This window comes from Tyto alba, unplaced genomic scaffold, assembly GCF_018691265.1.
Source record: "Tyto alba isolate M040663 unplaced genomic scaffold, T.alba_DEE_v4.0 Super-Scaffold_16, whole genome shotgun sequence".
In the NCBI taxonomy this organism is placed as follows: domain Eukaryota; kingdom Metazoa; phylum Chordata; class Aves; order Strigiformes; family Tytonidae; genus Tyto; species Tyto alba.
In genome coordinates, this window is record NW_024881278.1 from 25252151 (window position 1) to 25540508 (window position 288358).

Consider the following 288358-nt stretch of genomic DNA (forward strand, 5'->3'; position numbering starts at 1 on the left):
GTGAATTACTGTATTAAAAAATACTTTAGATGAAAACAGGATTTGTAAGTCAGTAACCATTCCTTAATGAATCTAAGACAATTTGAGGTTACATGTGATTATTATTATTAATAGTAATAATAATAATAAAAAAGACAGTACAGTCTGCATGAATACGCAGACAAAACTGATACTGGGAAGTTCTAGGCAGTCATGCTTGCCATTAACAGCATTCTGATTGGCACTGGACAAACAGTTAGGATTTTTCTCTTTCACAATGTTCTAGATTGACTAATAAAAAACATTGCTCAGTTTAGGAGTGCTTCAAGAACAAGTTGAAGTATTTTCTTTAGCTGCTGGATTATGTAATATTTTGAGAGGTAAAAGCAGATAATCTAGATACTTTAAATTGAGTACCTAGTATACAGAAATTCAAGGCCAGATGTATTCTCCTCTAGTGGGGAAAACTAATTCCCATCCCTTGAGATCATAGATTAGGAAGAGGTGAAGATCACGTACAACAGCATTCCCGTTTTCTGTTTCTCTCAGGGATGACTTACCTTCAGTAAATCATACACCCCTTCTGCTTTGTTATTTAACTCATCTGTGAAAATGAAATAGTGCTGTTCTACCGAAGCTAGAACATCTTTATAGTTGATGAGTACTTCCATTGTAAAGGCTGTATTTTCTGTATTTTATACATATGAACCAGAAAATACCATATACATATATGTGTTTGTGTGTATGTGTGTGTGTGTATATATATATGTGTGTGTATATATATATATGTGTGTATATATATGTATGATCTGTACCGGCATATTTAGGGTACCACATGAGCTACAACTAGCATAAAAATTTTAGTTATATTCAAAAAAGTCTGACTCACCCTCATCCTCAGCAATTTTGCACTTTCCTACTTAATAGCTGAGAAAGGTCCGTAAACAGCTGTTAAACCATTTATCTTTAAGAGCACTTTATTAAGTATGTGTATTCATTTTAGGAGGCTGAGTAAAGATGTAATGATGCAGGCTTCAGCTTGGGTAGCATTTCTTGAACTGTTCTTTCTAGGAAAGCAGAATTTTGTTTTGATCATTCTTCAAGTATCATGAAATCAAAGGCGCCAATTTTGTTTGCAGTTTTTGGTAAATAATTTTCTGTTTATGTATACTTCTGAACTGTTAAAAACAAGTTTAAAATAGTCGGTAAACAATGTCCACAGTACCTGCATTTATCATAATTATTTCTGATATAAAGCTTCTAAGGTGCAGTTAACAAACATGTATATAAATACAGCATACGCATATAAATGTGCCTCACAGGTGATTGCTGGACTAAGTTTACAGACTATGCTTGATAAGAAAACCATGATTTCTTCTTGAGAAGTACATAGAAGTCAGTTCCCTTGGTCTTGCTCTTTCATCCCAAATAAATCCAAAACTCAGCTTATGCAATAAGCCTGTAAGAGTTGGCAGGTCTACAGGCAACCTGCTTAAAGTGCGCAAAGCTGAGGAGCTTAACCTCTCCTCTCCTCCCTGCAAGCTTTTTCTATACTTTCTTCTGATTCAACATTCACTCCAGATTAATTACCCTCAAAAAGATACTTAAAAAATGCTTTCACTGAAAGAACTTTCTTTTAAGACAACTGCTAGTAACAGAGACAGGCCTAAAAATACATCAGAAAGTTAGGTACATTTCTCACTAGGACTTCAGCCCTGCCTGTCTAGCTCCAGAGTACACGAACCCCAACTTACTTTTAACGCTTGTACAATCAGTACAACCCTGGCCACAAAGGTATCAAAATAAATATTTCGTACAAAAAAATGTCTGACACTTGGGATTTGCTGCACAAAATTTAAACAGAGGAAATAATTTCTTTTACAAATGTGTTTCTCTTATATAAGAATAATTTTGTACAGAAAATAGCTCTTTATACATTTTACAGAAATATGCTAACATTTAGATTCTCTATTAATGGGTAACGATTGAAAGCAATTTAAGATTTCAGTTATGTTTTAGAGTCACCAAACATCAATAACACAGCAATACATCACTTCTCTAATATCCTTAAACTGCTTGACTTACCAAGTATTAAGTAAGTCAAGGCAGTGAAAACATTCTTAGAACCATGTTAATTTGCAGACGCTCAAGTATCTTGAAAATTAGCTATGAAATACCTCCTGAAAGTAACACCGTAATTTAAGTGTCGAGGAATATTAACTTAAACCTTAACAAGGCAGCATAACTTGCCGGGTAATACTGTAAAAACCAAATTGAACACAAGCTTTAATATTAACTGGTTTACTGTTAACATGACCTTCAAAACGAGATAGCAGAAGCTACTCTGGTAAATGCTATACAGCATTAATACAATGTATAAATGTAATAAAAATACTTTGATTTTCTTAAGAAAACACCATGGAAGGTAGAGAAAAAAAAATCAGTAAATTAAGACATAAAAATTAAATCTGTGAAGGACAAGAAGAAATTGAAAAACATGTGTGTGTATATATATATTTATACGTAAAATGTAAGGGTATGGTAGGAAGTACATATATTTAAAAACACTCAATTTCTTCAAAGACTGTGTTAAAGTCCATATGGTATCATGTGGACCTCAAACAGAAACCACATTCAAATGCTTCTCCTCTACAATTGCTCTTTCAAGCACCTGTACTTTTATGCAATTTTCCTTTGAAATTAGTGGGAAGGTAAGGACATTTATCCTTGAAATACAACTACATGCAGTAATATTTTCTTGCTTTCTAGGTATTTTTAAAGTTTAAATAGAAAATGTAAGCAAACAGGTACTATTTAACCCAATGACAGAGAAACGGAAATTAGATTGTATATGATCTATTTAGTATTCATACACAGCTACTTAAGAGTTTGCCAGCTGCACTCTATATGAGTACTGCTGACACTTCCATGTTTCAAGATTCAAATGTGTAGCTACATTTAGTCAAACACGGCTCTCTCTGAGTTAGCCAGTTTCTTAACACATACAACTTTCAAATAACTTCAGCTGGAACTGATACACCTCTCCTTCTCACAGCACAGAGGTTGATACGAGACAGTAATGAATCACATTATACTGGTTCACATTTCCACGCAGTTAGAAGGAGAAACAAGCCCCCTGCAAAACCTTATTCCAGTGATTTTGCAAATTCTGCATAGTCAATGTATCCATCATTGTTCTTATCATCATCTCTTAATACATCGTCTATTAGACTAATCAGCTCTTCTTCTTTCATTGCCTGGGTATGCTCACCACCTTCCTACAAAAACAAACCACATTGAACAGTTTAGCAGTGTTTCTCATCTAGTGCCATGTATGACAGATTACTAACAACTGATTTTCTGTTAAGGTATTTGTGCTTGCTGCCTAACTTGGCACCAAGTTTCATGCCGTCATTTACACCAATATATAAGCAACTTTTACCAGGTGCAAGTTATGAAGTCCAAGTTCTCTGGACTTCAGAACAAGCACCCTGTATGCAGTTAATATTCTTAGCCAGAAGTTCTAAAAGATGAATAGCAGAGTGTACAATGGTGGATAATAATCTAACATATCTACTCTTAATTTAGATCTTGATGTAGTATAGCCACTACAGTTTCTACAGAGTACAGAAACATCTTCCTGTGTGTCAGAACTTGCAAAATGCAGAGTTTGACAGTAACAGAGTAGTGAAAAATGCAGCACTGAAGCTTAAAGTCAGTAGAATTCTTAGTAACACCCCTTATGAGCAAAAGGGAATAGAAAGAGGTGCCTTTGCACAAGAAACAGCCAATCATTATTATGTCCTCAGCTAGCTATTTTTTGCCACAGGTGTACACAAAAAGTTATGCTATTCTAAATTGTAACTTCCAGAAGGTCAGCATGAGATAATGTGTTAGTATTGTCTCCCTAATGATTGTATCTTCCTACTGTGCCCTTAAATGTTCCTAGCTGGAAAGAGAATTTGTGTTTAAGAAAAAGCAGACCGTGACTGGTTCTTCTAATACTAATACTGTGTAAGAGGTCTCTTACAGGTGGTGTATCCACAGCGGTGACAGTTTGGAGTGGAAAACAGCAGCCTCAGAACCTCGAACAGCAACATATCACATGCTATTTCTATAAACCCTCATGAGCATTATTATCCCATCTTGGGTAATTTCCCTTTCTCCCTATCCCTGCATACCAAAGTATCCCCTCCGTCAAATCATTTTCACTCTACAGTCCTTCATCACTCGGAAGTTCAAACTGCAATGGAGTCTTCCTGAAAACTGCAATGTGACATGAAAAGCTGTGATAAATCTAGCACATTTATAAGTTAAGCCAAAACTACCAGGGGGAAAAATAGAGATTATTTTCAGGCAAAACTGTAACTGCACTGAAGATGTGTTGTAACTGTTCTGTTCTACTGTAAGCTGCTTTTAGAGAGTCAGAACTGTTTCCAAGCACACATGCCGTCACAAAATTCCACCTACCTCTTTGTGGACATGTGATATAGCAGTAGCAAGCTCTAGCCCATCTAACAAATTATTGCCATCATAATCGTGCATTTTGAAGTAATGAAGCTGTAACTCTTGTGGAGACATCTCAGATTCTGGTTTCTCAATAACCCCTTCCAAATGTTCCATGATGTGGCTAAGAAAAAAAAAAAAAAGAAACCCCACAATATATCCATCAGTTAATATTTAATGCTCTGTTTACATCAAATTTAGTCTCTGATGAGACAGTCAAGTACACAGAAAATACTGTATCTCTAAAAGCACCCTGGACAACTAGGGCAACAGAAAGCTACAGTTTTATACTGTGATGAAGGGAACACAGAGGTTGTTTGTTACAGGTGCTGCAGTGGCCTCTAATACCCTAGATAGATACTTCTATTTTTTCTGGCCTGCTTAGCAGGTTATCAAAACAACTGAAGGATTGCTCAAAATCTCCTTTTGGCTGTCTTCCAAAGCACAAGAATGGGAAGATCTTTCCCAGTCAAACATGAAGTATTCTAGTGTATTTTATTTGCTGCTACCACTGTTTTGTCTGTATGAGGCAGCAAATGAGAAGAAAACTCTTACTCTACCTGTTCAGAATACGATTTACCTAAAGTATGCTGATCTAGGTAAGCAGAATTCCTGTAAGAAGTTTTTTATAGTATGAGTAGGGCTAAAGGCTCCAGGGAGACCTTTTGAGGTCTAGTATCTCTACAGCTTTATCGAGCAAGCATGTCTCATATCTGACTCTAGCTAGTCATACAACACCTTGAGAAAACAGGGTGTCCTAGGCTTAAGTCCAACTCATGTAACAAGACTTAAGAGATAAGCAAATAATTAAGAAGTAAAGTTTAAGTTTTTAGAACATGGAATACATACTCTTTATCTTGTACCAAGTTCTTATCAAGGCGAATATTTGCATGTTGACTCTCTCCTACGTGTTCCTCAGCTAGGGCAGAGATGAGGAATGTGGCCAGAAAGCAGAACAGCAAACATATTCTAAAAATCCTCTGGGTGGTCATGATCTCCTACAAAAATGAAAACATTTCCCCCCCACCCCCCCCAAAAAAAAACCACAGATGAAAAATTCAATCTATTTTCAGCAAATTTACAGAGTGCTTAGAAATAATCCCACTACGTCACAGACAGAAGAGATGATGTTGCTTTATTTCAAGCACTCAGCAAGCAGAAAACCAGAGAGCTCAACTAACGAATTTCTACGAAGGTCTTTAATTCAAGGAAATAGGCGGCAGTTTTCAGAGAATGACGTTTTTTTCATGCAGCGAACGCGCGCCCTTTAGCCCTGCTGAGGGCTTCATGCAGCTTCCAGACACCAACCGCGCAGCCCCGCGCAGCCCCGCCCCACGGCCACGGGAGCAAAGGCCGCTTACAGGGCCGAAGGGGCCGCACGCAATTAGCAGCTCTACGAAGCCCGCGCGGCGTGGAACTTTTAAAAACGCGGCGGCCGTGGCAGCCCTCGCTTCGCCGGCAAGCGAAGCGCTAAAGCGGGGCGAGCGGGGGGAGTTCCGAGTGTCGGGGCCGGCCTTCTCCCGTTGCTCTCCCACCTGCGGCCGGTTCGGCGCGGAGCGGTGCCGGGGAGCCCTGACAGCGGGCACTGCGCCCGCCCCACCCCCCCCCCCCGCTCCACCCTCGGCTGCTGGGGCTACGCACCCTCCGGATGGCGATGGCGGGTGGCTGTGGCTGTGGCTGCCGCCGCCGCCGCCGCCGCGGGGTCCCGGTCCCGGTGACGGGCAGGTGGAGCCGGGCCCGGGGCGGGGCGGCCACCACCAGCCCCCGCCGTCACCTCTGACCCGACGCACGCGCCCCCGCCCTTCGCCCCGCCCCTTCTTCCCGCTCATTGGCGGCGCCTCCCGGCCGAGTGGGGGCGACGTCACCGCTCCTGGAATTCCACGTGGAGGCCCTCGCGGACGGACAGGTGGAGCGCCCCGCCCCGCCTCGGGGGCGGGGCCAGAGCGGAGGGGGAGCGGCCGCCTTCCTCCTCCTCCTCCTCCTCTTCCTCATCCGCCGCCGCCTCCGCCCTTTCCCCGCCCCGCTGCTCTGCCGGGAGCCGCGGCGCCCGGTCGCCGGCACCCTCAGTGCTTTATAAACCGTTTGTTCTCTTTGCTTCCCTCCCCACCAAGCGCCGAAGGTCTCGTTGTTTTGACACCTGCCGCCCCTCAAGAGCGGCCGCCTTCGCCTCCCGAGGCGACAGCCCTGGGAGCAAGCTCCGGGCCCCCGGTTGCCCCTGTGCTGAAGTCGCGACGGGAGGGGGGCGGTGGCTGCGGGGGGGCGGCCGGAGGAAGAGGCCCCGGGGTTTTGGGTGACTCTGGAGGGGCCTCGGCGAGGAGAGCGGCCGCCCGCGCAGGGGGACGCGGCTCCCTGCCTCGGGCGTCGAGGTGGGGGCGGCCGAGGCGGCGCTGCCGTCCCGCCCCGCCCCGTCCCGCGGGGCGCCCGCAGCCGCGGTCCCGCACACGGTCCGGGCGCCGCCACTGGGGACTCCCCGCGGGCGGGGCGGGGCGGGGCGGGCCCGGCGCTAAGATGGCGGCTAAGGGCTCGCACTCACACGTGAAGCTGGAAGGGGAGATCGAGCGGTGCCGGGCGGAGGGGCAGTGGGCGCCGCTCCGGCACCTGGCCCAGCAGCTGCTGCCGCCGGCGCGGCCCCCGCGCAAAGCGGCGGCGGCGGGGGGCGCGCAGGACGCGGGTAAGCGCCGTTACCGGACCGTCCCGCGCGTGGGGCGGCGGCGGCGGGGCCGGCTTGTCGTGGGGCTGTGGGTGCCCCGTCTCCCGGGGTTGCGGGAGAGGAGTGGGGCGGTACTGCCGGGGAGGTGTATCGCCCGCTGTCCCCCGGTGGCGGGAGGGAAGGGACGCGTGGGGGAAGCGGCGGGAGCCCGGGGAACGGCGTTCAGGGAGATAACTCTGCCCTTCCTCTTCGCGTCAGCGCTTGCGAGCCCCTCGGGCTGCGAGGGGAGCCCCGCTGCTCGGGGCTGCCGGGGGGAGCGAGGGGCCCGCAGCGCTCGCCCGGCGCTTCCGTGCCTGTGGGGTGTTGCCCCCGCCTCGGGAAGCACCTGGACGCGGCGGGCGGCTGCGGCCGCTTAATTTAACCAGCTCGGCTGAGCTGCGGCCAGGCTACCGACCAAAACCTTCCGTGTTTGGAAACGCCTCTCTTCAGCTTACCGATACGTGTGATGCTGATTCCCTCTTGCCCCCTCTCCACCCTGTTCCGGATGCCTTTACATTATCTCTCCTCATTCCTGGCGGGGGCTGCTTTATTTAAAGGCTTGGGATCATCCAAATATCCTTTCCCCTGTAAGACTGGTTTCATAAATAGAAAATGTATTCTTTTTTTTTTTTTTTTTTTTTACTTGTTACACTCTTTTTAAGTGAAATAACGTGTAAGAAGTGAGGCAGCCTAACATAGCAATACAAAATTACATGTCTGTAGTCAGCAGCGGTAAGTTGCGAAGAGCACCTGATCCTAGCCACCACACTGGTACAGGAGGTTCTGCTGTTGAAGTCAGAGGAGCTATTTCTAGGAATAAACCCACTGCGTTAGAGGAGTGTTTTGAGGATGTGGCCCTGGAGTTAATTGAAGATTGCTGGGGTGCAGTAAACTTCATAGTGGGGGGAGATGTTGGTAGCTTAATACATGTTTATTTACAAGGCTTTGTACATGAGGCAGAATGAACCCTGTGTCAAGAACCACACAGCCAACTCTTGACCTTTAGTCAGGTTTCAGCAGTGCTTCCCAGGTGCAGAGATCATCATGCAGTTTGGGGGCATTAGTAGTAGTTGAAGAGTTCGTATTAGTTTGTTCCATTGTAATTAAAAGGCATAACAACAGTATGATTGCTGCAAAAACATTATTAGTTAATTTACTTCTCTGTCATCATAACTTGCTAGTTACGAAAAAGTAATGCTTTGTTATTGCTACAGAACTTTTCCAGCAAGGGACTAGCTATAGTTTTGTGTCTCTAGAAACAATAGTGTGGCTGGATTAGATTTTTAAATAGTAGTATTTTCTCTGAGGGATTGTGTATATTTATTTCTTAATTGTATATGATCTTACGTAATTCCTTAAATTTGGTTAAGAGATTAGTGACTACCTGAAAGCTCTGTTGTGTAGAAATGATTGTGTGAGAGATTGGGGGGGAAATAAACATTTACATTTCCCATGTTATGTACCTAATACTTCATTTATGCAAGTTAGTTGCAGACCTGCAATTGAGCAGGAAGAGCTATGGTTATAATTCGATATGCAGGTGAACACTTAAGCCACAACAACAAAAAAAAACAACCATAAGTTGATTATTAATGCTGTATGTAATGTATAGGTAGTGAGTGGCGATAAGTTGTGCCATGGACTGCAAATATAGAAATAGATACACTGTTGTGTTTCCTGCATTCTAGAATTTCAGACTTTGAAATGTGAAGTATATGTGAAATGTAGGGCTTGACTTTTTTGATTTACAGATACTTTCTTACCCTGTTTGACCCACTAGTCAGCTGGCTGAGGTACTACTTTTATGAATAAATGAACTGCAGAACTTGACCCATTGTGCAAGAACTCCAAATACACAGGCAGATGAAACTTTTTTTTTTCAGCACGATTGCAACATCACATGATGCTTCATGCCATATCCAGTGCTACTACCTATGATTGAGTTTCTCTTCTGTGGAACTGTGAACAGTTCCACAGGAATGGATTTTAATGTAGAAAGAATTTTATGTGGCATGTTAGTTAACTCACTGGATCAAGCCTTGTGCGTCTTTAGTAACGGATGTGTAGACTGTGTCTAAATTCTCTATTTCTATTTTCTTCTGTGAACTTTCAGGAAAGTCTTAAAAGTTTCTGATGTGATTACAGTTCTGTAGTAAAATTCATAGCTTATCTGTAGTCTGAAGCATGCATTTCGTGCTTGTACATTTGTAAATCCAAAGCATGCACTTAAATGTTTATAAAGACTGGCCTTGTACATTTGAAAGTGAGTTTTGTGATGAAAAGTCTTAACTGTTATATTAGTGACAACACAAGAATGAACTGTGCTGTCAAAATCAGAGGATTCATTGGGGAAAACGTTCAAGTTAAAAGGAAATGTTGTTTCATTTTTAGGAAATACACTGTTTCCAATAGCTAGAAGTTAATGGAACTTTTCTATCTGCTAGTCCTTCCTTATTCTCTCCTTTGAGTTACTGCTTGTGTGCCTCAAGGGTGTGTTGTTTTGTTTTTGTGATGCTATTTATCAGCATTATGCCACTAAGAGATGTTTCTTGTTGGTTGGTATATGCTTTCAGAGGACTATGGGAGTATGCTGCTTGCAGAGGCTCTGCTGGAAGAATGCTTGAAGGAAAACTTCGCCAAACTGAAGGACTCTGTTCCACTGACAGAAAAGAATGAGCCAAAACTGGGTGAAGCTAAACGTTATTTGACCAATATCTTAAGCAGAGGAAAACTACGAGTAAGTGGGCTCTGTCATTGTAATTGCTGCCAACTAACATATGCTTTCATATGATTATTAGTCTGATACAAGGTGATGGTGGTGCCTGTTCGTGTGCCTGTATATACAGTGCTGTGTTGCAGGTATTACCAATGGACTGGTAATCCAATACACTTTTGCAGTATCTTCTGTTGGGAGACTTGCTTTTTCATATGCAAACGAATTATATGCTACAAGTATCTATCCTGTTTTTTTTTTTTTTTATTAGAAAGAAGCAGGGTACATATTTAGGACTTCTTTGGGGTGGTGGGGCATTGCCACATAAAGGTGCTGTCAGTCTAGCACAGCTGCATGACCTACTGCTGCTCCTGGTCTGAGAGAATTGTGTACACCTGGTCAGGTCCATGTCAGAGGTAGAATGCGCTGCAAGCTGCCATCAGGCAGTTCTGGTGTGAGCCCAGGGTTACAGCCTTGCATTGCTTTCAGTCTCTGCAAGAGAAGTTATGCGAAGTTATGCTTTTATTTTATTTTGTGGTCTGGATGCATGGTTGGTAGCAGCCATTAGTGTTTGTTAGTGGTGACTTGGCTACTTATGCAGCATTGACCCTGTGTTGACTGCACGTATTAAAAAAAATGAGTATGAAGGCTTAGGAGCCTTTTCATGCTTTTGAAAGCGTAAAAAGGGTCTGAGCAGATGTATTTTATTGAGGGTTTTTTTTGTTACACGGATTTTTATGCACATTTTCAATCCTTAAGAAACCAAACAAATCTTAGAAATAGTAGGCATGCCTTCTGTCTTTCTACTGTTACCTGAAAATACTTTAATAACTTAAGGAAATTTGGGAGCTTTCTTGCTCTTTAATTAAATGTACAGAGGAGAGAGAAGCACTTGACTAAAAAGTGATGTTTTCTGCCTGGTTTAAAAGCAGGGGATTTTCTTGGTGTGTGTGTGTGTGTAGGTACTTCTGAAAATGCCACATTTTTTATGTTCTGTCTGTGGCTGGTGAATCAATAGAATAGGTCAGCTGAAACCAAAGAGGTGGCTTGCCAGGTTGTGTGTTTCCAAAGTAGTTGCCCGCTCCTCTCATAAGCATAGCTCTAAGATCTCTAGACACTTAAATCTTTGCTAGCTCCTCAGGCCAGAGTAGGAAAGTTGAGAGGAAAGCATTATGAATCTGCTTAATTTGTCCTGAAGTACCTCATTCCCGCTGTCTGGTATTTTACCATGTAAACACTCTTTTCTGTTCACTGCTTTGTTTCAGCCTAAGTATATGACAGAAGCTATGCTGATCCTAGGAAAGCTTCATTATGTGGAGGGATCCTACAGAGATGCCATCAGCATGTATGCAAAAGCAGGAATCGATGACCTCTCAACAAAAGATGAACCTCTCTATATGCTGCGTTTGGTAACTGAAGCCTTCGTTATTAAAGGTAAAGGACCATGTATGCATATTAGAAGTATGCTGTGTTTACGTTGAAGTTGATGGTATTTTTCCAAGAGATTTAATTGGAGCAGAGTTAGGGCAATATTGCATGCTTTAGAAAATCCTACTGGGTATGGTCTGTGTAGCTTAAACTTAAAGGCATTATGGAGTCTTAGTCCACAGTTTTTAAACTTGGCTGACTTGTAAAGAAAAGATTGAAATTGGAAATTTTGTGGTAACTGTTGGCTGTAAGTCAGCAATATGCTTTGAGCTTGTGTATCCATTTTGGGAAAATTAAATCAAGCACTCGGCTGATTTGGGGCCTATGCTTTCTCTTAGAAAGAGTGTATCTACTTGTAAATGTTAATGATTTTTGTGAACTAAGCAAGGATGATGTTTCCAAGCTTTAAACTTTGGACTAACGGAATATGTGCTTTCAAAGCAGGTAGTATATTTTTGCATTGCACATCACAGTATCAGACCTTATGTACAAACAGGAATCTCTCCTCCCCCTTGTAATTCTACAGACATTGTACTGTTTGAGAGATCCTAATAAAAACTGCCTCTACGGGTAGTGAAATTGCATTTCCTTTTTGAGTGGGGGAAAGGAAGACCCTAGTCAGTTTTTGACTTGGGGGGTAAAAAGATCAATAATCTTCTTCTTCATTTGCTTTCAGTTCCTTTATAAATGTTTCTCAAGTACTGCTACCTATCTGCTGCTTTCTACTCTTTTCAGCATGTCCACCAGCTAATTAGGTGAATGAGAACTCTGATGATCAGATACCTTCAACTGGTATGTAAAAGAGTGAAACTAAATCAACCCAAAATACTGTTTGACTGGGCGGCTAGTATTACTGATAATAATCCGGGTGTTTCATGATCTCACACAGTCATTCAGCTTTTTTGAAAACCTGTTTGTGCTGCCTTGCTTGTTTTCAGTTGCACTGGTTGAATCTGCTTCATTAATGAGCTTTTGTGGAGCAGGACTAATTTACTTTTAACTTGTACTAACATTTGCATGGCACAGAGGAGCGAGTAACTGCCAGTGCATTCATAGCAGTGTATTTGAGAGTAACTATTGGTGCATTCCAGCATCTGAAGGAGATGCACTGTCCTCACTGGGAATTGGGTAAGGCCCTTGATGGGGTGTGAGTGTAATGATAAGGCATGCATGAACACTGATGAAATAACACTGTTCCTATAAGGCCTCTTCTATGGTATTGACTACCTCACGTGTATGAAGATATGGGGGTGGAGGTGTTTGTTTCAGAGAATCAGGCTGTATTTTTTTTTTCCCCATGTGGTTTAGCATGGAATGTAAATATTAGGTTGCTCTTGTGTTTGTGTGTAAACTGTAAGGAGCCCCTGCCATTGCAGAGAAACCTCTGTGCTATTATTGTTCCACAGCTTTTATCCTCCATAATGATTATTTTCAGATTAGCCAAGGTATCAAGGGTATAGTGACTTAGTATTCTACCAAAGCTTCTGACAGAGAAAAGTCCAAGAGAGTGGAGCTTGTCCAGTTGAGTTTAGAGGGGATGCTCCCTGCTCGAGTCACAGTTCCCCAATATCATGGGCTCAACCTCCCAGTCTTAGAGAAATAAGTCCTTAAATGTTAGAAAGTTGTACAGGTAACTATGGCAATAACAGTGTGGATTTAAATTTTCATTTCAAAACGTGTCTGTTCAGGCTCCCTCTGCAGGGCAAGTAACAGCACAGAGTTGTATTATTTAAAATTCATTTATACTTTATGCTAAAGATCTTTCTTATTCCCCTTTTCCATTTGGTATCTCTGCACAAATTTTGTTCATCCATACTCTGTTATTGCCTGTGGTTGAACTAGTGGTTGCTGATGCAAGCTGAAACCTTCTTTAAAGACACTTGAACATCACTGGTAGTAAAATTTTTGCAAATGTCAATTTAGGCAACAATCCAGAAAAGCCACACTCCTGTCTTTATTTCAGGACAGAAGTCAGGTTCCCCGCTTAATTGCTTATTCAGATTTTCAGTAATGGGAGAAGGTTTGATAGGATATACCTCTTCATCTAGCATTGGTTAAGCATCAGAACTTTGTATCATTTCTTAGTATGAACTTGAAACCACCTTGGTTTTGTGTAGCTAGTACTGCTGGGTTGTGCCTATATGCAGAATGGCATTGTAGGTTCTGAAACACTCAGGTTTATGCTGGAAAGGTCATGGAAGAAAGGTCATATCAAAGGCACTCACACTTACTACATTTTTGTTTCCAACATTAAAAGGATGAGAAAGATATGGGATGTGCAGAGAGGAGCTGCATAGATGAAGTCAGTGGTAGAAATGAAATGTGAACCAGCAAAAGTGAATCTGCTTATTTTCGATCAGCTTTTGAGCTCCACAGCACTGGAGACTGGACATTGAGCTAAATCTCTGGGGTCTTCCTCTGAAGGTCTGTAGTAGGTTCATATTCTGGTGAGAAGCAATATGGATTTGCACCCTTGTGATTGGACTGCAGAAATTGAACAGGGAAAAAAATGGTTGCCTTAGTAGACTTCCACCCAAGGTGAGTATCAAGCAGTAAGCATTGAAGTTCTTTATAAGTGGGGGATCTTGAGCAGTTGACATGTCACAGGAGAAATGGCAGAAAGGGCAAGACTCTTCCAGTTTCTCAGCTGGTTGCTTCTGCTCATCTTCTTTCTAAATCCCTACATTGTGAGGAGAGAAGTTCTGTGGGCATTGTGAGTGGAGCTCTGACAACAGTTTGATGTTTTACCATGACTAATTTTAACCTCTCTCGTTAGTTAATAGGTGGTTGGTCTGTACTTGTCTCCTTCCTCCCCATCCTCCATGAAGTTAATTCCTCCTTAACCTCTGTTCAGTTCACAGTACTGCAGGTAATCTGTGATGCAAGCAGTTCTGTCTGTTACATAAAACAGTATTGAGTAAGCAAACTTGCTCTCATTTTGCTTCTGATTCACTTGGGACATGTTCTGGCTTTGTTAACTGTTGTTGTCTGTTTAAAACAAGCAAGCAAAAAGGACTTCAGAACATGTGTAACTGCCAGAGCTCATTGGCTTCCCTCCGGCTATTCTTGCTGCAGAAACCCTGCAGAGATCTCTGTCTGCTCCCAGCAGATAAAACTTCCTGCTAGTAGGGTAGGTCACAACCTCACCCTTACAAAACACAGTATAGCTCTAGCATACCTAAATTCCAAGCTTGTAGAAAGGCTCCCATGTTGTTGCAAAGTTTGTTGCACAGCCATTTCTGGCTGTGCTGTGTGAAAGCATGCTGAGAGCTGTATTAATTTAAAGAGGCTGTTGCCAGGCTGAGTGATGAAGGCTCAGGCAGGACTGATACGGCGTGTGGGTCCTGTCTTTGTAGTAACTGAGAGGGTCGTTGGCTGGCAGTCAGGATGTGTGGCATCAGAGCCGCTGCAAGGTGAGTCAGCCCTGTGCTGAGGAGCTCCCTGTGTCCACCAGATCAGCTGTCAGGCCAGGCACTGGACTTCTCCCACCCCGGGGTGGGGTAACCTGGAAATAGGCAGCTTTCTAAACCTGTGCAGCAATGACAGGATTGCCAATGGTATCTAGCTGCTTTTCTCACACGTTAAAGCTTTAATAGTCCCACTGCCTCTTTCTCCTTTTCTCCCAGTCCAGCCTGCAGTAATTTTTGTGTTATTGTTGGCCATTTTCAGCTCGGGGTGGGTTTAATTTGTGCAACTGCTGTCTGAACTCTCTGTACAGTCAAAAGTTAGCAGTTCTGGGGTGATTCATCACCTCTTCAAGTGGCATCTGACATGGATGAAGTTCATGGTATTGTACAATACAGCCTCATTGGCAACTGTGAGAGGAGGCCGTGGACTAACTTGTTTGTGAGTGTCTAAAGACGGATGAAATGAATCCTGTGTCAGTTTGTTTATAAAAGTTTGTTTGTTTGTTTTTTTTTTTAAAAAAAAAAAACTTTAGAAAAGGGTTCAATTGTTTCAAAAGGCTGCAGTGTGAGCTTGGCCTTTTTAGATCTTAGAAAAATCCATGTGGAAGAGAACAAGCAAGGTGAGAGTGTGTCTGTAAGAAGCCTTGATCACAGTCTGCGTTTTGTTGTAACAAGTCACACGTACAAGGAAATCAGACTTTGTCAGTTCGTGCCTCAGACCAGTTTTTATTTTCTTCCTGAACCCACTTAAGTAATTTAAAAATGTGTAAGGTCTGTAGTGTGGCACTTCTGAAAAACTGTAAAATTGTGAGACAAACTCTGGATTGAGCCACTGGTCTTTAGAGCCCTCCTGAGAGCTGTGAATGCTATTGCTGAAAGCAAAACCTTGAATCCACCATGTGAGGGTTTTTTCTGAGCTTGATAATAATAAACAGCCTGGAATGTGCATCTGGGGTTCTGGGTTCAGTCCAGCTCCTTGTGTGTTTTCAGGGGTTTTCTGTTAATTTTTGGGACAAATTGCTGAGCTTACATGTTTTCCTGTTTCTCTTAGGGTTGTATCTTTTACAACCTTTATGATAATGAGGTCAGTATTGTTTGGAAGTATACTGTTTTGTGTCCTCCCCATGTGAAATCTTTGTCTTGGGTTTGTAATACTGGAAGTGGTTGGTTGGAGGTTATGGTTGTGTCCTGAAAGGGAGATGGTGATATCACACAGAGATAATAAACAGAAAACACAACCTTTTACTTGGCTGTTTTGGAAATTACCTGCTTGGTTTTAATCATGATTTTTAACCTGACCAACTGAAGCCTCAAAATTTGAATAACCTATTTTAAACTTCATTTGTGCTTGTGCCACTTAATTTCTTATTTTGTTGTTTTGCAGAACTGTTAAAAACATGTATGTTTGCATTCAGTAAAAGTAAGTCTGGTATTAAAATTGTTCATTCTAGCTGATCGGAGGGTATATCACCCACATGTTCACACGCTTCATTGGAGTCTTTAACTTTGACATGTGATTGTGTGTCATACATTTTCTAATACAGTTTTCTACAGGATAATTAATTTCCTAGGTGAGATTTGTATTCAACTGAATTTGTTTTCATATTAGAATAAAATGTAGAGTTAAAGATAGTTTTATTGCAAAGATAAGTTCTGATAAATCTACTTTTTCCTGCTCTCTACAGAATTTGATTAAGAAAATCTTTTCAGTTGAACAAATGAATTTCACTTGCTACAGGCAGTGTTTTAACTCAGTGTTTCTGATAGGTGTTAAAACTGGTAAATTTCTTATGTGTGCATTTTTTTTTTTTTTTTAATTCATAGATTAAACTGGGAAAAATAAGCTTTACTGTTTGGTTTTATTTAGTCAAAATCTTATTGGTTCATCAGCTTTGAAAAACTAATCATTGAACTAGATTAGTGGAGGGAACGGAAAGGGAGAAAGAAAGGTGGTTTTTTTCTTGTTGTTTTTGCCCTCCTTGAAAGAGAGCACGTCTATTTTAAAGACTCATTTCAGTACTTCATCAAATTCTTATTTCAGATCCTAAGCCAGTAACTTTGCAGTTCAATTTTTAAATGAAATACTACAAATCCCATAGTGCAAGGATATAGTCCATTCAAATAATGTTAATGGATTCTTTTAAATATATTCATATATTTAAAATTATATATATATTATATATACTAATATATTTTAAAGCAGCCCTTTAAATATAGTTATTCTGAAAGCAGAGTTTCCAGTTACCTTCTCTGCGATGAGGTTTTTGTCCACTTAGTTTTTGTTAAGTGAGATGGCAATACTGAAACTATTGAGTGTACTGGAATACAGAATGTGTGGAGTGATTTTGAGTGCCAGTAGTTTGAGCAATTTCAAGTACATATAAACTGAGTTTGGAAACATTATGTAGCTTTGCAGGTTCATAATTTAGTTTATAATCTCCTTTTGAGAGTGAATTTACACTTTTAGCTTATTTTTGCAAGAAGCTTTTTAATTCAGGTCGTATTTTATAAACCTGTTAACAAGCTATATATGCACTTTCTGAGCTTGCTGCTCATTTCAGAGGGCATGACGTTTTGCAAGGTGTGTTCTCCTTTTTCCAGATGAGTGAGTGGAACACTATTCTGCCTCTTGGATGCCAAAAAACCTCCTACTGGTTATGCATATTCTTGTGCTCGGGATTGTTTTTATAGGCTGATTTTTAACAGTTCTTGAAGCTCTCTAAGAAAAACTTTGCTGCAATAACTAAAAAGAGATAGTGGGTGTGGATCTTACTATGTAAGGACATACCTTGTCTTGTCAACTGAGACAAGCGTGGGAAATAGATTCATGGAAGGTTGATGACATTCTTCCCATGTTCAAACGAGTAAGTTCTTTATGTTCTCTCTGAGCACTAACTGGGGAGAGTAAAAGCATGTTGTAATGGCACATCAGATAAAGATAATCCATTATCTGTTTCTGTATTACTGTTCAGTAGCGACATGACTACAAGGAAAATGTCCAGATCTGCTCGTGGTAAAAAAAGAGGGAAGTCAGCTCTTTCTCCCCTCCTTCCAGCACAACTGACACCGCCCCACCCCCTACCCTCCAAAAAACCTAAAAGCTGAGTTTTCATCCTGCCTGCATTTCTGCTACTGACTGACATGGGGGCAATGTTCTATAATGTAACCATTTAGCAGAAATGGGCAGTAGGTTGTAAGGGACGGGGAAAATCCTGAGAGCCTGAATTTTCTCCCTTCCTCTCCGCATTAGTTTGTGTCAAATATGTTGTTTAGGTACTGTTGACATCATGGCAGGCTTTTACTTGAGAGGCTAAATCTTCTCTACCCTAATCATCCTGTTTAAGCCAGAAGGGTTATTATTTTAGAGCGTGCTGACCTCCCTTAGGTCCCAATTCACTACTGTCTGGAATCTGCCTACCTTAGAAGCAGCAACGCTGGCTGAGGTGCTTGAATTCCTTGTAGTGTTCAGGAGGGCAGAAGACTTTCCTAAAGACATCAGCGTTTCTCCTAGTCTTTAGGAAAGTTTATTGATCTTGAAGAGCCAGAATTATACTGGGCACAAAGTTAAGAAGAGAAAAGAATAGGTTCGGGTGAAAGTTGAGGGAAAAATAATCTAAAACTTTGCTTTCACTTTTTTTGTACAAATACATTACTCTTGGGTGATAATGAGCTTTGTGAGGATGATTGACAGTTGGCAGTATGAAGCTGTGTTAACCTATGTGTTGCTTTTGGGATGATATGTTGGCTTTTAGTAGTCTCCTATTCCTTAGCTGCTGTTTCTTCTACTGGCAGCTACTCAGTGAGGTTACTTTTGTCAGTATTTTCAGCTCTTTCTGTAACTAAGTAGAACTGCAATGGAAGAAAAAAATTGTTTGCCTTTTCTCTTTTTTTTTTTTTTTTTTTTTTAAAGGATCTGTCAGGGGCAGGGCACAAATTCCTTTGTTGGAATCCTTCTCTGATGACTAAAAAGGGGTGAGATTCATCTCCTTGAGCATTGAGGTCTGTGGGGACATGTGTTCCTTTAAACAGAGCCTAAATAATAAAACTAGTTTCCTTGCCTGCCTGTGAGAAAAATTATGTTCCAACCACACGGATATATGATGCAATATGACATTAAAAACTGAGTAACTGAGTGTAAGGCATTTTGTTGGCAGAACTTGTTTTCACCTTTGCTTGAAAAAAGCTGCATCTTTTAAATGTTAATTCACATCAGAGAGAGACTTTGTTCTATACCTGGTACATATTGCAAAGTGCTAGTTTTCACAATTCTGACATCTAGATGGGAAGCATGCTGTTTATTCATGTTGATATCAGAGTAGCTGTCTGATTGGCAAAGGCCACAGTTTGTAGATGCTGATGCCTTGATAGAAGGGACTGGTATTAGTATCTTATCTGGGTTTTCAGAATAGAAATCTAAGACTTCAGAGTTGCTTTTGTGACAGTGATGACTTTGCACGTGACATTTGGGTGACTTGTGTGCCTTGGTGCCACTGCTTTCCAGCTTGGATGTAAAAGAGTTGCCAAGCCCAGCCTTGGTGTTCCTGGTGCTCTTAGGCTTTGCTGTTTTACTCCATGAGCTCTTCTCTGCTGTTGAATAGGATAGTTCACTGTGTTTCTATTTGCATTTTAGAACTAGTTTTTTTAGCACAATCTGCTACGCACAAATGCAGCATATGTGTGACTTTAGACTTCTGAGGAGAGTTAGCTTCAGGCCATTAAATGCAAATAACTGAAATTTAGAAAGTGGAAAAATAAAATAACTTTTTACCTTTGAGACCTTTACATGAAAAATACCTCAAGATTACAATGGATTGCTGTGAATATACAATGATCCTGTATAATAGGAAACAATGGTGAAAGAAGTTTATGCAGCTTTCTTGTAAAACCAAACTTCTCTTTTCTTCCCCCACCTTTCAGGAGAGGCAGGTTGAATGTGTTCAGAAACAAGAGCATCTAGGCCTTTCTTCCCCTTCTTATATTTGCACTGCAAATAAATCCTGCTGAAAAATTGTAGCCTAATGGGGAGATGAGTGTCAAGACCCATGATGTGAATTATTTAAACTCCTGTGAATTGTGACAGAGACAATGCATAGTGCTGGGTCTTGCCTATGTCAGCCTGATCCCAGCTGCTGCTTTGGCTTGTTGGGGTTCAGGCTATTTTGCTTTCCAAGACACTGTAATATAATAGTTTGATTCAGGGCTGCACTCTTAAATTCAAACCTTAGCTGGTGGGGCAGGCTGGTCATAATACCATCTCTAAAATGGTTTGGTAGTGCTTTTGAATTTTGTCTTTGAGAAGCATTTAGTATTTTGCCGATCTTTGATTAGTCAGTGTGCACGTGTTTATGTTTGAAGAGCTAGTCTTAAAAATAGTCTGGTTTCAATGCTAATTTATTTTCTAGAGCCACACTTCTGAACTAGGCTGAAGGCTGCATGCTAGAAATGAAGTACACCCTCCCCCTGGGGACAGCTACCCCGAATGACCTGGCATTTGCCACAGAGAATGTGCACACAACCAGTTTTCTTGCAGCGGTTGCCATGCAATATGTTCACGCCTAGCTTACCTCAAGACAAATTACTTATCTTCCTGTAGGTAGAGTAAAACTATTGCATGCACTTAGCTTAGCAGCACACTGGCTTCTGGCCAGGGTGGCCTGTCTGTGTCATGGCAGCATAGGTGCTGTAACCTTGCTCTGCAGACTAGGACTTATGCTGTTGACAGGGCTGTAACTTCCACCCTAAACTGTCTTTTGCTTCAAGTTGCCACAGCTGTGTTCAGCGTTGAATGTAGCCCTGGGACAACACAAGAGGTAGGCTTCATGCTCTGTGTGCTGTTGTGTTTCTTTGACTGCTTCCTCAGATTGCCAGGTAGCTCTGATGATCCTGGGCTATGAGGTTTTAGCAGATGTGGGCTGATACTGTTGGTGAAAGTAGTATGCTGCTGCTGACCCTGAATTCTTGCAAAAATGAACCAACCGCTCCCCAGCTATGTAAATTCCAGCCTCCTGTAGGTGGATGAAGTCTATAGAAAAAGGAAAATGAAAAGAAGCCGTGAGTGGATTGGTATATTCTTCCAACACAGAAGGAGGAATGCTGCTGTTTAGTGATCTAGTTTATGAACTGGAGGAAAAGAAGAAAGCCCCCTTAGCCTCCTCTTCTCCCTGGTTGTTGTGCAGTCTCCCTCTGTGCGCTGAGGCTTTTAAGACCAGGCTGGGTAATGCACTGAACTGGCCCTGCTTTGAGCAGAAAGTTGGACCATGTACCTCCTGGGATTCCTTACTGCATGAATTTTTGTCTCATGTTGCTGAGAATCTGATACCACCTCTCCATGTGCACATGTATGTTCCAGTTCTGGTAATAACATCACCTCAGGGCATTGGAGCTACATGATACAATGTCTTCCTTTGGCAAGGACTGAGTGAGAGGAAAGTGGAAATAAGCCTTCATAAAATCTTTGATTTCAAGTTTCCATAAATGAGAGCAGTACGTTTCAGCTCTAGGAAGAAATTAGTTCAGGGACACCTCTTACAAATGTTATGGGTTTGTTTTTCTTCTGATGTAAATGTAGATTAGCTTCAGAAGGGGAGAAGAAGGGGGAAAAGATTATAGAGAGATCAAGAGCCAGTGTTGAATCTTTGGGAGAACTAGAGGAGGTGAATGGAAGCCTTATATTTATGCAGGAGAGAAAAGCAGTGTTTTTCTATACAGAGAGTTACTGCCTATGAACTGAGTAGAAAGAGTTTGTTCTTTTGAAAAGGGTAATCTGGAAGCATGTCTCTCTTTAAATCTTGAGCTTGGGCCATACTGTATTAGAAATCTGTATCTTCACTATATAAACTGCTCTTATATATGTATGTATATATTTAAATTTGGACACTCGATTAATGCGATAAAAATCTTAGTATAGATGAGTTATAAATTGGTATTATCTTAGCATAACTGGTTGTGAAAAATACCCAAGTCCTTTTACCCTAATCAGCTACGAAGCAAGCATATGGCTTTATGCTTTGCTTGGAAGCCAATTCTGTCTTAGCAAGAGCTACACTTTTCTTACTAAATCCAGTGTAGAAGTAGCATGCACTTTCATGGCTTTCTGACACTTTTTAGGAAGTGAGTTGAATTTAAAAGATATGTTGTGCTGCAAAGCTTTTTCTGTGCTGCTAACTTGAGGATGGAAAAGAGTTAGAGGAATCTGTGCTCTCTGGACTGGAGGTCTTGTAAACAGTCTTGTCCAACTGCACCTTAAGCAAAACTGTAATTGTTGGGACTTTGCACTGAGGGAACTGAATTGGTGGCTGCAAGAGTAGGGAACTTTTGTTGTTGTTCTTCTGTTCATTTTGTCTGCTGGATTTGCAGTCTGCTTGCTCTAATTTTTCTTTTTATTGTATTTCTGTGGTAGGGGAAGAATGGCCCTGTTTGGATTCTGTAGATGATTTTATACTCAGACTTCAGGCCAGTGCATATGGTATTAGCAGAAAGAACCATGACTAATGTCATGTCATGTGGGTCATTTTTCCTTCTTGCCCTTTACGAGTAGAAAAATGTGTGCAATGTAGCATAGTATCTGTTTTAATACACTGTATATTGCTCTGTACTTAGTGTGGCAAGAAAGCTTTTCGGAGATGTTTGTTCCCCTGTATCTGATCAGCGCCAGCTCTGTTTTTCTGACTGCATGGATGGGCACGTTTGTTGTCAGTACTTGGTGCTGGCAAAGGCTGCTTGCTTTCCTCCCCCACATCAGAGCTTAGATATAGTAGCTCCATGCAGTGGGCTGTAGCATGTATGTAAATGACTTTTTATCAGCCTGTTCTCTCTGTGTGACATCTCCCACGATAACCACCTCCATACAGACTGTGCTAGGATGGCTCTTGCAGTTTGATTAAATGCTGCATGTGTATGAATGTCAGTGGATTGTACTCGGTTTCTTTCAGGGCCCTCAGTGCCACTCTGCACTTAAGGGGATACTGTCTCTGAAATACAACACTTCTTAAAATTTATCTTCAATTAAGGGGAATGACTGGAAATGCAGAGGCAGATAAAACTGAGACACATGTAAGAAGACTATTTGTATGCTGGCTGATCTAGCTTCAGCACAGTATGTATGGTTCCTTTTTCTGTATAGAGTTAACATACTCTTTTCCCCATCATTACATAGTGACAGGGTTAGGTAATAGAAATAATAGGAAAACAGTCTATGATATAAAGGCAGAGACTTCATAGATGGGCTAGAAGACAAAATCGGTTATATGTTGGGTGCTGTACAAGTTGTATGTCACTAGAAAGGAGAGAATGGGCATTAGTTAAAAGCAGAAAAATTATTGTCGTCCCTGCCCCCAACATACTGTTGTTCTGAAGTAAATCTACTCCTCCTGCTCTCTGGTCAGGAGTTTCAAAGGTGAAAGTTACTAACATGTTCCTCCAAGATATGGGTCTTTGAGGGAACGTGCCATGTGCTTCTGAATTGGGAGAGGGCAGGAGGAGTGGGGAGCCACCTCCTGAGCTTGCACCAGCGGGGCATCTTCTCTTCTCAACCCACTGAACTAACTGCTTGTGTCTGGCTCAAACTTAAGACATGAGATAGGGAAACTCCTAGCAGAGTAACCAAGGGGACAAAACAGAAATGTTGAACATGAGAAGTAAACAAAGCTAAGACTGCCTAGGAACCTCAGGCTCCTCCAGCATGAGTGCTCATACTGCACCATTTATCATGGGGAAACTTGGCTCCCCGTTGCCACCTCGCAAGGGTTTGTTGTCAGACTCCTGAAATGAGCTGTGCTGCCTCCCGGGATCACGGGGGCCAGGGAAAGTGTGGCTCCTCATGTGAGGTACAATCCTTTGCCGTATGCTACAGCAGACTACGTTGCTTCCTTGGAGATGCTGTCCAGATAGCTGAACTCTTTGTTCTTCCATCACATCTGTGGATCTGTGCCAGGACCACTAGGATTTTGTGCTACATCTTACACATTTTTCATTGGTATTAGGGAGTGTTGTTATATACAACATTTATTGGGAAGCATTTGCTGAACTTTATGTAACCTGTGTTAGACTACTGGGCATCAGTGCAGTTGTTCTTGGTGTAGACCTGAGTTTTCAAGCAGTGGTGTATTGTAGAGATCCAGTGTGACATAAAAATCTACACTGATCAGAGTAAAATCAGTATGTGGATGTGTGTAGCCCCTCCAAATAGATTTAGAGATACAGAGGTTGCTGTAGTGTGATGCTAAACAAGGATCTGATAATAAAATATTTTCATGTAGGGACAATAGCTGTAGGTCTTCAATTAACATGCTCTTTGTTTGTAGGTGGGGTTGGATGATGATACAAGGAAGAGTTTTAGTATTACAAAACCCTGGGTTTTTTCCTTTCCTTGGAAAAGTGGGTGATCTTGTGATTAAGAGTCTTGTGCCTTGCCAAGAGCTTGCTGTGTGTCCATGTGCAATTTGCATGTGCTCAGATTATTCAAGAGAGGCCTCAGATTTTCCAACTTCGTTTTTGTATCATTTTCCCTTTTTTTTTTTTTTTTTTTTTCCCTCCTCAAAATTGCTTATTGAAGGCTTCACTTGGAATAGTGTATGCTTAGAAATTATCAAATCCACTATCAAGGTGTTTCTGAAGCAGCACTTGCACTGAAGCACCCCAAATCTATAGCCATATTTGGAAATATAGGCCTTAATTTCTCTGCTTGCTCATCCCTACCGGAGGTATTGTATGTCCTTTCTTTGTAAAGTGTTTGAAAGGCACTGTAGAAGTGTGCAGTGGCACTGTGTGTTAGAGCAGCATGACAAAAATGCCTTGCATGTGTAGGAATTGTATTTTCCTGGGGTTCTTTTCCTGAAAGTTGGTAAAACAAGGAGGAAACCCACCTGTGGAAAAACTTTCCTGTCAGCTGGTAAATGAAGGAATGACATGGTTATGTTGCTGTTGGTAGGCTCCAGTTAAAGAAGATGTTGCCATTTTGCAGGTCTGTCACTGGAGCGCTCAACTAACTCAGTTGCCTCACGTGCTCGACTGTGTGAAAGGGAGGAAGAAGTCATGGCTTGTTTTGAGACAGCGTGTGTCATTGCCCAGGTGTACTTGCAGGAGCTTGAAAAGGTAAGAGGAAATGTGTTCAGGGTGTTGCCTGGTGTCCTGGGTGGAATTTCCGAGGTTTTGGCAGGAAAAATGATGGGGAAATGCCATGTGAGTTTAGACAATAAGGAGTATGAGAACAAGTTGGAAGGAATGAGGTGTCGCAGTAGAAGCAGTTGCAAAACAGCAGTTTATCTTGTCTCTGCCTGTTTCCTTGGAGAATGATGTCTAGAAAGCACTGAATACCTCAGATACGCTCAGGTTGTATCTCAAGTTTAGCTCTTACTAAAGAGGGACTACGAACTTCACATAGCAAGTGCCAGTATGAAGGAACTCAAGATGTTACATATCTGCTGTGTAAATGATACTCAGTAGTGGATATTGAGTTCCCTAACAAGCTGAAAGTAACCTTTTGGGTCAGCTGTAGCAGTTTAACTGCCAGTGCTTCACCTTCTCCAAGTGAAACTGGAGGAACCTAGATTAGTAGCAAGTAACTGCTTAGTCAGTGATTGGCTAGGATGGTAAGATGAGTACTGTGAGCCCTCCATTGAGATGTTATACGTGCCACTGATTTGCTGGGCATATGCTTCATGGTGTCTGTCTGGGTAACTCTGCCTAGCTGAATTTAACAGGGCACACCATGCGCTTCCATGCCCTTCCTTTGCCGCATGCTATGCTTGACACCAGCAGCACTGATGGCAGTGCATGTTACCTGTTCTTCTGTAACTTAATGGCCTTTGAGCTTCTGATCAGTTATTTCAGCTCTTCTCAATGGCAGAGGTATATATCTGTTTCAGGTTTTGTTTTTAATTGCATTAAAACAAGAAAAAAATAGTTTAGTACATATATAAAAATTCATTAAGAAAGCCAGCTAACAATTTGGTCTGTTTCTTTGTAGGAAAAAGCTGAATGGCTATTGTATTTAAAAGTAAGTACTGTCCATCCCTTGTGGAAGGATGAGTTCCTGCCAGTACTGGGCACTGTAAAAGTTTTTACTGACAGCTTGTGTCTGTGAAGAAGGGAGAGAGTTTGAACTGTAATTCAGTCATCTTCTGGACAGAGACAGGGATGCAGGATTACTGATAGGTGTACTAAAAGTCCATAGGCCTTCTCCAGTCCTTGGATGCAAAACCCTGTTTTGGAGAGTCCACACAGGGCAACTTTCAGCAATGAAACGAGTTTGTTACTAATTAGGAAGCAAAAGCTGGAAGGATTTGATAGGAGAAACAGAGGAAGGGCTAAAATTCTTCCATCATGACTCCTGTTAGCTTACTAACTCTTAACAAATATTTATGTTATGTTAAGCTAGACATACCTACTCAAACATTGCACTAATATTTCTGTGCAAGATGCTGGATCTGTGTGGTTGGAGTAGTACTTCTGAAGCTCTTGGTATTAATGTGTAGCTTTCTACTTTATTAAAGGTTGGAAAGTAATAAGGAATGGTGTTTCAAAACTCCCATTGCATGCAGAGTATTTTGTGGAAGTTGCTGTATAGTTTATTTTAAAGTTGACTTTGAAAGGTTTTTGAATAGCTAATGAAAGTAAGTTTTCAAGTAGTCTGAGGAAGAATTTTATGGCAGAAGCTAACATTTTATTGTTGGAGATGTCTCTGTCTCACAAGGAACTGGCTAGTTGAAACAGTTGTCTGTAATCCCAGATATTTCTTTCCTCCTCTCACAGACCTTAAACAACACACATTCAAGGAGTATCAAGGGCAGCAACGTGACTTACTCTGAGTTTGAACTTTCCTACTTCCTGGAAGCAGCTCTACAGAGTGCCTATGTGACTCATTTAAAGAAGGGGTAGGTGGATGCAGATGTTAATAAAAATAGATAATGTCGTATGTTTTATCTCAGAACAGATGAAGGCTTATTTCTTTGTATGTGTTCTGTTGTGACATTTTGCTGCTGGCTCACCTCAAGTCCCCTCAGTATCCTTTCCTTCCTCCTATTTGTCTCTCTCTGTCTCTCTTAAGAGTCCTAAGCCTCATTTTTCCAGACCTACAAACAGGGTGGAGTAGAACAGTTTTGTTGTCTTGACTCAGCTCTGTTCCCTGTGGAGATGAGGGGAGTTTGACCTTAAAGAGAGAGGGGAATTTACACTGCTGTGTGCTGTTAAAATGTTCAGCCGCAGGGGCTGGTCTAGAGCTCAGTAAAGTCTTGAGGGTAGTTTCTTTCATTTATCTCGTTGTTTATTTAAGGTCTTAAATATCCCAGTCAATACCCCAAATCTGTATAGAGAGAATGAATGCAGGAACAGTGCTGCTCCACAGTATTTACTATGCCTCTGAAATACAGCCCCCGTGAAGCTTGGAAGGGCAAGAGGAGTTGGTATCTGCAAGCTTATAGTGAATTTCACCCAAGGAAAACCTTTCCAAGAACAGTAAAAAACATTTTTAATGCTCATTTCTGAAGGGTATTGGTGAGGGCACGCTGTTATCTAAACCAGGCCATATCTTCAAAATATAATCAACTCTCTGTAGTTGATGGAGAGATTGCTATGTAGGGAGAGTATCTCTTCAACCTGTGTGAACAGTACTTGTAAGAATCCATCTTTCTTCTGTAGCCTTGTTCTTGCACCGTATTGTCCCATTTGTTCTCAAGGAATCAGATACTGAATTTTTTGCTGCTCTGTGTAATAATGCTGGTCAAAGTTTTATAACCTTTTAAGCAGACGATCTTTGAAAATATTTAATTTTGGCTGCTTTTTTACCTTCATCCCCAGTCAAAGATATTCTCTCTCTTTTTCTTCACTCCTCCTTTTCCTGCTGAGTAGAATGGAGAAGAAAGTGAAAAAATGAGGGGAGATTGAAGGGAAGAAAATTAGAAAAAAAAAAAAATCCCAGCAAAAATCAGTTTAAATTTTTCTGTAGAAAATTTATACCATTTTTTGACTCTGGAGGAGGGTTTGCTTCTTGTTTAGAGCTTTTTTGCTGTTTTTTTTATCCCCCCAAGACTGACTTTAAATGTAACTGTTCCCCACTCTTTCATTAAAAACCTGCATGTACAGGGAAGCTGTACATATAAGCATATTCATGAGAGGTGCCTTCAGATAAGCCTTGTTTAACCCAAAGGTTTATGAATACACAAAGCCCAAATGTTGTGAAATGACCCCTTGGTCAGGTGAGTACAAGTTTTATGTGTAAAGCAAGTATGGACTTACAAGTATGAGGCGTAGTCTCAGTATCACCTTGGCAGCTGGGGACAGGTATGTGGTTTTCCCAGGGAGTTGGTGGTTGACCAGCTGTGGCACAGTGTGTGCTTTTCTAGCCTTTTGCTGTTCTCATGGCAAACAAAAAGCTCAGGTCTTGCCAGTAAGCTCATTAACTATGTAATAAAATCTCATTTAGAACATATGGCACTGATATCCTCTAGGCACCTTTTGAATATCAAAGTCACTCATGTTAATTTTATTCAGCAATGTTTAAATTCAGTCTTCATCAGTTCGATATATCCAGTGGGTTGTTTTAGCTATTATTGTGGGCCCCTGCTTGCCCCATGTTATTGTAATGATAGCTTTTTTTTAAAAAAAAACCCCCACAACCCTACAGGACAACAATTTGGAATCAAAATGCATGTGTGAATTAAGCAGTGCTTTGATTATAAGCTGAATTGCAGCAATAGCAGCAAAATGTTCTCTGTAGCTGTCTCCTGATGAGAGAGCATCCCAGTTGGTGCAGTGGAGTTCCCGTGGCAGGGATGGGAGTGGAGCCCCACGCATTCCTCACCTCCTCCAATGCAAGCGAGAAACACCAGCCAGGGAAATGAAAGGTCTGGTGGGGGGGAAAAGGAGCCCGATGGGACTTGGCAGTTTGTCTCTGTGCTCCCAGCTAGTATTAATGTGTGGGTTTTGCCACGAGAGGGCATTAGCAGCATTGGGATATATTAAGGAAAGAGGAGGGAAGTGGGAAGAAGCTTTCTAGGATGCTTCATGAATATAATAAATTTCTCCACCCAATATTGAACAGCTCAAAGAAATTCTTTTGTTTTCCCTATTGCTTCCAGCATGTTCAGGTAGGAAATAAGTCTTGGATGGTGAATGTTCAAGCTGGCAGGGAGCTAGGTCCTATCAGGTGGGATGTCCTTTCCCAGCAGCACACGTGTACAAAAGTAGAGTGCTTTACTCTTGTCTCACCGGGCAGAAGAGCTGAAAGATATGTGTGGTGCTGTCATGCGTTTGTTCCTGCTGGCAGGAACAGGCATGCTCCTCACAGAGCATGGTCAGGGATGACCTTTTCTCTTGCAGTGGAAACAGTGCACCAGTGCAAAACAAGGTCAGGTGTCCCTTTTCAGATGTTGAGCCACCAGGTGTAAGGACCAGCAAGTCTTGCAGTTGTGGAAGTCCCAGATGCTTTTAATAAGATGTTTACTTAAAACTGTTGTGGTGCTGAAGACACATTTCCTGCAGTTGTTTGCCCTGCTGCATCCCAAGAAAGCTTTCTTTTATTCTTCTAGTGAGCAGTGTTGATGCTGTGGATGCAGAATACAGGCAGGCAGATGTTGTTACACTGTAGGAGGCAGTCAGGTGCCTTACATGTTAGCATCTGCTCTGGGTTGTTTTTTTTTTTTGTTTTTTTTTTTTTTTTTCCTGATGTGGATGTGTGAGGATTAGGCTCCTTTCCTACTGCCTTTCCTGTCAGAGTATTGAATGGGTATTACTACTTTATACTGTTATTGGGGCTTTGGTCAAGATGCCCTTAGTATTTTCTTAGGGTGAACAGTCTTCACCTGTGTGAAGTAATGGTCATGTGTATGCTGCTCTCTTAATGGCACTTGAAGTATGCGTGGAGTTTTACAGGCAAGACAGCTTTCTAGAGGATGCAGTTGGTTTTGGAAGCTCTAGATGGGATGCTTTTGAAGAAATTTAATTTCTGAAAAATAAATATTAAGCATTTATTAGAAATTGGATTTCCTTATGATCCTTTAAGTCAGGACCTAAATTACTTTGGAAAATACTGATGAAAATGCTTAGTAGGGAAATCTTACACAATTCTTTCTCTTGCCTTCTGTCAGTTTTCTAGAGTGCTTAGTTCCCTTTTTGAAATTTTGTAGGCTTCTGCTGCAAGGGCACTTTGAAAGAGTAACTTCATGTATGTGTTGTTTTACAGTAAAATCTAATGTATGACGGCAGGCAGGACAGTCTCTGCTAGATTATTCATCTTTGAGGAATTTGTGGGCTTTCTTGTCATTTGTCTCCTCTTCAGTCCTCACAATCTAGCACCTTATCCGGGACACTGTAGTTGATAATTTGGGAGTGAGTCTTACTTTCTATCGGATGGTGTATGGATCTAGATAAGTGCTAGTCTTTTATTTTGTGGGGTTTTTGGGGTTTTTTTGAGCACCCCACTTCTCTTAGGCTGACATTTGGAAACTAATGTGCTGCTTTGTAGTTACTTGTCTGGTGTCATCACTGGTAGGAATCTGAGATTCAGAGGCTTTCTTCAGGTGCATTTTGTGCCTATGTATGAACAGCTGTCTAAGGAGAGAGTATGGATTTTTAGAAACCTGGACAAGATGCAAAGATGTGCAAGGAGCTGGGCAGAGGCAATGGTGCTGTTTGTGTGCTTCAGGTACTGCTTTCCCCTGGAGAGGTAGCTCTGCAAACTGCCAGGTAGTCATCTCAAGATTGTCTCTTCCATCTATTAGTAACTAAATGTTTTAACAATTAATGAGTGGACATAATAACAAGATCTTCTGGTGCCTGTGTTGCTGGGGTTCTGTCTTTGCAGACTTCTGTGCCTATGGTCCTCTCTGGTTCATTATCAGTATTTTTCCCAGCAATTTGCATAGAAAACTGTATTTCTTGATTTTCTTGTATCTTAAAATTGTGTAGTGTTAACCAAACAATATGACATAAATGTGATATGACTGCTTTGATTCATGGACTAGTAATTAATTACCCTGTATTAACAGGGTACTTAAACAAACAAAACAGATTTTCATGTCAAGCTAGAGTGATTGGACTCAAGGTGCTCTTTGTCACAGTTTGTGCCCATGTGTTCTTCTTTGTTATATTAGCTGTAATTGAATCGTAAACCACATTTCATAATGTGCTTTTTTTAAATGGCTCTCTTGCCACTTTTGTGGCTAAAACCAAGGCAGTTTAACGACATTGTACTTTTTCCTTCCTGTTCTCCCTCATTTCTTTTTCTGGCATCTTAGCCATGCAGTAGAGGCTCATGGACTCTTCCAGCTCGTTTAATTTCCATGATCTGATGTTCACTTATGATGCCTTGGCTTGAGGCAACAGTACCCGGGATTTCCATGTAGTCTTCTTAACAGAATCCTGCAGAGACTCAAGATTGCTTAGTTTCTAATCTAGACAAGATCAAATGGGTTCACCATGGATTGCCAGAGACTTTATGTTTGCATTCTCATCCACTTATCTGCATTTCAATTCAAATACATACTTTTATCTTTGTTAACTTCTTCAGGTCCTAATGTAAAAAAAAATCTCTTTGAGTGCATATTTAGTATATGAAGGACATTGACTAATGAAACAGTAAGTTCCTTATCATTATGAGTAGCACAATTCATATGCTTAAAATGAAATGTGTGCTCAGATGGCCTTCTGGCTTGGAACAGTAGAGCGGAAAGACAAACTCCTGTAGTGGGGTATGTTTGCAGACTGCTGGCAGGTGTGCTCTGTCTCCTGTCATGGCTCAATAGTGTTTGATAAAGTTAAAAACATAAAAGCTGCCAAACCAAATCCTTAGTCCTGTAGAACAGGTATTGTTGTCAGATGCTTTGCGTGTCCCAGTGTGGAGAACTCTGAGTGCGGAGCAGGCACTCTGACAGGCCCTGACCACGCAGGCATCTGTCTGGGAGGTGGCAAGTGCTGGGTGCTCCTCCCAGGCTGCCCATTTTGCACTCCTACCTTCTGCTTGAAGGTATTCCTAGGCATTTGTCACGTGGCTCATGGTTTCAACTCTTGACTGCTTGCAGATGGGCAGCAATTTGCCATTTATTCTTTCATTCACTTCAGTGTGTCAATATTACTCCATTTTCCTCTCCCTTTTCCTGCAGAGCAAGGTGTTCCTGCCACAAAGCTCAACTTGGTTTGAGGCCTTATCTAAAAAGTGGAACTGAAATGGTGGTCCAGTTGTCTGGGAACAAAAAGTCTCTCTTTAACACCTTCCCTAGCTTTTTCATCTCTTAAGTATGTGCCAAATGTGGAATTAATTGGCTTTGCAAGTGGTCACTAATATTCCTTCTGATGCTAGTTAATGGAATTCATTGGCACTTTATTAAGACAAATACCATTATCCTAACAAGAAATCTAAACATATGCATTCTTAAAAATGTTGTAGAACTGTTATACACCGTAACTCTTCTGTCCAGCCTTGTAAGGAGCCCAAGGAAGCACAGGAAATGCCAGTATTTTCCAGTAAGTCTGGAAAGCAGTTGGGCAGGTGCATTTTGTTTAGACAGGAGAAATTATTGATTTTGCCTATCTGATAATAAAGAGTATGTGAACAGTTCTGCTGGATTTGGTGTGACTGCTCATGTGCATAAGTATCATCACATGCTTTATTGTTTTCCTCAGCTTAAGGTCTAGAACTGCATCTTTGTGGGTATAGTCTTTCCTAGATCCACAGAAAAGCACGTGATGTCTTGACCCTGTAATTGGAGAATTTTCTGAAGCATTAAGTCCAACTTATAAAAACTTCCTTGAGCTTTTTTCCCCTTGATAAATTCAAAATACACCTTTTACTTAGGAGAAAATGGAAGGGGAAAAAAAAGAAAGATGACATCTGACTTTCTCCACAGGGGCAAGTCTCCAGTGTTTTTGCTTTTGCCTTACTTTGTTGCTTCTCTGTAGATTGCCCGCAACTAGGTAACCTACAGATTACCTCAAAGTTTAAAATTTCAAGATGAGTACTGATGGGAAGTAAGGCCGCACACATTTGCAATCTGTGACTTGGTGACCATAAGCTTTAGGGTGTCATTTTATGTAGCCAACATTCATGTTAAATGTGATCACATTTTAAATTTTTTTCCCCCTGAAAATAATTACTTTTTTTTATTTCTTCAAATGTTTGCCATTGATTCTGGAATGCAAGAAGGTTTGCAGTGCGTAAAAGTGGGCCTAAGTGCAGTCTGTATTGCTTACCTTCAAAATTTCATCAGATTGACAAAAAAGGCTTTTTTTTTTTTTTTTTTTATGAAATCTAGGTTTCATCTGCACAGAAAATTCTACTGGAATAAGCTTAAGTGGCAGTTAATGTATCAGTACAACTGCTTATCTGGTTGTCTTTATTTCAATACAGCATTGTTTCTTTTCTGGTAGCTTGTATTTCTTCGAGTACCTTCCACCCTGCAGTGAAAGTGATCTGAACTGTTTTGTAGTTACTGTGGTGGTAGGACCTTGTCCTTAGCCCTGAAGAATTTATAGGCTGCAAGTGTGTTAACTAGTATGTCCAGTATTTAATCTTTCCTCTCCACATTTCTCTTACTGGTTAGACATATGATTAAGATACCATTTGGCAACTAGTCTGCTTTAATTGCTCACGGTGTATGCGGAATAATGTGATTTTTTTTTTTTTTTTTTTTTTTTTTTTAGTCTAACCCTCTTTTATTGCAGGTTAAGCTGTGCTTGCAGACAGTCAGTGCAACTTATCTGCCTGATAATAAACTGTTCAAAGCACTGTAATTTCATCATATGTTTGGACCATCAGTCACAAAGCGTTTAAGCACCACCTAAAAGGAATCGTCATTTAAAAGCATTACGTAAGCTCAGTATAATTCAAACAAGTACAATCTGTGTGTATGAAGAAGAGATGTGAATGCTTTTATGAAGAAGCATCTGCTTTATAAATATGAGCTACGAAAGGCTTCCAAATGTCCCCTCTGTTCATCAAATGTGAATGTGATCTTCTCCTAGGAAGCCATCTGGAGTAGGCATGCTACAGTCGCTACCTCACTCAGTGCCATTGTCCTATCTGTGCCTCGGAGTGACTTGTCTCGCTACTGCATGCTCAGTGGTTGCTTCATGGGTTTGTTTGATGTCAAGTTTGTTGCCAAGATCTGGCACATCATAAAAATATTTTGTCTCCAGTGTGCTGTTTTGGGGGGTTTTTTTATGATGGTTGTTTTTTTTCTGCCTTCCCCATAGAAATATTGTGAAAGGAATGAGGAGTCTGCGAGAAATACTACGGACTGTGGAAACAAAAGCTACTCAGACCTTCAAAATGGTAAGGGGAATGGGAGATGGGAAGGTGGGGTAATCTGCTATGCAGGAATTCTCTCTGTTTATTGACGCATGCAATAGGACGAAAATGTATTTGTCCTCACTTGATTATTTACTGCATTTTTCTTTCTTCTTTTTTTTTTTCTTTAAACTTTTGGAAGTGATTTGTCAAGTGATGCACTTAATTCAAAGACCTGCCCAATTAAAACCTCCAAGCCTTCAGACCTGGGCATGTGGGTTACTTCTGTGGGTTGTGTTTTTTTGGTTGTGGTTTTTTTTTGTTTGTTTGTTGGGGTTTTGTTGTTTGTTTGTTTGTTATTTGTTTTTTTGTTTGTTTGTTTGTTTTTGTTTTTTCGTTGTTTTTATTTTTTCAGTGCGTTTTCTAGCCCTGGTAGAAATAAGGTTGTATTTAGTTTGACAGTCCTGTCCTCAGGTGATGTCTTGTTTTTGTTCTCGCTTTTCAGTGTGTGCATGCACACCTTTTTGCATTTGCATGTAGGAGCATTAAGTACTTCTGGCTCTTGCAACAAGCGGTGCTTTTTTTTATACTCAAGTGCTTCAGTGTTCTGTAAAACTCCCTTCAATACAGTACAGAATGATTTTAATTTTATGAATATTTTTTTTTTGTTAATGTTGGCATTCTGCCTCTGGTAAAGAAATCATGGAGAAAGTTATTTACGTGCCTGTTTAACTTCTTAGACCTTTAACTGCTTCTTCCCTGTCTCCCAGTTAAGAGACCTTGTCCTGAAGTTACTCAGGAGGTGACGAGGTCAACAGCATGGAGAATAGCAATCTTGAGAACAAAAAGAAAACTTTGCAGCCTTAAAAGCATTGACGTTGATACGACTAAACTTTTTTGCTTGGTTCAGCTTTGTATTTTGTGTAATTACAGAGAGGTTCAGCAAGGGAGGTGGGCATGGGTTTGCATAGCATTTTGGATATGGAGAGTGCCAGGTTCCAATAGACGGACTGATGGTGTGTCTAGCTCACATGCAAATGCAGAGCTAAAATGAAAGTGAGAGCAGAAGGGGTATCCTGGGTGCTTTTTTGTCTAGGTTCCTCACATCTGTGTATTTTGGAACTTCTGTTCTGGAAACGAACCTTCTTGTTGCCTTGGGATCACTTTATGCCTAATTGAGAATACAGATGCATGTGAATGTTTGTGCAGGGAATTAGAAGAGGTGACTTAAATAATTGTCACACTCAAATGGTTGCATCCTTTTCCAGATTGAGATCAGGGTTCAGGGGATTTTTCTTGCTTGCCTGTTTTATCATTTTGCTGAAATGAGTCTAACCATCTGCTGTTTCTATACTGTGACAGAACATGGCACTCAAATGCTCCTGTCCCTGTGCAACTGGGGGGAGCTGTACAACACCCCTGGGGGATCTATCCCTACGGGGAAATCTGAAGGAGTTAATCCAGTAGTTTTTCCTGGGATTTCTATTTTATTGGAAGTTGCATTTTATTTTTTTAACTTATTTTTAAAGAGCTGTCAAGAGGGCAAAGGGAGGAATGTGCTTAATTAAACAAGTTTTTCAAGCATGAAAGTGAAACACATGATTTTTTTTTTTTTTTTTTTTCCCTAATTTGTGGGATCACAGTGTTCTTCAAGCATAATGATGCTTTTTTTAGCCAAAGGCAGTAATAACATAGATCAGAGTCTTGGCCTGTTCTGGTTTGTTTGCTCTTATTCAAAACAAGTGAAGCTAATTTACACAGCTACTGTACTGCATGTTAAAATCAAAGACACTGAAAGTATTTGGTGCTTGCCTTTTGAAAGGCTTATCGCAAACTATACTCCTACTTCTGTGTGAACTAGTAGAGGTCTTTCTGTTGCTGGCGTATTATTTCCTCCCCACTCCCCCCCCCTAAGACTGTAGGAAAAAATATAGGAGAGTTGGCTCCTCAAGGTAAAACTGACTAAATAATTACACACTGAGAAGATAAAATGATACTGGCTAATGTCGCAGGGCCCTAGGCCATTTTGCTCATGGTTACGTGCTATAAAAAGCATTGAAGAGCCTAGTTAGAAACAGAAGGCTTTCTGTAACTTCTCAGTAGGAGTTGCATGGAAGCTCTTGGGGTTTCCAGGAAGTTGTATGTGATGATATTTCTTTTGAGACATTGTCATTCATTCAGATCACTTTGCTAGGTATATCTGTGAAACCTCCCTTTGTGGTGTTTAAGAAACATAGCGCGTGCATGCTACTGGTGTTGCATTTTAGACTGATTCAGTAAATTCATGTGTGGTGAGGTGCATGAAAATAAAGAACCTTGCATCAAAATAAGTTTTTTTTGAATCTGATATCAGGAACTTTAACCTCAGTATGATTTATTTAGTCCTATCAATGTCATACCTCAAGTGAAGTAATGCTTTGGTTTATCAATCGTACCTATCCTGATATTTAAAAGATTACTGTTGGTGGCCTCATAACACATCTCAAAGTGCAAGTTGCATATAAAATACATATGCAGTAGTCAGAGACGTTCCAGAATAATATTTACAAGTATTGTGACAGAAGGGCTGAAGTTTCAGCCTGCCGCTGTTGTGTACAGTATTTACTTTACAGCTTAGAGTGCTGTGCTGCTTAGAATTCACAGAAGATACCACCCATTTTGATGTGTTTCTGCTTGTTCACATGTTCAGCTATTTACAATGCAAAAATGTAGAGATTTCTTGGGTGGGGACAAGGACAAATGCCAAAGATAGTTTTGCAAAGTCAAAGTAACTTGCCCCCTTCTGTGCCCAGGTTGCCAGCTATGCATCTGAACCAGAAAGCAAGTTTTTAAGGATCTTTGGCCTCTCAGTGGTTAAAAAAGTGCATGTGATGTTGCTGTCTCAATATAAAGTTCCTAACCCTCCTCTCACCTCCCTCCATTACTGCAGCAAAAAGAGAAGCAGTAGTGAGATAAGCTATAAAAGGCTGCAGGAATAGTGATATTAAACGGATGAAGGGTTGGTCTTTTAAACCTAATTCAAAAGTAGCCTCTGGCCTGAGACTTGCATACAGAATTGAGTCTGAGAATGCAGTGAAGTGCTATCATATTCTAATATAGTAACGTTTTTGAGATTGTCTCAGTGGTCTCTGTGGCAATCAGTTGTCTTCATTCACCAAAGCTTCCCTTGTCAGGCCTTTTTGATACTTTTTTCTTATAGCATTGCAACACCACCATGTAAATGCAGAAGGCTGGCCTTTTCAGAGTAGGGAAGAAACTGCCACTGCTGTAGACTTTTTAGCATCTGCTTTAGCTACTTTGACTTTCTGAAAAGTGGTACTGTTGTGATGTTGGTACATCTCCTTCTCAAGGTGGAACATGGGGAGGGGTGAATCTTTTGTGTTGGAGAAGGCTTTACTGATGCCTCTTTCTGTGATGTTCACTGATCTCTAGACTGCAGCCAAACAGCTAGCCCAAGTACTTCTCCATTCCCTCAGTGAAGACTGTTACTGGAGCCCTTTATCTGATCCACTTCCTGAGTTCATGAACAAGGAAGATCAGTCTTATGTTAGCAATCTTCTTTGTCGGAGGCCTGAGCTGTACACAGAAGAGAAGTAAGTGTCCTTTTCTATTTCAGCTTATTGGCAAGAGGAAGGAGAGTGAACACTCTTTGGTACTGCTAATTATGTCACCGATACATGTAGTAGTTTTATGTGTTCTTGTTTTTAATTTCCCATCTGAGGGCCTGCTGGAAAAATAAAATGTTAAACCTTGAGTGTTTGATTTTTTTTCTTTACCCAGGAAGGAAGAAAATTCAACCAAATATCTGTCTTTGCTATGAAATGGAAATAATCTATTTATGGTTCAGTATAGCTCATCTAGGATATATTGCAGAGCTTTTAATTGTGTGAACCTGCAAAAGAAGGTATTGCCTAGCAAATGAATTATGCATGAGTTGTTTCAAGTTACTGCTCCTCTTGTGAAAAGAGAAAGAGGCTGACAGCATAACTCTTGACCTTCCTCAGAAAAATGTGTTTGGTCTTTCAGTGCCTACTGCCCTCAAGACAACGTAGAAGAGGCTCTTCTTCTCCTCTTAATCAGTGAATCCATGGTAAGCCAAAAATTAGTTTGTAATACTAATAGCACAAAGGAATATCTAGTGTTTCTGTGTCAAGTCTTCTGGGTGGTTTTGTTTACAGAATCTTCTGAAGATAAACAGAAGCAAGGATTCAGCTGCTAAACAGGAAATGCTATTTATTCCTTTATTAGTGACATCACTTTTATTAAATAGACCGTCAGTAAAGGATTTTGGGAATCAAGAGGAAGTAACTGCATTCACCATAGCTACATGCAGGTTCTGACATCCAGATACACTGTCAGTGTTTCTATTCAAAACATCTGTGTGGATTTATGGATCAAGAATGAGAGGAAAGGAGCCTTGCCTAAAGCCAGGCGTGATGGTGATACCCGCTGTTTGGCATTTGCAGGATGCAATATCTTGCTTACATTCCCTTTCTGCAGCGATAATATTTTAGCTCTTTGTACTGAGTGATCTTTGTCAGTTTCTGATGCTGATGATACAGGGAGTTTTGTCACATGCAGAAACGTCCCTAATGAACTACGATGAAATAATTTGAATTCTTCTATTTATAATATCTGTTGCTTTAAAAAAATCCCTTTAAGAAGAAGTGAAAAAGGTGGAGAAAAACAACGACATGGAAAACTGCATGGTAACCTTTGATAATTTTTGTGTTCTGAGGAGATGAGAAAATACAGAAAATGTATAAGGAATGTTTTCTGAAAATGTGTAAGGAAAGTTACTTTAATGGGTAGTTACTTGTAGCTCAAAGTGAGATTTGAAAAACTTGAAGCATCAACGATGCTCTTAGGAACTTTTAAACAGCTTTCAGATAAGTTGAAAAAAGATACTGTGAAAGCTTGTTTTTTTGCTGCCTTCAATTTTTCTTTGTCTGGTTCTTCTGGCTCAAGTCTTTCCCCTTTTCTTCAAACTTCTTCAGAACATGGCAATTTAATATTGTTTGCTTTTAAAATTTGGGGAAAAAATGGAGGCAGAACCACCCCAAAATATTAAATTAACTTAAAAATTACGTATGTCTGTGTGTTACTATACTGTGTGCTTTTTAGTGCTTTCTAGATTAAGCCTCTACAGTACATCTGCTTTGTGTTTTCAAGGGCTTTTCATAATTGGAAGTGGAGACTCCAGGAGTGAGGACTTGTAGAACACCACATGCACTTCTATTAAAATCAGAAGAGCTTATGTCAGCATTGTTTGTCAGGGCTGATCCAAGTGGGAGGAGGAGCAGGGGTCTGGAGCAGCAACAGTACTGGCTGCTCCAGCCTTTTCTGGGACTGAGCTTGCAGTCAGAAAGACCTTGTGGGACCTTGAACTCTATGAAGGGGAATGAAAGCTATCCCTGTTTTATCCAATAGTGTGTAAAACGGCAAACTGGTCCTGTAACTAAGTTATGGATGAAGCAGTGTGAAAATGCTATTGATAGGAACTGGACTGCTGTGCTGATTTCAAGGTTAAATAAGTAAGCTTGTGTTTGCTTAAGTGCTGTCTTCTATATGTAGGAACTTTCTGGAGATAGATGCAAGGCATTTTGATGTGCTGTATATAAGGCACTTAAATAATCGAAGAGACTGTAGTAGAGCGCTGCAGGAAGCATAACTGTCTTTACAATTATGGGAAACGGAACATCTGAGCCTTCCTCTTGCATTAGCAATAGGCTTGCCATGAGTTTATTGTTTTAACAAAAATACAAGACCTGTATAGAAATATAGCTGTGTATAGAAATGCACTTTGGAACCACAGGAATGTGCTTCCTAAGTGAAGAAACAGAGGGAGCAATCTGATTCTTACATATGTTTGCAATCCATAAATATTTTCCTGTAGTTTACTTTTATGGTACTAAGAAGTGGAAACTGTTTAATTTATGACATGAGACATCTTTTCCATGACAGTTTTGTTGTAGGCTAGTGTGTTTTCTCATGTACAGGTTTGTTGTTTGTTTGAAGGTTTTTGTTTTGTATTTTGAAACTTGCTGAAGCACATGGAAAGTGAGTTAACAAGAAGCAGATTTTCGATTGAGGTCTCCCTAATGATATAATGTTAACAACTGAATAAAACATATTTTCCTTCCTGGAGAGAGTGTCAGTGGCAAGCGATAATGATATGTTTCTGTAAGCCAGTAAGCAACATAGTTGGTGTTCCTGCATTTTGTCTGGATTAGGCATTCTTTCAGTATTTACAATTATGAACCCCTTAAAATGAAACAGAAGTATACAATTAGGTTGGCTTGCTGGGAGCTCTCCAGCTTCTCTGACACTTTGATTGATCTGTCAGAGCAAAACTCACCAGAATGGTACTTTTCCTGTCTGATTTTTAAAGAGACAAAAGAGCAACCATGCCATTATAACTTTTGCAGGAACATAAAGCCAAGCAGCTGCTCCACATGCCTGTTCCTGACTTTTGCCGCTCCAAAATGAGCTCAAGGAGGACAAAACTGGGGGGGGGGGGGGGGGGGGGGGAGGGACAGAAGAATTGTCAGCATGTGCAGGTGACCCAGAGCAAAGATGTACCAGGGAGGAGCATAAATCGTCAGAAAACCTAAGTAAATATGTGATAAATTTGATGATAAGGAGACATGGTAGCCTATTCAAGAAGTGTACACCTGGAACACCTTTTTCCGCCCAAGCGATACAGAAAAGGAGTAGGTCAGTGCTAGGTAGTTTGCTGCTGAAATTGGCTTTATTTTTCTGTTTGTCTTGCCTTCCTAAGGTGAAGCTAACATCTATTTCACCAGGATCTGTGTGACTCCCCAGAAGATCTTATGCGGGTTACAAGAACTGTTCCTGTAAGGGGGAAGGGGAGAAAAGAAGTCTTTAAGGTGTTTATTGGCCAGACCCTATATTCCAGCAAGCCTTTTCTGGCTGTTAGTGGTGCTGGGTTCTGGCTTGTGATGCTGCCGCAGCTTTTCTACATTGGAAGCTTCCCTTGCATTGAAAGGGAGTCACTTTGCATGTTCTGGTGTGATGAAATGCGAATAGCTTCTAAAGGGGTAATTTAAGGGTTCCTTCAGTATTTCACTCACTCTGCCTTTGAGCCTAAGCATGTAGAAGTTTTTCAGGTGGCCAAATAACATGGTAGCCTCTTTCATAGCTTTGAAGATGCTTCCGTGGATATATTAACACTTAAAGTGAAAGCTTGGGGCCTGTTTCTTCCTGGCACTCTCCTGAGTTGCCTCTTGTATTCCTTCTGTCCCATTGAAAAAGAGAACCTATTTTCATAAGCTAAGGTATTTCAGTAAACAATGAAAAGCATCCCAGTTGTTGAGTTTGGCAAGTGCTCCCCCTCTGTGCCAGCTGTTACTTAGTCACAGTGGTTGGCTGTAGAGTTCTCATGAAGGAATCTAGTGAAACAAATCAGGCAGCGTGAAGATTACCACAGCCAGGGCTGTCTTTAGGGGAGGTTGTGGCCGCCTGGCTAAATTCTCATTCGTTATGCATAGCCCAAGTTATGGTATGGATGGGCTGTGTTTGTGAGAGAAGGAAAATGCTCTCCTCCTGACCAAGGAGAAGGCCAGCTGGCGACAGCCTTTGCAAGCTCAGGCTGTGGTAGAATGATGCATTCCTATCACATGTTGGAAAAAATGGAATGGCGTATTTTTAAACCACTAGTGCTCTTTCTTACTGCTTTTAACCCATCAAAACCAGTGGCACGTTGTTTGTGGGGAGAACTGAGGGCACACTGTAACTTGCTGCAGTGTGGTTTCTCTGTACCACACCACCAGTGGGAATGGCACTGGTTCTGCCATCAGGGACTCTGGTGCTTTGTGCTGCAGGGTGTAGGCAGAGGAGGTTTGGCAGGACTAACCCTTAGCTGCAGTTTTGTTTATTTTAATAGCCATTCTCAGGAGTATTCCAAGTTGACTGTACTGCCCCTTAAAGTTAGCCAGAAGTTTCTCAGACCCAGGAATGGAACACTCTTCTACTTTTTGTGTTTACTTTTGAGGTTTTTTTTTAAAAAAAATAGTAGTTCATTGTTTGCACTTAGAAACCTTCCCTTCTTGAATCTGAGGTTTAACGTACATTCTAAAATCCCTTTATTCAGCCTTGGCAGCGCTGGCTCTTACAACTGGGGATTCTGGCTAATGCAGTCCACCAGACATACCAGGTAACATGGATTATTTTTTATTGTTTTTGTTCACTAATACTGGAAACGAAGCTCCTTGTATCCAAAGCTAATAAATTTTGTGCCTGTGTAACAAAGATTAGAAATGCCATCCCCATCTTATCTCTGATTTGAACCCCTAAAGGCGTTTTGACCTTGGAGAGCCTGGGAGCACAGACTACATGGTGAGGGGGGGAAGTGAGATACTGGGACTTGCTCTGCTCTTTTTACTGGCGAGAGCAAACTCGTTGCTGTGAGCATGCCTTCAGTGGAATAAGATTAAACCCATGCGTTTTTAAGCACAGAAATAATTATAACCTGTTAGCTCTGCAGTTCCTGACTTCATGAAATAATGCTGCCCAACAAATGGGTTTGCAAAGAAGAAGAATCTCTTGTTGCTTCTGTGGGATTTCTTTTTAATTTATTTATTTTTTTTTAATGACACCAAGCCCAGTGATGATACAGCAGCTGGATGACCATCATGAGTATGTTCTTGAGGGGTATCAGACTATGGCAGCTGAAAGACAAGCAGGGACAGGATTGCCTGCCCTGGTTCCTGCCAAATCACAGTTGTGCACTTACAATAGCAAATATGACTGTCCCTAACTGATCTGGAAGGCAAAGCTATGTGTCTGGGACCTGCAAAGATGGATTTCAGGATGTTTCTACTGGGAAGTACACCACCTCTGTTAATTGTCTCTTGAGTAAATAGTTCTAATGTGAGTTGCGGGAGACACGGTAGAGAGCTTTATTGTCTTCTACTTGGCTGTAGGAAATCTTGTTTCCAAACTTACAAGGAGGGTAAAAATTCTTGGAAGATAGCTTTGTAAATGCAAATTACTAATAGCAAATATATGGCTATGTTACCCAAGATAGTGTCCATGGACAAGCTTCATTACTTTCTCCCTTTTTCATCCTTTTGTGCAGAGTTGGGCCGTTTTGGCTGGTGGGGTATGTCCATCTTGCTTTCAGTGATGTTGCCAGAATTAGTTCTGCTACAGTACAAGACATTAAAATATACCTGGTGAGAGATAAAGATATATCTATACAGTCATATTTGATAACCAATAATAATGGGCTCTTTTGCTGAGACATTTGAATGGAGTACCAGTAACCCGTGATCTGTTGCTTACCAGAAATGAGACAGTTGCCACATACTTCACAAGGCAGTAAGTTTTCATTTGCTGTGCTTCTGGCCTGAAGTGGAGCAAGTTGCGGTATCTCTTTAAGAGGAGTTTTGGGAGTGTCTGGGGTATGGTATTTGCTCCCTGTTCCACCTGCTTCCCATTTTCACAGCAGCTTTTCAGGCATTCCTGAATATTTTCTTTGTATATGTTAGTGAGGGGAGCCTTCAAGTGCTGCATAGAGATCATCAGTAACTTAGCTGAGAAGTCCGTAGCCTCTTTCATGTGAATAGGTCCTTGCCATTGCGAAGAATTCATTCATTTTGTTGGCAGTACAAGCAAAACAGCCAGAATGGAGACCCAAAGGATATGGGCTAAATATTTCCCAGCTTTTAGCAGTAGAAGCATCAATTGCTTGATTTCAAAGGCTTGTTGTCAATCTTACATGCATAGCATTTGTTTTTCTCTCTTAATGCTAGTATTGAATCACACCAATTACATTATTACAGTACACTGTGTAAAACATGCCGCCGTTCTGTATAGATGGGTTGCAGTGAATCTGGCAATTATGTCTATTATGAAAAGACACAAGTTGAACATTAGAATGCCCATGAATTAGGGGGCAGGCAGCAGGCACTCATTAAAGATTTTAATTGCTTTCTTTTCTTTGGAAAAAAGCAGGGGGAACCATGTTTCAAAGCGAGCAATTAAAGGATACTTCATAGCTAATTGCTGTGAGAAGGGGTTGCTACATGGAATATACTCTATTGTAATTTATATGATGGCTTGACGTTTTATTAAGAAGCACATCTTTGTACTGTGGTAAAATTTAATTTTCTGCAGCGTAACTGCATGCGTAGTAACTTCTGAAGTAATGGCTCTTTGGATTTGCTGTGGCTCTTTTCCTTTCTACATGTAATAAACATGCCATAAATAAGCTGTAATTATCAGTCATTGATGTACAGCAAATCCTCGGTGGATAGGTCACTTACCTAGTTTGCAGCTACATATATTGTATATGTGGATAGGAAGGCACAAGCTGTCTGTAGCTCAGCAGGGTTGTTAGTTAAATTGTAGATCCTCGGAAAGGCAGATCTCCCTGCTGTCAGAGCCAGCATGGGTCTGAAAGTCCCATAGTGGTGTACTGCTGCGGTTTGGAGCCCGACCTAAAAAGCCCTGCTGAACCCCAGCCGGCTTTCTGCCCGGTCAGGTTGAACACCTGAGCTGGGGTTCAGGCGGGATACAGAGACCTCACAGGGGCCGAGCGCCGCGTCGGCGCCGGGGCAGCAGCGTGTGCTGGAGCCTTTCGGGCGTGCGCGGGCTGCAGGTGTGCCCTGACCCTGGGCTGCGGAGAGGGAGGGCGGAGGGTGCTCGCTGGCCTGCGTGCGGCCCAGTTGGGGCTGACTACAGGATGTGTCTTATCTCCCCAAATAGGATTGATTGGTGTCATGTCTGAGCCACCTGCGGGCACAGCTAATTGTGTGTAATGCATCCCAAAATACGCGAATGCCGCGCGTCTCGGGGTTGCTCCGTTACCTAGGAGCACCTCAAACAAAGGGGCATTGACTGGATATTTTTGCTCTGCATAATGCAAGTTACGCTATCTCCCAACGGTTAAACTCCTGTTGGTAGCATTAGTGACCTTCTCCATCCCACACAACAGCCCTGAACAGAGGTGCTCTTCTTTTAATGGTGTGACTCACCATCTCTCCCCGTCCTGCTCGTGTGCTGTGAGGCATGTCTCTGTGACAATGGGAACAGCTTAAAGGGAAGAGTCATGCCAGGGGTGTTGAAAAGGTATTTGTAGCTATGTTTTACTGCTGCTTATAGTGGAAGAGGAAGAAATAAGGTGGTAGGACAATTTGGGAATTGCTGTTTATGTTATTGATACACTGGAGATCAGTGTTCTACAAATAACCTTTTTTCCATTTGTGTTCAGGAAAATTAGTGGTCTGAAACAACAGAAACACAAGTATTGAAAAAATGTTTGTGTAAATGGCTTACAACTTTTGCGCTCTCAAATGAGCAATTAAATACCTTTCTCTTTATGTATATTTCAGTAAGTAAAATTCCCCATCCAACAGAATTGGTGTATGCCATGTCGCACTACCTCTTAGAACTATTTTGTACCTGTACTTATCAGTGACTGTCAGGATTTCACACTGCCAAATTGAAGTTTACAAAAGCATAAACAAAGGTAAAGACAAAAAAAATGGCTAATGGTGATCTTGGACTCAGCATCCTTCCTTCTGTGAGAGGCAAGCCACAGAAAAATGCATTTACCTGAGTGGGTTTCAAGAAAGTGATTCACATTCCCTTCTTTGCCTTCCTGTATGTAACACCACAGTAGTAAATGATACCTTGAGCCTTGGGAAGATGATTTACATTACTGTTAGACACACTCCATGTCCTTGCTACTGTTCAGTCAGTTTGGTACGAGGTTTGCACCTTTTGGTTTTGGGTTTGATTTGTTTATATCTCTGTGATAATGTGGGAACTTGTTGATTTTTTTTTTTCTTTTTTTTTTTTGAGCAGCTGCAATTAGAAATTGGAAATAGGTTCAGTATGAAAAAAGCTGTTGGGATAGAAGTGACAATGAATTTCCTCACTGTTATGCATGCAAGTATAGAGAGAGATAGATTGCAGTGACCTTCTGTAGCTTTGAGATTTGAACGCTTGAGCAAAATAAACAGGTTTATGACCTTCTTGGAAAGAATATTAGTCATGCCTATGCATATGGTTTTTTTAACTGCTGCCTGCTTAGGTAAAGTACAATATGTGCAGTATGTTCAGTATGACTGCAATTTTAGAATGTTGCATCCTTGTAATATGTCTCATTCCTGTTTATTGCAGGATTTGGACATGTTCTTCTCTCTAGTACCAATGTCTGTTAGCAGACCTTAATAGCCACTCACCAAGTTTGATTAATTTTCTGTCTGTGTTAATGCATCAACTTAAAAATCATAGCTTGGTACTAGATGGATACGCAAAAAAGCATCAGGCTGTAGCTGACTCTAATGGGAGGTTGATGATGAGATTAAAGAACATGAGGGTGCTATCTCAGTAGCTATTTTCTACAAACAGTTGTCACAACAATGTAACCAGTGCAGGAAAAATTGTTAAAGCTATTGTATTTACGTAGGAGGATTCACTGGGCAGTAAGCATCGTTCTGTATATGCTTTGTCTTTAACTCTCTGAAGTAGCAATCACAGAATCATTCCGTATATGCCTTTAACTCCTTTTTTTCCTTTTAAAGTAGCAATCTTGGGTTAAATTCAAGCTGATCTTAAATATCTTTTTTTTTTTTTTTTTTTTTTTATTCTTATTTGTTTAGTTCTGCTAATAAAGGTAGATGAGCTATGCTTCTGTACTCTGTAAGATTTTTCTCTCTGAACTTGACTTCATTCTCTCATGAAACCTGTTGTTCTGAACTATTTTTTAAAATCGCAAATTATATCTTTTGCAGTAACATGAAAAAGAAAAATCCTTTTGTGGCTACAAGAGTTTGGTGTAAGTTTATTTGTGCAAACACTAGACTGCGTCTGACCTGTCAGTTTGCCTTTAACTGCAGTTGCCATTTAGCTGTTGGTTGTGATTGTGTTAGGTGTCAGTAATTGTGTTTGCTGTCTCGGCTGGAGGCTGTGATGAAGAGTGCTTGGAACTGGGGCATTACACAGATAGTATCATGATGAAACAGCTGCAGCTTAATCATAATGAAATATGCGTGGGCTTTAAGGGCTGCATATTCTGGAAATTTTTGTTACACTTAATTCCTATGTTTAACCTTTTTAGGAAAAAAATCTCCCTGCAATTATAAAGAAATAGATGTAAGATTATAGTAGTAAGTATTATAAAATAAATTGCATAACCTTCCAGCTTCAGGGAGGGAACATTCTGTTGTCAGGTGAAACTGCTGGCAATCTTTGTAATTTTTCTGATCTTTTAGTTGTCTAGACCTGAATGTCTGATGTTGCACCCCTTTCAGCTGAGGAGCCCAAGGCAGTGTGTCTGTGCTTGCAGTCAGCACCGGCACTCAATGGCACCTAGCACTGCCTCTCTTGCAGCCTGGGTGCAGTCCTCTGTATTCGGAAATCAGAGGGGCTTTTCCGTTTACTCTGGGATTGAAATCTCCCTCCTTGTGCTCAGAAAACAGAGAGGCTGGGTCTTGAGGTAAATCTGAGCCTGTGGCATATGGTAATTTGGGACATCCTTGAAAATTGCTAGACTGATCATTTTCTGTCAAAAGTAATGTTTCTTTTTGATCTAGGCTGAGCAATGCACTGGTAGATTATACAAAATTAACATTTATAAGATTCTGGTTTTTTTAATTATTTGGTATTGTGTTGCCCAGACCTCCAATTACATTAAATTGATGACAGGCAAATCTGATTACTAAGGCAACCTGCTTAAATTAAGAAATAAAAGTCAGTAGCAGAAAAGAACAGCAAAAACACATGCTATTGGGAAGAAATCAAGTGCAAACACAGAAGACAAAATATCTTCCATGGAATATCAAAAGCTATCAACCATGGAAGCAGTTATCACAGTTGCAGACAATTGAAGTAATAAGGAATGTGGTTTAAGGATGGCCTTGAATTTCTAACTCTTGAGGAAATGGGATGTTAGGTCTGTTTCCTAATGCCCTAATTCTGTGAAACAAATTCAGATGAGGTATTCCTAGGAGCTCCTTTTTGTACATACAGATATCTTCTTGAGTTCACTTTATGTGGATAAAAAGGAAACACCTTCCTTATGTGAGGATGAGTTAAAAACAAACAAACAAACAAAAAAAACAAAACAAACAAAAAAAAATAAAATAAAAAAAAAACAAACAAACAAACAAAAAAAAACCACAAAACCCCAACAAAAACTAGAGATTATTTTAAACAGTGCTACAGATGATGGGTAGAACTTCCTATGGAGGAGTTGTCAGTTCTCTCTTGCTCTTTTGGAGTCTGATGCTTCATTTGTGTCTGTGCCCAGGCAAACCGGGACGCAGTGATCAGCCGAGCCCCAGACCAGCAGGATGACCGAGCTGTCAGCCTCCAGGATGCTTCTGCAGTCTATGACCTCCTCAGTATCACGCTGGGCAGAAGAGGGCAGTACGTCATGCTGTCTGAGGTACCTTCTCCTGGCTTCTGCTGAAACTGCCCCTTGAAATGTACCATCAAAGCCCCTCTTTGCAGCAACTTGTCAGGGAAGGTGAAAATAAAGCACACTAGTTCGCAATTAGTAAAAACAGCACCAGACCTATGGCAGCACAGGCCAGAAATGTACACAGAACTGCCTGAGACATTAAAATAATTTATATATAGAGACATTTGAACAAAGTGGCTGGCATCTGAAGTGATGGTGTATGCTAGCAAGTCCCATTAACTGACCAGGGGAAAATGATGTTATTTAAAAAACAAACAAACAAAAAAAACAACCAACCAACCAAAAAACCAACAACAACAAAAAACCCCCCAAATCAGCTGGGCCCTGGGCCACAACAGATTGTTTTCCCAAATTTGATTACTGAGCCAAGCAGCAGTCTTGACAAAAGATATTAAAAAAAAAAAAAAAAAGTCTGATATTTCTCTCAACATTTATTTCTCAGTGCTTGGAGAGAGCCATGAAGTTTGCATTTGATGAATTTCACCTCTGGTACCAGCTTGCCCTGTCCATGGTGGCTTGTGGAAAGGTAAGGTTCAAACCAAAGGGCTTACAAAGGGCATGATTTCCTCTGGCAGACTGTATCTAGCTTACTTGTTTGAATGTGTGCAGTCATGTATTTTATGGGGGTAGGTGCCATCAGACAGCTATGTGGAAGGACAGTGCTTTCCTTTTAGACTCTGATTGCACTTTGTGATCAGGTGTGTGCATGTGGTACTGAGTACTGTTCTTTCCATGTAGTGTTTGCTTCTCGTTATCAAAGAGAAGACAGATTTTGTGCATAGTTGTGAATTGAAAAGCATTATACAACTGTCTGTTCTCTGCAGGCTCAACATAAATGAGCTTAGTGTAAGAAAGATACTGATGTCTAAAGCTGTCATCAGCTCACTCTGTGTCTTTGGGCAGTTGACCTGACCTCTCTTTAAGCTTTGGTTTCTCCATCTGACCAAGGTCATGCTTTTTCATAGAGAGCTTGCAAGGGTTAATATTTAAGTGCTTGATGCAAAAGATAGTGTAGAAAAAGAAATGATGTGTGAATGTTTGCATGGATGTGTGTTTTAGTGTGAGCTTTTTAAAGTTAGTGTGGTATTTGTCAAAGTTACTAGTTAACCACTGAGATGGGTGTAGTCTGTTTGCGAAAGGTAGGCAGAGGCATCAGGAGCTTTTCTTTAGCAGTCTTAAAAGAGTAGACTTCCTACAGGAAACATGGATGGTACAAAATTTATCCTGTTTGTTCTGGGGGTCCATGCCTACATTTTTAGGAGGTGTGAGCAAATTAATGCTGTGCGGTAGTAGACCACTTAATATGGTCCTATATTCGGTGCCCATGGAGTATTGCAGAATCCATGTGGAACTGGGCAGAGACCACCAACTAGCAGTCATCTGCCAAATTATAACTTCTACTGCCCTTTTATGGCTGTAAGCTGAGTTGGAAACAGTGGCTTTGGCATGGAAGTGGGAGATGAATATACAGTGGCATGCTTTTGCAAAGAATTTGTCATCGCGTGATATATAAGTGGCAGCAAAGCTTGGCAGATGTCTGAAGGGAATCCTTCACTTCTGTGAGCAAAAGCAAAGCCTTATCTTGGAAGTCTGTTGTTATGCATTATACTTAAAGAAAATGGCAGAACAGGAAGAGAAAGTCTAATAAAGTGCCTCAAGGATGGCTAAGGGTATAGTAAGCAGGACTGTGGAAAGATTGAAAGAATTGAATTTTTTTTTACCTTAAAGGGGAGAAAAAAGTCCGAGAGAAACAAGTATTTAAGAGCTTTTAGAAGGGATTAATCTTGTCTATGGTGGGTAGGACAAGATGCGATGGCTTCCAGTTGCAGCAACACAAGTTCATGTTTCCTATTAAAAAGCAAAACAAATGAGAGTGATAGACTAGGAGAAGATTGTCTGTGGAGTCTGTGTCACTGGGGATCTGTGGAACCCCCTAGATAAATATCGGTCAGTAGTGACCCCACTGTGATGCACCAAGGGTGTACTTGGTGGGACCTTGCAAACTCTGACTCTGTTCTGTGACTCCACAGTTGCCTCATAAATCGGCTAGATCTGTTACAGTCAAAAGGAGACACCAAAACCTTGGCAAAGCATGTTAGATCATCAGGGAGCTGAAGGGAGATGTTTAGTGAAGAAGAGGCTCACAGGTTCCCATAGGAGTCCAGTACAAGCATTTCAAAGTCTAGTTCCAAGTATGAAAATGTTGGCTAGACTCAATCATGTATAGGGAAACCCGAAGCTTAAACAATGAGCTTGGTGCCATGGTGCTAATACCTTGTGCTGGCCTATGTCAGGTTGGTGGTTTATAAGTCAGGTCCAGCTCCTCTTGGCATTCAGCTGGAGTTAGCACGTTGCTGCCCTCTGTGCCTTTGCAAATCCTCCTGATACCTGATCTCTTGATACTGAGAACAACAATAACTAGATAGGCTATGATGGAAAGTCACAGTATCTTCCCACAAATGCAGAACTTGTCTGGGAGTTTTATTGGCTTTACACGTTGTATAACCTATTTCTCAGCAGCAGACAATGCTGTGGCTCTAGTAATCTGCTGGAGAGCAAATCTAGATTTTTATTTTTTAACTGCTGATGGTTGAGAGAGTGAGTGTATCCAGAGAGTAATTGTGGTTCAATTTTAGGTTGGTATGGAGCAGAGAAATGGGACCTATCTTTAGGTTCTAACAATTTTCATGAGAACTCTGTCCTTGTCCTTCTATGTTTGCATATCTCTTTACATTCCGTAGAAGTTACTGCATATTTGGTACTTAAGAGGAAAACAAAAGAGCAGCACAAGTGTCTATATCTCTATAACTGTCCTATCTTTTCAGATTTTCAAGTATGCCATGTCTTTTTGCCTGTACTTTAAATATTTAGAAGGTAAAATGGCCTGATCTTGCCTATTCATGTAAAAGCTCTAAATGTTTTGAGCCCTATATGGGGCAGAGGGAATTCCCTTACCCAACAATTCCATCTGTGCAGTATTTCACTTCTAATCCCAAAGTATTCCCTGAGGATTCCTGTCGTATACTCTGCAATGCGTCATCTTGCTAATGGGAGATGTGGCATACATTTTTATATTGCTTCACAGCTTGATAGCAGGACAGAGTTCATTTAAAAGTAAGTGATCCAGTGTAGCAGAAAACTTGATGAGAAAACAGTGTGGTCTGTCTAGACTGCAGAATGCAAAGTAGACTTGAGCTTTTAGAGGTAAAAGATCTGTTTTCACCTGTCTCGGTCAGAGCCAATTCCTGATCTCATTTCTTGGTAATGAAATCTCACATCCTGCAGCGTTACTTGTTCTGCAGTACAGCAAATCATGTTCATAAATTCTGGGTACAACAGGAACAGTTTTATCAACTTGTAAATGCTAGAAACTTGGGGGTCTCTTCATTATTTTTTTTTTTTTTAAACACTGTTTTAGGATTTGCAAACTCTGACCTCCTTAAAAGTGCTGTAAAGTCCTACCTTGCCCTTTATTCTACACTGCGTTTGACTAGTGTTATTTTTATTGTGTATATTTGTCGTCTTCGGGTTAAGTCAATCAAGTTGAATTTCAAACTATTTATTCTTCTACCAGCCAAAAAATTGCCAAATGGTGACTGTCATTTTTCACAAGTGATCAGTCTGAATGTCAAGCCAGCCACTGAGGCTCATTACTAAATGTAGGCTTGAGTTTACACGTTACTCTAAAAAGCATGCATCTTAACAAAAATAGGCACATCACTTCAGTAAGTTCTTACAGAGCAAGCAAGGCCTTAGGGTTTCATAAAATAGTGAATGAAAAAGCTCAGAAAAGCATAACCTTCATGTCTGTCTTCCATCCACTTAAGCAGTAGAAATAATGGAGTGACAGCAATTTCACTTTCCTGTGCTTCTCAACAACTTGCATAATGAGAAAGATGGTGTGGTCTGGTTGGTTTTTAACCCATTCTTGGGAATGTGTGTATGCTGACCTGTATATTTTCTGATCGAAAGGAGCATGTTTATTTAAATGATTAAACTCCACTATGAAATTTGAAAGACTTTATTAGGCAATTTTAGCTGAAATGCTGGGAAAGCCTAGGCGATGGCAAAGACATAGTGAGAGATGTCTTCTGTCACCAAGTGCAGTTCTGGATAGGTGAGAGAAAGGTTTAAATCAGTGTAATGCAGCGTCCCTGTTCTTAACTGGTGCTGGGTAACCGAATGCTGAACTCTTCAGAGCTACTTTAAGTTGCTTCTGCCAGTAATAACCTTTGCTATGTGGTAATATGACAGCCAGAGGCTGAGTGGGCATAGCAGCTCCTTGGCTCTGCTGCCATGTGTAGGCAGACTGGGGCCCAAGTGGCGAGTAGTATGATAGCCAGATGCTATCTGGCAGAGTCCTCAGTCAGGGAGATGAGCCACTGTCCTGCTGCCAGAGTAAAATGATTGCAGTAGGTTGCATCTGCTTGTCTTAAGATTTTGAAAAATTAAAGTGACTTGAATTCAGCAGAATGGGGACAGGAAGGATCACACTCTTATTTACGGAGTGGAGAAGACTTTGTAGCCTTCACAGTAGTGAAGAGACAGGCAGCTGTTCAGGGCAGATTTGTTCTCTGCTGCTGCTTTTCAGCTAAACAGTTTCCACTGGACGGCATGGAGATTACCAACACACAGCACTCCTGAAGACTAGAGTAGCTCTACTGACATATCTGAAGTTGGAGGAAAAATTGTCGTAGTGTCTAGATGATGTCTTACAAGCACAAGGGATGTGAAATAGGGTCCCTGTGCACTTGCAAACATTTCCCTGGCCTCGGACCAGCTGTATCAGTTACATGTTCCCTTGTTCAGATTTCTGTTCCCTTCCACACTTAACAGCCTCACCCAGGACCCAGCCTGGGTGTCCCAAAGTGTCACTGGAGCACTCTGGGAATAGAGACTCAGAAGTGCCTTGTGGGATTGGGCTCTAGCTTAAATTGACAGTACTTCAGAAAGCCTTCTAGATCTGCATCGTGGCTTTTTTTACCTGTCGTACTGCTTAAGGGAATGTTAAACTGGTAAAATATGTGCCTTGAACAACATGATGCAACGTTGATTCCACTCTTCTACCTACCAGCCAAGGCGTCAAGATTAGTATTTAGTGACAGTGATGTGCCATTTTCTGAAGGATAGTGAGGGGGAGGGGTTCTTCAAGGGTAGATGTGAAATTGTTCTGTGAACACTGAGTCTACTTAGCCTAAAAGCGCTGAATACCCTAATTGAGCTATTCAGCTTGCAGCAGTCTTACACTGGACTCTCATGCCTAGTGGATGCATATTATTATTATTAGTGTACACAATACATAAAACCATTTTCATGCTCATATTTAACGTTTCTGCCAAAAAAAAACCCCACAACACAACTTGCTTAGTGAATTAAAAGCTTTAGGGTGTGTGTTTCTTGAGAGGAGGGGTGGGGAGGTATACAGTCTCAGGCCAGCTGAGGGAAGTCTGGAACATCTGCTCAGAAGAGGACAATCTGCTCCTACCCCTCACCCTGTATACTCATTTAGGGGATGAAGTGCAACAAAATCTGCATAGAAAAAGAGCTCAGGAGCAATTGAAGGGGCTGTGGGGAAAAGCCCCTGTGAGAGCCCAGTGGAGCTGGAAGCAGTTACTTGGAGGCAAGGGCTATGCTCAGCAGGCCTTTTTCTGGGATTACTGATGGTGGTTATGTGTTCTGGGGTGCCTCGCACGCAGCTGTCCAGCCCCTCTTGTCAGAGTGTTGACAGAACACCGTCAGCCCAATGCTTGCCTTTAGGACAGCAACTGCATGACTTTAGAAACAACTGCATTGCTGCTGATCCTCTCCCAGCCTGTGCTAGCCCATACTGAGGCAACCACAGGGACGTTACCATATAGATAAGATATGCTGACGGTAGGGGAATTTAAGCTCTAGGCATGGTACCTTGCAAGACCAGGCAGATAAAGCTGCTTTCAACTACATAAAATGTTCCTCTCTACTCTTACTCCTTATGTTTATTCATCTTTAAGGCAAAGAGGAAGAAAGAGTCATGCTTGTCTACCTGAATGGTTTCTTAATAACATAATGCTTCAGGAGGTGCCTGGTGTTACACAAAGGGAAATAATCACATCCTTCTTGGCATCTGTCATTCAGCTGTTTTTCCTTGAGGAGTAAGCTCCAGCTCTTCCCAGAGCCGGTCTTGCAGTGTCACTGTGCTCCCCTTGGATGCCTAGCAGCTGGAGGTACCGCAGCCATGCCCAGGGCTGGTGCTGGCAGCATTTTTAGGGTTTTGAAACCAGTCTTACACAGACATGCACTCTGATTTTTGGAGCTCTCTGCAAGTTGCTGATACATACTGGTCATAGCCAAATAATGACAAGCTAATGTCTGAGCTGCTCATATCTGTGTTGCACCAAAAAAAAGGAATACTTCCCCTTATTTAAACAGTGCAGCAAAAACAGATGTCTCTTAACAGCTTCGAGGAGCTTCAAATTTGACTCAGCCATGCCTGTACTGCCAACGTACAGGTTTCCAGGAGGCTAGAAGGAAAGTTATAAATATATTTGATACATAATTCTGCAGCAACAGCAGACGAATTTTATGATTTAGGCTGTTCTTCTGGTGGTTTCCTTGCAAAAGCTTAGGCTGGTTGCTAGGCAACTGGCATTTAAAAAAAAAAGTACATTTCTCTTTGCGTTGCAGGCAGGAACCTTGGGAGCAGCAGAGGCCTCAGATGGCTCCTTAAATAGCATTGCTGGGGAATGAAAGTTAAAATATTGAACATTCATTGGTTAAAGATCCTGTTACAAAGGTCAGCTATCTGGGGGATATTTAATAGTTTGGTTTCCTTTGGTGCAAAAGAAAGATTAGAAAAAAGTGTGCCTGTGTGCTGTAGATAGTACAAAAAAATGGAAATTTCCAAAGATGCCTGACTGTAAAGCAGAATACCTAGGTGGGCTATGTAATTGCCTTCAGGCTTAACTCTCTTTTCTTGACAGAAAGTGTGATGTGGGGTGTTTGTCACATTAGCAAGGACAAATTTATGCTTATAGATCTTAGAATTTAAGAGGCACTTTTAAAAGTGAGTATTTGAAGCTGCTGAACTGCAGTGTTCTAATTTGCTAAACACAAGGTGGTAGAAAAGGGAAGAATTGGTCCCTGTGTTGAGAGAAATAAATGTCTTAAGGAAATAACATTCATACTGAGGGATTTGCAGAAATCTAGAAATTCAGTGAAAAGCTAATACCAGAACAACTAATTCCAGAGTTCTCAACTGCTGGCTCGCTCTGTCATCTTCCAGCGTTGGTTCAAGGTCACTTACAGCTAGATGGCTGTGAATCACAGGATATGAGGAATACTAACTCTTGCATGATGATGAAAGACTTCCACCCGTTCCCCACATCCCATTGAAATAGTGCAGTTTTAAAAACCAGACAGGATGATGCTAGAAATAAAGCAGTGCTAATTGTGGAGATTCATCAGGGTACTAAACTGCCAGGTGAATTGGGAATGATGCTGTCTACCTTAAGGAACATTTTCCCCTCTGGCTGAAAAGTATTACCAAAGAAGGTTTTTGGAACCTTTGCAAGAGAGGAGCAACTGTTTATGATGTATCAAGTCTGCCTGGCATGATTTACTGTCTGGAAATTCTTCTTCCTTTTACTTACATTTGTGGTTTCGTTATCTTCTAAATATGAAACTAATCTCTGACATCTTTCTTTTGTTGCTTTGGTAGAGTAGAAGAGAAGAGGAGGGGAAAGAATGAAAATTGTGTTGCAGCGAGCTAGGAGAACCAGCATTTGGGCAGCATCTATGCATTTACCATAATTAATGGCAAGATCTCTTGAGCCTTTTGGAAAAGTAAGAAGGAGGATTAATTGGAGATTGTTCTTCATTGTGTAATGCTTATGTGCAAACATTGTTGAGGAATATGCTTGCATGCTTTGTTATATAATTAATAAATGGGGAAAGGGAGTTGCATTTTGTATTTAGATAGAAGTTTTTCTTTACATTTTACTCCCTTTGTAGGATTCAAAACCATGGCTGCTGTAATTACTTAGGGGGAGGTCTCCTCTCCATCTCTCTCCTTCTCCATAACTTCCTTGTGATTTCTTGCTGGAGATTAAGTGCCCCCACCCCAATATTGGGTGTGGTACAGAAAGCTCTTTCAGAAGTCTGTACCAAAAGCAGCCACTTGTCAGTATTTCATACTACTTCCCAGAAACTGTCTTTCCTAATTTTCTTTTCATAAATTATTGTGGAGCATGTTTGTGATCTCTGCAGAAGGAAAATATTGTATGCAGGTAGATTAGGTGAGGGGAAAAAAAAGTCAGAAAACCAGTTTCATATAGATGGATTTAAATATGGTACAGTATTGTCATGTCCTTCCCTGTCTCCATTGCAAAAAGCACAGAGTTGTTGGTATGTGAAGGATGGAGATGCCCAACTCAGGTAACTGAAGTTCTTAAGTCCCTTACACAGTTCACCCTTTTTTTTTTTGATGGCTGAACATTCCCATTAAAGCACTGTTTTCAGTCCATAACCTGATTTGAGCTCTATGCTTCATTGGTCATAACAAAGGGAGGATGGTCATCAATCTCCTTAAACTTGGTGAGAATCCCAAGGCTGAGAACTTCTACATTAGACCTCCCATAAACAAAGTTGAAACCCCCATGAGGCAGCTGCTGGCAAGCTTGCCACTTCTTTAAACCACGTCTGTTTAATGGGTTTGTGTGTGTTTGGGGGGACTTAAAAGCCTTTTTCCCAGAAAGAGGCCAAATGAGACCCAGAGGCAAATCCCTAGCTTTCTGAAATCCTTGGGAACTGGCTCTAGTGCAGTCATTATTATCCAGCAATTAGCAAGCTAAACACAAAGAACTTAAACCCTGGCTTGAATTTTGATGTGAGTGCATCTGAAGCTCGAATTGTGAGTAGGAAGCATGCACTCACTTGGAGTTCAAGCTCTGCTCTTCTCAAAACATGCCTCACCAATAAATCTAATTATTATTGCCTTGCAGTGAGTCTTGTAAACAATGTGCTTGGCTGCCTGGTGCACCCACTCTAAGTGAAAGAATATGTACATTTTAATTATCAGATTATTTCAGTGTTACACAAACACTGTTTCATATTAAATATATCAAAATATAACCAATGACATCTGCATTCAATACCGAATAGATGATATTTGTTCCCTGCCTATTAATGTCTGTAATAAATATCTTTAAAACACCTTGATATTAATGTCACACCAGTCTCCCCTAAGTAAGGTCATTGTGGGAGTGGGATATTCTTTCTCCTGTCATTCCTTGTCTAACATTTTGATCATCTATATATCATTTCTGCCGAGTAAATGTTTCAAGGTGAAATTATTTAGATCTCTTGAATTTTTAAAATGCAGCTGGAGAGAAAGGCTTCATGTCACCTGGTTTCAAAAACCACTTCTGCTCCATAATTGCAAATTTTATAAACTTCTTTAAAGTGACATAACTTTGTAAATGTTTTAGAAGCAGAGTGGAAACTGTGGATCTTGATCTGTAAATCCATGTTCAGAAGCTCCTGAGTGCATGTGATAAAGTGACTCCACATGTGAGGTGTTTGGGTGTAGGCACAGGGTGGGACTTTCTGCTTTGCAGCATTCAGGAGTCACTGTTGTGCAGTCGCCTCCTGAGCAGACTCGGCACAGACAGGAGAACCACTCTACAGTTTAAGGCTATTGGAGGCTGCAGGTTTGGCTTGTCCCAAGGACCAGCCTTGCTCAATAGACAGGCTGCAGACAGGGAGGGGGCAGAGTTCAAGAGGACCTGGCAAGGAACTGGGTTGTATCACTTCTCTTCAGGTGAAGACCATGGAAGGCTCTACAGCTGTGGCCCAAACTAGGACAGGCCGCTTGCTGCTCTGGTTTGTGCTGGTGTTGGCTGTGCTGGCCCACGGGGCAGCTGTCACCAGCTCCTGGGTACCTCCTGCTTTCCCTGCAGCTGTGCTGCTGATGGGGAGCAGAGAAATGACCACCAGGTTCGGTTTCTATCCCTTTCTAAAAGCATTGGCACTGGACAGTGTATGGCCTTTTACACACCTGGCCTTTTCAGCTCACTTTTGCATGGTGAGATGACAAGGGTTGAGGGGGGTTCAGCTGCAGATATGCTGACTGGGAAGGTACATGTTGTCCTGCTCTACTCTTTCGGTTTCTCTTGTCTGGAAGCACCTACGGGGCTGGAACACAGGCAGGAGGACAGGAAGATGATGTGCCAGACTAGGACCCTTACAGGGTTATGCTTGCATTTCCAACAAGTCTAGCAGTGCTACTGGGAATACCAGCTGCCTGCAGTGCAGGTAATGTTCTGTGAGAGAGAGAGAGAAATAAGATGCCATTAAAACCTGAGACATTACTTGTTCTGAACAAATAGGTGTCAGGGAGGTTCATTCTGAGGGATGCTAGTCACCTGGTGACAGCAGAATGCAGCAATGTGTTTCTTTCTGTACCTTACGGTTGAATTACCCAAGTCTTTGTTTCTGAGAGGGGTGAGGTAATGGTTTAAGCTCTAGGACAAAGTTTATTGATTCACATCTTTGCTCTGAGAAAGGCTTCCTTCTGGTTTTAGGCAAATTGTATCCTTGGGATTGTAAAATAACAAGTATTTCCTTAATTTTTTTGATGATACCTGATGCTCTAGGTAGGTGGGAGCAGCCTGGAGAATGTAGGGCACACTGCTCTTCTTCAGACCATGCAGCAGGTACCCAAGATTTTCAAGCAAGAGGGCTTGTTCTACACTGCTACAGAGCTTGGGTATTTGGTTACAAACCCCATCTTTGTGTTAGCATGGGCAGGGCTGCTCTACATCTGTATTTCCCTTTTCCCTGTGGAGAAGGGGAGGCGGCAGTCCCAGCCCATTTTGGTGTAGTATGAGGGAGGGGAAGTGTTGATGGCAAGGGGCTGCAGGGGGTAGGAGCAGACACCAGACCCATCCACCTGTGCTGGTCAGAGCTGTGGTGGGGAGAGCCCCTGGGGGTCAGGAGGAGATGCCCAGGACCTGGTAGGAGTAGTGGTTAGTTTGACTCTGCAAGCTTGTGTTGCTGCTCTCCTGTAATATGGAAAGGCCATGACTATTCAGTGTGCTTGTGAGAGAGTCCCGTGTGTGTCTTGGGACTGTGTGGAAGAGTCTGGGAGGAACGGGGCTTGTAAGTTCTGAGAGAAGAAAACTCACCCTTGAGCTCAAGGATGAGAGAATTTGGGGGACCAGGGGTCAGCAGGGAGGAGGGTTGGAAATGTGAAAGAAGCTGTGGTCCAGGTGGGGTGGTCTGGGGGACTGTGGCAGGGCAACTTCTGTTACCTTCTCCTTGGCTGACCAGACCTTCTCACCAGCATCTCAGACCAGAGCTTTCCTCATTCCCCTCTAAACCTTCTGAAATGTGGCAACCATGAATATGTGCTGTAAAAAGCAATGTTTGTAGAGCACATTGAATCAAAAGGGCTATGTAACTGCTAATCTAAATAATTGTAATTCATTAATGGTAACCTAACACCAGAAAGACAGCAATAGTTTTATGGGCTTTCTTTCTAACACATGCTACTCAGACCACCTGCTGAACAGTGTATAGCTCTGCAGTTGGTTGCTCCAACCTTTGTATGGTGGGATCCCAGTTGTATTCTTGTATGTTCTGGAACCGGAGAAGACACAAAATAATCTGCAGAGCATATTACTTTAGCTGCACAAACATGTCTCTGAGTAGAGTTGGCCTAAAATGTTATCGTATTGCAGGATACATTCTTTATGATCTTTTCTGGCTTATTGGAAGATGATTGTGTGCAAAGAAAACTATAGCAGAATTCTTGTGAATTGGGAGGGTCGAGTTAAAATAACCAGTGCATTAACAGCTGAGGAAAACTGTTTCTTCTAAAGTGCACAGCCAGGGCTGGTTATTTACCATGTTTCTTCTGAGAGCGGGAAGAGTGTGTGTTTGCGTGTGCACTGTGCGCACACACGTGTCTGTGTGTGGAGGTGAGAATAAAATTGCTGACTTGCTGCTGACATTGATTCTTTACTTCATAGCACTTCTTTGTACATTTCGCTAAACTATCTTGCTTGGACTCTAACAGCATTGTCTAATCAGCCTTTTTTATTTCCTCCTCCTCCAGTCAGCATATGCTGTGTCAGTACTCAAAGAGTGTGCTAAACTGCGACCTACAGATCCCACCGTTCCTCTTCTGGCTGCCAAGGTCTGCATTGGGTCGCTGCACTGGGTAAGCAAGCTGATGCAATTCTTATTATGTAGTGGATCAGATGCTGCAGTGACAGTGCCACAGTGTAGTTGCAGTGAGGAGAAAGGGAATCCCTGTTAAAAATCATACACGCATGCCTTTTAAAAAAAAAAAATTAAAATCACAGCAAGAAATTTTATGGCGAGTCACTGAAACGTGTTTTGCTGGCACATTAAGCAGAGGAGGGGACAAAGCCATAATAGCCATTCTGGGGACTGCTTCTTCAACTGAGTGTCAAGTTGAATCAGCCAGTCTTGTAACCCCTGGAAGAAAAAAGTTAATTATTAAGTGGACTGTTAGACAGTTCAGGTCTGCTGGATGACTCGGTCCTTTGTTCTTGAAGTTGCTGTGTCAGTGTTTTCTTTTCTGGATGTGTTAATGTATGCCCCAGAAGCAGAGTGGGAGTGGAAGTCTGTGCCTGTGAAATTCTGATTATCCCAAGGAGGAGAAACATCTGTCAGTCTCTTGCTGCTTCGTTTAATTAATTGAATGGCAGCCTGCTGTTTTCAACTGTCCTCACCACGAGGTGTCCCTGCAGTCAATGAAGGATTATAATTGCTAATATAAGTAAAACAAAGGTGCAAGAAAGAATGAAATAAAGTACCAGAAGAATCTGCCCAGATCTTGGTACAGAGTTATAGGGGCCAGATTTGCTGCTGTGTCCCCCCTTGCCCCTGCCTCCCCATCCTCTATGTCCCTATGTGGTAAAAGTTGGTATTGAGCTAAAGGTAATTGAATTGTACCAGTTTACATGCTACAGTGGCATCAGCAAAGAGATTTGGTTATGTATGTTTTTGAATTAATTATACTGTCCAAACTATAATGGTTCAACTTGTATGTGAGTCAGCAAAAACTGGGAAGTATCTTGTTCTAGGAAAAAGTCTTTCAGGTCTGAGGGTCTTGAGGGAATCCTTGCTAAATTACCAAATCTACCTCTGTGTTCTGTATAGAGCAATTTAACTCTATTGTACCCTTAGCTCAGTGTCTAAATTTTGAGGGCTGAAAGTCATTCAGTGATATAAAATAACGTTCACAGTCAATGTTATTTTTTTTTAAATAAAGCAAAAAGGGTTTTTTTTCTGATTCTTAGAGATGTAACTTGTGGCTTTCATAATGTTTTAACTGTGTTGAACATTTTTATTAGTATCTCTGACAAAGTTTTCAAATCAAGATCAACTTGTCATTAGTCTAAAACGTCAGGAAGTATATTGATAACTTTTACTCTGTAGGCTCTGAAGCTAGAGGAACTTCATGGTCTAAATTCCTGCATTCACTTAAAGCCATAGTGGGGGACTGAAAGACCATGACAACTTCCCCTGGTAATTTGGCTGTCTTGATTGCCAGGAGGCAGAGGAAAAAAAAAAAATAACAACAACAACAACAAAACAAAACAGCAGAAAAATGTGAGGAAAATCCTTTCTCTGAGATCAGGCTAGCTTTTGCCTATGAGCCTGAATTTCAGTATAGGATGCAAACTTGGGATCTCTATCCTGCAAATAAATCTTTTACTCTTCTGCCTTCCTTCTCTGTGAACAGCAGTCCAACAAGGGGAAGGCACTGGGGCCATGAAGCAATGAGGGAAGACACTCTGTTGGACCTGGTATTTACAAACAAGAGAGAACTGATTGGGAATGTGAAGCTTGGGGGCAGCCTTGACTGCATTGACTATGAGGTGGTGAAGTTCAGGGTCCTGAGAGAAGAGAACAAGGCAAATGGCAGAATGGTCCATTCAGGCATTCTTTGACTGACTGCTTCTGAACGCAAATAGTGGCTTTAAGAAGGCTGTGGTCTCTTCATACTTGCTAAGCATGAAGTTTTAATGGAGGCACTCTACCAAACATTGGGTCATTGATGTGTGTTGGGGTGAAAGGACAAGGTTTCTAGACTGTGAGAAAAGAAATGGCATAGAATTCTTTTTCTTTCAAGTGTTACCCTGATGTTTATGCAGGACTAAATTTCAAACGGTGCCATTAATCTGCTGACTGTGATGAATGAGGAGTTAAATGTGAAATTGCAAACCCAAATTGAAGATGCTGCTATGCCAGGAAATGGTCAAAGTCAGGATTTGTCATTCTCATTGGTGCTTCTCTTTGGATCTGCTAGCACAAATAGCATATAAAAAAATACCTTGTTATAGAGACACTTAGAAAAGATGGTGAGCCTGTAATTCAATCCCAACTCTGTACTCAGGCAGTCTAATATTTCCAGATTCTCATATATGACAGAGCAATAAAGCAACAGCCTAACCCTAAAAAATAGGAGAAAGAAGGGGAAAATGAGCTGGTTTTGATTATTGCAAAGTAAGAAGGTTTTTTCTTCTGTCTACTGCTTCTTGTGTGAAGTACTTTTCAGTGTTATTCAGTCAGACCCTGGCTCAGAACTGGGGTGCAGTGTGAAATACAAACACGATTTCACAAGAGGGTAATTTTACTGCAGTTATCTAGAGCGCAACCTGATGAACTAAAACCAAATTAAAAATATTCTCCCCTCTTCCTTTCACTCAGTGGCTTATGCTCAACCCTGATACCAAACTTGATGATGGTATAGAGGAGTTTTAATTAAGGGGAGTTAGAGGGAAATCAGAGTAAATTTTAAAAGAACTGAAATGATAGATTCCCACATCTCATAGTCAAAGGGATGCTTCTGATATTACTGGCAAACTCCCGTGCCTAATAAAGACCTTCCTGCTTAGCAGAGCTGTTTTTCTAAATGTCATCCTCTACAGTAATTATTTGCATTTAAATTACATGGCAATCAAATCAGAATTGAATCATTTAAACTGTAAGTGAACAAGCTGATCAATGCCAATATAAATAGAAAGGGGGATAGACATGGCACAGGAACAGTGTAATGGACAAATACTAACAGTTGCAAATACTCAAATATATCTTGCTTTTCAAAACGTATAAAATATGATTAATTTTTCAACTAGGAAATATATCTATGTACTTGATTGTTGTCTAGGCAGGAAAAGGATGAAATCAGATAACCATTTATCCAAATGAAACAGCTGATTTGTGTCCTGCATCTGTCTACTATGTGCTTTTGGTGCAGAGTTGTACTCAATTTGTTATGGTCCACGGACAAGCAGTACTTCAGTCTTATTTCAGTTACTAGCAATAAAAAAAACCCCAAAACATTCATTCGGCTGGATAATTACAGAATGTCATGAGGAGCACAGAACAGTTTCTTTTCTGATTAATCTAGTGGTCGTTTAATTCGCTTTGCTGGCTTTGTACATGGTGTCTCAGCACACTTTAAGAACCAGGGAAAACAAAAAATTAATTGAAATGTACCGTAGTGATTTACAGCATTGAGGATGCACATCTATGAATAATCTCTCAATGCAGAACAAATCAGAGTAAAAAACATGCATACATTCATACTGTGTCATGCAAATCAATATATAACAGAGCCTGATGTGGAAAAGAACTAAGTGCCCCCAGCTTTTGTTGTGACAGTATGACCAGATTATTAGCTGATGAAATTGGCACTACTCCACAGTCATATTACTGGTGCCATGCTGGCTTACATCAGCAGATGATCTGCCCCATCAGCCAGTAGCTTTCAGGACTGGGCCTGTAGTAAATGACTGAGTGATATCTCTGTTACCCTTTTCAGAATTACAGGTTTTCACAAATTTAAAAACAAAAACAAAAACAAAAAAAAAACACAACAACAACAAAAAAACCACAAACAAACAAAAACACAAACCCAGAGTGAACAGTAAATCAGTACTTCATTAATTCTAAATCTTATGCCACTTGTCTTGGAGGACCAGAAAAGCTCCAAAACTAGTGCACCTATATAGACCACAAGTCTCCTCAGGATGTGGTTGATCCTGTACTTAAAGCTCATGAGATACAGAAGTTTTCAGCAAAGTTGGAACTTTTATACTGTATCTAGCCCATTACACAGGTGTTTAAATGTCTTTGTAGTGGGCTCGGAATTACTTTTGAGGAATCATGCTGTCTAGCCTTCCAGTTTGCTGGGGTTTCAGCACACCAGTTTGCTGAACTCACACGTGAATGATTCTAGCAAGTGAACACAAAGGCCATTTGTGTTTAGCCAGCTGTCTTTTAGCTTTCCAGAATGTACTATGTAGTGTTTGACTACTGAAGTTCAGAGTATTGTTTTAAATTTTCATAGGAAAGTTGATGTAGCTTACAGTAGAATATGACTGTACTAAGGTTGTCCTGCCTTAGTCCACCATAAGTTCAGAGTTCCGCTTACTAAAAGGCTTGCTGCAATTTCCTCTTTCACTCAGCCTTCCCTGGCATGGCCTCAGCTGAATGCTCACTTGCCTATTTTGGCAGTGACTTTGAGTTGCAGCGTGAATTGTTATTTTTAATATTTTAATAGTACAGTACTGTCAATTTCACTACTAATCTGAGTTCTTCAGGACCCTGTAATGGCAGGTGTTCTGAAAATACTAAAGCCAGAACTTCTGCCTACAGTCAAGTGTTAAATACGGAATTTCTCCATTTTGGGATCTGTATTTAAAGGCATTTGGGGTTACTATCATCCTTTCTTGTGCCTTTTACTCCACTGATTTCAATGAAGGCATGCTGAAGACTGTAAATACACATAGAGACAAAGGGACTATAGTCCTAGAATAGGCTTGAATCTTCTAGGACTCTGGTCTGACAGAGTAGGAAGACATGAGGCATGTTCTTACTATTTTCATTGCCTCACAGTTGATACAACAGAAATAGCATTATGCTAAACTTGTGTAGCACCAAATGATGCCAGTATTATCAGCTAGCATGAGCTTTTGGAGGGACTTCACCCCATGGCAAAAGCTGCAGTGCAGGGTGGTGGTGTGTCTGTCATGTTTCCCTCATTTCTTTTAACTTACTGATCTTTGTGTGCGTGCACAGTTAAATGCTCTGCTCCAGCACTTTCCTGGGAGAGCAGAGATCTGGCCATCAGTGAGGGAAAGGCAGAAGAGAGTGGGGTCAGGCCAGGCCAGACCATGCATGTAGTCATAAAAAGCGAGTAAGACACACTGTGAGGTCAGTACATCATGGTGGGGGGCGGAGATTGGCAGGATGTAGATTTAGAGCTGCATACTTCTGAGGTAACAGCTTATCATTCATTACTTTCACAGACCACTTAATCCGAGACTGCTTCTCTCTCCTGTCTGTTGTTGACCCTGTCACTATAGATAATAAATGCTGTGCATGTGCTTGTGCCCAGTCGCCTAGGAGCCCTGGCGTTGCATGGAAATGCTTATGTCTTACTGCAGTATGAATAATATTGAAAGATCAAATCTAGTCCCATTATTTGAGTTATTCTGCCTGATGAGTGGACGCTCTAGAGGGCTGACACATCTCTAGGGCAAGAGGCTACTGACAAAGCAGTGAATGGTAAGGAGCTACTAGAGATTCCTTCCATCTTTTAAAAAGCATTCTTGTTTATATCACCGCTACTGTTACTGGGGCAATCCCAAGGGTTTTAGACATCAAAAGTGACCAAGAGTTTTGCCTTCTATACATCTCCCTTGTGAACAAACCACTCTTGCTACAGTGGAGGAAAGGCCCAAGTACTCCTAAGTGCTGGCGGCTAAGCTTACATGCAGAGTAAGTTGGTGGGTTTAGCACTGGTGACACATAGAGAAAATGCTGACTAGATAAGCAATAGAAAGCACAGGATTTTTTTCCCTGAGATATGTAACATGATTCACTTTCTATGCTGTAAACAGCTGTGGCACAAAACCTTTCCATTATGTTATGCCTTATTGGATCCTTTCTTCCTATTCATTTTTCCTTTTACTCTCTTTTCCCATTATTTAATTTTTTCTCCTCTTTGAATTAATCTCTACACCTACAACCCTGTATAATAAAAATGATAAAAGAGGTCAATCCAACTAGTTAACATTATGTGTAATTTTGCGTAGATACCCTGTCTGTAGGATTTGGGTCTTAAGTGCTTGGGTATCAGTCTCACTGGTGTCCAGAATCCCCAGCTTCACTAACCTTGTCTGCTGTCCTAAGTCTAGTGTGACTTGATGTGTTTCCTGCCTCCTCCCTTGTGCGCTCCTTTTTTGGTGCAGCAAGGTGCCATTTCCATGCTGCTGTGCATCATCGATTTGCTTGTCCTCAATTGTTCTAAATCCATGCTGGTGAGACTTGCAGCTCCCATTTACAATTCTGAAGGGTGTTGATTCAGTGGGGTAGGGCTTGAGCTTTTCTAAAAATGAAGTTGGGTGGCGATAGGCCAGGGGACAGCACCTGCTGTTCCCTGCTCCCTTGTCAGTATGCCCCCAGGCTTGGCTCCAGCACACATCAAAACCTTCGGTCAAATAACAAGGGTGGCTGGAACAGCCACACTCTGTTTCAGGGAAAACATCCCTCAGGGTTACACAGCTAACAACTGTTCCTTTTCCATCAAAGGTGATGGAGGGGGTGGAAAGAGGGGGGAAAAAAAAACAAAACAAAACCCAAACAAGCAAAAAACAACCACTCCACAGTATTACAATCTTATCAGTGTCAGCTCACAGTTTGGCAGCCTATCTCTCTCCAGGTGCCAGGTGTGTGCTTGTTGTGGGTGTGGTGGAGTGGTTGCTTAGTTAGTGCTTCCAGGTGCCGCCTGACTGTTTATACAGCTTCAGTTCCAAATACAAAAAGTTCCTTTTAGGTTGTTTTTCCCTCACACCTGCTTTCTGAGCTTTCTTCTGGGCAGGTTTCAGAGGCAGGGAACCTCTCCCTGCAACCTGTGGTGCTGCCCATCTCTCCACCAGCTATTCAGTGCAGAGTATGCAGCAGAATGTAAAGGACAGTAAGGGCCGAATCAGAGGTATATCTGTGTGGCTTTGAGACTTTGTTTTTTGCTTGCTCCTGAGAGAATAACAAATAACAATTTTAAGGAAAACTATTTCAAGCTGTTACTGGCACTCTTGATGCCCAAAGAAATGTCTCGTCCATGGTGTTGGGAGCTGCCATTGGTGCTGCTAGTGACCAGGTAAGAGCAGTACGCTGTGCATTTCCCAATCACGGGGTGACACTGTGCAGTGCCTGCTGTGTGGGAGGACATGCGGCATCCTGTGGCATAGAGCTTACTAACAAGGGCCTCTAAGTTGCAACAAGAAGTTTTGAACCATGTTCCTTGCCCTTGCAATGCAGTGTTGTGTCACCTTAAGACCAGGGTCATCCTCTGAAGTTAATGAAGCATTTAGGTTCCCTTCATATCGAGGTGGGCCCCTGGCTGTACAGTAGCAGTAGGAATGGAGATCTTGATTCTCCTGATAAGCTTTCTGCCACTTAGCTCACTTCTGTGTGCCTGGAGCTCACAACTTCGGGGTGTCCCAGAGGGTGAGACTTCACATACCCTGCACCACATGGGGGAAGGAGAAAGGGGGGATCAGCTCCTGCTGCTTCAAGTCATGTGGCAGCATGCAGGAGCTGCTGCTGGGAGCGGTTGTGTCTGGTGGGACTCCAGAGGGGTTGACGCCTCATTTGGAGGCTTTCCCCCTTCCCTTTCCCACCGCTGCAGCACAGAGTGGAGACATCTCACATGCTTACAGACCCCCATGGACACAGTTTTACTGGCAGATCACAGCTCAGGCTCACTACTGGTCCCTCACTCAGGTGTATGGAGAGGGAATTTTCATTTGGACTGCAACCCGGTAGTCCCTTCAATTTAGTTCGTAGCCCCAAATATGCCCCAAGGGGGTTATTCCTGTTTCAGTTAGCAGTTTCCAGATTTGTAGTTGACTAGGCAATCAGCAAGACTGATGCACTGGATAGTTGAAACCTCATAGTGGGTGATGTGAGTGAAAGGTTTGGCTGTTCACACTTGCCCAGAGAGATTGAGGAGTAGGAGAATGGGAGAAGAGGAGGCAGATGGCAGCCACAGCAGGGCTGGCAAGGAAAGCGGCTGAGTGCTGTAAGAAGGAAAAGTCAATGCTCTCATAAACAGAGCCAGCTGTGCTGGAGTTTGCAAGGCCACTTATTTTCAAAGCAGCCTGCAGCTGACCCAAGTTTACATTTGTGATAATCTTTGTGGCTGGTCAGAGTGCCATTAGTGTTTAGTATAAATAAATGTTTACAGGAATGTTTGTGCTAGATGTGCTCTTTCAGCCATTCTGAAAAGTTGTGGGTTTAATTATTTATACAGTAGATTAATTTGACACTCACAGGTGGCCCTGGATAACTGGCAGGCAGGAAAGCTGAATGGTGTGCTGCTGATTTATGCAGCATAGGCCAGCAGTCAGAAACTGGAAACACCATTAGGTGACCATTCAGGGTAACAATGGAGCAAAATCTCTCCAATTTTAAATGTCTCCATTTCAACTCCAAACCTCTCATTTATTCTCTTTTTTTCATACATTCTACCCACCTCTGCCCTTGTTTGTTAGTCATTAGAACTCCTTGTATAGCTCTTTTCTTCATCTGATGGAGACTTCTTGGATGAAAGTGTGTGTGGGGAGAAGAGGAGAAACAATGAAGAAAGAGAGTTGGAATATAGCTGTTTATTGTGGCAAAAGAGGTGCATAATTAATTTTCTGGCTGCAGAGATTTTGTCTTACATAAAAGTTCCTGAGGGCTGAAGAATTCATTTATTGTTTCATGGGAAGGGTTTGTTTTTTGGTTGGTGGTTTTCTTTTTTTTGTTGTTGTTGTTGGTTTTTGTTTTGTTGTGTTTTTTTTTTTTTTTTCCCCTCTCCTGTGTGGCAAGTCATGGGACATTTTCTTCTTCCATTGTCCTAGGCTCTGAACTAGAATGCTCTTCAGTATGTGGCAGGGAAGTCAGTAGGACTACTCACAGGATTAAGAAATCTCCTGGAACAAATACCAGTCTTCCTGATGTGATCAGAGTTTAAAGGGTCTCATCTGAGCATCGCTGAAATCAGTAAAACTATTTCCAGTGTTTTCAGTGGGTTTTGGATTATGCCATTAAAGACAGTCCTTGCAATTTAGTTGGTAGCCCCAAGTTATGCCCCAAGGGGGTATTCCTGTTTCAGTTAGCAATTTCCAGATTCATAGTTGACTAGGCAAAGACTAGAATACTTTTAGGGAAGAGTTTGATGATAAAATATACAGTGGTCATTGGGCTGACTGATCTGAGGTTTCAGAAATTTGGGAGCTGTTGGTCTACATCTCGTTTGAATTGTATGGTCCCAGGGAGATGTACAAGTGAGGAAAAGACCGAAGCAATGGAGATTGCTTCTTCTCTTGCACTTCTTAGCCTTTCTTTATGCTTGCATTAACAGTAAATTTTTTTTCTCATGTTTGATATGATCTAATAAATACCAGATCTTTTGTTTATGAAGCTGTTAGTTAATGTTGTCACCTGAATGTCTTCAAGTGATGTAACTAGGAGGCCCACTGACTGGATAGTATATCAAATCCAGTAGATTTTGTTCATAGGTAGCATATTAACAGATCACTGCAGAAGGGAAGTTTCTGGTCTGCTGGTACGTTTTGATTCCAGCTCATTATGGGTGACTCCTTTTAGATGTTAAGGAACTATAAGATGAAGTCTGACAAAGCTGAGTATTAAGAGAATGCATTTCAGTTATGTCTGCAGTACTTGTGTCTAAAGCAGTTGGATTTCAGACAAAAGTATATTTCCTCAACATTAAATAACTCCATCCCAGAAAGTCAGTCCTCATGTAATAAAAGTTTATAAAAGGACAATTTTTTGGATGGTGTCATGGTGTCTGATTCTTGATTCGGCATGGCTGATTATGGTTGACAGGATCTTCAGACTATCTTGTACAGAAATTAGGTCTTCCTGTAGGCTTTGACTTTCAAGCGTTACTTACAGCCTTTGCCTTTAGCTCTCCAACCTACACTTTTCCAGGTATGTACAGTCTACAGGTCTTAGTCTTTTCTACTTACAATGGGTGAGTGATGTTAATGAAAAATTAAGGGTTAGAGGAGGAATGCTCTATCCTGTAATCAAATTACTATTTGTTTAAAATTATCACTAGCACAGAGTTTAAAAATACTAAAGTTTTATATTTTCATTAGACTTGGATCCGTGTGGTTAGCTGGAAAGGAGGGAGCAGTCTGTAGTGTAGTAGAAGAGACCAACTTACGTATTTCACCATTTTGGAGGCTGATCCTGAGAGGTGGTGACTGCTTTCTCTTCCTGTTACAATCTGTAATATGAGATGCATTTTCAAGGAAACTGTGTCTTTGTAAAAGATGCAAAATGCGGCTAGAGCAGCATGAACTGCTAAGGTAGTGTGGTATTTTGGATCAAAGTGTGTGTCTTGAATTTGCTACCTCCTCCCTGTGGTAACAGAACTGCAAGCAGCAGCTGAACTGGGTTTGCAGTGAAGTGCTTTCTTGTTTTATTTGTGTAATGTTTTGAAAGGAAGTAAAATTTTCTAAAGTTTAAAAACATCCTACAGCAAAACTAGATGGTCTTTTGAAGGAAGAAACTTGTTACACCTTTCAATGTACTGCTAGGATAGTATGTAAGTAGTCAGTTGGGCCAACATTTGTATTTAAGGTTGCATGATTGAAGTGCGCCTGAAGGGAAATATAAAAATAAGATAGTGTTCTTCATTAACCTTAAACATCTGGAAATAGTTTGGGGTGGATGTTTAAAACCAAAACCTTATCAAAACGGCACGTGCAGCCAGGTCTGCTAATCTGACCACCTACGTCCTTCTTTCTCTTAGCGTTTTCTGTGATCACTGAAAGCCCCTGTATGAATGGCTCTGGGATCACTTACAGCTAAGGTTAATGGGATAATCTTATTGAAGCAAGAATAGAGGAAATGACTCTAAGTCTCAGCTTACCTCTTTTGCAGCTGGAAGAAGGAGAACACTTTGCTAAAATGGTGATAGACTTGGGTGAGGATGCTGGAGAGTCCTTAGCAAAGGGTTACCTGGCACTGGGCCTGACATATAGTCTTCAAGCTACTGACGGTGAGTTACCCTGTTTGTCAAGTATGTATGGAAAGCAGCTGATCAAAGTCTTCAGTGCAAGCAATGGAAATTTATTAGAAACTGCTTTTAGTGCTGACTGGGCATGAAAAACAATCAGACTGCATAACAAATGGGGACTGTTCACCTGCTCAGAGAACTGTCTTCTGTGGTAATAAAAAGTGAAGTTTTTAGATAAAGGAAGAAATGCAAATCATTACTTAGGAGGTGATAATCTGACTGTAGCCAACAATGCTTGGTGTGCTTTACTTGAATATTTTTAATAGATTTCTTTCACTTATTTACACAACAAAAAGTCAGACTTTCCATCTATTTTCATATTTTTGTCACCCACTCGTAAATCACATAAAGAAATACAATCCAAGAACTGGAGTCAGAAATGCCTGACTTCAGTTCCTGGCATGATACTGATTCCCCACAGAGATTCAACCTCTCTGTGATGTCATTTCTTTCTCTGCTTAGAAGTAAACAAGATAAAAATACCTACCTCACTGGTACATGTGGATGTTGACTAGATACAGACAACTGAATGTAAGAAGTATTTTATTTTAATGCTGCTTGCTTGGGTTTTGAATGACTGGACAATGGACCCCTGCAGATTTGGTGCTTGGTAACAAGAAGGGCTTGAAGTCCCAGTGCTTGGGAGAGTTCTAGCTCTGACCTTCATCAGGCTCACAGGTGGGAAGTCTTTGTTTCTTCTACAACCTCTAACATAGGTAGAAGGCCTTCTAACATAGTTTCTTTGAATAATGGCTGAGCTAGTGTATTTCCTAATCAATTTGTCAGTCCTGCCCACATGCAAGCAATGGCTTTTCTGTCAGATGGGTCACACAGAAACAAACCGCCTTCTTCCAGAAAATGAACCTGAAACAAAGCTGAAATGGTGGTATGGTATCATGGAAGTATGCTGGCCTTGCATGTTACACCAGAATTCTGCAAGGCATGTGTTTGAGGAAGTGGCACGTGTATGAGGAAGTGCCCTGTGCTCTTCAGTAGTGCAAGTCGGTGTATTTTTTCAGCCAACTATATCTGATCAGCTGTTCTCAGAACTTCCTTCCAACATGGAGGTTAGCAGGCACTATAGCTCTCTTCAGTTCTCCATTTCTCTGCCTCAGAATAGTTCCCCCTAGAAAGTTTGTGTCAAGAAACACATGTCCTTCCTAGCCTGAACTTTCTCATAGATATATATATATGTATTTGTTTTAAATTCATTTAACACTGAGTTCTGCTTAACAGCCTAGCTTTTTAAGGCATTTTGCCTAGATCTTGTTTAAACTGTCCCTAACGTTATACAAGATTCCATAGACTATTTTGAGAGAGAGAAGGTTTTCTATGTTAGCCCTTTATGATCTATTTGTTATTCTAAGTATGAAAAGAAGGTGGTTTCTAAAGAATGGAGTTGTAGAGGCATGTGCTGTACTCTGGCTCTAAAAATGCTTTGATGCAGCAGAATGTGAGTTGGAAAGTTGGAAACTTCTTCTGGAAGAGAAGTCTTCTCTGTGTTTTCAAAAGGTTAGTTCAGGTGTTGTAATAACTGTCTTTTTTAATGTAAAAGAAACAGTCTTCACAACTGCCTAGGATTTTTTTTTTTTTCTAGATTAGTATCTGATTTATGTTGTGGAACGGTGGAATATGTGCCTTCTCATATTTCTAGCTTTTAAGTCAATAGGGCCAGTCACTCAGTTATTTGAGGGAAATCTGAAGAGTATAATTTCATCTTTCAGGTCATATTTTAATAAAATGGATTAAGTCCTTCAAAACCATACTTATAGTAATTATGAATATGGAACCAGCATTTTACTAGAAAATGTCAAATTTGCACTAACAAGACATTTGTCATTAGCATTGTTAAAAAATAGCTTATCACAGTGAGTAAGCAAGGGTAGAACATGCCGAAAGGAAGATAGCAACTCCCCTATGCAATCCTGCCTCATACTGTCAGTCTTGTTTATCATTGTGTTTATACCAGTTCATAGTGACATATGCAGACACACAGTCAAACATCTGTGTGTGTATGTGTATATATATGATTTCCATAACTTTCCACTTGAGCTGACTTCCAGTGAGTCAGCATTTTCAGTGGTAGCTCAGTGTTTCAGACATTTGACCAATTCCCTTCTAAAGCTTACAGCATTATATCAAGATGCCTTCCATCCAAGGTTAGGCTTTCTTACTTAATGTATCCTCCTGTGTGACAGAGGAGTTGTATTAAAGCCTTTTCTTTGTGATGCAAAAAGCACTTGCTAAAAAACTGAGTCAGAAGAGAGATTCTTGCCGAACGACACTTCAAAGAACTTGTAAATTGAGATTTTATCAAATGCTCCCACAACTATTAGATTTACTCCTGGATGAAATAAAGATTCCCTGAAACTTATGCTGGGTAGCAGTATGTGTAGCTTCCTTGTTCTTAAAGTCTAATTACATGTTTCTTGAAATAAGTCTCACTGTAGTAGCTGAAAGATGTGTCCTCAGAGGAAGTCATTGCCACTTTTGCCTCACTCTTAGAAGCACAAATCTCTTGTACAGAGTATTCATCTATTGCTATGCTAAATTTTCTGCAGATCTGTTCCCAATGGGTCAATGTCAACAGCAAATCTCTCTCTTCCTCTTGTAGTTCCAGTTTTGTCATAAGCTGTATTGTCAACTTTGCCTCCCTTAGGTCTGGTGAAGATTCCATTGAAGACAGGGGAAGGTGAGATGAATTTAACAAAGGATAAAGAGAAAAGACCAGGTTGACAATGCACTGTGAAAGAGAAGTGCTCTTCTTATTTAACTTCACTACCTCACATCTTGTGAAATCTTTGTAGATTTAACAGACCCTCACTCTTTCAGAGATGAGAGAATGTGCGGTATCTCTGTTTTCATTTGGAATTTTGGTATAAGCTCACAGATCAGGGACTGAAATGGAAAATTTTTCTATCAGTCCTTGTGAATTTTATGAATAATCAGTATACTGACAGCACCAGTTAAATGTTAAAAAAAAAAAAAATAGACATTGCTTATTAGTGAGGAAACCCATCATTTTTGCTTTTGGAGACAACAGTCAACACACAATCTGTAACTATGATTTTGTGTGCTAAAACTGTACACCTTGCCATATTAAGCATCTTAACAAAAGGGAATGGTTTTTAAACCCACTGATATGTGCAAAAGGGTGCATGCACCTTGGTGTTTTAGTTTGGATCAGAAATGTATTTTTGAAGTCCATCTCCTGTCATCCCCACTTCTTATGGTGTGGTTCACATAATGGAACAGTTTTGCACAGCACAAACAGAAATCTTTCCCATAAAATTAATATGCTACATAAATAGACCTGATTATGCTGCAGCTGCTAATGGGTGTTCAGTCCATGGGACAAGACTAGAACTAGACCCCTGAACTCATGTTTGTAGTGTTGATGCTGATCCTCAGCATTAAGCTTTTCACTCCATGCATTTGCACCTACTGTGCTGCACCTGCTTACTAACACAAGACTTGGTCCTCTCTGTTTTCAAATGTGACTTTAGAACTTTGTATTTAGGTACCAAAATGTTGCTTAAGCTCCTTTAAAAACCCAGAGTGCTTTAGAAAATAAATCTTGGTCTCCTAAGGTGGCATTTGCAAAACTACTGTGTCTTACAGGAATAACTGCTAAAGCTTCAGAAACTCAAACTTTCCTGTGCTCTCTGCCTTACAGTGGTTAGACTGCTTTGCAGGTTATTTTAACCTAAGTAATAAGTCATACTGTGTTTTAGTTGGTAGAACGGCAGCAGCCATTCTCACAGTGTGCATTAGGTTGGGTAGAGGCTGAAGAATTCATTAGAGCTGTCAGCCTTGGAGAATGGAGCACAACTTTCAGAAGTGTAGTCAGACCCACCTAATTCTGCCTCCTTGGTGCAAGCTTTTCTTTTTCTGAAGTGAGAGCTTTTCAGTGATACAAGTGGGTTGCAGTGATGATGACTTCTTTGAACAATTCTGGGGGTAGAGCATCCACAACATCACTGGGCAACCTGTTCCAGTGTCTTGCCACCCTCAAAGTAAAGAATTTATTCTCTATATCTACTCTAAATCTTCTTTCTTTTAGTTTAAAACCATTACCCCTTGCCCTATCGCTACAGGTCCTGGTAAAAAAACCCCTCTCTTTATCTTTCTTGTAATCCCCCTTTAAGTATTGGAAGGCTGCTATAATGTCTCCCCAGAGCTTTCTCTTCTCTGGCCTGAAAAACCCCAACTCTCTCAGCCTTTCTCCATAGGAGAGGTGCTTCAGCCCTCGAACCATTTTCATGGTCCTCCTCTGGACTTGCTCTAACATGTCTGTGTCTGTTTTGTACTGGGAGCTCCGGAGCTGAACACAATACTCCAGGTGTGGTCTCACAAGAGCATAGCAGAGGGGGAAAAAAATCACTTTCCTTGACCTGCTGTTGAAGCTTCTTTTTATGCATCCCTCCCAAAATAACTTCTCATTGCTTTTTTTTCTTCCTAATTTATCTCTTTTAGCTGTAAAGGCCCAATAAATGGCATGTTTAACTTGCAGCATCAGTCCTCAGTATTGTCAAACACAAATTTCAACATGCTTATCCAAGTCAGACACAAATCTAGAGATGGACAACCAGATTTCCAGCTTAGTTGTAGCTGAAGATGTAGCTCATATTGTGGGAGGTGGGACTCACATGCTGCTTCCCAGTAGTGCAGAGGCAAAGCTGACAAGTTGTAGGGTAATCACTTCATTTTCATAACATATTTTGTGTTTTTTCTTGCTACAAGCTGAACATCAATCAAATGTCTTACTAGGTGGAACCTAAAAGTTCTCCTAGCTTTTCTGTTTGATGTTTATTTTGGGGGGCAAATAGTAAAATTTCTTTCTATCTTTCTCGTTGTGTGACATCTCCAGAACTGCTCTGTAACTTACATAAGGGAATCCTGCAGTTTCTAGGAATAACAGAATCTGACATATTTTTCTGGTTGAATGTTTATAGCTATGATCAAATCCTTTCCAATGTCTCTTCAAGCATTTTTTGTTTACATCAATCTTGATTGTTTTAGTTTGTGTTGTTTTGTTTTGTGTTTTGGGTTTTTTTTTTTCTAAATTTTCCTCCTGTTACCTTTTTCCAGTATTTGGCAGTGGACCTGAATACTCAATTTAAAGCTATTGAGAGTGAAGTATTTTCAGCTACTTCTAATAAATGCTGCATTTTTTATGAAAGTCTGTATCTTCAAATTTATGCTTTAAACTGCAAATTTTTTGTTCCGTTTTTACTACTTTGAGTACATTTTGTGGCATAAGCAATTTTTGATCTTTATGATTTGGGAAATTCTGAAGATTGCTGTTTGTTTGAACCTGGTGTTTTGAGGAACTGTTGGAAGATGTGAAATGAAAATTACTAACTACTTTGGCAAAATAAATTACTTCCAAAGTTTTCCTCACTTAGCATGTTGCAGAATCCAAAGAAACTGATTATCTTTTTTTGTATTGTAGAAGAACACAACTCTTTCTTCTTGATAACTTTTAAAAATACTTGGATTTTATCTGTTTTTGTTGCTTAAGTATATGCTACTTTCTATTCTGTTGCTTACACTAACTTTATGTAAGTAGTAAAATATATTAATAGGTGCATGTTTGCTGGTGGATTGACTACTCATCTCTTCTTTGTGCTGTTGATCAGTAGCTCCCAAATTCAGGATAGGCAGAACAAGAAACAACTGCTATGCAAAATCTGAAGACTAAGAACTGTAACAAGACAGCTGATGTACTTCTGAAAATTATCGCTAGCTTTCCAGATATTTTGGATCTGAGAAAGCCATGCTTCTCTAAGCTCTTCCTCCGTTCCCCTTGCTCTTGATGATGATATCTTATGATACCATGGCATTAGAAGAACTTGATTCTTCTCCTTCTTTTATGGCCTTGGCTTAAGACCATATTAATTGACACATTGAGAGGTAAGAGTAGTGGGCAGGATTCTTTAGTCAAACAATTAGAGGCACCAAGGAGGACATTAGTGGCTAATGCCACGCCTGAAGACACCTAGAAGTCTGCTATGGTCTCAAGGGAGATGGTGTGTTGTCAAGGGTTTTGTCATAGAGCTGTAAATTTGGCTGCTGGTGTTCCCTATTCAGCCTGCGACACCCTCCTACATGAAGATGGTGGTGGAGACAGTCTGTATCTGAGTCAGAATATTCTGATAGTTACTACTTTTAGCATATACACCAACCTGGCAGAGGGCCTGTTATGCTCTTAGTATCTAGTTAGCATATGTCCCCTTCTCCCAGACCCCTTCAGTGGCATATGCAAAAAAATAAATGCTTCGGTATTTCAGACAAAGGAGTTGGAAGAGTCTTTAATAAAAACTATATTGAGAATTCAGGTTAAAATACTGGGTTTGTGCTGTTCTTTAAAAACAAAATGGCATGTTTTCCAGCCATGAACACATACCAACAGATTGCCACAGTTTTTATGCTCCCAGTTTGAAATACTATGTGCAACAATTTATTTAATCTGAAACATTGAATTGTATCTTGTCCTACAGCTACTCTGAAGGGCACTCAGGATGAATTAAACAAGAAAGCACTTCAGACTTTGGAAAGGTGAGTAGGAATCTTGTGGATGTTTTCATTGTGTATTTCTTTGGATTAATTCAGAATAAATGTGGCTTTTATTTTTTTTTTTTTTTTTCCTTCTGTGTAAGGCCTCCTCGCCTGAAAGTTTCAAAACAGTTCGGTAGATTTCAGCAATAGTCTATCAAAACCATTCCTGTGATTGCTAAATGTAGTGATTATTTGGTTGAATATCCAAGGTAAGTGTACGTGTTCTGCCACTAAACAGAAATATCCTTAACCCAAATTAGCTGCACTGAGATCTACAGTGCTGGGAGATGCAGCTTCCTCACATGATGTCGGCAGGCAAATGTGGGAAGCTAGTTTTGACTCTGTTCCTGTGTCAATCAGGCTTCAATTCTACTTTCCTCCATGGTGGGAAAGTAGCTTCACTAGCAGGGTATAGGCTGCTATGGGGTGACCTGGCATCAGGTCACCTACTGGGGAGGGGACGATTGCTGGCCTAATGAGTGTTTACATCAGCTGTTGTATGAAAAGGGGGCTATGAAGTGAGCAGTACAAAACAGTCACCACCCCTCTGTTCACCACTGTGTTTTCTGGGGGTCTGATCCAGTGGCTCTGTGCTGAAAGTGTCTGTGAATTAAACTCTGTAACCGTAGTTACCTCAAGTAAAATTGTTTGGGTTAAAAACCTTTTTTGTCAGTTCTGTTATGGTAGAGAGGTACACTTCTGGACCCTGTTACAACTAAGTTACACCACCCAAAGTACACTAAGTGGTGTTTGGGCATTTAACATTGTAAATGTAGATGTCTACAGACTTCAGATGGCAACTAAATGGAAGCTTATATGGTCTAAGTCTTGGTCTGAAGCATCTAATTCTGTTTTTGGTGTGATCATAAATATGTTACAAAAGTGAAGAAAATTTTAATATCTCAAACTACAGGTGTAGCGAGTTGAACATGTTACTGGATCTGAGCTGTTTTTCTGATGCTGAGCAAGAAGTTGTCCAGCATGTTTGTCTTGCACTGGTTTTGCAGTGGCTGCAAGAGCATGTAGTAAACTGAAATCACAGATGAAATTCTGGATATTTACCCTATGGAGATCTGAAAGATAAAATTTTAAAAAGCCATTTATTTGGTCACTATTTAGATCAGGAGTATACTAAGTCACACTAGTTCCTGGACTCCAATGTAATACTTTCACTGCTGCACAATTTTGATGTAATTGCGGTGCTGCAGTGCTTTTAAACTGCATTTATTTTTATCCTTTGACCTTTCTCACTGGCTGTGGCTTGTTTTCATGGAATCTTAACTCCAGCTAGGAAGCAGACAAGCTTCTAGCCAAGCATTAGGTATTCAAACTTCAGCCAGCAAGAATGTTGTGATAGTGAGCTGGTTACTAATGTCTTCCTAAGTGCCTGAGCTTGGTTTCTTTCTTTTTTTAATCTTCCTTGTTTTTCACCTGTTTTTAAAGTACACGTATGATCCCTCAGGCCGTGGTTTGGCCTGTAGCCATCTTTCTAAGTGGCCTTTTCAGGTGGAAGATTAGATCAAATATTTTTCTAATACCTTTGAGGAAACTGAGCAGTAAAGTGACAACCTGTTGTTTCTTTCCAAAAGCACCATTAATTTATTCTCCTGTACACCCATGTGAACTTTCCCCTCTTATTTATTGTTGGAGAGGCTACTGAAGGTTTCACAGGAGATGCTTGCTAAAGAGGCGGCTCACCCTGATCCAACAACTCAGGACAAAGCAGGGTTCTATCTCCTGGAGTCATATTGTTGTTCTTCGGTTTTGTTTTTGTTGTTGGGGTTGTTTTGGGGGGTTTTTGTTTGTTTTTGTTTTTTTAAGCAGGGGGAGAAATTAGTGACTTGCCTGTTCTAATTCCACCTTTTGTCATTGCCTCAGAATCCTTGAACTAGCTTGACTTGCAGAGTTACAGTACACATTCAGTCCATATTAAATTAATTAGTTCTAGAGCCAATAGTTATAAAAGTTAACTCCAACAGCTTCATGCTCACAGGCCAAGATGGCACTTGAGAAGTGACTGCTGTTAAAATGATGTGTGGCTTTTTCCTCAAGTAATTCTCTGATCTTTGTTTGTTTGTTTATTATTAGGAAATGAATAGTTTTGGCAGGGTTTTTAACCACCAGCCTTGTCAGCCTGTCATTTCTCCCTCATAAGGATGTTAATCATGCTCACTTTGGGCAGAGCGATGCAGGTGCAGGCTTCCCTGGTGTCCTGGAACACAGCCCAGAAAAAGGTCAGGAATGTTGTTTGGCTGTGAGGGGACCTTCTTCTTCCCCACATCTCCAATGTGAAATGACTTACCTGTGCTACAGAGCTAGGAGTGAGCTCTCTGGGTCAGCGAGGGGATAATCCACTGGTCCCTGGGCTGGGCTGCCAGTGTGGCATGAGCCAGTGCCCCATGTTGCTCCTAGTTTAGGTCCCCAAAACACTATCTTCAAGTTGCCTTGGTTAATGGCTTCTCCACAGGCTGGCAAGCTCAGTCTGCAGTTTCATGCTTAGCATAGTCTGAAAGGGATGGTTCTGCCCTGGTTGTCCGTTCCTGTTCCCTTGCACAAGTCTGTGTGAAGGTCCTACACATCTGGTCCTGGAGACACTGCAGCCTTCACTAGCCAAGGGGTCACTGCAGTGCACACTGTTGCCTGCTGCGGGCTAGGAGGTAATATCTAAGAGGTCCCAGTTTGAGAAGTAAGGGCCTTGGTTTTGGTCCAGGCTCAGCTCTTGCCATCAAATCCTCGTTCCTTCCTCAGTGTCTTCCCTTTCCAAATTAGGAGTCTACTTTCAACGACTGGACTAGAAGCTGCAGGGTGGATGATGTTCTGTGTGTTTGAGCACCAGCTCACATCATGGGCTCCTGATGTTCAGTCCTGTATGTGCTCATAGTCACAACAATATCAGAAACAGTTACTACTTTTTCAGTGCTAACCTAACCCTTCTCCTACTGTTTGAAAAGTGGCAGTATAGAAACAAGTTAGGCGATTATCACCCTCAGTTACATTACTTAAAATAATGCTTTAATGGGTTTGTCATGAGTTAAGAGCTATATCAGTTCTCCATATCAGTTATCCAAGTTTCAAAACATTAAGTGGCATTTAATGAAGGAGCATGTAAGTTGTATAACATCCTGGTAGTTGTGTTTCTCATACGTGTTCCTGTGAGCCTTGCTTAGCCAGGCCAGCACTGATCTGCTTTTTGTCTTTTTGGTGTGCTCCCCTGTTACTGGACTAGTTTTCTGTAGGAGAGGACTGGGTTTTGTTCTGTGCTTGTATGTGACTCGTGGCAAAGGAGTTCTGTGAAGTACAATCTGACACTTATCTTTTTTTATCGTGTGTTTGTCCTTACAGAGCACGTGACTTGGCCCCGGAAGATCACCAAATCATCCTCTACCTATCACTGCAGCTGGCTCTTGTCAGACAGGTATGTGCAATAACTGGCAACCACTGAGTCATGAGAGGGTGGGAGAAGGACAGTCTAACTGAACAAGAACCAGGCTTGATAAATAGCGTTCCTTCCTACACTGTAATCAATAACAAGCAATCAGAATATGTTCCTGTAAGATACTTTTTATTATTTTCTTTTAAAATAGTAATTCTAAGCACATGGAACGACCTTCCTTAGGGCATGCGTTCAGCTCTGCAGCACTGTTCCCACTTGGAGCAACTTTGTCGGTGTGGGGCAAGCGAGGTGTGTTTATTCTTGTTCCCTGGGTATCATGCTGGGTCCTGCTGCGGGCTCTCTCGTTACTGCCTGGTTCAGTATCACGCCAGATCACACGCTCTCTGCACTGGGGATTGGTTTATTCCATACTTGGGCACGTTCGGCGTTAGGCTTTGACGGGTGCTGGAGCGCTGCGGAGAGTGGGATTAGTTGGCATTTGAATGCTGCTGCAGGTGTTAACTCATAAAAATTAAGCTGATCAGAAAATACGCTGCACTGCGTTTCAGAAAAAAACATTTGGGCTGTGCTTTATTTTTCTGTCCCTTCTTTTTATAATTGGAATGTGTATTATTTCTCTGTCCCTTCTGTTTAAAAGCCAAAGTCTTTATTGGAGCAGCCCCTATTTTTTAAATGCTTCTCTAGCTAGATTTTAAATTTCATGATCATAGTTTCCTTCTTTGGCAAGCTTTCTGCTTGTTGCAGTTTTCTCTCCTTAGTCTACACTACAGAGTCAAACAGTTGGATCCTTCTTACTTTCCTGAGCTAATTAGGGGAGCTGTGTGTTCATTAGGCTAAACTAATTGTTCTAAGAGAGCACACTCACTAATGTCACTTTTGTAACCCTTTCATAATGAGAGCAGTGTGTTGTGAGGAAGCCTGCAATAAGAAAGGATAATTAAAATTGCTTATTTAACTTCATCATCTGCCTACTGCCTGCTTTATGATGCAGTTTCCTCAGGGTCTTTCATTAAAAAATATCCAGCTACCCTTCTTTCTGTCATAGCTTTTGCCTCTTAGGGAGGTTGTCTGATCTGCTGCCTCTTCCACTTCTTGCCATGAGTAAAAGCATTACAGCTTTTCAGCTGCTATCCTTAAAAATGAAATTGAGATTTTTGTGGTCATTGGCTCCTTACTGTTTTCACTGTTATTTGTCTACTGCATTACCCTTTATTTTTCAGAGAATGGTTTGGGTTAGAATGGATCTTAATCATATAGTTCCAACCCCCCTGCCATGGGGGGGACACCTTCCACTAGACCAGGTTGCTCAAAGCCCCGTCCAACCTGGCCTTGAGCCCTTCCAGGGAGGGGGCAGCCACAGCCTCTCTGGGCAACCTGTGTCAGTGTCTCACCACCCTTACAGTGAGGAATTTCTTCAGTACATCTAATCTAAATCTACTCTCTTTCAGTTTAAAACCATTACTCCTTGTCCTACTGCTATGTGCCCTTGTAAAAAGTCCCTCTCCAGCTTTCTTGTAGGCCCCCTTTAAGTACTGGAAGGCTGCTAGAAGTTCTCTACAGAGCCTTCTCTCTTCTCCAGGCTGAACAACCCCAACTCTCTCAGCCTGTCCTCATAGGGGGGGTGCTCTGGCCCCCTGATCATCTTTGTGGCCTCCTCTGAACCAACTTGAGCAGGTCCATGTCCTTCCTATGTTGGGGGCCCAGAGCTGGACACAGTACTCCAGGTGGGGTCTCATGAGAGTGGAGTAGTGGAGGAGAATTGACTCCTTTGACCTGCTGGTCACACTTCTCTTGATGCAGCCTAGAATACAGTTGGCTTTCTGGGCTGCAAGCGCACATTGTTGGCACATAGTCAGTTTTCCATCCATTAATATCCCCGAGTCCTTCTCCTCAGGGCTGCTCTCTATCCACTCGTCACCCAGCCTGTATTTGTGCTTGGCATTGCCTTGACCCATGTGCAGGACCTTGCACTTGGCCTTGTTGAACTTCATGAGGTTCACACAGGCCTTTCTCTCAAGCCTGTCAAGGTCCGTCTGGATGGCATCCCTTTGCTCCAGCATGCCAACTGCACTACGCAGCTTGGTGTCCTTGGAAAACTTGCTGAGGGTGCACTCAATCCCGCTGCTCGTGTTGTCAACAAAGATGTTGAACAGCACCAGTCCCAACACCAACCCCTGAGAAATGCCACTCATCACTGCTCTCCACTTGGACTTCAAGGCATTGACCACAACGCTTGGAGTGTGACCATCCAGCCAATTCCTTACCTGTCGAGTGGTCCATCCATCAAATCCATGTCTCTCCAATTTAGAGACAAGGATGTCATGCAGGACAGTGTCAGATGCTTTGCACAAGTCTAGGTAGATGATGTCAGTTGCACTACCCTTATCCACCAATGCTGTAACCCTGTTGTAGAAGGCTACCAAATTTGTCGGGCATGATTTACCCTTTGTGGAGTCCTGTTGGCTGTCACCAATCACCTCCTTATTTTCCATGTGCCCTAGCATGGTTTCCAGGAGGATCTGCTCCAGGATCTCACAGGTACAGGGGTGAGACTGACTGGCCTGTGGCTCCCTGGGTCTTCATTTTTTCCCCTTTTTAAAATTGGGGTTTATATTTCCCCTTTTCCATTCAGCAGGAACTTTACAGGACTACTCCAGTTGTAGTCTGTCTTTACAGTGTTGTTTCATATGTCTCACTTTACCATTTCCCTTCTGTTCTGTTTTTTCCATTCAGCCTGTTGTCCTCGTGTTCACTTTCTCTTTTGTCTACATCACCTGTGTATTTTCAACCTTGATGTTCTGCCAGTTGCTCCTGCTACCATAGATGTGTGATCTAAGTGTGTTATGTAGTGTCAGCCCGACCCTTGCGATGCTGCTTCTGCTCTTCTCCATCTAGTGAGATATAAATGTTTAATGTGTGTTTGGAAAGGGAGAAGATACCTGAGACATCTTTATTTTTAGACTGCTGTAAAATATCCTACTCTTCTTTTGCCAGTTTACTTAATGATAAACATTTGGTAATGCATTTTTAATATCCTTAATTATTTAAAGTATCTAATATATTCTCCTTCTGATTAACTGAAAGAGAAATGATACCTTTTTTTGATAGATTGCATTAACTATTGAATGTCACAGTTAGGGCTTTCATCAGGCAACGCTACAGTACCAGCAAAGCAGGCCATTCACACACAGTAGGTTATAATAGAATACCTGAATGTTATTTTCAACAAATAGGCCTTTTTGTTTCCATAGTCAAAGTCAGTAAAAGAGGTAACCTTACCCAACACTGAAAAATCTAGGTATCCGCTTGCATAGTTGAGAGCATCTTCATGGAACAAAGCAAGAGAGGCAGCTGACTAGTAGACTGCCAAGCAAAGTTGGAGCAATTCATCTTCCTTGTAAGACTTTGTAAAATATTTCCAATAGCACTCGTCTCTGTCAGCACTGGGAAAGGGGAAATGGAAAAGCATAATCCCTTTGACATGTGATGAGGATGTGACAAGAGGAGGAATGGTTATAAAAGGTTTTCGCAGAGCTGGCGGTTGAAAACCACCAACAACCAAACTGAAGGATATGATGATGATTTTCGTGCGTGTGTGTGTTTCTGTGTCTTAAAGACCGCTGGAATCACTGGGAGGACTTCAGTGACTCCTGGAGTGTCTAGGTCAGCCCCACAGCATTTTAGGGTGGATTTTTCCGCAAAATAGTGAGTAGAATACCCTCTTCTCTAAGGATGTTCTCAGTCTGGTTTTCCCCCAGAGTTGAAGAGCCATGAGGCCAAGGTCAGTATGTGCTGTGGTGGTTATCTCCACCTGCAGCGCCTGGCTGGCAGCCGGCTGAGCCGATCAACAAATGAGACTTGTAACTCCCGGCGGCTGGTTTGGCTGTTTCTCCTGTTTCTGTGGTAACAGCGTTCGGATCAGCAAAAACGAGGTAGAACGAACATTTTAAAGCTCACTGATTTTAATGCTCTGTTTTTTAGCAGGCCAGTTTCTATGGAAATGACTCTGGAAAGTCAGCGCTCTTGTTAAAATTAAGTGCTGGTTCCCTTCTCATTTTGGGTGGTGGTGTTGTTTTTGACCTTGAATGCCATGTAAATCAGTATCAGATACATAAAAACAACATATGGGAATTTTGTACCATTTTAATACTTAATTTGACCTTTGTGTGAAAATAGGAAGGGAAAGACAGCCAGGGGGCCAACAGCTGAGAATTAGAGGTCTCACTTATTAATTTCATCTGTGGGCTGCCAGCAGACTCTGAAGTTTCAAGTGGCAATATCCAGAAAACACCTATGGCCTTCCAGAGTGTCTTGATGTAAAGATAAGATAAACATTGGTTAAGAAACCAGAGAAAATATTTCAGCTGTTTCCTCCACAGTTTTTATTCTGGTTTCAAGAAGGTGAGACTGTCTTTTCTTTGCCTTAGGATGGGAGCTCTGTTTTAGTAGGTATCAAGAGGTGCTTCTTTCAGCAACTGCTGGATGGTGGGCAGTTCTGGTCTGTGTTTCTCCCAGACCAGCTACTGCCTCCTCTGCTGAACAGTAACATGCTGCTTTTCTGTCTAGGTCCTGGCCAAGGCTTATCTGGTGATCAAAACTTGCCTGTAGTAAGAATTAAGTAATAATTTAACTCACAGGTATGTCCACACCTGCTTTCCTGAAGTTCTGGTGGACTGTAGCAAGTCAGTTTTCAATGGAAGCTCTTGCCAGTCAATAAAGCTTTCTCCTTTCTATAATTCCCATACTATAAAAAGAGAAGGAGAGGATAGTTTTAATGGTTAATTAACTGTAACTCACAACTGATGTGAAATTACAAGGCCTGAAACCTCTTCTTGAGAGATTGTGTTTCATTTACCATTCTAAATATGCAAGTGCATTTTCTGTTGGGAATTATTTTTAACACTCATACTGTTTTGCTTTTTATACCTACAATTGTAACATCCCAATTGTGTTTTTAAGGAAACATACAGCATTATTGAATTAAATCCTATTTATATAATTGGCAGCCTAAACAATCCATACTGTGACATTATTTTGGTGGTGCTGCAAGATGCTATTTCTGGCTTACTGCAGTATCTTTGCTTCCTAATCAGTGTGATCTGAATATACGTGTGTGCCATGCAGAACATGTGTGGTGTATTTATTAACAGAAAGATGAATCAGAGAATGGTAGCATCTTCTAATTGCAGGCCCCACTCAGACTTGCAGTCCAGCTGAAACAAAATTACTTTAAAACACAGCACTTGTAGAGAAATTAAACTGGAAGCCAACTTCTGATACAGCCCAGAAGTTTCAGGGTGCCATCTGGGCTGCCAGCTTCCATCTTTCTCATATTATAGTTACTTAAATAAATAAGCTGTGGTATCTGTCAATAGACTGATGATCTCTGCTTTGCAAAAGAAGTTTCTGTTGACTGCTGCCAAATATCTTGCTTATATTGTTCTAGAAATTTGGTTTGTATTTTGTTGCATCTGGCTTGTTGCAGGTTGTTGTTTTGTATAATGCTTCCCATGAAGGAATAGGGTCTCTTCATATTATTAAAGTTTTTTTTTTTTTTTTCTGTGCTTTGTCCACTGTTTCTAATTATGCAGCAGTATTGTGTAGGCTACTAATGGTTTTACAGCACTAAGGAATCTTTTTGGATTCGAGTTAGATAATCAGGTGTCAGGGAACCATGATTAACTTCCAGAAACAGCCATTGCCTGTGACTCTGGTGGTACTAGAGGGAAGCACTGAAATGAGATGTAACTGTTGCAAGTCCTATGCTACAGAACAGGAAAACTATTTTAGATTACATCTATTTCAACAGTACCTGTACATGATTGCCTATTCAGCAGGCATAGGTTTGCAGGACCAACCACAACTGCCTTTTGTGCTGCTTTTTCATGTATGTTGCAACAGAGTTAGATTGCTTCTTTGATAGCTGGCCTCTTTTAGGGGTATGAACTTGCAGTTGTGTGATTGTTGGACATTTGCACATATAAAGCGAAGTCTCTGTGACTTACTTTGCATGTTCACGTGCAAGTAAGTTCAAGTATCCTTACAATTTTGAAGTCCCTCAGTAAAGACACTAGTTGCAAGTATTATTCTTTGTCTGATTCCTACTAGCGAATTAGGATCATCTTCCTAAGTCTTCTAATAGAATCATAGAATAGTTTGGAGGGGACCTCTGGAGAATACCCAATTCAATCCCTGCTCAAAGCAGGGTCAGCTGGAACAGGTTGCTCAAAGCCCCATCCAGTTGTTTGGTTTACAGATTTCTTCTAGTGAATTTATTTTTCACCAAACTTGGAATTTCTTGATGACTACCTGTGCAGGTTTCTGAGACAGAGGAATAGAAAAAATAAAAGGTGGTTTTGGTCCTGAGTGTAAGAAGAGTCTTGATAGCAGCTTTGTTTTAGCAAGTAAAATTTATATACCTCTGATATACCTACTGAAGAACTCCATGAATGGGCAGATCTGGGCCCACCAGTCTCATGCCTGTTGTCCTGGTTCCAAGTTGTTTTGTCATTGCTGGTGTTTTTACATTGTAAGAAAATGTGTCCTAGTAAGCTGCTGAGGGAACACTGGTGATTCAAGCCAATGTGTTTACCTTTGCGGTAGGCAAGCACATGTGGTTAAAGCAGCTCCACTGACAAGCAGTAATTCATTAAAGCTGAGCACTCAGTCATATATCCCAACCTGAATCTAAGCCAGGACATTCAGCAGTCTTGAAGCTGTGGGCCAGATGCCAGTTTGGGGTTATGTCTGGAGATCAGTGCAACTGCTCCACAGATTTGCATGGAGTCACCAGTAATAGAGTAGTTAAGTACTTTGGCTTGCATATGCACAGTAAGGGTGCAATGTCACTTGGACATTAGGATGATGTTGTCCAATGAACAGAATATGTACCACGCTCCCAGAACAATACCTGGGATCTAGATAATCAGCAACCTCTGTTGTAACTGCGGGCAGTGTAATTGTTGCTTTCCTTAGTTATGTGCTACCTGTTTTCCTTAGTGATCTGTGGAGGTGGTAGGAATTTGACACTGGTGGTATGCCAAGGCAGGAGAGTGTCTACAGAGCTTTGCTGTGTGCACAGTTCTCATAGTAGGAAAGAAGGAACTATGTTCTCCATCTCTTATGTGAAGGAGAGGGAAAGTATATATGAGGAAAATAAATTTATACACTTTTCTGTTTTCTGCAGGCTTCCAGGGCCAACCTCAGATCTGGAATAACTTAAGTAACAGTAATTTCAGACTAGACAATATTAAAGAAAATCGTGTATATAAAACCTGTTGATAGCCAAAGAAAATAAAATCTACTGAAAAGTTCCCTTTTGAACAGATAGCCTAAAATAGGGTATTGAATCACAAAGAGCATGTAATATACTTGCATTCATTATAGATGTTAAGTTTTCTGCCAAGTGAGACTTGATTCTAATGACATGCTGCTGCTGTGAGTGTTAGGACTGCTCTTTACATCACTGCTTGCAAAGATGTTTCTTTTTCTGACAGCATTTTGAATCTTGACTCTTTTACCCTTGAACATTCAAACTTAATTTTTATGTTCTTGATCCAAGTCACGAGAGGCCTTGTACAGCCATCACAAGAGACAACGTGCAGCAGAGATGTGTAATGCTCTCCCCCAGGTGAAGAGTCAGTCACCCATCCTAGAAAATGGAGTTGAGAATGGGGCGTCTGTAGTGGAGCTCTTTACAGCATAGAAGTACCATGCCAAAATAAGAGGGGGTTGATTGGATCAGGTCTGCTGCTCCTGTTTATAAGCAGTGATATAGTAATGCTGCAGACTCATTTCTCTAGAATATGTTTTGTTTTTTTCAAGCAGTGCAGTCTGTTAATTTTGGCAAACTGTTCTGATAGTAGAAGTCTTTCTCAAAGGTGCCTAAATAGGATTCCTTTAGAATTTCTAATGACTGTATTTGTTCTTACCTTTGGGATATAATGTAGGACTAAAGGAGAAATATGTTCTCTTTTTATTTTTACCCCATCTCCTCCCAGATTTCTGATGCTATAGAACATCTTCAAGAAGCACTGCAACTGTGCAAAGATGACATGAATTCACTTCATCTACTGGCCCTCCTCTTTTCAGCTCAGAAGCACTATCAGCATGCACTGGATGTTATCAACATGGCTGTTGTGGAATACCCGGAAAGCTTTAGGTAAGAGTCGTTTCATGATGCAATACATCCAGCCAGGAATGATCGCTCACTAGCTCTGTTGTTCTCAGTTACCTACCCACAAGGAGCCTGTTAAATCAGGTGTGCTGCTGGTGTGTCACTCTCCTCCTGGGTGTACTGTGAAGCCAGAACATGTGAGGCTCAGGGTATTCTTTTGATTTTCCGTTTTCATGGTCTTTCCATTTTTAAAACTAATCCTTGCGCTTGTTTGCTTTTCCAGTATTTGTCTTTCTGTGTTGTGCTGATGGTGTTTTCTCCCATATATCATTCTGTACTTGTTTCATATGTCACTGTACACATGCAGAAATGAGTGTAAGACAGCTATGATAATGTCTATCTGTATCACAAATAATTTTGTATTTGGTAAACTTCCTGGTTAAAGACAAACATTCTTCATGTATTGACCATTCTTTTGATGATCGTGTATGACACAATTTGCTGCAACAGTACAGCTGGGAAAAAGATAAGCTGAAAATCACAAGCTGTAATAGTGTATAGCTGAAAGGATGGTTTGGCTGCCTAAAAGAAGGTTTGAACCAGCACAGACTTCTTGGGGCCAGGGTGTCCTGGGTTTCCACTCACTCAACTCACTCAAACCTGTGTGTCCACTCACTCAAACCCAGGACACAGGGTTTCCAGTGGTCTATGTTTGACACGCTCTTTCATCCATCCAAGGGAGATAAATTGAGTTCCTTACAATTTATTGTCATGACCTTTCAAAACAGTGAATTTGTCTGTTCTGTGCAAAAATTAAAGCTACGGTAATACTTTCTGGTGATCACATACTAGCTGAGTTTCTCAGACAAACTGCAGAAAATCCTGTTGCACTGCAGGAAGGCCAACATCCATTCAGAATTGCCTGTATTTAACTGATGTTTTAAACACATGCAGCATTGTCTTTAGGCAGCCTGCTTTCTCAGCAGGGAGAGGGAACGGCCTCCACAGCTGTAGCCCAGCAGCTGAGTGGGACATTGTCTAAATCAGAGCAGAGGAGGGCCACAAGTGAGATTGAGGCTATCTAAATGTGAGCTTGAATGCTTTAGGATCTTTTAGAACTGTGGTGCTGTATCAACATATAATGCTTTTCATTGTAAGCTGCATGTTGCCATTTAAAATAGCTCTGCTGCCAGTTTTTTGAGGCTGGCTACTTTGCGTATGTGAGGAGCTAAGACTATCAGTGCACATCTTTGAGAACAAAGTGAAGATTAGTAACAGAAAAAAGGTCTTAAATGATGCCAGCATCTCTTCAGAGCGTGAATATTGGGTATGATTGAAACAGGAAATATTCCAGTGGCTGCTAAATTGTGTTTTGTGGTTTGAAAGTTATAAATAGGAAAATTATAAATAGGAAAAAATCTCATGTATACAGTCAAAGGTCAGATGCTCATTGAGGACTACAAATGCTCATAGATAGATAAGAGAGTGGTAGAAGAGGAAGAAGAAACTGGTTGTATATGTGAGGAACAGAGTATTTGCCAGGTCAGAACAACCAACTGGTCCATCAAGTCCTGCATCTTTCCTTCAGCACTTACTGATAATTTATGTTTTGGGGTAGGAGAAAACACCTAAAACATCATTTATCTAAGTAGCTTGGAGGGCTGCTGGACGGGTTCCTTTCTCCTCCTGGTAATACAACTTTCCCCCAAAAGGAAAGAATATTATCTCCTATGCTTCTATCGGTGCCAGTCTTCATGTGTGGGAAGACCTTTGCAAGGAGTACCAGAATAAGTTGTTTCTGATAGAACCGGTTAATATCAGTAGTGAAAGCCACAGGTTCATGCTCACTCCTAGACACAGACTTGCTAGAGTGTGTGCTCCTGGAAGAACTTCTCTTTGCTCCTTGCATGCACCGTGGTACTTAACACAGTTGGCAGTGAGGCTTATTCACAGGTACGCATGGATGCAGGAGTAGGAGCTGGCTTCTTGCCACTGCTACTATGACTAGCCTGCCTCTGTGTATCTTTCACTAAACCAGCCAGCAAATAACTCATGAGTGAGGGAATGGAGAAATAATATCAAAATTGCAAGACAGAAAAAAGTGAAGGAAAAAGAAAAGCATTTCTGAAGAAAAAGAACGGGAATCCACGGGGTGGGGGGGGGAGAAAGCAAGACGAGTGACAGAATACACCTATATTTTGTACCAAATCTGAAAGTGTTCCAGACTTTCTAGAGTCCTAAAGTGCAGTTTATGCTAGGAGGGCTTTACCACTTTGTAAAACCCCTTTGAAGGGAGAAAGACGTGATACTGTTGTGTATCTCCAGTTACTGCCTTACAGAATAATAATAGTAAATTTTACTACTGCATGGAATGACTACAGAATACTGTGTATAAATATTATAGGCAAGTTAAACTGCATAATTTTAAAGCTGTATTTAAAATTAGTTGATTATTTTTCCTAATTCACATTGGTATGAAGCAGGCAACTGTGTAATGTGGTGCCTGGGGTGCTCCCTTCCTAATGACAAGTCTTTGGAAGCATAGTTTGATGGCATGTATCAAGAAGAGAAGATGAAAGCTGCATTAAAGGACCTTAGGGCTCTGTAGATGGCAAAAAAATGTAAGCATTACCTGGATGTGTATCCTAAATAAAAGACAGAATAGTACACTAAAAAATTAAGGTCCTAGCTGGCCCAGACTACAGACATCTTGTACTGTTTTGTTAGTCTCTGATTGTATGGTAATTAAGATGAGTTTGTTCCTGCTTTTTTATTTTCATATTAAATTCTTGAATTATATATTTTAAAGTAGTAATCATTCAGGATAGGATGTTACGTAGTTGGTTAGTGGCTGAAGCAACTGAAATAAGTATACTTCATTACGCAGCTAGCATACAACATGCTTTGGCATGAACCCCATAATACTGACCCAAATGTGCCTAAAAATGCCACTTTTGGAGGAGTTTAAGCTTAAACATTTACTTCACATTACAGTGGTTGATATGGTACACAGGGAGGAGGGATACAAAAGCTAGACAGTGAGTACAGTGAGAGGTGAACTGGAATGTTTTGGACCGAGCTGTTGGAAAAGAATGTTGAAGAACAGCTGCACATTCATAAGCACAAATTGTTCAGAAAAATGAACTTAGGAAGTTCACTTCTGCTTGGAAGGTGGTATATAGTAACAAATGCATTAAATCACAGTTAGTGAATGACTGAATTTAAGCACCTGGATGTACTGTCAAGCAATGACAGGAAGACTAGATAGAGGAAGAATGCAAGCTAGCTATGTTGGACATATTGCAGGGTGGAGTGAACCAGATGAAATACACTGCCTTGCCATGACTATAAAAGATAGTAAAAAATAGCAACCTTTAGGAATCGCCTGAAAAATCCCTGACCCCTGTGAAGGCAGACTGCCCAGGATAAAACTTAGTGGGTTTACATCCTGTCAGTGTTGGTATACTTTAAAAGAAGTTAGTGAATGCAGTACCAACAGTTGGTTCTGGAATATATTTCAAAGCACCATCTCCACCACATTTGGGAGAAAAGGCTCCTAATAGCATCAGGTATCTCCCCTCCACGTCAGTGATGCTGATCATAAGCCTTTCTTAAGATGGATTCCTTCGTTTTTTTTCTAACCCAAAGTCCAGCCTTTTGGGCAGTGTTCTACCTGGGTCTGACTCTGACTACCTCCCTAGACTTGTCTCAGGGTTAGATCTTTTAGCTGGAAGAACTAATATTAGGGAGTACCCCTCTTGCCTTCCAGATGATCTTCTTAAAATAATACTTTGTTTAGAGAGAAGTGTATTTCCCTTTTTAAAGTCTGTATTCACACCTCACAGTGTTCCATGCAGAAGTCCCATAGGTCTGACAGCCTGCAGAACCAACCACAGAGACTGTCTGACATTGTCCTTTATCTTCAGCTGGTAATATTTCCTCCCTCCTGTTTTGCTTGTGTAAAATTGACTTTATCCTCCTGGCTCACCCACTCTTCCAGAGACTGTTTTGCTCTCTGGTCATCTTTTAGCTCTAATTGGTTAGTTCCCAGCATTGGAAAAAAAAAAAAAGGTCTGTAGCTAGCCTGAGGTTGGAAATAGGATGTCAATTTTATGGTTACTCTATTGCTTTATAATTGCTCCCAAACTGCTTATCCAAACCTATTCTGTTGTATGCCAGCTTGCTTTTTGTCTCCTGGATGGCCTCCCATTAAGCTAGAACAATACAGTTCTTCTGGTTTAACGTACAACATCTTCTAATCGCTGCCCAATGTGCTGGGGAATGTTTTGTTAAATAATCACATCTTCGTATCTGTAGCAGTTCTGCACGTGGCACAGGAGTCGTAACTCTCTTAAATACCTGCTAATATTCCGTGTCTTCCTAAATTATAAGTCAGTCTCAAAGCTAGTTTTAAACAGAAATAATAGAAAACTTTCAGGGGGCGCTGCTATTCCACACATGAAGACTCAAAAAGAAGCAGGTGGGTTGGTGTTTTGGAGCAACATAGCTGTCAAATGCAGATGCTTTTGTTCTACCCATATATTTGCTATCACAAAAGTAATTGCTGTAAATATAGTGCAAAAAAGCTCAGAAGGCCAAGAAATATTAAATGCGTATCTTGGAGACTGTCAATAAAAAAGGAAGTAAACTTTGCATCAGGAATTGTGTGTGTTGTCTTGGTGGTGTTTTAGCAGAAAGATGATTTTTTTATTTCCTACCCCCCCCCCCCCTACAGCCAGCCCTCAAAATACAAAGTCCTCTTCTAGATTAGAAGTGGTTTACTGACAGCAAATGTCCTTGACTTCATCACTACTACATTATTTCATTAAGGATGTGTGAAATAATTGCCTGGCAAGATTTATTTGTTGTAGTCTGGTGCAGACTTAGTGTGGTGAGAGCTATGCTGTGGCATATAAGCAATGTCATTTACCAGGTGCTTCCACTTGCTACAAAAATAAACCCAATGTAAAATCCAGATCTCAAAATGCATGATTAAACTGGCATTTCCAGTTTGAATTCTTTTTCCATTATTTGTCAGGCTTTTTCTTGTATCTTGAAAATAAACAACTCGCGCCTTCTTTGAGCAGTATCTTTATGGGCACTAGTGGAGTACTGCAGTATTGTTGACAGCTGTAAAGTCGAACTGTCTTCTTGCTTGTAATCTTCATGGGGAATAAGGAGTCAGTTGTCTCTTAGCCGATAGTTTCCAAACTTTTGTGTTATGCCTAGTCTGTCCTACGATTTTTGTGTCAAGATTGTTGTACCTCTCATCTCACCTCCAAGTAATAGGATTGTGTATGCTGTAGAATGGTTTTACCACTTTTCTCACAAAAGTGGTGGTGACCTCACTTAGCTTTAGAAGTATGGCTTTAGGGAATCAGATCAGCCTGTTTATATGATTTCAGTTCATCATTAGACAAGAGGCAACGAAGCCTGGTACATCTTGTGAGCAGATACGGTGATAAAACATCTTGTTAAAATTCTCAGAATGTTGTTTTGTTTGAATTCCTCAAGGGTATAAGATCTGAGAATCTAAAGCAGGGATAAATTAATATTTTGACTCTAACATTTGATCATGCTAGACAGCTTTTATAAATAGGATATGCAAAACTCTTACAAAAATCCATCTGTAAGTTGACTTTTTGTAGTGGTGTGTTCACACCCTGGCTGGTGAGAGTGACCCACAAATGGTTTTATCTCTGTATTGATGCCCCAGACAATAATACAGAGTAATAAAAAAGTGGAAGTATGTACTTGGGTGATATGACAGTACTCTGCTACAAGAATGCAAAGCATATATTTTCAGGCTTCAGTGATTCACTTAAATAAAAGAGATGTATTATGTGGCGTTGGAAGGGTTGATCTCGTTTTTTTCTATAGTAACCATGAATGTTTGCTTTTGTTGGCATGTTATGATCCCTTGTTGTTTTTCTAAAATTAACTTTAAAAAAACCTTGATGACACATTGCAATAATCAGGACTATACTCTGTGGAACTGGTAATGATACTGAGTATTTGTATGCCAAATATATGAAGGGAAGGCTTTAAGCTAGTCTCTTGCCTCTTATTACTGATAAGAGAGATACTTAAAGCTAAAAAAAAAAATTTGAAATAGAAATCTAAGGGGTTTTTTTATGGTTTGGATTTACTTCCACATTTTTAGCTTTTTGGTTTTGCTTTTTTTTTTTTTTTTACCCTCTGTATGATGAGGAAACAGAATGAATTCTTGAGTTACGGTATCCAAGATCGGATTCCCATTTTGGCAGGTTCAAACAGATATATGTACCCCTTTCTAAGTATCACAGTCTGATCTAAGACAAAAATTCAGCAGATGAGCATGACAGCCTCCTATCCACCATCTTAATGCAGCGGGAAGAAATATCCCCCTAGCTGGTTGTGTCTGTTTGCCAGGAATGGATTTGTGTTAGTGTACATACCAATTCATCTTCAAATGATATGGAGGGATTCAGTGGCACCTGGGGAGAATTCCATTCCCTCCTAGCACAGGGTTCAAGATATGAATAAAAGGAGTTAAACAGAGCTTGGAGAGGAAACATACTGCAGACTTATTTTCATAGTATGGTATGAAAAGAAGGAACAGCTGTGTGGTTTTCCAACCTTAGTGGCAATGGCTCGAGTCTTTCATCTGGATGAAAAAATCAATTCTATTTCATAATAGCTTGCTTTTTTTCTACCACCTGAGTAAATGGCTGCTGCCTGCATTCATTTAAGACCATTATAGTGAGCAGCAGTGCTTCTAGGTGCTGGTTTTGGCAATGGAGAGGTAACACAAATTTTGCAAATGCATAGACTTCACTTCAGAAATCTAAGAATAAATCCCAAAATGCAGGAATAGCATGGCTGATTTGCAGTGAGATAGTCACCACCCACAGGTTCTGTACTTCAGAGCAACTCATTTGTGTAAAAGCTTGAAGTTCCATAAAGAGATGTCAGTAACTTTGTGTTTGAGACTTTAAGCTCAGATTTTGCGGGTTTTCCTGTGGATTCTTGCTATGTGCTTATTGGGGCTGCTAACTTGCTTTTGACATGACACTTAAGGCTTAGTGTCTACTGACATGCCAGAGGGGGGAAAAAAAAAAAAAAGAAACTTGCAAAGCAATTTGGTAGTAGTAACGGGCTAAATTACTTATTGATATTTACAATTTGTGTTTCTTTGATGGGTCAGGTCTTAATAGAATACACTCGGACCATTCAGCACAGTTGCTTTTTGAAACGGCAAAATGGCAGTTTTTACTCCTCTACTTGTATTTATCTTAGGCAATTAACTTATTGCCAGTACTTTCTCACCTGGATGAAGAAATGGGTGCTTTTTTGGTTCCTGCTGGCTCACTTCAGTGCATTGTATGTCTGCCATATCCATGAGTTAGTGCTCTCAACACCCACTTTTCTTCCTGCTAAGTGCCATTTTCTTTTGAACAGCTGCAGAGTGTTCTGCTTTATATTCAAAGGAAGGGTTTAGGAGCCCTGTCTGTCTACGTTGAATGCTGAAATATATTGAAGAATAGCCTGTGTGTATTATCTGGGCAGCAGAGTCAAGTTGCCAGCAGGAACTCCACAGGCTGGAGTTTAGTCAGTGTGTGCGTGTAGGGTTTGCTGTCCAAGGTGAGGAGGGACCTGGTGATTGGGATCCCTGTGTTTCTGCCAGTTTTGTGAACTCTAAAGGTAGACCTGAGTGATGGGGATCAGCAGGAGGAGCTAAGCCGTGCTTGCTGCCTGGAAATCAGAAAGAGAACCAAGGGGAAAAGGTGATGTCGGTGTGGGAAACCCAACTCTAAACTTTCCCTTCCTGTTATGGGGCTACAAGCGTGTACAGGGGGGCTGCATAGGGTGCCACCATTTATTAGCAGCATCAGATACCGGTTCTGCTGGAAAACGTGGTTAGAACCTTCTTGAACTGAAGTCCTTCAGGGCTCTTTCATTATTTGGATAAAGGAGGAAACAAAATGCCCTGCTTGGCTATTTTTCATCTCTACATCTAGTGAAGGGGAAGGCTGTGGAAAGTCTGCTATCAAACATATAGATCTGATAATCTGAAATTGTTTCCTGAGGCTCTTGGAAGCTGATCACTGGAGAAGTAGAGGAAGGTATTTAGTGTTTTGTGGGTTTTTTTGTTTGTTTGTTTTTTTTTTTTCTTAAGAGTCATTCCTGGATTTTGAGAGCTTTAAAAAGCTTCAAATGCGAAGATGATCAAGAACCTAATTTTTTTATTGGGAACTTGCTTTTCAGAATGAAGAAAATCAGCTTTATTAGCATTCACTGGAAATTAATGTTGTCTCTCACATAGGTATAATGCTCTGATCACTCAATGAAAGGGTTGGGTTTTTTCATCTATAGCTGGAAATTTCAGACTTGAGTAAGTTCTACTCTGAGGTCCTAGCAGTACTTATTTATCTAATGAGAAGAGCACAAAATGTTTCAATTGTTGTTATTTTCCCCTTCAAAAAGAAGAGGGAGGTAAACATATTCAGACTTCCTGAAGAACTCATCAGGGAACAGAAACTGAGTATGGTACGTTCTCAGCCACAGATGTGGTTTTTACCTTCTGAAAATAGGGAAGCCCTTGTTCTTTACTCTCAGAAACACTGGCAATAATTGCATCTTAGATGGTAAGTCTACTTCTGTTGCCATTGTCATTAATGTCTGCAGAGCCAAGTATCTAAGCAGGCACGGTCATACTATTTGATACTAGTCAGTATTCACGTTACTTAGATTTTGGTCTCTGTTAGTGAAGGAAAGAGAATGATGAATGGAGATGTTCTAATTGAGAGACTGTAACGTAGAAATTCTGTGTTACCAACATGTCTTTTAAAAATGTCCAGACATACTTCTCAATATGCTAACATTTTTACAACACAGAACAGATAGTAGGAATAATTTTACTCTTTCCTTTACTCATTTTTACCTTGGCTTGAAGCTTTCTGTTACATATATAGTTCAGGAGCAAGTTTGTCATAAGACTGTATTTTTGGAGGAAGGGTTAACATGAGGATGGAGAGCTAAATGGTCTAATTAAGTGTCACAGTTGTTATCAGAGTTCTTCCTACACACACCAACAGAAAATTCAACTCAGAACTACATAAGTATGACATAGAATTATATTTCTGAGCGCTGTGGCTGGAAGTTTAAACTGGAGATCTAGCATGTTAGGAAATTAATGAAGTGACCTCTACTCCATATGTCTCTATCAGCTGGAGAAGTGGCAGGAGGTTGATAGCGAGCACCTCAAAATGAAGATCATACCAGTAAGCAGTTGCACAGAAATTCATAGTGAAAAGACTCCTGGACATCTTTTTTTCTCCTGGAATCTGGCCATTTGCATCTACCATCTGAACATTTGTGATGACTTGAGATTATTTTTCATTTTTCTTGTATTTTCTCAGGACAAGGTCAATGTCTTTCCATTGTTGGTAGAATATGTAGTGCAACAGGGCTCTTGAACCCAGCTGAGAAGACAGCATGCCACTGCAGTCCACATAAGGAACAGGAGAGATGGCCAGTGGGCAAGGGAGCTGCAAGGAGCTGTGCTGCTGAGTAAGGGAGGAAGCCGTGCCTCCTGCCTCGTGAGCTGCAGCAACCAGTCATTTTGTCTGATTCTTCAGAAATTAGGCATTTGCTGTGTTGGCAAAAAGGGGAAAAAAAAAATCACAACTTAATAAGTGCCGGTGATGTTTGTGTGCAGTATAGCCAAGTAGGAATGACATAACTCGATGTGAAACAAAGGGATACGATGCAGGTGTGAGGATCATCTTCAGAGCCTCCTCCGGGCCTCCCCAGACCATTGCAGGGGAAGTGCTGGGAGAGGCTGCTCTGGCACAGCGCTGCACGAATGGCACCGGAGGAGAGGGACGCGCGCACATACCTGCAGCCGCGGCCCCAGATAGCGACGCAGAACTGATAGATGCCAGCTGCTAGACCATCCTCAGCGGGAGAGAGGAACAGCTGGTGCGTACGAGGCAGCACCGGTTGCGAAAGGCACATCCACCCTGGCAGGGCTGCTCCTCGCAGGGACGTGGCTGGGCCAGCGTCAGCCCAGCTCCTTGGGCTGCTGCGGAGGGAATCTTCATCGAGTTGTGGATCTGTGTGGGCGAACTGCCCGGCTGCTGTTCGCGCTCGCACTCTTGAGCCTTGTGGATCCCGTGGGTTGCCTTGGACTGCGTGGACAGCTCTTCAGCTGGTCATTGACTAGCCTGAATGCACTGAATGCCAGCAAGGCAGGCAAAGCATCAGTGGTAACTAGCGCTGGGTAGCGGACAGAGACTCCGAGGGCAAAAGGGTCAGAGGTTTTCCTGGCCTGCATGTGCCAATGCACAGAGCAGCCCCCAAGCCTTAGATGTCCTGTGTAGTGGGTTAAAACAAAGCTGCCAGTAACGTGCACCTCAGGAAGCTACTGGTAAGCAGCGTGGAGCCGGGTAGTTCGTACCACTGCCAGCCAGCTGTGCTGATCTCAGCCCTGGGGGATTTTTAGTCAACCTGGGATTGCTTTAATCTGTGTTCTTCCTACACCTCCAGAAGGAATGGCTCCTGAGAGGGAGAGTGCAGGGACTTCCTCTGCCCTTTTGAGCCGCTGCTACAGTGCTGTTCTGTAGAAAGACTTGTTCAGAGCCGTACACAGTAGTACTGGGTGTTTATTATTTGGAGGGGTTTTTCTGCATCTAAAGTGCTTGTGTGAGTTAACGCTTTTTCTTACACAATTGCATGTAGGAGTCAGGATACATATACTAAATTATCTTTCAATCAAAAACATTCTTCTGAAACTGAAATGGATAGTACATTTTCTTGTTTACTGCTCTAGTGTTAAAGCAGATGGAAATGCTTGGAGTCTCTTTTGTTGCCAGAAGTATAAACTGTGTGACATCTTAATCAAAAGGCTGCACATTGTCAGTTTGGAAATGCCAACTCGAGAAAGGTTTTATTTTTCAAGTCCACTTAAAAAAATAATTTAAAAAAAAAAAAAAGATTCAATATATATGCGCTCTTTGTAGCATTCACACAAGATGATTTTCAAATACAATAGGGGTTTAAGCCAGCTCTACCAGCAGCTCTGAGGTTATGTTGCTTCTTTCTCAGTGGCAGTCAGTAATTGCCTGCAGCTTCTCTGACCACCTGCAAATGTCAAGGGTTTGCATAGCAGGGGCATAGTCCAGGGCAAAATGCCTGTGAGGAAGAAGGGAGATCCTGTAGGGTAATGATGTCCAAGTGTGTGTGTCTGGTGTGCACTATCTGTGGTTTTGCAGGGCAAGAAAACTTGCATCTGAAATGGAAATATGTTCATTGGTGTTACTTCTCCCTGTGCTGCCCCAGGCAGTGTGTAATTCTTCCTTTTGGTAGTCATGTTTTGTCCCACACATGTAAGACTGCTTTTGAGCAAAGCTCCATTACGTTTCTTACAACTTAAAAAAAAAAAAGTTTGCAGAGACAGAACTCATCTGAATCAAACCTTCATTGTTTTAAAAAGGACGGACTGATATAGATAGAATGGAAGAGAGCAAAGCAAACTTGACTTACCCTTTCAGTTAATTTTTTGGGGGATGTAGAAATAAAAGCATGTTAAACTTCTGCAATGTTAGCTTATTATTTAAGACCTATGATGATATTGTGAAGGACAGTATCTGAATAAATTGCTGCAGGGGTATTTTATTCAGCTCATTAGCTGTGACAGTAACATTGGAAAGCACAGAGAATTCTGGTATAGATTTTTGTTGTTCTAGAGGTCAAACTGGTCTTAAAAGAATGAAATAACTTCTTCAGATGCCTTACCAGCTCAAAACATACCTAATCCTTGCAATATGTTTTTTGTATTGTATGTGCATTGAGTATTAATTTAGACTTTGCTCATTTTTTCCCCCTAGACATACTGTAAACTTCCGTTGCAAAAGCTATATTTTAGATATGGCAATATCCACTTCTAATCTCATCTAATTGGCCCCTGCACATGGCAGAGCTGGTGTCTCACTTTACAAGGAATAGCAATATTCACCCTGAATCTGGGGATTCTGGATGTGAGCAATTTCATAGCTGAACAATAATTTATTTTTTCTCTATCACAATATAAGCAACAGAACAGTGTAAAGTTGCACCGCTACAAAAGCTACAAGCAGCACTCACAGATTATGTATTCCAGCAGGTACTCATTATTTGCCTACATAGACTAGGCCATTTGTCTGGGATTAGTTGCAAGACGTGGGAGAGACAGAAATCATGGTTTTAGGTGTCACTGTGAGCACTGTTATTACAGAGAAGAACCAATAAAGCAATTCTGTATCCAAACAGCACCTTAAGGAAATCATGTTTCTTACAGGGTAGGGCAGATTTGCTCTTCAGCACTTACAAGGCTGTAATAAGCTGTAAGACTGGTTGCAAATAATGTCACAGCTAAAAAAAAAAAAAAAAAAAAAAAAAAAAAGTGTTGCTCTGTCATTAAGGACAAAGCCCTATACAGGTTCTCACAAATGAATGAATAAATTCTAAATGCTTCCTCTGATGTGTGAACTCCGAAATTAACACCACTGATTTCTGCATACTAAGAATAGTACAGCGTGTCAGCACTGAGGGAGGAAGGGAAAGATACCCTTCCAGTCTTTACAGCATTCAGATTGCTTAAAGCTTAAGCTATGTAGCATAAATGGCTACATCTGCCATTTCAAAAGTTAACTAAATAGCCCTATATCAGAGCTGTAGTAGAAAATTCCCTAGGCGATGGCTTGACCCCAACCTGAGCAATGCTTACTGCCGGAAAACAAATGTACAAATAGATGTATTTTCTGACCTTGGCACTTGTAAGTGCGTATCGTGGCTTGTGAGCAGGTTCTGTTTGGGCTGTTGGCTGTTTAAGAAAAAGCTTAGTGTGTAGATTTCAGCTGGAGAAGGGAAGCCACGCTGTTTCACCCTACCCAAGTAGGGGAAAAAGTACAGCTGAGAATGGTGTGGATGGCCTGAACTGGACTGGCACATAGTACTGGAGTACCAGCATCAGATGACTACCTTAAAAAGTGAGGTCCTGTCATCTCGCTGTTTTCACTGGGGATCTCATAAGCCACTCTTCCAAGATCATGCATTATAGCAGTTTGTCTGGCTGAAAATATCCCTCAGAAGAACAAGAAAATTCTGTGAAAACAGAATACATTAAAGGCCAAGAAAGAGAGGGTTACTTTTTTTTCCCCTTACTGATATTAAACTTTATCAAACTAAGGTGATAAAACTGTAACAAAACAAAAAATCACAGTGCTGCAGGATATGTGTTTTCTACCTGGTGCTCTTCTAACTGGCTACCACCATTTTTTCCATCAGATTCAACAGCCTCTCAGCAATTTTTGTTAAACTTGATTGCCATTTTCTCTTGTACATGACAGCCACTGCTAATCGTGTAATTGTCTAGGGAGGATGTCGCTGCTTGTCTTGCTCAGTGCACAGTCCATCTAAATTCCTTCACAGTTTTAGTGTGCATTGTGAACAATGTTGATTATGTTTTCAGCACTTAAATAGTGCCATTAAACTGTTGCTCAAGAGTACGCCCTAATTGGCAATGAAAGCATTTTGAGTTTGGGCTTGGAATAGAATTTGCAAGTGGGACTGAGCGCAGAGCTGGTACTTTCTGAAGTTTAAGGCTACAGTTGCGTCGAGGTTTTATATAACAAATACCTCATGCCTTAGTCAGGGCCACTTGTAGTGAGAGTAACTATAGTAACAAAACAAAGTTTCTAGCTAGTGAAGGAATATTTCCAGCGAGCAGGACATCAGTGTCTGGTCCAGCCCCTGAAATGTGCTTATTTATCAGTTTTGTGTGCAATGCTATTTTAATACCTACTACTGTATTTTCAAAGCTATTTAGAAATCTTCACTTGTTTGGTTTTGGTGTGGGGTTGTTGGCTTTTTTGCCTAAAACCTATGGAAGGACTTGCTCCTTTTGCCTTCAAATGGAAATGTTCTAATTATATTCCTGCTTTTTCAACTTGCTTTCCTGAAGAAATGGGGATTATGCAGCTGGGCTTCATATACCTTGAGCGCTTTTGAAAATCTTGGCTGATTTAAAACAAGTTTTGACAGTGTGTTGCAAGTCCCAGAGATAATTAACTTTTCTGCAAGTTTCCTGAAAGCACCTGGCTGGGTGGAGGCCGGAGGGGACGGGCAGAGCCGAGCTGTGCCGAGCTGTGCCGTGCCGGGGTTGGCAGCAGCCGGCGGGACGGCGGGCACAGCGCACGGGGGCATGGCAGCAGCGGTGGCGCTGGCAGGAGGGCTGGCAGGGAGGAGCAGAGGCAGATTGCAGTGGGGCACAGGGGCAGAGGATGCAAATCTGTAGGACGTTGCTCACCACCTGGGAAGGGACAGTTTGTGGCATTTAAGTGAAGAGTATATAAATATGCGCTGTTTGTTTCTGTCTTATGTCCTCATTTGCATGTGTAACAAGTGGCAGCAGAATGAGTAAGGAAGGTAATGGGGGATGCTGGAGGTGGTAATCAACACAGCTTAACCAAAACTGCACATGTTGGAGGTGCAGTAAAAGACTGGGGTCTGCAGGAAACAGCCTGCCTTGGAAACCAGGGAACTGCACCTCTTTTAGGTTTTCACAGAAATCCTAACCCAAAAGTGACAGCCTGGTTAAATAATGGCAGAAATAATTATTATTCCACTAATAAAAAGGTCTTGTAAAACTTCAGTGGAGAGCTTTTCTATTGCCAAACCCATGTTTTAGGAGGAGCAGGAAGACATTTTTAAAGGAAGCATGGCATTTGCTGAAGCAAGCTGAAAGCACAGTACAGGGTGCTGGCTCTGTCTCACCAAAGCTGTGACTGTGTTTGGACAGTCTACATGTGAGTTTCCTTATCCCAACTTCATAAACAAAAAAAGCACTAGCTTTTAAAGAGATGCCTGACCCTCTCTTCTCTTGTCTGTGAATAAATGTCTTTTGTAAAGTTCAGTAACTTTCTGTTCACAAGGATGAGACATAAATTCACATTATGAGCCTCCAATAAAACTAAATGTGTTACTGCACTGGAGTGGATTCTCCCATTCCATGTGTTTCCTCTTTCAAGCAACAGCTTCTTGCTCCTAGTAATTCTCTAGCCATTTGGTGGCAGAGTATTTGGAGCACCAGGCAAGGAAACGGAGGTGTGGAAAATAGAAGGGAAAACAGAGTGAGAGAAAGCCAAAATCTGTTCTTTGAACTTGTGGGAAGGTAGAAAATCCATCTGAAGCTTTTATGTAGTTTTATGGGGCTGCTCCTGCGAATCAGAAAACCTAGTAATTCACCTCTTATGCATAGTAAGATGCTATTTGTCCACTAGCAGACAGGAAGCAAAAAGCTGTCCTTTTGCAAAAGATTTCCTAGACGGTGTGTAACTGTAGTAAACCATTTCAGCCCCAGATTCCTTGCAATGATACTCTGCTTGAACTTCCCAGCAGCACTGTGATGCATCAGACGTTTTGTAATCACTTAGTATACCAGTGAAATACAGCTGTGATTGGGGAAGAGTAGAACAGCTGCTTAACAGGTAATAACAACAGCATGTATCAGATGAAACTAGGAAGAATAATTTCACAGTTGACATTGGAGAGATGGTTGGGGAGAGGCAGAATACAGAGACCAGAGCTGGAGTTTTACCATAGCATGAGCTAGCAACAGTGTTGTTGTAAAAATGTGACTTAGGCTCCTTAATATCTTCAGTTAATTAAAACTTGAGTTTTACATTTCATTTTAAATAAATTAGTGACCCTAAGAAGGGATGGGATGGGTATTAAAACGGATGAGTCTTAAGGGGACAAATGTAATCTTAAAAGACCCAAATAAAAGCAATTTAGTTCAACGTGTTAAGGAAAGCTGGCCAGATATAGCTAAATCCATCTCTTTCATTTGACAGTTGGAAAGATATTTTTTTACTCCCCCCCCCTCCCCCCCCCAAATCAGCTACAGTACTAAATCCCATAATAGAATCTCTCTAAAATTAGAATAACTAGCTGGGTTTTCCATCTTTGCACAGTTATGGTTAGGATTATTAATGAAAAACTTTCCATTTTAATAAATTAATAATAGGATGAGTTAATGTAGGCAGTAAGTTTGAGGCTTCATTCCTGATCATGTCAGTTTGTGTTGTTTTCCCAAGAGCATTTAACTTTGTGTTGTTGTGTAGCAGTTGGAGTAGTACAGCAGTTTCTGCACTGTCTCCTCTGCATAACTGTGCTTGCGAGTTGTGGTCCATAAACTAGTGCTCGTGGATTGGATGGGTTCACCCCTTGTATTCTCTAGCGCAAAATTCCCAGAACTGTAGATCACAGTTCTGTGCAGGATGATAGTAGTGTTCAAAAAAGATTGCAGTAAAGCAGCCAGCGTAGCTCAGTTCTGTGGTCACAAGAGCCTGAGACACAGCTGTAATTGCTGCTGCTAAGGCTGTCCCTTCTTTCTTCTGCCAGTCCACCGTGCTCATAAAAAGTAGTCGTAGGTGCTCTGGGGTCTGGTCTGTGCTCTGAAACTTAAGAAAAATTGACTGAGGACCCAAGTGAAGACACAACTTAGAGGAGTCACACTATTTCTTTTGCTCTTGTAGTTTAGGCCGGTTTCCTGAGTAGCACTAATAAACTGTGGAATGATTCATTTGACAAGGTAAGTTGCAGCTTAATTTATATTTATGGCAGCAAAAGAAAAATTTGTCACGTGGTTGTGTTCTGAGGCATGGCCCATGGGAGAGGAGAGGGAGGGATGAGTCCAGACCCCTGACTGTTTTCTCAGTTACACTGGGACCCTCACAGTTTGGGCAGAGAGGGCTGGTATATCTGAATGGAGCCGCTCCTATCTGCTGCTGCAGATGCTGCCCACAGTGCAGCTTGATATCTTAACTCAGGATAGAGCAGTTCAGTGGTGCAGAGCTGTACCAAGCCACACCAGGCTACCCCATCAACGCAGTTAGCTGGTTTAACAAGAGGGAACGCACAGCTTACACAGAGAGGTGAGACGTTTCTGTGGTTTAATCCATTTCCCAAGGTAGTCTTTGCTGGGTTAACTCCTACAGAACTGTATGACAGAGCAAACCAAGTAGATGATGTGTTCTACAACTTAAGTAGTGTCTAGATGATAGCATTTATGAACTGGGGAATTTGTATGCTATGCTTGTTGTGATGCAGTGGCTCTGCAAAAGTGATAGTTTTGTACTTGAGGCTTCAGTTGTCCATTGGTTGTAATGCTGAATATAAATACCAGAATTTGTAACCATTGGAAACAGCAAACTGCTCAGAAGAGATGTCATTCTGGAATACATGGATCTGCAGGGTTTACTGAAGCAGACTTCACCAGATTTGAGTGAACTGAGCATATTACATTATTATTTACAGTTTTCAGTAGAGAAATGAAACTGTTTGAGTAACTGGAATCACACTAAAAATTCCGCGTTGAGGCTGACAATGCCAGGTATTACCTGAAAAATAAATTTATACCTGGAGGGACCTGACAGATAGAGCTGCGATCTTGGCATAGAGTGGGAGAAGAGAATTGGGGAAAATTCAGTGGAAAGCCCTGTATCTATATCAAATCTGCCAAATGTAGCTACTGTAGAACCTCATTATAAATAAGGAACAAAGTGAAAGAAAAATGCACAGGGAAAACAGTCAGTCATGCCATAAGCAATCACAAATCTGATACATTAAGGAATCTGTCAGCTTCCAGCAGAGCTGATATTTCTCCAAATTAATTCATTCTCTGGCTCATTCATGCTAAAAGTGTACTGCAGCTCACATGTCTATGCTTTTACTAACTTTTCTTGGGCCTTCAGGAGAAAGATGCCCAAGAAATTAATTGACTGAGGTCCTGAATACTCTCTTCGGGAATTGACCTCAAGGACATAATTTGCAGTACTGTTTAGTCAGCATGTTGGATTTTATGTTGCCATTTCTGTTGGGGAGAATAATTTGTGCAAGCTGATGCAGGATTTCCTTGAGCACTGGGTAGCAAACACCATAGTTATCCTGAGCAAGGATATAGTTGCACTGTCCTGGAATTGCATGAGTGAAGTATTTGTACCCATCTCCTGAGGCAGGGTTAGCGGTAAACAAAAAAAACTCTTTGTCATTTGCTAACTTTCCCTTTTCTACAAGCTCATTTCCCTGGGTAGCCACACAGAGCAGCCCGTGGCTGAGTCAAAACCACAGGTTATATATGTGAAAGCATTAATTCACTGCTGCAGCTTTGAGGAGCTGCCCCACCCAGTCAGCATCCCTGCCCACCCTCACTACTTTTTTTCTCCAAAGATCCTTTTATATGGTAGATGGACTTGATACTTGCACATGCTCTTGCCCTTCCCTCGCAGTTCTAATTTTAGCGTAATTCAGGCCTGTGACTTGACAAACGCCTGCGAAGTGCTCTCATCACCATTCAGCTTGGTATGTGTATATACTGAGGCTTTCATATCCGGTCTCTCCATTTCTCTTCTGCTTGGAGTCATCTTGTGCTGAAGCCTGATGAACAGGGTAATTATTTGAAAAAGGATTACAGCTCTGTATCTTTTCCACTAAGGCTGAAGGAAGCTATTACTTCATCTTACATTAAATGGCACATGGTAATTTTAAACACCTTCTGGATTTCTAATGAATTAAATTAAATCTGTTCAAGAACAAAGAACACTGATTTTTTTTTTTTTTTTTTTTAAATCTGTTTCAACAGTTTTTAAGCCAGTCTATTTATGACAGGATTTAGTTTTGCCATGTATTTACAGTTAAGGAAAATAAAAATGTGATATCTTCCATGGGTGCATCTTGGTGTTGGGAATCAGATTCAAAATGTCAAATTTCAGGTGCATGTTGTGTATTTGAACCATACTTCCTCTGGATGTCATTCCCTGAGGGAATTAATTATGGTAGGATATATCGCATACATAATGACAGACTCTGTTAAGCCTTCCGGAGACAAAACTAGCCATCAGGTCAGCAGAGGGCTTGAGCTCTTTCAGTTCCCTTGGAGTAAGGAGTTCTGCACAGTGACTTGGGCTATCCTTTCAGCAAGCTACTTAGGAAAACTGTGGGCATAATAGTGTAAATTCAGTGTGGTGGTAGGAATGGAGGGGAACAGTATACCTGTGTGTTGGATATATTGGTTTAGAAAGGAAGCTAAATAGAAAATGAGATTGTGCATTCTGAATTACAGCTGGCTTGCACAATGGCCTGTTAAGAGGGAAAGTAGAGGCATACCTAAAGGCAAAGTGGGTTTTATGCCTAATGGTAAAACACAAGACAGTTATAATACTCTTACACTTTCAGGTTGACATCTGTTCCTCCACTTCAGACTTATTTCAAGGAAAAACATACGTGCTGCTAACTTATCAGAAGGCAGAGATTATAAATACTTATGATTTTTCCTAGTGTGCTCTGATCTCTTACTCTGCAGAGGGCTCTGTACTGAATTAACAGGATAGGTGAAACAGAATAAACACGGGGATTTCATTGTGTTCTGTCAGCAGGAGCGGGTGTGGAGGAGTTCAATCCGGGCTCTTTCTGTCCCCCTTCTTGGCTGAGATGTAGAGATGCAGAGTTTGACCTTGGGCGCCTCGGGGCTGCTCTGCCAGTCCCTGCCACCAGCCCCACAGAGCCGGGCGATTCTGCACAGGCTTTCCACAAAGGAGAAAGGAAAGTATAAAGCTTTTCCCTGTGAAAAGCTAGGGCTTGCTATTCATCATCGCTTCTGTTCACTTCTTTTTTTTCAGTTGCAGGATCCTGATGGAAGAACTGAACAGGGGGCTTTTTTGGCTTTTTTTGTGAGTCACTGGGAATGTTTCAAGCAACCTTTTTTTTTTTTTTTTTTAATTCGTAGGCTAGAATTCTGCAAATAAATGATTTATTTGAAGGGATAGAGTAGGAAGTCAGCTGGTACAGGCTGATCAAACTGCACTGACCCTGCACTTAATTTCTGTGTTTATCTGATGCATGCTCATTTTTAGGGAGTTGAATGCAGCCTGCCTGAGGTTTTCTGACTTTGAAGCATGACTGCCAGAACCCCAGCTAGTTTAAAAAGATGAAAATCCGTTCATTTCAGTTGAACAGAGCTGACTCCCTTCAGCTGACTGTCTGGCCCTGAATGTTTAGTTCCTTTTACCTGTTTCTTTGCAGCTATTAGCTCTAAATTTTGAAACAGAGTTAAGTTTTATAAAGCACTGTGGTGTTAAAAATAGGTAAAGGTCAGTGGTTGCTAAGTGCTGGACTTTTTCTCCAAAAAAAGCCTTCCAGTAATCTGTGGGTGAAGAACCCAAAAGTAAATCCAAAAAACACTAATCCTACCACCTGCACTATACTGTATAAATGAGACCTGCTTTTCAACAGGTTTTATTCTATCCAGCATTTAAATTGTATTTGCTGTTTTACACGGAGGTGTGTTTTCAGGCTATTATTGAAAGAAGGCCAAATATTGCTATTTTTAAGCATTTAAAATGTAATAACTATGCGTGTTTTCTCAAAGGATTTTCTTTAATTACACATGCAGTGCTTGGGATATTTAATATTGTGTCATCTTTTCTCAGCACATCTGGAAGATCTGTCACACTGGGATGTTATTGTAGAAAAATAATCCATTAATCTGATTTCAGGCTCAATCTGCCATGGATTCTCTTTTTAATTTTGTTTTTTTTCAGCCATGCATGTATTTCTTACCTCTCTCTTGAGGTTTTTCGATTTTGTTGGCAGTTCTAATTGAAATTGGTTAGGTATTTCTGACAGGTGGAGAGACTGCTGATTTTTCTTTGTTACTCATGAGCAGTGACTCAGCTTATTTGTGCAGTGTAAAGTGCACCTGCTGGAGTCCTACGTGCAACAGTGAAGTTACAATTTCCAGCAGGGTTAAGAAATGAAGCTTCACATTTAAAATACAGCCTGCAAGATCCTGAACTGTATTAGTGTTCGGCTGAGCTGGGCACAGCTCTCCTCTGCTAGGAAAACCTTGTGCTGAAGTAGTAGCTACAGATGCAAGCTATGGAACGGGGTTCTGGGAGGAGACAGTATCCTTGGGGTGATGGGTAAAGTTGGGAAATTTTCAGGAACAAAATCTAAAGAGTTGGTTTATATTTAATTATATTTGTGCCAAGAAAACAAAGTGTATTTAGGTTAAACTGAAATGCGTAAGTGGCTGCACACACATCTTAACTTGGAGAAGAGTGTTTCTACATATATCGAAGAAGCTGAATTTATTAAAAAATACAGTAGTTTGGACCGTGCTTCCAGTGTGTATTTAAATCATGGTGATCCCTTTCAATATGACTGGAAACATGCAGAGCTGTTCCTGTTATATCCTGAGTTTGATTTTGCCTGAGTAATGGCTAAGGAGAGCAATCATCATACCAGCTCAACCGTCTGGCCTGGGATCTGTGGGGCACTCATAGTGTGTGGGAGGGTAACAACGTGACAAAAAGTGCCCTCCTTGCCAAAGCCAGTCTGCACGGTCTCAAACCTGATGGGGATTAAGGACTACAGGTCTTGACCCTGCACTTAGCTTTGCACAGGATGAAGAGGAACTGTAGAGGAACTTCATAAGGAAATTTAGTGCATCTCCAAAAACCCTGTTTGTGGTGAAAAAGCAACCCAGCACTACCATGAATACAATTTTGTCTAATTTTTGTAAGGCCGTGTGCTGTGTCGAGCCAAATGGTAAGCACAGGTTTTGTAAGGTTAACTTAATTGTGCCAGTAAAGGATTGAGGGAAGCTGCAGTAGCACAATCTTCAGCACATCTGCCTGTTGAAGTACAGACCAAGGTCTGTATGCTGATTGCTAGCTCTGCTTTCCTGCTGCTGTTACTGCACCGTGTTCAGCTGGCGCTGGTGCTAACATAGACTGCAATTACATCATGGTTTTGCTTTGCAGACTTTGACAAATATGATTCCTGCTGGTAGCAAAACATCCATTTCTTTCTCTAGGATTTTCTTTAGTGAAGCAAGCAGTTTTCTGTCTAGTTAACACAGGTTTGTTCTATATTATGTGGGGGTTTTTTTCTGAAATGAAGGAGCTTTTGTCTCTCTTCACTTCTGTCACTTAACCTTTTAAGCATGTCTTTTCCTATCTTTTTTCAGGCTGGCACAGAAACATGCTCTTCCATATCTTACTGAACAAGCTCATCTTATAAAAAGCACTGTCTCTGAACTGTCATAAATATATGGTGCATTGTCTTAGCCAGAATGTAGGTTGAAACATGCCCACATGTGCCCCAGAACCAGTACCCTATAGTGAAATTCAATCATATTTGACAGATAGTTTCCCATCTTTTTTGCCTCTGCTGAAACATGCAGACAGTGAACGCTAAATATCGGTAGACTCTGGCCCTTCTTGTGTTACTCATATTTATCCTTTGTCCTCTGCAAAGTTAAGCAGTTAGGAGAGACTCATAATCCTTGTCCTCATAAAGAGCTGGATCTACCAAGGTTCTTAAGCACATACTTAGCTTTAAGGAGAGGAATAAATGACTTCTTGTTGACTTCAGCAGGGCTACCCATATGCTTAAAGATTAAGACCTTTTATAAGAGCTTTGCTGGAGTAGTGACAAAGTGGCATAAATTACATTGCCCCAAAATAAAGTGGAAAAAAAAATGAAAAATGCAAGTCTGAGTGCTGTTTAACAACATTGTGTAATGCAGTTTGAAAAAGAAAAGCTTATTTTACACTAAGCCTATTGTTTTTATAGCAAAGCCAAATTTTGTGTGGTTCTAATTTACTAATACAGTGGGGGTGTGATGCAGTTTCAGACTGTTGGCTCCAAGTATCAGTAACACGCAAGATTTCATAAATGTGTCAAGCTGGGTAGAAATGTTTTATTAATCCTATAGGGGGATTCTGCTTTACTATATTTTGTTGCATAATTTATGCAACCATAATATGAGTATGCTATCACTTTTTATTGCCTTAACACTGGGTTAATTAGGAGGTATTTCACTCTTTTAATATGTGAATTGGGATTCTAACATACCTTGCCAGACAGATGTGCTCTTGGTTGCAGATTAAGGTGACTTGGAGGCTGATATTGAATGCTACTTTATTAGCCAGAATCCTGGTATCCTTTCCTCTGAAAGCTGTCTAGACTGCACATCCTAGAAGCTTTTCTGAAAAATGCAACAGTTTAGAAGTGTAAGTGAAGCATCCAGTTCGGGAGTCTTTGGGGATAGGAAGTACTGGCAGCATATTCAGTACTTCAGCTTAGACCTGTTAATGCTTTTTTCTTGTCTGGCAGGATCTCAGCACAGCCATTAGAGACCGTAAGCCTGGTTTCCGTTTCTGTAAATCAGGAGTTATTCCAGTGGTTGTGACAGCATGATAGTTCTCATCTCTGTCCTTCGAAATTAATTCCTATTTAATCAGGGCTGGCTGGATTTACTTGGGGGCACACCTGATGAAATTCTGAAGAATCAGGCCCAACAGATGAGAAAATGTTTTAAGAGAGATGTCAGTTACAGCGGAACGCAACGTGCTTTCCTTCCTGTCCACAAATAACTCTGAAATTGAGAGCACCAGTATTAAGAGATTAAATGTAAAGGATATGGAGAAGGTGATGATGAACCACCTAGTTCTCTGAATGCTTTGCAAAGGTCATTCCCGTTATCTGCTCTGCACTTAGAACAACTGCAACACAGGGAGGTGAAGTGTCTTGACTAAGACTGGCTAAGAAGCCACACAAGAGCAAGAAACGGAGCATGGCTTTCCCATGTCCCCAGCCCAAGCTATGGGATATTGGCCACTTTGCCACCACGGGCAAAATACAGTAGACCATGGTTTCCAGTACGCCTCTGAGCTTGCACTGACATTTGCACCTTGCCATGTAGGTGCCCCTTTCCACCCACAAATGAGATACTGCGCCAGTGTCACCTGAATTTAAGTGACAGGGCCCAGATCTGCTGGAGAAGCAGCAATGCATTGAACTCCTACTGAATTCATGACTGCGGTTAAATAGGGGAAAGACCTCTAAGCTCCGAGGCTTGGATGCTTCAGACCTGGCCCTGGTTTTCATGTGTGGTCGTGCAGTGGGGAGTCCTCTGCATAGTTGGAGCCTGTCAGAGAAAAGAACAATTCACAAAATAATGTGGAGGGACACTTGCAAATTAAACCTCAATTTAATGTCTTCTGTAGTGTTGCAAGGGAAAGTCTAATATACTGTCCTTACGGAGGGAATTACATATAAAAAGTTTATGTAAACACTCAGCATGGCAAAACCAGAAACTTTTTTTTCCAGGTTTTACTATGAAATTTGTAACTGTGAAATTTTTTTTCTTTATTCAGGCGAGGTATGCACTGAAATACATATGATTTGTGATGGCACAAAATCATTTCACTCTTTTTAGTTGTATCACCCAAAAGATCCTACGTAACACAGGGCAAGAGAAGGGTTTTTATCAGCTCTGCTAACAATTTGCTTGATTCCTACCTTCTTAACAAAAAGCAAAATACTAAAAATCTGGGATTCAAAATGAATGATCTAACTAAAAGGAAAGGAGGCAATAATTCTGATGATTTTTTTGGTATCTTCTTTTCTTGGATATGACTAGATATGGATTGATTCTGAAGAAGGGTTAAGACAAGAAGACTTTCAGTGCTTTTTTCTTTTTTTTCTTTCCCCAGCACATCAGCATGCTGGTTTTTTTCAGCAGACTATTAGTTAACTGTTGAATTTCCTTCAAGTGACAACCTGCCTGCATTTAGCAGATGAAGGGGTTTCTTTACAAGACCTCCTTCCAACATAAGTGGCAGTTTCTGAATGGGTCACACTAACGTTGACTCATATTTGCCCTCTCTATCATAAGTGAATCTGATGGACCTGAATGCTGAAATAGGAGCATGAGGTTGCTGGATTGGCTGCAGACATGTTTGTCTTGGGAATTGACGTTTGGGTCTCTGCAGAGATGTTCAACGAGGTCCATCGGCAGGACCTTCACCTGACTGATGGGAGGCCCTTCTGCTATCAGGTGCAAGCTGCAGCTTGTAGGAGAAGGCAGTGCAAAAAAACAAAACAAAACAAAAAACAAACACCCAGAGCTTGAGCTGTGCCAGTGGCTGCTCCTTTGTTTTTTCTGTGCAGCCCCTGACAGGTTGGGCTTCAATCTTAGCTTTTCTTACCACCTCTTCTTCTATTTCCCTCCTACTCTACAAGCAAGAGCGTTGTAGGTGCCTTGTGTCATAAGGCTAAGCCTAGCAAATTGTCTTCATCATGTAAACTTTTAAATAGCCTAGAATCTATTTCTCTGGAAGCTGTTCTCACCTTGTGCTTTGCTGTTGCATTCATAGTTCATGTAGCAACATTAGCTGAATTGCTCTTGTCTTGCAAGACAGGGGCTCTAAGCAGGACATTCTTCTAAAGACATCAGCTCTGAGTCTGCTAGTTTTCCTGGGATGGGAAGATGAAGCCAACAGTTCTTTGGACATGCTACTAGGCTTCTTGTTTTTATGTTTTGTTCATATTGGGAGGTAAATGGGCAGGGAGCCATAAAAAAAAAAAAAAAAAGACTGTATATCTGTAAAGGTACCTGATCAATTTATTTTTGTAGGGAAAGTAACAGATAACATGGCACAGCATGAAGTTATAAAAGGAGGTTGCAGTCAGCATTGCTGGCATTAATTTAACTAGAGAATGTGCCCTTAAATGTCAGGAGACTACAAGAAGCACTGGGTTATTTGAGAAGATCGTAACTTTGATATTGATTTTATCAACAAAAATGCAGGAGACTAAAAGCAGCTTTCCAGTTTTGCCAACCTTTTTCTTATTGATAACATGACTGGGGCTTTAGCAGGTGCTCTAGGAAGGTTAATGAAAAAAAAGTCTACATTACCTAATTGGTTTGTATAGGTGACTCACCACAGAAGCTAAACTCAATAACTGATAAACTGAGCAGCTAATTTGCTGTGAAGATACTACAGTTCCAGATACACTGTCCTCTCATACTGGCAGATAAAACAAGACCAGACAATCTGGGTTATAAAAAGAACACGGGCTGCAGTCATATTTCTGCTGTATCAAAGTGTAATAGTGGCCGTTCTTGATCAAACTAAGGGCTTGTCTGGCTTCAGCAGAGCATCTGGTGAATGCATAGAAAAAAAACATGTGGAAAAGTGGCAGTAGGATGGTTCTACCCATCATGTGTCATGCCTGCTTCTGTCAGCTGAGTAATTCAGAGGCTTTTGGAGCCACAGGTCGCAGAAGGTTGTGTTTAATGCCCCTGATGGGCCTGTCATCTGTGAATTTATCTAATCCCTATTTGAAGCGATTTATGTGTCTGCTCCAGAACATCCTGTAGCAATGGGTTTTGCACTTCTGCATTGGATGAAAAGGCACTTAGTTTGCTCATTTTAAATCCACCACTTGATTGCTTTTTTGGATATTCCTTACTCCTTCCATTGAAACAACACAGACTGCTTTGATTTCCTGATTTCATGCTGTGATTTTATAAGTCTTGTTATCTCTTCTCTCAACCTCTTTTCCAGACTGAGAAGTCTATTTACTATCTACATATTATCAAAAGCGTTCCAAAACTTTGATCATTTTCTTGTCTCCTCCATCCTCTTTTTAGCTCTGTTAGATCAGTTTATGTCCTGTATCCACCTGTGTCCTGGGTTGAGTGAGTGGTGGAGTTTTTTGGTGGCAGGGGAGGGGGCTATCGGGGCGGCCCCTGTGAGAAGCTTCTTGAAGCTCCCCCAGCTCCACTTCTGTTTGGGAAATTGAGCCAGTCAGCTGCGCCTCTGCGATAACGTATTTAAGAAGGGACGTGGTGACGGGCAGTTGGACTTGTGAGGAGGAGTTGCTGCAGCTGCATGAACACCAAGGTCAGTGGAGGAACAGAGGAAGAAAGGAGGGGGGAGGTGTGCCGGAGCAGAGACCCCCCTATATCCTGTGGTGAGACGGCAGGGCGGCCCCCCCTGCCACCCATGAAGATCTACGGTGGAGCAGACATTGATTTATGGCCTGTTGCTCCTGCTCGGATGATCAAGGTTCTGTGCCTGAAGAAGGCCGGGGTCTCGTGGGAAAAGGGAGCCCTGCTGCTGTAATTCAGCACTGGGAGGATTGCAGCATGCGGGGGAGTCCCACGCCGGAGCAGCTCGGGAAGGGCTGCAGCCGTGGGAGAGAATCCAGTCAGAGGAAGTTAGTGACCCATGACGGAGCAGTGTGGGGAACGCTGCGGCCCATGGGAGGGACTCATGTTGGAGAAAGTTTGTGGAGGACTGTCTCCTGTGAGAGGGGGACCACGATGGAGCAGGAGGAACAAGTTTCGGACACTCCCCTCACTGAAGATGAAGGAAGTGGCAGCACTGACTGCACCCCCCATTCCCTGCCCCTGCGCCACTGGGGGAGGAGGTAGAGATATCGGGAGCAGAGCTGAGCCCGGGAAGAAGGGAGGGGTGGGGGGAAGGTGTTCTCAAGATGTGGCAATGCTTCTCACTGTCCTACTCTGTTGTGTTGTTAGTGTCTGCAATAAATGTATGTTCTTTTTTTCCTTCCCCTAACAAGTCTGCCTTTTACTCGTGATCATAAAAGGGGGATTTTCCCCCATCCCAGTCCTATCTCGAACCCCAGGCCTGGCTCTCTGTCCCTTCTCATTGCCGGAGGGGAAGGGAGAGAGAGCTGCTGCATTGTGGTTGGCTGCCAATCAGGCCTAAACCACAACAACCTCTATCCTCCTTTTGCAGTCATTACCTTAAAGGGGAAGAAACTAATTCAAGAGTTCAGTGATCAAAGTGTTGGGGGTTTGAATCCATGCCTCCCAGTTCCTCAGAGAGCATCCTTGGGCTGTCTACCGATCCAGGTTGTGGCGTTCCCCTGCTTTTTATTGGAGCTGGTGTGGAATATTTATCTGAGCTTCAAAGAGGCAGGAGGGTGAGCTGATCTCTGCTCTCCAGTGGCACTTGCATGCTGCTCCAACACCTCATCAATCAGTCATTGGATAAAGTGCATTTGCTGTCCTCAGAGTTGTGACTAGGATTCTGGTTTCTCTCTCCAGGCAAATGTCTGTAAACACACACAAACAAACAGGCACATGCATCCTGTCATTTAATGAAAGAAAGAAACAAAGTACAAATATTAGTTGCAGAAGTTCAGTATCTTCATGCTAATGTACACAATTGTGTCTGAGAATTGGGACATACTACTGCTGGGTTTGGTGTTTTGTTTTGATCCCTTTTGTATTCAAAATCCAAAATAACCCAGCAGCTGTGTGTGTAGGTAGGCAAATCTGAGTAAATAATGGAAGACTTTGGGGAATGATGGCCTTGATCTGGTAAAGCTCAAAAACAGGTAGATCTTTGAGCAGCTGCAGATAAGCTCTGAAAAACTGGAGAGGTTATAAGCAGCCAGTGAGTGGCAAAACATATAGATAAACAACTGCATAGTACTCATTATTCCTAATTTAGTCTCTCAACCTTGAAATTAGTGGAATGTGTTATTGTTTGTTATAGTACTAGCATTATTTACTGCTTGTCAGATGATAGGGCAGAGATCCCATTGTGATTCTGTATAAATGTGTAGTTAAAGGGCTACATTTAATACTAAAAACTCCATTTTAAAGAAGCTTTAAAAAGTCCCAATAATTAACTGATTAATAAATCTTTATATAGTCCTACTGCATCCATAAAGTAGTCAGTAGGTTATTACTAAGCATAGTGATTTACAATTTCTTCCACAGATGTGCTCATAAGCATTTATAGCATACCATATGCACATGTGAAACCTTCTGATAATAACTATTAACTATTAAACCTCAGTAATTAGATTGCTAATGATGGGAAAGAACTGCCTCTTTTCTTCATGGGTAATATTAAAAAACTTAAAGGCTGAGCATTTTGCCATGTAGGATTAGAAGACTCTCAGAAAGTCTAGGTAGGTGTATTTGGCCAGGCCTGGAGACGCAGTGAGTATCAGCAGCTGTAATTGGTCTTTATGAAGAGAAACGTTGAATGCCTCCTGAAGTCAACCAAATTAGCTTGCTTGCTGCTGAAGATTTTCATAGGCCTTCCAGTATTCCAGTCCCTAGTTTTTGTCTATGTGTGGCATATTATAGTGATATTTATGTCATGCTATGAAATTTTGATACTTGGGAAACCTAATTTTGAATTTTCAGAGCTTCATATCTCAGCGAAGTCAGCTGTATACAGATGTTAATTTGTCAGAGTTGATGTTACTGTGATAAATATGTATGCTTGCTTGTGGCAGTAACCTGATGTTACATCAGGGAATGCCTTTGCATACTGTCCACATCCATGAGAGAACCTCTTCTGGGAGGGAGTTTAGAGTCTGGTATCAAGAGTAATCACTAGTTACTTTCCATCACTACTGTCCCTGAAGGTATACCCATTACAATAACGTTTTGTGGATTTTTTGCTCTCTTTTTCTATGTTTATGTAGTAGCAATTTATGTTAGATTTAGCCCATATCGCTCTGTTCTAATTTTCAGAGGCTAACAGAATTACCACTGAATATATTGATAATTTTGGGGCTTTTTTTTGTATGTTGAATCTCTTTAAGAGCCTGCTCTGCTTAATATTACAAGCAACATACAAATGTACAGTAAAATGATATTAAGCAAATATAGTAAGGTGAGATCTGTGCATACATATTTTCTATTTATGCCTGAGAGTTGTGCACAGACACTGATCTGACACAATAACGGTTAGATTTATTTGTAGCAAGAGTGCTATCTGAGTAATAAAATAATAAGCTTGAGATAAGTGATACTGTCACCTACTTCACTTCAGTGTTTTCCCTATATCTTTATCAGTTTTTTATTTGATAAAACATATTAGAAGCTGAGAAATGTAAACAGCATATAGCATATACAGCCTAATCTACTGACTGTATTTCTACCTTTTTGTTATCATGTTTAATTGCATTGTTTACTACTGGTGTCATTATGGTTTGATTCCTTTTGCCACTTATATTCTTCCTATTTGGCTTTTGGTTTAGTTCATTATATTATACACAGTAACGTGAGTAACACTATTTCAAAAGTGAATTACCACAGCAGCTAACAGTGCATGGTATCTCTGAGATCTGGTAGTGTTGTACTGCAGAGACAGTTGGTAAAGTTGCATGGTTTTATTTTTCATTAACCTTTGTGTGCTCATGCCTTATGACTGGTGATAATATTGTGCTGAGACTTACTTATGTTTTTGTGAGAGATTTGCTTTTTCCCTATGTTTCACTAGTTGTTCTCTCTCCTGAGATAGAACATTGTATCTTCATGCAAAGAAGTTGACGTATAGTCACTGTAAGCAGTAAACATCAGAGTGATGAAGATAAGAACTTGGTATTTGTCTTTTTAATATTTAACCGCAATGTTTAAATCTGCTATGTGGTGATTTTAATTACCTGCTGATAACTAAGCCATCTATATCTCTACTAATATGAAGGGGAGAAGGAACCCTTAATATAACCCTACTGTATGGTAGTTTGACTGTTAATAGATTTTTCTTTCCTATATTCTTATATTTTATTGAGTGGTATCTGACAGCATTCATAAGCACGGAATTATTCAGGGATGTAATCCAACTGTTCTCTAGGCCTCAGGCTCCGTGACCACCACTCTTCTGCTGCAAGGAGGGTCATACAGTGCTTTAGAGAAGGTCTTTTATTTTTAAAGTTTTTAGTGGCTTAAAAAATATTCTCTATTCTTAAAATAGCATAGATTGTTCAATGTGGTTGTTTCGTGGACTAGCAGAATATTTTAAATAGAGTAATTGCCAGAAGGAATGTGATGATGCAGTCTCATCCCTCTGCACAGTGCAGTCCAAAGCTTGCTCACGAGCCTACGCATCAAACCCATAGCTTCGATTTGTGCATTGCCACTGCTTTCCAGATGTTATACTGTCTTCCTGAAAAGGCTTTTTAAAGACTACAGAAATTACTGTACACACAAGGTAGTTGCTGCAAAGATTATTTTTTTTTTTTATAGTTATGTGTCTGCATTTACTTAAATCTCCATTTGACTAGTTTCAGGTTCCACCAAATGCTTGGATTTTCTGATACTTTTCTTTTAGATCAAGGATTCACAATTAGATACTTCTCTATGTAGGTGCTTTAAGGCTGGGGCAAAATAATTTCTTTGCTTCTTGGTTAAACCAAAGCAACTGAGCTTCTTAAGCCTTTGAGGAAATACATTTTTCTAGCCCTCAGATCACTTGCATAACCTTTTTGTGAACCTCATCCCATTTTTAGTCTCCTTTTGGAGTTAAAGAACAAGAACTAGAAACAGGATTGCAGTGTGTCTTGCTGATGCTGTGAACAGGAATAACCACATCTTCCAGCTTCTACTTGATTGTGCTTCTGTATATGGTTGCTAAGGGTTGCTTGACCTCTTAACTGCATTGTTGTTCAGGAACTTCACATTCATGAGGTAATCTGTTATAATACCGTTGCACTGCAAGGTTTAACCTTCCACCTTTCTAGTGTTATGTATATTCCCTGCTCCTAAGTGACTGATTTTATATTTTGTTGTATTAAAACAAGCTCCGTTCTTATGAGCCTAGTTAACCAAGGCTTATAGAGCAGCATGCATCACTGGCCAGTTTCCATTGCTGACCACTCCTTTGAATTCAGTCCCATTTTTATTAAGAGTGCATCCACTGTTATATTCTTTGCCCCAGCAAAATTTTTGATCAGTCCACGGATCTAGCCCAAATATAACTACGTGATTCATAATAAGAGCGCTTCCTTTCAGTGAGAGGGTTAGCATCTCTAAGAGCAGGGAATGTTTCAATTAGTATTTGTTTTGCTCAGATCAGTAACGGGAAAATCAAAGGTAAATATAGAGTTGGGATATAAAATAGTAAAGGACAAATTCTCTTGATTATGAATCTTGATCTTCCTTTCCTAGCCTAAGTTTGTACCTGAGGAAATTAGTTGAATGCTTGTCCTACAAGGTCAAACTGTAGCAGCAGCCATGAACATTGTTAGTGCAGAATGGGACTGCCGTTTTAGCACATTACTGTAGATCTGCACCACAGAGTCTTGGCTGCAGATTTCTAATTATTGCAAGTGAAGGATATCTTCTTCATCTGCGATGTCTTCTCTAACATCATCTCTGCAGTTGATGTTGACTCTGAAGTTGTTTGGATTCTCCAGGAGCCTGCAGATCACATCCACAAAACTGGTCTTAAGATTTTTAACATTCAGCTGTTAATGTTGTATGCATGTATGTGCATATATGTGTATCCAGTGGATTAATCACTAGCCATATCAAGCTAATTCAAAATGTGTAGATCTTGGACTTTATGAAAACATTTAAGGCAGAGAAGTAAATTTACATTAGTAAACAATAAATAAATTCAATCATCTTGGCAATTATTAAAAAAAAAAAAAAAAAAAAAGGTGTTGTGAAGGGATGGTGTTAAAAGCCATGCTAGCAGCAAGGGGTAGGTTGTGTCGTTCCTGAATTTGTCTTCTAATCTCTGCTTGACCTAATTCTGCTGAATTCCAGTGGTTTGTGCAAGTACGTATTCTCTAGGTGTAAGAATAGTAGCAGCAGTTACACTACCTAAAACAAGAATGTACAAGGGCTATCAGCTGTCTTGCCTAGAGGCATGAGATGATTGCCAACTGGGGTTAAGAAAAAGCGTTTCCTTCCTGTGAGGCATTACATAATTGTCTGTGTATATGAAGTGTGTTGGGGTTTTTGTTTGAAATTTATTATATAAGTCGGTGCTATAAGAAGATGCCAGACTAAGAAAACAGTCTGGCATATGTATTACGGCAATTCCTTTTTATTCTGTTTTTAATGCTGTCCAAAATAAAATGAGATTCAGTTTATGCTTCACCTTGTTACCTTGCATTGTTTTTAACACTGTCCTGCCAGCTTTGTGATACAAATTTGACTGCAGCTGAGGAATTCTGTTAATCCTGTCATCTCCTTGTAGGGAATCAAAATTGAGCCAAATGAAATGTTTTGTGCTATGGTGTTTTTCTTTATTGTTGCGCATACAAAGCAAGTAAAAATGCTGGCTGCCAGGATCTTGCTAGAGTGATACTGATTCTTTCCACATTTATGAGATGTCAATAAAACAGAAGTTATTATTTGTCATCTTGCAGCTTACTTTTCACCAAAGTAAAACTGGAATGGATACATAAAGGACCTGAAGAGGCTCTGGTGACATGCAGACATATGTTGCAGATCTGGCAGATGGTATATAATGTTTTACAGCACAGGTAGGCTTTCTCTACTAACAAGTTCAGATTTCATAATGGAGATGCAGTTATCTTCTTTAATTGTATAGATAGTGAAGTTATTTTGCAAAAAGGGTAATAAACAGTACCGTTTAAAAAGAAACATCAGTAATATTTCTAGCTGTGATTTTTAAAAAAAAATATTTTAATAGCTATGATTTAACAAACAAAGCAAACGACAAAACCTCTAGATTTTAAGATTGAAGAAGCAGTTTGAACCAAGAGTTTCTGTTCTGAATGTCTAAAAATCTCTCTATCCATATTCAGATGTCCAGAATGGAGGGCAGATTTATGTTTATTTCCCAATAGTGCTGATCATCCATCAGCTATTGTTCACAGTCTGCAGTAGTAGGCACCACCCAAGAATGTGTGGGGGTGACACAGTCCTGAACTGAGTAAGCCAAGGAAAGGCACACGTCCAAGACTCTATCATATGCTGCGGTTGCATGCCAGTTGCATAGCCTGGTGCTAACTGGGCAAGGAAGGGAATGAAGGATGTAGCATCCTTCTCCCTTCCCTTGTCCTAGTAAATCTGCATTTAAACAGTGCTAGGTTCCCTGTTTGTTCCCTCCCTCTCATCTGCTTCCCCTCTGAAAGAAAAAGTTTAGAAAGTGTGAAAGTTACCAGGTTGGATTTTCATCCTTCCCACACCCTTTGGATATTGTCCTAGTCAGGATACCACTGTACAGCTGTCTTGGGAATCCTATCCCATGACTGTACTTACCTCTCACCAATAATGTCCAGAGTTGTGTTTGATGGGAAGGACAGCATGCTTGATGGCAACAGTCATGACAGCAGTTTGATGAAGCTTGTATTGTTCCTCAATTTCTGTATGTATTTACATAAGCTTTATAAATACCAGAAGTATATGTACAGAATGATGCATGTCTATATACAAGTTGTCCTTGAGGGATTATTAGTAATTCCTTGTTGGTTTAGCTAACGAGCAGCAGACCAAACACAAAAATCAAGATATTTACATAGCAGCAGAGAAATGGTCTCTCACAGGCTGGAATCATTGATTTCCGTAGGCCTTAGTCTCTTTAGCTAAGGATTCAATCATCTACCTCTCACATGAATAATCTTTATACCGATGAGTAGTCCTCATGAAGCTGATCGAATCCACGCTGAACAATTATGACTAAGATTTACTTTTGCAAGTGGGGGCTGCAAGCCTGAGACTGAAGAGAGTACACTGGAAAACAGACAAATAAATAGTTCAGCCATTTGGACTGCATTCAGATCCCAAGCTGTGCTTTGTCTGTTATACTTAAAAACCCAAGATGCGATAGCATTAGGGGCTTTTGATAAGCTTTAACCATAGAAGCCTAAACAACACAAATTGCTTTGCTTTTGCTTTTAGGAACTCTAAGGTGTATTTCACTGCTATTCCCAGTGGGACTTTTTGGCTTTCTCAAAAAATACTTCATAAAGCATTTTCTACTGGGAAATACTGCTTGAAAGGAAACAAGAATGAACTTGGTACCTGCAGTTTTAGACTGGATTCAGTGACCCAGGAAGCCCCTTATATTAAGCAAATTGCAGCAGTATCAGCTAACAAATATGTAAAATATTCTGGGTTGGGCTTGCAAGGAAACTTAAGGGGAATTTTTATCAGTGAGACTTGGACACAGACATTTTTTAGGGCCTGTTGGAAGACAGAAGCCTGTATTTACATAAAGTTGAGAGCTTCTGTACCCAATACTGTTTACTAGTTCAATCACCAGCTAATCGCCTACACGATTAAATTGCACTTTAGTTACATTTGGTTGCATCTGTCTGGCCTAAGTTTCTCGTCTTTGCAATCTTCCTATGACTCTGCTAGACTAAGGAGTCTTTCAGGGCCCAGTATTTTCTCCCCAGGCAGCTATTTGTATGATATGCTCAAGTCCCTTCTTGTCTTCTCTTTGATAAACTCGTGCCTCTGCAGTCTCTCACAATCAAGTGTTCCCTTCAGCAATTTTTGTCCCCATTTTATCCACTGTCTCAACTACCTTTTAAAAACACGGGCAGTGGAGTGGCAACATGTCCCGCTGACAGCCTTTCCAGTGCTGTATGCAGGAGGCAAATCATCTGGCTACTGTCCCTTCAATGGTGCATGGAAAAGCTTTCTTGGCCGAAGGCCTTGTACTGCAGCGTTGAAGGAGTAGTTCACTTTCAGCCCTTTTCTGGGATAATGAATAAAGCTGTTGGGAGTGGCTGTTTTGCACAATGCAGTCCACTTGGTTTTCAGGCTGGGATTTCAGTCTGTTTTCCCAGTTAAAATGCCATGCTGCTGACCGTGCTGAGGTGCATTTTGTTAACAGAGGCCATGTCATCAAGCCTTCTCTGATTGCTGCTGTCCTGTGGTCGGTTTTTACTGTGGCCAAACTTAGGCCATCCACCAATCTCATCACCTGTTCTTCGTGTAGGATTGTAATGTAAAAGCCAGTGTTCAGCCATGAACAGATACCCAAACAGTGACTTTGTGGTGATGGCTACTGCAGCAAAGCAGTGCTCAGCTCATGGGAGTAGTATTTTGAAGTGTAGCTGCCATGTTCCTGCATACACAACATACCAGTAAGACAGAAGTGCCCTTAAAGTTCCACCAGCAGCTCCCAGTCAGGGCACTTACACTTGGGTTAATCCTGGCTAGTCAAGGCTGAGGCACAGGACAGAGAATTTAATTTTTATTTGTATCTGTCACCACATGATAGTCTCAAATGGTGTATCAGTGTGTAAGTCTGTATGGAAGACAGGGAGGCCTAGTCAAGGCCTGAGATTTGTGCATTCAAACGCCCAAGAATTCAAGATCCATAAACAGAAACCATAATGTTTGATCCCAAAGCCCAAGTAAAAGGCTCAGTAGCTATTGTAAATATGATTATCAATGTGATGAACAACAGTAAGTGGCTTTCAGTCCTAGATTGTTAGCTGGAAAGGACAAGACTTGGTTTATCTTTTGCTATTGTTTTCTGTGATAACAGAATTATGATGTTTAAAACCAAACAGCAGTCCCAAGCTAATTCTTCTGCTAGAGTAATGCAAATTCAAGGGAATCCTGTACAATCCCTACCAAATGACTGATCATACTGGAAGGTGGGGCATCCACAGCAGTCATGATTCTCTGACAGCTTGTTACCTGGGAGGAACATTGTCCAAAGGCTGAGCTGCAGGCTTGGAAGTGTGCCAGAAAAAGTAGCCAAGGCAGTCACTTTTCCTTTTAATATTTTGTCCTTTAATGGATGATGAGAGGAGATATCATCACCATCCGATCCTGGGGGGATGGCAGACTGTGTGGTGACAGGAAGCCTCAGGAGATCCGTGTTAAGTGTTTTTTTCATTAGGCACATGGTTTGTTGGTTTGGGTTTGTTTTTTTTTTTTGAGTTTCTCTTTGGAAGACCTCTTCTATGAGGACAGAAGTCTAGTAGAAGAGCAGATCAGATAGTCCTCCTTTCATAAAGCAGTGCTATGTGGTAGCTTTTATCTTCCTCCTCTGAACAGAACAAAGGTGTAATTGAAGAAAATAATCCCTTTGAAATTAAGAAATTAGCACCTGGGTGGAAGGTGGTAATTGGTCTGTTTCAGAAGAATCAGCACGGCAGACCTGTGAACAAATCCTTCTGCAGGTAAGCCCAAGGGATGGTGGTTCTTCCTGTGTGTGAGGCTGCTGGTTGGCCTCCTCTGATCTGGCTTCCAGCTGCCAACGTGTTCCTTGTCCAGTGGTTTGCAAACTCAAAACAGCCAAATAAACTGATAGCGGCATGTGCCCTGAAGCCCTTGCTGGGCACTGTGTCCCTGAGCTTCCTGTCCATTGCCAGGGTGGAGGTGTTCAAACAACACATCCGAGCAGCTGATTGCCTGCAAGTGGAAAGCTTGAGTTTTCAGTTCCAGTGGCGGTTAGATGAGATTACTGCCTGCTTCAAGGGGAGAGTTGTCTCTCTGCTGAAAGGTGGCCAAGTAACATGGTTTTGTTTCTTTACAGTGGCTCTGAGAAAGGAAGTAGTGTGACTGAAACACCAGTGATCAAAAAGCATAACGGACTGCATCTCATGCTCCCGGAAGCTCACGATACCGATTCTGGTGAGGAAACAAGACTTGTGCTTTCCCATCCTAAATGAATGCTTTTATGAGAGGGGAATGTGTTCTCTTCTTCTGTGAGGGAGGGCAGTGGGGCTGCATGCGTGCGCGTTGCTGGGCTGGTGGTCAGGAGGTCCAGTTCTGCCTCCAGGGCCATCTCTGCTGCAGAACGTGTCACTGTCTGTACCTCGGCTTCCCCATGCATAAAACAAAGATGAGTTCCTGCTTTCTTTTACAAAGCTCTCTGAGACAAGCATGAAAGGTATTAGATGAGAATTCACTATACTTCTGCAAGAACTGTATAATTAAGTTCTTTTTTGCTTTTTGACTCCTCCTTCCCTGCCCCCCCACCCCCCCATCCCCCCCCATATTAATCCTTTTTAGATGTCCTGATTAAGCCAGATATTATTGTGGGTTTGGAAAGCTGAATGAGAGTGTCAATTCCTGTTAGAGGGTGATTTGCTTTGGGATTTGTACATAAACCTTGTGATGCTTTATTATATGGCAAATACACATTCACAGTAACAGATACGGGCAGATGGAAATAACTGAGACATCAAAGCTAATCTTGGCAGGAAGGGGAAAGGAAGCTTTCAGAGTGCTGCTGACTTGTGATTTTATCATAACTCTCGTGATATTTGATGCTTCTTTTAAAACCCTAACTCTCAAAATCAGATGATTATGTGAGAAACTTGCCTTCTTACTTGAAGGTTTTTTAGGAAAGCAGCTTCCTACCCTTGTGGATGTAGAAGAAACACTTGCAAACAAAATGAACCTCACAGATTCAGAAACTGGACAAAAAGAATATAAAAGCTTAATTTTAAAAACTAATACTTAAATAAGTCTCACTCTTTGGGGCTAGGGAATTAGGGTTTGTCTGAGTGTTAATCTTGAGCATTTGGAATCAGTAAAACTGAGGTCATGCTCAGCATGTACAGCTGAGATGGAGGACAAGTTCTTATGTGTACATGACTTGTATTAAACTATGTGTGTTTAACCCCCATTTATACCCACCAATGGTTAAACAGCATTCCAAGGTTAGGTCTTGAGCATACAAACATTCAAACATCAAAGCATTATTCAGCTTGTCTGCTTTTTTGTTTGTAGTGTTAAACCCTTAGGGTCTATGTTTATGACATTGTAATCTTATTGATTCTGTACACGCATATTTGTGTAATTTTTAATCTGTTTATTCCATTTCACTTTTATTAGCCTTTGCTGAGATGAGCCTCTGTTTTGTATAGGTCCTTTTTCTCATTGTTAATATGGCAGTGTTTTATACTCTCTAGCTTAATTAAAAAATACAAGCCAAATTCAGCACAGATAGGTGAAGAGGATATGCTAAATAAGTATGTGCTATTTGGCATGGTAAAAACTGTCTAGAAAATGGAGTGGATATGACATGAAAGTTTCCTGGTGATACAAAATCATTTAGGACACTCATCACTTGAAGATAGTTTTGAAGATTTCTGAAATATATCCTATCCTCCCTGATGCTGGGCAGTAAAATGGACTTTCATTTTCATTGCATATATGAAAATGGTTTGGAAAAGAGTGTTGATAATTTGCAGAATCCATCAGGCTCCAGGCATTACTAGGAAGGCAATAAAAACTAAAAAATACTGTTTGCCACAGTATTTTTGATATCCATCTGATTCCCACCCTGTTGCTGAAACAGTGAGTGGATTATGATGCCTAGACTGTGCCCCTGAGCTTGGACTGATCCCTGCCCCTTCAACTCTAGCTAGTGCTTAATGGGATGTAAAAGCCATTCTGGGTGTGGATCCCATGCTCTTCTGGAGGTCCTTTGCCTTGCTTTGTAATTGGAGAAAGGAGTGTGGTCAGGATTGAGTTACATCCACTTCACGGCATGGTTTGAAATTTTGAGACCAAATTGTCACGAGCAGAGCCTGTAATAGTTTGTGCTGCTGTGTCACCCTTCTAAGACCTTACTGCTGCCTCCTGCCTGGTCCCCTGCTGCAGACATGCAGCACCTCCTCCAGAGTCACAGCAAAGTTCAGGCATGTTTGGTCTCTATGTAGTGCCCTCCTCAAAAAGCACCTGGGTTGGGTACCTGTTCCAGCCTGCTCTTAGCCCAGTTCTAGCCGCCAGCATGCAGTGGAGCAGCTGTCATTAGCACAAAGTGCTGTATGCCTGCCAGAAAGAACAAATTAGTGTAAAGTAAAAGCTTCAAACCAGCTTTTCACGCACCTAAAGTGATTTGCACTGAATGCAGTTTGGTTTTAGCCAAGAAATTTATTCGTCTTCTGCTTTGAGAATCTAGGTTTCCATGATAACATGGTTGCACTCACAATGGACGTAAGGATGGGGCTCATACTGAAATTACACCATCCACCTTCGTGCTGGACTGGCACTGGCTGATTTCAGCAAGGGTCTGTGGCTTGCTTCCCTGCAGGCTCTAGGTGCTGCTGTTCTTCATCTGCAGAAAGGAGGCAGCTGGGTCTGTTGTCCCAGTTGGGAGCCTCTTTGAAGACAGTAGAAGGTGAGATTAGAGAGTACAGCTCTAGTCCCTCTCACCCTTATGCCTCCCCAGAGCTGTGGCTGTGGCTGGCTGCTTGAAGGAAGGAGGAGGTCTGATTTTTTTTCATCATTCTGGAATAGGCTCTGGTTTCCATTGTGAAATCCCCCAGGAGCATGCAGCAGTATCGCTGTAATGCACAGGCGCTCTGTGATCTCTGGGCTTGTCACTGAAGGGGGGATTATTGTGGCCACGTTTGACACTGGCTTCTCCCTCAATTAGACCACAATGAGATTATTTGCTGTGCCAGAATTTTAGGTTTGCTGCCAGGAAGATTAATTCCTCTTTATTTTCTTCATCTTCTCCTAACTGTAGCAGTGTTCCTAACTAAATTCACCAATATCAGTCAGCTGCCTTGATGTTTCATTCTTTTTCAGATTTAGTCTTATCTTATAATGCTCCTGCCTGAAGTGATTTAGGCTAGGGAATTCTGTGTTTCTTATGAGCCTAGTAAATCTACTGAGGAACATTTCTATTTTGATAGCAGTTATTTAATAGATGCAGAATATTAAACTTGGTCCTTCTTGGTCTTGTAACAACTCTAGAACGGTGCTTTAACATTATTTAGATATATTTTGTATGGCTTATATGCAGAGATCATAATGACAAAATCAATTTTGTTATTTTTATTATTTCTTTCCAAAACGTGTGGAGGGCTTTATTGTAACATGTGAAGTTTATATTCTGTCTAGTGAAGCTGTTAAAAAGAGAAAGACTGCACTAAAATAACAAATTGATGTGATGTCTTCTTATGCCAACATTTGCATGTATTTTGAGGCATGACATTAAAGTTCTGTGAGACAGGTTTTGTGGGGTTTTTTAGCATATAAAGATCTACGTTTCTTTAGGATGAGATATTTTATAATGAGATGTTCTGAGACTTTCTTTTAATGTTGCTTGGAGTTTTTCCGGCTCCCCTGCCACTCCGAGGTCAGAGCCATACCAGTGCGACACATGCCTACCTCCTCTCTCAGGAGACTGCGTGTGTTACAGTTGTATCCTTTTCTGGTTCCAGTAGTCTTCAGTCCACCCCCAGGGTCACCGCATTGCTCGCCTCAGGTTCAAAGCTGTGACTGAGCCCCTTTCAGTCTAGACTGGCCAGGCTGGCAAAGACCTTCTCTTACAGAGTATCTGGGCAGACAAGCTTTAACAAGCATTCCTGAGCAGTTCAGCAGAGATGAGTAAGAACAGCAGTAGCAAACGTGCACGTAAGGACTGGGATGGAGAGAGCCTTTTCATCTGGCATGTGTGTGTCTAGAAGGAGCATATCTGTGTCTGAGGCCAGGCAGGGATGGGAAGGGATCAGATGGTCTCTGCCTAGTGTGGTTTGCTTCCTTGTGTAGGCTGAAATGGAAAAGAAAATAAACATCAAAGGACTGGAGTGCCAAAGGCTGTTAAACGCAAAGAGCCTCCACTGTAAATTGCTAAATAACTTGGGTTCCCTTTTTATGGCTGTGCAGATTGAAGTGCACAGCACTGGGCAAGATCAGGCTCAAACAGCAGGCTTTCCCCTCTTGGCAACTACCCAGCTAAAGAAGAGGAGAAGAGGAGCGGCTAACTCATCTTATTCCTTTGAGTGCAACTAGCTCATAGTGATATTCCTGTAAAGCCTGCTTTATGGGGGAAGGATGTTTTAGTAGATCCTGAGTGGCTGTTCAGCCTCACAGCAGCGTGTGAACCTCTCCAAAATGAACAAATGTGTCTTACGGTGACATAGTCTCCTTGGTTTGACTTGCAAGGAAAAGAGGATTTCCTTGAGCTCTGTGAGAATGTTAATAAAACACCAGCCCATCTGCCCACCTAATGCAATCAGACCAGTATTACATACGGATGCTTGCAAGAAACACAGCTCCAGAAAGCCTCTCTGAAAGAGGGCAGTCTTGGCAGAGAAATGTAATACTGAAAGTTGCTTTCAAAGCATGCTAACATGATCAGGAGTGTTAATACAGGAATCTGGCTAGGCTGACTGCAAAATCCCCAAAGCCCATGTAATTTTTTTCCACATTTGCTAACCTAGGAGGCAAGAGGTCTGCCCTAACTTCACAGTGTTCCTAATAACATCACTAGCTGTTCACATGGCCACTTTCTCGTTGCCTCTGCACTGCAAAGCAGCTGTTTGTGTTTTGGATGGCTGGGGGTGAGTGCCTGGTAGTTTTCCCTGTGTTAAACAACCTTTGTCTGTCTTGAATTCCTGAGAGTTTCGGTGAAATTTTTTCCAGGTGGAGGTGGGGACTGGGGAGAGGAGTGTGAGTGGGCAGGGCAAGGGGGGGAATCCCATGCAGTGAAACAGGCTGAAGATGGATCTGTTAAATATAATACATTCTCTGTGCAAAGCAGAATGGCTTTTACCATACTGTAATTGCTACATTACTGCACTGTCATCTTTTGGAACATTAGATCAGGAATGTCTTTGAAAATATGTAGGAATTTAAGAAATGCATCTAGGAAGAGCACATTTGCATTTTCAGAGGGAGCCGTGGGAGGTGCCTGTGCTGCAGGGCTGTTTTGAAGTTCTCCTTAAAACTAATGACATTAGTTAGCGGTGAGATAATGGGGCAGATACTTCCCACAGCAGTTTCAGGCTTGGAGCGGCACTTGCGGCCTCTCCCTGGCCGTGACACTGGGGGGCAGGCAGTGCGGCCTGGGCTTAGGCGGAAGGAGCAGGCCGCGGCCTGCCCGCGCCGCACAGGCCTCTCCGCGAAGGAGCGGGGGGTGGCAGTGCGTCTCCCCTCGCACCTGGCAGGAGGCTGGGTGCCAGCTCAGCGCTCAGAGCAGCGCTGGCCCTGGACCACGCTGCTCTGCCTGCCGGCGCCCTGGCCCCCGGTGATGGTCTGCTGGTGAGGAGGTGTGGTTTGGCAACCCTCTCTTTCAGCACCTCCAGCTGGAAGAGCGTGCTGTCCATCCCGGGAGACTGCTTGATGCGTACGCCCTGTGACAGGTGTTTTGCTCGCCTGACCCTTCGCTTGCCCAGAGCCATCCCAGCTTCTCCAAGTACCTGTTCCTAGGCTCTGCTGTGCCCTCAGGATGGCTGAAGTGAGAGAAAGCAGGCTTTTAACTCCAGGATCCTGTGGTCTACAAGGCCAGCCTGTAAGGATAGATTGAAGAGTAATGCTAATCAGCGCAAGTGCTTCAGTCACAGCATCTCTCCAGAGAGCTTATCAACCTTAAGGTCGGATTTTATTTCCCAAAGCTTTACAAAGCCATGTCTGAAATCTCATTTTGTAGCTTCTTATTTGTTGCCATCCTCTCGGTACCCCTCTGAGAGATCGGATGACCAGTATAATCCCACTTGCTGTACTGGAGAACATGGTCTCTGCCCATGCCTTCTTCCTGGGAGGAGCTTTAGATGTGATGTTTTGTCCCAGAGATGTGGGCGCCAAATACTTTATTCTTGCATAAATGTTACAGCACATACTAAAGGTTAATATAGTCAAAGCACTGAGCTCTCTGCTCCCTGAGGTTAAATGAAAAACCACGCTGCCTCTAAACCAGTAGAACAGTATTAAGGTCACTTGAAACGTGTGTGCTGTGTGAATGGTGCCAAGCTACTCTGTAATGCTGTACTAAGCTTTTGCATTAGTGGGCCTTATTTTTTAATTGTATGCTGACAGTGTGCTTATAAAACAGGTTACTAATAAGTATTCATGGGCAATATTTGATGTTGGAGTTCTGCTTTCCAGATGATCAAAATACAGTTGCTTCCTTGATGAATGCTAAGCAGGCCTTTATAAAATTAGTCTGTCTCATAATTCACTTGTTTGAGCTGTAGCCCTTGGGTAATTTAGTGGGTTTTTTCAGTAAATTAACCTTTTATAAAACATGGTTCTCCAATTGGTCACACCAGAATTCAGTGGAGTTCTTACTACATAAAACTGATGCAATAAGTGGAAAATCAGACCTGCTGCCTTAATGAGTCAAAGAAATATCCTGAAGTATGAAATGCATTATTGTTTGTTTGGTCCACAGGATCACAGCGAGCCTCTTCCCTTGCTGCATCAAGGCTGGAACAGGCCATGTCTGAAATAACTATGCAGAGCAGCGCAATGAAGCAAGGACCCATGCAGCTGTGGACAGCTCTTGAACAAATCTGGCTACGAGCTGGTAAGTCCTGGACCACCTGGAGTTCCTTCTTCCCCTCCAGTGGTGAATGAGATGACATAAGTATTAACAGAGTACTTGAAACCAGTAGTTGAAAGTCACCTTATTCCAGCAGAAAATCTGCCTATCAATCCCACACAGTTTTTTAAATACCACTTATTTGATTCAATATAACAAAGAAAATACTGGACTAGTGCGATTTTTCAGCTCACCTCTGTTTTTCTGTAGCACACAGAAAACTTCAGTCATCACTAAAACATGTTTTTAAAAGAGAGTAGGTAGCTTTTCATTAACAAATGATAGTCGGTAAGGACAATTATTTTCGTTCTCCTTTTCCTAAAGTGCTTCCCTGTAATAAGACTGGGCAATGTTATTTAGACTGGGAACTTTCCCATCTTTGCTGAGTTTTAAGTGAAAATCATTAAAAAGAGCAAATCCTCCACTCATTTTATCCTTGACTGTTTCAATCTCCCAAGGACTTGTAGGTTGCATGTCAGTTTGAGACACTTATGCAGAGATGCTAGACCAGAGCACATAAAGGGAAAAGAGAACGAGAGAAGGAACTCTACCCAGAGGTGATCTCCAAACTCTTGAAAGGGTTTTATATAGGACACTTGATGAGGAACAGAGTTGTCCTCCACATTGTGCCATTTGCATTCCAACATTTCAGGACTGATAGAGTTCTGACCCTGCAATTTTATTCTTAAGAGACACAGCTTTTCTTCCACAACTGGGCCCACAGTTGTGCACCTGAGATTACATTTGAGTGCTGTGATTGCTTCTTAGATGTTGCTGCTACCATTTGCAATGAAAAAAAAAAAAAAACAGAGCCTACTGGAACCTTGCTGATAATTTGCTATTCTGTATGCAGAAGAACCTTTCAAATTCTCATTTAGCTAATCTGTACAATTGACAATTCTCACATAAAACCTGGCAGTCTCACCCTACTTCTCAGCAAAGATTTTTATAGCTGTTTTTGTGGGCCATTTCCTACCAATTAGACTTAAGTTCTGGTACAAAATACGTGATATTCTTTTTCTTATAATTTACCTAATTATTAAACAAAAGAAGTTACCTGATGGAATGCATCATCCTTTAAGTTAATCGCATGTGTTCACTTAATGGCTTGTGTGTATGTAAATTTCAGTGATGTGCTGTGGCCTTCAAAACATTTGGTGAGATTTTGCTTTATTCACTTTATGCTCCTGATTTAAGGCTGCAGAGAAGGCTGGTGGGGAGCAAAAAAAAACAGAGTTTATTGTGATGAGAAGTCAGGTGTCTGTTGTCCATCATCCTGCAGATAGCTCTAGGCAGTTTACATTTTTGCTGCTGTGTGAAAAGACAAAAGCAATAAAGACCTAGTGCTTGCTGTGACCTAGCTGTGAATTGCTATGATTAGTTTTCAGTGTAAATCGAGTGCCTTTCTCAAATGTGTTAATTAATTCTTTTAGATAGAATTTATTTTTATAAGCTGTAACTTTTCTGTCCTATTATATAATTTTTTAAATACTTGTTTTATTTCATGCTAACTTTTAACTGGACTTAAATCAGGATTGTATTCAGAAAATACATACTGTAACTGCTTTGTAATTTCATTACTGAAGTCAGTTATTGTTATGGATGCAGCTTAATGAGCTCTTGGTGAGGTACTGCCTATTCTCTTCTCACAGTAGCGTGGAAGTCACTGCATTCTGGTGTCCTTACAGATGAGGAGAGATGCAGGTATTTTGGGGTAGTCTCTACTCTCTTCGACAGGTACAGCACCTGAATAATTAGAGGACATCTTTGAAGTGGGTCGGATCTTATACTGGTCTTAATGAGTGGAATAGTCCAAAAGGGTATCACTCACTCTCTGTACTAGAATCTTTCCCGTCTGGAAGAAGGGGAAAGGAGGAACAGGTATACTCATAAGAAGCTAATGACTTCCAAAATTGAGATATTTCATAAACAACAAATTAAACAGAAATGGGTGGTTAAAAGCAGTTGTGGTGATCACATGCTTTTGCATTACAGCTCACCCCAAAATTAAGACCTGTGGAAAGCAACAGGCGATTAGTGTGACATTCTGATGCCTGTATCCAGAGTCCCTTCATATTCGTGAAAGAGTTGCACCAGTATGCTGTAGATTTCTATCAGGTTTAGCTTGGACTTGTCCTTTTTCAGTGAATGAGTCATCTTGTGACTCTAGGCAAGTTGCCTAAATTTTTCATACCTCAGTGTCCTAACTCTAAAGGGAAAAAAAAATGTTAATCTGCCTTTGAGAAATGACTCTTGTGTATTGTTGTTTTTGTTGTCATTAACACTTTAACCTCTTAACATGAATCATAAATCTTTAGATAAAACTATTAAAATTTCCTAACCTCATCCTACAGTAAATTTACAACAAAGCACTCGTCCTTTTCAGACACTAAAAGGACACAGCTGGCCACGTCTCTGTGTGTGGGTATAGATTTAGAGTGCCAGGCTGCAATTATGTCTGGGTTCCATTAGAGCCATTACAGTTCCTGTGCCTCTTCATATCCCAGGGCATGAAAACTAATGTACCAAGTGACCGATCTGGTTATAGGTTTCTGCACTTAGATTGGAAAGAGGTACACAAGACCAGCTATCCCACAGCTAGGTGAGGCTGTTCTTACAGCCCCCCAGCAGCCAAGCCAGGCCACAAAGCCAGCACATACACAGAATTATTTAAGTTGGAAGAGACCTTTAAGATCTTGGAGTCCAACTGTTAACCTGGCATTGCCAAGTCCACTGCTAAACCATGTCCCTAAGTGCCACATCTACACATGTTTTAAATACTTCCAGGGATGGTGACTCAACCACTTTCCTGGGCAGCCTGTTCCAACACTTGACAAGCGTCTGGCTTCTTTTTTCTGCATCCTGCTGTAGCCCGAACACTTGCAAAAGTGACCATTAGTGGGTGGTAGCTATCAGATGGTGCTTACATAGAGGAATCCTCACTGTATCATCCTCCACCTGAAGCTGCAACAGGAGTTCCTGCCTTGTGCAGAAGCATCCTCAGTCCTTGAGTGTTCCTAACGAGTCTCACAATTAGTGTACGAAAATATGTGCATTCCTTTAACAGTGGTTGAAGGCAAGGCTATGAACCCTGTGCAAATAGTTGGTCTCTTTTGTGCTGTGATAAAGATACTTTGCTTGCACATAAGAGGGCATAGACCTAATATTTTTATCTGTAACTTTTCTGCGTTTATGGACAACACATTTATGTAGGGAAGACAATAAAGCAGCAGCTTTGGAAGTGCAGCTGCTAAGTTCCAAATGTGCTGCGCTATAATGGATGCTTCACCTTGTCTCTCACTGCAGCAATGCCCAGGGAACTTCGGCAAGCTAATTTTTTGTAGCTTCCTGTAAGCAACCAAAGAGCTACTTGATGGATCTGTCATCTGTAGAAAAAGTCCTCTTTTTCTCTTTCACACAACCAAATAAAACTGAATTTTCACCATTAATCTTATGTCCAGCCATCTCTTGTAGGACTGGCTGAGAGCACAGTCAGCAGCAGCAGGGAATTTAGTACATTCCTTCAGTGGGCTTCCATATCTTCCTGTTTTCCCTGCAGGTAGTCACAATTAGCTCTGGAAGTGTACAAGGTCTGCTGTCCCTAAAGACTAGAAAGGTTGTCCACTCCCTGCAGCAGGTATGCTTGGAATACTAATAGGTATACTCTGTTTTCAAGTGTTCTGCATCAAAGACTGTTAGCACAGCTTGTCTGGTCCCTTTTAACAGTAACACACACATACAGTACTCTTGAAATGTAATGGGTTCTTAAAAGGAGAGAGTCATTTCATTAGGCTTTAACATTAATAAGCCTAAACATTATTCTTGTCCCCAAGTCTGAGAAACAGCTTATTTCAGGGAGTGCTCAGGAAGGGTGCTGCAGTGCACATACTGTGGTGGTGCAGCTCCAGGAGAGGTGGTCTTTATGCAATCCATATGCTCATTTTGTCCTATTTGTTTTACTTTTCGTGACTGAGAGCTGGAATTCAGCTTTGAGAGGAGAGAAGGAACTTCTGTGGCATTGGTAAAGCTTGTTAACTCCTTCTATCTCTTGTTGCAGAAAGAGCTGCAAGGGAATCCTAGAGATTACTGGTGATAATACTGCTTGTGTTACCAAGAGAAATGTCTGACCTGTGAACTATTTCTGCCCCTTATTTCCTTTTTAAAATCATGCCAGTACTCTTCCTTTCTGTTTAGAAAATCCAGTCATGCTGTTTAGCTAAGGAAGATATACTTGATATGGTTCAAATTTACGACCAAAATTTACCTTCATTCAACATTTTTATAAGCTCACTTTTGACCCAGAGAGCAAAGCATGTCAGAACTGTAAAGAAAATAGTTTCAATAGTTCTAAGGTCTTTGGGTAACTGGAGTGATTTCTTATCTGAAGTATGTGTGATTATATTTCCAGGCGGTAATAACTGTACGCTCTATTTATACAGAGCATTTTAGAATGTTGCAAGCCAGTTTTAATAAGAGGTCTAATATTCCAGTTCCTGTTGCTATATTATTTTAAGCTGTACTTTTTAACTACAATGTCCACTTTGTTTGTCTTTACTAGTACTTTATATCTGACAATTTAGCTTCTTGACTAACCCAATACTTTACCAAATATGGCCACTCACAGCAAAGTAGGTCTGGTAATTTGATCTAAGATTGGCTAAATGCCTGCTAAGCACAGTCTGCAAACCTCACCAGGTAGACTGAAGGCTAATTTAAAGGAGCATTTAAAGAAAAATGACTAGGATAGCTATTCCATGTACTCACAGTGGGGCTCGAGTGGGCTACCTGCTGTCTCAGTAACATGCTATAGTTTACCCTAGGAAAAAAATATTATAATGAACATGCCACGAACAAGAAATGTAAAGAGAGCCAGTGCAGCAGAGAACAGTGAGCTAATGGAAAAACATCTGCTCCCCGAGTTATGTACAGCAGGAACTTACCCCCCACCCTTTACAAAATGCTTGCGATTTATTTATTTTATTCTGTATGGGCCAATTCCTGGGAAAAAGCTGTGTTAGAGGAGATGGGCTTTGTTCCACAACAACGTGTCGTTGGGGCCAGTGGGCTGGAATCTTCAACCCTGGCTGGCCCACAGCCGCACAGCCGCACGGCAGCCGTCCCGGCAGCAGCCAAGGGCACAGCCGGGCCCTCCCCTGCTGCCCCTCAGCTCACCCAGCACAGCTTGTATTTGCACAGCTTGCGCACGGGTGTTTAAATGCTCTTCCTTCCCAAAGCTTTTAGCAATCCTAAGCCCCCTCAAGTTACTAGCTCTGATATTAAAGGTGTTTATCAGGTTTGGGAGACATGTTTACTGCTATTGCCAGAATAGCTGGGATCAGATACTGTCCAGTGATGCAGCACTGGTTGTTGAAACAATACTAGTATTTTTCCTTCTTTTTGTATTTTTAAAAAAGTACTTTCAAATTTTAGAATTTTAAATTTTGACCTTCCCTATTCACTACTTGAATTTTTGAGCTCTGGAAGCACTTCTGATTTTTATGGCTTTTTGTAGTGATAAAGCAGTATGAAAAGCTGGAACCTGGTGAGAGGGAGCAGGAGGGGGAGTCCTTTATTACACAGCTATTACTAAGGAGAATAAAGGTGTACTGCAAAGATGGCTGCCCTGCAGTGTTTACTTACTAGGAGGTATTAGGAACACTTCACACTGGAGACAGAAGTGGTAAAGATCTGGTTTGGTCCCATATGAGATGTTACTAGTGAAGTTAAAAAGCCAGCAATAGTTCTGCTAAGCCTCCTGGTTTAGCAAGCTTTGTCCTAGGCTTTTCTGATTCAGGCTGAGGATCACCAAATTCCCCATTTCTCTTAATCTGAATGTCATCAGGGGGATGTTAAGTTTTGATCTACACTTGCCAGCTTGGTTTATTTTATTTTCTAGCAAGAGTAAATTTTAAGATAAAAGGAGTCTTGGCTTTATATTGCTACTGGGCATTTTGGATTGCCTCCTTCATTCCTGAGGCTTTTGGATATTTCTCATTGCTGGAACAGGACATGAAACTTTGTGGACTGATAATCCATTGGCATGGGCGGTCTTCAAAGAGCACATGCCATTTCTCTAAATCTGGGACATGCCAACATGCACATGTGTGTTAAACACTCACTTGTGAAGGAAACAGGCAGCAGCTAGCAATGCTCTTTGTTAAGCAGCCTGTAGATCCTTTGCCAAGAGATGGAGAGAAACCTGTTGCACTGCCAGTGGTACCCAGAGAACAACAGAGGGTACGAAACACTAGCATTTCCTCAGCTGCTCAGTAAGTTTTGGGCAAGTGATAAGGTCTACACAGTCATGAAGAAGGAAGTAGGGCATTTAATCATACCAGAGACAGAAAATAGGAATTTATACTTGACTGGGGTGGAATATGAAGACTTTAGGAGTCCTTTCATTGACTATGGCAAATAATATCTGTTTTGAGAGAGGGTACAAGAAAATCCAAAAGGTGCCCTTCCAACAGAAGCATTTTTATTTCACCCTTATCAGTGATGGCCTTATTGCCTGAAAGATGGTGGCTTGCTTCTCCCAGCTGGGAAAGAGCTGTTACCTCACCATGAGCAGGGTCCTGCCTCACGTAAAGGCACCAGCTGCCTTGTAGTGTTTTGAGTAATGTTTTGACTGTGCCATATAGTATAGAAGGTAGTTTGTGGTATTTCTGTGTTGCTTTCAGAAACTTTCACTCTAAGGTTTCATTTGTAAATAAGGAAGCTTGGTGGCCATTTCAGCCCCTGTGAGACCCGAAGCTTGGAAATTCAAAGACGGTGCTTGGACTCCAAGTTAACTACCAGTTTGCACTAAAAGACAGCCTCTGGGGATGTAAATCTGTTGTCTCATTCAAAAGAGCATGTGACTGAGCTCAGGTCAATGGGAAAGTCTGGTAGTTTCTTTTCTTTATTTCTGTATCAAAAGCATGCATCAAATGAAACTATTGCAGTCAGCTTGAGGAATCTTCCATCTAATCTGCCCAAGAATTGTCAAGCCTACTGCATGCAGGGTGGTGTCATAACATGGAACAATGACTAACCGTCACCTGCCAGAAAGGAAAGGCAGCAGGGGAACCCTTTGTCACTGGTAATAGCTCTGTATTCACTGCTGAAGGCAGAGCTGTCTCAGAGGAGTGCAGGAGTGTGTCTTTCCAGCTGGCTAAGGGCTGCTGCAGTAACAAGCAGTAATAGCTCCTGAAGGCAGATGATCTGGAACAGAAATAACCTCCCTACACATCCTCAGAGGTGCTCTCACCTTCTTAAAGTGTGAAGGGCTGCTCCCCACTGTACCTTCCTGCTGGGCATCTGGCTGCCTTGCGCTGGCTGTATCACTGTCAGTAGCATTTCTGGGGTGGACCAGAGTAGACAAGTGCTTTAGATCTGGCGGGCACACACAACCGAGTGATGTAGAGCTGTCTGCTTGTGGGAGTTAAGTGCTGCGTCTTGGATAACACCAAATGTGATGCGCAAGGAAAGAAATTTTAACTCTTGAGTTGTTCACATTGCTGAAATACATTTCAAATCGGTTTGATTTTTTTGGGCTAGAATTAGAGTTGTTGCTGCTTCTGTGGTGACAAGCACAATTGCTCTTGACACTTAGGAAGCAGGACATAGAGTCAGTGTTCAAGGTGATGGCAAGCACCTTTGTTCCTCAGACTAGCACTGTGATGCAGACATGACTAGATTACACTGTTGTTACTCCTCTGATGGACTCTCTAACAGAGCTCTGTCGAATGATTTATCTTGGAGACAAAAAAAAGGAGCCTGACTGTAGGAGATCCAACTTTGTCAGTGTTCTGGGAAGTGCTCTCAGTCTGTGCATTTGTTACTGGTCTTTGGAGAGCAAGTAGATGATATGCTGCTGGCACTTCTCACTTGATTAAGGATCTTCACTGTAGATGAACTTAAATGCTAGCAGAAACAGCTGGAAGAACTAGGAGCTAACGATAATCTGAGTGGAGATGTGTGCTGCTCTTAAGGACTGGGCCCAGTATTAAGACTGCTGTATCAGTGGAAGTCTAGTTGCAAGTCAAAACAAAAGAGGCCATAGCCACAAGAGAAGACAACAGCTGTTTGGAAGAACAGCAGAGTAGGCTGGACAGTACTGCAAGACAGCACAGATGGGAAGCATAAGATAGATATGATAAAGAAATGGTTCATGTTACACAGGACTTTGGAGTCAGCTGGATAGTTGCTCATGGTCTCGGTGGGTGCAGGCCCAGGCATCAGTTAGTGAATGAAAGGAGCCAGTGCACGATTCATCCTGTCTTTGCCCATCTGTGCAGTGCACTGACTCAGACCATACCCATGGGTAAAAATGCTGAAATACTTCCTAATAATCATTCACACTCAAGAACTTCTAGCATTACTCCAAAGAGGCTAATAGAGGAACTGGTACATCCAGGATGATTATCTCTCTTTGCTCAGTAACATTCAGAAAGCCTTTGGTGGTACTTAGTTCAAAACAGAATGTAATTTTTTTTAAGTTTTTATGAAGATGGTGTTAAGTGAGAGAGAACAAGGAAGCTTGCAAACACAGCCTTTAGATTCAAAGCTGCAAAGAATGTCATTACCAAGAATGATGTAGTCCAACAATGAGAGGTTCATAAATAGTTTCCCTAAACCTTTTGCAGGGTAAGAATTACAGATCTTCCGTACCTGTGGCAGCCTGAGGAGAGACCCTCTGCTTTGGAGTGGAGTTGTGTGCCACATCTCTTTAAGAACTTTCTCACAAACTTCCTCTTGAGAGCTGCTAATTTAGTTAGATCTTTCTTTGCAGCATGATTAGGTAATACGAGGAGATACACTGAATAATCCAGTGGACAGGAAGCTGCTAACCCAGGCAATGCAAAGGCAGGTGTTTCAGTACTTTCAGTACCATTGAGGAGGCAGTAGTATTACCATGATAAATTTAATGAGTCCTTGGTTTTTGGGTTTGATTTCTGCCTCTAGCTGTATTTTTATTCCACGTTGCGTAAGCGTATCTTGTTAATCTGTAAATAAAATGAGTAATAGAAGTGAAAAATGAGTTTACAGAAAACACATTTTAATTCAGACCTAAACAATTTCCCTTAATGTCTATTTTTAGCTGGGTGGGTGTACTTCTTTACTTTTGTAACCCAAAGGCACCTCTCTCATTCTTTTTTAATGCAAATTAGGCCTCCCACACCATTAAATCATTTTTTATTGACTATTGAGCCTGAAAAAAAATGGACTGAACTTTAATATGCTACATTACCATACCATAAAATACAATTTGTAGATCTTATTTAGATTCTGTGTTGCTGCACTTCCTCTAAATAATTGTTATTACTGAAGAAGATTTACAGGCATTGTTGAAAGAAAGAATAAGTACTTTCCATTTTGTATGCATTGAAACACCGGCCGTGCGTGATTTCACATCTAAACCCCCTTGTTCCCGATTCTTTTCTGAAATGAAACAAGTCACATTATGCTGTTAGTTGCTAACAGACCTTTAAATATGGCAGTATCCACAACTTCTGCTTACTTCAGTGCCAGGATTTCACCCTTTCTTTTGTGCCGCTAAGTTTGTGTTAACTTTTCAAATGAAGTGTTTATCTTCAAGCTGTGAATCGTCACTTTGTGCATCCCCCTCCTCATTATTGCCACATGCATGGCATCAGCTGCTATGCAACACTTGGCAGGAAAATGCTCTGTTCCTTGGGAAGTGCAAGTAAAATACTGTCCTCCCACAAACTTTTCAATAAGGCTGCACACATACTCAGCTTGACAAGGTACATGGCCTTGCTTTCTGTTATTATAGATAGTAGCAGCCAAGGGAAGGGATGCATGCTGAGATTTTATGATTAACCAGAGAGAAATGTATATGACTCACGCTTTAGGAGTATAGCTCTTACCGAGGAACTAACGTTTTGCTCATGTTGACAGCCTTGGAGAATGACATTTATCTGTAGCACAACCTAGGGATGGCTAAGAAATATTCGAGCATTTTCTCGACAGTGTCTTACCCTTCTTCTAGAAGGACCACTTCAGAAGTGAAAGGGTGTTCAGCAGTGCTGTCTTTCAGTACGTGATCATTTTCAGTGTGCCAATAGAGGTGCTATTTGTGGTCCCAGGCTCATGTCAGGTAGGTCAAGGTCTTTCCATGGTCAGGCAGGACTGTCTTTGAGATGCTTTCCTGCTCACCTCTACCCAGCAAGCTCCATGTTGGCATGCCAAGTCCCCACAGTCATCTGGGTCTCCCAACATTTTGAAACTGGCAGAGTTTCAAAGCTATTTAAAAGGAATTTTCAGGCTAATTTCCCCCCTCACGGAGACTTCCTGAGAATATTCACTACCTTTAAAAGTCAGGGCATTTACAGTTATATCTAATTTCAGAATTATTTATCTAAATCTGGAACCTGAATTAGTAACTTCGAATTGAACTCTCGAACTGTCAGTACTTACTGCATTACCGCATTAGGTTTTAAAAAAGTAAAAAAAAAGCAACACAAACAGGTTATGGACCAAAGAGCAATGGCTGCTGTATAAATAGAGTTGTGTTATTTACATATGTGCATGATACATACGTATATATATATATGTGTCTAAAACCACAATTTCCCATTTCAGTTATGTGTGGCAGTGAAAACTGAGTCTCACTTTTGAAGCCTTTTGCAAGGGTTAAATGCATAATAAATCTAGAATTAGAATAGACAGTTTAAGTTGGAAGGGACCCCACAATGATCATTTAGTCTAACCATCTAGTCCAAATCCTGAGAAACATTAAAGTTTAACCATGTGATATGTTATGAAACTTATGTTAAACATAGGAAATTATTTGATTAACAAATTGACAACCAAGCACATTAGTATGCCTGTTACATTTTTTTTTTCCTAAGTAAACCACTAAGATAGTTGCTGATAGTTGAAGAAAGTAAATGACTAAGCAGTCCCTTCCAAGAGCTCTCTTGTTTTTCTGTAGAGTATGTATGAGGAAGTACATGTCTGAATACACAACATAAATAAGTCTCTATGATAAAAGCCTTTCGATTTTAATAGTCTCTGAAAAGTTAAGAGACAGATATCTCATAACTAGACAAATAAGCAGAGAGAAACACTTTTAATCATCTTTTAAGATGTGGAAATACTCTTTTAAATAACTTACTAAATGTCCAGCTCAGTCAGATGTATCCTATTACTCTGACATGTTTAAAGTTCTCAGTAGACAGTGATGGCTTATTTTGTTCTTTTTTTCCCCAGATTATTTGGAAATACATATGATGGCTCCAAGTGGCTACCAGCCCTGCTTCCTTAGGGCTCAGTTCAGCACTGTTTACATTCCTGATTGTGGAATCCTTCAGGCCGTCCTCTGTCAGGACGACACCTAAAGATGTCCATGAACATCTGTATTAGATCCCTTAGCATTAAAAAAATATTCATTCAGTGAATCCACTTGTGATAGTAAGCACTAACCATAGAAGTAAGCACTGTGCAGGATCATGGCCTCATGTTTTAATATGCTTAAGAAAGATGATATGTAATTAATGTGAAAAAAGGTCTCTCACTTATTTCAACTAATCATAGGGTGGTTTTGGTTTTTGTTTTGTTTTGCTTTGTTTTTTTTAGCTGAACTCTTCATGGAACAACAGCATCTCAAAGAAGCAGGTTTTTGTATCCAGGAGGCAGCTAGTCTTTTCCCCACATCTCATGCTGTACTGTACATGCGTGGGAGGCTTGCAGAGATGAAAGGCAATTTGGAGGAGGCTAGGCAATTGTATGATGAAGCGCTCACAGTGAATCCAGCTGGAGTGGAAATTATGCACAGCCTGGTGAGTTTGCAGGGGCTCAGCTCCATTATAGTATTTATGTTTCTGATTAACTGTAATAAGAGGGGAGAGGGCTCATGCTTGCTCTGGATGCCATTGTCTTCCTAATCCTGAGAGCAAGTGAGTGTTCCAAGAATAAATTGGGTAGCTTGAACCTCTATTTTAAGACTGGATTGAATGTTTTTAACTAATTAGGACTTGTGTCAAAAGTAAATATTTTAATTGACAAAGGCTGATAGTTTTGGAAGTCAATTCACTGCTTTGTCTTTGCTGCTTTTTCTGCTAACTGTTACACATTTTAAATAAGCAGTACACTGATGTTTGAAAGATCTGAACTCAATAACTATAGAATATAGATACATACGGGGTTTGTAAATCTTGGTCTGGGGTCTTGTGTTTACTCAAATCAAGATAAACTATGAGTTTACAATAAAATGAATCTCTTATTGTCTTAAGCAGTGGCTGAGCTCCAACCTTGCGTAGGGGCAGTGACTCGTTTCTGGGTTTTTTTGGTAACACTCCTACCCAACAAGTATTTTTTTTCTGTTGCACCATCACCAAAACAAACTTATGTACAGACACAGGGCCTAGAGCTTAATAATAATAACAATAATTATAATACAGGGCATTTGTGGAAGACCAAAACCCACTTCTCTTATGAAATCAGAACAGTTAATATTTCTTTAATGATGTGTCTTGTTAACTGTAGCCCTTACTAGGTCTCTCTGGGATTTTAGAAGTCTTTCTTGACTAATTTAATTTTTACGGGAATTCTATATCCATGTGACTGCTTTGTGTCTTTGCCAGGAAATACAAATCTGCTAGTATAAATTTGGTTCTGATGAGGTTTGCAGGCAACTCCAAAACTGAAGGGGTATCAGTGCACAAGAGGACAAGTGTAAAGTGAAGTTATAATTGAGAGAAAATAGTAGAACAGGCAAGGGATGAGATATTTGGTAATAATGAATGTCCAGTGCAAAGCCAGCAAATGAATGGCTGGTGCCTATGTCAGGAGAAGGTTACAGAACAGCTATGCATATATCAGGCTTATATGGGGCAATAATACTCTCTTGCTGTGATCCAACCTTTAGAAAATCAGTCGGTAAAAACCTGTCAAGGTAGAATGACGTACTTTGCTCAGTGTCAAGATATCAGACAAATCACTGATACCAGAGCAGCCAGCAGGTTAGATGCCAACATGATACTAAAAGCTTTCATTTTTGTCTTATTTTATGAGCAGAACCACATACTGTGTCTTCCCATTTCAGTTGCTTGCAATTTTCTGAAACTACAGTGATTTGGAATAAAAATTTCTGGGATGCACATCTGCTCTGGCCCAGTTTACTTTGGAAAATGTCACGCAACATGGCTTAACTGTTTCTGAAAATGAGGCTAAAGAAGATACCTTAAAGACTTCTGTGACATCTTCTTTACTGTGCTTTAGTGTTTCCAGGTTTTGTTAGGAATGCATAGTCTTTCTAACATACTAACGTGCTTTTTACCATCCCTAAGAAAATCCTTCCTAGGTTATCCAAATTATAACCTTTAAAAAACACATTTTACACATGCTTAGTAGATATGTGTTTCTGAAACCTCTAAGGAGTCTGTGAATGCTCATTCACCTCAAACCCCAGTAACATCCATCCTCTCTTAGTCAAGGGATGGAAGTAAAATTTAGGAGCGGTAAAAAAGACAGTGAGATGGGAAATTTGGGAGCAAAGGCTCAGTCCAAAAGCAAGTAGGGAAGAGGAACGATAAACTCAGTAACAAAATGAGAGAAATAGGGATAGATAGAAAATAAGAGAAGATAGATAACTCTGGATAAGAAGAATGAGACTGAGTTAAGCAGGTTGAGACACATGGGTTGAGGGGTGGGCATGTTGGAAAGAATGAACTAAAGGGTTTGATCTTATGAGAGAGACAAGAGTGTGAACCTGTAAGAGTACTTACACTCCATAGCCTTAAATCTCCTTAAAATTCTGAATCTTCTCATCTTGGTGCCAGCACGTATCAGTGAAAATCACTTGCTTCAGCATGTGCCTCATCTCCTTTAGCTTGGCCATGCTGGCAGCCTGTGGTTTACACCTGTTAGCTAAGACAGCAAAGGTCTGGTCTATCCCTGCTGATATGAATCATGGTAGTAGTTATAGAATGCCACATAATGGCATTCCTTTGTATGCTTTTCCAAAAGCTAGGAAATTGCACATAACAAGTTAGAAGCATCTGATGAGCACTATAGAAAAGCCTGTAAAGAAATTAATCATTCTGCCTTCAGAACAGAGCTGGAATAATGTGCAGTAAACAGGGCTTTTAGGGCTATGCATCAAATAAAAAGGGCGAAAATAAAATATTGAATGGCTGCTAGCTCAGTGATTTTGTCCTGTGTACTGAATGAGACAGTGTCCCCAGGGAGAACTTAAGACTGGGTTTATGCAATTGAGGATATAATATAACAAATGGTAAATTCTGCATCTCCTAGAGGCCATCAGAAGAAGACTGCATGTCTTTCTGAAATATATGTATTAGCCAAGTACTAGCTGTACTGTTATTAAAAATACAGGTTCTTGAGCACAATATGTTCAGTCCCCTACCAGAGAGAAATCTATGTCTTGGATTATGCAAAAGGCCAAACTAAATTATCAGCTAGTTCCAAGTGGCTTGAAACTATGCAAGACACATACACAGGCAGCTGAAATTAAATTCACACATGCTGTTTCAGTGCTGGGCTCCCCCAAACACTGGAGTACATAGTTTTCCCACTGTAGTAATACAGTTGTGGATGTGTAGGAATTTAGGGAAAGAGGGTCTGATTATGAGAATTACTGTTGGACTTAGTACAACTGCCATCCAACTGACCTAGTCCACTTTAAGGGAAAACTGCTGTAGACAGTGCTGATTCTCCCTCGTGTATCAGCATCAATTAGCAAAGTAGTCATGTCTCTTCCCCTGGGCTCTCAGAACTGGGTTGTCAAAGCTATATTTGGAAAATTCCAACCTGAAGAGCGTTGCTGGCTTTAAATGAAGGGCACAGATCTAGCAATGAATGAGTCCACTGGATGTCAATAACTTCACTTTTACACAGGGTAGAATCACCACCATAAGAAACAGAAGTTCTTTCTCTGTGTAGCTGAAAATGGCCGTGTTTTACTGTGATTGTAGGGTGTTCACAATAGCTGTCAAATTAGTGTGCTTTCCATATAAAGTACAGTGCTGCATGGAAGAGCAGCACCGTAGAGCAGGACCGCAGTGCTGAGTGCATCTGATGAGAGATGGGTAGCACAGTGTACTTCGTCATGGGGGCTGTTGGCACTTAGTGTCCAATAATGTGGTTAGGAAACTACAGGCACATTGAAAATAACATATAGTTGTGCTGCTTCTTACTAGCACTTGCAGTTTGTAAGTGATGCCACAGGATCCTAAAGCCTGTATTAAGAATCCACCAATGGCCTTTCCAAAGTAAGTATTGCTGGCTAATACCTAATCTAAGGAAACACGTTTGTGGAGTTCTGTTTTCATTTGGAAAAAAAAACATGTAAAATCATGTTTTGGGGCTATTGGGAGCATCCTTAAGTACAAAAGTACCCCTGGTGAGGTTTGGAGCTACTCCTCTGGTTGAACAACTGTTTGCTGTCAGAAACAATTAGCTTGGCTTGGCCCTTAGAAACTGCACATACTGTAAGACCACAGCTCTCTTTAGGAAATAAAAGTTGCTAGGGATTTTTTTCCGCATTTCTCCTTGTTCTGTCTCGCACATTTCTGTCTGCCCTCCCTTTACTACAACAGCCCTGTTCTTTTTGTCTTCCCTTTCACAGGCTCCTTCTGGGGCCTGCTTGCAAAGATCGTCGAGAACAGCCCTGTTCTTTTCTTCTCCTTCCCTTTCACAGGCTCCTTCTGGGGCCTGCTTGCAAAGATCATAGAGCACTTCTCCCTCCCAGGGGGGTGGATGGAGTTTCTACTGAGTAGGTATCTTCGCTGGTCCAAAAATGAGAGCTTTAGCCCATATCCCCTTGTCTTACACTGTAACTAGGCAGCCATGCCAGATGCTAATCTCTGACTGCACATTTTTAAACCAAATAACTACAGCTTATTTCTTTCAGTATGTACTAAATTTGGCTATATAACATCATGATATACACAGCTTTGGGATGGTGATAACAAAACCGACATGTGCCCAATCAAGTCAGAAAATATAAGCTGGGGCAGATGACACTTCCTTGTAAAGTGATACACAAACCCACCTACCTGTATGTCACTAGAGAAAGACATTGAAATTTGCTAGTTCCCAGCCACAGTGAATTCAGTACCGTTCTCCCTTTTGATTCAGAGGAGGAGAAAATCAATGCCAGCATGTTGGATTTGAGTCCTAAAGCTTCATATGTACTATTGCAAGATAAACTAAAAACATACTGAGATATTCAGAAGACTCTTGTCCCGCATGCATCTCACATAGCACTTTGTCAAGTTAGAGCAATTCTCAACACGTTTTAGTTCAGGGAAGAAGAAAGAGAATCACGCATCTAAAAGGGAGGGAAATGGGCACCCTCATTTCCGTCACTGTGCCAGATTTAATGAAAGCAACAAAAACGTACCATCAAAACAAAGGAAGAAAAATTCACTTGACTCATACTTGAGTGTTATTGATCGCAGTGGAAGATTGTAATGATTCCTCACTTCTCTTGAAGGCTGGGGCAAGGATGATAAGGTTGTTATCAGGATGCCACATAGCTGTCTGCACTACCTCATCCCTATGCTTGATAGCAAAACAAAGTGAAATATATATTGGGTTTTGTTTAGTGAGTTTTTGTGAAGGTTAAAATGGAAATCAGCCTTCGTAATGTATTTCTGTGTTCCATTGTGCCAACATAAATGGGTGGAAAACATAATCTAGTGAAAATGTATTTGTTCCATAATCAAGTCAAATAGAATATAAAGGTAACACCGGTTGTGTTAATCATGAGAGTTCTGCTTTTCCTTAGAGAGACTGTCATCTGCACCACAAAAAGGAAGATTGGCAGCCATGCAGAAGGGCTTTACAGTCATACAGTACCCTCCAACTGAAGTTGGAAAAACAAGCTTCCCACTCACCTGAGTTTATCACCTAAACTGGGCCAACAGACTGTAGGCTGTTTTGTGACCCTTGCTTTCTGAGATTAGTGCAGATTTTGGCCTTTCCCCAGGAAGGCCTGGTTATTTTTTGAAGTTCCTTTGGTAAATGCAGTTTGGGAGATATCACCCACATAGCAGAATCATGAAATGGTTGAGGTTGAAAGAGATCTTGGGAGATCATGTTGTCCAAGCCCCTCCTCAAGCAGGTTCAGCTAGAGCAGGGTACCAGAACCATGTCCAGCTGGGGTTTGAATGTCTCCAAGGATGGAGACTCTACAACCTCTCTGGGCAACCTCTTCCAGTGTTTTATCACCCTTACAATAAACAAAGCTTTTTCTCACATTTAAGTGGAATTTCTTGTGTTTCAGTTTGTGCCCATCCAATCACTGGATACCACTGAGAAGAGTCTGGCTCCATCTTCTTTACACCTTACCATCAGATATTTAACTGTATCAATAAGGTCCCACCCAAGAATTCTCTTCTACAGACTGAAATCTCTCAGCTTTCTTGGCTTCTCCTTGTGTGACAGATGCTCCAGTCCCTTAATGATCTCAGTGGCCTTTTGCTGGATTCACTTCACTATGTCCATGTCCTCCTGGTACTGGACACCCTACTCCAGGTGTGGCCTCAGCAGTGCTGAGTAGAAGGGAAGGATCACCTCCCTGTACCTTCTGGCAACACTCCTAATGCAGCCCAGGATACCGTTAGCTGCCTTTGCTGCAAGGGCACATTGCTGGCTCATAGCCAGCTTGTTGTCTGACAGGCCCTTTTCTGCAAAGCTGCTTTCCATCCAGTCATCCCCCCCCAAAGTGAATCTGAAGCTAATACCAGGAATTTTTTCTGCAAGTAGATACTAAATGTGACATTGGCATGACTGTACTAGATCAGACGAGGTTCAACTAGGTCTTCATTCCAACAACATCATGAGGAAGTGCCTAGGGAAGAATGAGAGCAGGGCAGGCATATATGGTACTTCTAAGGTTATGACTTAGCTCAGGTATGTCCTGAAGTGGACATAGATTCTATTTGCTTAGTAATTCGCAGTGGATTTCCTGTGATCTTGTCTTGAGCCTGTGTTAGCTTTCAGCATTCACAGTACCCTTCAGCAAGGAGACCCACAGGTCTGCTTTCTGCTGTACAAAGAACGGCCAAATTTTGTATGTTCTTGATGCAGCTCTTCCTAGCCATACTGATGCATCTTATTCTTATTTTGGAAGACGTAAAACGCTACTGCTTCTTATTCATCCCCCCTCCCATTACTGATTTTATACATATCTACCACCGAACCAGTCCCATTCCTTCCATTATTACTGTTGCCTCTCTCTGGACTTCTTACAGTTCTTTTTAAAATGAGAAGGCTAGAGCAAATCATGCACTCAGGAAAAACTAGCTTAGTTTCAAAGACAGTGTTGTAGACTCAGTGTTAAAAAACCCTCACTGCCCTGTGGTCTTCTATTCATATAATTGTTACGTATACACATTTTCATACAAACACAACATTCCCTTTCAAATGTTTTGTGTTAACCTGATCTCGTTATCACAGCTCTTTTTCCATCTTCTGTCTGCAGGGGCTAGATTTTTTTTCTCAACAGTCAGCATCTCTAATGAATGTGTGGCAATTTATAATAGCAGCGAGAAGTATAACGGTGTTGTGTTGGGTCCTTGCAGAGATGTCAGGGCCCTGGTCTGTGAATACAGCACAGCCAGGAAGCATGCAGTTCTAGTCTTTGATATATATTCTTCATTCTGATTGCCAGAGACGTCCTTTTAGCTGGTGGAACACAATTTCTCTCTGCTGGTAATACTAGAAACTGAAGAACTTGACTGAAACCAGTGTTTTGTATATTTTACATTCCTTTTGCCTAAGATAAGTACATTGCTTTTGATTAGATTTGAGCGTTTAAAAACTATATGGTGCTTTGTTAAAATCTTCTGCTCGTAATTGTTCAGTTGGATGCAAGGGCTGAGTAAAAAGAAAGAACCTTTACGAAGACTCTTGGACTGTTTAATTTGGCCTTCATTGTGTACTTAGGATGCAGTTTCATGTTCATTTTAGTATAAGAGTCAACCTATTGTCTCCAGACTTGCATTTGGTAGCATCAGGATAATTTGAAGACTACAATTTCCACTGATTAGAACATGGAAATGAATTATTTCTGTTCATTTATTTCATTTTACCTCACAGTATGGTGCATGCATCCTTGTTTTCAAAGGCATCTATTCACATAATAAAATCATGGCTTGATTGCTTAATATTTTCAAGGATGACATGCGTTACTTCCTTGGGGATTTGTTTCATGCTGCCATGAAGTAATCATATAAATCATGGGGCAGATTCTCAGCATGAATAAATTATCATAGCTCTATCATACCAAGCTCTGTATGTCTTGCAAGGTAGCTAGGACCCTAATTAAAAACATTTTTACCTTGAAAGCTGAAGCTAGAATGCTTTCTGTGCTTAAATGTGGGACCAAAAGAGCATCGTTTTCACATTAATAGAGTTATTTATCATCTAAGGAGCTGCTTTATGTCCATAGTTTATCCGGTTTGTATGCTATTTTGTAGGTAAGTATTCCATGGTCTGTTTCCATTTTCTAGTGACATTTCTTGCTCGGTTTTTTGCATTTGTGTATAGAGAGTTGAACATCACAATTAAAATGCATCCCCTGTAGTTAGGACAACTGTGCATTTGTCGTAAGTGTAATTAGGTGGATAATTGTATCTAGAGACACAATGAGCAACCTGGTTTTATCTGTTCTGGAGATACTTCTTCATAGCTGTATTGAATGCTTCCCTTGCGCTTGTTTTGGCAAAGGTGGTAAGCAGAGTTAGGGACTGGGTAATTTTGATTAAGTGGACAGTTGTACTGTTTTTGTGATACTGAGAATATTTTTCACCATTACGTCTGCTACTTAAATAAATACTTAAAGGGAATCTTTGGGAAATTGCTGTCATAAAAACCTGAATTTCAGTAGTGACAGCAAAAGTTATTTCTAACTGTTCTTTGACATACAAAACAATTGAAGCTTTACTAGTAACACTATTTTGAAAGGGTTTTTTTCTTAAATACATACATACACCTGAATTCATTACTTTAAATATTTTTGGATGGTATCAGATATGTTTATTATTTATATTTATTATCCAGAATTTCTGTATGTAAAACCTGCTTCAGGAGAGGGTTATTTCAAGGTTTTGATGTACGTATTGACTGTAGTTTTTAATTACATTGTGTCTGTGTGATCCTAGGTCGGTGTGGCTTCTGACTTTAATATAGTAAAATGAATAGAAATAGAAAAATAAAAACCAACACTGCAGATTACAGTACTTAAGATATTACTTACGCTGTGTCCTCCAAACCTGAGAAGCCATGAGCCATGTTATTAGGACTGTTTGTGGGGGATGCAGACGCAGAGGCCATCTCTTGGCGTTTTAGAAAGAGGGAGATAGAGCACCCAAAGCAAATGGATGACGGCAAGCGAGCTCCTGGTTTGTCTTCCAAAACTAAGCACCATTTCATGGTATTTATCAAAACACTTCGGGCTAGGGCTTTCCTACTGTTGTGCAATAGGGTGGGTCCTTCCTCTTCCAGAGAGCAAAGAACAGCAACTCAGACATTTTCCATCGAAGGCAATTCAGTGGAGTGGGCTGGAGGGGAGGTGGAGCCCTGGCTCTTGCCAGCCCTGGCACCGCCAGCTCTGCTGCACTTTGAGCTGTGATTATGTGTCACACTTCACTCTAAACCTCTGTAAAACAGGGATGAAGCTACTAATCTACTTCATCTGGGGTTTGTGGAGCTTAATTAATATCTGTTCATACTTTCTGATGACAGGCACTCTGTAAGCGCAAAATCTTACTTATTCTAATTATATGTCTTGATTCCTATGGTGTTTTATTCATTTGGGCTTTTGGACCACAAATTATTTTGGGCAAAGCACTGTGGCTGTTCAGCACAAATGATGTGCTTTACAGCTCTGAGTACCCTTATGTCCCTAAATGTAAGTAGTGATGAAAACATTGTGGTGGGAGAGGGATTTAGGAGGCAGATCTGTGATCTATTTCTTCCTCTCACAAGGATTTGTTTTCATTAGAGTAGTCTGCTTTGCCTGTGTGTTGTGCCTTGCCCTCCATTGTACTGATCAATTGTTACAGCAGTGCTGGGAAGCCCAGGGTAAAACAGAAGCAAATGTGAATCTGACGACTTTCTAGCACAGCCCTCTTCTCTTCCTGGGGATAAGATATGACAACGCCTGCAAAAAATAGCTTTTTGCAGCGGGGGAGGGAGGGTGCTTCCTTTCTCTGACAGTGAATGTATCCTCCTGCTCTGCAAATGCAGTGCAAGCAGAACATCTTTGTACCAGTACAGTTCTGCAGTTTCCCCTGGTGAGAAGGGGTTTGGATTTTTGAGAAATGACAGACCTGAAGGTAGAAAAAGCATTTGAGCAGACAGTCATTACAAGCCTTTCCAAAAATGGAGCAACCTTGAACAAAGTGCCTTTTTTTTTTTTTCTTTCTTTCTTAATTAAGTAAGTAATAATGACAGTCAACAGGAGATTTTAGCAACCCAAAGGAAGACCAGTGACATCTTCTGTAATGCATCTTGGAGAGCTACAGACTCTGGGACTCTCAGACCTACCTAAGATGGAGTGTACAAGAAAACACTGGAAGGGTGAATTTGCTAAGTCCTAGTCTCCAGCAGGACGTTTTTGGACTACTCTGACAGTACAAAACATTTAAACAGTTTAGCCCATCCTGTAAGTTTTCCCTTGATACGGGGAAATCCCTATATGCTGTTAACAGTTTTTCTGATTTTTTTTTTCTGTTCAGTGCACTGCATTGCTACAGTACATTTGGAGAACAGGCAAATATATAGGTGTGTAAGAGAGAAGGGGAGGGGAAAGAATTGGAAGGGACATAGAAAAGACAGCAAAAAGAATAGACTGCAGCTTACTTTAAAATACCAAGGTAAAGCATTGACCACTCTGACATAGTTAAAGTCATTTATTTTCTCTTCCATTAGCCGTTCAACAGATTGTTTCCTCCTTTTTTGCCCCTCTCTGCCTTGTAGATTTCTGCAGGAGATGAACCCAACCTTGATTTGCCCCAGAAGGCTCTTTCAGTGCTATTTATCTTGCTATTTTATCCAAGAAAGGTAAAATTCACTTACAAAGAATCTGAAAGTGCACTTAGGTCAGAAGCTTGTTCCAGTCATATTGAAGGAGTGTCTGAAAACAACAGAACAAACAATCCAGGACCAAGAAATTGGGAGGAACTCCTCAACACTTTGGAAAATTCGATTTCTGAGGCAGGAAATTAATACAGGTTTCCTGTTTGTTCTTTGTGACATCTAAACTTGTGCAATTCTTACACTGTTGAAAACACTCCTCTTGCTCCTTTCCTCTTATCCTTCTTCATGCTTCTATAAGGCTCCAGTCTATCAGTGAGCTGCTGTTTAATATTGCTAATGTGACTTTTGCCTATGTTTTTGCGAAAGTGCTCAAGAGAGAGAAGGCCTGGCTGTAAAAAGAACAGGGGAAAAACAAACAACAGAAAACCCCTATGATGGATGATGGTCAGGGATGGGCAAGAGAGAGCTTGGCTTCACAGGGTAGCAAAACAGAGACTGGGAAGGGATACATTTGCTCTCTGCAGGTATGTGTGGAAACAAATAGTGAATGCTGTGTGGAGAGAAAAGCTGCATCAACTAAAGGATGCAGCTTCATCTGGTATAAATTGGTGCTGCAGATTGAGGAGGGTTCCCAGCCATCAGTGCAGAGAGGTTCTGGAGCAACCTTCCAGGACGAGATGTGGGAACAACAACCTGATCCCTCCGATACTGGAGCTTGATCAGTTTACAAGGGAGGAACAGGGCAGCACCAAAGGTCCCGGTAAGTAGGACTTAACCAAACCCAAAACAGTGCTTGTCCATTCGGGCATGCAGACCAGCAGTGACTGAATATTCATACTGTCCTCACATGTGACCTGAAACCCAGAATGTCCATCTAAAATGTTCTTGCAGGCCCACCTGCTGTCCTGCCTTCCTGTTTCCTTTTTCTGTTGAAGAACTTCTATTCCCAGAAGTATTTTGTAATTATTTTGAGTTTTATTATTTTTAAAATTAGAGGTGGAGTAAGAATGTTAGTAGGGCTTCTCTGGAACACAGCCCAGACCTCCATTTTTTATATATATTTTTAATGAGTTGTCAAATGGCTTCTGTGTATCATGGAGTGGAATGATGGATGTAGCTGGACTCAGGAGAGTTGCATTGAAATTCTCTTAAAAATAAGCAGCATTGTGGCAGCTCAGCTCTATTGACAATAATGTCAAGTCAGGTTTAATAGCATAGTTCCTTATTGAATGAATCTACCCTGTAGGAAACAGTATGACCTTCCTGTGTTTGCGCAAGACAAAAAAAATCAATGTTAATCCCTTGGGAGGAAAAATATAAGATTAGTGGAGCAGTTGAGTGAGTCTAATGAGAATCAGATGGCAAGAATGTTAATTTGGAAAGAGATATTTGTATAAGCTGTCTGAAGGTATAAAATGGTAGTTTCCATATATCACCAAATGCCATGTATTTTCCTTAGATACATATCTGCAAGATGTAATTTAATGGATTTGCAATTCTTCTGTATGGCTTCCTGACAGAACAGGGGATTTTCAAGCTAATCATCTTTCAGTGGGGAGATTTATGACCAGTGTAGTTAGCCAAGCCTTTCCTCCATCAGGAAGGGCACGGACTGGAGCCAGTCACTGAGCGCAGCATACCAACTGGGAACTGCCTAATCAGAAACAGGCTTGAGCATCTCTGTCTTGCAGTTGCTCTCTGGAGTCGTGCAGTTCACTGGCATTGTTGAATATAATGTTTGCCTAAATCAGTCCTCATTACTAGTATTTTTGGAACTTGGGTGGGTAGTAATTTTTCTGTCGTGCTTTACTTAATAGCCATCAGCTTTGTATGAAATAAACAAAACAATGGGCTTTTATACTTCCTCTTTTCTTCTGAGAGGTAGTAATTCCATTTTAAGTGCTTTTAAGTCATAGGTGAAAATTCACGTTGCTGAGTTCTCGGCCTTTAGCTTAGGTAAATGGGTTGGTCACTCTCTCCACCTGTTGCCCAGAGAGGGACTACTCCAAGGTTGGTACAGAGCCCGTTTCGTTAGGCTCCTGCTCTGCACTGCCTTGTGGAAGAGTCTACCCCTGTTCTTTCCCCGAAGATGGAGGGAGACTGTAATTTAAGTGGGTGCCTGTGTTTTTATAGATCACATACTTCCTTAAATGTCACATGAGACAGTTGAGCATCTCCTAGTGTATGGCCTAAGGCAGGAAATGGGGTGAAATTACATTGACTTGTTCCAGAGAAATTACTGCATTGTTGTTTTTGTATTTAGCCCAGTTCTCTCATTGTTTGTGTTCACCTGTTCAGCATTCATTTTTATACAAAGAGCAGGCTCATAAAAACATCAGTTTTACAGTTGCATCACTTACTGGGCTGTATCTGCTTTCCAAGAGTGTCACCAGCATAAGAGACTGCAAATAAAAATCATCTGGAACACAAATGGCAGCATCTCAGTAGTGCCAAGCTGTACAGTGAAGATTATTTGTTTATGCTTTTATTTGCCAGCATTGACTAAACAAAGATAAGAACATAAATGCTGTAGCAGAGCTTCCCAAAGAGGATTAGGGGAGTGATAGGAGATAGCACTTAACATTACAATAATAGATGCCCATGTGGGAGAGATGTCACTGCCCACTGTTCCTCTTACATCCTAACAGCAGAGCAATTAAAGAAGAGGCAGGTCTCTGGAGCTCGATGTGAGGTTTGCTGCATTATTCAGGAACATTAATCTTTTAGGGTTTGATTCATTAGATTTGTACTGTGTGAGCTTTGCTTTGATTCCCCCAAAATCCAAATTGTGGTTAATGTGACTCTGAATGATGGTCCTTGCTTTGTGAGACTTAGTAAGTTTTACAACACACTAGGTAAGCTCAATATAAGCCCTGAATTGAGTGGGGAACAAGCTTCCAAGCCAGCTAATTTTGAATGTCAACATGCATGGTACAAGGCTAATTGAGATACAGAGAAACTACTGTGTGCCTTTTTAATTGCGTTTAAACAAGACGTACAGTATTTGAGTCAGCTTGGGAGTGTTCCAGCTGATGAAAGCGTTGATGATACCTGACACCAGTGATGATATATTGAGTGTGCTTAATATCTTAGCACACATGTTGTGAGGCACATTAAAATCATCAAAGAATTTAGGTGAGAAAGGACATTTTCTCTGGAGGTCATCCTACTCACAGCGGGGCCAGCTTCAAATACAGAGCTGCTTCCTCAGGGTCGTGTCCAACCAAGCTTTGAGTATTTCCAAGGACGAATATTCCACCACCTCTCTGGACACATGTTCTGATGCTACACAACTCCTTGTGAATAACTTTTTCTTAATAGCTAATGAACCAGAATTTCCCTTGCTATACCTTAACTGTTGCAACTGAGCACCTCTGAGAAAAGTTTGGTCCCATCTTTTTTCCAGTCACCCATTAGGTAGCTGAAGATGGCAACTGGGTACCTCCTTCGCCTGGAGAGGGAAAGGCTGAATAAATGCTCATCTATCAGACTCCTCATAATATCATGGTCCCCTCAGCCGTCTCAGTGGCCCTCCACTTGCCCTTCTCCAGTTTGTCATCATCTTTCTGGTACTGGGGAACTCAAAACTGGTGACAGCACTTCAGATCTATGCCAAATCAAAGGAAATAATTACTTTGGTCTACTGTGATGCATTACCTAGGGCAGTGCTGTATGCCATTAGCCTTCATGGTGCCCTACTGAGCACGAGTCAGCAGTTGTTGTCCACCAGCATCCCCAAATCCTTTTCTGCAGAGCTGCTTCTCTCCCAGTTGATGTCCAGGCTGTACAGTTGCATGGGGTTACTCCATCCCAGGTACAAGATGTCACTGTTCAGCAAATGCAGTTCCTCTTAAAGCTCCAGGAAAACTGGGGCACTGAAATGACAAGCAAGACCTGTGTCATTAAGGCCCAGAGGCAAATCGCACATAATGATCATTTACAGCAAGTAAGACTTTTACACTCAGAATAAATAAAAGATTAATTTTGGTCAATGCTTAAATAAAACATAGGGCTGCCATCTCTGAGTTATGCTGAGATTTTGGTGTCAACACTGAATTTTTCAGTAACCTGCAGTGCCCTTTGTACAGAGAGCCACAGAGTGTTCAGGGTTTTTTTCCACACTGTAGACAGTAAGGAATGGTATTGCCCAAGGCAACATGAGCAAAAGCAGAGAAATGTGATTTCCCAACAGGCCTAACTTTCACTAGTCATTGGAAAGATATTGGAGTAAGACCCATTTAGTAGGAGGGACCCTGATGTGGCCTCATAACTTTATGTTTGTAAACAGCTGAGCTGATGGAATGGTTCTGGCATCCTCTGTGCTCTAGAGCAGTGAAGGAAATGTGTGTGTCTGTATGTACACACACATTTGTGTACCTCAGAGCTACAAGAAATGTAGTGTCAACTGCATCTTCACAGGTGCAGATTTGGTTATGAAACCCTAGATGGAATGAGCATCTCCTGTGTCCCCTGAGCAATCTCTTCTGGTTGGGGTCTGGTGCTTTGAAAAGTGTACAGGTCTCCAGCACCATTTGGTAAGTGGGCTGTGCCCCAGGCTAAAGCAGAGTAAGAAAATAAAGAGCCAGATTGTAAAGAGGTCTTTCCTTTCGGAGCTAGCCAGGCCAGGGCAGGAGGAGTCTAATTTGTTGAAAGAGTGAAGCCTTGTTTGTAAGCAGTTAGTGATCCTGAAGCGAATAGAGTAGGAGGCTGAGGGCAATGCTGGATACCTGAAATGAAGAGCCACTGGGACACCACTGCCCATGCTTTGGCTCTTCTGTGTCTGGGGCTGTTAACCCTGGGGGTCATGAAAAGCTGCTATGCCATTTATTAGCACTGCAAACACCATTGCCATTCAGTGGTAAACTTATCCTTGTGATCTCTGTCTTTACTTGTGTTACAAGGAACAGCAACCTGTCAAGCCAATCTGTGTATTATAGACCTTAACACCTGCATTGAACATGACATGAACCAGCACTAAAGAAGCAGCATGTGGCTGAAATACAGCACTTGTTCAACACATTTACACATAACATACCAACCCGGCCAAACTTAATTGGTAGTGAAGGATGAACTATGAATGGCATTTAAAATAAATTCTCAAGTGGCTCTGAGATTGTGATTATTTTTTTAAACAAGGAGGAAAGTTAGCTTCATCCTTACATAAATACTCCCCTGGGCAATGTTTCCCAAAGCTGCTAAGGGTGAGCAGGTTTGGTGCTTCTATGGGATTGTATGGTTTTTAAGAAGAGATCAGTATTATTCCCTTGCATCTAAACAAAATCTATAGAATTTCTGAACTTCTAGTTATAGTAATTTTTCTGCCAGATTGGCAGGCAGTTGTGTTTTCTTTTTGAGGCTGTCACTTGCAGCCTGGCAGGGCACAGCAGTGACTAATACAGACAAATGAAGCTAGGTACAACTTAAACAAATGCCGCAGTAAAGCGTTTCTGAAGTCCTGTATGATCCATTACTGCATTGTGAGGCTCAAAGTTTGATGTTGTAGGAGAGCTTATAGACTTGTTAACATACAGCCAGACCCCACAGCATTTAAATCTTTTCTGATCATTATGTACATGAGGATAGTTCAGGACAAGCTCCTGCAGTACAAGCAGGTATCAGTTCTCCTTGTGACTTCAGTGAGAGTAAGAGATTCTGTACATATTTCATGCACATTAAGAGCAAAATTGCCTGCAGTATCTTCAGCACCAGGTTCATGGACCATTTGATATCCTGTTTGCCTGAAAAGTGTCTTGCCTTGAGAGCAAGAAAAGTAAGTAAATGTAGAGAGAGACTGATAAAACCCACAAGCCCCGGAGATTTCTAGGCTTCAGGAGCAGAAACCTGCACTTTTGAATGCCTTGCTGTTGTTCCTAGAATACCACAAATAGGTGAAACAAGCAACCTTGAAAGCCCAGAACTGTTTTTCACTAATGAAAAATGGTTTTGCAAGTATTTGAGATAAGTATTAATTTCACATTTGTGCAGCTTTAAATTATTTTTCTTTGAATATCATCATAGTCACCAGTGGTTAGAAGACTCTCGGCTTATAGATTTTGCAGTCTCTGAGAAATTCTCTATTACATATTATTTGCTGGCTGACACAGCAAATCAGACAGACTAGAAGCATAGACCCTTTTTAACTAATCTCTTACTTTGAATAGTGAACGAAGAACAATCAAAGGAAATGGTTTGGAAGTAACCCATTGTTTGAAAGCAGTTTTCCCAAACCATCAAATATAAAATAGCAGCATCAAAAATAGCAGCATCACAAAGTAAAAATGGCGTTCATGTGAGATCCTTGAGCCAAAAGGCAGCCTATTTTTTAGAAATTTATTTTTAGCTTGGTTAGCTGTAGTAAGTGATTTTATCAATGTAGCTAGTCTCTGGAATAAGAATGTTCACATAATGTAGTGTCAGTGCAGGCATCTATGACAAGTTGTGATGTATACATGTAGCGCAAATACTTTCAAATCAAATTCATACAACTGAAATTCTGTAAATGGATTAAATCTTGATAGTCTTGCACTACTCAATTTCACTCTCACAAGCTGGCATCAAGCAGGGATAGAAGAGCAGCCTTATTGGAAGTGCAGTCCTGCTATTTTTGCATAGTTTGAACTAGACAACTTGCAAAGTTTTTCCATCTCAGTGGTCATAGAGGCTGTCACGGTTTGAGAAGAACCAGAGGAATTGCTTCTCTGTGTCTCCTATTAGAAGAGAGCTCCCTTTAGAAGAGGCTTCCCGTGCTCAGATACCATGGAGCTGATGGTGAAAGGTGAAACCTTTCAAATTAAAAGGAATTATGATGGCCTTTAGGTATCTATGGAAGCATATCCCAGTGCTTGGGCAAGGAAGAAAAACCTATACTGTGCCTTTAATGCTACCTAGGCTTTCTTGTTCTCAGGGAAGGGGGTTAGGGAAGCAGCTGTGTAGGTGTGAATGCCACCCACCTCCCCAGGTGGCTACCACTGAAGGTATAGATTTGACAATACTAAGTAACTGTGCTCAAACACTACTGTCCCTCACTATACTGCATGCAACACCCATTGCTTCCACAGCTCCTCGGGGATGTTGGGAAATCAGCACTTCAAGAGGTAAACGGGGAAAGTGATAAAACTATCCCAAAGAAAGCCGCTGTGCTTCTAGTAATCCCTGTCCAAAGGAGAGGAGGCAAAGAAAGCCTTGAAAGCAGCTGGCTTTCTGCAGTATTGTACATCTTCAGTGCTGCTACTAGTGCTCTTACACCACAAGTAACCAACCACCTAACAGCAGCTGTGGTCAGCAGCCCTGGCCTCACAACAAAGGATAGGGGATGGCCAAGGTTAACAAAGACAAAGTATTTGATAAGCAGCAAGTTTAACCCCTTAAAGAGGGTGAGGGAGGGCCAGGGGAGGATATTTTTAGATATTAATGTCCAAAAACTTGAGGGCAGTTTCAACACCCAGCCAGCATACAGATTTAAGAGCAAATAAACTTCAACTGCAGTAAAGCAGGTGAGCAGTGCATAGCAGGTATAAAGTTAATTTAAAAATAAAAGAGAGAATTTTAAAAAATGAAATGAAACTGTGCAGCGGATACAATCTGAACGTGACCTGCTGTGGCTTCCTTGCTATGCCTAGCGGTACGCTGCATTGTGAGGCTGTTTATCAGCAACACAGCATGGTTTTGTATTCGACATTATCCCTGTTATACTCCATACCAATGGCACCCCTAAATCAATACTTGCATCATGTGTTTGGCACAGTCATCTTATTCTAATTCTGTCTGGAGTTATTTTGCCTTGCAAGTGATCTTGTGAACGGGATTGCCCAGCCTTTAAAAACCAAACCCTCGTACCTTCGCAGAGTGGTTTTCAGCCTAAGCAAAGCTAGTGCCTAAGTAGGAGTGAAGAAAAAGAAAAAAGTCTATTTTCAGACTTTTCCTAAGTGCAGCGGTGTCACATAGATTTCTCCTTAAGAAACTCCTGCAGCTGTACATCAGAGCTAGCCAGCAGCAAAGGCTGGAAGGAGAACAGGGGCTGGACAAAGGAATTCATTATTGTACTGGGCCAGATCCTCTGAACAGTAAGGCCAAGTGGGTAGAAGCAAAAGACATGTTAACCAAAGTAAGCTGAACTGTTCCTTTATCAGTGCCTGAGGTGCTCTGGATTTATACCATGTTTAATTCTGTCATTGTGGGCTCCAATCCTGCACTGATGATAGGAGGGTGACTTTTTCCACCCGTGCTTTAGTCCATCAAAAAACCCAAACCTTAACATCATGAAAATTCAGCTACTCTGAATTTTTGTTTAAACAAACCCTGAACAAAGGTGTTATTATTTAACTTGAAGCTCCAGTTTAAAACATAATGAAAATCCAGTATTGCACATGATAAGCTCTAGATTCCAGTTAAGCTATACCCTAAAACCCACAAAATGGAGATGATGTTGAAAATCCTCAACCAGCCTCAACCCATTAAAGCTACTGAAGTTTTGCCAACATGTCCTTGCTGGAGCTGTAGCTGAGGATTTAAGAGGTCCATGCTTGTTTAAAATTGTCTCCAGACTACCTGAAACTAGAGGCCTAGGCTCTCTGCAGAGCTATTGGGCATTGTTTTTATTTGTTTTCATCTGTGCATGAATTTCTTTGAAAATACCCAGCAGAGCAATAAGAAGGGATTGTTTTTAATCTTTAGAGATGATACCATGCTGTTATGCATCAAGGACACTCAAAAACAAACTGTACCAGGAGATTTTATTTTTTTTTTATCCTTCAGGATTTTCTGAAAATAATACTCATTCTACATGGAGTTTGCTGTTGATGAGACATGTATAGGTTCAGTTTGTCATCCCAGAAGCATTAACACCACTGTGTTCAGACAATGTATGTGCCTGTGTGTGAAAATGCAGCTGGATTGTGCCCATGCTCAGCACCCCGAGGGAGGGCAGTCGTTAGCACTACAGGGACAGCTGGGACCTGGTCTTGAGCCAAGACCTTGCTTAATGCAATCAGATGATTTTGGTGATACAGAGCAGATTTTACATCTTCTCTGGGAGAGTGTAGCTTAAGTCGGAGTTTTGTGCCATACTGCTGCCTGAGTTTAAAACTTGTCTGAGCATTTTTTGTGTTATGCTGGGCAGCACAGTGGACAAAAGAGTGCCTTCTGCCATGCAGGTTTCAAATTATGTTAACAACAACTATTTATGTATCTGCAGATATATAATTTCTCTTATTTGAGATCTCTTCAGCAGTATCCTTCCCTGTCTGAATGAACAAGGTTATAAAACATGGTAATTATAAATCTCATTGACTGCCTTGCATTCAAGGGCGTGTTCCCCTCGAGCGTTGCTGTGAAGCGTGTTACCCAGGAGACTGTCCTGTACAATCCAAAACAGAATTATTCTGACCCAGTGAGCTTGTTGGAGGGGAGAACATTTGGGATGCTGACCTGCTGCCACAGCACAGTAAATGCATTTTTCTCATTTCACAGCAGGGCAACACCGCAGTACAACAAGGCCAATACATTCAAGTATTCTTTTGAGGCGTGACTTACATCTCACTGACAAGTGCTGGCTCCCTAAAGATGCAGAAAGGGAGCCTAGGACTGCAGTCACAAACCAGAAGTCCTGCTGGCTGTCCACACAATTTCAGCAGCTTTCTCTGAAGGTTTGGTTGTCTTAGACCTTTCCAGACAAAACCATAAATACCTCAGACAATAATAAAACAGTATCAATAAAACCCTTTCTTAAAATGTTCGAGTCAGGTTGTGCTTGTAAGACAGGCTAAAAAGTGTTTAAAAAGTGACAGCTGGCTGTTCTGCCTTGCACTACTACCCATAGCATGCTTCAGTACCATCCTTTCTCCATCAATCTGATTGTAGTCAGAGTCTGTATGGGTACTTTCCTCAGTCCTGAGGGGTTTATTATCAGCATCAATCATGATGCCCTACAGTCAGGAAACTACACAAAGCCCTGTCAATCCCCCCACTCATGAAAAAGGGCTGTAAAACCTGTGCAGTGTTATGCTCTGGGGAAGAAGAAAAAACAAACAAACAATCAGACAAACAAACAAAAACAAAACAACAACAACAACAAACAAAAAAAAAAAAAACAAACCAACAAACAGAAGAGAAAAGAAAGCACTTTCTAGAACAGTAGCAAACACAAAACATGGCTATTGCCATCCATTTTCTCAATTACTGTCAGTGCACAAAAGGCACACAGTGCTATGTGGTAGCTTAGGCAGTTGCATCCTCTTTGTGCTCAAGTAGGAAAGGGAGATGAGGTGCAGAGCAGTCACTCCCAGCAGGTGTGCAAACCAATTGAGTTTAATTAGAAACATCCTGCTTAAAATTTAAATGTTTTAGAAGCACATTGTCCCGGGGGGGGGGGGGGGGGGGGACACGAGACACTGCTGCTGGAGCCTGTTTTTTTGTTGAGACTGGCAGAACAACAACTGAAGATGCCCCTCACTTGCTGTCTCCAGCGCTCCCCAGACACATGAGCCCTGGACTCGTGTCATACTGCTACACAGGCGGGTCTTTTCCACATTGGTGCCTCCCTGGGCCTCTCAGAGATGCAGGCTGGTTCATGTAATGTACCCATGCTCTTTCATCCTAGCACAAAGTCAGACCAAACTCATTAAAGAGCGTTGCTAGACTTGGGAATGGATGCAGTGCTAGGGGTCATACTGCTTTGTAAATGTCCTCTTCAGTCCATGTGGATTAAAAAGACTTCATAATGTTTGTGATTTAATTTTTTTTTTTTGCTTAGGTCTGTAGGCAGCACTAAAATGTACCTTACGGGGCATGTTTCTGTGTGATGGCAGGAGTTACCCAGTTCATTATATTTAGGCAGAGTTTTTTCACTGATTTGCTGAAAATCATGAGAGATTGATTTTACCCTCTGTCCTGATGATCCAATATTTTTCCTCCAGCAGTTCTCAGGAAAATTAATTTTTCCCTCCTCCAAATACAGTGTCCATCATTAGACTACTGCCAAACTATGTAAGCAGCAAAATAACTAGTCTGTAGTGCAGACAGCTCTGATGCCATCTAAACAAGAGATAACTACAGAAGTTTTCAGTCAATTCACACCAGGTTCAGGTTACTGGTCATTAGAAGTCATCCCCCTTACCTGTTGTTTCTGGAAAGGTTGCAACTCTTTTTTCCATTCTCTTCAATTAAGTGACAGGCTGATGAGCCCATGCCTGCAACGCAGGTATGCAGATGCTTTAGAAAATTATGTATATGGTCACTGTAGTTGGCAGGCTGTCTATTGTCAGTCCTTTCATAAAAAGAGAATTAGCTGTTCCTCCCTTCACATGGTTTTAGACAGCACTGTACTGCTTTAACATTGTTCAGAGCTCACGTAGAGCCCTGTACCTGCCAAACTGACAGCTCCCGGTGGTGCTTCTGTAGGAGCAAGGACTTCTCTGAATGGTGAAGTGCTACTAGATAGTTCTGCTGCTGAACCAATTCTCTACAAATTCCATGTGCTTGTATTTATGTCAGAGTATCAGCACCTTTTCTCAATATACCTACATTGCTCCTAAAACTAAAATGCATGTATTGGAGTATAAAATTAAATACTTTAAACACATGCCAACAAAAACAATTACTGACTGCTGTATTTTGGATAAATATTTTTATCTCAAGTATCCATCTATAAAAGAGCATCATATCACTTTGGAGTTTTAAACAGTTACATAAACGCAGCCAGATCTGGACAAAGTATGCTTGGTGCTTGGACGAGTAACAGTTTTTTTCATGCTTGACTTCCAGAAAGATGACTGTTATGGAAGTGTCTGGTGTCGTTATTACATGACAATTAGCAGTTGTTTCTCTGCTGACAGATGTCCACATCAAAAAGCACTGATTGTCTCTTTGTTTGCAATTTTAGAGATACCATAATCAAGTAGCTTAGACCATCTCCAAGAAGTATTGTCCTTTGCACCAAAAGTGCAGCCTCATCGCCTAGTTTCATGCTGGGGAAAGTCAGATTGTGAAATATTATAGCAGATGATTTATGTGGAAGCTTAAGTCCTTTTCTCCCCGTACAGAATTAAAAATTGCAGTTATTTCTGTGGCTGGATCTTTTATCCAGGTTGGATGAGCAAGCTGTATTTCAGCATTTTGTTTACTAATGAACTGTTTCAACAATGAAACGAATATACAGTGTGCCCACATCACATTGGTGGCATTGCTCATCTGGGACTGCTAAAAAGCAAGAGAAGAGAAAGGAAGAATTTGTAAAGAATGGACTTCACATTAACACATCCTGATGAACAAAGTTCACAAATTCTCTTACTGCACAGCTATGTTCACAGCAATGCAGGGATCATGTCTCGAAAGCTTCTTAAAATGTCACAGACAAAATAGTATTATTCAGATAATTTAGGGGGAAAATAGCTGTTTTACGTTAGTGCTGAAAAGAATGCAGTGCAAACCATGACCTAAATTAGTATTTCTGCCTGTAATCCAGAGGCCTGTGCTCTAGCCTTTTCCTCCTGCAGCCCACTTGAAGTTAAAAGGAGTCCTTGCATGAGGGTTTTTGCCTGAGGTGGGATTGCAGAATGATGTGCTGTGCCTAGCAGTGTGATTTTGAGGCATTTGCTAACAGGCAAAGGTCTGGGCTGTGGGAGCAGACATGAGACTGGCAGGTGGGATTTAATAGCAGAGATTTTGTGCAGCTGCCAAAAAATCACAACCCAGATGCTGGATCTGAACACATGCTGCCTGTTAGGAATGATGTTCTGGGGAAAAGAGGAAGCCGGCAAGTGTCTGTCAGAAGAATTTGATTCTGAGTCCAGCGCTGCCTTACCTCGCACTTCTTCTGGGGTCAGACAAGTCATAGCACTGTCTATGCATCAGTAACTGTCTGAGCATGGAGATGTACTGCATTTTTTCATTATGCTGCACCCAAAAGTACCTCACAGAGTCAGGCTCCTCTTTGCCTCTCCAGGAGCTTATTTAAATCCCCTACTTACCTTCTGCTTTTCATTCTCTCTCTCTTTCTTCTTAGCATGAGCTATCTTCTCTGAGCTCCCTATTCCCCTCACGCATTTATTCTGCAAGGTACATTTTTATTGCTGTTCCTCAGAGACCATGTTCTTCCCAAGACATTGATCTTCCTTACTTTTTTCTCCATCCCTGCTTTGTTGGAGGTCAGTTCCATCTCTGAAAAGCACTGGTGAAGAGAGAGAGCAAGTGTGCAAGCATTGAAACAAAGAAAAGCACAGCAGCAGACCAGCCATCTTTTACCCTTCCACAGCCACTCTGATCAGTAGGTAACTAGGACTAGCACTGTATCCAGGCACTAAGGGCATCCACAGACCGACTGGAGGCTAACGTGCTCCCATACTCTAGTATGAAAGATCTGGGCAGAGCCAGCAGCCTGCAAACCAGGCCAAGCACTTCGCCCTTTCTGCCCAAAGGAGGAATTTCCTAAAAATACATGTCCGGACATACCACTGAGCCACATGGCACAGTGAGTGCAATCCTATTTTCAGCCTGCTCTGCAGGGTGACATAGCTAGTTACACCTCCTCCCAAAAATGGCACGTCAGCAGCGCAGCACTTGCTGGTGGACCATCGGCGTAGCCTCCTGTGGGACAGTGCTCTCCACTGGAATTCCCCGTCAAGCGATCGCATGTTCAGTGTGCATAAGGCTACAGTGGCAGGTAGCATCCCCAGTTGTGCTGAGTGTCATCAGGACAGCTGCTTTCTGCCTGTCGGTACAGCAATGGCACTCTGCAAGTCCCAGATAGGTGGGTTATGGGCTGGGGAGGAGAGATCAAAACTAGTTCTAATCTGACTTTAAGAGATCTCTCAGTGGATATAATGCCTGTCTGGCACGTGCCTTTTGCAGCTCCACTGAGCAGGACAAAGGTAAAGCAACATTTAGCTTTTGGAGATGATTAGTAGCCTCCTTCTAAACTATGGCTGGTTAGCAGATTCTGTTTTCCCAACTCTGAGGCTTATTGCAGAATCCCTGGAATGTTCCTGCACTTCAGATATCCCAAAATAACTGCTCTAAGCTGTCCTTGGGGAAAAGCAATCCTTAGAGCAGCCTCTTAACTCAGATTTTTGTGTTGAAGCAGCTGAGCTTAAGGGAGAGAACTTGCCTTTGCCTCTAGTCACTGGCTCCCACAGGAGAAATGAGCATTTCGGATATTCACATTAATAAGTTTGTGTGTCAGCTCACTCACTGTCCAAGGAATTGCAAACACTTTGTTCTCTGTTTGCTGCAGAACCCCCCCCCCACCTCCCCCACTGCCGTACTCCCTGCAAATATATTAGTTAGCTGGCAGCTTCAGTAGCCCAGCCGTGGGAGCAAATCCCTGGCTGTACAGCGGGATCAGGCTCCTGAGCACCAGTTAGGAGCTGACTGAGTTGTTTTGCAGGTTTGTTGCAGCTCTCTTCAGTTGCCAGGCTTCCTTCCTCCATGCAGAGGAGGCAGTGGAGCCATCACAAACAAGGTGATAAGTGATCCTCTGACACCAAAGCCATCACTTAGACTTTATGAGTAGCCATTTCCTCTCCTGGGGGAACTGCGCATTTCCCTCATCAGCGAGAGACCGGACCCTGCTGGGGTGTTTGGGGTCTTTGGAAGGCAGCAAATCTGATCCACCGCACAGCACAGAGATTTCAGTCCGCTAGCAGGGAGGGCTGGTGCTCTGCTTCTCAGAGGTGGATTATCCCGGTTTCCAGGGAATCCGTAGCTCCTGTTTATCTGTGCCAAGCACTTGCGTTCCTCTGTTGTGGTAAATTATTCTCCATGTCCCTGAGGTGCTCATTACGCATTATTCAGGCTCTGTTTATGTAACTTTAGAAACCAAAATAAACTCCTGAAAGACAAAACTCCCCAGCTTTTCTCTGATCCCTTCTCTAAAGTGTGTGTAACACTGTATAAGAGAAGAACCTGACACATTTCTTAACCTCTCGAGTTCCTGGGGTGGTTCAGTCATCTCTGGAGAATAAAACTTGCATCCAGGCCTAAAAACATTGTCCTTGGCTTGATCTCTCCCTGCAGCAGATGCCTCTCCACTGAGCTCCAACCAGATCTTCCAGATTACTAGCTTTAGTTGCGGTTTCCCATCCACAGCCCTCCAGATACCACTGCATCTCTACTAATCAGTATTGTCATGCTGTGCTTTGCTCTGGGATCAAATTGAAGCCTAGAAATTGTAGTAGTCAACTTGGTCTACAGCAGAGTGCATAAATGGTATTTCAGAAAGTGCTCAGGGAACTGTCAGAAGGGAGAAGAGATGGAATGACTATCCCCTTTATGCTTCAACCTTCAAACACTGTTTTTCACAAAAAAGGAAACCAGTTACAATTAATTTAAATTCTGTGCTATTTAGGCTGCCTGATATCACACCAAAGACAGGACAGAGTGATAGACTGTAGTAATATAATATATAAAACAGTGCGTAGCACAACAACAGAATACTTTGCCTCCTGGTACATAAGACACAGCTAAACAGAGGGGTGGGAACTAGCAAGACTTCCAGGTTTTCAGCGAGCTGTCCTGATACACTGAGCTGGCCACAGTCAAGAGAAGGAAGCAGAAGTCCCTTCTTGCCAAAAAAAATGGGAAACATGAAAACATCACAGCTCTCCAGTGTCACTGGAGCTTCCATTTACACTAATGTTATGTGCAGTATTTATCAAAAGTCTTTAATTATTTATCTTCTCAGTTAGTTCCTTCATTCATTCTCTTTTGAGCATGTAACAGAAGATGCTATCTGTAATTCAGCAAAATCTCTTTGTGCATGGAGGTTCATGATTTATAAGAGATTTTATGTTAAGAGACTACAAGGAAACATTGTCCTTTGTAGGATCAGAGGCCAGAGCACTGACTGGGCCACAGCAGTGCGTTCCTGCCCAGCTCGCTCTGTGTTTCCCAGGAGCTCAGCTAGCTTGGTGCTCAGCTGCGGTACTGAACTCTGAGCTCTGGCTGTAGTTGTGTGGAGAATGTCATTAATAACGTGCTATCCCAGAGACTGCCAGTAGTGGAAAACTAAGCAAATTAAGATTTTTAAAATATCTCGGCTCTCCTTTCAGAAGACATCTGCTGTAATCTACATTGGCATGCTATGTGCTTCTGTCAGCCATGTCTTTGCTGCACTACACCCTTCCACAGAGACGTACTAAACACCGCTCTTGCTCTGGCAATTAGTTCTGTGGGACAGAGGTTCACAGAGACCCTCAGCAGAGCTGAAGCTGTTATGTAGGAGAACCTATTCATGACTCATACATTCAGACAAGATTTACTCTGTACAGAGAGAGGAAGATAACGTGCATGGGAAGTGTGCACATCAGCCCCTCCTTTGTTGCAAAGCAGTGCATTTTTAAAAATTGGGGAAGGATCCAGCACTGGCACTAGAGGAAACCTAAGCAGACAAAAATTCCCTGTTTATCAGCCACAGCACACTGTGGACATTCAGATTAATTGGGTGTCCAAGTCTTAAACCTAGACATTGTCCAGCTATATGCAGCAACATCTTGCTACGTGCAACAGAAAATAGGCACTTGCTTACTATCAAAACATAGGCAGAGAGCTGCTCCCCACCCCAGGAGCGATGGGGAGTGCTTAACTGCTGCCCTAATTTCTTAAAAATATTTGCTGTAAGTTAACATGCACCCCTTCGGCACAAAAGAGGCAAGTTCCCAACCCTCCTCAGCCTGAGAACACTTAAGCCTGTGACTTCTGCTTCCCAAAGCTTGTCCCTTGACCCTGTCCCTGCTCTCTGAATTGTTCCTGAGTAATGGCAGATTATTCAATGTGAAATGCATTAGCAGCCATGAAGCACAGCAACTGCTTTCTAGTCAAGTGCTTTAGCCAGCAGTTACCTGCTGCTCTTCAGCATCATGCATGTATGTTACATGCCTTTTCTGTTGTTGTTGATGCTGATCAGTCTTAAGTCTGCACATATTTTGAAATACTTGGATATATCTAGGCTGAATTTCATTAATTTCAACAAGGCTTTCTGCCAGAGAGCAGATACAGTGCATAACAGAATTGGGACCTTAAATTATAAATTATGTATTCTAAATTACTATTTATTATTAGTTTGGGGCCTTCTCTTAGTGCATGTTTTTACAGACTACACCATGAGCTTGAGTCCTACTTGAAGCTACTGTGCGCTCTACTGCAACTTTGCTATGACAACTGCCAAGATCAGGGCTGGGAGAAATCTTGTCTTCCCTAGGAAAAGAGAGTGCAAAACAAATACTTCGTTAGTTAGTCTCAAACATGTGGTTGAGGCATCCTGTTTGGTTTCTTTGCTTGCTACTTCATCTCCAGGTAGGTCTCAGCAAAGGAAGAACTATCTAGAGAATATTCAGCATGCAGCAAACAATTCTGCTTTGAATGAAGCTTAAGTGACGACAATCCAACAAGGCAGAAAACCTCTTAATTCTCCCTAGGCTTGTAGGAGCCTCCCTATGAAGAGATCAGACCCTCCTGGTTTGAAATGCTGCCTTAGGGTTTGCTTTTTGTGTCAATAAATGTTTTATCACATTTAAGCTTCAAACACGGTACAAACATCCTTGCTAAGATTTGATGAACTCAAATAGAGGCAAGCAAGCCTGGGCAGAGGGCAGCATGCAGCACAGCACAGTGCTTCCCTTCTGCAGGGGGGGCTTGCCTCGGCCTCACAGCGAGGGTCTGGGCAACATGGTGCCTTTGCAATTATACAATGCCTTGAAAAACACATTGGCAAGCTAAGGAAGGGGATGTTCCTCTCTTCGGGTCTTCACCACTTTTGATCTTTTCTTTCTTTTGCTTTTTCTTCTCTCCCTGCCAAAACTGCCTCGGTATGGTTGGTGAAACATATCCGTGTGCCCAGATCTGTCGTGGGCTTAAGACATCTCTGTCTTCATGCTCAGCTAGTCTGTCTTTCCTGGTACTTCCTTGCAATCTTATTTCTTCTCTTACCTCACACTCATCTCTAGCACATAAAGATGCTGCAGTGAAGTTTAAGCCGCAATCTGCTGCTAGGCTGCCTTGGGTGCCTGCAGTACCAGAGCTGAAATCTCCGGGTTGAACCTACTGAGTTGAAGCCCACAGGCAGTGCCCAAGTGCTACAAATCATGATGCAAACTCATGTTTTTGCTTTTGCCAGCACTTGCCAGCTCCCCCCGCTCTGGTGCTGTTCCTTCATTTTGCCTTTTCACATGCTGCGTTTTGCAGTGGCCCTGCCTGCCTTCCCTCTCTTCGCCTCTCCTTCCCCTCCTCTGCTTTATCAAATGCAGCACTTCAGCGTCACTGGCTGACAGGGGATACAGCAGCTTTAGTGGAGGAGATGGAGAGAGGGAAGGAAGAGAAGGAAAAACTGCTCTCGACAAAAGAGGCAGCAGAAACACTGAAAGTCAAGCTTTCCTTCAGAAGTGGATCCCAGTCACCCTTTGTTAGGGCAGCAAATTAAGGTACAGTCTCTAATTCACTGTGTTTGACGAGCAGATCCCGAGTGCTCCATGTATTCCTACAGTGTATTTTCAGAGAACAAAGCTCTCAGATGCGTAGCTCAGGTTCGCCACAACCTGGACTGAATCAGCAAAATGGATGATTAGCTACACCACACACTGCCAGCCGCTGCGTGGCTAAGTGACAGCGCAACAAAAACTCGCTTCACTGCTTATAGCTTAAAAAAAATCCTGGCTCCTCAGAAATGCAAAGGTCATGAATGTAGGGGGAAAGAATCAGAGAGCAATTGGCTAGTTACATGTCTCTCTTCATTCTAGGAGACCTAGAACTTCCAGGGTTAATCTTTGCCATTTTCCAAGAGAACTCTCGGATATTTCATGGTTTATGCAACAGATTTTGCTTACAACTTATTCTGATTGCTAAATAATTACAGAAGAGTATGTTGCCCTGTAGCAGTGACGATTTTTCTGTTACATGAGACTGTTATCACCAAGTGCCAAATGTATCTTGAAAGGCTTTTTGTAGGGTTCTGATGAATAAGCACAGTTTTGAACAAGCATTTTTCTGCAGCATGCCCTGATCTTGCCAGCTGTTGATTACCCTCCTACTAACCACTAGTGACATGTCCATATTATAGATTGGAGTAGACAGCAAGGATATCCCCTTTACCTTTAAATGAATTAAACAATGCACTAGTAGAAGTCCAACAGCAAAGTCTAATTTATTCTGGAAACTTCTTAGGGTATTTAGACAATAATGGGTGAAAATGCTGTGCTCAGTGAAGAAAAGCATCAGAGATAACCTTACTTTGGACTGTGAGTGTCATGCAAAGAAAGAGAACTTGCCTTTAAAGTAATTATTAAAATCAGTTTGTAAGTTATAGAGCCTAGTCCACCTAGAGAGATTCTCCAAGAATGAGATGACCATGCAAACAAACCAAAAAGCAATCTTCCAGGAAAGAAATAAAATGTTTTTCTGGAGTTCTCTTTCTAATGCAAGTCCCAAAGGAAAGAACAAGTAAATTCATGCCACCTTAGTGGAAGGAGACAAGGATGCCAAGACTCAGGATAACTCCTTGCAGCTTATCAGGTGTTTGAACTAAACATTTGCAAAGGAAGTTTTGACTTTACTAAAAATAAATTCCAGATTGTACATGAGGCTTATTTTGTAGTCTTCCATAATGTCTCTTCTACACTGTTTTCTGGGAATTTTATGAGCTAACATCTTTTAAGGAGGTTTTGTCATACTCTAAGGAAATAAAGGCACAGATCAGCAATTTCACAACCTCTTGAAGTGGGACTTCAAGTGGGGCTTATGCTCACTTTGTTAGTGGAAATTGAAAGCAAGTCACTTTTTTGCTCATCTAACTTAAATTGAAATATGGCTCTCCTATTTTAAAACAAAAATAGCCTCACTCAAGTATCAGTTACTGAGTATCGCATCACTGAAGGCAAGGGAGTCCAACCCAGTGTCACCATAGACGCGGTTTAGGTTGTGGCCATTTTGCATGCGGACAAGGTCAAAAATACCTTTGAAAAAGCTTCTCATATGCACCCCTTGTTCCCTGAAATTAAAAACAATAAATTCCTGAGTCCAGCAGGCAGCATGAGGCACCCTAAATCAGCAAACCAATTCTATCTCCACTCTGCCTTCATGCACCGCTGTACTGTACCAGCTTTGCTGTGCCACAGCCCACCACCTCAAACAAATTTCTGCAGTGCTTTCAGCACCATCTTCTACAGCCTGGCTTGAAATCGCAACCTTCACTACCCTGCCTCTGTTTACAAGATCCAAAGTATGTCTTCAGACCTAAAGAGGAAAATTAATTTAATCTGCCTAAGTTACCCTCAGACATCCTTGAGTGAGTGACTTAGCATCCAAGCACTATACAGCTGTATTAACTCAAGTAGCACATGAAATGCCTGCGTGTGGCTAGCACAGGGCTTGTGCGAGCCCTAGCAACATGCTGCCCACAGGAGCTCAAAGGCGAAATGATTCCCATACACCTTTTGGGTTGGTTTGGGGTTTTTTACTATTTGTAATATGCTTCAGTTTAAAAAGAAGCCTGTCCTCACTGCTCCTTAGGGCCTGACTCAGTACTAACAACACTGACAAAGAAGACCATACTTGGAGGTACACACCATCTTTGGGAGGAAATAATGGGCAAAGCCAGAAGTGCCAGTGCTAGCCAGGAGGTGGCAGAGGAGCGAGGCTACCTTGTACACCCGTTTCTGCTTTAGTTTGGCAAAAGTACAAATGCAAACCAAGGAAAGCCAACAAAACCCAGCTCCACCCTCCATCTTCAGGAATAAGAGGATGAAACCCTTAATAACATTCCTGCTTGCAGTTTATACTAATTGCTCATCTTCCTGAGATCTGACTTTATGAAATTATGCATGCACACCAAGCAGATGAGTTTCCATAGAAACTCAGGAACTGAACTTTCATTAGAAAAATCTTTTTTTTTTTTTTTTAAATCTTCCAGATAAAAATGCAAATTGCCTGTCAGTGGGTGGCTTTCTGAATTTATATATAATTTTTTTCTTTTGCACTGTAGGCAGATTCCAGCTGGACCTACATAGCAACAACATGCAGGCATTGTTTATAGCAAGCCAGACTCCATGGGGAAATAAGAAATTCAGGAGCAAGGAGAAGCTCTCAAGTGCAAATACCTCAGGGAAACAAAAAACTGAAGTGCTCAGTGCTGCATCTTCATGAGGTTTGGGGGTTGTGCAGCCTCCAGCTCTCAGAAAATGCTTGTGGTTTGCAAGGAGCAGGGTGGGGAGGAGGGGAGATAGGAAACCCAAAGCAAGAAACTCTCCTGCACACAGAATTCATGATGTTCAACCTGTCCTTTAAACATCCAGCAGCATATTTCTGCCGGTTCAGTTAAGCCTCACTGGAAGGGCTGACACCATCTGTCGCAGCTCACTCTGGGCGAAGGAGCAGGTCTCTGTGCTGGGGTTTGGGAGCATGGGCAGGGCCTGGGTTGGAGAGCGGTTCGGCCACACCCCGACCTCCGCTTGGGCTGAGGCCTGAAGCCCAGCATCTTTAGGCCCACACCCCATAGGATTCCAGGCACATGGGCAGGAAGGGGACATGGGGCTGTTCCTGATCAGAACGAAAGGGAAGCCGGACGGTGGGCACGTCTGGGAAGGGCCCTGGACCTGGGCAGCCTTTGGCACTAACAGTTGTGCATGTTAGCAAGGAGGAGGGGGGGGAAATCTTTACCTCCTTTAGCAAATGTTTCCTCCTGTGTTTCTCCCCAAAAACACAGAGCAGTTTTTCACTCATGCAGGATACTGCAGCATCAGCAAGAGGCTTTCCTCTGGCTTTGGGGAGCCTGGGATCACCCTTTCTAAGTGTTCACAGATTTTTTTTTTTTCAGACATACTGGCATGTTTGAAACCACTGAATACCGACAAGCGAATGCTCACGTGTACTGCACTTACTGGTGGGCATCAGCTTCAGCATCTCCCCCAGGTGAACACAGTAAACACAGTACCTGTGGTTTGCGTACAGCTTCCTCCCGGTGCTGCAAACCAGCTGCAGGGACCTCAAGCACAGGCCCAGTAAAGGCAGCAGCTCCGCACCAGGGAGCCGTGGCGGGGGGAAGCCACGCCAGCCTCTGCGCCTTGACCGACACGGGTGCTGGGGCACACAAGGGAGCTGTGCTGCACGAGCGGTTTACTATGAGGTGGATTTCACTGCAGCATTGTTGAGAGGCGCGAGATGTCAGCCGGGGAGGGAATTCCCCTCCTCGTTGGAGAGGGATGACAGGCAGCAGCTGCACGGGCTCGCTGGCCCCTGTGTCTCCAGGGCCATCAGCCCTCCAGCAGCATCGAGAGGCTCGATGCCGCGTAGTGTCAGGGTGAGGACAGCGATGGGTCCCCAGCCACCAGAGAGCACAGTCGGCTCTGCTCGGTCAGTGCAACAGGAAGAGTTTTTAGGAAGAGTGGTTTTGTGGTTGAGGACAAACTTGAGCTGAGATAGCTCCCGTCTATTCTTGGCTCAGCAGCAGATTTGCTACGGCCACACTACTTGCCCTTTCTATGCCTCATTATCCCTGTCAAGTGGGTGACTCAAATTATAATTGCACAAATTCCTTCCAGTCTGTCATTACGTGCCTGCGGTCGTCTCCAGGCAGCTACCTCCAGAGGAACCAGCCTCTCCCATCGGGATACCTCTGTGCCACCCATGCCTGCTCGCAAGGGGACTAGTAAGATCAGGCCCCGTTGCCTTGCCATTTTCCAAGAGAGAGAAACCTAAAGAAAAAACATCCCCACTGCATCTCTAAATGATCAGATTTGATACTGAGTTGATTATTCAGGTCAAGGTTATGAGCAAGAAACAGGCAAGCTATAAAACAGGCTGTAGGGTCTTAGTCATGCTGATGCACCCTGCATCTAATGGCACTTTTGGAAAAGCAAACGAAACGAGACAAAGGAAAAAATCTGCACTACTTCCAAAAGCATCACCATTCTTTCATCAGAAATTTACTTGGGTTCTAGTCGCAAGAGATTTCAAGTTTCTTATGTCTTTTCATCTCAATTAAAGGCAATTAGACACATTAAAGATTAAGCTAATGCTTTTCTTTATATATATGCATCTACATACTGCGTATGTCCAGGAAAAGCATGAAGTCAGGCAGTCATCTCACTTTCCAGTGTTTCTGCAGGTGAGTGCAGGTGGAGGCCATGCAGAGCGTGGCCGGCGACAGGACAGTGTTGGCTGCTTCCTCCACAGGCCACACCTGGATGAAACTGGTGGGAGGCTCATCCTGGTGTGTGCACCTTCAGGAGGAAGCAGAAAAATGCCACTAATGTGTCGTGGCCTGCAAAGCCCACGTGACCATCTGGGCTCGTTGTGGTTGACTGCTGTGTAATTAAAAGGGAGCCTGGCTCATTAGATGTTTTGTGGGTTCAGATGCATCCATACAAGCCCTATAGGAAAACATGTTCTTCCTACCACTTATTTCATCGTCCCCCTCCTGTTCCTTCCAGATGGTTACACCCACTTGTGTCTTTTCTTACCCTAAGGACAGCTTTTTAAACAAGGTTCCTCCATCCTTCTCCTCCCCCACACTGCTTTAGGTTGTACATCCAAGTGCAGGAGGACAGAGGGCCCCGTGTTGTTAAGTACAGCCTGCCCCTGGAAGGCTGGAAGGGGGACCGTGTCCCTCTAGCCCCATTTGTTAAGAAGAAGGATCTTTCTATATGGTTGGGATGTAGGAGCTGAAAGACTACCTCAGCCTCAGCTGGATGTTCCACATGTGCAAGAGTTAGTTTAGATACTGGGTGTAATTGAACCTGTGTATATTTTCCTGGGGGTCAGAAGCCACTGTAACCTACTCAAGGGGAGAGAGAAGCTTAAAGGGCCTGTAGCCTTTCTTCTACATAGCACCAGTGTACGTTCTCCCAGTAACATGCAGCAGGAGCACTTGCAGAGCTGGATCAGTCTGCTTAAAAAAATATATATTTTCACAATTGTTTTTTTAAATTCCTCATCACAATCAAAAAAAAAAAAAGCAGAGTTTAACAGCTGATGGCTTTTCTTCTGCAGAAGTAGGTGGAGACCCCTCCCATAGGACTCCTGTGCCCGCACTCGTACGTCTGCCCAGCTTGCTGGGAGCTCGGGGCGCTCCATTTCTTCCTCTGTTTTGTGCCGTTGTTAACTGCTCATCGCTTGTTTGTTGACAGGGCCTGGTGCTGAGCAGGCTTGGGCGGAGGGACCTGGCCCAGAAAGTCCTCAGAGATGCCATCCAGATCCAGACCACCAGTCACAGGGCCTGGAACAGCCTTGGAGAGGTCTTGCAAGCTCAGGGGAAAAACGAAGCAGCCATCGAATGCTTCCTCACCGCTCTGGACCTCGAATCCAGCAGTCCTGTCATCCCATTCACTGTCATACCCAGGGAGCTCTGAAGCCTTGCCCTGCAGCTAAGCCGGTTCATTCTGTGGACAGACACCAAAATCAAACAAATGCAGAAAAAGCCCAACAGAAAAGTGCCATTGTAACCTGGAGCTGGGCAGAATAATTCAAGGACAGGGCTCAGGTCTACATGCTTACCTGAGACAAGCCTAGCTGTAGAAGAATTTGCGACAGGCAGAAATAGAGAATGCCTTTTTTCTTCACAGGTGCCTGGCTAACCTCCTGTTCAAGTTAATATCAAGGCTTATTTCAGAGTGTTGGTTCAAGGTGACTGTCTATAGAAAGATCATGCTGGAGTACAGCTGTTCAAAGCACTTGCACCTTTCAATTTTCATTAAAGATAAAAACCCCAGGCCCTGAATTAAAGCCCAGGCCTGCTCTAAACAGGAGTAAATGTACCAGCTAACTTGACCAAGCATGTGGCTGCCTCCACACCGATCTAACAGGATAGGAATGACAATTAAACCGTATAGACACGCAGTATATGCCGTTTACAAAATTATTTCAGCTATTTTAATAATCTTTTTTCCTGCCTTGCTCTTATGTACTGCATATGCTCACTATATTTAGTGTGGCGCTTGCCTAGAGCAATGTAAATTGAAAATACTTTTTTTTTAAAAAAAAGCTGCTATTGCAATATGAGTCACAAAAGCAGAAAGACCAAAGACGAAATCAGTTCACAGTTGAACTAGTATTAAAAACATATATGTATCTCTAATTACATATTTATTGAAAGGCCTTACATGAAGTGGCTAATTATACACTCTGAGCTTCATTCTTATTAATCAACTATTGCATCACTTTTAGTGAGGAATATAGTGATTACCAGTATATAGTGACTGAATTCTGTGCTCTGTTGCATTACTGTTCCTAGCACAAAACATTTTCATATCCATCTTTTCATGATGGAAAAGATGGCAGCAGTCTTTTAAGGGAAAGTATGCTGAAGGCTGTACATGTACATATGAATTGCTTCTTTCTTAAAACCAAATCTTTAGATTGTCTGTAGAAATGTCACATTAGAGGTACGGAGTTGCACCTCCAGCAGCAGAGCGGGATCATTTTGCATATCGTATCAGATGTTAGAACGAAGAGCTCCTAATCCGCGCAGCCCTGCCCCAACTGGCACGGCGGGGGCAGGGGAGCAGCTGGCACCCCCTGCTAAGCTGCTCCGCTGCTGGGCCTGACCTCCCCGGGGCTCGGCAGCGAGGCAGAGCCCTGCCGCGCCGTCACACAAGAGCCAGCCCCATCCAGACCAGTCCCAAGATAAAGGTGCTGCAGAAATGAGCTCCCGGCACTTTTCTACACAAAAGGTTGGGGCTCTGCACCCGTTTCTGTCCAAAGAAGATTTGCGACTATTTCATAAGTAGGTTTGCACTAAAACACACTTTGTACTATAATTCTGCCCGGTATTGTGATCCGCAACTAGTTCATTCCAGAGATAATAATATCCTCAGGCAATAAATGAGTAGGGGTTATTTCTTAAGGAGCCTGTGGCTCTGGCAGCAGACTTGAAGTCAGTGTTGTTTACAATTATTTGGAAACCTGAAGGCTAATGCAGAGGTGGGCCCCTCACGCTGCTCCCAGGCCACACCACCACTGCCCCCAGCCTCCCCTCGAGGCGCCCGTGCAGAGGGAAGGTGCACTGCCCTCAGCTTTCGCTCAGCAGCCTGTTGCACTCCCAGGCCGATAGTTTTATTTTTTCCCATTAAATCATGCTGGTGCAATAGCCCAGCTTATTCGTCTGTTCACCGAGGGATCTGGAGTGAAAGCGGCCCAGCCGTGAATGGTGTTCAGCCCATGAGGTCTCTGACTTTCCAGTGCCACACAGGCACCAAACCGGGCTTTTTAGGCCAGAGGCAGGTTTCCAAGGAGACAGTGTTACCCGGCCACATTTCTTGTTTGCAATAGCACCAGCAGCAGAGGAAGGAGTAGGTGTTACCAGAATTAAATGAGTTTCATGAAGACAGAAAGACGCAGCCGAGACCCATTTTGCTGTGAAGGATGCTATGAAGTCGGCTTGCTCTGCGCTGCAGGTGGGAAAGAGGGAAGGGGAGGAGGAGAGATGATCTTGTTGACATAATATGTAAATTGTTACCCAGGTGTTTTAAACCCAGTTCCACAGTCAGATGCAATCTGACAATAGACTTAAGTAGATAGGTAGATAGATAGATAGATAGATAGATAGATAGATAGATAGATAGATAGATAGATAGATAGATAGATAGATAGATAGATAGATAGATAGATAGATAGATAGATAGATATTATAGTCCAATATTTGTTCTGCTCCATGGTTCCCAGGGTGGGAGCAAGCCTGTGTAAGACAAAAAAAGAGTCAGTCTGGTCTGACATCACCGCTTGCTTGTGCAACGTATATCTGTAAAGCGCTGCCATAGCAACTTCTGTGTACTGGACAGCTATTTGAGTACAAGCTATGCATCCATCTCTGCGGCTGAGGAACCACTTTAAGAGGTCTGTAACGTAGCTGTTCTGTGACCTGGCAGGAGGGTGCCTGTTTCCCAGCAGCAGCTGAAAAGCAAACACTCGCAGACCCATTTATTTCTGCTTGCATAGCTTGTAAACAGCCACCAGCCCCTCATATTCCTTGCCATCAAGCAAACTTCATCTTGGCGATAATCAGGCAGTGCCACAGCAGTCATCTTCCTAGGAGAGGTGCAGACCTGTACGAAGTACTTTGACTGCATCAACCAGTCAAGTGTTGCCAGGGTGGTCTTGTGTTTGACGTGTCCACTAACGAGCATTACTGGCATTGGAATTGCAGTCCCAAGAGCTTCTGCTCCAGGTGTGGCAAGGAAGATGTACATGAGTAAATGCCACCAGCATCAGTAGGAATTCCGTGGGTAAGGTACCCTCTACCAGCACAGCACACCACAGTCCCTGCAGCAAGTTGCGGATGAAGTACTTCACATGCATACTGGACTCAATCCTGAGATTTGCTGCATGCTTCCTAGAGGATACGAAGCCCCTGTTGGCTGGAGGGGTGTTTTATGGGCCTGAAATGCTCTGTACAACGCAGGAAAGAGGGCAGTTGTTGCAGACCAGCAAGTATTTTGGGGGTAAATCCTCTAGCTACATTTGTCATTAGTGTTCACCAGAACAGAAGCCTTCCCAAGCTCACCTGCTACCTCTGTTCTTCAGCATGGATTTTTTTCATACTTCCAGGTACAGAAAAACAAAGACAACTGCTTCAGACAAGCCTATGTATTGTAGTCTTTATATTAATAGCAACATTGATAAATAATAGATCTACTTTCCTGAGCTCAGTAATACTTTTTTGTATAGCAGGGAGCCTGGCATGCTTAATACTCAGGGTTTGAGACTAAGAACATAAGATTTACATCCCATCCCTCATATGATTATTACAGATGATCATCAGTAATGGAAGTTTGGGGGAACAATAAGTGAAATACCAATTCTGCAAGTTTTAGCACTGACTTTGAGTCCCACAGTTTTCTCATTAGTTTAGAAAGAGGAAGAGAAAAAAGGCATCGTTGCCTAAGGGATCCAGGTATACACCCAGGTTCCTCTCATTCCAGCACAAGGCTGTTTTCCTTTGTGCTGGCAGGGTGCATACAAAAGAAAAATAATTGGCTTCTATTTTTCTGTTGCGCAGTAAAGGGGTAGTATTTGCCATTGCCCTTGACCTAGCAAGAAGGTTTGTATATTGTAACAAAAATGATTCTGCCTCCAGGGTAAGAGAAGGAGAAGCCCAACAGGCCAGGGAACAACTCCCCTCCCTGCCTTACCCCGTGTAATCCGTCATTAGCTCCACGGGAGTTGTTGGTAGTTACGAGCGTTTCCTCCAGCTGAGGATCTGCCCACCGGTGTGCTCGTTCTGCTCAGGGAGTACAAGGGAGCTGCCGTATTCCTGCGCTGCACAAGTACGCCAGTCCGTTTCTATTGGTAACAGTTCATGCTACTGATTATCACAATGCTTCAGAAGTGCTAATTATCTTTTCTTAGTAATGACTAATAAATCCAAATGGAGAACAGTCCTGGAGGGTGTTAGGGTGTTTACTTTAAAATTCACTGGCTGGGCACCAAAGTAGGCACAGAACTGACTGCTGCAGTTTGAATTACAGTTATTTTATCCAGAAAAATGTTCCATTTTCAGAGAGTCTTGGTGAAGGCAGAGTTTGGTTAGTTTATATTTTGTTTTAATGACAGCGGAGTGGGAAACTATCCTTTTTCATGAAAAGACTATCACTGCCACGATCCTTTTTCAGCCAAACCAACAGAGATTTGATAGTTGCAATTCAGCCTAGGTGAGGAAGGCTTCCCAGAGCAACTGCGCCGCAGCGATAATTGCCTCTGACGGCACTGTGTTAGGGGCACATTTGACAATTATGCAGTGAGCGTGTGTAGCTGAGATGTCTCTCCCTCCCGCAGCAAGTCACGTATTTGGCTAAGGAGAGCTGCTTTATGCCCAAAGGGACGACTGCGGTGCCCGCCTGGGTGCCTGCTCCCACCTGCGGGGTGGCTGCTGCCACCAGCCGCACGGGCTGGGTCGCCAGCACCCCCTTGCTGGCTGGTTCAACCAACCCTCTGGCTGTTCCCTAAGCCTGGCTCCGGGCGATGGTCTCCCAGCTGTTTGGTGCTGCAGGGTATCAGTGCACGGTCAGACAAAGGGTTGGGTTTTTAGACGGGAGAAGCTGAAACGCCCATCAGTTCGGTGAAGTTGGCAGGAGGAGAGGTAACCACTAACCCCTCAGCTGCCCAGATGGTTCCTTCGACTTTGCCTTTAATGACCTGGCTCACGCTTTCCACCCCAGCAAACCAAGTCAGGCTCCCAAGTAAGCGGATGCTGAAAGATCCAGTTCGTTTCCCCACAGAAACACATGCCAGTCCGTAGCTAAAACCACTTGATAGGGGCACGACGCCGCACGGTTGCGGAGCAGCCGGTGATGGTACGAGTAAGGCCCTCCCGAGCCGGTGCACAGAGGGGTGGTCAGCTTCCACACGTACGGGCGGTTCCTACCCACCTCTTGAACGCTGTTAGCGCGGTTGTTGAAATCAGTTTTCCATGTAACTTTTTTTTTTCCTCATTGTAAGATGTTTTCACCAGATGAATAAAATTGACCCTGTGGAAAACAAAAAATGCTCCTCATATTTCCTGCCAATTTCAGGACTTTTAATATATTCATGCCACAGATACTTCAAGCATTATGAAAAGACCGTTTGTTATATTAACTGGAACCTAGTGTGCCTAGCAAGTTACCAGTTGCAAAGGGTATTTTAGCCTACACCCTGTAGTTCATGGGAAAAACGAGAGTGAGCAAGCAAGCAGCGTGCTTTCAGAGGGGAACACAGCCAGGAAAAAGGAGTAATGTAGCTTCAGATGTTTGGCTTTATGGAAATTTAAGCGAGCATCATGCTTTTCTTGTGCTTCTTCCAGGAAAAATAAACAAAGGTAGTGTGAGAAACCCTAACATCAAGGTAATATGCAAATACTATGCCATCGAGTTTAGGGACTCTCGCCTTACTTTGGCCACAATGCTATTAATCACCTTTTTGCTACAAACAGTTACTCCTGTGGTTATTTGGAAATAAAATGGCTTCATTCAAGAGCTTCCAGAGCATTCTTCGCATTTACATATTAATCTTTTGGGCAAGCTTCAAGAGGGCCTTCTTAAAAAGCCAGCCCCTTAGTTTCATACTCGAATGTGATTAAGGACAGGGTTTTTAAAGAGCTTTTCTTCATAACAGTGGCTACTTTGGTTTATGAGTGTATTCAGTATAACAAGCAGAAGAAGGTTCTTCTGTGGCAATAACAGAATTAAGTCCTTCAGCTGTTAGTACAAAGTCTTAAAAACTGGAAATCAAAGTGAACAAAATACTAGCTCTGACTTTTTTCCCCCTCTTTCCCACGATACAGAGAGGAAGTGAAACAGTGGTGTCAGGTTTCTGTGGGTGACCGACGTGGGAGGGAGGAGGCTGCCACGGTCCCCCCCGAGCTGGAGCCCAACTGGAGGTATAGAACTGAACCCCAACTAAAACTGGAGAATTTTATTGTTCAGTCCCATCTGAGGGAGATCACTTGTCTTTGCTTTCGTCCTAACGGTGGTACATTGCCTGTTATCCTCGCTGCATCACGCAGATGTTTAATACTCCCTTTCTGTTTAAATGGGAAGGAAATAAGCCTTTTGGCCCCTCATTTTTGCTGGGAGAAGCTCCAGATGGTTCGGGTACTCTCCACCCTTAATTCAGAATCGCTACTTCCTTCACAGAGAACCAAGTTATATTTCAGTGGTAATTTTGATGTGATACTCTTGAAAGGTCATTAAGAATAATTTAATAATTATTCATAATTTAATATATGTTTTACATTATTTTAAATAATTGATTCATACTTCCACTTCTGTCTTTCTGCTGCAGAATGGGTAAAACCAACTCAGATACCTACAGTATATTCTTGCCTTGTGTAAAGCTGAGATATTTAGCAGTCCCATAAACAGCAAGGGAAGAGATGAGCAGCATCGCTACTGCCCAGATACTCACTTCCATGACAATCTCTGGTTGTCAGGTTTTTATGAAGTCACCAAAGCAGCAGCGCTGACTTTGTCTGTGTTTAACCGCATCCCTCAGGAGATGTCACATCCCAGCCAGGCATGCCTGAACATGTCTTTGGAACTAAGAAAAAATATACACATAACCTACTGATCTTTAAAGACTGGTGTTAAAGTAGACCTACATATCACTGGCTTATTCTGTTGCCATTAGCAGTCACTACAGCGTTTAACTGTGCTGTGGCTGTCAAGCCAGTTTCCTCTGCTGTGTTGTCTCCAAAACGAAAAGCAGCATCTGGCAGCCAAAAATGTCCCTGCAGGTCCACCAACTGAAAAGCAAGATCCAAAGGTTTTCTCAGGGCTCCAAATGTTGAATTATGAGGGAAAAAAGCCTTACAGGTCCTTCCCCTGGTTGCACGGAGCTGCCATTTTCAGACCTGATCCCATTTAGAACTGATATAGTTGCTGTAATCATCTGGCTGATGGAGGAAGAGAATCAGGTAGGCTGAATTTTATACAGCAAAAATGGCAAGTGTTGTAACATGTCCTAAAAAAGCAAAAGAGCAATGAAAACTGTAAAACAGGAGACATTTTCCTTACCGAAAGGCTCTCACAGAAGCAAAGCCCAGCTTCACTGGCTTTTCTGACAGAAACACGCAAAAAGCTCAGTTTGTGAGAGTAAGATCAAACGTAAGGCAGCCCCTTGCCAGCGTCCTGACTGCAAAGGCCTCTCTGAACCTTGACTCTGCCTCTCCCCTGCGCCACAGGCAGAGCCCCCAGTCCAGCCCGAGGGCACGGGACCCCAGTGTGCTGACGGCGGGTGCCAGGCCCGTGCCCAGCTCTCATTGCCTCACAAAGGACAGCGTGGTGGTCCTCGAAGCAAAAGATTCATTGCGCTACGTATGACAAGTCAGACATCTTTTTTACGATGCTTACGCTATCGTAATTAGCTCTGGAAGCAGGGATGGTTGGGAATTAATCAGCAGTAAGCACTCCTGTGTTTGGCTGTGAGGAGCTGACGTCCTCAGCCCGCGTCTGCAATGCCAGGTTCTGTTTCAGAAGGATAGGAGTTCAAGGATATAACAATTTTCTGGTCAATGGTGGTTAGAGGTGATTTTGTGCTCAGTGTAAATGGCATTGTCTGGCAGAGACAATTAGCAGACAAAGCGCTGCCTCACCAGAGGCTTTGCAGCCTTGGAGGCGCTTCTTCTAGGCTGACAACAAACAGAAATTTGAGATTATATCTCGGGTTTCCAAAACAGGAAGCTGCTAAATCCAGCAAGCAAGCAATTCATTTCTCAGTCATAATGATGCTGTTCTTGCATCTCCTTGGAGGATACTGAAGTGTCTGTCAAAAGGTAGCAAGGGAGGTATTTCACCCCCATTTTCGCCAGATGGAAAACTGAGTCTGCCAGGAGTTGAGCCAAGAGAGGGGTGTTATTCTATGCAGAACTGGTTAAATTATTATGACTTGGGTTTTGTTCCTTTCTGCAGTTTGTCTCCCACCCGTGACTACCATGCCCTAGTCACAGCATGGCATGGTCCTCCTTCAAACTCTTTTTTTTCAGGTTTCTTCTGTGGAGGGGGAGCCAAGGGAAGTTTCCACTCGCTATATTAATGCAGTATGTATGACTTCTTCCATAAAACAGCAGTGGCCCACATTAGACACGTGTTGTTGCAACTACAAGGTACAGAAAGGTACAGGTACCTCTGTACAAGTGGTCCTGGTCTGGCCTTGGAGTGCTGCTGGGTCAAGGGGAGATGACTTAACACAAGTAATTTTGTTTATTCATTTCTTCTGTTTCCCATCGTCCCCTCCTGGGTACTTCCAAAGCTCTTTCTGTTCAGCCAGCTACCCAAGAAGTAATAAGCGGGGGAAAAAAAAAAAAATTGTTTCAAGCTACATTCCAAAGAAAAACTTCAGAGATTTTTTTAACTAAACAAAGAGCTTAAAAAACCCAAAATATTGTTCTGACAGGAGTCCTCAAGTAGTATCTTCAATAACTCGGATTTATATGACCAGAAGTTTTGAGAGAATTGCCAGAAGGGAGAGCATTTTGAAACAAAAATTCAAGATGTTTAATCCTAAAACAATCTAAACAGAACATTTAAATTTTCCTTTTTGTCTTCCAGCCAAGAACTATTCACCAAAGTTATCTCAAGTTTATAAGTGGCTCCAGTTTTCTGGAACTTTGCTTTTCAGCGAATACCATACTTGAACAAGTTTAGAAGTGCTTTCCAGTCCCACTTTTTGTTCTCCTACATGGCTAATTCTGGAGTGCCTGGTGTGAAAGCATTCTCAAGTGTTTCTGCACAACATTACCAAAAATCGCATTCCCCCAGTCCAGCAAGCGCAGGTTGTTTCCTGGAGATTAGTACCAGCTGCTGAGTAAACACCAGCCTGCACTGCTCCCCACGCGCGCACACACAAAGCTGGGATTGTCCCCACAGGAGTAAATACAGACCGGTCCCAAGCACTTTTGGAAATCCCACCCACGTACACATCTGCAGCTCAGGTGATGGTGACTGAAGTGTGTGTCCCGCTCAAACACACCCTGGGTAAAAACGAGGTCTTGAATATTTTGGGTCTTGCTACCGAAGCAAGCGCCCTTTTTCGGCCTAGCAAAGCGCTGGCGAAGCCCCGCAGTTGCCGTGAGCCGCACGCAGCCCGTGGTTACGGCTGCCCAGGCGCTGCTGCGCGCCTGCTCCCAGCTCCCCGCTCACCCGCTCCCAGCCCGCTGCTCCACAGCAGCCCGCTACAGAGATTTTTTTCAACTTTTTGCGATCCCAAGGAACTTTCCACGGGATGGCTACATCTGTAAGATTTACTTATGCGAATTTCTGCAGAGGATATGACCTCTCTGGAAAGGACCTGTTGGGGGTCCTATATTAGTTGGCTGTAGACACCCCTGGGACGTGTAGCTCACAGACTAAGACTGGGGACTTAGAAGTTTTCTCCGAGATTCTATTAGCGCTTCTTAATTAAAAGACCTCTTTGGGGACCTGAATTGAATTGGAAACCATGGTGATCACTTAGGTCAATCACACACGGAGATGATTGCATTTGGAAGAGTGAGGTGGAAGATGAGAACATGTGCATGTTGAAGGGCTTTAAGAAATAACAAAAAAACCCAAACATCTGTAAAAACAAGGAGTATTCATGTTTTGCAAAAGAGCAGTTAGAAGATGCATCGTATATGGCTCACCATTCGCTCTTGAATTAGAGACTAACAGCTGTCTTACAGAGTTGAAAAACATCTTCAACTTTCATCTCTCTGAACATTTATCAATGGATTTGACAGTCTGTCCACTTTCTCAAACCCATGTATGCACATTTTCACTCGTGTTGATAACTGTACCAGAAAGACCGAAATGCTAACTAAGCAGCTGTGCTTCCAGTCATCCCACATGAAAGAAAGATGTTGGTACCAACCTACTATGAAAATAAAAAAGTTTAGCCACATACAGTGGATCCTGTAACTTCAGTATGCAAAACCTAAAATATAAAGAGATGCTCGGTATCCAGGAAGCATTTTTGTTCAAGACTTGAATTCCACTGTTATAGTTAGGAAATACTCATTTGTGCTCAGATAATACTGATAAGATATACAAAGTTATGTTTTAGTTTCGACTTACAAAACATTGTACTCTGGCTCCAGGACAATGAAGGCGGTTTCAAAATCAGAGTTGTTTTGATTTCACTAGGAAGAACAGTTCTAAAATTAATTGTTTTTTCTTACAGAAAAGAATGACATACTACTAATGTGCTTTAGTATCACCTTCCTCTCCCTTTCAACTTACAGGAGAAAAATCTAAATAGTTACAAGGTATGTTCTTGTAATTCTCCACCAGAAATACGTAACCTTCCTCCACTGGTCTTTGCAAATTACAGTGTTTGGATCAGGAGCTTTTACAGACTAGACACTTCAGTTGTTCAGCCCATGTGTGAAACACTTTGTATTGCTCTTGAGAAATCTTACAATCCCAACACAGGGTTAACCTGTTATAACCTCCAGCAATAAATAAGACTGTTCACATAATTCATAGGAGAGTGAAGTCTGTTGGTCCATAACCTATTTAAATTACCATTTTCTTACAAGCCTCTTCCTTTTCTAAGGTGGAAGTGAAACACCAGAGCACAGAGGTTGCAGAAATTCAGATCTTCCTCTCTCCAGCACAGTGATTCCTCCCCTGCCCTGCTTCCAGGACTGCTTACTTTATGTGCAGTGTCTGCAACACCCTCCGTACCCAACCCTCCTTCCCCTGCCAGCAACTGTTCCATACCGAATTCACAACATGCAAAGGAGAAAGCAGTAGATGATGCTGATGTGCAGAAGCAGCAAAATGAGATTAATTTTTTTTTTCCTTTCTACTCTACAGTTCAGTAATTGCAAGACTCAGATATGCTGCCAGCTAGAGCATACTCATCCTCAGGACCACCCCCACCATCCCGATGCCAGCCTTTTCAGGCAGTGCCAGGGCTGCTTCGGACCTGTGAAGAGGCTGGAGTTTCAGTCACATTAATATTGCTTGTGAATTCATTTCAGGATGACATGGCTTGTATGATAGGTTTAATTATTCCAAGTAGCTTTTTGCTGAAGCTTTCCCCTCAAGGCCAAAGTTTTATTCTATTTGTATCAATGTCACCTGGGACGTATCAGTGGAAGTCAATAACCTTTGCTTTCTACTGACTTAATCTGCAGGGTTATAATTACAGCTATATAAAATACAAGCACGATGTAGCATGCATACAACGACGTGTATTTTGCCAACAAAAGTAGAAGCAACTTTCTGCAACAGAAGCAGTATCAAACTCCACAAAATTCAGATACAACAGATTCAAGGAACATCAGTCAGCTCCAGTAAGCATCAGAGTCACTGTCCTCTTTCATTGCCATTAGTATGTCCCTGGAATAAGGCTCCAGACTTCAAACCTACTGAACCAAATTTTCCCATTGCCTTCATTGTATAGTCCCGTATGTCCATGCAGTCAGCAGCATGACAGCGAGTGAGTCACCCTGATACGCACCTGCAACAGCTTCTCCTCAGTTACCCGGGTCACAGCTCTCCCAATAAACAGGACAGGCCACCGTCTTGCCACAGTCGGAAGTCAGGTTACCGAGGTCACTTGAAATTTTCAGTGACTAATCACTAGCTTTTGTTATCACAAAAATACTATATAAAGCTCCAGCGATGCTTTGCCACTGAAAACATCTGCTGGTGCAGGTCTCCACACACACACAGCTTCCTGTGGCAGCACATTTCTGTGTGGGTTACTCTGTACCAAGTGTGCTATTCCTGATGCATCCTGTTTTTACTACTTGCAAAATTACTAGAGTTGCCATATTCCTGCTAGCAGTCTTCCTGACAGAAACATGCGCATGGTGAGCATTGTTTTTCTAACTCAAGTAGACCTTCTGCCAGAAAGTTAGTCTGCTATTTTCCCTCATCTCCATTTGCTGTTGGAGAAATATTTTCCACAGCAAACCGTTAGCCACTGTGGACAAATCCTGATAAAGGCTATTCAGTGAAGCTTTCCACTTGTAATCAACATTTGCCCATGGAAACCAAAGCCCTTTATTATTTTGTCTTTTCCCTCTCTGAAGGAGTTTAGCCCTGTATCATTTGGGTCTGGTTTCGAAAGTCTTTGCACAGGGGGACACATCTGTACTCATTTATACATGGATGTGGGAGAGCAGAACAAGACCTCACTTTTTGCTTTCTGTATAATTAGCATGTTCAGAGGAAACCTCAATGCTGTGCATTAATTTTCAGATCTGGAGCATGTTTTCAGATAACGCAGATATTACTTCAAAACAAAGCAAGTGCATTAATAAACACAGTACCAGGAAATCCACAAAGGTTAAGTGATTTTCTACAGAGTAATTCATTCTTCTAATGAGTTTGCTGCAGACAATGCTCTCTGCAAGCAGTTATTGCGTATGTATCTCTAATTTGTGTGTTTATATAATTCGTGGTAGTGCAAAATAAATTTCGATGTAAAGTGTCTTAATAGATGAAGCGAGGCTATAATATTCTTCCAGAGCTGGTTCATTACAATATGCACTGGCACTGAGTCCGGAGGGAGAGGGAGCCATTAAACATTAAGCAAAACAATCGCCGTCACCCTCCAGAGGGACCCGCTTTGTAAATGCTTATGTTAACACTGTACAGAAGAGTTGAGTATTCAGGTAAAATTAGAATGATTAAAGGGAGGCAAGCACCTTGTCCTCAATTTCGTGAGATTTGATTGGATAACTAATGCTATTTGGATCTTCATCCTAGAAGAAGAGAGCTCATCCTCTCCCAGCTGCAGACTGGACACCCCTGAGAGCTAATTGTAACCGGCAAGCGGAAAAGACAAAACAAAAAAAAATGTTTCCAGTGTTTTCTATCCACAAAGCTGAAACATTCCCCTGTGTGTGTTTTCAATTTAACTAAAATAGATCACTGTGTGTAAACAGCCACTCTATCTGCATCATTCATATTTGATGGACTAGTCAGTACAAGAGATACTTTTATCCATCCCGTAAGTGATGAGAAACTAGACACTTCAGTGTCTGGTGCTCCTCTCAGTTAACATGAGTGGCAGCAGCTGTTATTCTAGGCTCCTTAACATGTAATGTTTGATGTAGAGACAGGAAAATTGGAGATATATTTAGTGGAATTGGGTATAACAAAAGTAACATCCATGATCAAACCCTCCCAGGAGACTACGCAGGAAAGCTCTTGTCATATTAACAGCAGCCCAGGCATCTGTGTTCCTGGGTTTTAGAGGCCATATGATAATACTATTCTTATCAGGTTAAAAAGTAACTTGCAAAAAAGGTAGGGCACAGTCTCAAGATGCTTTCGTTCATGTTGGCAGCAAAGCACAAAGGTGGTCCAGAACACGGTCACCAGAGACTGTAAAGTACATAGTACATAGATGAGTTTGTGTTTCAAATTAGGTTTTGCACATACAACTTCACACACCTGTAAGAAACATGTAAGCAGACTTTTAAATCTACTGGAAACCCAGGAGAGATATTGCTACTTCTTTCTGCTTGGAAGAGATGAGAGTAGCTGGTTGACATGGGAACAAATGTAGCATCCCAGAAACAGCACATGAAGGAAGGCAACTGCCTTCTCTGAGCCTGAAGGCAGGAACTCCTGACCCGGGCTCAGCCAAGGGTATGTTGGTGATGGTAGTGAAATACCAGTAATTCCATTTAAACATAAAACTGAACTTCTTTCAGTGGGGGTGGTCAAGCACAGGAATGGGTTGCCCCAGTGAGGCTGTGGGGCATAAACCTTTAGAAAGAGACAAAATCCCATCAGATCAGCAACCTGCTCTGGCTGACCCTGCTTGGAGAAGAGGGGTTGAACTAGGTGGGTTCCAGAGGTGCCTTCAAGCTTCAACCACGCTGTGATTCTGTGAAAGGGAAGCTCACAAAGCAAGGCCACAGGCAGAAAATGGTGTCACCGGTGTTTGGCATCAGGCTTTGGAGGAACCATGTAGACAGACAGCAAGAAAAGAGATGATTTTCCTTCTTTCCAGTCCCTCCCACCTCAATGCACACCTTCTGTGCTAGAACATAGGGAGGGGGAAGAGGAGAAGGCAATCCCACGGCCAGAGTGTCTGAGCTCTCAGACCTGGAAGGAGCAGGTGAGAAGGAAGACCCCTTGCCTGCTTTAGGACATACTCCAGGGAAGATCACTAAAACTCTTGCCAGCTGGCATTTTAGTGACTGACCCTGCAGACTAAGGGGTTAACATCTCCTGAGCTAAAATGCAGTTGCTTCATTTGTGGCCTCACTAGAGAGGGCGGCTGCAGCCCAGTTTTTAAGCCTCTGCTTTCAAGCAAGAGCTGATGGAAAGAAAACTGTAACTTCTGTCTTCTCCTCTGGGAAGAAGCTGGAGAAGGTTTGTGCGAAGGTCATTTTAATATTAAGCCAAAAGTCCAAGAAGCACCAGACAAACAGTTCTGTTTTTCCAAATAAAGAGTTAGCAACTACAAGGATATAAAACTTTCTCCTCTCATTTTAGTCAGGCCGGTCTTTCCTTATTCCTGAGGGGACACAGTCCTTTCTTGGGCATGTTTTTATCTATGCCACCAAGAGCCAGGAACAGGAGACAGCGTGTGTTTGCTTGTGGTTTTATGGTCCGTGGCCTCTGCATGGAGCAGAGTCGCAAGGCGCGGGCTGGCCGTGCAGAGCAGGGACGGAGCCCTTGCAAAGCCAGGGTTTGAGGTCTTCTTGAACCAGTGCTGCATCCAGCTTCTGACAGCCTCTTCGGTAGGCATTGTAACGTGCCGACAGCTAAGGTGGGAAGATCACTTCTTTCTGTTACTAAGAATACAGTCAGGGAAACATTACCCTGCAAATTGCTTTAATATGCATCACGCTGCCACATATACTTTATGACTCTATTTGCACCCTATGTGTCAGTTCAGCTCAAGCCCACTGCTGCTGCCAAGCTCCTGCAGCAGCTAGCTTTTCCCTCACACGCACTGGAGAAACGGGGAAAACGGAAGACAAGAAGGCTTGGCATGAGGCTTCTGCTGAGATGCAGGGACGGGGTTCACCTCCTGCCCCGCAGCATTGCTTGGGTCCACTGAAGGCAGGCTGTAAAGCAGAGAAAACTGCACAGGGGGCACGAGTGGAATCTGGGTGACTTAAAGCTGTGGAACAATTGGAGAATTCAGAAGCAGGTTCAACTTTACATGAAATCAGCCCAAGTCTGTGACACAATCCATGGGATCCATAACAGCAGCAGAGAACTGCCCTTGGAGGGGTCCCCTTTGCTTATGAAGTGACTCAGTGGCTGGTGGGCACAAGGCAATGTGGGTGACAGACGTGCTACAGAGGGGATCTCTAGCTACAAAGGCCACACAGATGGCACGCACAGGAACAGAAAGAGGGGTAAGAAGTGAAAGGCTCCAGCTCCTTCCCTGTCATCTCCCTGTGCAAAAGTCTACCATAAATAAAGGCACAGATAGAAGTGCTTGTCCTTTCTTTGTACCTTGTCACCTTAGATGGAGTATACAGCTGGTTATTCATCTGACCTGCTTATTCTGCCGTGCACTGCAGCTGGCTGCAGGAGGGGGAACATACTGCAGATCCTTACAATTTAATGCTGTTCCCAGGCTAACAAAGATTAACATTTCTTTTGGGTGCTCTGGACAAAAGCAGGATGTTGCTATACCTCTCCCCTATGAGTGCCTAAAGCCCTAAAAATTGAGCTTTCGGGGGTTTGTATATATTCCTTATCTTAAACTATTGCTTAGCAACAGACTTTAACCAAGGACATGTTTGTGAAACTGCCAGGCATATCCATATCTTCTAAGTGCAAAGCAATAAACACACCTTTCAAAATTATCTCTGCTAGGATCACATATGTAGCAGATGATCAAGCTGAGCACAAGGTTATCAGCCATATAGGTTCCTAGCATTTTTGCAGTGCTAATAAAGTGATCTCGACCTGGGTGAATCAAAGCCTTTTCACTGCAGAAAAGGTTTCTTTGCATACCAAGTAGGCTGCAGAGGGACGAGCACCCAGCAGGACTCCGCGTGATGCAGTTCTGTGGCTGCTCCTCCCACGTGGAGAGGAGCGATGTACGTGTTCCTCTGGCAAGCCTTAGGTGTTCCCCTGACACACCGCTACATGTGCGCATACTAATGAAGAGCCCTGTTTTGGAAATAAAAAACAACCAACCCACACTGCCTTAAACATGACTTAAACATGACATCTTGGTATCTACCAACTCAGCTGTTCTATCAAGCAGTTAATAGGGCAAAGCTTAACACCAGTATTGTACCTCAAACTGGGTTGCAGCTGACAGTGCAAGGTTATACTTCTCAGTTATGTTACAGAGGACTTTTTTCCCTTCCAGTCACCAGGCTGTACTTTACCACTATAAGGCACAACTTAAATGTATATGATAACTGGGCCTGGAAAGACAGGTGAGCAGACAGGCCCTTATCTCCTCCTTGGAGAGGAGGAGAACCACTTTCTTGCCTAGAGCAGGGGTGACATGTGTTGCACGAACAGGGGGTGGCAGCTGTGAAACAGCCAGTTTCGGTGCACAGGGAGACAGATAAAAGAAGCTGCAGCCCCTCTTCTCACATACTCTAAGAAAACACGGGTACACGTGTGACATGTCACAAAGAGAGCAACATGGACATCGCTGTGCTTCTCCCTGCTGCTCACACCCTGTCCCCTGTGCACCAGCATCACAGCCGTGCGCGCACCTTCCAAGAGGGCCAGAGTCTGAGAAGCAGAGAGGCAGGTTGTTCAGCAGAGGGTTCTTCCCCAAGTTTCACAATAATTGTGGAACTGTATTTTACAGCGTTATAAGAACTTACACATGGGGAGGCAGAAGGCTACCCTACATGATCCTAATCTTTGCTAGCACATAGCCTGTAACACCATCATGAACGCAAAGGCCAGGCACGCTGATGCTCTGGCTGCTGTGGTGCTGGGTACTTCCAAAGACACAGTAAAACTCTTAACGCCCAGTTGGCGTTACAGCAAAGGAAGAAAAGACCTTCAGACTGGAGGAAATACGAAACACCGAACAGTCATGAGCAGATAGCACGTTAAGGCAATCACTCTGGACAGCACTATTGTAAACAGTATCATCTCAGCGCTGACTTAAAACTGAGCAGTATACCAGACTTGCAGCAGCTTTAAGGTTTTAATCCAGGTTTTAAATGATTCATTTGAGACCCTTCATAAGCCATAAGCACTTAGAACAAAAGCTGCAGTCAGGTCTATATTGTCTTGAGATATGATCACATTAATGGCCATGCTGGCAAAGAGTGAAATCGATGCTTGGTTCTGGGGTGTACTGGACACCTACATCTTGCACTGGAGTCAGAATTGTACATCCTCCAGCTTTACTCACTTTCTTACCAGTTAAAATGGGGAGTGGAGAAATAGAGAAAAGAAAAAGAGGATAAAGAGCTGGACCCTCTATTGGATCTCACCAATTGTACCCTGTAGCCCAGAAAAGCGGATTCAGCTGAGTTTCCAAAACATAGCTGTTTTCCTGGGATGCTCTCAGTCTGGGAAGGCCGAGTACATCTCTGCTGGGGGCAGAGAGGAAGAAAGGGAAGTGGTCCTGTACCAGCAGGATCAAGCCACTTTTGTCAGGGCTCCGTAAGCAGAAGGCACACAGGGAATTAAAATATTTTCTGAAATTCTGGTGACAAGAGGAAACACAGCTCTCCCATTATCCTCCTGCAGATAAATATTTGAAAGCAACTATAAAGAAAACTCAGCCATGCATCCCCTGCTACCGACCAGGCAGCGACGTCAGTACAATGGGAGCCACGTTCAGACAAACAGCAACACAGGGAGGTTGAATGTACCAAGTTCACAGGCACCAATCTCTATCGATTTCTGCTGAGGCTACTATTTTATATAGAAACCTGCTTCTTTTAAACCCATCAGAGGCTGTCTTTTCACTACAAAGGGGGAATACCAGTGTCACGGATCATGGGGTTTGTTTTAAAGGGGAGATGTGGGAACAGCAGAACCACCTCACCTACTCCAAGAGGAACCCCAGGGTTACACCAGCAGAAACATAATTGGTGGCAAAACCCCCTACAGATCAGGTTGCAGGTCTGAGTTATTCATCAGTCTTTTCCTTCCATTCAGGGAAGGAGAGGACAGTGTAACCGTTTCTCACAGAGACTCATTAAATCAGGCATTGCAGATCTGTTCACAGTAAAGGTAACCTGAGAGCAAAGGCCAGCCTTTAACCTGACACAAGTCAAGAGCTGTCTTCGGTGGACAATAGCTAAGTGCTGGTGGTAAGGTACAAGCACGTAAGCTACTGACTTCTTCACACTGGGGCAAGTCAGGGAGTGGGAGGGCTTCAGAATCAGGATCTTACTTAGGACCTTTCCTAGAAAACTAAGTCGAGCCCAGGAACACTTAGCAAGAAGGACAGTGGCTTACTGGGCTGTCTCATGTCCCACGGAGCAGCAGGCAGGGAGCACGTGCTTGGAGCTCCTCTCCCCTCTTACTGGCTTTGTAGGGCTACCACTCTGCTGACCATGGTGAAGCCACACCTAATTAACACCGCTGCAAGCACGGAAAGGATCGGGTTCACTACAGCATTCAGACTTAAGCTACTTTCCTGGACCAGCATTTCCAAAAGCTCTCCGAAGTCCTTTATGTGCTAGAGGAGCAAAAGGTCTCCTGGACAGACCTGTCCTATCAGCAACTCGGCTGGCAGATCTGACGTGATGCAGTAAGGCAAGTCAAGAAACCTTTGTGCTTCCCAAAGCTGAGAAGAAGCATATAGTTCATCTGCCCAGAAGGTTGTGTAGGTGTAATCAGATTCTTCTACATACATTTTGTCCGAGACATTTAAATGGAGCACAGAGCAAGCTATTACTTACAGGGATTGACAAAAAATGTGATGTCAGGCAACCTGCATGTTACAAGCACTCAGAACACAGAAGCAGATGACTGCTTAAGCTCTCTCCTTCCTTCGGGTGCAAGTTTCTCCCACCCTCCACAGGAGCAGTGACCTTTAGAACTATTCAAATTTCAAGAAATTCCAAAGTCCAATCCAAGATCGGATTCCCTCTGAGCTAGGCGCTGTGAAGTTGCAGGGGCCTTTCTCCAAGTGTTTACAGCCTAAGCAGATAATGCCTGGGCTTGCTAGCTGAGAATGGGAGTGCAGTTTGTCCATAGATAAGCACCAGGGCATGGAGAGGGGAGGGGGGGGCTGAAATACAAGTTGTGTTTCCTTAATACCGACGCAGAACTGCAGACAAGCCAGGAAGCAGACAGCCCCCCTCAGAGAGTCTCTTCCCTTGCCCCTTTAGGAACACTGTGCTGCAAAAATGGCAAATAGGGCAGAACTGGTTGGTATGTGCTAGCCCACACTGTTTCCAGTATCTAAAATGGCTCCCACATGCTAAGGGCAGTAAAACATTGTGTTTTATCTCATATCCTTAGCTAGGTACTGATTACCAGAGCCAATAACACTGCTACGAATAATTCACAGGCTGCAAAAACATCGCTCATCCCAGGGACAAAAATATTTACCAGTCTCACCTGATACTGGACACAAGTCTGCTCTGAGTTGCCCTAAGTCTTCTGAAGTCTTCCCGTAGCAAGAAATACCAGAAGATACTACAGCTTTCTGCTTTGATGTGTCTCAATCGGAGAGACATTTATGATGCTTGATAAGAGTGGCTCTCCCACCCCTATATTTCTCCATTTGTCCTTATTCTCCTTTTGAGGCAGGTACACCCATCTGCTCCACACTCATTCTGCCATGTGCAAAGCACCACACCAGCCAAGAGGAATTTCACAGGGAAGATTTAGGAAAGCTGTGAGAAACAAATGAAATGGTGGCAACCCCTGGCTATGCTCACCTTTCTGCTCCCCACGGCAGCTCACCACCTGTGAGATGCTGCCCTGAGGACATGGCACACTTGCAGCCCCCCAAGTTTATTTTCTTTCCCTTTTACCCAGAGTACCAGGCCTGATACAGGCCATTTTTCACCACTGCTGAGGAAACCATGCCACCAGAGAAGGATGCAAAGCAACAGCTGAGACGGGCAGGGATTCTCCCTCTCTCAGCAGCCGGACACCTACCCAGTGTAGTACATCAATTCAAGTACATCAGTACAGGCACGGGCGCTGCGAACACCCGTCAGCAGATGGGACAGTCACACACAGGACCCCGAAGCCTCCATGCAGATTCAACCGCCAAATTAAGAGCTGAATTTTTTACTGCCTTTCAAAAGCAGTTCAGTGTTTCCCAAGTGTGTCTCAGCCACAGCACTTTGTGGAAAGCTTCTTCTGCCTGAGGAACACCAGGACCCACATGAAAAAAACACCTCCAAGAAGAAACTTACTGTTCTGTCATCAGCAAAGACCTACCCTGTCCTACAAATCTCTCTCTGTTAATGCAATGTTTTTCAAGACTTTGCTCAGCCTCTCATAGAGAAAAATTACATAGATGTAACATTTTTCAATTTCAGCAAAAGCAATGGTGATGAATTCAATACCCTGTGAGTTTATGTATTCCATTTGAGGAAGCTTATTCTACAGTTTCCCTTGTCCGTGTCCCACTTTGCTTGTAGTATTAAGGCCCGGTTATTTTTTTCACTCATCTAAGCAGAAACCTAAAACTTCACCCACACTGGGAGCACAACAAGCTATCAACTTATGAACAAGCCATTCCGTTTTGTAGGACTACTTCAAGAAAAATTACTAAAACCAAAACAGGTAAAATGAAAGAAGATAAACTTTACAACCCTATGAAGTGTTTAGTCTTGCAAGTCTCAGGAGAGAAGGTCCTTGCACCTTGCAAGGCTGACCTCTAACCGAAAACAACTGCATGGATTAGAAAGCATTTCTGAAATATTTAAAGCCAGCACACAGAAATAAAGGCCATTCCTGATTTAAAATGGCTGAACTGGTTTCCCTCAAGCCCACATGCATGAAACCAGTTTCAAAAGGAAAACATCTGGAAGACTTCAGCTCAGGACATGAAGTTTCAGAACGTTATAAGCAATTGTAAGCACCGGAGAAGGAGCAAAAACAGAATTAAAAACACTTTAGCAACCTTAACCAGCACAGGGAGCACCACTGCTGCCAGAGCCCCAGGCTCCGACAGATATGTAACATGCACACAGCTCTCAGAGCAGGAGCATTCCCACAGAAGTCAATACTTTAAATTATACATTGACCTAAGTACAAACTTAAAATTGGGCTGGAAAAATAAAACTTCCAGAGTTTGCGCCTTCTTTTATTCTATCAATAAGGACATTGCCTTACGTTTAGAGCCTTCTTTTCTGATTAACAATTATCTAATCACGGTTTCTTGTCATCAGGTTTATTTCTACTTCTGATGCCAGAGAGCTGTTCAGTTGTTTTAGAAAAATTTTTTAATCATCTTCCTCCTGCCCCCCGCCCCGCCCTAACTATTTTTCCTTCTCCTGAGCCTCATGGCCTGTGACTCCCTCTTCTTTTGCAGTTACTTCTAAACCACATCCCAGTTTCTCACAGGTACGAAATCATGTCTGGAGAGACGGGGCATTGCCTTTCGCCTTGTATTCCTGACACCAGTTTGCAAGTTGAAGATGATGCTGTGCTCCTGACCCAAGCCGGGAATAGTTCATGACTTCTTGGGAAACCACCTTGTGGGTGTATAGCTTCCAGGCCCTGGTGTTGTCCACACAAATGGAAAACAAGAAACATCAGATAAGGGAAGGAGGAACAAACAGCAAACTCCCAGGGCTGTTAGAAAAGGACTTCCTTTAGGAATACTGTTCAGCAAAAGGGTCTGAAAGCTCCAAAGAAGAGGCAAGCCTCTTCTGTGCCACGTATTGTTCAATAACAATGAATGCCTTTGAATAGCCATTTTCACCAAGAGATCTCCAAAGTAGTCTTCAAAGGGTGAGAGTGTTGTTATCTCTATTAGTGAGTTGGAGAAGCAAAAATACAGAAAGATGAACTGAATTGCCCATGGCCACCACAGCTCTTCAGTCCCCCCTGGGTACACTGCTGAGCCACATTGCCCTCAGGGAGAGAGAGCCCTGAAAAAATGTCCAGGAAGATCCCCAGATTTTACTAATTTACAAGCATATATATACGATCCAATTTTCAGTTTGTTGACTTGTGCACTTAGAGGAAAGTACAGCCACAAATCTCTGCAAAGTCAAGGGCTGAGTATGAGACACAGGGTGAGAGTGTACTAATTTTAAAAAGTGAGGACCCGTTTGCTACCTCCGTTGCAGAGCCGGTGACAGGACCACGGCACGCTGGGTGTGAGGGTGCACAGCAAGTCGCTCTCGGTACGTGAGTCACGCACCAGTTTGGGATTCCCAGGCTCTTGGCTAACTCAGTAAGGCCAAACTCTTATCCCAGTTACATTTTTAAACTTGTTTTCTTTCAGTCATTCCTCACTCCTGGCACTCAATGGGGACAGAATTTAATTATTTGGCATCGCAAGGATTTCCAAGCCAGACCTGGGGTTTGCCAAGACATCTATTACAGTATCAGGGCCTCTGTGGTAATGTGTCTGTGATAAAGCCCAGGATCAATCAGTAGGCAGCAGTAATTTAAACAAATTCCGAAAGAAATTCTATCTTCCAACAAAGAAATAAACTTTTTTCCCCACAGAATTTGCAACTGCTCAACCACTGAAGAGCTATGCTGGTGCAGAGGGAGCGTGGAGTGAAATACAATGTGAAATAATCATAAACTATCTAATTGGCATTAACCAAGCTGAAAAGTAATGCAAGCAAGAACAAATAAATTGTACTAGATTACTTTTTAAACTGTTTGGCTTTAAATGTGCAAAGTCTAACATATAGCACTTCTATATCTATATAGATATATAAGGATTTTTCATGTTATTTTGAATTTTATAGGATTGTAAAACAGAACGTAATTGGAATAGGACATTGAAATAAGATAATGATCTCCTGCAGCTTCAGAAATTAAGAAGGAAACAGGGCTGTGTATATATTTCCTTCTCCAAGGAAGAAATAAATGTACTGTGATGATTCTTGTCTCTGGAGAAAGAATCATTGTGCTGTGTTTTGTGGTTTTCTAAATCACATTCATCAAATGAAGGGCTATTCAGAGTTGTGGAGTACAGCACGTGCTAATTGGCCCCAGGGCTATTCTGAATATCCAGACACCTGTGAGAATTTAAGTCACAGCTGATAAGGAAGTCTTTGTTATGCTTATACTTGGGTAAACTGAAAACAGTCTTGTCCTTGTTCATATTTCCTCCTCACAGTTGGCTAAGTGGACCTAAGCCCATTGTCACCAAGGTTTATCATCTCTGGATGTATATCGCTATGGTCAGCCCGTTAATCAAGTTGCTTGCTGTTCAGATACTTTATGTAGAAGTTACATCAGACAAGTGATAATGAGTAGAAAGTAGAAAGTGGAAATAGAGATCTTTTTTCTACAAATCTAGGCAGATGGGAACAACAGATTACAGGAATCACAAGTACCAACCAGGTCACATTCTGCTCTGGAACTGAAATTCCACCATCCTAGTGGGGGATTCTTCATCCACTAAATGCTTTCCTGGCAAGAGAAATTTCAAGGTACCATTTCAAGATGTTGTGATATTTATAAACCTAAGCCAGTGAAGATCTGCCCACAAGGAACAAAGGTTGATGCCCTCTTGGCCTCTGCAGCTTATGATAGATGTGATTTGCCATTTTGTCTCTCATAACAGCATGCCGTATGTTTGAATTTTATCACTTCTCTGGCACTCTCATTGTGTGTCTTTCCCAATTTAGTGATAGACCTGGAAGATGAGTGATAGTTTCTTCTGACTAATACAGGATGAAAACAAACCAGATGCCTTTAAAGTGTTCTCAGATCCATTTTAGAGAGCTATGATCCCCATTTAGAAGGAGACAAAACTGAAGCACATAGATGTTAAGCAATATGCTCCCCTTTATGCATTTTGCCAAGAGGAAGAACACAACCCATTACTCAAACTGATAAGCCTATTTCATGCCCTCTGTATTCTGATGTCAACTGACCTTGGCAATATGGAACAATATTTTCTCATGTGTGATTTTGCTCTTTACTTTTTTTTCTGTCTTTTTCTTATTTTTTTTTTTTTAATTTTTGCTTACTACCATAATCATTTACTTGAAGTGTTTGGTCTTAATTACAGTAAACATTTTTCCATTTCTGTACAGATGGGAAATGTACTGGAATAGAGCTGGATGGTTTAAGTTCATCATCTGTTCATCTCTTGATAGACATCAATATAGATTAGAGGTAAGTCTGTTTATCCATATTCATTTTCAAAACCCAAAATGATATGCAACAGATTTATAATTAAGCAGAAGTGATGATGGTTTTGTACAGCTTAGTTAAATGGATTTACCACCATGCATTAGAGTAGAAGCTATAAAAATAGACCAGATGCTGCATTTTCCCCCCCCTTGCTGCAGTTTGCATGAGTCCTACACCCTAAATAAAACCTGAGGTCAAACCTTCCTAAACTGGGGATCTAATATTAGTCTTCTAAAACCATACTGGCTACCCAAATAAGGTGGCTTCATTTACAGTGAGGATGAACAACCTCAGCTAGGAGTAAAATGTGAATTACATTTACTCAGGGACTTATGTGCCTGAACACAGTGGCAGCTCCAGGTCCCTAAGCCTGCTGAATTTAAAAGCTTCTCATGTAGCTCCTGCCTTGTAGCCCAGATACTTACATTTCTGCCACAAATAAAACCAGCTGAGTCATGTCACAGCAAGGCCTCTCTTACAAGTGAGCTGCAGCAGGAATCCTGCACCGGGTGCTGCTATGCCAAATTAATGTAAGCCCTCCCAAGAGTCCTTAGCATACACGGCCTCCCTTACTATGGAGGGGAAGGTCAGCTAGGCAAAACTTGGCACTTCTTCTGCACATCTTAGTGCAGTGGTTGCAAAATTTACTTTGATAACCTCAACCTGCCAGATTTGAAGTAGGGATTGGAGCTCCCACTGACTTTGTGGAAATACTTGGCTGAAAGCAGCCAAGTTGTAAAAAAGCTAGATGGCATAAGTCAATGCAAAGCACCTGAAACTCAAAGACATAAAGAAGTACCTCTGCATTTGAGACGTATCATCTTGGTTGGCAAGCGTTCCACCCTGTTCACTTAGTGAGGACGGAAGAGGACGCTGGCCCCATGATCTCCATCTCTCAGTTGCCAGAGCTGGGCAGAGCGAGACCTCGCAGGTGAGATCTTGCCCTCACCACACACAAGGCGTGTTTTACCACTGTCTTTGGTGGAGTCTTGGCTTTCACAATACAATGAAGTCACCAGGGTTATTCATGAGGCAGAGATACTAGGAGATAGCCCTTACATCCTGGAAAAGGGTAGGCTTGGGCAAGGACCTATTAAAATCAAGATTACACAACTGCTTCCATGGAGAGCTCCTTTTCTCCAATTATTAGCCACAGTGATTAAGTGTGCTGGGTGTCTGACAGACCCTATGTCGCCCACCAACAGCAAAAGCCATTTGAAGTTAGAGAAATGCCCTTAAAATGTATTCTTTAAAATATGTAGCTCACAATATTTTGAGCACCAGTAGCTGTGATGTGAATCATCTCCATGCACTGAAAGTTTGTTTGTTGCTACTTCATTTTTTTAAAAAAAAACAAACAGCAGGCCTAATAGCTCTTAGAAACTACAAGATCACCCCAATCAAGCAATAAAAAATGAGCACTGATGTTGATTAAGAGTTTTTGCTTCACTCATTCAGTTTCTAGCAGCCTGGCTTTACGGTGAGCTACACATCCAGCATGTCCTCAGTGCAGCTCATAGAATGAGCATGTAGCCAAGGAAAAATGTTCCGCAGTGTCTGTGCCAAAATATAATTTCCAGAAGTAAAAGGAGATAGTTATTTCTCAGTTCAGGGGTCTCTTCAATTTCCAACTATCTTTTTAAAAGAATATCTTAATTTTTGAGCTCTCCAGACTAGTTACAGTACTTTCACTGATGCAAGCACTTTTAAAGAAACCAGTGCACAAGGAAGAAACTTCTAATGAGTACTGGTTTCAGAGTAAGCGGGTATTTTGAAAAAACGTAGCTACTTTCTGTTTGCCAGGATTTTAAAAAATGCTTAAGAGAATCATTAGGATCTCTAGGCAGATAAATATTTAAAAAAAAAAAAAAAAAAAAACAAAACCCAAAAACCTGTTCTTTAGTCTCTTTGATTGATTAATGGAACATTTCTTGTGAATAATTTAATGCCATGAAACAGTATTCCAATCACAGTTGATTATAAATTAGCACTCATTTTAACTGATGCAGATAATCATGCCAATGTCACAGCAAATACATTATCAAGCATTACATATGGATGCTGTAATGTAAACAAGGAGCTGAGAACTCCATTATCTGCTGGTACATCACTACCAAGTAATTTCTAAATATTTCATCATTGTTTAGACTGCATTCAGATTGCACAGAATAACTTGCTACTTATAAACAGTAGATGTAACTGTTTTCTTTGGTACAATTAGCAGCAAAACAGAGGAAGATTTCCTTTGTTACCACTTGAAACACTTGCTCAGGATATTGGAAAAGAAAGTATCTTCCCTGGACTCTCACGATAGGCCATACTTCCCTGCTAACAAGTAAAGAAGTTTGATTGAGGGGAAAGGACTAACTAAAGGCTGATAAATAAGCTCTTGTTTTTATATAGAATCAAAGGAAAACATGACTGCTCACAGCACTGTGGACAGTAACCTTTCACCTCAGTTTCCTCTCCTTGATGCTGTGAATGACTGGTAGGGATATAGAACCTTTTTATATTACTTCCTTGCTTTTCCCTCTCCAGGGAATCATACTTATGTTTTGTGAGTTAACACAGCCCCAGAGTAAGGAAACGCATGCTGGCACATTCTTTTCCAGTCCCCAGAGAAAAACGTTGTCTGTCATCTTTTTTTACCGTAGTCCTCCTGCCTTTGTTCATTGAACAGCTAGAGCTGCTGCGGGGCTCAGCCAGGCTTTTCTGCTCTTTCTTTAGAGCTTTTTAACCGGTGCGCTTTTAATGTGCAAATGAGATCTATACTTTCCAGAGCAGAGCTACAAACAGACGTTTCATTCTTGGCGTACTCTGATCCCTGCTCTTCATTCACAGAAATAAATGCAAGGTATAAAATAAATGTAGACTCGACCTGTTGAGCTAAAGTACTTTTGTATATATAACTGATTCTGGCTTCACATATTTTTTGGACAGTGTCACATTAAAGGCTTATTTCTAATTAGACTTGATAGACACTGGTATAAAATGCTGACATTATTTCAGTGTCTCCTGTTATTTTGGGGTTAGAGGAGAACTAATGAGGCGCAATATTCAAGGGAAGTTCCTCCTGATATGAAATTGAAGTCCTATCCATATCACTTGTTTGTAGATGTAGAGAGTAAACTACTTCGTAACTCAAGCTTTCCTCTACACATTCCCACCTCATTTTAAACCCAAACTTGAGATTTCTGCAATCAAATCAATCAAAAGCAATCCCAAAAAGGCATTCCTAGTTATATTTGGAAGTTGATCTCAGCCATTAAGAAAACATATAGCAAGTCCGTGGAGAGAATAAACACTGATGTTAAAATAGCCTAGCAAATTATGTAATGCATTTTCCTTGTGTTTGTATGTTTCTTTCTAATAGCCATGTTATTTTTTTATTGGGAAATGAGCTGGAGCCTACGTTTTTTAACAGATTATTCAATCCTCAATCCTGTTCCATACCAAAACTGAACAATAATTTTATAGTCATAGCAGATGTAGGTAATGCTGATCAATTATAAGAGCTGTACATGCTTCTCCAGAATTTTCAGGTTATGGGTCCCATCTTGAATAAAAACATACATTTTGCTGTACAAACCAAGAAAATTTTGGAATACTCAACTAAAAAAAAACATAACTTCCACTAACCAATTTTGAGTTATATTCTTCCATAAAAAGGCTTTTGTATTTGACTCTGAAAAAAAAAAAAAAAAAAACAACTTGGTCTTTAACACCTGTGGTCCAGCCTAAGCCTGTTCAGAACCATTAGGTAGGGTAATGTATATTTATTAAGCCTCCCTGCTCCCCCTCTACTCCGTATTTTTGATTGTCAGGTTTAGTCGGGCATAAACATGAAGCTTTTGTGCAGTCAGAACATCTCATGATTTTTCATGTAACACTTCATTTTGTTTGTCTACAGAAAACGATTGTGAATTTAGGGTTTGTTCAGATAACAGGACATTTCACTCAGCCATCACATTTTGACATTTGATAAGTAATTAACTAAAGGAAAGAACAGCTGTTAAGAAAATTCTTAGTGACAGCATGTAGATGATCTAAGGCCAATTCATGAACCACATAAGCCCCATTTAAATCTAAAATGTCACGAGCTGCACAGTAAAAAACAAAATTGCATTATGCCTTTCTTTGCAATCTAACAAAGAGTTAGCCTTCATCAACTTGAATATCTGAACATGCTATCAAGCACTCCTGTCATCCAGGATGACAAATAGTAAATACAAAATGTGATAAATAATTACAAAAGAAAGGAGCTTACTGGATTTCTTTCTTAAACTTCAGCAGCATTTTCCCTAGTTTTCATGTCATAATTTCTCTCATGTCAATCATTTTGAATAAAAGATCAGGTAGAACAAAGTTGGTATGTTGGAAATAAAAATTAGTAGTAAGCTCAGTGCAACACTATGGGCAAGACACAGAAGAGGGAAACAGAAAAAGCAATGTGGGAAAAGCATGACGGAGATGGCAGATGACAAAAGAAAGTAGGTTTATGAATGAAAAGCATTCTGAAAAGTCAGCTCTCCAAAACAGACCAGAGTTTTGACAGATCTCATGCACATGGTTCCTGTTACTTGCACAGCAGATAAACCACTCTCATACAGACCTAGTGATCATTTAAGGACTATCCATACAAGTGGATTATTAGTTTTGTGAAATAAAAAATTTTGCTTCTGTAAAGATACCTTCTTGAGGATCTCCTTACCTGGATCTCAGCCACAGTACTTAGAATGATATTAATAGATTCCTCTTGGCTCTTGAAGCATTTTGACCGCAAATGTCTGTGGTAGTAGGTAGAGTACGTGCCAACCTACAAGCTAGCCAGCATACGCCGCACCCTGTCATTACAAATACTGCTGTGCTCATTCTACAACTACTTCATTGAGGGGTTATTTTTCTAGGACAAGGATTCAGTCGCTGGTGGTTATAATAGCTATTATGCATGCTTCAAAAGAGAAGAAAGAAGGTACAAGCACCTTAATACCACTCCCAATAGCCACCACTTGAAACAGGCTTGCAGCAGCCTCCCAGAGAAGCGGCAAGGCTTACCATGGTTCTTCTGTGCTTTCAGAAACATTCCCATATACATTGGGCAGATTTGAATATCTTGGTCAGAGGTAGATATGAATAAATCCATTTGGCTGGATGTTGTTATGCCACATGGGAATGGTTCTTAAATTATTTAGGTTTTCTCCTTTATCAAATAAAAGACCAATTGGCCTGGCAAGGTGAGAGAGGAGAGAAATTACCTTCTGCTTTTGGAACGAGGCAGAGTAAGAAGGCTTCCTGCTGAACACAAGGTTCTGATGCACTGGGGAAAGCAAGCAGCAGAGCTACTGACAGCCATGGCCGTAACCCACAAGAAGCCAGCAGGCCACTAAGTGGTAAAGCAAACACTGCAGTGACCGAGCACTACAAAAATTAGCTTCAGAGCTTTGCAGAAGCAGACTAGAGTGCTCGAGGCAGAAGCCTCACGACAGGCACAGCTGGATGGCGGCGAAGAGAAGAGGGTGCTGAAGGCGGGAGAGGGAGCCTGTGGGCTGCGGGAGGGTGGCAGCCTGCACCTCCGGGGCAGTGCCCGTGCTGGCCCGCACCAGCAACTGGGGGGCTGCCCTGAAACCACGAGGCAGCTTCAGACACCTGGTTAGGCTTTCAGCAAGTAGTGGTAGGGAAGGGGAAATGCATAACCAAACTGGTTTGGGAGGCCTGTGATCCTTCTCACCGGGCTAAGCCAAAAAGTGCTGTGACTTCCTTGAGTAACAGCCAACAAAATATCAGGCCCTTAATTTATAAGCTTAGCAAATTTGACTTGGGGATGATTAGTTAAGTGAAGGTGATTAGTGCAAAAGGCATTTCCTGGCATGGTCAGGACCCCAGAAAAAAAAAAAAATAGGAGCCCTTAATCCTGACAGTCACAGACCCTACAGATCATGACAGCTAAAAGACTCCTTTGGTTGTGGTTTTTTTTGTTTGTTTGTTTGTTTTGTTGTTGTTTTTGTTTTTGTTTTGTTGTTGTTGTTTTGTTTTTGTTTTTGTTTTTTTAATGAAATGAATGTTGGAAATATAAAACGTGGAAGTGACAAAAAAGTATTCTTACATGTGGAAAAGCCTACATTTAGCAATAGACGTGAGACTGTTAATAGCATAGAGCTTTCGCCTGACAGTTAATACCAGGATAAAAAAAAACATCCGGAAAGTAGGACTTGTGTATATTCTGCTATGTTTATAATTCAGAATTAATATAGAACACAGCGGCATTGCTTTTACAAAATCCTTTTCCTGACTGTAACTGTATTTTAAGCCATTCACAGGATGTTGATATGCATTTATGAAATTGAAAGCTAGCCCCCACAGATAGTGGCACTGCACTAGTGCATCAGTTTCTGTCATTATTATTACGATGCGATTTAGATGGGGAGCAGTTGCTTATAAGATTACTTAGGGTGTATGATCAAAAACCTTAGCATGAATGCCATTTATAACTAGTTGTTAGCTCAAGGTCAGACGAGAAGGTTTCTGGCGCAGGACAATTACACAGCAAAATAAAGAGAAAGTGTGAAGCTGTTCTCCAAATCAGCAGCCAAGCAGATCTAGTCTGTCAATAAAACACACCAGATTCGGGCTGAAATTCCAAGACTGTGAGTGCAATTTTAAAGGGTGTTTATAGGATGTTTCTTGAAAATTATTGTATAATAGCAGTATCTGTAACTCATTTAAGAAGTTGCTGTTTAGTCAGAACGGCTCTCCTACCGCAATAGGCCACTTGGCATGGACCAGTTAATGAGATCCTAAAGGATTTTCAAATAAAAGGTTAGCATTTACTTAACTGAGAAAATCTGTCCCATGATAATTTGTATTAATACAATCCTCTGCTATATTTTCAAATAAACACTGAGGAACTGTACTGATGTTTATTTTATTTCTTTAAGATACTGTTCCTTCTAGAACTCTAAATGTGACAGATACAGCCAAATAGATAACTTGTTTTGCAGGATAAAAAAAACTCTCCTCATTTCTATCAGATATCTAGAAATTACTGGTACCTTGAGACTGCTCATCAGCAAATAGATTGATGCCCAAAAGAGAAAAAGGCCTATCTAGCTACTATAAGACGTACAGCCAAAACCATGGCTGAGTTAGGCATGAATTCCTGGCAGGCAAAGAACAAAACATACACAAGTATTATCACTGCTGATTCTGGTTTTTAAAAAGTGAATTAGCAGCTTCAACAAATTGCCTTTTCCAGTAGGAGCTTCTATACTTACATTTGTGTGTATATTTTCCCAGAGTCATGCCCAAGTATATGTCAAAGGCTCTTGGGATGCACGCGTTAATAAATATTCTGCTTATAAATTACGAGAGGGGCATTATCAGCTATAGCTGGAGTTCGCCCCATCTCGTGCTACTGCAAACTTCTCCTAGTCAGAGATGACAGATCCTTGGACCTCATAAAAAGCCTTGGAAGGAGCATGTTGTCCTTGAGACGCACCTGGCTATGCCATGCTTGAGGGGGTCCCAAAAATGCAGACGTGTTGAGGGAAGCAACGCCCACATTTTTATATTTCAGCTGACATGCAGCTGAGTACTCTCAGCAGTGTTGTTTTCACTCTTCAGTTGCGCTGGGGGAAGAGCAATCTGCCAGGGCTCAGCCTACTCACTGCCAAGTCTGTTCCACGGGGAATACGTGGGCAGCAGCCCCTCAGCTCCCCAGAGGAGCAGGGCTGCAGTTCAGCCATCGCTTATGTGCCCCTGTCCTCAACAAGTGGCTCTATGCAGGACCCTGATGCCACAGCCAAACCAATAATAAACATCAGCAATCAGTTCTCATCGGACCATTTGGATTTTTGAAGCACAGTAAGTCTTTTCAGTTTAAGAGCAAAGACTGCAGTTTGGGCTGCCTGAATTATGAAGTTAAACATGAGAAGAGGTCCAGTAAGTTTTGACACTTCACTCACTCAGTGAATTATCACCTTCCTTTCTTTCAAGCAGCCAGCCGGAATCACTTGCTCTTCAACCAATGGTTTTCCTTTTATGGTTTACAGATTTTGTGGCTAATTGTGAAGAAAGCCATTTTTGGAATGCCTGGGCAGTACACGCGTGAATCACAGCAGCAAGCCATTGCTTCTGTCTCCCAACATGTATCATGGAACTATTTTCTTCCATCCCTTTTGTAGTACAGTACATTCTACATTGTGAATCATTTTCATGCAAAAATAGAAATCACTGATGACTATGTTCACTTCACAACAGAGGAGCAAGAACTGGCATCCCATAATTACAGTGCCAGGTTTAGTGGCGTTGTAACAAACTGCTGCACAGACGGGCTTGAGTGTCAGCTGTAGAGAGAGGAGATTAACAGACCTCTAAACACATGTTTCCTAATAAAATATGATTAAAAAAAAAATCTGGTCCGCAGGGAAGATCCAAAATAATGCACAGACATTTAAAGCCATGTCCAAAAAGGGGCTTGGATGTTGTAATGCTTAATCATGCCATACCTAAAAGCAAAATGAAATGCTGCCGTTGACAACTCTATCACCCCTATGAAGTGAAAGAGGGGAATTGATATTTACAGCATGCTGGGGTGCAGGAGGTCAGGCAATACTTTGGTCATCTCTCCCACAGATCCTACCTATGTCACACTGCTTTTGCTGAGCAGTGTCTCCCGGGAATCAGCCACTTGGAGCCAGGAGTGTAGTCCTCATCAGCAGTGCCAAACCAGAGCTAGTAATCCTGCTGGGAGGCTGGGAATATTAACTCATGCCTACTGCTACCCTAACACAGCTGCTCAGCTTCTCTCCAGCCTGGAGCCTGCACCTGCTTGGGATGTGGGCAGAGAAAGCCTCAGCCTTCCCGCAGATGAAGATTCCCTTAGGTGGCTAACTCAGGCCATGACAGATGTTCATTTTGTGAAGCATGGTACTGACTGGAGTTGTTACTGCTTTCCAGCTGCTCAGCATGGCCCGTCGCTTAGTTCTGCTGAAAGAAGAGACAGCAGTAATACTTCCATTTCCAATTTAGCAAATTCAGTCAGGTAAACTTAAAGGTACCAGCTTTTTAACATCAGTGACTCTCTCTGAAGCAATTGCCCCTTCTGGAACACTCCAATGGTAAAGTTGAGCATTCTTCAGTGTGAATACATCAAACTGACTTCTTTTATTGGAATTTGTGTGACTAGAGGGCTATTCAGTGGCGTGTGGAATCCACAGATGGGAAGTATAGCTAGCTCAGTTACACATGTTGGTATTGCCTGTGCAGGGATATCTGGCAATTTAATAAACGACATACAGGATATTTTGAGTGAAGTGGGAAAATAGAGCTGCAGTGGCCTTGGGTTGATCTCCTGCAGTAAATCAGGAATTGTATTACAGAGGCCAGAGAAGTCATGTTACTACCAAAGCGATTAGAATCAGCCTCAATACTGAAAGGGCTAAACACATTTTAAATTTTATGGTATTGTAATTTAAGCAAGAAAATAATTTTACAAATCATTTGCTCGCCACAGATATGATATGCATCCAATCTACTCACTCCTGTTTTCAGCTGCAGAAACATTCATACTTTGGTGCATCTACAATCTGAAGTTCTCTTAGCCATACCACCAAAATACAACTCCTCCTAAATCTGGAAGATACTTTTAGATCTTTTAAACCTTTACAGGGGAAGAAAAAAAATTACTGTTTATCTTGTCTGTTTTTTAGAGGATGGTTAACAATAGCAACAACATGTATTGCTTTTCACTGTGCACACCATAAAGGGCCTTTGAGATTGAATAGTCAAAGAGAAAGCTGAAGCTGTTTAGTAGCCTTCTGAAGATATTTTGGCCAAAATCCTGTAAACGTGAGCCAATATGGCACCTTTCTTCTAGTAGCAGTCTCGTTGTTAAAAAGACAATTCCTGCAATACAGTTCTTCACAAGCTGTGCTCCAAAGATCAATGCCCTGGTGTACTACAGAGTACAGAGGCCACAGGCATAGGCCTAAATGGTTGTGAGGGTAAGGATCTTGTGCACCGGCTGAGATGGAGCTACTGTTTATTGTTCAAGTATTAATAGGTGAGCTTATTAAGCCTTTCTGAAATAATTTGAGGAGTTACTATCCCCGTATTTGTGGTTGTCATGCTCTCAATGAAGTCAAGAGAATATATTCAGAGCCTCAGCAGCTTTGGGGTGAAGTCTATTGGTTTAGCTTAAATTGTGCTTCACCTGCAGTTTAAAGTAACAGGCGGACTGTGGCAATACAGCAGCTGAGGTGGGGCACAGATTCTGTTCTGCTAGTTTTGCTGTAGAAAGGAGCAACCCCAAGACAGGACTACAGTCAGTAACTGGAGGAGGAAACTTCATAGGCCACCACAGAGACATACACTGGATCTCATTTATCAGTACGTCTAGTCTCTGGCAAGTGTGAGTTTATTCAAATAAGGCAGCCCCTCATCGCACTGGCTGAGCTGATGATCCAGAGGGCTAAGCTGATTTGAATTACTTCGCATGTGCTCAGGTCATGCATAGAGCTCCTATGCCTCAGCCAACACACGGCAATTTATGTACATGTTTTGCATTTCAGATGTTCATGTATATTTTATTAGTGGAAGTATTCATTTGCATAGTACTTACTGGAGTAAAGTAAATTTTTGAGGACCTCTGGACAGCAGAACAACACAGAAACTGCCTGAGCTTTGAAAAAGAAGCCATTATGGTGAGGTGAGGCACTGTTGTCACTGTTTCCATTTTTTCAATGGTTTCTATCAATTTTGTCTTGAACTGGCTTTCATTATGAATGCCCTCAGGCAGTATAACTGAATTTACTCGAAAATAAAGGACCTGTGTACAGGACCAGACACAAAACAAGCCAGAGTAATTTTTTGGTTCAAAATGGTTGGATTTTAGACCGCTCCATCCTGAAAGATTTGTAACCACAGTGATGTCTACCAGGGCTGTGTCTGCAGAAGCCTTATTTTTCAGATGCTCAATGGGGATAAATGGCAATTTACATTAGAAGCTAAGTCCCAGTTCAGCAAAGTTCAAGCTTAACTTTTAACACAGGCTTCAACCTCTGACTCAAAATAATCACACAATTGCTTTAAATGGGGACAAAACTAAGCATAGCCTTAAAAATATGCTGTATCAAGACCTACCCTGCAGATGGTCAAGATACCAACTGAGGGCTCTATCCAGATACTACTCAAATTAACAGGAGACTTCAGTGGTGTTTGGTTGAAGCATATAAATGCAAGTCACAGGTGCGCTTCAATGTTGGAATACATAAATCAGTTTTCCTATGATGTAATTTTCATCTGATTTACTTACTTGCATGCAAACCTAGGAGCTGGAAGAGATCTGGAAGCTTAGTGTCCTGGTGGTATTAACATCCTGGAAGAGAAAGTCAGCACAGACAAGAGGATGGTAGGACCTTCAAGCTACCAATTTTTCCCAGACTTCCACACAACAGATAAGAACAATATGATGGAGCTGAAAGTATAATCTGACTCATAAGTATGGCACATTATTTTGCATAGGTATCTTTTAAGGTTCTGATCTTGCTTAAGCACAGTTTACTCTAAACCTGAGGCTCCAATGCTTTTCTAAAGCGTTAGTCATAACTGAATAATCCTACAACACTGCTCTGAATAGTGAAAAAAAAAATTTTTTTACCATAATCATACTTTATTGGAGGATATTTGGGGAAAAAAAAGTCTTAGGATAAAAATTAAATACTTAAGTCTTCGAGCAAAAATGGAAGAATTACAGATGGCAAAATCCAAAAACCTCTTAAAAAATTAATTTAAGCTGAGCTGAGACTCTGGCAGACTCATTGCTGCAGGGTAGCTTGACTGAATGGCTCAAAATTCATATGCCGCTTGTGTTTTCATCCCCACATTATTGAGATTGCTGTGCTGTGCCGTGCCAAAGAGCAAGTCAGTCTGGAAAGGGATTTCCTGGCTAGGATCTACTCTGAGGCTGTAAGTCAGGAAAGAACACGTGCCCTCTCCATGATGAGTGAATTAGAAAATACATGTATCATGAGCAATATTAAGGATCTGAACTGGGACTGTTTTCTGCCTGACAATAGGTTTACATAGGCTATATTCAACAGTCTGCTGCAGGTGCCCTGAACAGCCTTCTAAGCTTCACTGAAGAGGTAAAAATTCTGTTCAAGAGAGGCAGAGCTTTGCTGAGGGGTACCAATCATACTAGACATAGTCTTCTGTTCTCCATGCTCTCTCAGGCACATACATTCAGGACAAAAGTACTACCCAAGAAGATACAGAAAAGAAAACTTTTGAGCAGTGGAGTTAAGAGCAGCTCTGTTGACAAGATGAAGTTATTTCACAAGAATGACTGGACAAGAAAAGTTCAGAATCACTGGAGTTCAAACAAACTCACCTGCTTTACATTTCAAACAGAAAAATGAGGAAGGAACAGCAGCAGCTCTGCTTTTCACACAAAGCAACTCAAAAGTTGACTGTGCAGGTTTATTTTGGGATTGCTTGCATCCACAAAGGGGAGTCTGGTGATAAGAAGTGAGGAAATAGGACAACTATGCAAAAATGCGGACCCATGACAACACCACTCAAACCTCTAACTGGTGTGGGGGGGAAACAAAAAATAAAAACTTCTCGTACATGAAAATTGTGAACAGAAAAGCGAAATATTCTGAGGAACATATTTTAAAGCTCAGGTGAAACAGACAATATAGGTCATGTATTACCTACAGAAGTGATCCCTAGAGCCTTCACCCATTTACACTCTGAAAGTGAGGCACAGCTATTACTGCTCTCATATGTATATATACATAAATGCTTACCTTGTCTTTAAAACATAAGGTGCTGGGATTTCTTCATGGTGTTTGAGTATATTGCTAGTGTCTTCCTTATCAAGTCTACAAAAGTAAGAAGTGCACAGCAGCACTTCATGGCGAGATTCCAGCTTTTGGTTTACAGATAGACACTCTCCCTCTGCCTTCTTTAAAACTGCGTGAGGGCTTCACTCAGCTGAGCTGGGCTTCTTGATGAAAATTTCATACTACTTAACTACCTAGTATTAGCATTGACTGATTAACTGGGTAAGCTGAATTTCTTGTGTGGTTTATTCTCTGAAGGCATATTGGCAATGTAAACTCATTTCAGTTTGTCCTTATTTTAATTAAAAATTAGTCAAAAACTGATGAAAGCACAAACCGATATTTGGTCCTAATTGTCTCAGTGAAATTCTTAAAAATGGAGGAGTGGATTCTTATGAAAATTACTGAAATAGCTAATCAGTCCAGAACTATGGACATGCTTACAGGCTAAGGGAAGCCTTTTGTCTGGAAAGGCTCCTGTTCCCCGGAGGTATAGTAGGCCAGCAGTGAAATTCCATCCTTCGGCACAATTGGCAAGGGAGGGTCTGCCTCTCCCCTTTGAGGAAACAAAGTGCAACTGAAGCGGAGGATACCATTTATACAACTCCTTTCATCCTGCTATGCTAACAGTGAATGGATGTAACTATCAGCATTTTTGATGAAAACATCCTACTTTGGCTAGGTGCAGAAGACTGAAGAAAGAAATGAACACACACATCTGAATATTGGATGCATTTTTCCTGTGCTTCTGATATAAAATGTAATTGCGTCAGATGTTCTCTGAAAACTGCTGGTTTGCTTAAGAGTATTCAGGAAATTACCTCAATAGCTGCTTGCCTACACTTCACAGATGGATTGCAAGGAAGTACTTTTCTCTCAGATGCAGATGGGGAATAAGGTCCCAGGACTGATGTAAATGCTCCCAATCTGCTTCAGTAGCAAATGACTAATTTTTTTTTTTTTAAACAACTAACATGGCAGGCAAACTTATCTTTAGAGGCAGCAAAGGAAGGATGGACCACGGATATGAAACCTCCCCCCCATAATCCGGCTGGTGGGGAAGGCTTCCTCATAGTGAACATCAATAGAAGACAATCCTCCAGTACTTTTTATCTTAGCAGCCTTTTAAAATGTAACATATGTATAAGTAAATGCCAATATTAATTCCATGGAAAAATGCCTAGCATTCTGAGAGTTGAAAATGCAAATCAATTATACAGTCCACCTTAATGCTCCCATCTAAAAAAAAATAAAGAAAAATTCTGACAACACATTACACTGCTTTCTGAATCAATTCTCAGTTATTCGAAACTTTCACACATACTAATCCATTAAGAAGCTTTATTTTTAAGCATATTCAAGGCTTTTTGAATCAATGTAAAGACCACACTGACCACAGAGCTTTAGAGGAGACCTTGAATTATGATTTTCCTATTCTATGTGAATGATTTGGCAGCAAAAGGCGCTGCATTTTCACTTTGGACTTCAAAGGTCTCTTTTAAGGGCTTCAAGTTTAGTTAATATTAGAAAAATAGTGGCTATTTAAGAGTAAAATAAATGCTTATAGTAGTCAGAGGCTTAAACACCTTAGAAATGGAGGGAACTGAGAAACCCCACAGCCTTCCTGGGGTTGCTAATCATCTCATGCTTCACAATTAATACCAGATTGGGAGGAGAGGGGGAAGATCTGAATGCTTTTTTGGTTTTTAATTCAATAGCAGTGTACTGTAGCTGTGTGAAAAAACCTCTCAGTTTAAAACCCAATATAGCTCTCCCTCCAGAAACAGACAACTCCTCCAAGCCTGCTGACACAGAAAGCTAGCAGAAATTCCTTCCCTCGAGGGCCATTAGCTGCATTTTTCTGACTGCCAAGAAACACGTGCCTTTTAAGAAGGTGCCACAGGACCAGGGGCGTGTTGCTCTAATGATACAGGAGGCAACTAATCCAAACTCCAGGCTTGTCAAACCTGGAAGGAAGGGGGAATACCTGCCTGACCTCTCTAAAGCCGCCTCGTGATGAAAGGAGCCAGCCAGCAACTCGAGATGGTGGCTACCGAAACTAAGGGAGGGGCACTGAATGGAGAGCTGGTATTGTTTGCTGATCAAGGTGTCGATTGCTACTGATAAAAGTACTGGTTTACTAATAGGGAAGTTTAACTTCTGAGCAAGTACATGCCTACCTAAAGGTCTTATCTTCAAGATGAGGATTATGCAACTGGAATAATTTAAATACTTTATTCCAGGTGTGGGGACCACTAAAAACGCACCAAACTCAACTAACCACCCTTGTCATTTGAGAACGACCTGCAGGAGCAGGTCAGGGGCTCCAGGCCTCGGGTCTTGGCACGTTTCAGAGAATAGTGTTGGACTTTCCTTGCATCAGTTGTTACATGGTTGAGACAAACTTATTTTCTTTTCCTCCTACACTATTCCCCTAATTTTATATTCTTCCATCCTCGTTCTTTTCTCTGTCCCCTTTCTCTTATTTCCAGATCAGCTCCTCCTAAAAAAAATACAACAAACAAACCAACCCCAACCTGCAGTGTGCTGTCATTACCTGACACTGCATGATACCCTGTTCGTACAGCAAGATCTTAGAGCAGGAACTATCTGCTACAGTGCATACCTAAAGCATGCAGTGAAATGCTTCAGCCTACTGAAACTCTGAATAATGTTATTAAGTGTAAGAGTTACTGTATCATATCATCCAACCAGAGTTTTGCAGGAAATACGCCTCATCTTTAGGTTATTACTGTTAAAGTCATCTTTACCAAATCTTCCACATCTTTTGTAAAAGTTCATCATAGGGTATTCCAACTGGACTAGATCTTCGTGCAATTTCTTGAAGAGTATCTCAGGAGTCTCAACTTTTAAGACACTGAAATAAATGCGCTCTTTTCCATATTTCATATAAAAAACCCCATAGGAATTATTTTTCTAATGAACAGCTAGAAAGGAGTCTATTTCAAATAAGAATTGTCATTTACATCATCTGAATGACACTATGGCATCAGAGTTGCACTTAGAGGAAACTTGAAAATTAAGGTCCCAATCCCCACTCCAATATTGTCTTCGGTTTTTTTCTTAAAAAAAAAAAAAATCTACTTTTTTAGTGTATACACAGCTATCAGACTCAGTTCTTCAAAAACAGAGTAACTAGATAACCGACAGACTGACTATTCTTCTAGGGAAGTACAAACTTTTTTCAAAACCAGAAATTGAAGCAGATGCAGTATGGCTGTTTTCACTCCAGTCAGAAACTTGTACTAATGATAAAGGTAGGTGTAAGTAGAAAAATGATAGCTGAGGAGATACTGTGATATAAAAATCACACTTTAACAAACTCTCTAATCAACTCGCTCTCTGTCCCCAAGATGATTCTATCTTCTTTTCAAAGTTCGCTTAAGCATAGATTATGCAGTCCCCAAATTTTTTTGGTATTGTCCCTGTTGGCTGAACAGGACAGGCTCTTTTATACTTGGACCACACATCTCGGTGTATTCATACACACTGTCATCTCAAATACCTGCTATTGTCTCTTGGAAAAAAAAAGATTGCTTTTCAAGATTGGTTTTTACAGAAGTTCTTTGCTAAACTGAGCATTTTTAATGTCAAAGTCTATCATTTGACAGACTAACTCTGAATTAGAATGAAACTTCCTTAAATATCCATTACAACATGAAGACTTCAATTGAAAAATAATTTTTAAATGCAATATTTCAGGTAGAATTTTTAAAGTCTAGTAATTTCCACCCATCCCCACTGGAAACAGCTGGCAATGATTAATCCTGAACTGTGGAAACTCCCCTTTACTTACACAAGTTAGCAAGCCAGTTTAACAGAGCTTTTCTCTTAACTGGACTGACATACTGGCCAAGAAGCACAGTTCAGTCATATAACAGAAGTGCTATACATAAATATAAGAAAGCAGTCATTTTGCTACTCACTGTGTCCAGTCTGTTACCAAACAATTCCTGAAAGGGACCACTCAGATGCAGCAGATTCAGCTACATTACTCCTGCAGAGTCAAGTCTTTAGAGACCAAGCACCATTTAGAAGTCCAAATACCCAGCCTGTGTTACATCCAGTGGGTCCACCAGCTGCACTCCTGCATTGTATACTCAGCTGCCTTCTGAGCTATAGCCTCCCTCAAATAATTAGGCTGATCTTATTAGCATGTTCCTAATCCTCATTTACCATCTCCTTTATCCATTAGCTGTCCCTAATTTATTAGCTGTATCTTAACAGGCTGCAAGCTCACCAGCTACTATTCCTCATCCAGTGATATATATTCTCCCACCAAAATTCCACAGCTGCAAGTGATTAGGGAAGTATCTCTTTTCAGGCCAGCTCACAGCCTTGAAGTACAGTGTCTCCCACAGACCTGCTTGGTGACTCCCAACACTACGAGAATGAGTTAGAGACATATGCTAAGATTTAGCAGGCTGTAGCAAGCAATTGCACATCTTCCTTTGCTAGAAAGGCCACTGTATGAAGGTCAGTTGCACACCACAGTAAGCCCAGGAAGCTTGCAGAGGCACCTTCCCAGAACTGTTTGGAGTGGAAAGAACCTCCTGAGACCACCAAGTCCAACTCCCTGCACAAGCAGGGTCAGCTGGGGCCACTTGCCCAGCACCTTGTCAGCTGGGGTTTGAATCTGCTCAGATTCCACAACCCATATTTGACCACCTTCACATAAAAAAGTATTTTCTCCTGTTCAAGTAGAACTGTGGCCATTGCTTCCTGTCCTACCCGTGGGCACTACAGAGATGGAGCCAGATTCATCTTCATTCCCTCCCACCTTGTTTTTATACACAGTCAGATCTCCCTGAGCCTAGACATCAAGGAGACAGCAGTTTTTATGCCCAAGGTATCTCACCTCACCCCCAGTTTAGAATAAACCATCACCACCAAACATTTTACTGCAGTGTTGTACCACAGTTTTTGTTCTTGCTATTACAGTATAGAATGTAAGAACCTCCACCATATTTAACAGATGTGGTAAAGGATTGTATCTTAGGAAGTTACCAGAAGCTGAACTTGAAATTTCAGATTATTCTTACATATATACATACACAGAAATCTGCCCAGTAACCCAAGGACTCTTTCACAGTAGCAAAATCACCTGCAAATGCACCCCAGCTGAAAGGTTAAAGTTCAGTGATCAATGCCATTAGCTTCCACCACACTTTACTGACTGTACCTCTTAAGACTTTCTTCCACTAGCAGAAAGTACTGAAAAGTATTACCCCCATTCTGCAGTTAAAGTATGATGTAAACAGGGCTACAAGACTTCAATATTGATGTAGAAATCAGGCATTTCATTTAGGTAACAGCAACAGACATGCTAAACAAAAATGGCAGCTTTGATTCCTGTGACTCTGAACAGAGAGCAGCTGCAATGACAGCAAATAAAAGCTGGCCTTCTCATCACACATTCTTCACCCATTCATTTTATGAAAGGCAATTCTTGGCCAAGGCACTCTCAAAATGGAGATGAGCCTCTCCTTTTTACCTTAGCCAGATGCTTCCTAATGCATTCCGAGTTGTACTACAAGACTGTGGGTCAAAGTATGATTCCCAGCCTACTGAAAGTCAAGACACCAGATCAGCAATACAAATTTTTGTCAGACCTCTGTTTGCATTACTTACCTCTGGAAATGACACTTCGAATACTCCTGCAGTCCTGAATCTCAAGTGGTTGTTCTGATGGTTCTGTCAAATTCTCCTCATCCTGTGCCAGTTTCAGCACCTACGCTTTGTCCCCACACTCCCAGAACACAGGATGAAGTCTGGATAGGAAGTGTTGGTTCAGTCACTCATTTTCTAGAGGGCAAACCTTAACTGCTTGAATATTTAGACTGCATAAGCTTCCCAAGTCAGGCTGCCAGTGAACAAGCAACAAGTCTAAGGAATTCTGATGTTGGCAATTTAAACGCTTTCGATAAGCCTCCTTTGGAAAGCCAGAGCTGCTTATAGTCCTTTGGGAGCAGGGCTTTAAGATTGGTGGCCATAAATATTTGATCAAGTGTTTCCAAAAATCAGGTTGATCAGCTGTCCTAATTTTACATTTTCACTGTAATTATAGATACCTCAAAGATGATTAAAACAGTTTTAGAACACTAAGTAACCACTCTGCTGGGACCAGTGAGGGTAGACTGATGCAGGGGCCAATGCTTTGTTTCAAGCCAACCAGAACCCCCAAAACAAGATAACCACATAGCATATGCAAGATTAGTCAGTTCTTGCCAGGAGAGTACAAAAGCAAGGGGCACAAGCAGCCTCTGGCATTCTTTTGAGGTCTTGGATTTGTCCTTGGTCATAACCAGGTCTGTTTTCTGCTTTAAAAAAACAACTTTAAACCTTGACCAGAAAAATCGTGCTCGAAGCACAGTCACATTCATTAGGAGATCAGTAAGAGAATGTTTTCCTTCTGTACTTTGAGCTGATTGCATCCTCAATGGCAACTCAGACACAGCAGTTTCAGAAAAGTCCAGGTGTGAGACTAAGTTACCCCAGTGTAGTAGCTGACAGGGAATAAACTCCAAAATAATTAAAAGAAAGCAAACAGGTTTAGTTGTCCGAACAAGGAATTTTAATTTTAGGTCAACTATTGAACTAGGTCAACATCCAGTTCACAATGTCTACAGATAGTGGGCATAGCCAGTCACTACGGTAAGTTTATTGAAGCACCAAGCTCCACACAAGACTGTAAAATACATTTTAAAACTACTAGTAAGAAAGCTTCTTCAAGTCAACAATACTATTAAGGGCCAGAGTTTAAGGACTAAGTTTTCACCTTCCAAGCTATTTTAAGACAGCCAATCCATTGCATAAGCAAACCAAACTGCTACATACTGAAACACATAGAGCAGCAACTGTATTGAACAATTCCTGTAAATAATTCAAGGATACATTGAAACAGTATGGGTAAATTGTAATTTTTTATTGGAAAACAAATATACAACTTGGAATGGATTTGAGGCAAATCGTGCCATAAGCAGATTTTTTTGAAAATAAGTGGCTAAACAAAGTTTAAAAAGCATAGTAACAAGAGGAGAAAATGTTTTCTGGTACAGGACCAGCAGTACAAAAAAACTTGTGTACGAGTACCTGGATAAATCACCCGTTTTGCATTAGTGCAACTTAAGTTTCATATTGTTGACTGTCAATCGTCCACAACGTTAAGACTCCACATTTCAACAACATGTTACAGGTATGGCCACAAACAAGTTACGGTGAAGTAAGCCAGGAGAATAGTTTTTACAATGCATTAGCCACATGTGTACGTACTATTCACATGGTTTTATTCTGCAGTTAGCTGCAAGAGTCCTTATCCTCCATCACAGAAATCAGAATAAACTCCTTTAAGTACTGAAGAACTAGAGCCAGCATGTTGTTTTATCTAAGGAATTGCTAATGCATGGTAAACCCTAGCTTACTTTACGCAACTTGTCACACTAGTCATACCCAAGTCTCCTAAAGAAAGCTACTTTTTAAAAACAGACAACCCAGATGTTCCCTCAGTTAACCAACTCCATCTAACTTTAGATGTGCAGAAGGGCTTAAATATCCAGAGTAAGCCACATGCAACATTTGTTACTTAGATCAATTTTCCAAAAATCAGAACAATGACAGTAAGATAAAGGATAAAAACATGGAGGAATGGCCTTCTAATTACTATACATGCATATTCTTTTGACAGTAAGGGAAAAACCTTTTACAGATAAGTTACAAACAGAGAAAAGGCAAATAAACAATTTTGTACAAGAAATTTAACACATTCTGTACAACATCTTCACTTCGCTGTCATCATTTGTACAAACTCTGTAAAATGAAAAAGTTGCATAAGAGTTATTCAGAGAAAAATCTGAATTGCAAGATTTAAGAAGTGGCCTGCCTTACTAGTGCTAAATGCAGTTTCAAAACTATGTTTTCAGTTACATTCAAAAAAGCATCTTCAAAGACAGTCTCTTTTTCCAATCACATCTAAAAACCTCGTTTTTAATGGCAAAAGGCCTCTAGTTTTATCAAAAAAGTTGGTCTCAGTGACTTGAGGAACAGCCTTACTTCCAAACTAAAACATTACAGGGCCCTCATGCCCACTGGCTTACAGATAGGGACAAGATATCCAAGAATGACTAAGAGATCAGTAGAAACTGTGCTGAAATGACAGCTAAGTAGGTGGTACAAGCAAGACATTATGTTGGTTTGCATTTTTTTCAAAGCAGAATAGTTCAAGGCTTACTGTTTTGCCTGACCAACTTTAAGGAACTGAATCATTGCTTATTCAGAGCACACGAGAAGTTAGATTCCACAAAATAGGATTCTTCACTTCCCTTGCTGAACCATAGTTTCAGGTGCAACAAAAAAATCAGGAACCTAAGGGGAGCTAACTGGTGGCTCAAGTTTCCAAAGAGCAACTAAAACAAGAGGGATGCCTATCCTCTCTCGTGCCAGACTCTAAACAGTCTATTTGTAAGTGTAGTCATGGAGCAGCAGCCGTATTCATAACAGGCCTTTTCAACTCACAGATGAGTGCTCATCCCAAGGCCAGAACCAAAAGGGACTTGAAGGGAAGCAACACCTACACCTCAGAAAAAGGGCATTATCTGAAAACAGCTCTTTTCTAGAAGATGTTCAGAAAGTTAAAATGGAAACAAGGTTAGTGCTTCTGAGCTGCAAGAAATTGTCTAACAGAATTCCTCCTGCTTTCATGACTTCATGTAAGTTTCAATGCCAGGAAGAAAGAAGGAAATAAGAATAAGCTACTGCTGCAGCTGATTTGTGCGAAATTATTTAAGAGGTCTTCTAAAGGTCTTGAAGTTTCTGCATATTTTAGAGGCTTTCTCCCTTTAATTAGTAATTTTAAAAGCATTAATGACAAATGAGTGACTTGCTGCAGTCAGATCAGCATTCATTAGTGAATGGAACAATATGAACAGTATGTGAACATCTCTGCTAGCTTGCTTATTCCAATGGTCATTAGACATCATTAGATTTAGAGTTATTTCTTACACTGTACAGTTGAATAGTCATTTTTTGCCTTTGGCACAAAGGTAGCAATAACCCACTCAGGCTTAAATTTATTTAGAGGTACACTATGTACATACTAAAAGACATTAGCTTAAAGGAACACTAACTGGAGAGAAGATCTCATCTGAACATTGCCCTATTTAAACCTAGTGTGGCTATCGGCACCTACACAGCCATCAGCATGGAAAGTGCTACACGAAAAGAATCGGTTAACAACTCCTTACCTTCATAGTTTACTTGACCATCACCATCAATGTCTGCTTCCCTAATCATTTCATCAACTTCTTCATCTGTTAGCTTCTCCCCAAGATTTGTCATCACATGACGGAGTTCTGCAGCACTAATGTAACCGTTACCATCCTGGGAGGGGGAAAAAAGGAAGACTGGAATAGACTTGTCTGAAGCTAGTGACTTAAGTTATAGTTAAGAATACTGCAGAGAACTTGAACATTAAGTTAGCATAGCTTTAACCACTGACATTTGCACAAGGCAAATGAGACCTGTAAGCACATCTGCAGTATTGCCCAGAATCTTAAAGGGGTATTTCAAAAACAATTTACCCAATACAGTCTACTTTGTCAGCAATTAAAAAATGTCTCTGGGTAGGACAGCCAAAGCAATCAGCACCTTTCACAGCCTTTTTAGGTGACATACACCTATTCAATCTGTGACAGTCTGGTTCAAGTGCCCATTTCTTATAAGAGAAACCACTTATTCACCTGTTTCAGGCGAGTCCAGCACAAGGCCTTCAGCCTATGCTTTTACGTATTCCATCCGAGCTGGGACACTGGTGAACAAAGTACTAGTGTATACGAACTCCAGACTGACTTTCCTTCCCACACCCCAAGGTACTTACCATCATGCTTTCCATTCAAAACTGCATCTTGCTTAAGAAGCTGTGTAACTGTAGACTCACTTAGCAATTTACTTAGTCTTTACTAAGTGAAAGACTTGAAAGATCACCATCTAAATATTTAAGCAATTTTCCTGCCAGTCTCGTATAAGTATTTTAGTATCATAGCAAGTGGCAGTTTAATAGTATCACGCACTACTATCATGACTCATTTGACTTTCAGGTACAGTACCACTGTTAACTGAATTTTAGGGTGACTAGTTAACCTAGAGGTTCTAGATGACAGGACTGCAGATACTCCTCACTTCAGTGAGGAAGCTCATTACAAATCAGATTTTGTAACAGATATTTGTTAAGGTAAACATTTTAGTACCTTGTCAAACACACGGAACGCTTCTCTAATCTCTTCTTCACTATCTGTATCTTTCATTTTTCTTGCCATCATTGTCAGAAACTCTGGAAAGTCAATTGTGCCGTTGCCTGGAAGACAGTTACTTTGTTAGAAGAACACTTTTTTAGGCACTTCATTACATTACTTATTAGTAAAATCTTACCATCAGCATCTACTTCATTGATCATATCCTGTAGCTCTGCTTCTGTGGGGTTTTGACCAAGCGATCTCATCACTGTCCCCAACTCCTTTGTGGTTATAGTACCATCACCATCCTTGTCAAATAGTGAAAAAGCTTCTTTGAATTCTGTGCAACAACAAAAAAATTTATCCCTTCAGCTTTGAAATGCTACATTTACTTAATCATATAAGAATCCATTGCTGCTTATCATTGTAAATTACAAAACTTGATTTAATTCTCGTAAGAAAATTTTGGTATACTGCTCCATCTGCTATAATTGTGGAATATGGAAGCACCAGCATCTGGAAAACAACCTGCTGGTCTACCAATCAACCACATTTTGACCTAAGTAAGATGGAAGATCATCCATTTCAGAAGTACTCAAAAATTTGTTACTATCTATCTTGAACAAGGATCCCAAATACAGAGCTGAAAGGAAGAGCTATCTGCAACTAGAATAACAAATCCTTGGTAGGAACTATCTATCTCAAGAGGAAATAATATGAAATTACTTTGAGAAAGCTGAAAAGTGGTACTCAAAATACAAGCGCTACAGCTTAGTAACACTTCTATTACTAACAGAGGAGATGAGTCAAAGAAAAAGGGTAGAATCAGACCAAACTAAAAATAGTTTTTCATTATAACTCACTTCCGCCAGACATGCAAGTCTGTACAGTATATGCTACACAAAGCTGCAGTACTGAGCACCACAGGTCTTAAGATTTGGCCATACCTAAAAAGGAACTTCTGCCAGCTCTCTCCCCCACCGGACTTCTGCAGTTTTTCAGCCTATGTATATATACAACTCCAGTCAGTTATTCAAGGAGGAAGTCTCTGGAGTCCTAGTTTCTGACAAGTTGCTTCGAAAATTTCTTCAGCCCTACTGTATCCTGAAACAGCCTTCATAGAACTAGTCAAAAACTGCTGTAAGACTGCTTAACTGTTTCAATGCTACCTTTTAATGCCCTATAATGGCTGTATTGTAGCCAGCAATATTAACACAAGCATACCATGTTTAATTGTCCAGTCCAAAAATTGAGTTGGTTTTAAACCATGCCATCTGTCTTTGGCCACAGACCTTAAACTAGCTTAATGGACTGTAGCAGCTCATACACAAATTAAACATGAGAAACTTCTCTATTCACTTGTAGAGTTCAGATCCTTTTACAGCTTTCAAGGCACCCAAGATCAATGCTTTGGAGAACTTGTTAGCTCAAGAGTACTCCTGAATCAGAAATACCTCCAAGAATTAATTTTTCAACATTTCCAAGCAGACAGCTTTCCAGATGGTGGGTTTCCCTGACCAGAATTAGTCACAATAGAAGTTGTGTTTTCACATGAACTGCATTAAGTCTTACTTCATCCATTTCATACTCTGAAATACTCGAGGTGAGTGCAAGCTGGCAAGTGTTAAAAATGCAACTACAAAAATAGGCTTTTTATAGTTCATGAATGCAGCTATAATACCAGAGCCACAGTTGAGTCCCATCCAGGAAAAAAACCCACTCTTCTACATCTAGCAGTTTGAAGTGTTCCAAAAGCCAACTCCTGCTGCTTAGCACATAAGAATCAGCAAGGCTACCACAGGACCAGACAAAAAAGTTTCAAGCCAATACTGTATAATCACAAAGCAGGAACAGACCTACCCAAACAGGTAGCTATAACCTGTACCTGCAGTATCTTCCAAATAGGTTTTGGGGCTACTTTCAGTTATCTTGGAAGCAACATATAGGTTTATTAGGAGTAAAGTTTTACACCAGGGAAAAGGCTTTTGGGTCAAGTCTAGAAGAGAAGTTCATAGTCTATGATGGAAGGATCTCGAAAGGGGAATATATTGTGTCTTCCATCAAGAGTCAGGTACTCAGGTGTTAGTCAAAAGGTCAACTCTCACCAACCCAAACATGAAGCATACTTCACAGTACTGCAATGACTCTGCTAAAAAATACTAATACTTATTTTTTTATGCAAAATTCAAAGACTTGGTTTCTGCAACATTTTCACTGAATGCTTGGAATGAACCACTCAAAGGACAACTCTACCTTTCTTTTACTCAAATATGCTATAGGCCAAGAAACAACCAGCCACAAACCATACCTATAAAGCAAGTCAAAGATCAGCAGCACATTCCTATTTGAAATGCTGAATTGAGTTAGGAATGATTAAAATACCTCTTTAACCACTTCTTGGAACCACCTCCAGCATTAGAACAAAGGAATAACAACCCAGGCAGATACAGTTTAGACTACACAAAGAACAACCTAGCATAGCTTTGGAGGATTTATGGCAACAGCCAGTGAAGGCACCTATGAAATACTGAAGTTTAGTGAGCAACTCAATTCTGGCTTCCTGCAACATAAGATTATAAAACACACCTCCCACACTTAAACAGCTTATGACTCCATGTCGTATGTAAAGCAAATCCGCCCTCTATTCAACACTCCTCCGTATCAAACTGCAAATGAAAATTCTCTTGCATCCTAAATAAGGCTAACGTGTCAGAAACCTGAGGACAGTACCAGCAGAACCACTCATCTTCAGGCCAGCCTACAAGGTTTCAGACTTTCCTTCCATCTTAAAAGCACACTGCTTCAAGAGAAAAGACTACTCCCAGGTCCCATGAAACAAAGGCTAGTCCAACAGAATGCCTAACACCCCAGCTCAAAATGTTCTATTTAACAATAGCTTCCGAGGCATCTCTGCACCACATCACCTTTCCAGATCAAGTGGCAGTCCTCAGCGACCTAATATGTTCCATGAACCAGAACTACCATTCCCACTCACACAGTTTAGCCAGCTATGTCTGGAACTTTTATAGGAGAATGTCAATTGTCCTCTTCACATCTACCAGGAGCTCAACACTTAAAACATGACTATTTCTGCTATGAAATAAATTCTAAATAACTCTTGTGGTCAGGTCCCCAGAGAACCACAGCACACTAAAGGAACAAGGCATAACAAACACCATACATAGGCCTACTTGTTCAGGGAACCCATTTAGACCTCTCAGATCTAGTGGAAGAAGTATAACTCACTAGACCAGTTGCTCTGGGACAAAAACATCTTTAGATTTCTTCCCTCCCTCCCAATGGTCCTGACCTGTATACCTTTTTTTAGTTTAAGGCTCAACCAAAGGGATACCCATTTGACCCTGCAACTTCAGTTCTTACTGAATGAAGCTGCAACTAGCATTCACATTCTGTACCTACCCAGCTTTTGCAATCAGTCTTTCATATGAATAAAACCTGGGAAGTCTTTCACCCCTATCTGTAACAACAAGAAGCTTAGTCCTCTACAATCAAGGAGTTCTACAGGAAATAAGAACATCTGGAATCTAACTGCATTTTGGTGCTTCACAGCAGATGTGGAAGATTTGTTTTAAGTCCAGAAGTGGCTGCTTCAACTACTACTGCTTTTATTTAAGAAAGGGAATGTTGTCTCTACCTTGTAGTACCATTTTCTTAAGCCCACCTTCAAATCAAAAACTATGTATCTTCACATAAGCTGAAATGGAATGGTAGGGTGCTCAAGCCTTTAAACCACAGAGTCTGCTCTGTAACAGTTTTCCCATGCAAGATGCTGGCTTTCAATAGCAAAACTAAGCAGACTCCTTAGTCAGCTGCAACCTTTCCTAAGAATTGCTAGGGATGGTTCCCTACCAGACTCGCAGTGGGCTTATGTCTTCCCATCAGAGCTTTATGGTCTACCGGCTAACACATTTACTTCATGAAATAGCAGTTGAACTGAAAATGTCAGGCCATTTTACATGGTATATTAACACTAAGTTATACTTTTATTCTTTCCACACAGATGAAAGCCCTTTATTCCAGTATGATAAGCTTATTAATACTCACTTTTGGCTCTGAGAACTCAACTATCATTACTGAATAGCCAACATTTGCACTAATCCTGAGGTAGTGTTAATAAGCTTCCTGTTTATATTCCATAATCAGCTACATAAGCTAATAAAGCCTCTGCAGTTATGAACTACAACAATGAGCCATTATTGAAAAGACAGCAGTGACAATTGATAAAGCCTGCTCCAACTAAACTGATCACAAAATCCTTAAGATATGTAGGCCACCTCCAGAAAAAAAAAAAATCTGAAGTTGAAATAGTTTTGGCTTGTGCTTACTCATTAGACAGTACCATGGCAACAAGTAAATAGACTAAGGACTTTCCACAAAACCATAATTAGCCTCCTATGAGTTAAAGCAAAATTCTGAAGTCTAAAAGCTACCGAAAAACATTCTTACACTTCAAATTTGGCATTATGGAAAAAACAAACTCACTCATTATGACACTTCTGTTAAATACCGTGTCTTCAAGATCGACACCATAGTTTAACAGTAATACCTCTTAAATACTGTTATTTGTATGCTTGACCTAGTACTATTAGATTATCAGAACCCTAACACCCTCTAAAATCATTTCACATACGTTATGCCCACTGAGACTCTCTAGTGTTAACACTATACACTTGTAAAAAACTTTAGAGTTTTTGTTTTGAATGTCCACGGCAAGGCTGAATTCTGCATTACACCAGCTTTAAGTCACATCAATTATTGAAGTTGAAATCAGCCTTCAGAGAGCAGTGACAGATACTAGTTTGTGCAGCCTTCATGAGTAGGAGACAAAACCAGAAACTAGAAGTTTCAGCCACTAGTAGACAGTTGTCAGTGCACAGAAACCATTGTCAGGGGGCCAATACCAAAATGTAAGAGTTGCACATTTAAGCATTTCAGAGCAAGTGCCAGGTCATCAGAACAGTGCACAGAACACTTGCGTCCAAGTATACAGCGCAGTTCCAAATATGGCATACAAAGAGCTGTCATCATCAAGCCAGTTTCTGCTGTCATCAAAAACAGCCACTCTGAAACAGCTCTGCTGACAGGAGGCCTCAAAGTAAGTTTTTGCTTTCTGTTAGAAGAGCATTCCAGATTCCAAGACTCCACTAGATATTCATCACCCCACTGTCTTAGGACAATTCTGTAGTTATGAGAAAAAAAAAAAAAGAAGAGTCTACTAGCTAGTAAAGCTGTGAGGATTGTCTTAACTATTCTAGAGGATAAAACTTCAGATTCATTGTATCCATGGTGCTGTTACAGCAGATAAGCCTTTAAAACTTAAGTGACAAATTAAAACATTCCATGATACTTCTTCAGTATCTAATAAAGCTAAATATCTTGTGTAACACAGACTGTCACTGGATTAAGAGATGTGCCAGGTCAAGTAGAAGTAGCAACACAGCACATAACCTCACCTGCAATCTGCTCTTCTGTCAGTTGATCAGCCTGCAATAAAAGAGAATATTATCATTATAGTTGTAGCATAAGTTCAAGGCAAAATAAGAGACAGACTCACAGAAGCTTCCGAATTTGAAAGCTGCTCTTCATGACTTCCATAGCATTCTGAAGTAGTTTTAACACAGCTCAAAAGTCATCAGGATTGCTTGCTAAATAAGAACTGTCAGCCTGTCCTCATTTCCTGACCCTGCAATATCTGGTACACCCACCAAATAATGGATTACGATGTATATCCATCAATTACCCAAGCAACACTAGCAAACTCAAGGCACACAGGTCCCTCTACACTGGTTTTAGAAACTCATTAAACACAGCAAACTATTGGTAATAATACTTTGGTAAACTAGCCTCAGTTTTAACACTAAACAATTTAGATTTAACTAACACAGCAGAAAACGCTAAATCCCAAATTTAAGGCAGACTAGTCTCTTCTGCTAAGATACAATGCTATAATTAAATCATCCATTGATTAACATGAAGCTTCATGTCCAAGACCTGACCATAAAAACCAGAGTCCACGTAATCAGTGCTAGCAACTTCAGCCCAAAGTGGTAATTTCAATGCATTTATCATATAGCTGTCTAGACTTTTTTTTCCATACCATTGTCTATAAACTCAAGTAGCACAAGGTAGTTTACAAGGCCACTAGAGAAAGGTTCAGTGGTGTTAAGATACAATTTCTTTATCAGTTGGATAAGCCCCAGTTTATACCTCATTTAGCTCTATCACTGAACGGTTTTGAATCAACCAGATTTGACAGCAGTAAAAAAAAAAAACCCCTCAGTCTTCAAGGCCAAGCCCAAGATGGACTTCACTCTTGAAAGAGTACAAATGTGTTTAAGGACTGTAGAACTATTTTCCCTAGGCTTTCAAATCAGCTGATTCTTCAAACAAATTCTGGATAGCTTTGGCTGAGTTGCAGTAACAAGACCATATATTTCCTTCAAGGAAGCTGCTTGAGCTCTTTACCCTGTAGTATTCCACTGAAGAGCTGAAGAAACTTTAAAATAGAGACAAGATACACCCACTGCATAAATTCAACACCACTTTTTTAGTTTTGTTCCTATTGTGACCGTTTCAGCAACCACCTTTTTATATTTACCGCAATATTGACATAAAGATTTTTCTTCAAAAAGGGGTTTCCACACATTAGCCACCTGCCAATGAAATACTAAGAAAAAAATGTATATATACACCACCTGTCAACTTTTACTTTACTCATTTCAATTCAAATTACATTTCTACATTGTATACAAACTTTAAGTTACCAGCTCCTGGTTATTCTTCCTGTAACAGAAGTGAAGTTAACTGCTCAGGCAACCATATAAGAGTTAAACCGCTTAAAAATATACATACAGTACAGCAACAAGGCAAGATAAAGGCCACAATCAGTGATTTCTCAGACTGCCTGTGGCTCACCTGCTCTAAGAATTAAGAGTACACTACTAAGTAACTTCTAAAAGAGCAGCCAATGGGTATTTGCAGCTATGGACTCCACTTGTTCCAGTTTCAGCAGCTGTAGGGAATATTCCCATGCAGGTTCATTTTTTTTTTTTTTTTAATTAGTCTAGGGTGGCAGCAACACTGCTGAGAACATCATCAATTCAACATTAGGCTCTGAGATGAAAACATTCTGCTAGTCACTTAACAGAAGCCTAACAGATTTTTGCTTGTCCAGAGTGTATCATTAACACAGACAGACTCATACCTTTGCATTCTATTTACATTTTCATCGTTCCACTGAAGAGAATGATGTGCTACATTTCTGTAGGATATTTATATCCACAGAAAGCTATGGATCAGATATAAGGAGCAAGAACCTAGTTTATTTAGGTGAATACTTATGGGTTACCAAGTTGAGTCACATATTGTTTTATATAAACAGTTTTATATAAAGACATGACATTAAGCAGTGTTTAAGCTATTAAGTGTTGCCGAACTCTTCTTAGCAACTTAAGACAAGCTATAGCCACTAACCATAAATTTGGATAAGCTTTATCAGTACCTGCACGAGGTACAGTGTTTGAGAAGAGCACGAAGCTTATTAGAAGCCACAGGTATACGGCAGTTGAAAGATAAGCTAGGAGGTGGGGCAAGGTTGAACAAACACCATCTGTACTCTGCAGTGCTAGGCTCTGCAGGGACTGCTGCGCAACAGCAGCGAGAGGCGGAGCCAGCAAGTCTGCCAGATCGCTCCCTCCCATGCCACTCAGGTGGAGGAGGGCTACCAGCCCGGATCCAGGCCACTGGCAGCTTCCTAGAAGGGCCGTCTGGAGTTCTTTGTCCCGAATTTAAGCTACTCATGCACCATACATGTGACGGTATGTACATCCTCAGTAACACAACTCAGCTTCAGAAACCATCAGTTAAGTTACAACGGTAACATGCCTATGCTGAAGTTTTAACATGCCTCTTACTACAGTCAAGATCCACCTGAAACACTCCTTCGAATAAGTCAGGGAACCCATCGCAGCTTTGACACGGCATTCTCTGATTCATGCTGCAGCACTTCCATTTTTACTGCAATAGCTCCCATCCCCCCGCCCCCAGATTATGCTGAGGGCCCGACAAACAATTTAAGTCTCCTAGGAAAGAAGGGGAGCCTTTGCGTGTGCAGCAGTCTGAGGCACACGCAGCCTCTAGAGGTAGGGTTTCATTACAGTCGTAGCTGCTATGCAGTCATCAGTTTGGAAGATCCTCAGAGCTGACTAACACTGCCTGATAGAGAGCCATCAGCAAATCACTGAACAGATGACACTGTTCCCCTCCAGAACTTGGCATTCTGGTGTACTTCACAGGTGTTAGAGCTGAATGGACAGTTCTGTTCTGACAAGATTAACTGAAGAACAAGAACAACAGACTAGCACAGAAGGGCTAAAGTTACACTTATAGTAAGTTAGCTTATTTTGGGAGCAAAGCATTCTGCTTTACCTAGCACGTGCTGTATTGGACAACAGTATATTCGCAGGTTTAGCCGGTCTGGTCTGTCAGGACCAACTATAACCACATTCAAAGTGTCCCTGTGCCTCCTGGACACACCCATTTTTATATAGACCTTGCTTGAAGATACTCCATTTTTGGTTCTGTACAGATGATGACTAAAAGCAATGAGTCTTTTGCTGCTAGATTTACTGCTTTTTTTCCTTTACAGATGGTTTGCTGTACAGGTTCACAAATCAAGCAAAAGAGCAAATTCAGACTTCTGTTCACCTATTGCTTCGCCCAGAGAGAACACTTCAAAAAAACACTTAATTTTAAGTACCCATCGTTCATATTAGGCACGGCGAGTTGATAGTGATCTGATTCCTTAAAAGCACGTAATGAATGAAAAGGCAATTCCACTATACTGCATCTTCTCTTAATGTACAGATAGTACTAAAGTGACCATTGGTGTTGCTTTTGCGACAGAATTGTTCCATTTTGTACATGTTTCAGTATCCACTTGTTTTAATTAAAAACGCTAAACTCATATCCATTAGACCGAATTTGAAACAATTCTCCAATTCCACAAAATGTGTTCTATTTCAAGAGTTGATTAAAATCGTACATAAAAGTATCACTAGGAAAAATAAATTGCGCTTGATCAAGAAAACGCAGGGCTGTCCGCCACAATGACCACAACGGGAAGCCAAAACTGTTAAAAAAAAATAAATCCCTTGTTCAAGAGAGCCACCGACAGCAAGGCGTTATCATGAAATCAGCAGGGGAGAGAGCGGCTCCAACGTGAGCTGACAACAGGTCTAGCAAGGAGGGAGATGGTGCAGTGAGGCAGCCTGCCCCTCATCATCATGCTGCTCAGAAGCTGCAGGGCTCCGCATTACATTATTGCCAGGCGCAACACACCTCGCTAGCGAGCCAGACATCTTAAGCGCTCGCAGTAGCCGCGGCCGCGCCGCGGGCTCCCCAGCCCCATTCAGCCGCGCACGCCGCTTTGCCGCGGGGAGTTGGGGGGGAAGGGGAGGGAGGAAGCGATAAGAAAGCGAAGCTGGTGCCATCGTGGCAGGCTCCTTCCCCATTCCCGGTGCCCCCCCCCCCCGCGGGTCTCCTCCCAGGAGGAACCGTTATCTGCCGCTCCCCACCCCCCCCCCCACCCCACGCCCCGACAAAGCGTCATGGCGCTCGAACCGAGTGGCAGTTTGAATTTTGAATCCGCACCAACGCCCCAGGGCGGGAAAGGGACCCAGGCGGGATTCGTCCACCACCACTTCCTCCTACGCACACGGCGCCTCCGAGCGAGACCCCCCCCACCCCCGCCGCGGGCTCAGCCCATCGCCCACAACAAGGGGCGCCTTCACCCCTACCCCCACCCTTCTGCAGGCGACCTCGGCCCGCACCAGCCAAGCTACCCGCCCTTCTCCTTCTCCCCCACCGAACTGTAGGCACCCCTCCACGCCACGCACCGAGCACCAGACCAGCACCCGTAAAGCCCTGCCGCTACCCCGCTCCCAGGGACTCACCATGGTGGCTCGGCCTGGCTGTGGGGTGTGGTGGAAGCTAACGGCTGCACAGAGCACACGAGCAACCTGCTCGCTCTACGGCTCGCCTCACACTGAGCCCTGCCTGGCCGCCAGCAGCGCCTCATAAACCTCCTCACAGCCCGCCCGGATCGCTCCGCGCCGCTCCCTCCCCCCCTCCTCTTTCCCCATCAGGGAACTGAGCTGCGAAAGAAGTTCCGGCCCCTCGCGCCCTCCTCGGCAGGCCCCCCCTCCCTCCTCCCCCCCCCGCACCCCCAGCGCATCCCCTGCCTGCCCCCGAGCCCCGGCGCAGGAAGGGGCGAGGTGCGGGAAAATGGGGGGGGGGGGGGCTGCGCTTGTGAAACGGCGGCGGGGAGGTGCGGGGGGGGGGGGGGGGCGGGGGTGTGTGTGTGTGCTGGAGGGGTCAGGCTTGAGTGGGGGGCGGGGGAGGGACTATTTCCCAGGGCGGAAGAGGATTTTAGGAAAAAAAAATGCCGGAGAGTGCTGGTACTACAGAAGGCGGGCGCTGATTGGTGGGTTCGTACCTGCAATGCGTCACTTGGACATGCACAGTCTGGGGCTGGGAAGCGGTTACCCCTCCCCCCCGCCCGCAGTGCGCGCGGCCCGGCCCGGCCCGGCCCGGCCCGGCCCGGCGGGACCGGCCCCGCGCCCGGCGGCTGCGGCGGGCGGCAGGCGCTGCGGCGGGCGGGCAGAGCCCCCGCGCCCCGCCGCCGCGGCAGGCAGGCGCGGGAGTGGCGGCGGCGGCGGCCGCCGCAGAGGGCCCGGGGCGGGGGGTGGAGCGGGGCGGGCTCCGGAGCGGGCCCGTGGCGGCCTCCTTCCACCGCCAAACCCTGCAGGCCGCGGCGGGGGCGGGGGGGGAGGCCCGGGCGGAGCGGGCCGCGGCTGCGGGCTGCCTGGGCGCGGTAGCCGGGGGCCTCGCCGGAGCGCACCTGAAACAATCCCCGAGAGCGCCTTGCCAGAACGTTTCAAGGATTTATCTCGCCGTGCTCCGCAAAGCCTCACCCACAGAGTTACTAAATGAGACTCGCTCTGCATCCAGCACGGTCCAGAAAAATTCCCACCTCACTCCGCAAAACAGAGATGCTTCATCGCTGGTAACATTAAAGAACAGACTCCCTTGTTACAAACCACACGCAGCCTGGTCTTGGGCCTGAAGAGGACAGATGGCCAGCAATTCTGAGTGAAAATCTCGAGTCTTACCAGGGTTTTCTCCAAGATGCGTTTGGGCAAATTACTCCAGACAAAATTTTCAAACTTGCAAATATGTTTTCAAAGGCATATAGTGTACTTAAAATCAACAGATAATTCAACAAATTGCTGCAGTGTTGGCTGAGTTCAGTGAAAGCAGGCCTACCTGTCGCTGAAAACCACAGCACCTATTTTGGGACCATAAACGTGTTATTAAATGTTGAGGATCCGAGTTTTCTGACCTGAGTTTGAATACATATTACCCGTCACAATAGAAACTATCTACTTCTGTATCTATTGCAATAATTATTTAGTTGATATTTATGCAGTACTTAAAAATGAGTGGTATTTTATATTTACGCACTCATTGCTGTTGATACACAAACTAGAGCAATAGCTCTCACTTTATACACTAAAGAGGTTTCATGCGTCTGCTCTTTGCAGCCTTTTTGGTTTATAGGGCATATAAATATGGTATGCTTGGGAGGGGACTGGTATGAACAAACTCTTAACAAAAATTCTGTGAGTTTTCCCCTCTGAATATTAATTGAAATTCTCAGGCCTGCTCTCTTTTTCAGAGTTAATCTTGTGTCCACCGAATTGAGGAACAAAGAGGAAAAAGGTCAAGGTCTGGTTTCTTAAAATAGTAAGAGACCCCTCCATCAAGCCCAGTGCCTCTCATTCTCTCTACCTTACTTTGTGATCATAGGGAATATGGAAAACAACACTGTATACTTAAATTTGGCCTTCAGCCTTGAAATCTGCAATTACTGTTGTGTGATACACTAGTTTTTTAGGCCACCTTTCCACTTAACTGTACTTACAGTCCACAAATCAAACACATCTAAACTGTCGTCTTTTCAAACTCCGGTAACATCTTTTCAGTGTGTAACATATACCTAGATTAATAAAATACTTTTCAGAGAAAGCAATAACGCCAAGGTAATTGTTATGCACGCCTCCTCATGCCTCTGCAATATGAAATAGGAGCAAATCCCCACCCATGGTCAGGCAGTGCTCCACACAGATAGATGAGGCATCAAGATGGCTTCAAGCAGTTCTACTCCTCCCCATGCCCCCTTTGGTTCAGGTTTAAGGATTGCTCTGACATTCCCAACTTCTTTACAGCCCCAGAGGCGTGAATCCCTGCAGACAAGTTCTTGACCAAAAAATCATCACCTGCTCTAGATTTGGGATAAAAGTGGCATAGCACCGCTCAGGTTGCATGTATATCACACCCTCAAACCTGGAGCAGATCAGAGCGCTGGTGTGTCTGTGTGGAGCAAAACCATCTCCTAGAGAGACGATGGCTTGGGTCCTGGCAACGAAACACCTGCAGGTGCGCGGTGCCGGGCCTGATTTACCAAGCCCTTTCCTTGGTAAATCTGTCCTTTATCCCCACAGGATCTTGGAAAGGCAAAACATCATGACACTCAGCTTCACGGGTGGGTTACCCGGGTGCCAAGGCTCAAGGAATCAATTGAGATGAGGTATATACACATTTCTGTGGAGTGGGTCCTGAGAGATTTGATGAAAAGTGGGTGGAAGGGCTGTACCAAGACAGCATGTTCTGCCCAAGTCCTGTTCCCGGAGTTTGCCGCCGACTGCCTCAGGAGCACGGAGGCTGTAGGAAATGAGGGCCACAGCGTAAGTGAAATGTAGGCTGTTTAATTACGGCCTCAGGGTCTGCTGAGGAGCAGGGACTTGAATGCATGAATTTCAGGTCCCGGAGAACCTGACAACCATACCATTTATTTCTGTATATGTCCATTCAAGTATTCAGTATCTGTAATTTAACGTTCAGTTTTCTCTAAAGGTAGAAGTGGTCATTCAGAGCATCCTCTCTCTGCCGTATGTTTCTTATGCCCCCTGATTCCTTGATCTCTTCCTCTCCCCTTTCTCTGTTCTTACGTGTCTCCTTTTTTCCATCTGCATTTTCCTCCAGCAGCACCCATTTCCTGTGGGTTTCATCACCACCCCCACCCTGCTTCCATCTGTTGAAGAGATCAGCCACGAAGTTAACTTGCAATTACACTACCAGTGAAATTACACCAACACTTACAGCGGTATTACTAAGCATTAAAGCGAACACCCCAGTGAAATTAATGGGAGAGGGGGGAAGTCACTCCTCTCACAAACAGGTTGTTGGTAATCTCAGGTAGGTAAAACAGCAGCTTCTCAGGTATATTGAGGCCAGGGTCCTCTCTCGGTAGCCTAGACAGGCAGAATCGCTTTCCAGCAGCCTAGCTGACACTCTCTGCAGCCTGCATGTGCCACGAGAGGCAGGGAAATCCATCAAATGACCCGCTGCAGCCGCGGGCTGCGACTTGGACACCTCTGACAGAGCAATAATGGGAACTGACTGTAATTCCTCGTCGCAATGGCCCAGTATAGCTCAACCAACTCAGACTTTTTAATGTGATAATTTCTCTCTCTGGTATGTAATTTAATATATTTGTCAATGTTTGTGCCCTATGCTTTTTTTTTTTTTTTTTTTTTTTTTTTTCCCCCCATGCAGAAATATATTCTTATAAAAGTCCAGTTTTAGGACTGGGGCAACAAATTAGAAAAGCAATTTGAGTTACAAGGTTAGATGAGCTGTATATGCCAGCAATTTTCACAATTACTGTATGTGGTATATTTAATATTGTGTAAATTCAATTTATTCTATTATTTTAATAATACTTTAATGGATTGTGTGGACTGATGTATACAGACTCCTGTGCAATGGTATAAAACACTATAGCTGCCTCCAAATTTTGCTATGTGATTTCTGTGTAGATTATAGTAATAATTTGAACAACCTAATTAGAAATTAATTGCAAATTTTATAAGTGAATTTCTGAGGTAAGAAGAAAGAAGTTCTCTACTTACAGTGAGTTCTAAAACAGCTTTTAACTAACTGCTACATACAGAAGGAAAATAGCTCATGGCTGATTTTGCATAATGTGTCTAATTTTTTCCAGCTTTGTCAGTAATAGAGAACCTGCCACCCTGAGAAAGGCCTTCATCCCCAGTTCCAACTTTATGGGGATAAAATCGGGGTGTAAATCAATATTTAGCCACCCAGATGTACTTGGAAAGTCCGTTCATCCCTCAGCAATGAAAAACTGCCATGTGCAAAATTTTAAAGTGCTAGATGAGACATCCCTATTTCTGGTATCTTGAGAGCATCTATTGATCAAACAACACAGAATGCTGAGACCTGGGATGACTGCTCATCCAGCTACCCTCGTCTCACCTGCATGGCAGCAGCGGTTAGGAATAAAAGGAGGTTTGTTGACTGTGTTGGATATAAGACACTGCTCCTAATATAAACACGGATGTAGAACAGCTGCACTTTTTCCTTGGGTGTTGAAAGCCTTGCCCTGCCCTCGTGCCTGATCCGTGAAGCACTCCCACCTGGACGGCACAGTGTCTGTAAATCACTGGGATGGCACTTCCTCTCCTATGGAATAGGACATGGGATTCCTCCCACTGCTTTGGTTTCTGTAGGAAGTGCACAGATGGGAGCACTACATGGACTGAGTCCCAGGTAGCAGGGACTCCATCAGACGCTTTCAGAATATTATGTTTCATACCTGTGTCAGTGCTGAAGGTGATGAAGGCACATCCAAATGAGCGTTTAAGGAACTTGGATATGGATAGCAAGGCAGCTCTAGCAGTGTTGGTGCTTAACACGTCCGACAGGCCCACTCAAGAAGCCATTCAGGTCTGCAGTTAGCCGATACAGAGCTCTGTTGTGAGGTTTACACGGCTCTCCTACTCGAGGCTAGATGTTGTAAAGCTGATTCGGGTGATCCAAAGCTGAGTCTTTAACCACATTGTGACCATTCACTAAAATGAAACAAGATGGTAGAGTCCAACAAAGTAGAAAGTTGCATTTGCATCAAACTGAGTGAGACTGGAAGAAGATGCATAGGCTCTAAACTAGGATTAAAAGTAGAAAGCCAGTGGCACTCACAATCTTTTATTTGTTTGTTTGTGTTCTTTTAAAGAGATAAACAACTGCTTCCATTTTATGAGGATTACTGATGGAACGTTGTCCATAAACGTGCAGTATATTCTGGTCTCCTATGAGGACAACATAGCTCTTGGTCATTGTTTCTCCAGCATATTATTCTGGAAGGTGAGAAAGTTGCCTGGACAGAGGCAGTAGGAGATCCCCTTTCCAAACCATGTTCTTGAAGTACAGGAATAGATGGCCTTCAACACTAATTATGAGCAAGATCTTGCCTCTTCTGTGTTTAATTTTCTAAAATACCTTAGTAGGAGGGAAAGCATAAAACCCACATTTGCTCCAAGATAACAGAAATCCCACAGTCATCGTCTGTAGCACAGTCCTGTTTTCCAGGCACTGGAAATAATAACGTAACACTTACAAGAGGTAGCATAAAGTCCAGGAAATTGCAGAATGTATTCCAATGTCTTCAGATTCTGCAAAGGCTTCATTTTCTTTCCTTTGACAAGCTGAAAGAGAAAGAAAGTCTCCAAGAGTCACCTGCACTTCCACACATGGGCCAGAAGCCTTCATCCGTGAGAACCACCACGTGCTTACAGCAGCTTACAGCTGCACCACATGAGTCACAAGCCGTTTGAATTGCGTGCTGCATGGCTGCAGACACAGGAGCAAACCTCAGTCTCGAACAGAGAGTCTCTTTGGTTTGATGAATACAACTGAGAAAGTACTTGCAAACACGCAGTGTCTAGGATTTTGCCATTTTCAGTGGGAAAACGCATACAAAATATGCTTATTCACCAACCAGACTATGCCATTGTTATGGGTCGGATTCAGTTTGCCCAAAGCTGAGTCCACAAAATATGGAGTGAAGGAGGAGTATACTGGAATTAATAAACTTGACAAAATGCATCCAAGCAACTGTTTAAACTTCCCCTCATGTGGAGATTTAGGAAGACAGTGGTCAAGGAAGAACTTGGTAATTCTCCATTTTGAAGGGAAGAGATGGCTAGAGGAAAAATATGCTTTTCCATGTCTGAAGGCAGTTAGTTTTGGTGGCTTTCTACATGGAAGGTTTTAATCCTAACATATTTTTTCTTTATTAGCAAACAAAAATAACAGAATAATAGCTTACTCCTGTTAAAAATTACCGGGGGAGGCAAAGCAGTGCTTATACTGGAGTTACTGCTGCAACCTTAATTAGGGCATAGTGCCAAATACCTATGTGATTAAAAACAACTCAATGTAATGATGCTTTCCCATTACCTTTTTTGGGGGGGAATGAAATGTCACAAAACATTTTGCATACTTCCTATTGGGGACCAGGTCATACAGGACTGATTTACAACAGGAGGCAAAAGAAGTTTGTTTCAAATCCGTGCAGGTAGACAGACAGCTGCTAGAACTGAAGGTTAAAACGTTTTAATTTTCTAATGACAGCAAAGGATGAAGCACTTATTGACTATAAAATTTCAAATATAATTTAGAATCTGACTGGAGTAAACCTAGTAGATCTACTTCCCTTTTTCACCCAAATAGACATTGTTTCACCTAAACTGAAACTGCTCTGGAAATTCAAACTGTGCCGTTTAGTTTTGTGCTCCAAGCTTCTGCACATTTAAAGTGATTTTTGTCCACATACTGACAGTTGAAGAACCCCACCTCTGTTGAAGTCGGTAGGCGTTTCACAGGCTTTCTTTCAGCAGATCACATCCTGAGCATCTTATTCAGTTTTTCCTCTATCTGTACTCAGTCAAGCTTTCAAAGGAGTTTATCCACATAAGGGCTGACTAAATACTGAGCAAACAGTTCAGAATTTGGCTTTCTCTTATAAATAATGATTCAAAGGTTTGATTTAGCTACAGATGAGCCTGAGCCACAAAAATTGCATCTGGCTCCTAACTGTGTCAACTCCCATGGCAGAGATTTTTTTTTTTCCCAGCCAAAGCTTGGCCTGAAAGTTCATGCAGAAAGACAAACTGTGAATCAGAAGCGTGTATGAGTGCTCCGGGTGAAGTGCGTACCAAGATAGCCTGCAGCCACATGCCAGCTTGCCATTGACCTTTTATCTGCATAAATAGTCGTGACCTTTGGGCTGCTCAAATTAGTGCTAGCTGCTCGAGCAATCAAGTATCACAACCCTGTTCTGCTCAGGCTGCATCTCTTCACCTCTAACTGCCTGTGCCATCTCCTTCACTGGGTGATGGAGGCAGGTGGGGGCACAGGGCAGCTTTCTTACATCTGTGGACATCCTCTGCCTCGGAGGAAATCCACCACTGGCTGGGTCAGACAATACTAAAGCCTCACTACATTGACTGAGCAACACAGAGAAGAGCGAGTGAAGGAGCTGACAATCCGCCTTTAGATTAACACTTTTCTATAGGGCACAAAAAACCTTCACCCTCGCTCTTGCTTTAATTTATTATCCCCTCTCATCATCTTTCATTATGTTTAAATTAAGTCCTAAATGAGTCTTAAAATCCAAATAAATAAATCGTTACCAAAATAGTTATTCTTTTGCTAAGCCGCAAAGTGAGTTGTTTTGCTTAAAAACTGTATTAGATGTCTAAGCCACAGATCACTCTTTCAAATATAATCTACTTTTTATTCAGTGGACTGTATGCTGTTTAGGGTTTAATGCCCATTATTTTCTCAGTAGACCAGAGCTAGCATGTTCTCTCATGTAAATAAACATTTAGTCCTATTTCAAAATGCATCATTTGTGTGCCTGAAACCACAGCAGTTTTAGTTATTTTTGGAAATAGGTATTTGCACAGTTTTACAAGCACATTTTTTCCAATTGTTTAGAAGAGATCCTTTGGTTGCTTAAATGACAATATTGACTAGGCCTGGGAAAAAAAAAAAAAAAAAAAAAAAAGGCACATGATACTTTTAAGGATATAAAGCAGGAAAAAATACAAACATTTTCAAGGTTCTCCAACATGACGACTGCACAGACACATTTCAAAGGGAAGTTACTATCCCTGAAATTTATTCCAAGGCTCTTATTTTCTGATTTCCTTTAAGCAGAGCTTTTTTTCTCTTTGGTTGTTTCAGTCATGGGATAGCAGATACCAAGTGTATTTTTCAACCTGATGTATGCTGTCTGCATGATGCTTTAAAAATTCAGTTGGCTCCTATTATACATTCTGGAGACATTTTTAATTGCACCAAGGAAGACTGTCAGGCAGGCAGTGAGATAGCTAATCGCTAATCCCCATGTTTTTAAAACTAAATTTGAGGGTGCCATCCCACAAGTGAGAGTGGGAGCTGCATGCTGAAGCACACACCTGCCACCTTAGACATGTTGGAAGGGAACTAATTGTTCTGCTGCCACAGGTCCTTCAGCTCCACACTGGTGTCTAACCCACCGTGGTTGGGGTGAGCTGAATTTCACCTCACGTTTCAGGACTCTCTTCTAGCTGGAAGGGCTGCAGTGCTACCTGTGTGGTCATTGGTCGGCCACCCAAAAAGCAAGTGTCCTGCCTCTCTCCCAAGAGGATGGTTTGGACAAGGGTCACAAGCTCAGAGAATGAGTTGAGAGGGTGCAAGAGCTGCAGATGTGTCTTTACGCCGTACGACTGGAGTGGGTACAAGAGAGGATAAGGGCTTCGTGTTCCTATTTCAGTGAGCAGTTGCACAGAAACAAGACCCTATGACTCTCAAAGTCTGTTTGCCAAATTACGGCATCTCCCTCTTTAGTTGTACCTAAGAAAGGGTGTTTATGTTTCCCCAGAGAAGCAAATGAAGGGAGGGCTGGTCTGCAGCCTTCTCTCCTGCAGCCACTGAGCCCCTTACACACAAGCTGAGTTACAGCTGTAGAGAGGAAAAAATGTGGGCTACCCTTGCTGAAACATTGGCAGCACATCAGTGTTTACAACTGGAATTCTTGCTGCCTGCTTTTACCAATGACAACTTAGGACAGGAATAGGAAACTTCACATGATGATGAGGTCAACTTTTTTTTGCTTGTCCAGTGCCCCCAGACGAGCACAAAGCTGCTGAAGTTAAGATTTATGATTGCTTGCAAAAAATTGAGCTTGAGCCACAGTTTTTAGCTGGTGCTTTTGTGTTATCTTTTATAGCACTTCCAACAGCATACTCATTTGAAACTCTTAAAAGCAATTTGGTTTCCTTTCGTTCATTCCTCATTTCAGCTCTCCCGCCTCAATTATCTGTGGCTGTACCAGGAGCAATTTTAACTTGACCCGTTCTCAAGTAAATGAGAAGGCAACGCATGTGTTTGCAAAGCGTGTTTAACTTGTGTCTTTCTTCCATGATTAACATTAAATCTATTGAGCTACATAAATAAGTAATTTGCTTACAAACCTGTCAAACCAATAGTAATTTCTCCCCCTCACAGTTGACAGCTCTGAAGTATCCCTTCTAACAGTTTAATTTCCTATTGTGTACCTGGAGATAAAACCAGTCAGCTAGACAACTTTCACATGTGGAAGAGGCAGGGCTGCTCAGCTGTTGTTATCCTCTGCCCCCATCTCACTACATACAATGTACATAAATGTGCATAAAAATGTAGAGTGGGAATAAAATAACCACTTTTCATGTCACTTCTGCTGTGGTGGTTTGTGCATGTGAAGTAGACTCCTGCTTGGCCTTCTGGTTTGGATAACAGCCCTGTAAAATAATTTCTACCAAGAGACTAGCGATCTGTTTCTGTTCTCATGCAAATTAAATTAGTGGAATTATATAAGCACAAAATCAGGGGCAAATGAGAGGGAACTCTTGTTTGCTCTTTTGTGCTTTTATGGATTTGGGCTCCTTAAACACGAATAAGGTGATGCTCGTGTAAGAGCTGGAAAGGATGTCATCAGGCACCTAGCCACAGCACTGAAGACTTGCAAGCCACGTGATGCATACAGATAGCTGGGTGTCAAAGAGTGGTTTGAGACAAAATAAACTCCCCAAACTGGGAAGCCCCTTAGAGCTAAGCAAAAGGAAACACTAAGTGGCAGGAGGGTCTAGATAGAATCCCCTTCCTTCTCTACCTTGTCCAGGTGCCTAAATCAAAGCTGTAGGGGAGGATCTCCTTATAGCCAGGGATCCTTTCCTAAAAATAATTGTGTAGGACCTCTCTTTGGAAGCAATGGTGGGAATGTTTTCCCTCAAAACCCACCCCAGCACTGTTTCAGGGTGTGTGCTGAGCTGATGCTGGGCTAAAGCTCTTTATCCGTGGGAATTCTCCTCCCTCCATCATTAGCTGCATATGTAAAACCCTGCATAAGCCATTGTAGTCTCTGAGATCTGGGGGTGGAGAGAGGAATGGAAGAAATCTTGTAGCAGAATATATTTAGCTTCCATCTCTTCCAGGATGCTCCTTCACACCTCTCAGTTAAGTGCATCCAGCCCTTTACCGAGCCGTGGAAATGAAGCAGAACCAGCAGAGCTTTCTGCCTCGATGAAAGGGCCTGGATTTATACTTCAATAAAGGAGCCTCAGTACTGAAAACATAAAAGGGACCCCCCCCAAGTTATGTGACAAAAGACATTTTAAACACAATCCACAGGAGAGAAGCTAAGTTAGTTCCTAATACTATTCAGCTATACTGAAAGGAAAGTAAAATTTTATGGCTGTGCAGAAATCGGAAATGGGATCAAGATGGCTAAAAGGGCAGAAATCACATTTACTAAGCTGCCTTTTGCCTGCAATGTTTGGTCTTTACTGTTTTTCACTTAACAAGACTGCAGAACTTATTACTTGTCTTAAGGAGTGCTACTGTACGCAGGGAGTAATCAGCTTGTGGTTATCTGCTGTGACCAAAATGCTGACATTTTGAAATGGACGTTATTCATTGCAACTGCTTTGACTGAGGCCATTTCATATGGAAACAATTAGGAGGCAGAAAGCATATAATAACAAAGGAATGAGAAGAAAGATCAGGAAATACAAGCAGATTGGATCATTCTCTAAAAATGGATACAGTATTTACTGTTAGCGATGATAATAAATCTAAGGCTTGAATTACCACAGCAGAGCAGACATGACTCTAAATTGTAGATTTTCTTATGCAGTCTAAGAGGAAACAGTTCAGATTAATGATGAATGTAAAAGTTAGGTCTAGGATAGAACAAAATGTAACTTATTTCATATGTGTGCAGAATGGAGGGAGTCTGAAAATGCATTTAAAAAGTAATCACAATGGGAAATTACAGAAAAATAAAGAGCAAATATGAAATAAAAACAATATAGTTTGTGTGCATTTCCTTAAAAGCAAGGGGAAAATGTAAACATACGTTGAAGAGCACTCACAGAGATTTATACATCTTCTTGTCACCAATCTAAATGTGACCGGAAACAAAAAAAAAGGCTAAAGAACAAAAATCCATCTTTAAGAGGTGTGCACCCTTACAGGCAGGAAATACCCCAGAGGAGGGGTTTTTCCCCCCAATACTATCAGAGAATGAGCGAGGTAATTACTGGAAAGCCTATATTCTAATAAAGAATTCTGAAACACCATTTAATACTTCTGTCTGGTTGAGTAATTAAATGAACAAAATATCAGCACTAAGTGATACTAGATGGACGAGACACTGTCAGTCATACACAGCTGGGAGCCAAGATGTCCATGTCCCTCAGTTTCTAAGATATTTGCAGGAAAGTTTAGAAATCACTTTCAGTAGCCACCAACACTACATCTCCTAGTGCCGTAACTGCCACACCTCAGTGCTGTATGCACACTCACACGTAGAATTTCAGCATATTCCAAAACTTGAGCGAATTTAACTTAAACTTGCACTGTTAGGCAATAGCAAACTTCCATCTAACTCCTCCCTCTTGACCACTGGCTAGGAGACTAATTTCTATTGCTGTTGAAATCAATTTGAGTTTTATGACTGAGCTCACTGGAGCCAGGATTTGGCTTAATGTCTTGATGTAAGCAGCTAATGGTTCTTCAGACAGTAGCTCAGAGCAGGCATAAGTCAGAGCAGAAATATTTAATGCCTTGTGACTGGGTGAACATCCCATTCATGCTATCAGCTTACCTGGAAAAGGGTATATCAGGTGTTGATGCCTTCGTTCCTGTTCAAACACCCTGCTTTCCCCCCTTAAATAACAGTAACACCTAAGTGGAAGGTGTCTTACTTCTTCAGGAAGCTGAGATCTGTGCAAACAAAAGTGGCCAACATACATCAAGCAGAGGGATGGTGAAGGGTGCACCTGAACCTGTGAGCAGGGCACTACAGACTGGGCATAGTGCCTGTGCTGTCATCCTCCATCATCCTGCCCTCCCTCCGCTCGCCCCACACCCCCACGACCCTCACAACGTGCGATATTCCGCAGCTGCGCTTGTCTGAAGCTAGCAGAGCTGGCGATTTCCAGTCCCTTCCCAACTTTGGGAAATGCTTTTGCCTAGGCAGTAGCGAAGCAGAGCACGGCAGGAGGTGGGCGGCTGGGAGAAGGGGTAGCTCCACGCGGGATGAGAGCTTCATCCATCTACCGCAGAAAGCAGTGGTTGCAGAACGAGTAATCCTGGGAGCCACTGGCATTTTAGAAAGAGCTACATATTTGACATAGTTTCTCCAGAAGACCCCTTTAAATAGTAAAACTTTCACACATTTGTATTCAGAGCTCTTACAATTTTATTTTTAAAGGGACCGTAGGTGTTCACAAACAGTGGGTGTGAGACTGACAGCACTAGACCAGAGCTCTCCATTTGCAGAATAACTGCTGCATTGACTACTATACTGCAAAATTCTGTAATGAAAATATCAAGGATTGAGAGGGTCTTCCCGTCCCTGTGCTTATTTTGCCTTTGTCTTTGCAGCTAAAGCTGCTCCAAGGGGAATCAGCAGCTAAGATGGCCCATGAATGTTTGTGTGCATGCACGTGTGTGTTCAAACACTTGCTAGAGCAGACACAAGGTTATCAAGCATTCCAGACAGTAATTACTTTTAAGGTTTAGCAATGCACTTGAATTTTGCACTCTGTTGCCACAAAAGTAGCATTTTGTGTAACGTCATGAGTTTTCTGACACACCCTTAAGCAACATGTTTGGGTTTATTTTTTATTTGCTGACTTTTTGTTCTTAAAAATAAACAGCTTAGACTTGTACCCAAATTTGGAAATATCAGAGGCTCTTACCAGGTTTCCAAGGTCTGGGAAGACACCTGAAATCATGCATACTGATCTCTTAAAGAAAACACCCTGAAATACGCTGTTTTCCATAGCTGGGGTAGCTTATGCCTCTAAGCATCATTTAATAGGTGATTCTGTAAACAAGAATGATCACGCTGGGCTTCTGACCCTTTCTCCCACTCCAGCCCACTCAGAAAAACCTTCTGAAGAAAACTCTGCGGCAGAATCCCTCTGAACATTTAAAAACCCTTACCTGTTCCTTGAGCCATCTATTGTGCACATGGTAAGGTCAGGAGTGGTGCTGATACAGTGTAAAAGCTTTCCCTTTCTTGAGGCATGTCAGGTATATTACTAAATTAAGTGAGTTCCTACATTTTCCTCCAAGACTGTAGGCATGCAATTTCCTTCCAGCTCTTTCTCTGAATCTTCCAGTCCTCATATGTTAATGTGCTTTGGCTTTTGGTTCAAGTTATTAGGAAGAATTTTTCTTTAGCCTGTATTTTATTTCTTTGCTTCCTTTGAATAATTTAGGATCAAGTTATAATTTTCTCTCACTGGCTCTAGTCTTGTGCAGAGAAGAGCAAAATTCTTCTCATTTTTGTCATTACCCCTCCCCCCCCCCCCCCCCTTGGAGTGGTTTTGTTCATGTACTATGCTTGTATGCTCAGCCCTCTGCCAACCTTCTTAAGAGTTGTTTTTTTCCTTGCACATTCAATAGACAAAATCAGAGGTGGATCAAAGCATTGTGCCAGTTCTGGATGCTAGAGAAAATGTAGGCAGGAGCTGCCTGACAACAGGGTCCCTCTGAAGGTGGCATCTGCCCGCCAGTTTAGAGGGGGCTGTGGTCAGGCAACAACTGGAAGAGACCGGTGCCTTGGTCCTGCCTTGTCACGGTCCACCCGGGAAATCTGATTTCCAAAGTTTGCCTGCTTTCATAGTGCTAGAAATTTCTGTTATACAGACAGAAATTCTGTTATAAAAGAAGTATAAATGCTGCTATGCAAACAAATCAGGCCTGAGGCTCCAAACTAACTGTGAGCCCAAAGACTAGATTCGGGATGATCTGAAGTCTACCCTTGCATAGAAACTGTACGCAAAACAGCTATGCAGCCTCTTGCTGCGAGGTCATCTAAGGCTCCTTGTGCATTCTCCTGATTTTATAGTGACATCTTTTGTGATGAGTTTCAGCCCTGCCTTCCTTCTGTTCATTTTTTAAAAGTACTTTTGCAGTAGTCAGTTCTCTGAAGCACCATTTTCTTTCATTTGAACTGACTGAGAATCTGGGTTAAAGTGACTGGTGTGACAACAAAGGAGTGATTGTCATCAGATCCAGAGGATTTGATATGCTTTTGGTTATAAAATGTACTCGGACAGCCCAAGTTTTGTGCCAGATTAATACTTGATGTCATTGGACTTGACTGGCTGTAACCGAAAGAGCTGGGCCCATTTTTGGAAGAACGGCCACCTCCCTTTCAGGGGGAAGTTAGGGCTCATAGAAGCTGACAGCCCGACAGCCCAGTCTTCCTTTTACCCAATAAGCACCCGTCAGCGGGAGCAATGACAGTGCATGTTTCCCCATATTTAATCACTGTTAGGTCAAATTCTCCTTGCAAGCCCTAGGTTTTGTGCATACTTTCTATTATCAGCATCAACTTTCCTTCTTCCAACAGTTTCGAGGGTATCAGTGCATGGCTCCTCTTGACAGTAGCTACTCCTTCTCTCTCCCCAGCCATCCCCACCTCTTGTAGTGCCTGTGGTAGCAGCAGTAGCTCACTTTCTCTAGGCGAGACAAAGGCAGCTGTACGGACCTGCCTCAGACCCCTCCACTCATCCAGTAGTGGCAGGCACTATCTAGTCACGGTCACAGTCAGTGACAGTGACCCACGCACCAGGTAGAGGGAAGCTGGAAGGCTGCGTGTCCAGTTGGCGAAACGGCCCAAAACCAGGTTCCACGGAGAGGATCCCATGTCAGGATCTGCTCCCAGCATCAGCCTTTCAACATTCTGGGTTCTGGAGGATTCTGGCTCAACGCCTTGCAGTACTGTGCTGGGCACCACACAGTCCTGGGGAAGCGCAGGGAGAGCCACGCTGGAGGACAGCATCTTTCCCAAGTAACATTCATGCATTTTCTACCATTATTTGTTAAGAGTCATTAAAGAACACCTGGGATCCGGATGTTTAATTCTGACCCTAACTATGTATGTGTGAGAACCCCCTTACATAGTCCATGCAGCTATATAGTAGCCCAGTATACTCAGAAATTCTGAACGCTCTCACATAGGGAGAAGACAACTTTGGGCTGCATCATCAACAGTGTCCTAAATGGCCCCGTGTTGTCTGCCTGCTGATATTTTTGTCTTAACTTATCCAAAATATCTCTAGGCTAATGAGGACCATGTGCCAGTGACACTTCATTTAAAAAGGAAAAAAAAAAAAAGGAAGTTGGTGTTGTGGCATGTAGATATTAAAAAAATAAATCAAATAAAACTTGGCATTGTAAATGGAAATCAATGGACTGCAAAATTGTATTTGTTCTAGATGGGTAGAGTACTTGCCGAGTTTCAAGCTGTTTGTCCCTTTCCAAGGAGAGACAAGGTCTGCTCCATTTGTACTGTAATTGCAAGGCTGTTGTGAAATAAGACTTGGGCCCTTCCACCTTCAAAACAGTTTATATATATAAGAAAAAATTAATCTCACAACAACCCACGAGACACAAATCCTAGCCCTCATTTACAGAGAGGATGAAGGGAAACTGGATGGTTTCTTTAAAGCCATGAAGCAAGTATGTTAGAGGTAAAACTTTTGACTCTTGGTCTTATACTGAGAAATTCTGACTACGTCCCTCTTAAAATTCTTTCAGTATCTCCAAACTGCAGTCAGCATAGTATGCGAATAATAATAATTAATGATAAAGCACTGTAGTGGATAGCAAGTATACAGTTGCCCCCTAATTCCACGTGACACCTGGCTAGCTGTAACTTTCAGCTCAGGAGAAAGAATAACACAAATATATATATATATATATATATATATATATATATATAAAACACACCTGAAGACGTCACAGGGGACAGTGTTGTTTCTCATCTGTACTACACCCAACTTTGCTGCTTTCCTGCAAATCTCGATCTTTTTATAAATCTTAAGAAAATGATATATGACCTAAAACTCTGTTCAACTGAAATATTTACATATTACCATAACAGGAATATTTTAATGTGTTCCACATGAACAGCCCATTATTACCAAGATATCTACAATATCTGCTTTTTGTCTTCTTCCCTACTCTGTAATGTTGAAAATTATGATTATTCATATTTGACATAGAAACAAACAGCATTTCTTACATGTTACCATTGACTCTCAGAGCATATAACTACCATATAAAAGCTAAATTGTGCTAAGGATTTTTATCATGCTGAATTGCATTGGTCAAAAACCTCCAGAACTCTTTTCCCAGGATTTTCACATGTACAGTCCCTGAGAACTGAAGCTTTCATTTCATTTTCCAAAGACAAAGGGATTTTAAACTTGTCACCTTGAGGATAGGAAGGCAATGACATGTAGCTTGCAAGGCTGAAGAGGGTTGTTTTCAGGCTGGAGAAGGTACAACTGGATGGGAAGTTGGGGAACCAGAATAAGACCTGCCAACTCTGACAACAGGATAAGGTGAAAGCTAAAAAGAGGAGACAGGTAAAATGAACACATTCTTGAGAGTCCAAACAGGTGATGCTTGAGGTTAGAACAAGGCAGTAAAAGATTATTAGGACAAAATACAAAGAATCTGGAATTCGTGACTTTTAACTGTGACCTTCCAGTGCTCTGTCTGCAGGAGGAACCTGTTCCAGACACCAGGACTGTCCTACCAGAGAGTTGTGTCTTCTATAATAATTCTCCAAAAATTTTAACCGTATGGAGTATGCTATGCAAAGCAGTTATCAAAAAATAGATACCAGTTCTGTCCTTGATATTAAATAGGATCATTTGGATTACTGCAATCAAATATTTAAAAAAAGCATTCATTACGAATGTGAATTTACATCCCCTCGATTGTAGAAATGATCAGAAGGATATCTGATTTAAAATTAGCATTCTTTAAGTAAGGCTTAAAAATTGAATTGATTGGAGAATAATGGCTTATCCAACTCTTTGCTGCCTTCAACTCTTGCATGTACCTATTACCAACATCTTTAAAATAGGAAGTAACTTTTTCTTAAGAAATATATAGACCATTATTTTCAGCCCATATCAGTTAGACAGCCCTGATCAGTTTGGGGCAAGAGTTATTTTGGGTTGGTTCCACTGAGATGAGAATGGTGATGGAGCCAGGTAATTCCTTATGTCAGTGCTCTTGATTAACACTGAATGCAGGAAGCCCTTTGTCCTTGAACTATTAAAACGAAAGCCAAACAAGAAGCTACGAGTTCTGTTTGCAATTTCAAGTGTCTTTTGCTTGAAAGCATTGTGCCCAAAATCCCTCCTTCGGCTTTTGTTTGGAGTCATGCTCTGGGGCCTCCTCCAGCTACACCTGAGCCTTCTTGGTGCTCTGTCCCATTTCTGTCTCTCTTTTATCCCCCAAGGAAATTGCTGCCTTCAAGTTGATCTCTACTTTAATGAGTAGATCAGCCCTTAGGCAAAGCACCCTGCTGCTCCGTTCAGATTCCTCAAGAGCCTTATGGGGAGCCTGCCCAGCTCCAATTGTTTCAGTTATCTGTAAGTGGAAGAATGGTTAATTATTCTCTTCTCACCTGAATGGTTGGCATCCATCAGGAACATCAGCCCAAGCCTGCAGGATATACTGAATCCTTTCTGAAACGCCCTAAACTCAGTCAGCATTGTTGTAAATGCTCTCCTACCACAACTGCTGCTTCCTGAGACTGTAGTCAAAGAGCTGGGGCTCCAGTGTCATCCAGCCCAGCACCAGGGGCTCCCCATGCTTTGTACGCCCCGCTGTCATTTCCAGACACTGCTTTTCTGAACAAGAGGTGTTAGGCTACGGGGAACCATTTGGGGCTTGACTCTGCCGCTCCTGCTATTACCTTGACTTTGAGCTAGTATTATCTGTGATGACTTTTTGTCTGTCTACAACTTCCTGACATGCATAACTAGACACTGCAGTGGAAATGCTGTTAAATAGGAACCTGCCTAAGACTTCCTGTGTTCCATCATGCCCAGGTGCCAACTGCCGTGATCTTGGACACTCCTCAACACTGCCACCCTTGCACCCCGCTGTCCAGGCTGGAGACAAATCTTTCAACTGCCCTATGGACAAAAAGGGAATATCTTTTCTTCTTCAGAGGCTACATAGAGGGAAATTTGTGTTATTATGGTAAAGGAAAAGTCTATCTGCAATGAATAGACAAGCTCTAGCTGTCAGCATAAAACATTTATAGAGTATATGCTGAAGGAAAGGCAGATTATTTCTTGGGGATTATAGTCCTTCTTTTCATCCTTTTTGGTTCAGTCGTTTCTTACTCCATTTCTTGTCTGTCAGCAACCTAGTTCCCCTTATATTTCAGAAGAAATGTGCTGAATGGCAGATCACAGGCCAATCACTCAGCTGATGCTAACTGACATCCATACTTTAAGCTAAACCAAGTGATCTTTGGCCCTAACAGAAGCAAAAGTCAACCATATGTACACAATACATACACACAGAGGGAGCAGCAAAAAAACAACAAACCAAAACAACAACAAAAAAAAAAACAACAAAACCAAACCCAGGCCACACTACTCCAAAGATTATAAGCAACTAAGCAGAACAAAGGTCTATTCCAAAATCCTAAAAATCGGTGTAAGGGTTTTTTTATGGCTGATAACATACCGTGCCCCACTGTTAAACTGAGGGTTTTTTATAGCTGAACAAAGCCTAACGATCAGCTTTTACGTAGCACATCTCATAAAAAAAATGAGAAAGTGCTCTACCAGGAAGGTCAATATTGTTATCTCCGTTTCTTGGAAAGGCAAGCTGAGCAGCAGAGGGTAGAGGTAAGGTGCCTAAGGTGCCTTAATTAGAGGGGTGTAGGAGTGCAGAAGACGACTTCCCCGGTCCAGAACTCAGTAGCAAGGATAAAAAGGCCAACCTTTCTTTACTCGGGCGGTTACACACGCACAACCCTGTTTATAGTAGGAACGTTTCCTGACCACCGCGAACACTAACTCAGCTCCACCAACCGCGCTGAGCGTGCCTGCGGCAGCCAGGACCGCGTCCACGCTGGGGGAACGGGCAGAGGAACAGGTTCCTGCACTGTCAGCTGGAGTATGAAATTACAGCACTTCAGCTGCTTCGCAGGAGCGGCCGCACGCGCGCCCGGCCGCCGCCGCGGAGGCAAGGCTGCGCGCCCTTCCACGGCGTGGTGTCAACCGGGCGCTGGGGAGGGGACAGGTCGGGGAGGAAGCTGGGGCTGGGCTGGTGTTTACTGAATCTATCACTGCTCAGCTGTCCCAGCCGGTGCGTCCTTACCATGCTGCTGAAGCTCCAGTGTCCAGCCGGGAGCTGGCGCACTGCAGCCTAAGGCTGACCCGGCACGGCGTCTGCAGCTGTAACGGGGTCAGCCCCTCTGCAGAGCAGCCCCAAGGAAAGATCCCGTCTCCTGACCCCAAGGGACTGCTCATCGACCCGAAGTCCCGCTCCTAACTGCTCTGGGAAGCAAGTAAATGACGCAGTAACATTTATTGTTTGATTTAATGTGAAATGTACAGAGCAATTAAACCCAGGGCAATAAACAGTGGGGATTACGAAAGGGGGCATAACCACACACACACACATGTGCAGTGAGTAGCAGGTTCCTTTTCTTGGTCCTAGTCTGATCCTTGGTCTGTGAGGAATGGATCATCCATCTGGGAGAAGCCTTGGCTGCGTGTGCCACTGGCCTGGCCTGCTGGCCCTGGTTTCCCACGTGCTGCCGGCGAGCGGAGAGTGACCCTCTTCCCACAGAGTTAAGGGTTCTCCACTGGGGAGAGAGGGCAGGATCGCTCTCTCTGTCCTTCTACATGTGCAGGAAAAAAACCAAACCACCTCTCCAGATTACTCATTAACACAAATTGCCTTCTGTTCTTATCTCACTCTGCTGGTACGTTGCACTAACAGCCTTTCAGGAAGACTCTGAGAACCCTGTGAAGGTCCTCCATGTGACTTCAGACTCGGTGGGGACCTGCCAGTGGCCATCCCTTTACTTGAGCAAGCAGCCTCAGCAAGGAAAGCTATGGTGCAAGGCTCACCTCTTCAGTAAGGCTGCTCCATTTGCCTCCTGAATGAGTCACAAACTGTGGTTTCCACATTTAAATCCCAGCAACATCCTCTGCAGCCAGCTACCCTGTTGGTCGGTCTGCTTCTCAGCTCAATGTAGGAAAAATCTAGGAGCAGTTAGTCTCCCAATAATGATGTATATAGCAGACTGTGCATCTATGTGTTGTCATGGAGACGCATCTGAAGGTTTTGCCAGTTGGGTTTCTTCTGCATCACACATTTGTACAGAAATTAGGTTTTGACAAAAATACAGTATCCAAAGTTTTCCAGAGCATAAGTGGAACATAGATCTGTGTCAGAGCAGATCAGGTCACCTTATTCATGGTAACTTGCATGGGCCTTAATTTTTTATTTTCCACCTAAATTGCTCCTGATTCCTTACCCGCATAACATCACCAAGTTCAGGGAATTAAGCTAGTTGAAAATAATTGAGGGGGAAAAGAAACAGGCCATATGTTTTAAAAGCAATGATTAAAAAATGCAAGATGACAGAATATAATAGACTTCTGCAAATACAGTGGGACTGAAATAACCAGTTGGGGAGTTGCCCTTAACTGTTAAACTGAGACATCTGAAACCTCCATAGTTTTCCACCTTTACTTGATGTTTTTAAGGTAAGCAATTTTACTGCTTGTGTCTATCTTATTATTTATTTTCTATTAATATTATCACAAATTTAATACAAGGTATTTTAGTTAAACAGGGACTTTTTAAATATATATTTTAAAAGCAGAAAGAATTAATCAATTTCTAAATCTCAACTTGTCAATAAAAGACAAATCATGTGGCCAATGGAAATCATATTCCAAATAGCACAGTAAACACCTGCCATCGAACAGGCCAAGGACTGATCAACTAATTATGTAATCAGAAGCAAACCTGAGAAGACACCACCAGTTTACAACCTGCAGACCATCTTCAATCTGAGCATTTTTTAAAAAATATCATCTTAGTCTTTCTACATAACATCCTTACAGTATAGCCTTTTCTATCTATCCACGCAGTTAAACCTCTCACCTATCCAACCTCTCCTCTAATTGTGCTAGATGAATTTTTTTAATTGCACTTGGAATTGACAGTCAGCTGTTGGCCTCCTCCTGAAGCTATTTAGATTTGAGATGACTCTAGAGAACCTGCTGAATTTCCATACCACTGTTAGTGCAGATCCACTGACTGAGAAAAGCTCCCTTGTGTCTGTTGACATGAATAATCTCCAACATTTTTAATATAGGCTGCCTTTGCCAGTTGGCTGACACTTGTGCTATGCCATGAATAAATGCTATTTGATGACAGTTGAGAAACGGACGTGAGACACTTGCTGCTATATTTCCTCTGCTCTAAGGGAGCTAGTCCCTATTGTTTGTCATGGGCCGGAATGTAAAGATGTTAAAGGCAACCTGAACACAGCCAGTGATGACGTGGTGGTGCAAGGCAATACAGAGAAGTGAGACCCCAAACCTCTTCTAATAGCCTGCTTTGTATTTATCTTCCTTGAAAAGCTGTGCTGCCTACAGGAAGTTTAAGTTGCTATAAATTTAAGTGCATTAAAATGCATTTTTATGCATTTACCTAGCTAGAATGTCCAAAGTATGCCTTCACATCAACATAGAAAAGATTCCTCTTACTGCCCAGCTAGAGAAAGTTTAGTTTTCATGATGAAAGATTTAATTTACAGTTTTAATTCAGAGATTAATAATGAATGGTTACTTACCAGTGACTGCTGTTCTTCAAAAGACCCTTGTGTGTTTGTACCCGTGAGGTGTGCACTATAGGAGAACCATGAATTCCTGGTGTGAAGAACATGCACTCTAGGAAAACCACATGGGACAACAGCTCAGGTGACTCTGCATAAGTGCGTGTGGGGTGTTAGTGCTAGCAAGGAAGAAAAATATAGGGATTCAAGGTAGAAGAGGGAAAATATTTGGCTAACAGAAAATGGAAGATGGATTGAGGTGTCAGAGGAGCATGAAGAAAAAAGCAAAATTGAACCATCCAAGAACAAGATAAAAGGAGCAGAAAGGAGGGATGACTGGGGGAGTACAGGCAGGAGGAGGAGTGGGAGGAACGAGATCAAAGGCAAACTAAACATTACGCAGGGCCTTGAAGGGGAAGATAGGGGGATTTAATTGGAGGCTGAAAGAGACATGAAATCAGTGGGATTTGAGGGAGGTGGGCTGGTGCGTCACAGCTGTGGGATTTTTAGAAGGAGACTTCTGAGCAAACTGGGGCCAAGAAGGACAGGCTGCTGCAGCACAAATATCTACTGCATGCATAAGAGTCTTTTTAAGATGGACAGTAAAGGAAAGGTAGTTTTTAAAGAAGATTTAATACAGCCTAATACTTTAGGAGTCAAAGCTTACAGATAACCCATTAAAGTCTTTTGTTACCAAAAAAACCCCAACAAACACGATGACAGGTAGATAGAGCACGTGGTATACTCAGCAGGCAAAAGTGCTTAAAATATATCCGGTGGCCTGCTAAAAAATCAACAAGAAAATGGCTGTAATTCTCAAACAGAGCAGTCACTTGATTCCAGCTCAAGCTGAAACTCACCCTGGGTTTTGCACTTACTGATAAGTAATAATAAACAGAATTACAGGTTAGTCAAAGTTTTCTTTCCCACTAAGTCCTTACCAGAGTTTTCTCTGAAAACCCGACCCAGCTGAGAGAGGCACTGCCCTCTCCCCTGTTGTCAGATCAGAGCTGGAGCTGACAAAATGCACCTGCCATAGCGACTCACCAGTAACGACCCTGCACCTTCAAGATAAAGTTTCAAGCACCTGATATTAGCATGACGCAGATGAGCTCTGCTGTCTCTGCCTACAGGCCTGGACTTTTGCAGAGTGTTGGGTTGTCACGGGGAACCTTGGACCTTTGCAGTGGTGGTGCTGCTGCCTGGGGCTTCACACGAAGAGAGATGAGGTGATGCTTCATAGCTGTCACTGGGAAAGTTAGGCCTGTGCTCTCCAGCAAATAGCTGAGACAAGAATCTGCATGAAACCAGCTGAAGCAGCATGAGAAAAATCAGAAGAGAGAGAGAATTATTTTACCCCAAGAAGAGGGGAAAAAATGGTGTGCATACATAGACAGTGTCCTGGTGGTTACAAGGTGAGACATGGTGACGCAATGATGGCGTAATTTCCAGAATATCTGTTGAGCAGAGGATGCTTTAGAAAGCTCTGTTAGCCAGATCAGCTTTTGGGGTGTGTGACTAACAGCAATAGGCCATAATGATTACTTTAAAAACATCACTTCAAGCACAGTTTTCTCCTGATTATCACGAGAGCACATTTCTGGCACAAAGTGCCTCTGTACAGTATATCTTGGTAGTATCTGAAGCTAGCATTCAGCTCTAGGCAAAGATGTTAAAAGCAGTATACCGTTTTGCTCTTGCAAGGGAGAATCTTACAATTAGGCCATCTGCTACCTTCCACACCAGCAACAGCTCAGCCTCATATTTGCTCATAGAACCAGGGCTGGCAACTAAATAGCAGCCCTTCCCCCCCCCCCCCTTCCTCTCAACATGAACATCTATACCCTTTGCCTGCTGTACCACAGCTCCTCTTCTGCAGCACCCACCAGAGATTTCCTTCTTCACCTGAAAATGGACAAGCTGCTGTGTCCCCGTGCCATGCATGTCCCTGTGATGGATCTCTGCCCTCTCCTTTTGCCCCAGCTTCAGCTCCCTTGAGCCGCTGCTGCCACGGCCCTAGGTGGGGAGGTCTGATACTGGTATTGCAGAGGGTGGAGCTGCAGCTCCCTGCATCATGTCAAGCAGTCACTGTCAGAACAGAGCCTCCTCAGCACCTGGTGTGCCTGCTCTCATGTAGCTTGAGCCTCCTTGGGGCAAATCTTCTGTTTCAAAGTAGACTGAGAAAATGGCTGATAGGCCACCCTGATTTCAGCCTTCCTGCAGACAGCAAGAGAGGGTCCCATAATACTGTGTCTCTACAAGTAACTGCACCCTGGTGTAGAGACACCCACCCTACTTCGCAATGCAGCGGCCAGCTGTGGTGGTGTGGAGCTCAGCACAGCTGGGCACCTTTGCACTTCCATCAAACCCAGCTTCTCCCACAGCCTCAGCAGCCCAAATCCACGTTCCTGCAGGACACCACAGGCCCCTGGGCAGAGACTCCACTAGCTCCTTCTCCCATGTGCTCACTGCACAGCACTGGCACCATGGCATGCTGACCACAGCTCCTCTGTGCTTGCATGTAGTCTTCCCCTTCCATTCCCAGACTGTGCCCTTGCCCTTGCTGCACTCATCAGGCATCCTCCTGTCCTCCACCTCTCTGCAGAAGACAGCTGTCTTCAGTAGGCTGCTGGCGGGTAGTATGCTTGACTCATAATGGTTTTCTTTCTTTTAAGAAAGATGGATATCTCTGAAGTTGGTAATTTTTATGTCTCTCAAATTCATAATCCTGTGATCGCTGCGATATTCGGCATCTGAGTTACTACAGCACAGTGGCTGGATGCAGCGGCATGCTCGGAGGCTGAGTGCCAGGCTGGGAGCAGATAAACACACTGCACTCGCTTTATAAGAACAGAGCAACTCCGTGCTCTCAGATACAACGTTTCGCCTTCTTTCAGCACATCCAACACATTAGCATGTTTTCAGCAGGAACTGAAGACCCAAACGCAAGAAGGCAGATCTTGGGCTTAGCTTCACAATTACTTCTCCTCTGACAGTTTTGCAGAAAGCTAAATATTCATGCACTCCTATTAGCATGTGTTTCTTTAAGAGGGCTTGTTCTCTTAGTGCTAATCCAGACTGAATTGCCGAGCGCAGGAGCACAATGGCATTTTGCTTACAGTGCTGGATGAATTCACCCGCGGGGCAGCACCTTAGTGCAGGGACCCCTGCATCACCCAGACAATGACACGGGGCTCGCTCGGCTCATTTCAGTGAGCCGTGTTTTCCCTTGGTGGGCTCTCCAGCTCGGACAGACATTTGAAATGGGAGGTGGTCTGGCTCGATGGAGATGATGTTTGTCATGGGGAAGAGGATGCGTTCGTGCTGCCAGGCAACCGGCTCTGCAGCGCCCGTGCCAATGGCTGCAAACACCTCTGCAGAGGCAGGTCTAGAGGAGCAGCGGCCAACCCGGGGCTGCTCGCTGCTGGGGGGCCCCCATCACCCCATGGAGCCCGGGGGGCGGCACAGCTGCTCCCACAGGGGCCCCCGCGGAGGCAAAGTGGGGAGATGGGGCTGTGGCCCCTCCCCTGCCTGCCTGGGGGTCCCCGTCCGGGGGCCGGGCAGGGCTCTCGGGGAGCCCAGTGCCGCCTGCACTGATGGAGATTTTCCACCGTTCTTCCAGCTGCGTTTTGGGTCGGTGCTGCTCAGGGGCTGTGAGGAGTATGCCCTTGCGGTGCAGGCCCAGATGAGGGGCTGCTGTTTGCATGGCAGTGCTGCAGGAGGGTCTGCGCAGAGCCCCCCGCCCTCCCTCAGCACACATCCTCAGGCCCATGGGGGCATTTCACCCCTTCTGCAGTGAGTTGTGCCAGCCCTGACCGCTCACCCCTCTCCATCCTGTTGGCAGGGCCTCACTGTGGGGCTGGCACAACCCAGGCACTCCTTTGCTCGCCCAATTTTCACCCTGTATTTGCACCCCAAGGAAGCAAGCCCCTTCTCATCCTCTCTGCTACACCTTCAGCCACCCCTGGCAGGGGTGAAGGGAGTGGGAAAGAGGAGGGACCCAGACCAGTGTTGGCACCGACATGGGGAGGAGGTGCAGTTGCTGTTTTGGCTGATGGGCTCGGGAGGGAAATCTACTCTGCTCCTAGTCTGGGTCATGAATTTCTTTCCCCAAGCCCTGCTGAAATTTGCCACACATAGCTTGTCAACTGAGGATACAATAGATTTTATTCATGGCAGATATGCATACACACATATATATATGCATGAAAAACTCATTCAGTAGGATTAGGCAAAATTACCCTAGGGTGTGCAAAACAGCAGTGCCATCCGCTGCAAGTATGCCCTTTGCTTATTCATGTTGATAAACAACTTTGATTTCTTCCAGTCTCTCACTCCAGGAATATACTTGCAAAGACAGTGTGGAGGCCTTTGTATTAAGCATTTCAAGAAGTCTTCATGTAGTGATAGTTAGGCCCCTGTGATCTTCTATTTCATGGGGAAATTTTTATTCAGATTTTAATTTAGTTTTTATTTTACAGTTTAGGGGCAGTTACCTGGAATACCAAGGAGCACATCTTGTTCCGTCCTGCTTTGTCCATGGACAGGATTTGGCCATAAGTCCAGTGGGAGAGACGTAACTTATTTGGAGATGTGCAGATGACATGTACTCTTGCCACTTCGCACAGCTCAAACCCTAGAAATACCAATGTGAGGTGAGAGCAGGTGAAGAGAAAGGCAAGACTAGATAATTTATTGCAGCTCCCCTCCTATGGTAGCAACAGATAAATCTCCACGGATGAAATGTTTGCAGAAGAAGTTGGAAGCTGGGGGATAGGAGCCATGTCCCTTCTGGATCCCAGGAGCAATTTCCTTGCAGCACGGGGGCTGGACACCGGGCGCAGCGGGCAGAAGTGCAACAGCGGTAGTGAAGTGCAGTCCAGAAACAGCGTTTGTTCCTGAAGCTCCCTCCCAGTTTCCCCAAATTTCATCACTTCTGCTTGTGGCGAGGCAGGTGGCAGGGCTTCCCAATGCAGATGCCTGTAGGAGGCAGAGCACTGCCTCCTCCAGCGCCTGTGGGTGCAGGAGACCGAGCCTCCACCGGACGGATCAGCCCCGACCAGGAGGCAGACTGGCACAGTCGTGCACAACGCTGCCTGATGATTCACTCCAACCAGCTTCGCATTCCCTTGGGAACACAGAAGGGAGGCAGGGAACAAATCAGCACCCTGCAAACCTGGTTTCCCCGTACCTAAGTTTACCCTTTTAGTGAGCCTCTGCCCTTTACTTAAAGAGAGTACGGAAAACCTGTGAGAATAAACACCATTAAGGATTATTGTTAGGAGGTATGAAGCAAGGATTTAGACTACTGCCCCGAACTCTCCTCAGTCCTAATAAGAGGTAAGGGGTGAGCTTCAGGGTTGTCATGCCACCTGGGCAAGCTGTGGCAATGCAAAGGGCTACCAGTAGGCCACTGGGCTGGCCTGGAAATAGCTTTTTTAACAGAGTAAAAATACCTGACTTTGACAGACAGCATGCTGGTTTGTGTATGTGTAATTTGCCGTGATCATGCTATAAATCAAGATGATACTGCTAAAATTATGTATGACCTCATTTGATAGATTATCTAATAAGGAATTTGCTAATGCAGTTTATCACTTAAAAAGCCATACGACTGCTAAGGATGAGTACTTTGCTGCAGCACATTTAAACCTAATTGTCAGAGGAGAAAAGCAAGTGGATTTCAGAGGTGAGTTAGAAGAGCATCCTTATGAGGATGATGTCTTCACTAAATCAGTGGTGCAATGCAGCAAGCAGGGTGGAAAGGAGTCTCCTCTGGATAAAGGTACAGTAAGCTGCTAGACAAGGCTGCACTGTGTGAGAATACTGCACGGACTCACTGACCAGGAGAACCTTCATAAGTGTAAATAGCTGCATCCTAACGGGCATGCTTGATTTTATTGTTTGATCTATTGTTGTCTTTTTATTGTTATGACATTTAAGTTCTGTTTCAATGTCTTGCAAGCAGATCTAAAATCCCTGATATATGGAAAGAAACTACCAGACTACACCTCTAGCTCTAACTTGCTATTCTGGTTATGATGCTTGTCAGAATGAAAAGAGTAATTGTTTTGCTGCTATATGTTACCATCAAATATTTTTGTTCTTCCAGTCCTGTGACTCATTTAAAAAGACTGAACATCACTTCCATGTACACAAACAGAACTGTAAAGCAGCTCAAGCCAATGAAACAAAGCTTGTTTTGCAGGTCTGCTAACCATATATGCTGTTCCAATCCCAAATTTATGATTAATATAAATGCCATTTTCTTTACCGATGATTTTATAAAGCTCATTCTGGGGTCTGAATGCCCATATACATTCCCTGGATGTATGATACTGTTCAAAGCCTCCGAGATAAACATTAAACCTTCTCACAACTCTGTGTGTGTGTGTAGGGAGGGGGAGGTGTTAGAGAAGTGATGATTTTGAACTCCATTTTAGGTTTGGGCAAAATGAGGTGGAAACATGAAAGAGCTTACAAAAGGCCACACAGAGAATATTTATCAGAGCCAAGGCTAAAGCTCTGACTTCCCCGATTTTCACCTTGTCTCCCAACTGCTCAAAGCAAAACTGGCAAATGTCCCCTTTCTACCCCCCACACCACAAACACATCCTGCCTCATTTGCAACACCGCCCAAAAGGTGGAGTTTGTTCTTCTTCGGGGGAAACAATGCTTTATGACAGAAGCAGGGAAACTGGACACTCCTTTACAGAAAGCAGGACATGATCGTTGGCATAAGAAGGCAGCAGATAATTTTACTGAGCACTACAAAGTCAATACACTTGGTGAAGCCTCCACTTTGACTTAAGTGCGTAACTAATGATTTGGGGTTGTACAGGAGCTACCGATGTCACAAGAAAAACAGAGATACCCGTAAAGCACTGCAAATCCCGGCGACGGGGATCAAGGAGCCGAAGAAGGATATTTTGGTACAGCTCTATATTAGCGTCATGCAGGGGGACTCTCTATGACATTTGCATAGAAGGCCCACCTAAATATTATGATGCCTGTATTTATAATGTACTCCCAGTTGAGTAGCTGGGACTGTTCCTGAGAGAACTGGAGTCTGAATTTCTGTGTGAACACACAAAACACATCTGTGTGTATACACCTGACTGGAATGATTTATCTACAAAAGGGAAAAATACAAAGTAACGGCAGTATCATCTGCCTCATTAAATGGCCCAGCTCTAAATCTGGGGAGCCGTGGGAGGGGTAAGAGTGTAGTTCACCACCATGACACATCACCATTTGTGGTTTTCCCCACTGACATTAATTGATACAAACTGAGTTACTGGATTTTACATTGAAGACATGTCTCTACAACAAGCTGGACTTAGAGCACCGGCTCACTCACCCTAGACTGTCAAATAACCCCATATGATAATTTTCAGTCACAGCTGACACGGCTTAGAAGTTTCATCATAAAGCTTTCATTTGTCATTCCTTGAGCCATCCCGTTTCATGAGCTCTTACCCCTACCAAGATAAAATCTAGCTATCAGTAACACTTCTCAGAGACCTACCAGTGGTTAGTGTGATGCAACCTGTAGCAGCCAGGCAAAATTTACTCCTCTGCGTTTTATCTCCTGGCTGTCATCAGCAAGGCAAAGTAAAAACAGCTGCTCTGAGCCCACATTATTGCAGTGAGATTCCAAGGGAGATGATGCTGAACCTCATTCAAAACCAAAGGAGAACTGAGAGAAGAAATAAAGGTCTTAAGCCTGTACCTTTGAAGTTGAATGATTTTCTTCTTGATACACATCTATTCAAAATACATGCTTCTTATTTGTACTGGGCAGTAAACCTCGCCATGTAGCCACATGTACTGTGCTTGGCTGTATGGTTAGTAATGCACCATGAAGCTATGCATATCATAAAAATAGTACTGGTAGAATTATTCTTAAAACATCATTTATGGGCCAAAAATATCCTCTAGAAGAAACAGACTGTGAAAGTACATATTGAGGTTGCTATCTGGTACAACAGGCGAATTCTCCTGCTATTCAAATCAAAAGGTGGATTGCTTTGAAAACATAAGGTAAACGTTCCTAGAAGGACAGAACTGAAGTGCATAACAAGAACTACAGCGAGCATCTGCTGATCAGCAGTTAAAGAATGCCCAGAGAAGTCCAGAGGACGTGGGAGGAGAGCAAGTCTGCAGCTGAGGTCATACCCGAGGACCATGCTACACTCCTCCAAAGGATGGAAATCCCACCCCACCACGCATTCTCCTAGATCATATGGGAAATCTTCAGCTGAGTCACCGCACAAGAGCAACGTAGAAATTTCCAAGGCTGTAAGCAGCAAATTTTACAGACATCCTATTATGTCTAACTTACATAATCTGAATATTTAGGTGCCCTGATAATATAGTGATAGAGCTTTATGGAATTTAAAAAGAAAAAGCTTCTCATAGATAATAATATAGCAAGAATGGAATTATAGTGCTCCAAAAATCTGTAAAATAAGTCTCATTTTCTTTCTGGGTTTATTGGACATTTACAAGAGGGACTTACTGCAACAAAGATGACTCCTATAGCCATGACATTTACACTGAACTTTGACTTCTCAAAGCATTATTTTGCTTTTGGAAACAGAAGTGACTTAGAGACACGAAAAGGCAAAGGTCAAGGTTCAAACAGTAGTCTTAATATAACTGGTTTGTTCCTGTTGAACTGCAAAATTTGTACTAACTTCAGTGTGGATTCTTACTCAAATCTGTACGCAACACTAACATTTTGCAAAAGACGGGCAACTCTTATCTCCATATACTGTCAAGATAAACACAAAAGTCTTGCACAAGTGGCAGCAGCAAAGGACTGCAACTAATGTAGAAGAGTAATGATGCAAGCATGTTATACCTAGAAATATTTCTTCTCTGATCACAAATTTTGGGGTTTATCTATGTTACATAAGATACCAAGGAGTTAGATCCTCCACTGGCTTAAGTCATAGCTCTATAAAAGCACATGGAATTATGCTGATTTGTAGAAGATGATCATATATTTGAAAAACATATTTTGGCCTAGATGGCTGATACACATCAGCAGGGCTCTCTAGAGCAAAGCAGTAGAAAGAAATAAACCCTTTTAGAAAATAATACATCCTTGAGTAAGAAGTGTGTCTTACCCAGTGAGAAATGTACCCTTTTTTCATATGTACTAGCCACGTTACCTCTAATGAAATAACAACAACTTGTGATCAAGAAACAGGATAAACATGTATATGAACAATACAAAGGGAGTGCTTAGTCCAGAAATGTTTCCCCTGCACTGCTTCTGGTACCTTCGTCTGCTTACTTTTCTGAAGCAGCACCTCTCTGGTGGTTGAGCTTCTGTGCAGGTTATCCAAGGACTTTTTTTCAAGTACCAGTATACTTGCAGGGATGCAGTTTATCTGAAAGGCAGACTATGCAAATGAACATACAATAAACTTTTGAAGTTCCACATTTTTTCCACTCCAAAGATTGTTCTTCCATCGCCTGACTCTTTGGTGCACAATGCATCAACAAGCCTAGAAGGTGGTATGTAAACTTCACATGCCAAACAGAGGGAATGCTAAGGACATCCATAGCTGAACAGTTTCCATGATGGGAGAAGACTATATTCATGTGAGGGTGGAAAACTTGGTTTACCAACAGTTGGGCCATTTGCTGTGGAATAATTTGGTCACTATTGGCATTAGACCAATTACTACTTTACATGGTGCAAATATCCTTTGGGAAGCATAGGCTTCCAGCCTCCAAGACCAAACACAGGACTGAAAAGGGCAAGGAATGATAGCAAAGGAATTCATGCTATCTACTACCATAAAGCAGGCCTGACTTCCAACCAAACACCTGCCATTAAAAACTGGCTCACAACAAAATCCGCATTTCCTTTGTGGAGTCTCATATCTAAGGCTAGCCAGGGATGAGAGATAAAATGCCAGACCATTTTGCTTATTGACAATAAAAGTCTGCCAGTTCTTTGCAGCAATAGTAAAAAAAAAAAAAAAAAAAAAAAAAGAAAAAAAAAGGTGATGCTGCTTTTCCATCATTTTGAAGCTGTTGTTCAGGATATTGTATTACTTTTTGTCTTTATTTATTTCCAAGTTTTATTGCTTGGCAGGCAAACTCTTGGACTGTGTTATGTACCAATCCTTCCAGCATCTAAGTTTTCACAGTGATATTTATACTCAGGAATACTGGAACAGATCTAAGATAAATATCCCACTGTCCTTTTCACTGGGTCCTACACATCAACTACTGCGCTAGCATAAAGAAATGTTAGGTATTCCACAACTGGATGGAGAACAGACACAGAGGAGCTCACAGTGAAATGCTGGGCGCTGGCTCGCTGTGTACAAACAGACTGGAAGATAAATCAAAGCTGCTCTTTGATCCCCACAGTCCGGGCCATGTTGTGTTTGACTCTGCACTGGCAGCCTCCAGCCCCTTTGCTCCCCCACTCCCACAGCCTTGCCCAGCCTCCCTGTGCTGCACAGCAGCTGGGTCAGTGCAGTGTTAATTAGGCCGGGATGAAGATGTGCAGCCAAATCGGAGCGGAGCCGTTGCTCCATCCCGAGGAGCAGCGCAGCAAACCTCTCGTGGAGGAGCAGCCAGCTCTGCTGCTCAGTGCTTCCCGTGACCCAGGTGCCTCGACTTCAACACTCATCATGTTCCCCCTCTGCTGTTCCCAGAGGAGTTAAAGGTGTTCCCTCAGATCCTATAATTTAGCCCTTCCAGGCATCAATCCTGTTCGCCCACGTGCAGACAACAGAATATTTAAAGCTGAAACAGCCAAAGAATATATTCAAGAATCTATGATAAAAGCTACAATTTTATGCACCATGGAGCATCCATCAAGGACATGCATAGAGCTAGTGCCACAAAATAATTACATGTGCAGAGTCCATTGTAAACACAGCTTTTATGTGCATCAGCACAGCTGGGGACAGTGTTTAAAAATATAATTATGTAATGCATTTTATGTAGTCCATGAACCATTCAAGTGATACCATCAGTTCAGCAAAATTGCATGCAGCAGTTCTGTATCTATTGGCCTGAGCAAAGAAACATTTTTCAAGAGCATTATTTTTTTTTTTCCTGCCACGAAATAGATTTGTCTCTGATGCCTACGGGGGATTTGTGTCTCTGTCATTGGCCACTTTCTCTCCTACTTTCACCAATGAAGGAGAAAGAAATGGAGAGTTATTTTTGGCCTTGCAGCAGACTCCAGCATCTAAATCAGTTAGTTCTGAAACCACTTGGGGTGGTGCTGGTTCTGTTTTAATGGCTTTAGAGAAAAGGAATTTGCAACGTCTGACTGATAGCGACAGGAAACAAAGCAGCTGTCGTCAGGTAGAAGGGCAAAGCAAGGTTAAGATGCTGTGTAACGAAGCAGGGTCCAGACTTTAGTACTAGATGCCACGACTTACTGTTTGCTGCGCTAGTGCAACAGAGAGGAGGCTATTACTAAGCCACATAAAGGCTTCCGTGTAGCAGGAAATCTCTATTTCCTGCCCCCCCACATTTTTTTATCCTTGTAAGACTTAAAGAGCTGCAGAAAACATAGAGGAAGCTTTGCTCTCCTTGTTTAATCTGCAGATGCAGCTGAGTTGAGGTGATGCAAGAGTAAAATTTCTGAGACAGTGCTTAACAGTGCTGCTAAATGGTAGCAGCAGCACGCGCAGGTATTTATCCGAGACAAAAACAGAGGGTTATAGGTACTACTTAATGGTCATTTTAGGGCCCCAAATGCTTCACTACTTTGCAGACAGTAGTTTATGTCCTGTCCAAATCCTACATGGAAAATTACATTTGACCTATCAAAATCTTTCTAGGAGACCCAGCAGATTGCTTTTTCATTTAAAGAGACCATTAAAGAAATCTGTACCTAGTTTCATAATACAAGATCCACAGGTGGGAGTAGCGAGAGAGCTTCTTCAGCTAGCCAGGAGCTGCTTGGCACAGAAATAGGACTTGATGCTAATTTCTAAATATGGGATGTGATATCTGCAGAGAGATTTCCTTTTCTCTGTTAGATGCTGGATCATGTGTAGCATATTGAAAAGGAGAGTGGGGACCAAGATCCAGGTGTCTGCGTGCCTGCTTGCATGCTAGCATCATTGAGAAATAGAGATATAGCTCCTTGCTTTCTCTCTTCCTCCCTATGAATATTGTATTTCTTTTTGCTTAGTGGAACGGCATCGATCGGAAGATGGAAGATATCACAGCCAGAAGAGTTCATCACCGGCTGCGGCATGGCAGAGCCTAGCAAAGCAGGAGCTCTGCTTTTGGATCTCATCCGGATGATCAGCAACGCTCAACAGAATAGCTGTTTTTCTGAAAGACAGGCACAGGCATCATCCAGCTACATTTTCAAGAGGAAGCAAATACAGCACCATTTGAAAAATCTCAGAATTGCCATGTATTTAGATGCTTCCTTCCCCATGGAAATCTCTGTAAAATACATTTTGTAGATGAAGCTCTTTGTGCTCTCTGTGGTAGAGCCTGCATAGATTATCTAGATATAGACTTATATAGTGCATGCCACCTCAGATTTACAGGAAAAGCTAAGGCAGCTATCAATGCACTGCCTCCACTGCACAGCCTACTGTCACACCTGCATGCTGGTGACCATATTCCATGTCACATTACACAATGAAGATGTGAAGATGGGGTTTTGCATTAACACTTTATGTAAATATATACACACACACATGCACACATATAATGCATAGACACTGAGCAGAATCTTTAGCTATTACTAGGACAGATTGGGTTTAGGGAGGTCTAAGCAGTTAAATGGTTTCTGTAATTAAACTTGAGGAAAAGCAAACTTCTGCATTTTTTTAAATCATTCAACGTGATTTTTAAAGTTGCGCTCATTGGAATTATTTGAGAGAAAATTTATCAACTCAAACAATTACTGATTTGCAGCACAAGGTGTATGGTGTAGTCAGTTAAAATTAAACTATTACCTCTTACCATGCAGACAATGCAAAGAAGGTATAAATAAGCAGTACTTTTAAATTAACATGCTAAGCAGAATTGGTCAGTGGCCCACTAAGAAATACTTCAGTGTATGATATCAGGATCAAATATGTAAGTTTTGTTATATTTTTTTCTTCTGTAAGATGCAACATTTTATATTCTCATGGGAATTTGTAATTGTCAACTTGAACATGCTCGATACTTTTGAACAAGACATATTTAGCACAATGCCTGCACACAGTGAGCTGGATTTTCAAAACCACATTGTTGACCAAATACCCTCATGAGGTTATGCCTGTGGCTTGTTTATGCAGGAGATAATACCTTTGTAAGTCTGGTCCAGGATGTGTGATACCAACAGGTGAAGACCAAATTCTTCCTTATGTGTCTTACCTAATACAACTGGAATGATATCAGTATTAAATGGGTTGAAAAATTACAGTTTTGGACCTTAAAATGCTATATTTACTACCTTTCAAAGGAAACATGTTAAGTAGAGTACTGTCAGCAGATGAGATACAGGGAAGAAGGAGGAATGGACAGGCAACGCGACTTCCTCAGGATCACATAACAGATTCACAGAGGAATTCACAGCAGAGCCCCTGACTTGTGTTCCACACATTGCTAACCACTTCTCAGGTCCAAGCTGCTTGCAGTACGCCTTTCTGTACAAATATCACAACACTGCACTACCAGGGGAGCAGCAGAGAACATGCTTATTGAACATTTGTTAAACAGATTTGGTTTAAGGTTCTTAACACAGAAGTTAATTGAAAGGGTATGCTCTATCCAAGTGCATTCAGCATAGCTTTATGGCTTAAATGCTAATAGAAAAAAATTATCAAGAAAACCACTTTCAAATAGAATCTATTTTATATGACCAGAGAGAACCTTCAAAACACAAAATTAAATATTTTATGTCAGTATCTTCTGGGTGAAGCCTGGATGCAATTTCAGAGGTAGAAATGTTCAGGCAGCACATCATGTCCTCAAAAGAGGAACAACACCACTTCTACATTTACCAGAGAACAGAGGATCCCAGCATTGACATTATCGTGGAAAAAAAAAAAAAAAAAAAAAAAAAAGAGTTAAAAGCATAGGGAATCCTTCAAAATGTGTGCACAGATATGTCTGAGTGGCCACAAAGAGGTTAGTGCCAAGTATATTCATTCGTTAGCAGAACTATCTAGTTGTAACTAAAACTCTGATTCCTTGAAGCCAATCAATCATTCTTAAAATATGGTACATATGTGAAACTGTTACCTCTTCCAAAACAGACAACTGCCTTGGCACAGCAGAGTAAGTAATACTGCAGGGTAAACAGTGGGATTCAGTCACAGGTTCGAAGGAGTGTCATAAGGAGAACTATCAACCCCATGCCCTTAAATTCCTTCAATGCTCTTCCTTTAATCCGTCATACTAATGTTATTTATACAGTGTTTATTAAAAGTGGTTTCTAATTTCAGGTGCCTCACTTTAGTCACCCAACTGCTAGAGATCTGCACACCAGACTCCAACTGAAATAATGGAAGCAATGGGCAATACATACCCAATCTCATCGCCTTCCCTATGATTGCAGTAATACATTCCCACTCTTCTGAACACCACTGCTCAGCACACATGGCTACTCAAGCTGTATTTCCTTAAAAATTGGGGAAGCATTGGCTATTTGGGGAACTTGCATGCAAAACGTTTTTTAAGTAAGAAGATACCAGCAGATGGATTTCATGAAGGAAAAACACTGAGCAAAATGCCATAGCCAGTCCAAATAGCTACAGCGAATAAGAAATGTGAAACTGAAACCCAACTTGTAACCACATCTTGGCAGCATGCAGTTGCAGGTAATAATTGTCTTCACAGGCCAAATTCTTATGCACTTTCCTGCCCATGAAACAGAAAGTTGAGAACATGATTGTCTTGACTGGCAGGTGGATGGCAGATTTGAACTACCTGGAAACTACAAAAGAGACTCAGCCTTTGAAACAGTAGGTGCTGGTCAGCCTCTTCCATGATGACCCTCCAAAGCACCTGATCATCAGGATATTTCCTGCTACTCACTATGCACAACAACAACAGAAGCGGTTGTATGTCCTCTTCTCATCAACAAGGATGACAACTAAACAACTATTTAAGGACAAGGAAAAGGTGATAGCCGACTTCTACCTGCAGCATTGTTAAGAGCACTGTGAATACTTCCTTCCCCCATGGAAAAGGTAGGTAGATGTGAGGAAAGGTCCACAGAAGATCCTACCCTCCATCATATCCTGAATTTTCTAGAATTCATGGCTGTTGGCTTAGACCTAGACCCAGTTGAGTATCCACTCATCTGGCATATGCAGGTGAGAAACTGGTCAGTTATAGATTCAGGCAGTTTAAGGCAAGAATGGACCATTACAATCACCTTTTCTAATCTTTGATGTATCACCACCCTTTTAATTTCAACTCAGTAATCCCATAGGGAATCAAATACCTATCTATTTAAGTAAATATCTGGCTAAAATACGTCTTCTGAAAAGTTACGCAGTCTTGTCTTAAAGAAGGGGATATGAACAACCACTCCTTCAGCAGTTTTTCTTAACAATATACCACCCTTTCAAAGTATAAGACAAATTTCTTGTTTGCGCTTGTTTAACATCAGGTTCCAGATGGCAGAGATGTACTTCACCAGTCTCCACACATACTCGAGCCATTCAATCATGTTTTGGTGACCAGTACAGTCTTATCATGAGGGTACTTTATACTGAGCAAATCAACTCTTAACTTTCTTCCTATTAAAGCTAAATAGGCTCTCCACTAAAGATCCCAGACCTCAAATCTGTTTGTGGTTTTCTGCACAATCTTTAATCAATACCTAGGCAACTAATGTATCCGTCATTGCATGGTAAAAAAAAAAAAAAAAGAAAATATGTTGGGACAGAAAAGGGACATAGGAGGAGAGAGAGTATGCAGCCTAAACAGCAAGTCTACAAAAGACAGCGTTCAGGTCTATAGACTTCACCTGTTTTACTTTATTTCCTTGAGTTCAGACTTTACCTTCAGATATCCTACACATACAGGAACAAAAAATCAGCGAAATCATTGTACTTCCATGGCTGAAGTAAAATTTTAGACCCCCTGCCTTACGCACAGCCCTGCTTCTCCCCTGGGCAGGACGGTGTTCAGAGAACGGCTGCGGCTGAGGAGGTGAGGGCGTCGAGCCCGAGGGGCGCTCTGCAGGCCCGGCCCGAGGGCGCCCTGCAGGCCCGGCCCGAGGGGCGCTCTGCAGGCCCGGCCTGAGGGCGGCCCTGCAGGCCCGGCCCGAGGGGCGCTCTGCAGGCCCGGCCCGAGGGGCGCTCTGCAGGCCCGGCCCGAGGGCGGCCTGCAGGCCCGGCCCAAGGGGCGCCCTGCAGGCCCGGCCCGAGGGCGGCCCTGCAGGCCCGGCCCGAGGGGCGCCCTGCAGGCCCGGCCCGAGGGCGGCCTGCAGGCCCGGCCCGAGGGGCGCCCTGCAGGCCCGGCCCGAGGGCGGCCCTGCAGGCCCAGCCCGAGAGGCACCCTGCAGGCCCGGCCCGAGGGCGGCCCTGCAGGCCCGGCCCGAGGGGCGCCCTGCAGGCCCGGCCCGAGGGGCGCTCTGCAGGCCCGGCCCGAGGGGCGCTCTGCAGGCCCGGCCCGAGGGGCGCCCTGCAGGCCCGGCCCGAGGGCAGCCTGCAGGCCCGGCCCGAGGGGCGCCCTGCAGGCCCGGCCCGAGGGGCGCTCTGCAGGCCCGGCCCGAGGGGCGCCCTGCAGGCCCGGCCCGAGGGGCGCTCTGCAGGCCCGGCCCGAGGGGCGCTCTGCAGGCCCGGCCCGAGGGGCGCCCTGCAGGCCCGGCCCGAGGGCAGCCTGCAGGCCCGGCCCGAGGGGCGCTCTGCAGGCCCGGCCCGAGGGGCGCCCTGCAGGCCCGGCCCGAGGGGCGCTCTGCAGGCCCGGCCCGAGGGCGGCCCTGCAGGCCCGGCCCGAGGGGCGCTCTGCAGGCCCGGCCCGAGGGCGGCCCTGCAGGCCCGGCCCGAGGGGTGCCCTGCAGGCCCGGCCCGAGGGGTGCTTGCAGCGGCACGCTGCGTCCTGCTGCCAAGGGCCGGCCGGGACGCTTCCACCCAGACCTTCTGCAGGTCATCTGTTCCGACCTGGAACAGAGCGCTGATACTTGGGCTCCCAGCCGTGGCTATTCAAGGACTGAGTTCGTATTTGCTAAGCTGTTAATTACTGTGTAGGACTTAGTTTAATACCAATGACACAGCAGGGAGTATCCCAAAGTCTCTGCTTTGCCATTCTCCACCAGTACTGAGGGCACTGTATACCACTTCTTACTTCACATTATTATGTCTTTTAAAATGATCAGATCACCGTTTCAAGAAGGAGCCATCCTAGGAATGCCATATATTTAAAAGAAAGGCAATTTCCAATTACTACAGTCTGTAAAAGCCAGAGATCAGATTCAATTACACTGCACTTTGCAATTTACAATCTGTTGATGCTCATTCCAGCAGAGGCTTGTTAAATGCTCTCTTTCTGCAGACCTTCAAAATGTGCTTACCTACTGAAAAAGAATAGGTTCTCAGTCCAGAGCCTCACCATAAGTGAAGCCATCAAAACCCGGGCCAGACCCCAGTCTCCACACAGAAACTTCACTTAGGCACGGATGACACATTGCTGGGGTTTGGCCCAATAAATGAACCTTATGGGCTACTGAGTGAGTGATGTTAGTGTGAGCCCAGATTTAAAACGTGAATTCACCAGAATACACAAATATGCCATTCAGATTCTGACAGGCACAGTGGCCTATTATTTACATGCTTCTAAATCTAGAATTTGAATGTCCTCCTTCAATTTTCCTTTCTGAGAATCAGGCCCTCCTCCTGGCTTCACAGCTTGGTTGTATTGCTTTGGCACATCAAATCTCCAGAGGTAACAACAGGCATGTGGTGAAGGTGCTTGCCCTAATGTTTCCTAATGCACATTCACACAGATCATTAATGGGAATATTCACAACCAAGGCAGGCTGCAAAATCCAGAGGACCACAGAGGCAGTGAGATTCCTGGGGAGACGGCCTTTACAAGCTTCTTCTCTTAAGTACGATGCAAATTATCCCTTAGGTATGCTACTATAAAAATCAAGCAGCAGTGCTAGAGCCAATAGAATTGTATCTGTTCACACCAGATAAAAATTTGGCACTCTCTAGGAAACCATATAACAGTGGTATATGATGAATTGATTGAAGACACCAACACAGGTTTCCAAAGAATCCAGGGCTCGGACAAAAGGCAAAGTGATTTGTGACCTGTTACAACAAAGCAGTTTTGAAATATACCATTAAGAGTGATAGCAAAAATATTTGCAAAAATGGAAAACAATTACATTTCTAAACTCATCCCAGAACTGAGTTCAACCCACTCACAGATTTACTACTTCCCCCTTTTCTACACATCGACTTGTATGGACCTTGTCAAACACCAGAAAACATGAAACTAAAGCAAGAGGAGGAGAACACCAACCGAAACAACAGCATGCATCAATCTTAGTATTTAAAAATTAGACTAATTTTCCAACAAGAAAATTACCAGAAACAATGAACTGATCCTCTAACAAGGCACATCGAAATGTTCTAAAATTTGTTTAGGAGACTAGATACCAACAAGAGTAATTTCCATTAAATCTTGCCCTTTAACAATGGCATAGTGTGAGATCAGCACATGCCTGAAAGGGGCCATTGATCTTACATTGTGGTTATTTAACCTACGGTGTAATGGTGCAGTGCACCATGAAAAAACACGGACCAGAGGGGGCAGCTGCCACTGCAGATTCAGCTTTTGTCCTTGGATGCATTTGTTTGTGTACTCACTTTACATCTGTTTCTTTTAAATATTGTGACCTCTCTGCTCCCCTTTCTGCATTTCTTTTTTTTTTAAGCTTGCCTCACCAGGTGTTAGTAAGTTTTCATTTTTGTTTTGCTTTTGGGTGTGGTGGAAGCCAAAGATTCTTATCTGCTATTGTTCCCACTAATAATGAATTACATTACCAGTAACACGGGCTAAAGGGGTTTTGTATAATCAGAGTAAATCAAAGTAATTTCAGTGAAAAGCATGGAGTCAAGCTCAGATTGTGTAAGTTACTCCGAAGTCACAGGAGGAACCAGGTCATATAGCAGACGGCAATCTAAAACCTAGATTTGAACAGGTGTCAGCTGACCCTCCTGCCATGAAGAATGATCAGAAAAAGCACCCGGGGAGGATGGAGGGGAGCGAATCCTGGCGGAGCTGCAGGGACGACAGCCCCGGCTCTCAGCAGCCCAGCGACGGCAGAAGCACACCGAAACCTAGAGGGCTGCTCACCCTCACCTCCCCGGCCCCCGGGGAATGCACCCCGGCAGCACTGGGGCAGCGTCCAGGAAGAGGTCTTGTCCCTGGACAGTGGAGCTAAGGAGGTTCCAAGGAAGATGTGAAGTTGACTTCGGCAGCCTTGAGGAAAATCCCAAGGAAGTTTTTGAGGGGAAAGCTAGGAGACGGGCAAACTTGGAAATGCAGCAGCTGCAATATCCATCGCAATGGAAGTCACATACAGGTTAAATATGAAGACATAATTGCTGAGCTATGAGTATCAGTGGGAAAAGGAGCCAGGCAATTCAGTACAAAGGGAGCTTCAAAGCTGCATGTTTTTAGCTAAACAAACTAAATGTTAACAGGAGCCACTGACATGAAGTTGGCTTTTATAAGGAAGAACTTTCCCTTCCTCCTCCCAGCAAGGCAGCAAGCCAAGCTGAAAGCCGATGATCAAAGGTCAGTCACCGCTCCTGAATCTCACTAGTTATCAGGATCTCCGCTGGAAACGAATGCTTTCACACTACAGTTGAGCACGTTTATGAGGGCTGATGAAAGCTACATTTCAATTAATGCAGAGGTAATACACTTTGGGTTCTGGGCAGCCACAGTATGTGAGGTATTCCAAGTGGCAGTGAGTCGATACTCTATTACGAGCAGCTCTGGAGGCAAAGCACCCGCTGGGAATTGGGATGCAGCTATGCTCCCCCCTCCTGGGAGGGGACCAGGTGAGGAAGCATTCACTTCTGATGCTTACCCTGTGCTAGGCTTTTTGGGTAAACTGAGCTCTTTGGTTTGCAGGATTATCAGCTCAGCACCACTATTAGAGTCCTACATTTACTGTAATAATATGTTTCAAAACCTGCTTCAGAAAAAAATGAGCTTCTGCAGACAAAAAGGCTGCTAACATGAGTTTTAAAAGCTAGCTTTTTTCTGTGCTACTCGAGTGTCCCTCCTGTCCGTCTTAGAGGCCTGCCTACATACATTCCCCAGAAAGTTAGCATCTTGATACTTCTGTTGGAAAGTACTATTTATGTCACTTATAAGGGATCATGCAACTGGGGTCACAGAGATAATTACTTATACTTAGTGGAGGAAACATGCAGCATTTCACATTTCCTGTACAAAAGACCCTTTGGTTTCTCGCAGTTTGGGTCTTGGCTAAAAACTGCATTCTACTTTTTGACCTTGAGCTGTTGGGAAGTAGCTTCTGGACTAAACAATTAGGAAGAAACTGAAACAATATTTCAGTCTTGGTGTGGGGTTGTGTACTTTTGAGCAGTGGCCTTGGCCCACTGATGGCAGATAGCTGCCCACACCTACCTGGAATTTTCTGCCTCTCTCAGAATTGATTCTGGAATGAACAAGGACTTTCTTCACTGCTTATATAAGCAATTCAAGGAAAAATTTAGAAAAAAATACTTAAAGATCAGTCTGAAAGACATCATTTTGGTTAACAAAAAGGCAGGGAATTGGGTTTTTTTGCCCATGAGACTGTGCCTGGCAACTCCATCCTGCTATATCACATGCTCGATAGAAAAACATGAACTTAACAAGGGAAATGGCAAAATCATGCATCTAATATGGGTGAGCTAAAATGAAGCTGAAGAGGAAATAAAAGATGATATATCCACAAACAGTGATTAAGTTGTGGGCGTTAATGAAAAACAAACTTTTCTTCATTGAACTAAACAGTAGTTGGGACTGAACATTACCCAAACCTAATATGCATCAAATGGAGAAATAAAGCTGTATTTTTTTAATGAATGAAATTCATTTGGGAGACAGTTGGCACAAAGTCTAAGCAGAAATTAAGACCCACTTCAAACGATAGAAAAGGACTTAAAGCCATAGGCTTCTCTTTTCACCAGGGCTCATTTCATCCTTCAATGGGCAGAGAAAAGAATGGAAGAGAGGAAACCAACGCAACAGCTTCAGGAAGAAAAAATAAAATAAAATTAACTCACAAGTTGGAAAACAGCAGCTCTACATGCTTCATGGGCTTTCTTCCCCCTTTTAAATTATTGTAGCATTTATTCCTTCGTAGTGTATTCAAGTTCCTTGCATGTTCACCACTTCAAAAAGGAATTTGAGTGGAGTGGGAATGCATAACCAAGTATATGATTTGGAATACCTATGGTTTACTCCAAAAATGCAGATTTATCTCTGTATCAGCTGATTTTGGAGATGTACCAATTAAATAGGTAACACACAAGAAAAGCAATAGTCCCGTTCTTCTTAGCAATTGCCTCTTCAATTACAGTTGGGAGCAATTTTTTTCAAGTCTTTGTCATATTGTTGAAACACGTTCAAACACAGAACTGCTTGTTGTGCAGCAAATAATCCTTATGTCATGCAGTGTCTAAAACCCTACAGTGACAGAGATCTCTGCACAGGACACTTTCACACTTGTATAGAGCTACCTGACTTCACTGGCTCTGGAAAGATGTGGAGCTCACTGCACACAGAGCCCATATCAGCAAACATCATCAAAAAAACTTTGCCTGTTACTGATAAAAACCAACAGATTTTGATGCATCTTCCCTGCCAAAGCAGTGCCACTGTGGAAAAACTGCAGTGAAGAGGGCAAAGTTTGCTTTCCTGCTTTATATCAGAGCAAGGAAAAACTGCCTTTCACTTGCTGCTTTTCTTCTAGGGCTGCCTATACCAGCTGACCTTTGAGCAGGGCACAGATAGCAGCACTGTCGTTCAACTTCCTTGAATCACCTGGTTTCCATGTGAAGTTTAACCTCATTATCAACGATTCTCACTGTCACATTCGAAAAAGGGCCCTTGAAATCCACAGGCTACAACTTAATCAGTGCTGCAACTCCCACGGAGCACTTAGTACTGAAACAAGGATGACTGCGTTTCTTTGGAAGTTTGTCACATTTTGTTCTGCAGATTGAAAAATTAAGCCATCATACATACCAAATTCACCCACTTCAGTTATTTTGCATATAAGTCTTGATTTCACTAGTTGTTCTGTATGCTATATTCATTTTGTGCACAAAGATGAAAACTCCAGCCAGAGTCAGGTCCTGCTGAAAGCTCTGACTCATTCTCATATTTCTCTTTGCTCTAGGGCCTATCTTTCTTCCTAACCTTTATATTCTTTCTTTGTAAGAAAGACTAAGAAAATAATCTTTTCCCCACATTTACTGATGCTAGTGAGAGTAATGGCTTTTGTTCACAGCCTTAATATAGCAACATCACCATTCTCCCGGTTTTCCATGAAACAGCCTACTTCATCTCATCAGTAGTCACCAGAGTCAGTTGAAACGTTTCTATGGATTCCAGCAGGCACTGAAATAAGCCCTTACAAAATACAATTTATGCAGTTTTACTGAAATCTATTCTATACTAGGTGATTTTTTTTCAGGAAAGATTTTAATACTCAGGTCTGTTACGTAAGTTACAGAACAACCTGTAGGCCCACAGCTGCCAAAGTGAAAATAAATAGAAACATTCACTGTAATCATGCCTGCAGCTCACACAAGAGCTCTGTATCTTCCAGTCTTCTACAACCAGGATGGGAGAGAACTTGTCAGGTTCACCAAATTAGTGACCAGCACCAAAAATCTTTAGGCATATTCAGCTGACCTGGTAGACAGTCAGTCAGAAGGCAAAGGAGAAGGCAGTCTTACTCTTACCAGTCTACTCTCTGTGGCATTTGCTGATGTAGAGTCTGATATTTGCTAACCTCTGACAGATGCACCAACAGTCTTCTGAGTTATGCTATGGCTCACCTTTGTTCTTCTTCATCCATTAATCTGTTCTAAGGACAACTGCAGCATTTCAGCTACAACATTCAGGAAGTACTAGGCTCACATGATTGATGAAGTTTGTATCAGGTAAAAGCTTATGGAAAGGGGGGTTTAATTATATATTTTTCTTTTTTTAATACCTATTGAATTTCATCCTGTAATCTCAGGCAACACTTCTCACTCATGGTGTGCCTGTGAGTGAGAACACTAACATTCAGTGTCTGGCACAACGCTTCTTGCAAGTGGTGTTCTGGTGCTGCTCTTCTTTCTCCCGGTTTTGAAAATCTAGTCATGATCTGCAACACGCAAACCACCTCAGCAGAGGATCAGCATTTCAAGGTGGCTCACATTTTTAAAAATGCCATTTCCTCACCACATCACAAAAGTACTTTTGTTCCCACTTAGCTTATCATAACTTTGGATGTGTTACATGGTAGGATTGCTCGCATGGCAGTGAGTGCAGTGCAAGGCAACTACATCTACTGGATTTAGTAAAACAGCCTACTACTACTAGTACAGTAGTAGACAAGTTTTCCTCAAGCAGGGGATTATTTAGTTTAGCCATAGGTTCATCTCGTGACAGAGTCATGACCCAGTGGAAGTGACCTAATGTTGACCTACAGCTTCCAGGCCCAAAGTCCAAGAAAGACAAAAAAAAACAGTTAGTCTTCAGTTTCAAACTTCAATTTTCCTTCCTTCATCCATTTTCCTCCTTCCTGGCAAGAAAATCAGCATCAGCTTCTTTGGGTGCAGCATTATGCAAGCCCCACCCATAGCAGATCCCAGGAGCCATCGTTTCCAAAGCATCAGGCTCTGCATCTCCCAACTTCACACTATACCCCAGTGTCTCTTTCCAGAACTTGTAGCTACAAGCCCAGCCTAAGGCTCTCAGGCCCTTTTACAAGCGCCTCGCTCCATTCATTAACAGTCTCCTCACTATCAGATCTTCAGTCCTAATCCCTACGGATGTCCTGTATCTCCTAGCAAGAACATTTCCCTTCTCTTAGGAGTCTGTGTCTGCTCCCTTCATCTAGGGTAAATAAAACAGAATTAAGTTTGAGCCCCTCTTCCTCTGGAGGGTCCAGCTCACCATATGTCAGGATGCTGAAAGTAGATCTGCACATGGGATAGTTTGGCCCGTCAGCATTGAAGTGCTCATTTCACCTGAGTTTCTGGGACATTGTCTGCAGCTCAAAGCAGATAGACATGTTTAAAGTTAAACATGAGAACAGCCCCTAGGAATCAAAGTAGTGACATTGCCTGCTCACCTACCTAAATGCTTAACTGCATCAGAGATGGTGTGACCTAGCTTTGGCTCTGGATTTAAACACTGGAGGCTGGGTTTTTCACTTGCTGCTTTAAAGGAACATAGCAAGTCTCCTTTTTCAGATGTGGAGCTCCTGCAGGTTTAGTTAATGTCAGGGGAAATCATGAGTCCTTTGGAAATCTCTGAAATTTAGGCACATAATGTATAAAGGAAGATTGCACAAACAATGCAGCCAAATAAGTAAATTTTGGCAATAAAACAGTCATTTACTGAGGAAAAAGCATAAAGAGAACAGGAATTAACTGGGAAGTATCTTTTGTAAAATTATTTGCCCAATTTCCATGTAAGCTATCAGCAAATCTTGGAAATTACCTTGGAGATTTCCAGTCACTGAAGCACTGTTACCAGCTCTCTGTTTTCATGCCACAGAGATAACAAGGACCCACTGAATAATCCTTCCCTGCTTCCATGCTGCTTTCAGGCAACTTTTCCACTATTTTCTACTTGGTGATGTTTTTAAACGACAAGAAAATTCCAGCTGGCATGGCACACTGTCCTCTCTCAAGCACTGTAGGATCTTTGCTACACCACTGCTATGTGCACAGAGCAAAGGGGCTCCAGACTGGCTCCAGAAAAAACCCCAGATGTACAAGTCCACTACTTCAAGACATAAAGCCAACTCCACCAGCTCTGCACTGCCGCTGCAGCATGCAGTTCTTGGTGCAGAGAGAATCATGAAGGCTTGAAGAGAGACCCTAGAAAGCTGCATTTCTGCCAGTCCTCTCGAGATTCACTGGAGCAGGATCATAAAATTAGGTCACTGTTTATTTCCACATTAACTCCACTAAATAGGAGTGGGCCAGGTACAAGCACTAAGACAAGAACAAGCCTAGCCTTTAATCCAAACCCTGAAACTTGACATAAGCATGAGAATGTATTAGTAAATATCTTCTTTAAAAACATTCCTTTTCCTTCGAATATACAGATGCATTTATCTCCAGGGTTGCAGCTGCCAGACAAAATCTATCCATCTCCAGAGATGAACAGTTAGTGAGATTATAAGATCATATCCTCTGAAATGAATTCCCTGGTATTCAGTTTGTCCGGCTTTGATTCATGAATTCTTCACAGAATGTTTCAGGGAACGCAGTGCATCTCAGCTAAAGATGACTTCTTAATAAACAAGATTATTTTAAGAACACAGAAATTAGAGAAGGTCAATAAACAAGCCCTATTTTAATAACATCTTTTGCATTTTTCCCCAAGAGAACCAGAGCAGCAAGTGAATTTGTGTTTGTATGAAAACTCCAGCTCCGCATAGTCAGCTGCTGTTAATCAGTGCTCTTAATTGCTCTAGGGCAGGCCTGTTTGCATCAGCTGAGGATGAGGCCTCCCCTGGATTTGATTCACCGTTGGCTATCACAGATAACTGTGCTAAAATGAGCAATAGTAATACTGATACCAAACAGAAATAAGATGCAAGAGAACATGGCCCTCTCTAAGAAGTGTAGACTGCATCTGAGGCAGACAGGTTTTGTGTTTTTAGATGTAGGTCTCAATTAAATCATCTACCACTAAATGGTCATTTTTTTGGCTGGACAATATGCAGAAGAACTTAATAGTCTGTTAAAACCTTTTATCCCCAGCCACTTTCAGCCTGCCTATCTATGGCCTGCCTTTTGAGGTATCACCATATTAAAAATGTTCTTCCCTGAAGGTATTTCCACACTGCAGCAGATGTCACTGACTTGGCACTATTTGAAGGGTCTATTAAAAGTAATGCAATTAATTACTTGGGTTGTCATCACAGCACTGCTTTTGAGATATTTAAAATGGTTTATTATTGATAGCCTAATCCTGGAAAGTGCTGAGCACCTTCACACTCCACCATGGACACGGAGACAAGGGCCAGTGCAGGCTTCCCAGTCGTGGGGCATCCTCGGGTCTCCTCCTGGCACTCCTGCTCTGCGTGGCACCCAGCACGGGGTGCAGTGCCACCATTTCGCGGAGACCTGACCCAGCAGCAGGCACTGTGGCCAGCCCTGGGTGTTTGGAGTACTGAATCCTGTATGAGTTGATGATTCAGGAAAGTAATATTCGCCACAGCCTGGGGAGGACCTGCATCAGAGCAGAGGAGCACGACAAGAAGGGAGCAGTGAGAGTAACTGCTGGGTGCTGAGTGTCAGCCCGCTCCCCGCTGAAGGGACTGGTCGGACATAGCCTGTGGTGATACCAAGGGGGGAAGAGAGGAGTTGGGAGTGAGGGAGTAAAGCTGAGCCTGGGAAAGGGGGAAGGAAAGGGGTTTTCTCTAAGTGTTTTAGTGCCTGTCTTTTTGCTTTCCAATACCCAAATCAGCAATTAAATACATTATATAATAATTGGCAATATATTACGTTAATTTTCCTCGAGTCTAGCCTGTTTTGCTGGTAATGGTAACTGGAAGTGATCTTCCTGTCACCATCTCAACACAGAAGCTTTCTCATTCCTCTTCTTCCTATTCTCGCTCCCCTCCCTGTTGTGGTGGGGAGTGAGCGAGCAGCTGGTGGGAGTTTGGCTGCCAGCCACGGCCATCCCACCACGCTTGGATACCAAACATCTCATATGGACAAATGTTGAATCATGTGCAGAGAACTGGGAACTACAGCACCTATGGAAACCTCAGTGAAAGGCAGTGGTTCCTGGTGCCCACTGAGCACTGAACTCAGCCAGGGCTAGACCACTACCTTTGCTAAACTGCCTGGCTACATCTTATTTCTTCATGAGCAAGTGTCTCTTGGGTTCTGCTAAATTTCTGCCGAAACATTTGACTTCCATCTTGGGACACAAAACACAATATAGCAAAGCATCACTGAAAAATTGCTGAGCTCTGCTCTGTGACAGTAATGACAGCATCTATTGCCAATAAAATGAAAAGGGACAAATTCTGAGAGGCAAAAAAACCCATCTTTAGGCATACAGAAGATAAAAAAGAGTAATTTTCTGCCTGGGTCTCTAAAGCACAAATCTTTGGTTAATTTCAGTTGCTGATATTGCTGCTGTTTGTTTCATTTCAGACAGACCACCAGCAAGTGAAAAGGAAGCATCAGATATAGGGTTGGATTATAGAAGATAATTGACACACAGCTTCCTCTCAAAATTGATTCAAATCATCTCAGATATGAGCCAGGTCATGCAAACTAAGATGTCCCTAAACACTGTAAACAGAGTAAGAATAAGTATGAATTTGAGATATGAAAACGGGGGAGTGTCTCTAGGCATCTTTCTTAACATCCTCAGTGATACGGAAGACAGAGTTATTGGCACATTAATGACAGTCATGTACAGTATTAAGCTGGAACTTTTCTCAAGTGCTATCAAGGGCCAAGCAATATTACAAGGGAAGTAATATAAGTGTGGTTAAAGTAGAAAGAAAATTCAACTCAAGCAGATTTAGGACCTCACCTTAAGGTTATTGAATTCAGGGCAGAAAGCCCTTGCCTCTGTGACACTTTAGATCTTTCTTGAGTGAGAAGAATTCAAACTAGCATTTTCTCTGCAGGAAACAAAGCTGCAGATACTCCTCTAAGACCAGAGACAGATCTGAAAAGCAAGAATAACAAAAGTGAACTAGAAGTGAAAGCTGGGAGTTAGCTAGGTATGACTGTGTCATGCAGTCTGGCAGCTATGCAAGCTAATATATTTTGGGCTGCAATCACATGCATACCTGGTGTGGTGCTGTGCCAAGGGACCCAGGCGAGCTCTGAAAGAGGTAGTTGTGCTACCAAAACCTCTATGGCCGTGTTTGCTTGGCACTCCATTTGATCTCAGAGGAGTAAGATGTTTTACCTCAGTAGCAGGCAGTGTCGGAGCAGCATGTGAGCACAGCCAGCAAAACTGCATGCTGGCAAAACCCCAGCTGACTAATTTTCAGCTACAATGTAGGTGTCGAACCCATGGAAGTTTTCCCAACTGTTGAAAGAAGGGCTGTGGGGAAAAAAACCCAATACCCAGGACAGCCTGTCACAGCTGGCTGCACGCACTCGGAGAGCTGAAGTGTTCCGTGTAGCTGCTAGAAGATCTGCCAGACGCTATCTGCTGGCCACAGTAGTGTTCCCAATGAGGTGAACTCTCCCCTCTGGAATAGGAAAAGGCTGTACTTGATCCCAAAATAGAGAGTGTGGATGAACAGGCTAAACTTACCTCTGTTTGAACTCCATGAAATTATATGAGGAGTTCACCATTTGAGCGTCATTCTATTCTGCACTGATTTCCTTTATTCCCCTCTTTCTGTGAGTTGAAAGAAATGGATTAACTGGAATTCAGTTGACCTTCTGTTGTTTAAGACTGAGTCTTGTTATGCTCATACAAGGTGGCACAGAACTAAGCAGACATCTAACCTAGACAGGCAGGCTTTTATGTTATGTAAAGCATAAGCAGATTTCAAAGTAAAGCTACTATTAACCTCTGCCTAATTTATTCCAAAAGGATTTTTTAAGAATTTGAAAGCAGGGCAAAGTGAAAGCTGTATTTCAGAGTAAGGCCTGTTAAGCAAAGGCCAGTGAGATAATACATGACTCAACCATACTGCAATGCTTCCTTTCATCTGTCTTTCCATTCAGGTTGAATCTCCTATCAT

General features: G+C 42.2%; 3 protein-coding genes and 1 long non-coding RNA gene across 7 annotated transcripts; 1 reads left to right on the forward strand and 3 right to left on the reverse strand.

Annotated features, from left to right (window-relative positions):
* Positions 1–938: 938 nt before the first annotated feature.
* MCFD2 (multiple coagulation factor deficiency 2, ER cargo receptor complex subunit) lies at positions 939–6283 on the reverse strand. Its single transcript, XM_042789436.1, has 4 exons — positions 6127–6283; positions 5335–5483; positions 4450–4609; positions 939–3257 (listed from the first exon to the last, which is right to left on the reverse strand). Exons 2-4 carry the CDS (start codon positions 5475–5477, stop codon positions 3126–3128), a joined length of 435 nt encoding a protein of 144 aa, XP_042645370.1. The 5' UTR covers positions 5478–5483; positions 6127–6283; the 3' UTR covers positions 939–3125.
* Positions 6284–6803: 520 nt separating this feature from the next.
* Positions 6804–184941, forward strand: TTC7A (tetratricopeptide repeat domain 7A). Of its 4 annotated transcripts, XM_032985268.2 has the most exons (21): positions 6804–7156; positions 9748–9911; positions 11153–11321; positions 24684–24814; positions 26474–26595; positions 33908–33986; positions 37374–37534; positions 37968–38031; positions 42055–42117; positions 48223–48360; positions 48839–48922; positions 60491–60595; positions 71380–71497; positions 78019–78076; positions 81419–81491; positions 89471–89631; positions 122617–122733; positions 126717–126814; positions 133317–133451; positions 145050–145252; positions 179591–184941. In XM_032985268.2, exons 1-21 carry the CDS (start codon positions 6994–6996, stop codon positions 179810–179812), a joined length of 2628 nt encoding a protein of 875 aa, XP_032841159.2. In that variant the 5' UTR covers positions 6804–6993; the 3' UTR covers positions 179813–184941. The 4 variants fall into 4 exon arrangements, with proteins under 4 accessions (XP_032841159.2, XP_032841161.2, XP_032841160.2 ...); XM_032985269.2 differs by lacking the exon at positions 42055–42117 and having other exon boundaries at positions 6805–7156; XM_032985270.2 differs by lacking the exons at positions 48223–48360; positions 48839–48922.
* A 38612-nt stretch (positions 184942–223553) lies between these two features.
* On the reverse strand, positions 223554–237359 carry CALM2 (calmodulin 2). Its single transcript, XM_032985274.2, has 6 exons — positions 237203–237359; positions 232703–232733; positions 227425–227568; positions 227244–227350; positions 226242–226377; positions 223554–224808 (listed from the first exon to the last, which is right to left on the reverse strand). Exons 1-6 carry the CDS (start codon positions 237203–237205, stop codon positions 224780–224782), a joined length of 450 nt encoding a protein of 149 aa, XP_032841165.1. The 5' UTR covers positions 237206–237359; the 3' UTR covers positions 223554–224779.
* Positions 237360–257125: 19766 nt separating this feature from the next.
* Positions 257126–259938, reverse strand: LOC122153185. Its single transcript, XR_006165043.1, has 2 exons — positions 259420–259938; positions 257126–257915 (listed from the first exon to the last, which is right to left on the reverse strand). It is a non-coding gene; the product is annotated as an uncharacterized LOC122153185 (long non-coding RNA).
* Between the last annotated feature and the right edge of the window lie 28420 nt (positions 259939–288358).

Bases quoted from the DNA above. Each gene is read 5' to 3' on its own strand.
- TTC7A (XM_032985268.2), top strand. From the start codon at position 6,994: ATGGCGGCTAAGGGCTCGCACTCACACGTGAAGCTGGAAGGGGAGATC. The intron at 60,596-71,379 runs GTAAGCAAGCTG...CCTCTTTTGCAG, and splicing joins GCATTGGGTCGCTGCACTGG to CTGGAAGAAGGAGAACACTT. The intron at 133,452-145,049 runs GTAAGTCCTGGA...TGTTTTTTTTAG, and splicing joins ACAAATCTGGCTACGAGCTG to CTGAACTCTTCATGGAACAA.
- MCFD2 (XM_042789436.1), bottom strand. From the start codon at position 5,477: ATGACCACCCAGAGGATTTTTAGAATATGTTTGCTGTTCTGCTTTCTG. The intron at 4,610-5,334 runs GTATGTATTCCA...TTTTTTTCTTAG, and splicing joins AACTTGGTACAAGATAAAGA to CCACATCATGGAACATTTGG. The intron at 3,258-4,449 runs GTAGGTGGAATT...TTGTTTTTGTAG, and splicing joins TATCACATGTCCACAAAGAG to GAAGGTGGTGAGCATACCCA.
- CALM2 (XM_032985274.2), bottom strand. The intron at 227,569-232,702 runs GTGAGGTTATGT...GTTGTTGCACAG, and splicing joins GACAGAAGAGCAGATTGCAG to AATTCAAAGAAGCTTTTTCA. The intron at 226,378-227,243 runs GTACTAAAATGT...TCCCCCTCCCAG, and splicing joins CGTTCCGTGTGTTTGACAAG to GATGGTAACGGTTACATTAG.